The sequence below is a fragment of the Cetorhinus maximus genome, chromosome 22 (assembly GCF_964194155.1).
Source record: "Cetorhinus maximus chromosome 22, sCetMax3.hap1.1, whole genome shotgun sequence".
Taxonomy (NCBI): domain Eukaryota; kingdom Metazoa; phylum Chordata; class Chondrichthyes; order Lamniformes; family Cetorhinidae; genus Cetorhinus; species Cetorhinus maximus.
Window position 1 is genome coordinate 48,908,731 of NC_135900.1, and position 288,358 is coordinate 49,197,088.

A 288,358-nucleotide genomic window follows, 5' to 3' on the forward strand; every position below is an offset into this window, starting at 1 on the left:
GCAGAGGAGGACAGCCACCCAGTGCCGCAAAAGGATAAATGATCTCCTCTGTTCCGCGAGGGTAAGTCACTCTTTTCATCACTCCCAACTCATACTCACAAACCCATCACACATCCACAGGGCCCTCACTCACTGCCGGTGCAAGGGCCATCACTATTCACTCTTTCACACACACCGTCATTGTCCTCAGCCCATCCATTGGACTACTCACCACCCACACAGGCCAGGCAGGCATCCTGATACACCCTCCCCAACTCTATCCATGCAGGGCAAACTGGCTCACAACAGGAGGGAAAAGCCACAGACAGAAGGAGGGATGCGGGAGATCAAAGTTCTGACAGAATTCAAAAACCAGCTGGCCAGCGATGATCGGGACCGGTTCTTTGCTGATGGTGAGCTCGGCGCTGCTCTACCAAGTGAGGATCCGGCAGTGCAACATCCATCAGACAACCATGCCTCTTTCTCAGGCCACTGCCACACACTAATTATCTCCCCTTGCTTTCGCAGGCACAACTGCCAAACAGACGACAGACCCAGGGCCTGCAACCACGCCCCGAAAAAACCTCTGAAGAGGAATCTGGAGGCACCCTCCCTGAAGTCCCATCACAGCGCTCACCCACACCCTCCACCAGCGCAGACCCACACACCTTGGTGGGACCTAGTTTTAGAGTAGCCCCGGGATAACAACCTGGCGAGCACATCGCACTTTCTGATCCACAGCAGGCAGAGGCAGGGACTTCCCAGGTCCCTGGCACTCGGAGGACTGCTGGAGGCCAGAACATTGCTGAGTCCGAGTAAGATTTGGAGCCTCTGGGCTTGGTCATGTCACAGTTTCTGGAAGTGCAAAGGCAAGCTCAGGAACATCAGGAAGGGATGTCCGCTGCACTCCTCAGATTGCAAGGCATGATGGAGTAGTCCGTCCGTCTTCAGGCTGAGATAATAGTGCCGGCAAAGCAATGCACCGAGGTCAACACTGGCAGGACGGTGGCCGCCATAGAGACCTTGGTCCGGGACGTCGCTCCTGCACTGCTGCACAGGCTTAACTCCATCCCTGGTGCCATAGTTGGCCTCCAACATTGTGTACGCGAGAGGGGTGCTGGGCAACTCGATCTCACTCCAGCTACCCCTTCTACTCACAGAGTCAGTCAGGGGCCTTCAGGCACCCATAGGGAGGAGGATCAGCAAGTACACACTCTGGGGCCATCCACCCAGGTGACTCTGGGAGTGACCGGCCCATCCGACTCCCCTCTTCCTGTGACCTCTGCAGATCCAGATTCACAGGCCGAGGAAGGTGCCACTGCCACACAGCAGGACCCCGAAAGTAGGCCGGGGCCCACCAAGTCTCGGCCCACCAGAGTATGCCCGCCAAAGTCATCACAGACAGGGCGTCACAGTCAACAGGCTGCCTCCACCTCTGCTGTAGATGTCCAGGGAGCACCAAGATGTAGCGGCAGGGTTAGAAAAGACAAGTGAAAGTAGCTGCACAGCCTGGGCACTGGTGTTGATCACTTGTACATACTGTTCACTATTGCCGATAAACTCCGAAGAATATCTCCCTGCCTATGGCTCCTTGTTCTGATGAGCAGTGTTCTTATCACTCAGAAGTGAAACCTTTCTGCACAAGATAAAAGACAGGTGCCCCAGTCCAAGGCCTCTTCCCTGTGCTCTGTGCAGCCTTCAGACCACAGTGATGGCCCAGCCTCACACTCCCTGGAAACATTATTGATACCTGCACCTCAGTGGTGCTGGTCATTGTCACTACATTGAATGTAGTGGGCTGGCACCACAGAGTTATCTCATTCTCTCTGTATGCTCTCAGCACCTTTAAGGTGGGTAAAAACAAAATACTGCAGATGCTGGAAATCTGAAACAAAAACAGAAAATGCTGGAAAAGCTCAGAAGGTCTACCAGCATCTTTGGAGAGAGAAACTGAGTTGACGTTCCGAGTCCATATGACCCTTCTTCAGAGCTGAAGAGAAGTGGAAATGTGATGACATTTGTACTGTTTTAAGGGGGGGTGGGGAAGGTGGAGCTGGATAGAAGGCCAGCGATAGGTGGGGACAAAGGATGGATTGACAAAGAGTCAAAGAGTTAAGGTGGAACTGGCCCCCATCACACCAGCATCTGCGATCAGTGATGCTGTGCACCAGCTCCTGAAAGACTGAGGTGCTAAAGGCAGACACAGCATTGGATGCATCTAAAGTTTCATGGCTGCGTCTCTGAGATGGTCCTGATCATGGAACGCAAGAGAGCTGCCCTTGGCCAGACAGGAGTCAGACATTCTCAGAGGTTGTGTGAAGATCTATGGAGTGTCCTTACTGCATGTTGTCATCATCCTCCTGCGGTCGAGCGACTATTAGGGCCTCCACTGCATCTCCATGACAGGAGCATTCTCACAGGGGCTTTTGATGATGCCATAAGCCAGACTGGAGTCAAATATTCACAACTGCAATGTAAGGATCTACGAGGACACCTCACTGCATGTCGTCATCATCCTCCACAAATCTGGCAGATATGAGGGCCTCCCGCACCTCTGTCTCGTCTAGCCAGTGTGAGAGCCTCATACCTGTCATCGTCACCACCCTCAGCTCCACCGGCGTCCTCCTCATCCGAGGAGACCTCCAGCTCCTCCATCTCCTCCTCAGCCAGCTCATCTCCATGTTGGAGTGCCAGGTTGTAAAGAGCGCAGGAGACAACGACAATGCGTGACACCCTCTGCAGACTGTAGTGCAGAGTTCCACCAGACAGGCACCAGAACCGCATCTTCAGCATCTCGATGGTCTGCTCCACCAGGCTGTGAGCTGCTGCATGAGCCTCATTATAGCGTCACTCTGCTGCAGTCTGAGGCCGCCGCATGGGTGTCATCAGTCACGGCCTCTGCGGGTAGCCCTCGTCTCCAAGGAGTGAACCCTGCAGCCTCTGTGGACCCTGAAAGACTGCAGGGATCTGCAAACGACTCAGGATGTAGGTGTTGTGCACACTCCCTGGAAACCGTGTGCACACCTGCACTGGTGGTCGCATACCACTGCACGTCCAGTGAGTGGAAGGAAGCCCTTGCGGTTGATGAAGTCCACCGAGTGTAGCAATGGAGGCTTGAGCGCCACATGAGTGCAGTCAATCACACCCTGCATCTGTGGGAATCCCAAGACCAGGGCGAATACAATGGCCCTTGCATCCTGGCTGTCCCAGTCCTGTGCGAAATGCACAAAGTTGTGTGCCATGGAGAAGACGGCATCCATGACCACATGGATACATTTGTGGGTGGCAGATTGTGAAATCCCACAGATGTCACCTATGGAGCCCTGAAAGGAGCCACTGGCATGGAAACTAGCACAGCGGTCACTTTCACAGCCACTGGCAGTCCCCTTGGCGCCAAGTCCTGCAGTAAGTGGCAGATATGAGCCACCAGGTCCCTAGACATGCGCAGTCATCGATGGCACTGATTCTCAGTCATCTGCAGGAATGGCAGGCGATGTCTATAGACTCTGGGTGTCGTTAGGTGCTGACCAGCCACGGCTCGCTATTCCTCCTGGGCAGCGTGTGCGGGAGCCCCTGTTGCCTCTTCTTCATGAGGTTGCTGCTCCTGCCTTTGCGCGGCCAGGAGCCTCAGTCGCTCTCTCCTCAGTCTTCTATGATCTCTGTTGGCCATCAGGCATACAGCTAGGTCACCAGGATCCATGATCCTGACATGGTCCTCCTGCAACATGAAAGAGTGAGAGAGCTGTGGTTACCATGGCTGTACTTAGCACCTTTCTTGGCCCTGTGTGACTGCCCCTTAATGCTTCCTGGAGAGTGCTTGTCACCTCTCGGATGGTCAGAGATGAGTGCGCTGCATGACTGCCCTGTCAACCTGCAACATGAGGAACACCGGTCCAAACCGGGATACTGAGATTGCAAGGGCTGTGAGCACCTCCAGCAGTGACTGCTACATGGCCAGCTTTGTCGAGGAGATTGTACAACATGTGCAGTCCAACTGCTCCACGGTCCAATAAGGTGGTGGCAGACTCGAAGTCTGTGCTGGAGGTGTGGAGGGTGGGGGGTGGGGGGGGTGGTTGGTGGTGTGGGGTGGGGTAGGGGGGGTAAGCTATAGAGCGCTTGGTAGCCCTTTGGTGCTTCAGCGATGCTTGCATGGGTGGGCAGCCTAGGAACCCAACTCCAGTCATAACGCTGTGGCTGTGCCTGACCTGTCTCAGTTGCAGAGGCATGGTCAGTTTATACAGGTCCCTAATGTGTGGCCACTTCCCTCGTTTACTGTGACACTCGCCTCGATTGCCTGTGCGCGGGATGCAGCGCCAGTTCAGCACTTGGCCCCCCACACCAACAACGGTTGCCTCCAAGGCTGGCCAGCACTTGCCCCCGGACACAACCCACCTCAGCAGTCACTTCCGAGGCTGGCCAGCATTTATCCCCGGACACCACCCCCACCTCAGCATTCGCCTCTGGGGCTAGGCATCAGTTGCCCCCGCCCCCACCCCCCCTACTCCATCGCCCCGGAGGCCTGTAAACAACAGGCGAGCTGTGGAGAACGCTGCTGCTCGCTCACCTCAGTTCCCCCAAAGTGAAGGCTACCGAGTGCGTGTCGCCTGCGTGCTGTTGTGAAACACATCAGCGTGCTTTCCTGCTGACGTGGATGGATGACACAGCATGGTTCCAAGAGCCTGGCAGGATGGCCTTTTAATTATATGTTGATGTATTACAATTAGCTCCCCACCCACCAATGGTGGGAAATGCGGCTCGCCATTGGCAGGCTGAGCAGAAGATTGCAACCTGCCTTCCCGCCATCGTGAAGCAGGTCATGCTATATTTTCCGCACATGCCACCTATCACGCCCACCACCAGCAGGCTTGGAAAATTCTGCCCTAAAAGTGGAAATTAGTACTTTCTGGCAATAATGGATATGTCTACCAGGTTTCCTGAAGCGATACTTTTAAGAAATATTACAACTAAGAAGATTGTGGAAGAGTTAACTAAATTTTTTTTTACAAGATATGGTTTACCTGAGGAAATATAATCAGATCAGTGTTCAAATTTCATGCCACAGCTGTTTAAGAAAGTAATGAACAGTTTAAGTCAACAGCTTATCATCCGGAGTCACAAGGAGCTTTGGAAAGATGGCATCAAACTTTAAAAATTATGATGAGACCATACTGTCAGTCTTATCCACAGTATTGGGATAGGGAGTTCTATTCTTGTTATTTCCAATTAGGGATGCTCCTAATGTACCGACTGGCTTTAGTCCTTTTGAATTAGTTTATGGCCATGAGGTAAGGGGACCACTGAAATTGATTTATGAAAAATTGGTGGATCAAAATCCAGAAATTACTCTCCTGAACTACATATCAAACTGCAGAGCGAGATTAGACAGAGCATGTGACTTGGCAAGGGAACATTTAAAGATATCACAGCAAGTGATGAAAGTGAAAGCAGACAGGAAGGCTACAGCTCAGAATTTTATTGCTGGAGAGAAAGTTAAAGGCGAGGTTTAGTGGGCCTTATAGGATTGAAAAGAAACTGAGTGAAGTAAACTATTTAATAAATACTCCAGATAAAAGAAAGAAGCAGAGGGTGTGTCATGAATATGTTTAAAAAGTACTTTGACAGGGAAAAGGAACAAAAAGAAATATTAGTGGTGATAGATAATGAGAAAGAGGTAGAAATGCAGGACTCTGAAATTGATTTTTCTCTAATGAAATTGGATAATGAGGGGGTACTTGAAAACTTAAATGTAATATTGAATTACCTTCCAGATAAATGGCTTTTGTGATGCCAAATGGGCTATATCAGTTTGCAGTCATGCCATTTGGTATGAAGAATGCAACTGCGACATTTCAAAGACTGACAAGGTAATTGCAGGTCTAAGCAATTGTGCTGTTTATATTGATGACTTAATCGTTTTCTGTCAGATGTGGGATGAGCATTTATAACATCTGGAAGAATTATTTACTCGATTACAAGAAGCTAATTTGGTGATGAACTTGGATAAAAGTGAATTTGCAAAAGCACAATTTACGTATCTAGGCCATACCATTGGACATGGTAAGGTGGCTCCAAGAGTTGTGAAAGTCAAAGCTATCTTGGATTTCCCAGTGCCTACAACAAAATGAGAAGTTTTGAGATTTTTGGGCATGAGTAGATTTTACTGGAAATTTTTACCAAATCTTAGCAGTGTGGTTGCTCCACTGACTGAACTATTGAAAAAGAACAAGAGGTTTCAATGGACACTGGAGTGTCAGAAGATATTTGATAATTCAAAAACTATTAACTGCGACACTAGTTTTGGCAGTACCCAATTACCCCAAGCAATTTAAGTTGGCTGTTGAGCAAGCAATATACCATTGAGGCCGTACTGTTACAAGAAGATGACACTGGAATTGAAAAACCAATAGGGTATTTTTCATGGAAGTTGAATGCACAACTGAGAAGATATTCAACGATTGAAAAGGAGATGTTGGGTTTGGTGCTAGCATTGCAGCATTTTGAAATCTAAGTGGCAAACAATTTGTCAATTTTTTGTTTTAAGTCTCAGACATCTGTTCCAAAAGCATTTCTCTTTCTTAGAATCTAACTCCAGTCAAGACCAGGGCCTTATCTATGTTCAATACTTTAGCACAATCCAACAATTTGAAGGCAAGCACTGAATTAGGAATCTCCAAATAGAATTTCTGCAATCTGTGATATAACCTGTTGAATTCCATGATATATTCTTCTATCAAATAATCATCCATATTTCTAAGTTTATCAAGATCTGACCATGCCACATATGGATTTAACAGATCATCTTTCTTATAAATTTTGAGATTATCTAAACCGCCCTCAGTGTCCAAATGATGAGCCCCCAGCTCTGAAAATACATTGCACCTAATACTGTTATGGTGGGAAGCAAAAGCGCCAAAGCCATACCTTGCTTTATCTTTGATAAGGATGTAACCCGTGTCCATACGTCCACTTCATTCTTCCATTGGTCATAAGGTTCAGCTTCAGAGAACAATGGTGGAAAAATCATACCCTGATATTTTACACTTGGTTTCAGCCATTTTTCTTAAAAGTAACTCCAATAACAATCTTTTGTCTGAAAAGGTATCTTAGTCTCCAATCTTCACCTTTAGGCCAACCAACCTCTGCTATCAATGTTAACTGGATCCACGCTGGTTGGTGAAGTTAAAACTAAGACGCAGCAACTTTCTTTGCTAGATAGAGTTTATTGACTTAGTTCACAGCCAACATTACTCCAACCCCACAGTGTCTCAGCTATCCCCATTTACAGGTGTACAAATACCCATCACTTGTTTAATAACGTAATTACCATTAAACCTTAACAATATAATTGCCATTAAATCTTAACAACATAATTAATAAGACATTGACTTTAGACATCCCAGTAAAGGTTCACACCTGTTATCTGAGGTTGACCCTATATTTCAGGGCAACAGAAGATAGCTACCATTAAACCCTCACCTCTAAGGGGAAGGGGTGGGGCAATAGGTAGTTTGATTGGTAGTGCAGCGGACCAATACACAGAGAGCTAAAAGAGGGTTAGAGGTCCAGCTCTTGATTTCCTGATCATTTTGGAACAAACGAAACACAAGATCTGCAGTGTGCAAGATTTAGTAGAGAAGCGAGACCTAAAGAGAAAAAGTACTCTCTGTAAGCATTGGACAGTCTAGATTCAATTAGAATGCGAGCCAGAAGAGTAATATTTTGGTAGTATGGCATGCTTTTGTTATCTTTTCTATGTTACCAAGTATTTAATCAGTCTGCATTTTGAAAGATAGGAGAAACATGTGATGGAAGATGTGAGATTATAATATCCAGTTGAGATAAAATTTGTTGTTATGGCACGGAGTCATGTTATCGTATGACTAGGTGGTTATGTATTAAAGGTCTTTAAGGCAGAGGTAGATAGATTCTTGATAAGCAAGGGGGTGAAAGGTTATCGGGGATAGACGGGAATGTGGAGTTGAGGTTACAACCAGATCAGCCATGATCTTATTGAATGGTGAAGCAGGCTCGAGGGACCAAGTGGCCGACTGCTCCTAATTTGTATGTTTGTATATTTGTACATTCTGGCAAAAGGATGAGGGATCTGCTTACAGACAAGTAAAGCTAAACATAGGAGAATATCTAGTGCAGGCTCAATATTTCTAACACATACCAAAGGAAGGTGAATAATTTGCAGAACTTTAATTACTATGTAGGGCTATTTTGTTCTTTTTGTCACTACAGAACCTCAACAGAAAAACTTCTAAGCAAAGCAGCAGATATTAACTCTATCACCACTCACATTTCACAAGAAAAAATTGTTTGTGCACATCAAACAAAATCGCTTATCAATACTACTTACACACCAATATTAAGCAAACCACAGTACATTACTGACAAATTTTCACACTGCTTCTCATGCAGTGAAACTAAAAGTTAATTCTCAATTGCTCCACTGAGGAAAATTATCAGTACACATCAACAGCAAATGACAAACAAATAAAATGCTATAAATAATCATATTCCAGGGTTTTCCAGCCCTGCCGTGGTGGGACCTGCTGCAGAAAATCCCACCCATTGTTACTAAGTCTGACAAAAATGTCTCTTAACACTTAAAAGGGATCAGAATATCAATCCCTTCCATCTGCTAATTTGAACAATCAGAAGTCAAGACATTAAGATTTGTAAACAACATGATCTATATACTATACTTTAGTATGATCATCAAAACTCTGCTATCTCTGTCCTAACTTGCATCAGGTCACATTCACCCATCATTATTGTGCTCCCTGATCTACATAGGCTTTTGGTTAAGCAATTTTAAAATTCTCACCCTTGTTTTCAAATTCCTCCATGCCTTGTCCCTTCCTAGCTCTGCAATTTCCTCCAGCTACAGCCCTCCAAGATATCTGGCCTCTTCAGTATCCCCAATTTTAACCATCTCACAATCGGTGGCCATGCATTCAGCTGTCAAGGCCATCAGCTCTGGAATTATCTCTATTGAACCTCTCTGCCTCTTGATCTCTCTCTCCTCCTTCAAAACTCCTTAAAACCTGCCTCTTTGATCAAGCTTTTAGTCATTTGTTTTAATATTGCCTTATGTGAGCTGGTGACAAGTTTTGTTTGCTAATACTCCCGTGAAGCTCCCTGTTAGATTTTACTACATTAAAGGCGCTATATAATTATAAGTTATTTAAGAAGTTTCCCAGGTGAAATATGAATTTTTCTATTTGTAAGTTGCTTATGTTGCACATTTTTTGAAAAATGAAGTAATATGGGGCACAAAAATTATTTTGAGCAGACTAAATAAAATGCAATACAAGTAATATATAGGGTCTGCAAAGACTGAAAGTCCTTTTCTAAACTGTGTTTTTACAAAGCACCATTAACCAGTAATTGTGACAACAGCAAACCATTGATTTATTTATGGGCAGCATGAAAGTATGGGGAAAATGAGGCAATATGAGATACAGAAATATTAGTTCTGAGCTCAATAAAGTTGATAAATGATTTACAGACTATTTAAAATAAAGATAAATTGAACTTTTTTATAATGCTAAGGGCAATAACAGAGGTGGGAGAGTGAGAGAATGGTAGCACTGCCACCTAGTGAAGGAGGCATTCATTACTCTTTCAAACTGATATATGAAGTGCTAGATTTAGTCATTGCTCAATGCCACAGCATTTACTAAAATTGTGGCACAGAAAGTAAAAAAAGTGTGACACAAATGTGTATGAATCGAAGAAATTTAATTTGTTCATTTAAGTAGGTCCAAAGTATAAATGTATTCAATGATCAATGATGTCCTATTCATTCAAAACTGATGAAGCATGGGAAAGTACATTGCTTGATGGCTGTTCTGTTTGAAATCCATCCCTGGGAACTATGCCAATCAACATTCCAAATGGCTTGAGTATCTTTGGGAGTTAAAACTTGTGAGCTGAATCTGACCCTCACTGCAATATAAAATGAATGAAAATAAAACCAGGCTAAATAGGTTTAAGTCATAAAATTCTATGGGTGGAATCATCCCAGATTTGCACTAAGTGTGGTTTCCGGTGGGTAAAACAATGTTTAACCTGCCGGCCGCGATGGCGGGTTTTCACACCGTATCATCCCATACCCGCCACATTATTTATGCATTCCCAGTAAACATGCCATTTCCATGGTAGGCGGGCTTTCATTCACCCGCCCATCATCACCTCGCCACTTCATCACGCCAGGCACACACGCCTCAATGCTTCCAGACCACGACTGCTGCAGGGAAGACATGGCCCTGAAAGGCAGAAAGACTGCAGCCTCTAGGTTCAGCGACGTGTCACTGGAATGCCTTTTGGATGCCATGGAGTCCCACAAGGATGTCCTCTACCCCCACTCTGGCTGCAGGATGGGCAGCAGCGTGACTAACCAGGCTTGGGAGGTGGTGGCAGTGGTGGTTAGCGCCAATGCCCTTCAAAAGAAGACAACCACCCAGTGCCGCAAGAGGATGAATGATCTCTTCCATTCCACCAGGGTAAGTCACTCTTCTCATCACTTTCAACTCACATACTCACAAACCCATCACACATCCACAGGGCCCTCACTCACTGCCGGTTCAAGGGACATCACCATTCACTCTTTTACAATCACCGTCATTGTCCTCATCTGCCCATGGGACCACTCACCACCCACACATGCCAGGCATACTTATCATCTGGCCTGGCAGACGTCCTGCTTAGACTCTCTCCATCTCTAATCATGCAGGACAAGCTGGCACACAACAACAGGGAGAGGTCACAGACTGGTGGAGGAATGCTTGAAATCAAGGTCCTCATGGACTTTGAAAACAGAGCCATCCAGCTGGCCAGTGAGGGATCTGGACCGGTCTTGTGTTGACAGTGAGGTTGGCAGTGCTCTACCAAGTGAGGGTGCAGCAGGGCAACATCCATCAGACAACAATGCTTTGAATGATGTGTCCTGTTTCACAGACCACTGCCATACACTAATTATCTCTCTCTGCTTTCGCAGGCACATCTGGGAAACAGCCAACAAAGTCCATGGCACAGGGCCTCTAATCAAGTCCTGAAAAATTCTCTGAAGAGGAATCTGGAGGCACCTTCTTTGAAGTCCCATCACAGCGCTCACCCACACCCTCCACCAATGCAGAGACACACACCTCAGTGGGACCTAGCTTTAGAGAAGCCTTGGGATCACAATTTGGTGAACACATTGCATTGTCTGATCCACAGCAGGTGGCGGCAGGGACTTCCCAAGTGTCCATCACTCGGAGGACTGCTAGAGGCCAGAAATTTGCTGAGTGTCATGGAAGTCTAACAATTTTATTAATATTTTTCTGGTTTATTGTGAAGTAGGTTTATGGGGTTAAGTATAGTTGGGTCTGTCTTTGTGTGATTTAATTACATTTGGAATCAAGTAGATGGCAAGCTTTAACTCACCAGAAAAAGCTAGGTGCTTGACATGCTAATGAGTAAACATGGATGTTGGCTTAGCATGTAAGGTGTGATGAGAATTTGCAGTTTTAGATAGATTAAGGGAGATTTGGATTTCAAAGGGATCTTAGCCTGTTTACAACTAGCCAGATAAGCAGGGCTAAGGAATGTGTTTATTTTTCCCAAACATTACTGGCTGTATTGGCACCATGAAAGTTTTTATGTTATGGTGAAGATACAGTTTCAAAGACATATGGAGCAATAGGGTTTACATATTAAAAAGAGAGAAACATATATAAAGGAGAATGAAAGGTTATGTGGAGTAGAAGGCCATGTGAATCTAACAGAAATGTGTGAAATAGCCTTAATGAAGCCTCCAGTATTTTTGCATAAGTTTGCTGTCTGCCAAAACTGAAGATGGATCTGTTTAAAATCTAGAATCTATTTTTGGACCATTGCCTTAAGGGAAGTGTAATGTGAGTGCTGTTGATTGACCCTACACCTGTGGGAAACCCGAGATCTGGGAGAATCAAATTGCTCTTGCATCCTGGCTGTCCTGGTCCTGGGCAAAATGCACAAAATTGTATGCCCTCACAAAGATGGCATCCATGACCTCATGGATACATTTGTGAGATCCCACTGAGATCACCTGTGGAGCCCTGAAAGGAGACACTGGCGTAGAAATTGATCGCCATGGTCACTTTGACGGCTACTAGTAGTGGTTTTCCTCCATGTCCCTGTTGCGCCAAATCCTGCAGTAGCTGGCAGGTGTGACTGACAAGTTCCCTAGACATGCACAGTCTTTGGCAACACTGGTTCTCGGTCATCTGCAGGAATGAAAGGCAACATCTATAGATCCTGGGTGTCGCTAGGCACCGACCAGCGACGGCTCACTGTGGCTCTTTGGCGGCTTGTGTGGCCACCCCTTCTTCCTGAGGTTACTGCTCCTGCCTCTGCACAGCCAGGAGCCTTGATCACTCTCTCCTCCGTCATCTTCGCGCTATTCGCTCCATTAGGTATTTTGCTAGTTCACCAGGCTTCATAGTCCTGATGTACTGTTCCTGCAGGATGAAAGAGAGAGACACATGGTTAGCAGGGGTGTACCAAGAACCTGTCCTGGTTAAGTGTGAAGGCTTCCCAGAGAGTGCTGGCCACCACTTGGAGATTAGTGCACTGCATGGCTGCCCAAAGCCCCATCAATTCCATTCCACTCCACCCAACCAATTGGCAGCAGTTTTGCCCATTGGATTGCATGCTGTGCTCTCAGCTCAGGCGCAGGCATTCTCCTAACCCACACTGTACTGTTAACTTGAACCGTGGGGGAGACTGGTCCAAACTGGGATGATGACATTGCAAGGGGCTGTGAGCACCTCCAACAGTGACTGCTCCATGACCAGCTTTAGTGAGGAGATTGTACAACATGTGCAGTTGTCATAACTGTTCTGCAGTTCACTAAAATGCTCATGACTTTGCTGTCTATGCCGGGGGTGGGGGGCTGAAATGCTTTGGAGCACTTGGCAGCACTTTGATGCCTCTGCATTGCTTGAGTGGGCAGATAAATTAGAAGACGGACTGTAATCATATCAATGTGGCCGTCCTTGAACTGTCTCAGTTGCAGAGGAATAGTCACTTTATATCAGGTTTCCCTAATGCGTGGCCACTCCCCTCATCGACCCTACCCCCCATCCCAAATGCTTGTGCGCCATATTCAACGGCAGGGCAGCCCTTGCCCACCCTCTTCCCCCGCAAGTTACCTCAATGGTAGGACTGCCCTTAACTGCGCACACCTCCCCAACAACGCCCCTCAAGCTTGAAGCCCAACAGGCAACCCTGGTGAGCGCTGCACAATGTTACTGTGTACTCAGCTCTGAGTTCCCCTCAAAGTGCAGCCCGCCAAGTGCAAGTCTTTTATGTGCTGTTGTGAAACATGTCAGCGTGCTTTCCCGCCAACGCAGATGGACAATCCTGCCAGTGTGGGGGGGGTGGGGGAACGATTCCGGCAGGCTGGTCTAATAATGATATGCAAATGTATTACAATGAGGTTCCCGATGTCTGATGGACAATTGCAAACTGGTTTCACGCTGTCGTGAAATTGATCGCACCATATTGTGTGCACACACCACCAAACATGCCGGACACCCATGGGCATGGAAAATCCCGGCCTACAGTTCATGTGAATTGGTTTATAAGCAAAGTACCTTCGAGTAGGGTTTCTGCGGCAATATCAGCAAAATTTGGGCAGAATCAGCTGAACCAACACAAAAGATTAGGATTTTAACTTGTATTACGGTTAAAATCAGTTACCTTTGTGATTTCTACAATCTTTTACACTGGTTGAAGATTCAATTTGCCTGAATCAGGCCCTGCCCACAAAACTGGCCATGCCCCCAATCTACAAGATTCTGCCAATTACATAGATTCAGGAAGGTATTTCAAATTGTGCTAATTTTCTTTGGTGCGCAGGCATTAGTATGCATACTTTAGAAGATTTTTCCATATCAAAGTTATTGAATTTATGAAGAAACTGATTAATATACACCAATGAAATTAATTAGCTCAGTATAGTTTTTGAAGTTATTTCCTGTGATTTTAAACCAGGTAATTCACGTATGAGGACTAGGCATCTTTCTAAAAGCACATTTTTTTGGTGAAAAATTCAATTTCAGCTGTATTAATAAAACCGCACCATGTTAACATTCTTAAATATGCCAAGGATTACATTTTATGGATAGAAGAAAGAAGAAACAATTATGTTCTATTACGTTGACTGATGGTGCTGGTTCATTGAAGATTTTACAGATGCAGGTGACTTTTATTGGAAACTTGAGCCGTAACCTGACAAACAAACATAATTTTGAGCTATTTTGATCACAATTTTCCAGTTGCACCCAAAGCAGAAACTCTACAGATTTCCTGCACCTACATGAGTTGTCTCTTATTGAAATCTTCTTCCTCGTTTTGCAGCATATTCAGCATTTCCAAAGGAATTACTGTCCTTGCAATAAATGGACATAGAAACAAGAATAAAGAAGGAAAGTATTGTCAGGAAAAGAAATGGAAGGTCACCCAATAATACGAACAATATACACAGAAAAATGTAATTAAAAATATTTTTAAAACTTTTTACAAGTAACTGATACTATAATCTCATTCAAGATGCTTATTTGGCCAAGCAAAGCCCTAAAACATTCCATTTTGTATGGACAAGGCCCACACTATGGGCAGACCTTTATTGGAAATCACAAAATTTGGCACACAGCCTGATTTTTATACATCATTTAAACAAGGCTCATATATGCCTGCTGTATGGCCTCATTTCCTTCTCCCAAAAGATTAAATAGGTGAAGTCCTCATCAACTGTATGACAAATGCTGGTAGCCTGACTATTTAATTGGAGAGAACGTTAAAATTGGGCTTCACTAATGTGATTTAAAGGCAGCCTATATCTCTTAAAATAGAAGTACACTTTGGCTTCAGCCAAGTGGAAGGCACTTCTAACATGACCGTCCCTCCCTTTCTCAGATTCAGCATTGGTGATCTTGATCAAGGAGATCAACAGGAGGAAGGACTTCCTCTTTTTTTCAGTCAGCAGGAGGACATCCTGCCAATCTACTCAGCAATAATAGACACAGAGATAGTGCATCAGCACCAGGAAAATTTCTCCTAGAACAATGAATGTAATGTAGAAAAAATTCATCAAGTAAAACTCCTCCTATGTCACATTACTCTCTGCATAACCCTACACTACCTAAAGCCACAGCACTCACAACCCTTCCCTCCTCAGATTACCTGCACTCTCCTACATTCGCTACATCGCACCTTTTTCTCCTGATGCTACACACTGCACCCCCTACTCGCCTTACTATTATTTCCTTTACCTATTTACATCTTTGCCACTTGTAAGATTCTGTCAATCATCAGAGCCGCTGAACATAATGTATTTACAAATTTGTTCAAAGATACATCTGCAGATACCACAAAGTTTCAAGTAGATACAATGTTGATGATACATGCAACTCGAAATGCACTTAAAGACATGATCAGAGTGAGTTACATAAAATTCAGGCTTTAAAAGGTGTGCCTGTCTATTACAGAACAATAAAAAGTAACTTCAGATGACAAAAAAGAGATAAATAAGAGAGGGCTTAGGAGGTCAAAGCAATCTTCAGAATACAAATAAATGTAGATAAATTATGTATTACAGCAAAAATATAAAGTAGAATATACCCAGTGGATACCTTATTGCTATGCATGAGTGTTATAAAGGCCTCAATCTTACGTTCCGCCAAACGCATGTAAAATTGCACGAAAAGACGGTGGGCGTGTGTCCCGATGTCATTGTACATGCGTGCAATATTGAGGTCGGCGGGCGCAGGCGGAAGTCGGAGCAGTGACTGCCAACAATTAAAGGGCCAATTAAGATCATTAAAAAGACTATTGACCGTGATTTTACAATGCCCATGCAATATTTAGCTCGTTGCCCAGGCAAAACGGGTGGGCGGAATTCATGTTTTAATTATTTCCTCATCCGTGGGCTGGATGAAAGGCCCCCAGAGCAGCAGCACTTTCTCTGTCATTGCCAGTTCTTTGCTGTGTGAGTACAGAGATGTCCCAGAGTTTCTTGGCACCTCATTTGATTGTCAAGCCTGCCTTTCAGCATCTCAGGTCCTCATCTTCCCTGGAAGGTTCCCCTGAATATTGCAGCACAGTGCTCCTTAATTTTCAAGGCACTGGTCCTCTGCATCCCATCTAATGAGGATAATGTATTCCGCCGGTAGAACCTCCTTCTGAAGAGGAAGAGAGGGGCAGGAGGGAGAGGAGGCCAGGTGGGCGCGGGCAGAGTCCCAGGGACAGCTCTTTAAGAGGAGAGGCATGGGCTCAGTTGGTGCAGAGCCAGCAGGGAGGCCAAGGCAGGAGGGCAAGCCGAAGACGCCAACACCCAGTGGCTAGAGTGTGCAGGCAGCGCACCAGCTACCTCCAGATGCCTGAGGTCCAGCGCCACAGGAGGCTCCGTCTCTCCATGGACACAGTGACAGGTCCAGAAATCACCTCCAACTGCATGGGCGGACACCCGCACGCCGGTGGCATTGAAGGTCATAGTGGCCTTCAACTTCTATGCCTCCGGTACTTTTCAGGGCTCAGCGGGGGATCTGTGCAGCATTTCTCAATCAGCTACACACAGTTGTGTCAATTTGGTGACTGATGCTATCTTTAGGCACATCCGCACGTTCATTCATTTCTGGACAGAAGAGGCGAGACAGGTGCGGAGGGCACGAGGCTTCACTGCGATGGATGGGTTCCCCACATCCAGGGTGTAATAGATTTAACTCACCTAGCCATCAAGGCACCAGCAGGTGAACCTGGAGCTTTTGTAAATGGAAAAGGGTTCCACTCAATGAATTTTCAGATCGTCTGTGACCACAAGACACAGATTCTCCAAGTTTGTGCCCATTACCCTGGGAGCTCACACGATGCTTACGTCTTGCGGCACTCACAGGTACCAAGGCTGTTCGTGGCTCCTGCACGAGTGGATGGATGGCTCCTGTGTGATGAGGGCTATACCTTGAAGAGGTGGCTGATGACCCCACTCCGTTACCCAAGAACTGGGGCCGAGGAGAGATACAACAGGAGTCATGCTTCACAAAGGCGGTGGTGGAGAGGACCATTGGGCTGCTGAAAGTGTACTTCAGATGTCTGGATCGGTCAGGGGGAGCATTGCAGTATCCCCCAGAGCATATCTGCCTCATAGCCGTCGCATGCTGCATCCTCACAACCTAGCTCTGAGAAGGGGGAACCTACTGGAGGCTAAGGAAAGCGAGACACAAGCTACGGAGGATGACTTAAATGATGGCTCAGAAGAAGAGCCTGAGGAGGTGCAGAATGTGGACCTCGAGGCAGAGGACAGGAACCTTCATAGAGGCAGGGACACCAGGATGCTTTAATCCAGCAAACCTTCTGCTAGGCAACCAAGGCATGCGATGCCTCATCAAGCCAATGGCACTGCCTCCTTTTCTAATAATCAATAAATGAGAACCCAACCCAGTACACCAGCAGCACACAATGCCATACTCGCAGAGGGGTGGAGGAGCTGGTGCCCTCACCCAGAGTGCCCTGAGAGAAACCCATAGAGACAACAGGCATCTCATCTGCCAGAGTGAGGTACGTTTGCACCCCCCTGCTCACCATTGATGGATGGGGACCTAGTAGGGAGACTAGGTGCCTCATCCATCTCTCACAATGGCATTGACCTCCAGGGGTCATTGCCTGTGTGAGGGCTTGCAGGTCCAAGTACAACCCTGGGAACCCCTAAGTCTGCACCTGAAGTTGCCTCTCCATGAGTGTCGCCACTCTCTCAATGGGGGAGGCTGTGCACTCGGTGTTACGGGTCAGTGCAGAACTCATGCTCCGCATGGATTCCTCCATGACAGAGACCATGGCATGCAGACCCTCATGGATCTCCGCCAGTTCTCCCCGTGTATCCTGCTGGACATCCAGCATCTGCCACATGATGGACGACTCCAGAGGCTCATCATCAGCCTCGGATGCAGCATGGTCCAAGTCTCCAGCTGTGCTCCCACTGTCGGCTCTCTGGGATCTCTCTGCCTCTGCCAGCTCCTCATGCGAGTGTAATGTGCCCTCACCACTGTGCATTACCCATGGAGCCGAATAACTAATGCCCACCGATGTGTGAGTGGCTGGTGCCTGGTTCAGAAGGACGGTGTGACACTGGCACAGGTGAGATGTCTTCCTCTGAGCTCAATGCAGGAGCCCTCGAGGTCACCGGATGGGACATCTGCAGGAGGAAGGCAAAAGATCTGTACATTCAATCATCGAAGTCACTATGCATGCTAGGTGGGCTGAGGAGACAGTGGAGACCTGCTGCATGGTGCTGTTTGCATTGGAGCTTCAGTGGGCTCTCTGGCTATGACAGTTCCATTCCTGATGCAAGGACCCCATTATGTTTCCAGTACCCACCACACACGCATCTGTCGCCCGCACTCTTACCTTCATCCGAGACCCCCGCCTCACTGTGACCGGAGGAACGAGCTGGCCGGTAGCATTCCAGCTCCAGTGCATCGCTTTCATGCTTCATGAGGATGCACAGATTTGGCACTCCTCCACCCATTCTGTGGCGGTCCATGGCGTTATGACTGCTCTTCTCGTGACAGGGAAAAATAGCCTAATTATTGCTCCATCTCCCTGAAGGTCCTTTTCTGGTTCCCATCTGCCCTCCCACCTGGGCATTAAGTGGGCTGTGTCACTGTGACACATCTCACCCTGCAATGTACTGAGACCAGTCGTGCTCACATCCCAGCCTTGGCAGGGCAGGCTTAAGTGCCAGATGGCATACATACTCTGAACATTCCGAGCAACAGGCACCCGAATAAAGTTCCCCGCAAAGGTCCATGCCATTTCTGCACTTACCCTTGCTGACCGCAGCAGATCATTAAACCCTCTGTGGCACTGAAGCCGTGTGCAGCGCACTATGTTGCGCCCACTGACCTGGGTGGCAAATGTGTCCAGGCCTTCTTGGTCAGGCGGGGCAGCCTTCTCTTGCCGTCCTTGGACACTAGGATATGCTGCCTGGCACTGAGCTCCTCGACCAGCACTCCTAGGCACTCATCTGAGAAACATGGGACAGAGTGCCCACCTGACTTGCCCCCCTCCGACCTTCTATGACCACCAGGTGCTGAGGCCATGACTGCACAGCGGGACATTTGTTGGATTGCTTCCAAACAGCTTCCTCAGCCTCCCCCACAACTCCTTGTAGCCTTCAGAGAGCTGCCTCTTTTGCTTTTTTTTTTGAACACCCCACTGGGTCACCATTGGACCTGGCGCCTGACGTGTTTCACCACCCTCCCCACCCCCCACCCCGCACATAGAAAACACACCCAGCAGTTGCATTTCACGCTGGGGGGGCCTAATTGGCCATGCAGCGTAAGATCATGTTCACAGTGTGAACTCAGCCAGGAGCGGGTTTTACACCCGCTTCTGGCCTTGTCGACTTCAGGCGCACCGAGAGCATAGAATTCAAGCCAAAGAATTTCAATCCTCAATAACTTACTTAAAATCTATGGTACATGCAAATGTTAAAATTCCCATTCTATTTATATGCATTTAGTTCAATACACAACTCTTAATGACACAAATACTGTTAGTTTTAGATCCCCCTCTTTGTGATCTGATTAGATATACATTGGCCCAAATCTTGCTGGAGGAGCACATTTCACAGCATGCATCATAAGTTAGATTTTTTGCTGCACCCTCCAACTCAATTTTTTTTGCCCTGTAAGTTGCTGGAAGAATGAGCTGATAATGGGGCAGCAAGGACAAAACATCCGGGTGTACACTCTGGGACTTAAAGAATATCTCCAAAACATTGAGTTTACATGAGAATAAGAAAGAAAGGGTGGAACAACAGAGGAGGAGGATTAGTAGGTTATTAGATTCAAATCAGGTACAGAAAGAGAAATAAAGCAAGGGAAAAAGAATGGATCAAAAATTGGAGAAAAAATGATACAGAATGGCAAGGTAAGAAAACATGTCATTATTTTTTAATCTCCAAGGAAAATGTACTCCATGCAGGAATGAGACTCGACTCGGAATGAGTTTAAATAGATCCCTTTCTGGACCAGAGAGGTTGAATGGTATTGCACTAACAATAACCACATCGTTAAATTGATACTTGCATTGTAAATTACCTTCTTTAACTTTTTCCAGTGAGCTTAATTAGAGTTTAATGTGCAAATCCATTAACTTCTTTAAAATAACAGGAAGGTTGAGGGTAAGCTGCCCTTTGTGCAAGGCAAATGGCAGAGCAGCATAAATAAATTGACCAGCATGTTTTGGCAGTTTGCAACTCACAGCATAAATCTTCTTTGCCTGAACTTGATGGTTGATTTGTGCATTAATAACTGTCTGCGTGGTGAGATTGCCATTATTTTTCTGGAAAGATTTGGGCCATTTTATTAGCCAGACAAACAATTCACTGGATCAAATTAAGCTTAAAGCAATATAGATTTAGTAAGATGACTACTGGTAGGACAAATTGGAGCATAGTTAATGTCTTCAACAGCAACAACAATTTATATTTATATAGCACCTTTAATCTAATAAAATGTCCCAAGGAGTTCCACAGCAGCCTTACTGTATAAAACAAAATATGACAATGAGCCACATGAGGAAATATTAGGTCAGATGATCACAAGCTTGGTCATAGAGGTAGATTTTAAGAATCTCTTAAAGGAGAAAAGCAATGTTACGATGTTGAAAATAAGCAATCTTAGTGATGGCACAAAATATGAGGTGGGAAGATCATCTCGGTATCAAATGTGATATCAAGGTTGCAAACATGCTGGCTTAATCTCAGGCTGTTGCCAGGGAGAAGGATGGAGTCATTAGCTAGGGAATGAAATTTGGACTGGGAGGAGAAAACAATTCTCTTCCCAATATTTAACTGGAGGAAATTTCTGCCCATCTAGTATATAATGCCACATAAACAGTCTGATAATTTATTAAAGTGAAGGAGTCCAGAGAAATGGTGATGAAGTAGAGCTGGGTGTCATCAACGTACATGTGAAGACTAACGCTATACCTTCTGATGATATCACTGAGGAGCAGCATGTAGATGAGAAATATAAGGGGGTCAAGGATAGACCCTTTGTGGACACCAAATTTAACCATGCAGGAGCAGCAAGTGACTATGATTAGATAAATAAGAGAATCAGGTCAGAGCAGTCCCATCTAATTGGACAATAGTGGAGAGGCATTGGAGGAGGAGGGTGTGGACAACTGTGTCAAAGGATGCAGATAGGTTGAGAAGAGAAGGTTTACCTTTGTCACTGTCAGATAAAATATCATTTGAGACTTTTTAAAGATCTGTTTCTGTACTATGACAGGCAGAAACCTGAATGGAGGGATTCAAACATGGAGATGTGGGAAAGATGAGAATGGATTTGGGAGGTGACAACATGCTTAAGGATTTTGGAGAGGTTAGAGGTAGGGTGGTAGTTTGCATGGACAGTGGGGTCATGGGTTGGCTTTTTGAAGGGCAGGGTGATGATGGCAGGTTTAAAAGATATAGGGACAACATTCAAAGAGGGCGAACTATTTACAGTGTTGGCTAACATGGGGACCAGAAAGAGAAGTTGGGTGATGAGCAATTTAGTGGGAATAGGACTGAGTGGACAGGAGGAGGGTCTCATGGACGTGATGTGCTCAGAGAGAAGATGAGGGGAGACAGGAAAGAGACTAGAGAAAGATGCAAGTTCAGGGCTAGGACATGGGGGAGCATTAAAGGAAGTTTGGTCTGATGGGCTAGTGGAAGGGAGGGACACAACCAGGCAGCTGATTGTATTTTCTCAATCTTATTGACAAAGAACTCCATTGCCAGGATTTTCCATTCGTCGGGCAGGCGTGGCAGACAGGCCCAGGAGCGGCCGGGAAACAGCCTGCCGCCCATGATCGGCCCTCAACTGTGCTTTCATGCTGCCTGGCCAATTAATGGCCAGTCAGTGTGAAAGGTGCGAACTCAGCACTGCCGGGGTGGGGGCAGGAGGAGCGCGAGTGCTAAAGTCTGCGCAAGCATGGGGGAGCACACACTGAAAGCTCCCTGAAGTCACAGAGCTGCCTCAGGGAGCTGAAGAATTGTGGATTCATTAATAAAGATTTTTAAAATGAGAGAAACATGTCCCCACATGTGACTCAATCACATGATCAGGGACATATTAAAAATGATGTTTAAAATTTTGTTTCTTAAATTACTGTTGGAAACCTCATCCCGCCTATGGATGAGGTTTCCTAAAAATTCCAAAGGCCGCTTAGCCGATTTGCCCGCTCGCAAACTGTAAGGTTAGACCGGCAGCAAAAATACCGTTTACTTAATTGATTAATGGGCTTAATAGCCCTCTTAATTGTTGGTGGGCATGCTGCCGACTCTCACGCACGCCCACTGACCAAAATAACACACAAGTGCAGGACCCGATAGTGCTTTAAATGGTCCAGCCAGATCTGGCAGTGGTAAACCAATTAACTGCCATATCCCTTCAAGTTTGCATCTTTTAGACTTAAGAGAGCAGAGATGAGGGTCATGGGGGAATGGCTAAGGGATGAGAGATAGTATTAGTTTTATTGGGGATTAGGACATCAAAGGTGGAGGTGAGGGTGCAGTTGAGTAAATCAGTCACTGCAGAAATATTGTTGCAATTGGAGGGCCAAAGACTAGATAGCTGGAATTTGAAAGTCTAGCTCAAATAATGGTTGGCCCTTAAAGACATATTTCCATACTTTATTATAAACACGAATGATTACAATGATTACTATTGTCAATGGTCTTTTTATTTGTCCACAACCATCTTTTTAATCATCTTGTTTTAGCACATATACTTCTAAAGTATAATTTTAAGCTCTCAAAGAGCTTTTGAAACATTATGGTGGACATTCATTCTGCTATCAAGTTAGATATTTCGAAGCCATTACTTTGTTTACATTAGAAATTTCTGACATAAATTCGAAAAAGAGACCAACATAATAAATATGTTTGAACTGTGGTATAGAATAGCTTAAAACTAGTCTCAAAAAAGTTATATTGTTGGAATCTTCATTTAAATTTGCATTATGTCACAGTATATTTTGTTTTTATAATTTTTGCAAAGACATACATTGATATACAACAGGATAGAGAGAAGTGTTAAGGAAATAAGATTGGAGAAGATAGCTCTAGTGCAAGCACACATCCAAAGACCTGAATAACTTCTTTCTGTGTTGCAATTTCTGCTTCACTGAATTTATTGCCTCTAGTGGAATGACACTGAAACAATAAGACAATTTAATAGCGTGGTTCTAAAAAACCAGCTTCATGGGAATAATGCACACTTAATGATGCTTTGCAAGATTACCTTGGGCGGGCTATTGGATTGAATTGTTGCCCATAGCAAGGTTTGGAATTAGGCAATGCTGACGTTTCTCCTTCTTACCAGTTCCCCTCTGGCGGTTATAAAGAGGACTATGAGCTTTGAGGACCATAAGAAAGGAAGGTAGATTGTATAGCTTTCTCACACTCCATTGTACATTTCAGATATTAGATAATCCCTGCTTTCCACACAAATTTACTGGGGGTTGGGAGTGGGTGCGCCGATGGAGAGTACCATAACATTTTAATGCACCATAACAGAGGCATGTACTTTCCAATCACTTGTTCCTAGGTTCTTTCCAGGCTATTTACCAGCAGGCAGTTGATGGGTTTGAAGCATTTAGTTGTCCTTTCACAGAGACACTCTTCTAACAGCCCAAGTTCATATCAATGCACTTCTCCCTTCCACCAACTCAGTTCAGTTGGTGCTCTTATTTCACTCTCCCTGTTCAATGTGGTAGTTTCTCCTTCTTCCCCTCAGTTCATGAAGGCACTCTTTCTTCCTCCCCACTTCTTTTCAGTTCATACTGGCACTCTCTTACCAGCACCACCCCATCCAAAAACACTACTTTCAGCTTCTTGTCTCTTCCCCCAAAGTGCTGTCCTTAGCTTCTTCTGTCTTGCTGCAGAGCATAACTCCCAAGTTCTGCTCCATTGCTTTTTCACTTATTACCACCAATTTTCTCTTCCAATTATTTTCCTCTTCACTGCCATCAATTTCTGTACTCTCTCCCTGTTCATTTCCCTTTCCTTCAGATCATACCATTCACTAACTTATTGATCCATCCTGTTCCTGCTCCTTGCGATTGCCATGCATTCTGTCCTCTAATGTCATTCTCATTCCATGCCCTCCTCTTTTCTCTCCCACCATGCACTCTTTTCTACATTTTGTACTCTATTCTTTCAGTACACCTGCCCAAAACCTTGATCTTATAAGAGTTTGTACCTTCAGTATACAAAGCCAATAATCAGGGTCGTAGCACTGGAAGCAACATGAAGAGGAGTAGAGCAGAGGGAGGATTAATTGCACTGATTTATTTCAGTGCATGCCTACAAACAGGTCAGGCTCCCAAAACACTGGTATCATAATTTAAACCTGTTGCCATGAATCAGGCATTTTTAACAGCAAAGCACCTTGAACACAATGCTAGGAAATTACTGTAGAGCACTTTAGGATAGATAGACAGAATTTATTTGTAGAGATTAAAAAAGTATATGCCACTGATCTGATTGTGGCCTTAATTCCATTTTTCTGCCTTCCCCGCACCCCTGCCACCTCGGCCACACCATCCCCAACCCCCTTGTCAATCAAAAACTTGTCTAACTCAGTCTTGAATATATTCAATGACCCAGTTTCTACTGTTCACTGGGAATTCCAAGCACTAAACACCCTCTGAGAGAAGAAATTCCTCCATGTCTCCATCTTAAATGGGAGACCCCTTATTTTTAAACCGTAGTTCTAGATTTTCCAAGAGAGGAAACATCCCCTCAGCATCTACCCTGTTAAGCCCCCTCATAATATTAAATGTTTCGATAAGATCTCTTTCTTTGAAATTCCAATCAGAATAGGCCCAACCTGCCCAACCTATCCTCATAAGACAAATCCATCATCCCAGGAATCAACCTAGTGACCCTTCTCTAAACCGCTTCCAATGAAAGTATATCCCTCCTTAAGTTGACCAAAACTATACTCAGTACTCTAGCTGTGGTCTCATCAATGTCCTGTACAGTTGTAACTGGACCTCCCTATATTTATACTCCATCCTTCTTGCACTAGAGGGTAACATTCCATTGTCTTCCTAATTACTTGCTGTACCTGCATGCTGTCATTTTGTGATTTATGTACTAGGACACCCAGATCCCTCTGTAATGCAATATTATGCAGTTTCTCTCCAATTAAATAATATTCTGCTTTTCTATTCTTCCTGCTAAAGAGGACAACCTGACATTTTCGCACATTATACTACATGTGCCATATTTTTGCCTACTCACTTAACCTATGTATATCCCTTTGCAGACTCTTTATATCCTCCTCACAGCTTGCTTTCCTACCTACCTTTGTATCATCAGCAAATTTGGCTACAGTACAGTCTGTCCCCTCATCCAAGTCATTAATAAAGATCATAAATAGTTGAGGCTCCAGCACTGATCAATGTGGCATTCCAATACTTAAAGTTTGCCATCCTGAAGATGACCCATTTATCCCAACTCACTGTTTTATGTTAGTTAGCCAGTCCTGTATTCATGCTAATATATCACCCCAACACCATAAGCTCTTATGCAGTAACCTTTTATGTGGCACCTTATTGAATACCATTTGGAAACCCAAATACACTACATCTACTGGTTCCCCCTTGTCCACCCTGCTTGTTACATCCTCAAAGAACTCTTTTAAAAAATTGTAAAACATGACTTCCCTTTCACAAATCTATGTTGACTCTGCCTGATAGTATAATGATTTTCTAAACGTTCTGCTACAGCCACTTTAATAATGGATTCTAGCACTTTCCCAATGACAGATGTTAGGCTAACTGGGCTTTGGTTTTCTGTTTTCTGTCTTCCTCCTTTCTTGAACAGGGGTGTGACATTTGCAATTTTCTAATCTGCTGGGACCTTTCCAGAATCTAGGGAATTTTGGAATATTACAAACAATGCATCCACTACTTTTAAGACCCGAGGATGCAGGCCATCTGGTCCAGGGCTCTTGGCAGCTTTAAGTTCCATTAGTTTTCCCATTACTTTTCCTCTAGTGATAGTGATTGTTTTAATTCCTCCGTCCCTTTTCCCTGTGGATTTTATACTATTCTTGGGGTGCTTTTTGTGTCTTCGACTGTGAAGATGGATACAAAATATTTGTTCAAAGTCTCTTGTCATTTCCTCGTTTCTCATGATTAATTCCCCAGTTTCACCTGCTAAGAGACCAATGCTTAGTTTAGCTACTATTTTCCTTTTTATGTACTTCTAGAACCTTTTTTGTCTGCTTTTATATTTCTTGCTAGTTTTCTCTCACATTCCAGTTTCTCCCTCTTTATCTTTTTGGTCATCCTTTGCTGGTTTCTAAAACTTACCCAATCCTCTGGCCTACCACTAATCTTCATAGCATTTTATGCCTTTTCTTTCAATTTGATACCGCCCTTATAAGTTCCTTAGTTAGCCACTGATGGTGCATCCTCCTGGTAGAGTCTTTTTTTCTCAATGGAATATAATATGTTGAGAGTTATGAAATATCTCCTTAAATGTCTATCACTGCTTCTCTACCATTTCCCCTTTTAAGCTATCTTCCCATTCCACTTTAGCCAACTCTGTCTTCATAGCCTTGTAATTACCTTTATTTAAGTTGAAGACACTAGTTATGGACTCACATTTTTCACTCCCAAATTCAATGTGAAATGTTATCATGTCATGATCACTCTTGCCTAGAGGATCCTTGACTATGAGGTCTTTAATTAATCCTAGGTCATTTGCATTTCTTACTTTGAATATTTCTGGCACAAAGGAAAGAAGTAGACTGCACAATCTAATGATACAAAAGCCAACCAGATTAATCATCCATATGATATCTATTTCAGGTACTTTAACTATTCCTCCCACTGTTGCTGCAGATCAGTCTCTGCCCCACTGACCATCAGGTCCTATAGGCTGTTCCCTCATTGGCTCCCAGTGTTGCTACTTTCTCTTGTCAAGTTCAATTATGTTGTGTATACAATATGCACAATGATATTGCTAATCCAAATATAAATCAACAATCCAAACAGCATGCAACCCCAAATAAAAACAAACAATATGATGGAAATATTCAGCAGCCCAGGCAGCATCTGTGGAGAGAGAAACAGAGTTAACAGGCTTTCCAGGGCCCCAATCCAGCCGGGATGAATTTGGGATTAGTAACCCAAAGATGTCAGTGGCAGGACTCTGGAAACTATTTTGCAGGAGGCAGCCAATTAAGTGTCTGCTTCTGGGAGTCCTTTCCATTGATGGCCAACGGGCAGGCTCCTGAGGCTGGACGGCCACTACAAGACCCTCCAGCATTGAAGGATCGGTAACCCCGCCATCAGAAGCGGGAACTACTGATGTAGTTAGGAGAGAGAGTGCCTTAAGATGGAGGTGCCCTCTGAAGAGATTTTACAAATTTATAAATAAAGTGCCAACACCTCCCCTGAACATTCAGAAAGTTGGGAGCAGTGTTGCCATGCAGGGTGGAACACTGGTCCCAGCCTGCAGCCAAGAGGCACCTCCATCCCTCAGCCATATTTCAGCCTCAGTGGGGGGGGCCCCACATGCAGACTGGAAAATTCTAGCTAGTGCTGGCAGAGTGGCCTTAATAGGCCGTTTAGGTGGCCTAACTGGCCACCTGCTGCTTGTGGGCTTGTAACCGTCACCTGCCCAATCCTGCCGATTCCAAAATGGTTCAAAAGTGGAAACATTCTGGCAAACTAGCAGACTGACCAGGAGCAGGATATTGCTGGTGTGCTCACATCCAGTCTCGTCTCAGCAGCTGAAAGAAAATACGGCACATATTTCAGGTTGATGACTTTTTGTCAGAACATCAGGTTGTTGAATTGAAACGTTAATTCTGATTTTCTCTCTACAGATGCTGCCTGACCTGCTGAGTATTGTTTTTATTTTAGATTTCCAGCATTTGCAGTATTTGGCTTTTGTTAGTGTGCAACTCCAACTGATTTGGTCCTCCAGCAACAGACTGAATAATTTTCTCTCTCGCGCTCTCTCTCTCTGGTAGTCCTTCAAAGCAAGGAGGACGCTTGCCACAGAGTATATCCTGTGGCAAGAACCTGCGATCACAGTCTTTTAACATGGGGAGGCTGTTGTGTTGCAGCTATCACATGGTTCTGACTGACAGGAGAGTCTCCCATTCTTACTGCATGCCAGGGGCATATTGGAAGGAGTTGTAGGTTGATAATCAACCTGTTTGGTCATGTTATGAATGCACCTTCTGGGGCCATCGAGTTCTGGAGTCAGACTAAAAGAAGGAGCTTCTGACTCAAAGGTAGGGACGCTACCCACCACACCACAAAGACCTCACAACAAATAATTTTCTACCATGTCCCTGAAACCAAACTTGAAAATTTATAAATGATGGGGAGGTTGGCAGTCCTAGGGACTGTAACATTTTTTGTCATTGCATAAACTGATCCCATCAAGCACATCATTACTTCATTAGACCGTAGATCGGAAGTAAACTGCACCGACAATCTATCTTAACCCTTAACTCTGTTCTGAATTATCATGATATTCTCATTCCCCAAATGGTTAATTTTTATGGTTTCTCTAAGTAAGACAATTCAATTAGTTATAAATTGTTGATAGATTTTTGTTGCTATAAACTGATGTTAAAACTGCCTTAAGATTCCCAAACTCCTTTCACATGGGAACCATAATAGCCACCAGAGAGATTTTATTTTCATATATTTTAGCTGGATCCAAGTCTCAAAACTGAAAGAAGTAAGTTCGAGCCTGCTGGGTCATCCAGCCTGCTTGAGCTGTGACAAACAATCTTTATTATTATTTAATTATTCTGCCAAAATGAGAATATAATGCATTGCTTTAGATTTTAAACAATCAAGGGTGGAAGCATTTTATTAAAATAAAAGCAGTTCATTTAAAGGATGGAATAATGAACAGAAGGATGAAGCAACAATATAACTTGACATATACATGTATTCTAACAATTTAGAATAGCCAAGTATGTTTTTTGCTATCAGTCTTAAATGCAAAATAAGAACATAAAGAATTCTCCATAAACTTTATTATAGTTGCGTGAGGTAAGGAGGCCATTTTTCAAAAACTTTGCAGTGAAGGAGGAGGGGTTGTCACCACTTAAACATTATGTTAAATAATTTAAAGCTACCAAAATTGCTTTAATTAAAAAGTATAACTACAATCTTTACTGTAGATCCAGATTAACAGTGATGAATGAATGACCTATGTGTATTGCATTGAAATGAAATATAGGCACGTGTGGTTACAAATATTGTTAAATAACATTACCTAATCATTCTAATACAATGTAAACAATTATAAACTGCAAATTATAAACTGCAAAACTCCCACAAGTATTGAGCATTTCTTTCATTCATTCTTCTTTCGAACAATTCCAAATCTTTTGCAGATAGTGCATTAAGATACAGGTGCGAGGACTCTTGATGTAACAAATATCCCACCCAATGGCTGAATTTGGTATATACAAGTTCTTATTTACAAAGTTAGAATTTCCCCTCCATCATCAGTTGCGTAAAAGAGACTGGTCATAAATTTAATAAATCTTATTATAACTTAAACGGTTTACAAAGAATTGATTCTATTATCTATACTACGATCGCCATCTTTTTTGAGTGTATTTTTTGAGTATTTTTGATTTGATTTTATTTCTGCAAATGTGGTATTTGCATGTCCAATTCTCAAAATCTTTCAAACAAAAAAACTGTGTGCTTCTCCTTTCAAATTTTCAGGAATTAGCAGATAGAAATGTTATTTATGACATTCTCAAAGTCCTGTTGCAGACTATCCTCGACAGTTCTTTGCTATTGAAAGATTATTTAATCCTCACAAATCAAATTAGGTTGGAGCTTAAATGTAGCAACATGCCTGTTTTCATTCTGGCACATATTCTAAGTACAAGCATATATACACATTTGTGCAGAATGTAAGTTGAAAGTATACAAGCACTTTGTAAAAATAGATATTGAATTTTGCAAAAACTGTGCAGGTTATTAGGTTGCAAAATACATAATACAATTGTAGCCGTTTGAAAGAAAACAAAATCGGTTAAGTTACTTAAAATGAATGAATGTCAATTGATACCAATGCCTTACAGAGACCTTTTTCTTTCCCTTCTTTCAATTTACTGACAGGTTTATGGGCAGTTCCAGTTATTCACGTAAGGCTGTTTTCCTATTTACAAAGTATAAGGTACTTTGCTGAAATAGGTGGTGGAAATGCTGATGGGAGGAGAAGGTAAAAGATGGCTTTCAAACCTGAATTAAATTAGGTCAGAATGCTAAATATTTGTGACCTCATCTTTAATAAATAGTCAGCAGGCAAGACTCGGTCATTAATGCTAATCTTGTCACTCATACACTATACATTGTACAAGGAGAGCCAGAGAGGCTAAAGGCAGAGTGCAGTACTAGGTCCAGTTAATTATATATATTAAAAAAGTGATTATAAAGCAGTTCATTTTAACTGGTAAGTGAAGTATGAATTCTGTTTTTCTTTTGCTGAAGTCTGAGCACACACATTCTACATTCACCATGTTAGCAGTTTCATTTGGATAAGCAGGAACTCTCCAGGCACCCTTTACATCAAAGTTTTTTCAGTTTTACGTTATTTACAAACAAACTGATCAACTATTTGCGTGCATTTTTTGCATTTGACGTAACAGCACCAATGGAATTTACAATGGCATCTTTCAACTTGCACAGTCTTGAACTGATCATAACCCCGCCCACAGCACATTAGTTCACAGCCGTCCATTCCCTCAGAGGTCTTGTTACAGAGGCGGCCCATTGTGCCCAGGGAGCCTGTGGTCTTATTCTTCACACAGTAATCAGGGCTCTGGTCAAGATAAACCAGGTCATCTGCAGTGGGAGGGTTGAAGCGGCTGTTTACTAGCTCCAGCTTCCCTTTGCGGTTGATTTTCATGGCAGCGGCACTGTCATACTTTTCTTTCAGCAGATCGCCCACCTTCCGGAAATCAGCCAGTTGAAGCCAACATGTCTTCAAGCTGCAGGAGCCAGAAACACCATGGCACTTGCATGCCACATCTGCCAGATTGTACACAGCCTGGAAAATAAAAAAGCATGAAGGACAAAAGCATTACAAATTTAGAAATGAAGTTTCATGTGCTATATTACTTATGCTACTCTTTGCAATTAATGCTTAACAGCTCTGCTAATTTCAAGTAAACAAATTGTGAGCCGCAGTTTACCTGAATGTCTCTAGAGTATGGAGGACAGAAGAGTCAGGTTACCTATAAGTGAATCTACTAGAATGTACATGTGTGCATAATTGGTGAGGAAAAGATCAGAATCAGTACTTCAGAATTATGTCCTAGCATAAGCAAACTCATGAAGAAAGGTGAAAATTGTAAGGAAGAATATAAATGCTGTAATTTCCAAGCAGATTGGAACATGGAATAAAAATGATATTAATACTATGAGCTCTAATAAGAAAAGCACATTTCTTTGACAGGGTGAAAGCAAAAAAAAGACATTGATGGTGTTGATTTTGGAGTAATTTCTGCCCTCTTATGAGGGTGGTGACAATGTCAGATACTGATTTCTGGGTATTGGCAACCATTAGGTATCTCAGCATAGGACATAATAGCCAAGCATGATGCTGTCTTCCTGCTGACTGGAATATGCAAAAAACAGCAACTTGCATTTATATAGCCCATTAAAGGCATAACACCCTGAAACACTTAACAGAGGTATAATCAGAAAAGAGATGAATCTTCAAAGAATGCCAAGAGAGGCACAGAGGGTAGCTGTTGGATTATCCAAGGCAAATTTGAACCTGGAAAGCTGGTCGGAGAGTAGAATGATGGGAAGTAGTGATTGGTAGGTTAGGGATTGGTGGGGTAGGGGTGAAGAGGTGGGGAGGGCAAAGTACAAAATTGGAAGAAATAATCAGCTGCATGACTGAGTGAAAGGAAAGGGAGAAGGCAGGAGAGACAGGCCTCAGAAGGGTCAAGGCAAAGAGAGCGGAGATATAATTAATGGCCTCAGATCCAGAGTTGCCACAATGTCACATGGGTGGACAAAGAGGGAATTAGGTTACATAGACACAGCAAAAATTAAAAGACATTTGTTGCTTATGAACAGAGGACAGGGAGGAGACAATATGATAAAGTCCAAGTTGAAGCTTTTTAGTGAAATAGAGAGGATCTGTAGACAGGGTAAAGTCAGCTTGAAGCATCACAAACCAGTTTCCAGGCCTCCAGGTTCAGAAAAAGTTGTGGTAATGAAGTCGGTCCATAACCAATTTGAATGACAGAGTATCAATTGCTGGATGTTATCAGTGGAAACTGAGGGATGAGGAGAGGTATAAAATCGGCCATGAGCCAGAAGAAGCCAATTCAGACATCCAATGTATTGTGGTCTCGGGTTGCTAAGCAATGTGCAGCAGCAGACCTGGTTCACCAGCTGAGGGGCAAGTAGCAGTGGCAGTGAAACCAAACCAAGGAAAGTGAAGTCCAGCAAGCCAGCGAAAAGTAAAATGTAAACCTATTAGAGGGAACTGGTCAGGGGTCAGTTGTAGGAAGCTGAAGAGCACACAAATGGGGCAGCAGCAGGAGTTTGGGAAGCCAGTCCAATCAAGTCCTTTGAAGGATGATGGAAGAGTTGTGGAAAACAATTGGAACAAACAGATAGCATGAAGGCAGGGATCATTCAGAAGCAGAACCCAGAGCAAGGTTGGAACTCACAAAAATAGATCAAAGCTATGACTCAGCAGAGGAATGGAAAATTGTTCCTGCAAAAGCAGGTCAAGTACTGGCATTGAGGCAGTTGAATAGAGAGTGCAGTCTTAATAAAAGGTGGTGGGATCACAGTTAAGCGCATGCAGAAGCAGTTGGAGAAATTGAAGTCAGCCTTGGAGATAGATGATTTTGTCCAGGTCCCAAAGAGTGGTAGACTCCTTGCTGTTCAAATATCTACAAGCTGTAAGTGATTTCAAAGGTTACAATTTACAGCTAAACCTACATTAAGGAATTGAATTATAATGAGGAATGCCACAAGGTGCTGCCCCAACTCTCTCGGCTGCTTTTTCATGATCCAAAAGGCAAATAGGATCCAAGAAGTCTAGATAGCTTGGCAGGTGCATCACTATGGAGCAAGGCAAGGAGGTAGGTCCCAAGAACTAACAGCCAGTATGGGGATTGAGCCCATTGGCATTATTCTGCACCACACTCCTAGCATAGCATGGTCCCACAAAGCAGCAGAGTAAAGTGAGAAGTTAACAGTGCACAACAGTGGCTCTGCCTCAACTTAGGAACTTATATTGTACATTGTCCATTTTACAATCTTCATAAATTCCTTATAAATGCATTTGCATCGTGAAACACTTTACAATTACAATCGCATCAGTAACTGAAAAGATATTTGAAGGAACAATTACAGGCGCAATATGATTGCTTAGATAGAGAAGGACATAAATACACCCAACATGGCTTCATGTCTTACAAATCTGATTGTATTTTCTGAAGGAGTCACCAAGATAGTGGATGAGGTAAGCTCGGTGAACATTGTCTACTTAAATTTCCAAAAGCTTTTGACAAGGTACTGCATAAAAGGAGAGAGATTGAGAACTGGTCGGTAGGTAGAATGTTATTATAGATGATGGATTTGGATCTATTTGGAGATCAGTCACCACTTGTGTTCTGCAGGGATCAATTTTGTGATGATTGCTCTTTATAATTTTTATTAAAGCTCTAGAAATAGATGTTAGAGAAACAATCTGCAAATTTGCAGATATTATTAAGATTTATGAGAGTGTCAGGACTGTACAAGATGTTGCTTCAGCCAGATCTTAATACACAGGGGATTGGGCTTTTGACTGGCAGGCAAGGTTTAATTTTTAAGTGCAATGTTAAGTATGAGGCCAGAATGAATGCTGAATCTACATACACAATTCAGAGAAAAACATTGAGAGAAATGGAACCGAGGTGGGGAACGGGTGGTGGAATTCCAGTACATAGATCACTAAAGGTTCATGAGCTATGCCATGAAGTGATGGCTAGGGTAAATAGGGTACTGGGGCCCATTTATTGGACAACTGAGTATAAAAGAAAGAATATTATTTTCTCTTTGTACAAGACCATGGTCAGGTCTCAGGTAGAATACTAAGTCCAATTTTGGTCATTTTACACAGTGCGTGATATTATTTTAGATTTCTAGCACCTGTTGTATTTTGCTTTTGTGTTAAAAGAGACCACCTGAGTTCACAAGTGAAGGAATATCACATTATCAGCACTTTAATAAAGTTAAACTATATAAATTATTTAAGGAGGCAAATAAGAGAGCAAGAAAAAGGGGACCTATGGAAAGTTAAAACAAAAGGGGACAAACTAAATAATTAAGTGTTAAAGAAGACGCAAGTAATAAATAAGATGGATGGCATACGTATGTTTGTTGTTAAATGTTTATAAAGTCGAAATCCATGTTTAAAAGAAGGTAAAGTGCAATAATTGACAAATGCTCAATAAACTAAAAGAAAAGCTTTAGAAAGGAGGGCAAAATAACTTACAAGAGCAGAAAAAGTAAAGGAACTTTAAGGACAAATGGATAGTATTAGAGGTAGTAATTGAATCGTGTGTGAATGAAAGGGGCGGGCTAATGCTAGAACTTATGAGCACATCACCAGATATTGGAGATGGTAACTAGTACAATCAGGAACAGAGTTGCCATGAAATAAACATGAGAACCAAAAAATAATAAGAAATGCTGCGAAGCTTCAAAAGATCATATTAACAAGTAGATATCAGGCCCTGTCCGAAAAAACGAGGAATTAAAGATTCAGACAGCTAGAAAAAAACAGATGACAGCTTGAAGTAAAACACTGGCCTAAAATGTATGGGGGAGGCAGGGTGACTTTCAGCAGCCAGGAAACTTGGAGATACAGAAAAGGCAGATGACCAATCAAGAGGCTGACAGGCAACCAAGGACCGGAGCGAGGGGAGGGAGAGATCACAGGAAGACATTGCTGGGCTGGGGAAAAAGATCATAGGAGAGAGTGTGCAGGGAGAAACTGCAGAGAGATCTGAAGAACATGGGGAGGGAGTTGGTTGATCGTGGTGGGGGTGACGAATCGCACAGAGGGAGGCAGATCATCGCGGGTTAGCTTATGGGGACTGGCAGGGAGCAATTCTGTTCCTCCTGGTCCATATGCATAGCTGCCTTTAGCTAACAGGTTTTCCAAAACCTGGGAAACTAGGCCCTGAGCCATGAAATCCAAATGGCTGCTAAAATCGGAGATACACAACTTCATTAACATACGAGAATTAGTGACCTGCCTCCCAAGAGCAGATTACTGAACAACCACTAACTGGAGTTCGGTGTGCTTGGGTGGGTTGGGGTTGGGTTTCCTATTTTTTATCATTTAACACCGCCCTCCATCCATCTCCTATCATCCTGGGGTGTTAAAAGCCCCCCTTAGTTTGCAAGTCACAGAGGTTCAAAATTTTAGAGATTCTTTGCTCAGGAAAAATGAATAGTCATGTGTACCATAAGGATATTACCTTTAGGTGTCAGCCCTTACGTAGTGGTAGCACTCTCACCTCTGAGTCAGGAAGTCATGGGGGAGAATTCTCCCCCCGTCGGGGGGGTTTGTGTGGGGGTGGGCGTCAGCATGGACATGGGCAGGCATAGACCCAATCGGCGCCCCCAATCAAGTCCACACTGCCATTTTATGTGGGTGGGCCAATTAAGGCCCACCCAGCGTGACATGCGCCCAGAAGCGCTGAGCGCTCCCTGTGCGGGCAGGGGAGGGGTTCCCTAACTCGGGGCCTGAGGTGCCTCAGGGAGATTAGTTTAAGTTTTTAAAATTTAAATAAAGCAAAGAAAAAATTTTAAGACATGTCCCCTCATGTGATAGTGTCACATGAGCTGGGACATGTCAATGAATTTTCATAAAAATATTTATTCAATTTATAAACACTTCATGAAACCTCATCCCGCCCATGGATGAGATTCCATGAAAAATGCGAAGGCCGCCTGGGCTCTTTGCTTGCCCGCCAACCTTAAGGCTGGACGGGCAGCTCAGTTTAATAATTTAATTGATATTTAAATGGCCTTAATAGGTTTGACAGTTCGGCGGGCGAGCGTCATTTTCCGCGAACCCGAAAATTCTGGCCATGGATTTAAGCCCCAGTCAAGGGACTTGAGCACATAACGCAAGTTGACACTTAGGGAGTGCTGCAGTATTCGAGACATTTTTCTTCAAATGAGACTTAAAACCAAGGATACCATCTGCTCTCCCTGGTGGATGCAAAATATATTCATGAAAGAGAGAAAAATTCTCAAGAATCCTTGTTAACCTTTATTCCTTAATTTATAGCACTAAAACAGATTATCTGGTCATTTATTTTATGCCATTTGTGGGACATTGTTGACCACAATTCAGCTGCTGGATTTCCAATCATTACAACAGTGACTACACTTCAAAAGTAATTTGTTGACAATAAAGCACTATGGGACAGATGTCATCAAAGGAGGTACAAAAATATACGTCCATCCTTATAGGATACTCTGTCATCAAACTGGAGCCAAAATAGTATTTTATGTTCTCCCCGTGGCAAGATTGGAGGCTGGGAAGGTATTTAACCAAGAAGAATGATGGCTGTGTGGTCCCTGGCATCTTCCCGCCTCCACCCTTATTAAGTCCATGGTGGGGAGGTCCGCGGAAAGCCTTCTTGCCTCACAGTCAATTGAGGGCCTTAAAATGCAATTAATGCCCAATTAAGGGCATCTTCCTGTTGTCGCTTGTATTAACCCAGCGGCAGGCAGGCCTGTTGCCATGCGGGGAGCAAGACATGCAAAACTGTGCTTGTGGTCTCCCGGGGAACGTAACTCATTCATAGCCACTCAGTGCCTGATCAAGGGACCCAGCATCAGGAAGGGGGTGCCCACTGAGAGCCGGTGCCGTGCCCTTGTTGCCAACCCCTTCTTCCTCCCTTTCCAATGACCCTCCACCCTGCGAAACCCCTCCTGCCATCAATTACCTCCAGCCTGGGTCCTTCCACAATCCTGAGCCTTCAGTGGATGACATTCTAGCAGCAGATGCCACCTCCCCAGTGGCACCACTGAGCAAAAGAGCTGCCAACCAATCTGGGACTTATAGCCCCCACAGTCCTGATCCGCTGGTGGCCTGTTAATTTCTTGATTGGTTTATAATTCAGTGGGCTTTCCCCAAAGGAGGCAATGCCAGTCTCTTGCCGACTCTCCAGCTGGGGGCCAAGGCCCCCCATTGCCCCCATAAAATTTCCCCCAAGATTGCCTCTGGACTCAAAGATAGGAAATGCAATGCAATGTTCTCAAGAATATTTCTGGTGTTTCAGAAAGGAGAGTAGTTCACCAATAAACCTGAGGATGTAAAGGAATAGCTGGTAACATGGTGTAAAAAAAAAGCTTTCATAAATAATTGGGGGAACCACTTAAAGAGCTAAAGGACCCTGGTATGCTTTGGAGCAGCTCACATGGATTTTTCAGACTGCAGCAACTAAAAGAATGTAAGGCGACCAGAGAAGGCTGCCCCTTGTGTTTCATTTTTTATATGAGTGTCCAGCTTAGGGAGTGAGGGGATGCAGTGACATGAGCTCTCCTCAGGGCAGGAGGAGGACAGCTTTTCCAACTAAGTAGGCATGGATGGAAATGGCCAAGGAAGCAGCAGCAGTGTGGCTCCTCTAACTTGGAGATCATGGACCTGGAGGGTCCAGGACCTCAACTAGGGGCAAAAACAGGTGAGTGGGTAACACCATCAGATGCCAAGCCCCACATTTGCCCAGTATTTTCCTGCCCAAAACACCTCAGGCCTACACACCTTGCAGTTCCACTCACTCCTCGTTTTGCAGGCACCCCACATTCCATTGGAGCAGCCAACACTCACATTTATCCTCAGCCTATTGTCCTTTTGCACCCATGCTTCACAGGCAGCATACATAAATGTTGTCCTTCATTTTTCTGAACACAAACAATTCCTAACAGTCCCACCTCCCTGCTTTCTTTACTTACAAGAGTCAAGGGTTGTGGGAGATAAGGAGTGGGTGAGCCCCCAATGACAGATACCTTGGCTGCCTGATGCACTGTGAAAGCAGTCTGGCACCATGAGGATGTAGATATGAGTAGCGAACTGCTGTCAAAAGTTGAGCCTCCTGAGGTTCAACTGCTCGCATATGTTGGGATTGCTGGTCCATTGCCAAGGAAGGGAGCAGCTATAGAAATGGACAGGCTGAGGGGTTGCCTTGCACAGCACCGATTCTGCCAGAGTGTTATCACTGCTTGGCAGGTGAGTGCCAACTGCTTGAAAGGGACTCCATCTGACCAGCACTTCACACACCCTCAGCTGCGCTTCTCTGCTGCCTTCAAAGTGGCATTGGTGCAGGTTATGCAGCTACACCATCCCCCTCTGTTAAGAGTCAAGGAGGACTGGCTTCTTTCTGCCAGTATCTTGGTGCCCATTCTCTTTGTTCTATGGAAAGACATGTAGTTGCATTTCTGAAAAAAATTCTGAATTGATGAATCAAGATCTGTTAAATGGGCTTCCTCATCTGCAGTAGTTTTCTGGTCAATTGATGCACAACCTACACAAAATATCTAAAAGAATAAGATATAATTTCCCCCTATTTGTTGCGATAAACATGGCACTGATGTTTTTCTCCTATCTGATGGAATTCTAATTGAAATTACTATGGGCTCCCTTTAAAAATAATTTGTGTTCCTTTTACATGATAGAAGCAGAGACCCATCATGTATACCATAAGAATAAATTGTGTGGAGACATTTCACTGTTGCTTTACGTTTGTTATGCTGTTACTATTCATTTTTAAACTTTCTTGCGGGGGGGGGGGGGGGGGGGGGGGGGGTTTATGCTGAGATTAAAGAAAACATTTTACTTCCAGATACATAAAAAACTTTCTTAGCATTGACAGTGGAAAACAATTTTGCTTTTGAGCTTTATCTAGACCTTGTTTTTACTATTATGGTACATTTTTAAACTAAATCTTATAGTTTCTAATGTATTCTGAATCAGTTTCCTCACAGCTGGATATTTACAAATGTACTTCAGATGCTTAGGCAGAAAGTTCATATTGAAGCCTCTGCTTTGTGGCTTTCATGTACAATTGGGTATAATCTCAGAATACAATCCACATAAAACTGGTAAACTACTGGACATAATTATAAACAGACAGTATAGTAGACTGTAACCCAAGTCATCAAATAAAAATCCTATGATCCCATTCAGTCACCATCAATAATGGTCCCAAATATAATCCTTTTTACAAAGCCTAGGCAAACTATTTCCCACCTATGTGTTATTTCCAAGTTCCGTGACTCCATCATTTGTGTTATTCTTCCCTCCTCCAAAAACTAAAACAATACCATCCATGTCTTCACAGGGTGGCGAGACAGTCAGGAAGAAAACAACAATACAGTCTCTGTTTCTGGCTTGCAATGAAGCCAGTTCTGTGTATGCATAGCCTTCCATGACCCGGAAGGAAAGCACAAATAGTTGCTCATTGCTCAGAGGGACTTGTTAAACTCACTGGCTGCAACCACAGAGCAGGAATTTTAAAAACATAAAGCTAATTTTTCACAGCCCTAGGTGAAATTATGATTTATATTTTTTAATATTATCAAGTGAACCACTAAAACAAGAACCATGCTTATGTTCAGGATCTGCCTATCTGGAAAAATAGGCTCCATTTTAAATGACCACAGAAGTTTTTTACGACCAGGTGAGAAGGGGTGAACTACTTCTCCTCTATTTAACCTCCTCGGTTGGTCACAACAAAAGTTTTTATTTCTTTTTACAAGGATGTGCCTTTTCCAAATCAGAATGTGTTTAACTATTTAAACTGTGAGCAATAAGGAGCCAATCAAACAAGGTTTTCTTGAGTCAAAGAAAGAGAAAATTATTAAACATTAAACCCAAGAAAAATAATAAAAATTTAATATCAAGCATTTGGCCCTCATGCAATCATTAGGGCTTGCGCACACGCACACACACACATGCACATATCAGAAATAAAGGGAATTAGGCACACACACACAGGTATCAGAAATAAAGGGAGTTAGAGTCCAATAAAAAAGGCAAAATAATATATGGTTAAGTGTCCTTTGATTGTCTTGAGGCATAGATTTTAAACATTGTAGCTGGTTTCTTGGATGCGATCAGATGCAGGAGATGTTGCAATTATTACGAGATCTCAGTTCGCTGGTAGGTTTTTGGTAGGTTGGTTTCTCGAACCGGACAACACACTTATTTGAAAAGAGAGAGAGACGGGGGAGAGTGAGAGAGCAGCCTTCACCCTGTTTCCTCTGCTGAAGGCTTTCTGGACACCGCCTGTGACACTTGCAATCTCTCTCTAGTGGCCTTGCTTTGAAATACTTCACCCATTGTGTATTTCCAAAAGGTTTAGAGTGGGTCTGTCTGTGGCAGCCATTGTTTCAATATCCAGTACTTTGCATTTTTAATGGCTCTTCCTGAGACAGTTATGAGTTTCAATGAGTGTCTGGATTATAGGATATTTCTCTCTCTTCACATACCCCTGAGTGTGATTTATTGATTTCTCACCTCCAACTTGGAATGTGGGCTTGCATTTTTAAGCAGTTTGCTCTGCCTCAGTTCAAATTGCAAAATTTCTATCCAGTTGAAAGTTGAAAAATCATATTTTCAAAAATAAAGATTCACTTTCATTTCATTACACAAGGTATAAAAACACAAAACTGAAAAAACACATTCACTCTCTTTGCCTTGGTCTGGATTATCCCATCACTTCTAAATGGGTCTCTTTAAGTTCTGGACAAGGCACCTGCAATCACATTCGATTTCCCTGCAATGTGGTGACTTTTAGTTGATATGCCTGGAGAAACAAACGCCAATGGAATATCCTTGCATTCCGAGTTTTGAATTTCTCCACAAAGGTCAAAGGGTTATGATCAGTATAGACTGTGGTCGCTCTGTATCCATTTTGAACATATATCTCAAAGTGTTTGAGAGCTAGCAATAAACATAGGGTTTCTTTTTCTACTTTCTGATGTTTGTTTTTTTTTGGAGAAGTGCCCAATTGGTCTCTCAATTCCTGCTTCATCCTCCTGGAGGAGGTTGGCCCTTACCCAGAGGTCACTAGCATCAATGGTTACTTTAAGTGCTTGGTTAAGGTCTGGAGCTGCTAGCACTGGCTCGCTTATTAAAAGGCTTTCAGCTTTTCGAAAGCTGTCTGACATTTCTCGGTCCATACAACTTTCGCTTTTTTTCTATAGTGGGCCTCCCTGCAGGGTGGTTGCTGTGCTGAAGTTTGGGATGAACTTGCAGTAAAACCCACACATCCCTAAAAATCTTATGATTTCCCATTTTGTTGTAGGAATGGGGAACTGTACAACTGCTTGTGCCTTTACAGCTCTGGGCACTACTTGTCCTTGATCCACCATGTGTCCTAGGTAGGTCTTTTGAGCCTTAGCGGACTCGCCCTTGTGAGATTAACCACTAGGTCAGCTGACTAATTTCTGGAAGAGGGCTTCCAGTTGTTCTAAGTGAGTTTCCCAGGAGTCACTGTACAGTAAGAGGTCGTTTAGGTAAACCACACAATTGGATAAGCCTGCCACTACCTGGTTCATCAGCCTTTGAAAGGTGACTGGGGCATTTCTGAGTCTAAATGGCATGACTCAACACTGGTGTAACCCATCCAGAATCATGAAGGCGGAGATTTCCTTTGCGCAGGCAGTCAACGGAACCTGCCAGTATCCCTTGAGTAAATCTATCTTTGTAATATAGGCTGCGTTACCTACCCTATCTATACAGTCTTCCAGGTGGGGAATCAAGTAGGAGTTAGCTCTGGTCACTGCATTAATCTTTCGGTAGTCAACGCGGAGCTTTGTGGAGCCATCTGGCTTGGGCAAAAGCTACAGGGGAGTTCCAGTTACTGCTGCTAGGTTCTATTATTTGGTGCTCCAGCATGTAGTTAAACGTTAAACTCCTCCCGAACTTGGGCCAGCTTTTCTGGGCCTAGGTGATCGGGATGTTGCCTTATGGGAAGGGCCTCCCCCACATCCACATCATATAGAGCTAAAGTGATGAAGCCTGGTTTGTCTCTGCAGATGGTTCTAAATGCAGTGAGCAGCCTTGTCAGGTTCCCTCACTGTTCTGCATTTAGGTGGGTAAATATGGTGTCCAATTTAGGAGGTTCAATGTGGGCCTCATCCCTGTCTCCTTCCAATTCATCCTCACTGTTCCTCCCAGCCTCCAGGTCTGTAGTTATTGGACAGACCATTACCTGCTTGTTCCCTTCTTGGCTGTGATATTGTTTTGTCATGTTGACATGACACAGCCTTTGCTTTTTCCTGCAGTCTGGGATTTCAATGAGATAATTTACCTCTCAAGCTTCTTTGCTACTCTGTACGGGCCACTGAGCCGGGCTTTAGGGGTTTATCCAGTGTTGGTAGCACTATCATGTAGTCTCCTGGCTGAAAGGTTCAAGCCCTGGCATGTTTGTCTGCCTGTTTATTCATAGCTGTTGGGGAGATTTTTAAGTGTTCCCAAGCCACATCACAGGCTCCCATGAGTCACTCAAGGAACGCAGTTATGTAGTTTAACAAGGAGACTTCCTCCTTCTGTTCTAAAAATTTCTCCTTGAGTAGTTTCAGAGTACCTCCCACTTAGAAACATAGGCTGGAATTTTCATCTCGGTGGGCGGGCACGATTGGCGGGCCCAGGAGCAGCTGGGAAACAGACTACCAACCCCAATTGGCTCCCAACAGCGATTTCACACTGGCTGGCCAATCAGCGTGAAGCGCACACTGAAAAGCTCGGCGCTGCCGGGGTGGGGACGGGAGGAGGCCGGGCAATGACTTCAACGCATGCGCAGGCAAGTGCTGACAGAAAGCTCGCTGAAGGCAGAGAGCTGCCTCAAGGAGCTGAAGAGCCGAAACCCAGGAAATAAAGTTTTTAAAATCAGGAAAAAAATGTCCAAGCATCACAATCAGGCATCTGAACATATAGATTATGAAAATGCTGTCCGCAGTTTTCTATTTTTATTTTATTTAATAACGGAAACCTCATCCTGCCCTTGGATGAGGTTTGCTGAAAAATGTAAAGCCGCCTCACCGATTCTCCCATCCGCCAACATAAGGTTGGACGGGCTATGTAAAATGACAGACAATTGTGCCATTAATGGGCTTAATTGCCCTCTTGATTGTCAGCGGGCGTGCTTCCGACTTTTGCCCATGCCCGCCGACCAAAATATCATGCATGATTTCACGCCTGATTGGGTCAGGCACGTGCCCTCCCGATCAGTGTAAAATTCAACCCATAGAAACATAGAAAATAGGAGCAAGAGTAGGTCATTAGGCCCTTTTAGCCTGCTCCACCATTCAATATGATCATGGCTGATCCTCTATCTCAACGCCGTACTCCCACGCTCTCCCCATACCCCTTGATGGCTTTAGGCTCCAGAAATCTACCTATTTTCTTCTTAAATATATTTAGTGACTTGGCCTCCACAGCCTTCTGTGGTAGAGAATTCCACAGGTTTACCACCCTCTGAGTGAAGAAGTTTATCCCCCTCTCAGTTCTAAATGGTATACCGCGTATCCTGAGACTGTGACCCCTTGTCCTAAACCTACCCCAGCCAGAGGAAATATCATCCCTGCATCTAGTCTGTCCATCCCTGTCAGAGTTTTATATGTTTCAGTAAGATCTCCTCTCATTCTTCTAAACTTCAGTGAATACAGGTCTAGTTGGCCCAATCTCTCCTCATATGACAATCGTGCCATCCCAGGAAACTGCCTGGTGAACCTTTGCTGCACTCTCTTTATGGCAAGTATATCCTTTCTTAGGGAAGGAGATCAAAACTGCACACAATACTCCAGGTGTGGTCTCACCAAGGCCCTATATAGCTGCAGTAAGACATATTTGCTCCTCTGCTCAAGCCCTCTCGCAATGAAGGCCAACATACCATTTGCCTTCTTAACTGCTTGCTGCACCTGCATGCTTGCTTTCAGTGATTGGTGTACAAGGACACCCAGGTCCCCTTGTACCTCAACATTTTCCAATCTATCACCATTTAAATAATACTCTGCCATTCTGTTTTTCCTACCGAAGCGGATAACTTCACACTTATCCACGTTATACTGCATCTTCCATGTATTTGCCCACTCACTCAACCTGTCTAAATCACCTTGAAGCTTCTTAATACCCTCCTCATTGCTCACATTCCCACCAAGTTTTGTGTCGTCAGCAAACTTGGAAATGTTACATTTGGTTCCCTCATCCAAATCACCAATATATATTGTGAATAGCTGGGGCCAATGACTAATCCCTGCGGATCCCCCTAGTCACTGCCTGCTACTCCAAAAAAAGACCCATTTATTCCTACTCTCTTTTTCCTGCCTGCTAACCAATTCTCAGCCTAATCCAATATATTAACCCCAACCCCATGTGCTTTAATTTAACACAGTAACCTCTTATGTGGGGCTTTATCAAAAGCTTTCTGAAAATCTAAATATCCACTGGTTCTCCCTTATCTATTCTGCTAGTTACATCCTCAAAAAACTCCAGTCGGTTTGTCAAACATGATTTCCCTTTCATAAATCCATGTTGACTTTGTCTAATCCTGTTGACATTTTCTAAGTGCCCTGTTATCACATCCTTTATAACAGCTTCTAGCATTTCCCTACTACTCATGTTAGGCTAACCAGTCTGTAATTCGCTGTTTTCTCCCTCCCTCCTTTTTAAATAGTGGGGTTACATTTGCCACCCTCCAGTCTGCTGGGACTATTCCAAAATCTACAGAATTTTGGAAGATGACAACCAACGCATCCACTATTTCCACGGCCACCTCCTTTAGTACCCTGGGATGTAGATTATCAGGCCTTGGGGATTTATCGGCTTTCAGTCCCATTCAGTCCAATCTCTCCAGCATTATTGTTTTAGTAATATTAATTTCCTTCAATTCCTCCTTCTCACTAGATCCTTGGTTCCCTAGTATTTCTGGGAAGTTATGTGTCTTCCTCCGTGAAGACAGAACTAAAGTAGTTGTTTAATTGCTCTGCCATTTCCTTGTTCTCTATTATAAATTCTCCCATTTCAGACTGTAAGGGACCTATTTTTGTCTTCACTAATCTTTTTATTTTTACATACTTGTAGAAGCTTTTACAGTCCACTTTTATGTCCCTTGCAAGTTTACTCTCATACTCTATTTTTCCCCTCTTAATCAATATCTTGGTCCTCCAATGCTGAATTCTAAACTGCTCCCAAACCTCAGGCTTACTGCTTTTTCTAGCAATTTTATATGACTCCTCTTTGGATCTAATACTATCCTTAATTTCTTTTGTTAGCCATGGTTAGGCCACTTTTCCTGTTGTGTTTTTGCACCAGAAAGGAATGTATAACTGTTGTAATGCATACATTCGTTCCTTAAATATTAGCCATTGTCTATTCACTGCCATGCCTTTAAATGAAGTTCCCCAATCTATCTTAACCAACTCATGCCTCATACCTTTGTAGTTTCCTTTGTTAAGATTTAGGTCCCTAGTTTTAGATCAGACTATTCCACTTTCCATCCTAATGAAGAATTCTATCATGTTATGGTCACTTGGTGTCTGTAAGCCAATTCAGACGGAGTAAAACCAGTGGACTCATTGGGTGAGGCTCTGGTAGCAGGCAGAAGAAAACCTAGTCCTTTATCCCAGTTATGGGGATACTCATGGTACTATGCCCTGGTCATTGTTTTCAGGGTCTGGTGGTACGATTCTAGTGCCCCCTGCAACTGCGGGTGATACACTGAGGACTTAAGCTGGGTCAGACCCAGGTTACCCATGACTTCCTAGAATATTTGGGACATGAAAATCAAGCCCTGATCCAAATGAATCTCAGTGGGCAGTCCATACTTGGTAAAGAATTGTGTTAATTCCCCCACCGCTATTTTAGCAGATATGGTTCTCAGGGGAACGGCCTCTGGGAAGCGGTTAGCCACATCCATGATGGTAAGAATATACTGGTGGCCCCTTTTGTTTTGGACAGGGACCCCACACAATCCACTAGCACCTTGCTGAATGGTTCCCTAAAAACCAGCATGGGGATCATAGCTGCAGGTTTTACTGCTGGTTGGAGTTATCCCACAATCTGGCACGTGTGGCAGGTTCTGCAAAACCTTACTATATGTGAAGGTGGGGCCAGTAAAAATGCTGGATGATGCGGCTTAGATTTTGAGTATACCAACATGCCCAGCCATCAGGATTTCAAGTGATAACCTTAATATTTCCCCATGGTACAGTCGGGTCATCTGTCTGCAATGCCACTTTAGCCTCTTCTGACTGAGTTTGTCTGGCCATAGAACAGGTTACCACACAGTCAGGAAAAATGGCAGGCACTTTCTCCTGAAGCTGTTCTGTCTCTCTGACCTCGGTCGGCTTCTCTGAGACCACTGGGGATGCCATCATTTTTGATCCTGCCACTTTTGATTGCCAAGATCAGGTCGGCCACTTCCACAGGCAAACTGGGGATGACTCCCACTAGTCACTGGTCCTGACACAAGGTTGCACTTGGGTGCAACCAGTATAAGGAGGTGGGCATGTACCCTTCTTCAATACCCTTTGCCAACATCTTGGCACTTACTGCATTCTCTGGTGGAAAGTTCATGCCTTTTCCCAGCAGCAGAGTTTGGCAGGCCCCTGTATTCCTCAGTATCACTTTAAGCTTACTCACCTCGCTCGGTGGGGAATGTGGCCACTCTTCCATCTGATAGAAAATCCTTGTAACTTTCAGGGATTTTTAAAAATTCACCCGCACTCACAGCAGGCATCAACAAGGATTTGCTGCCACAGTCGGAGTCATATAGCCTGGTCTGCTATGCTCTCTGTCTGAATCTCATTTTCTGCGCCGGGTTTGTGTGCCCCAACAAATCCCATGGGTATTTCCTGTAACCTCCAACAATCAGCGTGGAGGAGTCCTGCCTTGCAGCATTCTTCTCGGCCTCAATTCTCTTCTCAGCACCAGCCTCTTTAGCCTGAGGAGAGCCCTCATGTTTCCAGATGTCCCTTTTCACCCACAGATGCTCAGTTTCCTATCACTCTCCCACCTTCTATCCTTCTCAGTTGGTTGGGGTGACTAGGGAACGGTGTTCTTTGGGAGGAGGGTTTGTGGACAAGCTCGTAATCATTAGCCAGGGTTGCTGCCTGCCTGGCCACTGTTACTCTCTGTTACTCTATGTGAGTTCTTATCGGGAAGGATATGGAGTTTTTGAACTCCTCAAGGAGAATTATTTCACAAAGGTTTTTGTAGGTCGCCTCAATTTTAAGCACCCTTACCTACTGGTCAAATGCAAACTGCTTAAGTCGTTAAATTCCAGGCATGCCTGGTCAGGCCGGTTCCTGAGGCTACGGATTTTCTAATGGTTCACCTCCAGCACTTATTGGTACGCACTTAAAGCTGCCCTTTTTGCTACCTCATAGTTTGTTGCACTTTCCTCAGGCAAAAGGGAGTAAACCTCATGAGCTTCTCCTGTCAGTTTACTCTGCAACAGCAGGAACCAGTGTTGGGCTGGCCACTTTAACTGCTGTGCTACCCTTTCTAAAGAGATAAGGAAGGCGTCCACCTCTTCTTCATCAAACTTAGGGATTAAATGGCAAATTTGAATACCTCAGCCCTTAAGTCTGAGCTAGGGGTGTCTTCAAGGGCCACAAATCCCCCCCATCTCAGCTCAACCTGTTTTAATTTAAGCTCCCGTTCCTTTTCTCTTTCCCCTTCCTGGAATTCTCTCCACTTTCCTGGCATTCTCTCGCCCTTTTCTGGAATTCCCTCTCCTCCTTCCATTGCTGCCTCTCTCTCTCTCTTTTTCCCATTCCTGCCTCTCTTGCTTCTTTTCATCAAATTTCAGTTCTAATTTCCGCTGCCCCAATCTTAATTTCTCTGCTGCTAATTTATCTGTTTCAGTGTCCTCAATTTCCATCTCGCAATCACTTTAAAATTTCCATTTTTCTGGCTTTCAGGCGGAACTCCACCTCTAAGTGCCCAGCTATACCTTTTAATTCTTCCAAGGACAGTGCCCTCAACTTTTTGCCAGCTATCTCATCCTGGTTAATGAAAGCTTTGACATCAAATGTGGACATTTTAGCACTTTAGTATTACAGTTCCAAGAAAACCTTTTGCAGTTTTTAAAATTGTTTTCGAAGAAACAATTTACTTTCCCCAGTCCAATTCTTTTGTTAGTCAGTAGGAATAAATTCCCGGATGTGCCCCCAGTTTTATTATGATGAAGTGAGAAGGGGTGAACTAGCTCCTCTCTATTCAACCTCCTTGGCCGGTCACAACAAAGGTTTAAGTTTCTTGTTATGAGGATATGCCTTTTCCAAGTCAGAATGTATTTAACTATTCGAGCTGTGACCAATTAAGGAGCCAATCAAATAAGATTTTCTTGAGTAAAAGAAAGAGCAAATTTATTAACCATTAAACCCGAGAAAAATAATAAAAACGCTATGTCAAGCATTCGACCTTCATGTGGTTATTTGGACGCACACACACACACACACAAACACACGTATCAGAAATAAGGGGAGTTAGAGTCCAATTTTAAAAAGTGAAAGAATACATAGTTAAGTGTCCTTTGATTGTCCTTGAAGCATAGATTTTAAATGTTGCAGCCGATTTAGGTTAGCTAGTTTCTTCTATATGGTCAAATGTGGATGATGTTGCAATTACTATGAGGTCATGAGTCGTTGGTAGGTTTCTGGTAGATTTGGCTTCTCGAACCGGGCAACACGCTTATTCCAAAAGAGAGAGAGAGAGAGAGAGAGAGAAGAGGAGCCCTCAGCTTGTTACCTCTGCTGAAGACTTTCTGGACGCCGCCTGCAATTTCTGAGGCTGGCAGCCTTACTTTGAAAGACTTCACCCATTTTTTATTTCCAAGAGGTTTTGGGTGGGTCTATCTGTGGCAGCTATCCAGTACTTTGTATTTTTAATGTCTTTTCCTGAGACAGTTATGAGTTTTGATGGGTGTCTGAATTATAGGAAACACTCCCCTGATAGTGATTTAATTGGTTTCTGACCTTCACCTTAGAATGTGGCCTTGCATTTTTAAGCAGCTTGCTCTGTCTCAGTTCAAAGTGCAAAATTTCCCATCAGTTGGAAGTTGAAAAATCATATTTTCAAAAATATTGGGGCATAACCTCATAGCAAGTTTTATATAAAAAGTAAGGCTCGTCTGATCAGTTTCTTACTATTCCACCTTGCTCATTGTAGTTAGAGGAGTTCTTAAGTTTCTTGAGAATTTCATCATTCCACTTAAGCCCTCTGTTAGCTAAATTGGCTAGACAGCTAGTGTGTGGATCAGATTAATGCTAAGGACACAGAGTTTAATCCCTGTCCCAGCTGAGGTAGACTCAGGGCCTGCCTTCTCGCCTGAATGAAAAAAAAATCATGAGATTTTTCCATGGTTTGGTGAATAATCACCAAGGACCTGATTTCAGGAAGAGAACTGAAGAAGACAATTTAAGCCCTATCATTTGATGAGGGGCTAGAATGCACTGCCTGAGAGAATAGTAGAGGCAGATTCAATTATGGCTTTCAAAAAGTAATTGGATAAGCACCTAAGAGGAAAAGGAAAAGGACAGAAAGTGAGACTAACTGAGTTGCTCTTGCAGAGAGATAGTATGAACACAACAGGCCAAATGACATCCTTCTGTCCTTTAACCATTCTCTGATTCAATAACTACTTTGCAAGGATAAGACGGTCCTCCCAGCACCAAAAAGACATGGCACTCATATCAAGTGATGTTTGGCTGAAAAGCTATGAAGTTTTAAGAACTCCTTTCCCTGTAGAAGTACATGTGCAGTAATACCACAGTACATCCTACACAGAGAGGAACAGGCTGATCTGAAAGGAAAGATGGGAGCACACCATCACCTGGTTCAAGCATCATAATAATAGTGACTAAGTCCAGCCCGGAGAGATTGCACCTTTACCTGCACACTCCCACCCTACTGTTACATCAACAAAACAACTGATTCAATCATCACCTAATAAATGTCCCAATGTATGTAATCCCAGTCTGAAGCAAATTCTGATTTTTTTTAAATTCAGTGTATCAGGATTTGGAATACAAAATGCAAACCCTATGCCATGTCTAATATAATTAGTTCCAGATAGACTGGACGCCAATACATAATAAATAATATATGGTAAACATGTTTGAGTATAAAAAGCTCTTTCAGAGAGACAAGTGATAAGTTGTTAAACATATATGTACAAATAGGAAAATCAAACATTGCATTCGGTAATAGGTAGGTAGCAGTTTGCACCTGGTGAAACTTTAAACTGCCTTAAAAACTTTCTAAATAGATAAAAACCTTATTGAAAAATTAAATTCCACGGTAAATGTGCATTTTCAGATAAAGTATTGTAACTTTAAAAAGTACAGTGTCAAAGTGGAAACAAATAAAACTAGGCACAATCCAACATCATAATAGGCAAAAATACATACCAAAAAATGAAAAGATGTGAATAGTGTAGTGATAGATAGATGGGTAGATAAATAGATAGACAGACAGACAGACAGACAGACAGACAGAGTATATAGATAGGTAGATTGGTAGATAGATGGGTAGATAGTTAAAGGTCAATAATAGGTGGATAAGCAGCAGATAGACCATACGAGCCAAATAACTAAGGAATTATCAAAAGGGAGAAAAGAGAAGGCAGATAGAGATACAGATAAAAGTTTTGGGAATCTGCTGGAAATGGAAAATGTTTTCTTGCCCAGAAATGATGAGTAAACAATAAAAAAAAGCTAATTTCTGTCCATTTCTTACCCTTCTGCCAGCTTCATTGTTCTGCAGATTCATTAGGGTCCTGGCATGATCTTCTGAGCCTTTGGGGTAATTTTTCTCCCTCTCCCTGGCATCCACAAATTCTTTGGCAAACCGGTAGCCATATTCTGCATTGTCCCCACAACCTCCCCACAGCCAGTCCCGGGGAAGGTCTTTTGGTCTGGCAGCACGACTACACCCGCAGGTTGAGAGTTCCCCTTCACGACATGCACGACTTATTGCATTTACTACACCAGCTGCTGAAATAGAATATGTGAAGGCAGTCTCCCGGCTCCCTGAAATCAGACAAAACAAGGTATGGTCAATATAGGCATAGCAGCAACATTTATACATGTATACTAACTGTATTTCCACATCTGATTCCATGGTTTCAAACAGAGGGTAAAAAGTTGTGATGGATAAGAGAAGACAAATATTAATGTATAGCTCTGTACATGTATATATTTCTTCTCGGTCTTATTGTCAATATTTTTCCCCACTTTTTTCTTAAAAGCAATTAGGTATGTTGGTACACAGTTGCATGGACGTCAGCAGTTGTTCAATAACTTACAGAAGTGCATTTTTATCTGCTCTGTGTAAGCAGACGGGTTTTGAATGAGTTAAAATAGGACACTGAATATCAACAGGCTATTGAAACTGGAGGGTATTGATAACCTGACCTGATTTCTACAAAAGCAGACTTTCCAGCAGGAGTGATTGAATAGTGATCAGGTCTGGGATTCAAATATTTTCTCTCCTAGGCATATAGAAGTCAATTTCAGTGTCCCATTACTGTCCTTACTCAGACCAGCTAACTCAGCAGAGACAAAGGATCAAACATAGTTCAATATTATTGAAGGAGCTATTTGGATTCTTTTTCCCTTTTCATTAAATACACAGAAATCAGAATTTACACTTGTATACTAGTAGTTGTTCATGGATGGTCCAGAGAGCCAGTTCTGATGTTTGTCACGGTTCCACCAAAGCCTAAATGTGACCACAATTTGTCTGTAATACAGCAAATTCACTGAGTCAATAAAGACAAGTCTGACACAAGGCAAAAGTACTGATACTGAAAGTGGCCAATCCCCATAGATCTAATATTTGTATACTATTTTATATATCTTGCATAAAATGCAAGAAAGTCATTTACATCTTGAGTACGTTTCCATTATTTGTATTAGAAAACATATATTTTGGCATGGTAGACTTGCTTAAGAGTACTTTGATATTTTTCCTCAATAAAACCTTTATTTTCTTAGTTGTTTTCATGATTATAAAAGATAGCCCTCTCCCTCAAGCTAGACTTATAGCTCTTGCTACCTGTATTGCTATACATGGCTGCACTACTGTTTCTCACTATTGAGTCTCCAATGGTCATTAATTTGAACCTGTTCAGGTGGACATAAAAGATACCATATTTGAAGAAGAGCTGACATTCCTCTGGTGGCCTAACCAATTATTATTCCTCAATCATTGTCTCTAAGACAAATGTAATTTATCTCATTGTTGTCTGTGAGGCCTTGTTGCCATGCTTGCATCCAATACAAAAATGGTTACATTTCAAAAATGTGCTAGCTGCGAAACACCTTAGAACTCCTGCTATTTAAATGCAAATTTTTGTTCTATTGTTAAGTATAATTTATTATGGTTGAGACTTCTGACAAATGATCCATTCTCTAAAACAGACTTAATTATAGTACTAAAACGTACAATATATACACAACAATAAAGAACAACTTATATTTCTACAGCGCCTTTAACATAATAAAGGCTCTTCACAGGAGCATTATAAAACAAAATATGACACCAAACTGCAAAAGCAGCAGAGTTCTGGATGATCTCAAGTTTATAGAGGGTAGAATGTGGGAGACCAGTCAGGAGTGTGTTGGAATAGTCAAATCTAGAGGTAGTGACGGCTTGAATGAGGGCTTCAGCAGCACATGAACTGAGGCAGGGCAAAGTTGGGTGATGTTATGCAGGTGTAAGAAGGGATTAAGTAAGGATATGATAATAGAGATTGGGGATTGTGAGTATTAAGGCAATGTTAATGTGTTTGAGGGTCAGTTCTAAAAATATCAAAACTATTTGATTAACAATATAATTTAATAGGGACAGTCACTAAATGGTTAATGACATTCATAAAAGGAGACAGAGTCCATTATATAAATCAACAAATAGCCCTTTAATGATTACTGAATGAAATGCAATATTTGGCTGCTGTTAGTATTTGAATATGATACTAAACAAGGAAATCTTTCTCTGCTTAGGGAAGTTAAAATTCCTGAAGAATCGATATTACACAGCTTTATGAATATGGTAACAGCTATAATCCTGACAAAATGGATCAGGGAATTTTGTTCTCATGTTTAAGGGCAGGGTGAGGAAGATTAATAATCATTTACATATACATATCAGGAAAGAATTGACAGGCTGGGTTTCTTTCTTGAAAAAAGGCCAGGGGGTGACTTAATAGAGGTCTTTAAAATTATGAAAAGTTTTGATAGAGTGGATACAAGAGAATGTTTCCACTTGTGGGGAAGAGCAAAACTGGAGGCCATTAATACAAGATAGTTACCAAGAAATCCAATAGAGAATTCAGAAGAAACTTCTGCACCCAAAGCGAATAGTACAGATGCATTTAAGGAGAAGTTAAACAAGCATTTGAGGGAAAAGAGAATAAATGGTTACAATGGTAGATTTACATGAGAAAAGATGGGAGGAGACCTGAGTGGAGCATAAACACAAGCATGGACTAGTTGGGCTGGATGGCCTGTTCCTTTTATCCTATGCTTTCCTATGTAGTCATTTGGTCTGATACACAAATTTTGATATATTTGAAAACACTTAAATTTAACCACAATCTTCAAGTCCAAAAACTTGGTGATTGAAATGCATTGTGGAACTATCAGTCAGTTTTTCCTGATCACTTAATTCACAAGGACGCTGGAAACAGGAGAGAAGACAGACAGTTGTTAAATTCAGAATGATCTCTCATTAGTGAGCTATAAATATTTCAGTACATCTAAATGGCATGGTATGTGTGCTCTACCAAAGGCAGGTCCTTGGTTCATTGTCTGCTGAGGCTTCATCCTGAGCCCTTTGCTTGGTAGGTTTTGTCAGTGGTGGTTTGCCATTGCCATCAGGGGCAGATGAGGAGGTAGATCCCAAGTCTACCTCAGCTGAAACAGGAATCAAACCAATGTTGCTGTTATTCTGAACCACTAGCCATCTAGGCAACTGAGCTAACTGGTCCCCCATTCAAATACAATCGAAATAATACAACAGTTCAATGGGCTGCTCATGCCATGCTTGACATTAAGGAGGTGGGCTGCTAATCTGATCACAGAGTGAATTAGCTCTGGTTTCCTGGCCATTTCCCTGTAAGAAGTCTCTTTGTTTCCAACAATAAATTGATATGAGCCGGGATCTACCAGAGTAACCTCAAGAGGTCAGAAATAAAACAACAGCGAACACCACTGTTCCCTGACAAAACCTGTAAGCTGATACTTATGTAAAAGAGCTGGAGCTACCTTCTGTTGCTTAAAGAAACATTTTACTCACCTACTTCAGTGCGACTATTGAAACTCAAGCCGCGAATAAAATTATGGTCTTTCAGTGTCATTTCAACATCATATTAAGCCGTAACCTCATATTTTAAAAAAAACCCGAATTGTAGAAGTGAACCTTTTGTGTAAACACACTTGCACCACAAGCGAAATTTGTCCTACAAACTTCAATTCTATCTGACGAAACTATGGAAGTTCCATTATCATTCATCTGCATAATAGAAACTAAATCCAGGTACTATTTTTGAAGTGTGCGATCGATGATACCTTCAGTTTCTTTAAATACAGACCACGGAGGAAGCTGAACAAACCTCTGAAAGTGATGGACGTTATTTACCAGCCTCAACCCGCAGCTACAGTGAACAAAGTACAGGTGCACAGATCTGACTCTCCAGCTGTGGCCAAAAATTCAGGAGAACGAACTTCTCGAATGCCAAACGGACATGCTTAATACACTGTAACCCGTCACTTTATTTAATGGATGGGATTTCTGAGCAGGGCAAGCATCTGAAAAATCACACTACATAAATAAAAGCAACCGACCTTTGCATTATTCCTCTTCCCCCAGCCCGCCCTGCGACAAAAAGAGAACAAACCAATCTAAAGAATGAAAAACTCCTGGAACTCCAGCCAAGTTCCCAAACCCATCTGCTCTGCATCTGGAGTTCAGTGAGCTCCATTCTCCCTGCTCTCTGACACTATTGTATATTGTACTGTTTATCGGAAACATCAATCTGGATCCGGATTTCTCGAGTCCCTGCCATTGGATAATTCAATTTCAAAAAGGCAGGGACGATGTATCGAGGCGACACCTCACTATAAACCCTAGGCAACTAGGACTAATGACCGCAGGGTCGCGTTTTCCAGAGAAAAAGGTTCGGCTGCACTTTTGTTGAAAGGGGACGGGACACACCGGATCTCACACTGGCGTGCTAAACTTTTGTTTCATTGAAGCATTCTTTTGTTATGTAGCGAAGTGGAAAGTCTCACCTATCTGCATTACCCTTCCAAAGACAGAGGTGTTATCCACGGTGCTGCAGTTCCACCTCCTCTGTCTGAACTGGTACTGGCATTCCTTAATGCCGGTCTTTGCTCCCTCTCCAATATAAACCATATGATCCTGGTACAACTGGCACAATTTCCTTTGGCCCTGCGACAGGCCGTTCAGTTGACTGCAGAGAGGTTGGGCGCCTATAATATACATCTCAGGCCGTTGAATGGGGTTCATAGCCAGCGACCTATAGCGGGTTGACAAACAAATAATTAGGGAATTTGGAGAAACATCATATATTTCAGATTTATGTGATGGTGTCGATTTGATTGGATTTTTCTTGAACGTTGCCGTGTTTACCAAAACGACGAAGTCATTTTTAGCCCCAGTGATTTTCTTAACACAGTTATAAACGGAATACAAAAGCAATATACTGCGGGAATCTGAAGTAAAAACAGAAAGTGCTGGAAATACTCAGCAGGTCTGGCAACATCTGTGGAGAGAGAACCAGAGTTGATGAAAGGTCATTGACCTGGAAAGTTAACTCTGTTTCTCTCTCCGCAGATGCTTCCTAACATGCCATTTCCAGCATTTTCTGTTTTATATCAGCGAATGCAGTTAACTCTGCAACATTAAGGATTTGTCCTTGGCTCCTTTAATTGCCTGAAAATGGTGAAAATTGGAGCATTCCGTTCGTCACGAGCATACAAATATTATTTTATTTTCAAGAAGCCTTCTTAGAGAACCCTTTCGAAGGACTGAAACAAAATACTCAGCATTTTCTAGATACATTGAATTACCAAGTGAAAACCTTACCTCATCAACTTTATACTGAAGAAATACATTTATGTAAACAGATCGAATTATATTGTGAGAGACTGTATACATTTGCTTGTCGGCCTATGTCTGAGGGAGAATACACGGTTTCTTTTAAGAGTTAAGGAGTTAAATGTCTCAGACATCAGTGTATCTAGCAGCGTGCAGTAAATTGTTCTTTCAACTCAAACAGGCTATTATATAGCCCAAGTATAAACAACAGAAATGAAAAAGTACTTATTATACACTCTCCTGGAGCTTTATTGTCATCTTAAAATTCCCAATTATTGTTCAATCGTGAATTCGCTAACAGAACTCCATTATTACAACTCAGTCACATAATATTCAATAACATTTAGCAATGGCGGGTACTGTTATCCCTGTGCTTTTTTATATATATTGACTTAAGCACCCACCCTCGAATTTAACTAAGGTTCATCGCCAAATCCGGACAGCGAAGTTCCATACCATTCCGAATCGAGAGTGGGATCCCTCTACCTTGACAGTAAGTTAAATTGCAAAACGTTTAGCCACTTACCACCAAGAGTTTGCTTGAACCAAGCACTGGGAACAGCTGGAGAGTAAAGCGGCAGCCAACAGAACGCGAAGCCCAGTCATCGTGAGCCTGGCCGGGGTGAAACCTGCATGGAGCGCTCCCTGCGCCAGCAATCGCACTGCCACAGTCCTCTGTAAATAAAAAGCAAAGGCAATCAGCCCATGTATCAAGCAGACCTCGACGCGCCAGCTGATTTGGGTTCCTATTATTATTTCTGTTGAACTATCGAGTTAAAGTCCATACTTTACGATCACAAACTGAGGTCCGATTGAATCCTAGCGAATCTCTTTTTAAACACAAGAGTTTTTATGAGGGTCCATCTCCTCGTTCCGATTGGTCAGAGACTGTCACACTAAATGGGGAAAACTTTTTTTAAGCTTGGCATTTGAAAGTGAGTTTACTCACTGAAGCAAAAGAACAGCTTGTTGAAAGGGGCATCTCCTCCATCCCATTCGTTTCTCGTTCAGATACCTGGAGAGGTCTCTATCTGACAACACCACAAAAGTAGAATATAACTATGTTCAGATCTGAGGAGGAGGGGGAGGGCGAGGATCCAAGAGCAGCAGCCAACAACACCACAGCACTCCTTCCGAGCAGCTCTCGACCACCAGTGTTAACCAAACACCAAATGGATACAGATTGTGGGCTGTACAAACACAATATCCTGGGGTTGGAGGATGATACACCAGCATACCACAGCTAGGCCAAGAAAAGCGCCTTTCCATCTGTTGAACCGTTCAGCATGTAGAATAGAAATTTGGCGGCAATAAATTTGCGGCCATCTAACGAGTTGTTTAATACCTGAATGGTGCGAGGCGTAAATATAAAAGGTTCGGGAGATGAGTCATATTTTTTCAACTTCTTCAAACAATATTTATAGTACATTGTGCACAGGGTTATTAGTATTATAACCAAACGATTATCAGGTCTTGCGCACAAGCTTTATATTTAAGGCTGCAGTCACAACATCTGTATTTCATTAAACAATAAATTAATATAAAACATGTAAAAGGCATTTCATCAAAGTCTTTTTGGAAGGTTTTGGACGGGGGTGGGGTTCGGGGGGCAGATAGTTGCTTTCCAAGAAACTGAACAGCACCAATGATGAAAAGCCGGCTTGGCGAACTTGAATTTACTGTTACGAGTTGCGGAAAGGATGTGTGCTTGTGTTTGGGATCGGGGTGCTGAAATGATCAAAGTGCAGGCTTCAGTTCTCTTCAATAGCCATTGCATTATGATGCAGCGAGACTCCGGAAATAACCTGGCGTCTTCTACCACCAAACAGTAACAGCAGACATGCAACCCCCTCCCCCCACTTCAAAAAGATTCTTGCATATCCTCATTTTCTCTCTCCCCTCCTGTAAATTGGAGCGTGCAAAAATCTAACATAATTCTAGCCTGATAAAGGGGCTTCGAGCATGTTCCGATTTTTCGTGACAGCCGAAGAAAAAGAATATTAAAGCGCTGACAAAACTTCATTGCAGAGTATAAATAGAGAAGTCTGCCCTTCTCGGTGGTGTTCGCTTTTTTTTTCCAAATTGTAAACGTTACACAACTGTCATTTCGGCTAAACTTACGCACGATAACTGAACACCAATGATACCGTGTGAATATCTAGTCATGTACAGGATGCCTAAACTGGAACCTGATGTAGGAAGCGGTGACAATATTCAGCAGCCCTCACTGACCCGAGTTTGCTCGGTCTCTCACCTGCAGACTACACGTACAGACATCCAGAGAGCCACGCCGTCCAGACCTCCACCTGGATAGCAGATGTTGACCTCACCGCCAAAAATAGTCGGAACGCCAGCCTCTCAATGGCCCAGAAATAAAAAAAACCATCGAAATTCCTCAAACATTCTTTCAGTGTTCACATTTAACATTCACTGAAACAGACGTCATGCGGATTGCTTAGAGTATTATTATATCAGACTGGTTTAATGAAATAAAACTTAGCATTTAAATACTGCCTCTTACAAAGAAGGCATTTTTTTTTCTTTTCGGAGCGCCGAGACAAACGATCACCAGCAGTTCCAAGAAACAAAAATTGTGCTTCCGAAATCTCTTGATATCGATTCCGCACGGATAAAGCGCAAGCGCCTCGTCCATGTGCAATTCACAGCAGAAAAGTGACAGCAGCATTACTTGGGAACCAAATAAAGGAACAAAAAATACAAACTATAACATGGCCTATTGACGTCATCACCATTTACACTGCTCAAGTTCAAATTCTAATCATCTAATTAATTATAAAATCCCCCTCACTCAACTGTAATCGTCAAATTCAAACGTTTTTAAATGAAAACCGGGCAATATCAAGCCCCACTGCTCCCCGAGCCATGACAAATGTGAAAAGTTCGATCAAACCGCCTAATTGTTTAATTTAGGTTAACAGAATAGGAGTACCAGATTTGTAAACTTAATAAGTAAATAACTGTTTATTGTACAAATTGCCTTTCACCAGTGGCAAAAGAAAGAAATATGAACTGCTCATTTCTAACTCTATAACCTAAACCCTACCCCTTCTTAAATCCCTACACACACACATGCAAGACAAATAAGACACACAAAAATATGGATTTTAAGGGTGGGATAAAACAGTTCAATAGCACCAATTCCAGAGTACAGGATTTGATGGGGTAATTTTGATCGATGCCTTCTAAAGTCCATTAAGATCTTTGCTGATGACACAAGGTGGTCTTCCCAGCACTTTCAGTCTTTGGTTCACTGGTTGAGCACTTGCTTTTCAATGTCTCTAACAGTGATTTTCTGCTTTTCCTCTTGACAGGGGTTTTTCAGAGAGAGAGCAGGTTATAGAGATATGAGGGGAAAAAGCAGCTAGCAATTATTGTAGAATTACTGGGATCTAACACACAGGAGATAGAAGTTTTAGATCTTTTCTCTTTTCAGGCTAGGAGCTTTTCTGCTGCACTGCTCTCACACAAGCCTGGTCACCTGGTCACCTGGTCAGGAGTCATTATAAATGTTGTTGCCAGGCAGTTCCCCGTTAGACCGGACTCCTCCTCAGCACCATCCTGTCTTTCATGGCACGCTCTGTTCCAGACAGCAACATTGTATATATCCCTCACACTGTTCCAGTAGACATGTCTTTCAAACTGCAGCCATTGTAATTTTAATCCACAGTCCAAAAAAAAATATGCTTTTTACATGCCTCCACCCTTAAAAGAGATGAAACAACATTTCAAAAATGCATTTCATCACAAAATATGTGACACATGGACAACAAAACATGGGGCTTACTTCCATTCATCCTTGCTCCCCTTTATACAATCTTAAGTAACCTTATTACATCTTTCCCTTGGCCCTTCCTCTAAATATGAGACCACAGTGTCTAACTGTCCCAGTATTTTTGTATTGGAAAGTCAAATTGTAGGAGGTTCATTTTGTGCACTGTCTACTTCTCCTTCTACCTTACTCTTACTGTCTCTGTCATTCTCCATTACTCCTACCATCTGGTACACTTGCTCTTTCTTATCATCTTCCCTGCGATGATATTGCTTCAACATGTTTATTTGACATAACCATTTCTTCATTCTACGCTCAGGAGTATCTATCAGATAAGTCACTTTACTAACCCTCCTAACTACATTGTAGGTGCCACCAAATTCCGCTTTCAGGGGTTCACCCTGCAAAGGCAATATAATTCATCTCCTGCTTGGAATGTTCTAGTCGTGGCATGTTTGTCTGCCGATTCTTTCATTTTTGTTTGTGAAATTTTTTAATGCTTTCATGCTACTTCACGTGCTCCTGTGAGTCTTTTCAGAAACATGGGCACATAATCCAACATGGAGGATTCATCTTTCTGCTTTAGGAACTTTTCCTTAATCACTTTTAATGGACCTCTTGTTTCATGACCATAGATCAATTCAAATGGACTAAATCCAGTAGATTTGGAGAATCGCTGGTAGCAAATTGTAAGAAATCTAATCCTTTGTCCCAATCCTTTGGGTATTCATGACAATAGGTCTTAATCATGGTTTTGAGAGTCTGATGGTATCTCTCTAAAGCTCCCTGTGTCTGTTAATGATAGGTGGTAGACTTTAGTTGTTTGATACCTAAACTGCTGATTAAGTCCTGGAAAATTTTAGACATGAAGTTAGAACCTTGGTCAGATTGTATTTCAATTGGTAGGCCATAATGAGTGAAAAACTGAGTTAACATTTCCACTACCACCTTAGCTGTAATTGTACTGAAAGGAATAGCTTCTGGAAATCGGGATGTCATATCCATGATTGTAAGGATATACTGATGTCCTGCTTTTGTTTTGAGTAATAGTCCTACACAATCTACTAATACCTAACTGAATGGTTCTTCAAAAACTGGTATGGGTATTAAAGGTGCTGGTTTGATTACATGTTGAGGTTTACCTACTACCTGATATGTATGACACATTTTACAAAATTGCACTACGTCCTTATGAGGCCTTGGCCAGGTAAAATGCCTGTTTATTGATGCTTGGGCTTTCCGTATTCCTACATGTCCTGCCATAGGAATTTCATGTGCTACTCGCAACATCTCCTTACGATATTTGGGCGGTACCACTATCTGATTAACAACCATCCATTCCACATCCGCAGGTCTGTGAGGGTGTCTCCACTTCCTCATCAGAACTTTTTAATGTAATAGCACTCCGGAAATCCTTCAGCCTCAGCTTCAGTGTGAGCTGACTGTGCTAATTTGTTTAACTCTGGATCTGCTTTCTGAGCCTCAATTAATGAAGACATGCCAAACACGTCCTTTGAATTATCCTCATCCTTAAAGAAAGTTTCGGCAACTCTACCATCTGCTCGTGGTATTACTTTGATCTCTGGTGATGGACTTTGTTTAGTCATTGCTCTGGTCACCACACACAATGGAAAAATACCAGGAACTTGTTCTTATAACTGCTCCTTAGCCTCTACTGGACTTTCTGTAATTATGGGCAAAGCTATAACCTTCACTCCTGCCAAATCATTCCCCAGGAGTAAATCAACTCCATCCATGGGTAACTTCTTAACCACTCCTGCAACCACCGATTGAGACAATAAATCACACTCTAATTGCACTTCGTACAATGGAAGAAGGATATACTCTGCTTATCCCGTTTACCAATACTTTAGCTTTCATTAAACTCTAGAGGGAAAACTAGGTCCTTCTCCAGCAAAAGAGTTTGAGTAGCTCTTGTGTCCCTTAATATAATTTTGGGTTTAGCTGCATCATTTGATAAAAAGGGGTTATCTTTCCTTTAGACAAAAACCCTTTATATCTCTCATCTACCTTATTCACTTCACCTGCATTCACAGCAGTGTTTACCTCCAATCCCTTATTTGTAGTTAAAGCTACAATTTGATCAGTGGTATTTTCTTTTTGAGTTCCATTTTCGGACTCACAATAAGTCCCATGGGCTTCCCTCGCAACTTCCAGCATACTGAACGAATGTATCCCACTTTATTACAATGGAAACACTTAGGCCTTCAAGTTTCACCTCCACCATCAGTATCTTCCTTCTTGATCTGGGGAGGAGATCTCAAGGTATTCCCAGCTATCCATTCTTTACCCTGGTTACTTGCCTTCCTCTCACCCTCCCACTTTCTATCCTTTTCAAATTTATGGGGGTGATGGAAAAAAGGTTTAATTTTATAGATCAGCTTATAATCATCAGCCAATACTGCTGCCTGTCTAGCAGTTGCAAGCCTTTGGCCTTCAACATGGGCCCTTATTACAGAAGTTAAGCTTTTTTTAAATTCTTCCAAGAGAGTCTTTCTGAGAACTTCAGAGGCAGTTTCAACTCCTAATGCTCACATTCACCTGTCAAAACTATTTTGTTCAACCCTTTCAAATTCAATGTAAATTTGCCCAGGCTGTTTCCTTAAATTTCAAAACTTTTGTCTGTATGCTTCATGGGCCAACTCATATGCACACAAAGTGGCCTTTTTCACCACATCATAATCCCTAGAAACCTCCTCTGACAGTGAAACATAAATTTCCTGTGCTCTACCTGTCAATTTGCTCTGCATGGGCAATGGCCAGTTTTCCTTTGGCCAGCTCATCTGTTTAGCTATCTTCTCCAAATGAAATAAAGAATGCTTCAACATCCCTTTCCTCAAATTTTTGAAGTGCTTGTACAAATTTAACCATTTCCCCATTGGGTTCTGATCTGGAAATAAGTCCTGCTTCACCTACTGGTGCCTCTTTTTTAACATGCCAGCATTTTAAGCTGGATTTCTCTGTCTCTCTCTTTTTCTCTTTCCTCCTTTTCTAACTTCACCATTTCTAATTCCCTTTCTTGTTTTCTTTCTCTCTCCTGCCTTTGTGCCTGTTCCCTTTGGAATGCCCTTTCTCTTTCCTTTTCTGCTGCCTCTAATTCCATTTTTTTATTTGCAACTGAATTTGAGCCCATTCCAATGAATCACCACTTGGAGAACTCAATTTCTCAGGTATTCCTTCCACAAGGCCATAAGACGTAGGAGCAGAAGTAGGCCATTCAGCACATTGAGTCTGCTCCGCCATTCATTGAGATCATGGCTGATCTGATAATCCTCAACTCCACTTTCTTGCTTTTCCCCATAACCCTTGAATCCCTTACTGATTAAAAATCTGTTTCTCAGCCATGAATATACTTAACAACCCAGTCTCGACAGCCCTCTGTGTAAAGAATTCCACAGATTAACAACCCTCTGAGAGAAGAAATTCCTCCTCATCTCTGTCCTAAATGGGCAACCCCCTCATCCTGACATTAAGCCTCTGGTCCTAGACTCTCCCACAAGGGGAAACAACCTCTCAGCATCTACCCTGTCAAGCCCCCTAATAATCTTATATGTTTTAATAAGGTCGCCTCACATTCTTCTAAACTCCAATGAGTACAGGCCCAACTTCTCCTCATAAGAAAATCCCTCTATACCCAGGATCAACCTGGTGAACCTTCTCTGGACTGCCTCCAATGCCAGTACATCTTTCTTTAGATAAGGGGACCAAAACTGTTCACAGTATTCTAGGTGTGGTCTAACTAGTGCCTTGCACAGTTTTAGCAAGACTTCCCTATTTTTGTACTCAATTCCCTTTGAAATGAAAGCCAATATTCCTTTTGCCTTTCCTATTACCTGCTGAACTTGCAGGCTAACTTTTTGGGATTCATGCACGAGGACCCTCAAATCCCTCTTTGCTGCAGATTTCTTCAGTCTTTCTCTATTTAAGTAATATTCAGCTCCTCTATTCTTCCTGCCAATGTGCATGACCTCACATTTTCCCACATCTACTAAGTTTTTGCCCACTCACTTAACCTGTCTATATCCCTCTGTAGACTCTTTGTGTCATCCTCACCACTTGCCTTCACATCTATTTTTGTGTCATCCGCAAACTTGGCAATAGTACATTCATTTCCCTCATCCAAGTCATTAATATATAGTAAATAATTGTGGCCCCAACGCTGATCCCTGTGGCACTCTACTAGTTACAGGCTGCCATCCTGAAAATGCCCCCGTATCCCAACTCTCTGTCTTCTATTCGTTCCAGGTGACTTATCAGCCTTTAGCACCATTAGTTTCCCCAGTACTTTTTCTCTCGTGATGGTTACTGTATTTATTTCCTCCCTCCCTTTTGCCTCTTGATTATTTAGTATTTTTGGTATGCTATTAGTGTCTTCTACCGTGAAGACTGTTGCAAAGTATTTATTCAACTCCTCTGCCATTGCCTGGTTCCCCATTATTATTTCCCCAGCCTCATTCTCTAAGTGGCCTATATTGACTTTGGACTATCCCTTTTTACATATTTAAAGAAGCTCTTGTCCATTTTTATATTACTTGCTAGTTTACCCTCAAAGTTTACTTTCTCCCTCTTTATTTTTTTTTGGTAATCTTTGTTGGTTTTGAAAACTTTCCCAATGCTCTGGCTTACCACTAATCTTTGCCACATTGTATGTTTTTTCTTTCACTTTTATACTATCCTTAACTTCCCTGGTTAACCGTGGTTTGTTTATCCCCTTCCTACAATCCTTCTTCTTCACTGGGATATATCTTTGTTGTGAGTCATGAACTATTTTCTTAAACTCTGCCATTGTTCATCAACCGTCTTTTCGGCTAACCTCCTTTCCTAGTCCACCCCAGCCAACTCTGCCCTCATTCCTTTGTAATTACCCTTATTTAAGTTTAGCACAGTTGTTTCTGACCTACGTTTCTCTCTCTCAAACTGAATGCATAATTCCACCATATTATGGTCACTGTTTCCTAGGGGATCTTTTACTCTGAGATCATTTATTAAACCTGCCTCATTACACATTACCAGATCCAAAATAGCCTGATCCCTGGTTGGGTCCCCAACATATTGTTCTAGGAAACTGTCCCTATACACTCTATGAATTCTTGCTTGTGGCTACCTCTGCCAATTTGATTTTCCCAATCTACATGAAAATTAAAGTCACTCATGATTAATGTACTGCCTTTTTTACATGCCTTCATTATCTCCTGAATTATTTTCTGTTCTACAGCATAGCTGCTGTTAGGGTGCCTATAGACCACGCCCACCAGTGTCTTTTTCCCCTTGTTATTTCTTAACCTCCACCCATATGGATTCCACATCTTCTGATCCAAGATCATTTCTTGCTATCATACTTATTCCATCTCATACTAACAAAGCTACCCTGCCACCCTTAACCTTCCTGTCTGTCCTTTCGGAAAGTCACATATCACTGAATATTTAGTTTCCAGCTTTGATCTCCTTGTAACGATATCTCCGTAATGGCTATAAGATCATACTCATTAACCTCTATTTGTGCCGTTAATTCATTTATTTTGTTCCTAATACTACCTGCATTTAAGTAAAGAGCCATTAATTTTGTCTTTTTGCTATTTTTCCCCATTTGACCCTATTTGCTGCTTTTTTATGTTTGTACACTCTGTCCCTTCCTGTCACACTCTGGGTATCATTACCTAAATAGCTGCCCTGCAATGCCGCCATAACCTTTTGCTTTGTAAGCCTACATATCCCCTCTCCAGAACTCTCCCCCCCCTTTATTTAAAGTCCTCTCTATACCCTAGTTGTTTGATTCACCAGGACACAGGTCCCAGCATGGTTCAAGTGAAGCCAGTACCATTGGAACAGCTCCCTGCCACCCCAGTACTGGTGCCAGTGCCCCATGAACTGAAACCGATTCCTCCCACACCAATCTTTGAGCCACACATTTAACTCCTTGACTTTATTTACCCTATGCCAGTTTGCCCATGGCTCAGGTAGTAATCCCGAGTTTTAAATGCTGTGCTATCTCTTTGATTATCTCTGGCTTCTTCACTTTGGCAGGCAATCCTACTCTTAATTTAGTTGTCAATTCAATCAACCCGGCTTTTGGGATCCCTTGTAAAATCATCATGGCCATCTCTTCTACTTGCAGTAAATCTTTAGTAGTTTCCAGTGTCATCTTATTTTTGATAGTACAAACCTAATGTTTCCTTTTAGCTTTTGTCACTTACTAAATCTACACCCAAACTGTCATTGTCTTTTGTTCCAAAATATCCCAGGACGAGCCCCCAAACTTTGTCATGATTCATTGGGGATAGTCAATATCAAGCCCCACTGCTTCCTGAGCCATGACAAATGTGAAAAGTTTGAACAAACCACCTAACTGTTTAATTTAGTTTAGCAGAATACGAGCACCAGGTTTGTGAACTTAATAAGTAAATAACTGTTTATTGAACAAATTGTCTTTAACCAGTGGCAAAAGAAAGAAATATGAATAATTTCTATTCTAATTTCTAACTCTATAACCTAAACTCTACCCCTTCTTAAATCCCTATATACGTATATACAAGACACATAAGACACATAAAAACACGGGTTTTAAGGGTGGGATAAAACAATTCAATAGCACCAATTCTGGAGTACAGGATTCAATGGGTTGATTTTGATCAATGTCTTCTAAATTCATTTCAGCTCTTTGTTGATGACACAAGGTGGTCTTCCCAGCACTTTCAGTCTTTAGTTCACTGGCTGAGCACTTGCTTTTTAATTTCTCTTAACGGTGATTTTCCCCTTTTCCTCTTGACAGAGGTTTTTCAGAGAGAGAGCAGGTTATTGAGATATGAGGGGGGAAAAGCCAGCTAGCTATTATTGTAGAATTACTGAAATCTTACACACTCAGAAGATAGAGGTTTTAGGTCTTTTCTCTTTTCAGGCTAGGTGTTTTTCTGCTGCACTGCTTTCATACAAACCTGATCACCTGGTCAGGAGCCAATTAAAAATGCTGTTGCCAGGCAGTTCTCTGGACTCCTCCTTGGCACCATCCTGTCTTTCATGGCACTCTTTGTTCCAGGACAGCAACATTGTATATATCCCTCACACTGTTCCAGTGGACATATCTTTCAAACTGCAGCCATTGTATTTTAATCCACAGCCCAACAGAAATAAAAAGATATATTCTTTACACTTAGTCTTCGCAATACTTAATGTGCAGGCATGTAAACAGAAAATAGTCTGGTTCACATTGTGCAGATTTGTACAGTGTCCTCTTCAGAATTCTACTGTAATGTGGCCCAATAAAGAATAATGAAGAGAAATAAAATAACCATGAGTGCATATTTTTCTCCTTAATTTTCCCCATTCCTGCTGTTAACTGAAGTTACAGTGAAATCTGTCTATTACGTCAATAGCTCTTAAATACACATTCCACGTATTAATTAAGAATCATGTTAGAAAATCTGTACAAGTTTTTGTTACAGATGGTTCTTGAAACAGTTCACCATAAAGACATAAATGCAACTCAAAAATCTTTGTGTAATTTAGGCAATTAAACTGAAGATGGAATAAATATTACAACTGCAAAGAAACATCTTTATGCACACAATCTACAGGCATGTTAATAGATATGGGCTGATGGAAGCTCGAGGTAATCAGAATACTTACAAACTACATATTGGTTATGATAGCAATTCTTGTGCAACAATATTGTCAAATTCGCTACCAATACCACGAGGTGGCGCCTTGTTAATCAAATTCAACCCTTGTTAATCAAATTCAACTTGTGTAGCCAAACAGAAGAGTGGGAACCCTGGTTTGGAATAATCGGAATGAGCAACTCATTGAATCCGACAGTGGTTGACAACAAATACAGCATTGTAGATTAATGGCAAGGGTGTTGTCACTTCCCAAATCAATGGCCATGAGATGAGGAAACATTTCTTCTCTCAGAGGGTCTTTAGCTTTTGGAATTCTCTTCCACAAAGAGCAGTGGAGGCTGGATCATTAGAGTTAAACACAGTTTTGATCAACAAGGGAATCTAGGGTTATGGGAGGAGGGCAGGAAAATGGAGTTAAGGCTACAATCAGATCGGCCATGATCTTATTGAGTGCAGGAGCAGGCTGAATGGCCTGAATGGCCAATCCCTGCTCTTATTTCTTATATTCTTATGTTCTATGCCCACTTTTCCCACAATTCCATGTTTGCATCCCATTCAGTTAGGTTTCCAACCTGGCCACAGTATTGAAATCACCTTTGTAAAAGTCAAAAATGACATTCTTTGAGACTGAGGAAGTAACAAACAAGGTGGATAAAGGGACACCTGTGGATATACTATACTTAGATTTCCAAAAGACATTCAATAAGGTGTCACATCAAAAGTTACTACACCAAATAAGTGCTAGGGAATAACATTAGCATGGATAGAAGATTAGTTAGCTAACAGGAAACAGAGAGTAAGGATAAATGGATCATTTTCAGATTGGCAAGCTGTAACTAGTGGAGTGCCACAGGGATAAGTGCTGGAGCCTCAACTATTCATGATATATATTAATGACTTGGATGTAGGGACTGAATTTATGGTAGCTAAATTTGCTGATGACACAAAGATAGGTAGGAAAGTAAGTTGTCAAGAGGACATAAGTCTACAAAGGGATTTGGAAAAGTTGGACAAAAAATTGGCGGATGGAATATAGGCCGGGATTTTCCGGCCCTGTCGCGGGCAGAGCCCACCGCGGGTGAGGCGGTGCCCCAGCCAGAAGTCCATTGACTTGTGGCAGGACTGGAAGATTGTGGCAGCGGGCGGATGCGGAAAATCCCACCTATAATGTGGGAAAATGTGAACTTGTCAACTTTGGCAGGAAGAATAGAAAAGCAGTATACTATTTAAATGGTGAGAGACTGCAGAACTCTACAGTTCAGAGATATCTAGGTGTCCTAATACATGAATCATGAAAAGTTAGTATGCAGGTATAGCAAGTGATTAGAAAGGCAATTGAAGGGCCTTAGTGAGACTGCATCTGGAGTACTGTGTACAGTTTTGGTCTCCTTACTTAAGGAAGGATATAATTGCATGAGGAACAGTTCAGAGAAGGTTCACTCAACTGATTCCTGGGATTATGAGGAAAGGTTGAACAGGTTGGGCCTGTACCCATTAGAGTTTTGAAGAATGAGAGACGATCTTATTGAAACATTAGATCCTGAGGGGATCTTATTACAGGATGGGTGCTGAGAGGATATTTCCCCTTGTGGGAAGTCTAGAGCTAGGGGATGCCATTTAAAAATTAGGGGTCTCTCATTTAAGACGGAGATGAGAATTATTTTCTCTCAGAGGGTCATTAGCCTGTGGAATTCTCTTACCCAGAAAGCTGTGGAGGCTGGGATAATGAATATATTCAAGGCTGAGTTAGATAGATTTTTTGATCGACAAGGGAGTCAAGGGTTTCGTGGGCAGACAGGAAAGTGGAGTTGAGGCCACAATCAGATCCATGATCTTATTGAATGGCGGAGCAGGCTCGAGGAGCCGAATAGTCTACTCCTGCTCCTAATTCTTATGTTCATGTGACCCTGATAAACTATCCCTTCTTTTCCTTCTGAATCTGTCTGCAGTTTTCAACAGAGTTGACCATTCTCCGCCAATGTCCAGCTAGGTGCCTTAACTAGGTTCCATTCTTAACTAATCATAGACAGAGACTCACCTGCAATGGTTTCTCTTCCCACTCTGGAGTTCCCAAGGATCTATCTTGGCACCCTTTCATTATTCAGCTACAAGCTGCCCCTAGACAGCATCATCTAAAAATACATCAGGTTCCGCATGTATGACAATGATACTCAGCTCTATCTTATCAGCCCCTTCCTTAACTACTTCTGATTTGTCACACTGCTTGTCTGACATCCAATACTGGATATGCATAAATTTCCTCCAACTATATATTGGGAAAGCTGAAGCCATTGAGAGTCTTCAGACCAAAAATAAAAATACCTGGAAAAACTCAGCAGGTCTGACAGCATCTACGGAGAGGAACACAGAACTGTTGAAGAGTCATACAGACTCGAAACATTAACTGTATTCCTCTCTGCAGATGCTGTCAGACCTGCTGAGTTTATCCAGGTATTTTTATTTTTGTTTTCGATTTCCAGCATCCGCAGTTTTTTGCTTTTACCTTAGCGCAAATCTTCAGACACCTGCTGAGCCTGCGGCTGGCCACTGCTGGTCTTTCAGCTTCAGCCTGTTCTTACAGAGAATATCACCCCACTAGGCTGAAGACCAAACTTTGCTGTTTTTTGATTTTACGATGTCCTCCAACTTCTCCATCTTCTTCCTGCAACTCACTCGGTACACCTCCTGGATTTTCAATCCTACAAAACTACCTCCAACAGTGTGTTCTCTAATCCTCTACCCTCAAACAGCTTCTGGACTTCACCTCTCTCCAAACATCAACAATTTATATTTATATAGCACTTTTAATATAATAAACTGTCTCAAAATGCTTCACAGGAGCATTATGAAATAAACTATAACACCATGAGCCACATAAGGAGATATTAGGTCAGATGACCTGCTTGGTCTAAGTGGTAGGCTTTAAGCAGTGTCTTAAAGGAGGAAAGTGAGATAGGGAGGCGGAGACGTATAGGAAGGGTATTCCAGAGCTTGGGGCCTAATGTTATGAAGGCAAGGCCACCAATGGTGGAGAAATTATAGTTGGGAATGCACAAGAGGCCAGAATGAGAGGAATGCAGGTATCACGAGGGTTATGGGGTTGGGAAGATTACAGAGTTAGGGAGGGGCAAGGCCATGGAGGGATTTGGAAACAAGGTTGAGAATTTTAAAGTCAAGATATTGCTTGACCAGGAGTCAATATAGGTCAGTGAGCACAGGAGTGGTAGGAGATGGGGAATGGCTGCAAATTAAGGCTAGGCAGCTGAATTTATGGAAGGTAAAATGTGGCAGACCAGCCAGGAGTTCACTGGAAAGGTCGAGTATAGAGGTAATTAAGACTCAAACAACAGTTCTTTGATGCTTCATGCTGTTTCCACCCTACCTAAGTCATCATGATGCCACCGCAGGGCCTCTATCTTAAACTCAGGACTCCTTCCTATTTTCACCATCTATTTTCTAATTCTCATTTACTATCATGTTTTTAAGTACCCTATTTTTATGTAACTAGACCTATGCAACTTGAGCTCTCCGTGCATCCATTCCCACGTGCATTTTAACTGTCACTCCGGAGACCATCAATCTATTTGTACTGTTGCTCTTTCTTTTTAAACTCCTTTTCTCTTTACCCCTTCTAGACTCTCTTCTATTGTCAGGTCTCCTTTCACTTCTCCACTTTCAGGTACCCTACCCTCCCAAGCCCCCACCCCAATCCTTCCGTACTCTTTGACCTTCCTGCCACCGTCCCAGGCTTGACTCCTGTTAGACAAGCCTACAGCTTCCCTCTGTGGCTTTCTTGGCATTCTTTGACAGGCTCATCGAGGCACTTGGCACTGGCTCATTACGAGCAGCAACCCCAACTGCCATCTCCTACTCTTTTGCCAATCTTCCTGCCCAGTGCGCCCACTAACGTTGCCAATCATCTCCTTGTTCAACTCATCCCTCCCACTGCTGACGCCTTGGACTCTGCCAGCTGATCAGCTCTCACCATCCCTCTATGAATCCCCCCCCAGGATATCCATTCATTTGTGAACAAGGCCCTTGCCACTCATGAACTTATTGTGGATGATTACATCAACATCTTACCTTTTCAAAAGCATGGCTGAAATTTCCCCTTAATAAAGCCTCCCAGCCTGGTTACATATTCCATCACTTGCCCCATCAAGACAGTTGTGGTGGTGGTGTGATGCTTATCACCAGATCACACCTTGGTCTGACCCATACCCCTCTAGCACTTTCTTCCTCCTTTGAGCATCTCACCTGATTTCACCCCTCTCACCTCTCTTTCAAAATCATCATTCTGTCCTGCCCTCCCAGGTATGATAAAAATTTTAACACCAAAGTTTCTTCATTGCTTTCCTCCCTCAGCCTTTGCACCAAATGATTTCTCATCCTCAGTGATTTCAATCTCCATCTCAACTTATCACTTATTCTCTCCTCTGAGTTAACGGCCCTCTTACCTTCCCTAATCCTCTCCCTGCATGTAAACTCCCCAACCCATATTCACAGCCACACACTTGACCTTGCCATCTCACATGGTCTTACTATTGTATGATTTGCAAATAAGGCCATCTCTGATCACTTCCCTATAACACTCACCAGTCATAACTCCTTCCACGCCCCCGACCCAACCTCCTTCTGTATCCATCCCTGGAAATAAATTATCCCCAAATTCATTTACAACTGCACTTCAAAAATGTTTTAAAAATCCAGACTTTGGCCCTCCGTTCACTACAACATTTCTGCAACTACTGATTCACTCAACTGCAGCTTCACCTCCACTTTTGATGTCCTAGTTCCCAATAAAACCATTACTCTCTCATCCTAGCCATTCCCCCTACAATGGCCCCGATCCCCACTCCTTTAAGTTCAAAGGACACAGTCTTGAAAGGATATGGCAGACAATTAGTTTAGCCACCCCCGCCACATCTACCTAGGCCATTTAAAACACTATCGGATCCTGCTCTCATCTGCTTAAACTGCTCACTATTCCAGGACCATCCTGGAATATAAAGATAACCCCTGGCTTCTTCTCTTGACTGCAAATCTTCTTCTTAAACCCCTTTCCCTGTCCCCTCCAACAATGTGCAGAAAGCTCACAGACTTCTTTTTCACTAAGTTCGAGACAATCTAATCAGCTACTTCTGCAGCATCCCTCCCTTCCACTAGCCCACCTGGCAAAATTCCTTTAATGCAATCCTGTACCCTAACCCTGAACTTGCATCTTTCTCTGGTCTCTCTCCCATCTCCAATTATGCCCTTTCTAACTCACCAAGGCTCCTTCAACAACATTTCCCAAACCCACGACCACTACCATCTAGAAGAACAAGGGCAGCAGATTCATCCAAACACCACCACATGGAAGATAAAAGCAAAATACTGCGGATGCTGGAAACCTGAAACAAAAACAAAAATAGCTGGAAAAACTCAACAGTTCTGATGAAGGGTCATACGGACTCGAAACGTTAACTGTATTCCTCTCCGCAGATGCTGTCAGACCCGCTGAGTTTTTCCAGCTATTTTTGTTTTTGTTTCAGACCACCACATGCAAGTTCCCCTCCAAGCCAATCACCATCCTGACTTGGAAATATATCATCGTTCCTTCACTGTCGCTGGGTCAAAATCCTGGAACTCCCTTCCTACCAGCACTGTGGGTGTACCTACACCCTATGGGTTCTAGCAATTCAAGAAGGCAGCTCACCACCACCTTCTCAAGGGCAATTAGGGATGGGCAATGAATGCTGACCTCATCAGCAACACCCACATCTCATGAACAAATAAAAAACATTTATCTTGTCCGTGAGCCCCACCTCCTGTTCCCTTGATCCTATTCATCCAACTTCTCCTCCTGGTCCCCATGTCAGCTGATATTGTAAATGGTTCTCTCTCTTTAGACGTTGGCTCTCTCGCCTCTAAAACAGCTCCTCTCCACAAAAAGCCAACACTTGACCCGACCATCCTTGCAAACTACCATCCCATCTCCAACCTCCCATTCCTCTCCAAAGTCCTTGAGCACACTGCTACCTCTGAAATCCATTCCCATCTTTCCTGAAATTCCATGTTTGAATCCCTCAATAAGGTTTTTGGCCCTGTCACTGTGAAAACAGCTCATATCAAACTCACAAATGAAATTCTTTTAAACTTAACCCATTCGTCCTTTTTGACTCGTCTGCAGCTTTTGACATGGCTGAACACACCATCCTCCTCCATTATTGTCATCCAGCTGGGTGGGACTGCTTTCACATGGTTCCATTCTTGTCTATCTAATCATAGCCAGCGAATCACTTGCAATGACCTTTCTTCCTGCTTCTGATTCATTACCTTTGGTATTCCCCAAAGACCTGACCTTGGTCCGTTCCTATTTCTCATCCACATGCTTCCCTTGGTGACATCATTCAAACATCACACATTAGTTTTCACATTTACACTGAAGACACACAATTTTACCTCACCACCTCTCTTGACTCGTCCATTGTTGCCAAATCATTAGGCTGTCTGTCTGACATCCAGTATTGGATGAGCAGAAATTTCCTCCAATTAAATATTGAGAAGACTGAAGCCATTATTTTTGGTTCGCACTCCAAAATTTGCTCCCTAGCTACTGACTCCATCCCTCCATCCCTCTCCCTGACAACTTCACAACCTCGGTGTCATATTTCATTCCTAGAGGAGCTTCCAATCTCATACGTACCATGACAAAGACCATCTATTTCCACCTGCGCAACATCCCTCAACTTTGGTCCTGTCTCAGATCATCTGCTGCTGAAGCCCTCTTTCATGCCTTTGTTACCTCTAGAATCAACTAGTCTAATGCACTTCCAGCTGGTCTCCCAAATTCTACCCTCTCTAACTTGAGGTCAACCAAAGCTTGCTGTCCATGTCTTAACTTGCAGCAAGTCCCATTCTTCTATCGCTCCTGTGCTTGCTGACTTCCATTGGCTCCTGGTCAAGCAATGTCTTGACTTTAAAATTCTCACCTTTGTTTTCAAATCCCTACATGGCTTTCCCCCTCTCTATCTCTGTAATCTCCTGCAGCCCCACAATACTCTGAGATATCTGTGCCCCTCTAATTCTGGTTTCTTGTGCATCTCCAATTATAACTGCTCCACTGCTGGTGGCCATGCCTTCAGTTGTCTAGGCCCCAAGCTCTGGAATTCCTTCTCTACAATGCTCCACCTCTCTAACTCACTTTCCCCTTTAAGACACTCCTTTAAACCTACTTCTTTGACCGAGCCTTTGGTCATCTGACTTAATATCTCCTTATGTGGCTCAGCATGATGATTTTTTTTAAATAATGCTCCTGTGCAGCACTTTGGGACATTTCATTACATTAAAGGTGCTATATAAATATAAGTTGCTGTTGTTGTTGGTCCCCACCACAATCTCAGTTCCCTGTCGACCATGCCCATCTCTGGTCTAACTTTCTCAAGCTGAGCAATGTTTGCAACTTTGGCATTTGTTTGACTTTAAATTAAGTTTCTGATCACATATCTGCACCATCACCAAATCTGCCTACTTTCACTTCCATGACATCAATTGACTGCAACCCTTCCTCAGTCCATCTCCTGCTGAAACCCTCTTACATGCCTTTGTTACTTCGAGACTTGAATATTTCAATGCTGTCCTGCCTGGCCTCCTATCTTTTCCCCTATACAAACTTGTGCTCATCCAAAACTCTGCTGCCCATATCTTAACACGCTCCAAATCTCATTCACCTACCACCCCTGTGCTTGCCAACCTTAATTGGCTCCCCAGCCCGATAATAGCACAATTTTAAAATCACATCCTTGTTTTCAAATCCCTCCATAGCCTTGTCCATCCCTATCTCTGTAGCCTCCTTTAGCCCTTCAAAAAGTTTAGAGAAATCTGTGCTCCTGTAATTCTGCCATTACACTATTTTGATATTCATCTCTATTGGTGGCCATGCTTTCAACTGCCTTGGCCCTAAGTTCTGGTGTTCCCTCTTTAAACATCTCTGCCTCTCTCTCCTCTTTTAAGATGCTCCTTAAAATATTTTGATCAAGGTTTTGATCATATTTCCTGATTTCTCTTTCTATGGCTCGGTGTCAAAACATACCAAAAATGTTTTCATTCTTATTAACCACCTTAGAACATTAAATGCTCTATATAAATGAAGGTTATATCTTTTCCGTTTCTCAAGTTTTCAGGTGATCTTTATTTTATTCTGTTTCCATTATTTATACTGTTCTCTGTGATCTTAAAACTCTACTCAAAAGTTGACACTACAAATAACTATTTTATGACTCTTTCTAACTCTCCCTCCTCTATTGTCTGCTCTTCAGTGACATCATTCACAGACATAAGGTCAGTTTTCAGATGTATGTTGTAAACCTCCCATCTACCTCTCCATCACCTCACAACCCCAGCACCACCTCTGAACTGTGAAACTTCCTGTCTAACACCAAGTCACCAATGAAACATAACTTTCCACAACTAAACATTGGATGTTTGAATCTATAGAAGGGTGATTCTTCCATATGAGGGTGGCAGATTTCAAAGCATGAGATTTAAATCCCCTGAAACTGATGTTGGGTTATGATACTGAAGTCATACCACCTTCTTCTGACTTTCTCCAGATTCTGAGGCCATGGAGAAACGTTCTTGGCAGGAAACCAATTAAGGCAATTGAAAAGGCAATTGTCCTTCTTTAACCCTACATTCTGACTTTCTCTGCAAATGCATGGTTTCCACACTGTTTCTAAATCTCGCCAGCTTGGAGGAGGCCAGTGCACAGCGGGAAGTCGTTGTTGCGTGACACTGACCTGCCAGTATAAAGACAGAAAATTCTGGTCAGTGGTTAACCACAGTGAAAGGCGATCGCTGACAGTAGTAGTTCCTTCAGCCTGAGTTCTCTACTACCTTTGGGAATGGCAACAAGGTCCAGCGAGCTCAATATCAACTTCTTACCTGTGGAACTTACCTGCATCGTGAGAGTTACCTATCCTGCAGTTGCTTGAACCTCTGAGGAGACGCTGCAGTTTGTTCTGGCCCAGCAGACACAGCAACAGGGGCAGCAGTTCAAACAGCAGTTGCCTTCTCTGCAGCCACATTCTGCTCCACAGGACAGAGAGGATGGACACAGAACTGCACCTCAAAGGAGGGGTACCCATAGCACAGGATTGATAAGCCAAGGTCAGCTTCCTTGACTTCTCTGAACAACAGTGCCTCAAAGGGCTCAGACTCTCGCAGCAGATAGTCCCAGATATATGCAGCCTTTTGGAAGCAGACCTCTGCCCAAGGGAAGCAAGTGGTCATTCATTACCCGTGGCTGTCAATGTGACCACAGTCCTCGATTTCTTTGAGACTGGTTCCTTCCAGGGTTCTGCTGGTGACATCTGCGAGGTTTTATAATCTACAGCCCACAACTGCATCACCCAGGTCACTGATGCCTTGTTTGCCAAAGCCTCTGATTATATTCGTTTTGACATGGGTGGGAGGATTCAAACTCAGAGGGCTGTCAGCTTTGCTTTACTCACAGGATTTCCACAGATGCAGGGGTTGCGGTTGATTGCACTCATGTGGCAATCAAGAAGCCATCAGAGCAGCTTCATTAAACAGAAGGGTTTCCACTCCTTTAATGTGCAGCTGGTCTGTGACCACCACAAGAAAATCATGCATGTCTCTGCTAGGGAGCTGCCATAACACTTTTATCCTTTAACAGTCTCAAGTTCTACAGGTGGTCTTCTCCAACAAACAGCCTCAGTGGTTGGCTCCTGGGAGACAAGGGATACCCTTTCAAGATCTGGTGGCTGACTCTGGTGAGGAACCCAGCCACAGAGGCACAGGAGAGATACAACTGCAGCCATGTCACAACGAGGCCAACCATAGAGCAAGCGATTGATTTGCTGCAAGTGCGGTTCCATTGCCTCGACAAATCTGGAGGTGCCTTTCAATATGCCCAGCAAGGGTCTCCAGGACTGTTTGGTCTGCTGTGCCCTCACAACTTGGCACTGAGAGAGGAGAGGAGTTGGAGCAAGGGGAATGTGAACAGGAGTACCTTGCATCCACGGAGGAGGAGGAACCTGATGTGCCATTGGTGTCTGCAGTTGGAGACCTAGCTGTCAGAAAAGCCCACAACAAACTCATCAAGGCATGTTTCACTTGAAAAATGTGCTTTCAGCATTGTAAGCTTTCTATCAAGACCCCTGTGCAATCCCTACTAGCCCTCAACACACCTCCTTCTTATAGTCAGCTAGTCAACTGTCATAGTCACACCCTTTCCTCCATGTTGAGGAGGAATAAAACTGACCAGGGTAAAAGGGGTTGCAATAAAGTCATAGCCACGACAATGAGGGGTCCACATAGACTTATTCTTCAATTCAATTAAAAAGCATTAATGAAATAGCAACACTGTTTTAAGCACCCAAGTGAATCCAAAGATGTCTTCCTCTTACACTTTTTATTGCTCCTACATGGTGCTATCCCTGTGGCTTCACAGAGCTAGAGGCAGGTCGCTCATTTCCCTGCTCTGACATGAGATACCCATGGTGAACATCCTCTGGGTTTTAGAGCCCACGAGGATCCCACCAAATATTTCCCCATCTGCACTTGCACTGTCATCAGGAAGTTGTACAGCTCTGTCTGAGGGGCGGGGCAAGAGCTAAGAAATGGGGGTGCCAGAAGAGCCCCCACTGCCATGTGCCCCTTTTCTCAATCTTCCCTATCATGACCCATCTGCACTTGCCTGCTAACCAAGAGCAAGAGAGTACTTTGCTGCATGTCAATCAGGTGTTGAGCCACTAAGGTAAGGCTTTGTTCAGTCCTCTGTAAGCTAGCAGCCAGAATGTGCAGGCCATTTGCTTGGTACATCATGCCACATATGATCCTCCAGGAGGTTGATCACTCTTTCAATGGTGCTGGTCTTCATTTCAAATGCCTGAGACATCACAATATTCATGCTGGATATGGACTCCTCCAAACTCTCTCGACATGTGCGCACTGTCTCTGGAAATTCTGACAGCTGCATACACTTTTTCTGATGCTGTTCTGCTAGTTCCCTTTTCATGGACGACCCCCAAGGCTCAGCAGCTATGTCCAGCTGATCAGATCTTAGAGTTCCCTGCACCTTCTGACACTGACTCTCCACTGCTGTCCATGTCCAGCACCTGCTCCGGCCTACGTGATTTTTTTAAAATTAATTTACGGGATATGGGCGTCGCTGGCTAGGCCAGCATTTATTACCCATCCCTCATAGCCCTTGTAGCCACATCTGCTTGTTTTTCTTTTATTTGTTCATTAGCTGTGAGTCTCATTGGCAAGACTAGTATTTGTTGCCCATCTCTAGTTGCCCTTGAGAAGGTGCTGGTGAGCTTCCTTCTTGAACCACTGCAGTCCATCTGATGTAGTGACATGCAGAGTGCAGTCAGGAAGGGAGTTCCAGGATTTTGACCCAGCGACAGTGAAGGAACAGTGCTATAGTTCAAAGTCAGGATGATGTATGGCTTGGAGGCGGGCTTGCAGGTGGTAGTATTCCCATTCATTTGCTGCCTTTGTCCTTCTACGTGGTAGAGGTCACAAGTTTGGAAGGTGCTGTCGAAGGAGCCCTGGTGACAGTGAGTAGCTGCAGTGCATCTTGTAGCTAGTACACACTGCTACCACTGTGCATCGGTAGAGGAGGGAGTGAATGTTTGTGGATGGGGTGTTGATCAAGGGGGCTGCTTTGTCCTGGATGGTGTCAAGCTCCTTGAGTGCTGTTCGAGCTGCAGTTGACCAGGCAAGTGGAGAGTATTCCATCACATTCCTAACTTGTGCCTCGTAGATTGTGCAGAGGCTTTGGGGAGTCAAGAGATGAGTTACTTGCTGCAGAATTCTCAGCCTTTGACCTGCTCTTGCAGCCACAGTATTTATGTAGCCGGTCCAGTTTAGTTTCTGGTCAATGGTAACCCCTAGGATGTTGATGATGGGGGATTCGGTGATGTAATGATGTTGAGCATCAAGGGAGGATGGTAAGATTCTCTCTTGTTGGAGACAAGGCAGGTCAGGCTAGCTGGCCTTCTCATCCGATCCTCAGGAAAGAGGATGCCTTTTCTTGCCCTCATTGCACCCAGCATGGCCTCCAGGGATGAGTCTGAGAACACAGGAAAGGGGGCAGCCTTCCCACATTTTGCCTCCACACTGCAGAAATTTCCTCCTTCCTACTGATATTTGAGTGCGTCACTCAGTGCTGCCATTGTAAGCTCTGCAGAGGTCCCTTTAAATAGAGATCCTTTATTTCTTGTTTAGGCATGCCATGCTGCTTGCTGATTGGTCGAGAAACCTGGAGGCAGAATGGTAATACCTATGCTTTGGGAGAGAGCTTTGGCAAAGGCCACCAATTAACAACTAAATGCAGAAAATTCCACGCAGTTTTTAGCCCCCATCATGAACTCTGCTCCCTTGCCACAGACTCCAAATCCCTTCCCTGACCATTTCCTTAGGCTGAACAAAACCAACAAAACTTTGGTCTTCTGTTCAACTTAGAGCGCAGTCTCAAGTTTCACATCTTGTCCATCAACAAAACTACTCGCTTTCACTCCTTGCTGCTTTTATCCATTATTTTCTACCTTTAGCTTGTTTTGATTTTTTTTTTTTTGTAAAAATATACTTTATTCATAAAAAATCTTCAATCACATTCAAAACCATTTCAAAAACAACATTACAAGGGTACAATCCAGGTTAAACTTTTACAAAATGTATCACCAGGTGCATCAGTACAAACAATATTACAATCATTTACAGCCTTTCATTTTGATCTGTACAGCCCGAGGGGCTCTAAACAGTTCCCAGTCTCTCGGTGCGCTGTGGTAGAAAGGTCTTAGACAGCGACCCTTCCCCATTGCGCCTTTGCGGCAGCTGCCCCAAGCTTTAGTGCGTCCCTCAGCACGTAGTCCTGGACTTTGGATTGTGCCAGTCCGCAACAATCGGTCGGGGACAACTCTTTGTGCTGGAAGACCAACAAGTTTCGGGCAGACCAAAGCGCGTCTTTCACCGAGTTGATGATCCTCCAGCTGCAGTCGATGTTTGTCTCGGTGTGTGTCCCTGGGAACAGCCCGTAGAGCACAGAGTCCTGTGTCACAGAACTGCTCGGGATGAACCTCGACAGCAACCACTGCATCTCTCTCCAGACTTTCTTTGCAAAGGCACAATCCACAAGGAGGTGAACAACGGTCTCTTCCCCACCACAGCCACCTCGAGGGCATCGTGCAGAGGGGGTGAGACTCCTGGCGTGTAGGAAGGATCTGACGGGGAGGGCCTTTCTCACCACCAGCCAAGCTACGTCTTGGTGCTTGTTGGAAAGTTCTGGCGATGAGGCATTCTGCCAAATGACTTTGACAGTCTGCTCGGGGAACCATCCCACAGGGTCCACCCTCTCCTTATCCCTCAGGGCCTCTAGGACGTTACGTGCTGACCACTGCCTGATGGACTTGTGGTCAAAGGTGTTTTTCTGCATAAATTTTTCCACCAGGGACAGGTGGTACGGCACGGTCCAACTACTTGGAGCGTTCCGCGGCAGCGTGGCCAGACCCATCCTTCGCAACACCGGGGACAGGTAGAACCTCAGCACGTAGTGACACTTGGTGTTTGCGTACTGAGGGTCTACGCACCGCTTGATGCAGCCACACACAAAGGTGGCCATCAGTATGAGGGCGATGTTGGGCACGTTTTTTCCCCCTTTATCTAGAGGCTTGTACATCGCGTCCCTGCAGACACGATCCATTTTCGACCTCCAGATAAAGCGGAAGATGGCTCGAGTGATCGCCATCGCGCAGGAGTGTGGAATGGGCCAGACCTGCGCCACGTACAGCAACAGCGAGAGTACCTCACACCTGATGACCAGGTTCTTACCCGCAATGGAGAGGGAGCGTCGCTCCCACATGCCCAGTTTCCTTTTCACCATAGCCACTCGCTCCTTCCAGTTTCCAACGCATGCCCCGGTCCCACCGAACCATATCCCCAGCACCTTCAGGCCGTCAGCCCTGACAGTGAAGGGGACAAAGGATCGGTCAGCCCAGTTCCCAAAGAACATGGCCTCGCTCTTCCCACGATTTACCTTGGCTCCCGAGGCCAGTTCGAACTGGTCGCAGACGTGCATCAGTCTGCGCACCGACAGCGGATCCGAGCAGAAGACGGCGACGTCGTCCATGTACAGGGAGGCTTTTACCTGAGTGCCTCCACTGCCTGGGATCGTCACTCCTCTTATGCCCGGATCCTTCCTGATGGACTCGGCAAAGGGTTCTATGCAGCACACAAAAAGGACAGGCGAGAGAGGGCAGCCCTGCCTGACTCCAGATTTAATCGGAAAGCTATCTGTTTCCCACCCATTGATTGAGACTGCGCTACTGATGTTAGTGTAGAGCAGTTGGATCCAATTTCGAATTCCCTCCCCAAAGCCCATTTTGGAGAGCACATCCCCCATGTAGGTGTGCGATATTCTGTCAAAGGCCTTCTCCTGATCCAAGCTGATGAGGCAGGTATCCACACCCCTGTCCTGTACATAGGCAATCGTATCCCTGAGCAGCGCCAGGCTGTCAGAGATCTTCCTGCCTGGCACAGAGCAGGTCTGGTCAGGGTGAATCACCAATTCCAGAGCGGATTTGACCCGGTTGGCGATGACCTTGGACAGAATCTTATAGTCCACATTCAACAGTGAAATGGGTCGCCAATTTCTAATTTCCTCCCTTTCCCCCTTGTGCTTGTAGATGAGGGTGATGATGCCTTTCCTCATGGATTCTGACATGCTGCCGGCCAGGAGCATACTCTCGTACACTTCTAGCAGGTCTGGGCCGATCAAGTCCCACAGAGCCGAATACAACTCCGCCGGCAGGCCGTCGCTTCCGGGGGTTTTACTCTTCTCGAAGGACTCGAGGGCCTTAGTCAGTTCGTCAGGAGTTAGCGGTTTGTCTAGGCTCTCCCGCGTACTGTGGTCTAGGACCTCCGTGATAGAGGACAGGAAGGACTGGGAGGCCGTGCTGTCCGTGGGCTTCACGTCATACAGTCCGGCATAAAAGGATTTGCTGATCCTCAGAATGTCGGACCGTGATGACTTTACTGAGCCGTCTTCTTCCTTCAGGCTGCTGATCACAGAGCGCTCTCTGTGTACCTTTTGGAAGAAGAAACGTGAGCACGTCTCATCCTGCTCCACGGAGCGGACTCTGGAACGGAAGATGATCTTGGAGGCCTCCGAGGCAAAGTGCGAGGCTTGCTGGCCCTTCACCTCTTGGAGCTCCTCCTTGACATCGACCCCCATCGACTGCAGCCGGAGCAGATTCTGCATCTTTTCCTGGAGTCGGGACATTTCCCTCTGTTCCTTTCTAGCTTTCTGGGTGCCTTTGAGGATGAAAAACCTCTTGATGCTTCCCTTGATCACTTCCCACCAGTGTGTCAGGGACTCAAAGAGGGGTTTCACGGTTCTCCAACCTTTGTAATCCCTCTTGAGCTCCTCAATGTTCTCTGGGGTCAGCAGTTGCACATTTAGCTTCCATGCCCCCCTGCCCACCCTCAGGTCTTCCTCCAAGTGGCAGTCCGCCAGTAGGAGGCAGTGGTCAGAGAAGAACACCGGCTTGACGTCGGTGGATCTGACTGTGAATGCACGGGACACAAACAGGAAGTCTATCCTGGAACGAATGGACCCGTCTGGCCGCGACCAGGTGTATCTACGCTGCGCTCCGTCTGCAGGGTTGCTGAAGACGTCGTGCAGCTTGGCATCCTTAACTGTTTCCATCAGGGATCTGGACGTAGCGTCCAATCTGCTTCCGGCCCTGCCGGATCGTCCAGCCGCATCGATGATGCAGTTGAAGTCCCCGCCCAGAATGACCGGCCTGGAGGTCGCCAGCAGCAGTGGGAGCTGCTGAAAAACCTCCAGCCGCTCAGCCCCTTGTGCCGGGCCGTACACGTTAATTAACCGGAGTGGAGCGTTCTTGTACATTACGTCTGCTACCAGGAGGCGCCCGCCCACCACCTCCTTGACCTCGGAGACGGTGAAGTTGCCTCCCCGCAGCAGAATACCCAGGCCGGAGGAACGAGAGTCGTTTCCGCCCGACCAGATCGATGGCCCGTGGGACCACCATCGTGACCATTGCCTGTAGGAGCTGAGGTGCGGTATCGCACACTCCTGCAGAAACAACAGGTCAGCTTTGACCTTGGCTAGGTAGTCCAAGGTCGCAACACATCGCGTAGTAGATTTAATGCTACGCACATTTATGGATACAATCTTTAAACCCATATTAAAGCATTTATTCTCCTACCAAACCCACTGTCTCTGAGAGTCCCAGACCTTTAGTCTGCTCCTTCATACCCGTAGTGAGCTCAAATTCCTTCACTTTGGATGGGCTGAGGTAGATCTCCTTGGCCGTGTTCTGCTCCAGTGGCATCTGGAGGTTCACGTAGTGAGCGGATTTTGAGATGACCTTTGCTGGAGAAGCTTCTCCAAAACTCACCCCCTCTGGGGGGTTGCTGTTCCCGGCTTCCTGGAGCTGGGGTGCGATGATTGCCTCACTGCTCCCAGATTCCAGGGGCTGTGGTGCACTGGCCTCCTCAGGTTGCAGGCCAAGTTGGGGTGCGCTGGTCTCCTTGTTGTCTCCAATTTTCTGGAGCTCGGGTGTCTCGTCCTCCAACGCCCTGGAGCTTTGCCGCCTCTTCTGTCGGTGCCGCTCTGGCACTTCCTCATCCGAAGAGCTGCTGCCCTTGTCATCCGTGTCGGATGGGAGACGCCTCTTGCCGCTTCTCTGGGAAACGCCTTTGCTTCTTCTTCGCTCCCTCTTACTTTTCTTGTTCTTCACCGTCCGCCACTCCCCCTGCTGCTTTTCCACTGCTGCCTCCTCCTCCATTGATTCGCTGTCCTGAGGACTGGAAGGTTCAGGGGGTAGTGCTGTTGATTGGCTCTCTGTTGCCTCAATCTCTTTCTCCACCTTGTCTCTCTCTGTGTCCTCCTTTGTCCCGTTGAGCTCCCTGGGGGCCTTGGTGGTTGGAGTGACACGGAACATTTCTTCTGCTTCCCCGTGGTCGGCTTTGGCTGCCTGTGCGTAAGTACGGCAGCGTTTGGGGCAGGTCCTGTAGAGGTGACTTGCCTCGCCACACAGGTTGCAGCACTTGGCCTGTTTGCAGTCTTTTGTCTGGTGCCCTTCCTGTTTGCAGATCTTGCAGAGGGAGGCGCTGCAGTTGGCCGCCACATGACCAGCCTTGCCGCATGAGCGGCAATGCTTGGGTTGCCCAGCGTAGACCAGGTAGCCACGGTTTCCCCCGATTGCGAAACTGGAAGGAGGGTGGAAAATGGCTCCCTTACCATCGGTCTTTAGCGTGACCTTAAACAGGCGTTTGCCTGTCCAGATCCCCAAGTCGTCTCGAATCTCAGTGCCGCTCCCCACCTTATCGAAGTACCTGGTGAGGAAGGTGACCACGTCGGCGACAGGGACGAAGGGGTTGTACACATGCACCATCACCTCACGTTCCCGTTGCAACGGCAGAGAAAAGTGCGGCTCCGCCGTCAGGATCTTCATCTCCGGCAGGTCTCTCTTCTCCTCGAACACCCTCAGGAGCCGGACGCAGTCTGCCACTTGCTTGAACGTGACGTCAAAATAACCACCTTTGCGGGAGTCGTGCAGGGTGAAGATCTCCGTAGCTTGGAAGCCACACGCCTTCAACAGGATCCTCCTGGTGAAGAAGCCCCGATCCATAGGTGATCCTCCTTCGTCGCTGTGGTTCACCGTGACTCGGACGGTGATAGGTAACCCACGGTATGAATTCGGATTGCGATTGGTTTTCGCCCTTCCATCCCGACCTTGCCATGGCAGGACCATGGTGTCGCTCCTGCAACACTTGATCTTAGCCAAAAGGCCGAGAAGCGATCTGCTTCCTGGGATTCTCAAAAGTTCAATCAGAAAATCACAGGGCAAAAGATGGGTGGAGATCTAGCATTACTGATGTCCTCTCAATGTCATAACAGTTATCAATTGGACCATATACATTAACATGTTAGCATGGTAATGCATGAAACTACTTCAATTAATACACTTTTATGAAGGTTTCTTATCCTAACATCAGAATTAAGATTGCTATAGGACAGTCATACCACATATTTGCATTCCTGCCAAGTGAGTCTGACATCGTCAGTAAAAGCAGTTTGGGATTTGGCTTTGATTGTGAGACCAACTGAAGCAGATACTCTCACACTTACTTTCACAATACCTGTACTATAATTGTAACCAGTGTTAAGCCAACTTTCACAGCTTTATCATTTGTTTTTAAAATTCCTTTCTTTAAGCTCTTAACTACAATCGAAGAGAGCCAATCCTTTTCTAAAGTTATGAAATTCAGGTGCCAAGTTATAGTGCTTTGTGTTTAATCATGCACTTCCAGAGCTTAGTTTTTTCCTAACAACAGAATGATATGGTGAAAGCAGTATAACTCTGTTACTGCCTCTCAGCACTGCTGTAAAAGCACTGCTCACCACAGCATGGATGTTGATCTTTTTTTAAACAACACTCTTTGCTATAGTTTCATGACAAATGAAACATTTCAGTAGCCCATGCAATTACCCTTTTTTGCCAGTGTACATACAGTTGGCAACAGAAATTCTTATACCCAGCCTAAGTCATGCTGTTGAAGGTACAATATTCAGACTCTCCAAAAACTATAAATGCAAGAAGAGCACAATAAACTATTCTAAACAAGTCTTAAAATTGCTTTTCTATCTAGTTTTATGCTGTGTTTTTGCCAAATTTATATCATAATTGCATATAAAAACTTCAACTGCTCAATTTGAGAGATGAACTAACACTTCTTACCCATACTATCCAAAAACAGTATCCTTACTATAACTAAAACACAGTTGTTATCCATTCATGGAGCTCTTGGCAAATTCAGTATTTGTGTGTGTTTCTTATTAGTTGAAGCTGATGAATAAAATTATCACCTGGTATCAATATACACAAGAGATTCGTTTGCCTCACAATGCAGGAGCAAAGACAGTTCAACCCCCAATAACACCTCTTCAGTGACATGATATTCTACTTGTTGGAGGAGTTTAAAGCATTCAGTTACTGTTTGTTCTGGAACAACCAACTATTAAGTGATAATAGGTACTAGACTTTACCTACATATTATAGTCAATGACTTATATTACAAATAGTAAAATGCAACAGCTATTCTATATAGTATAACCACTAAAATAATTATTTTCTCTCCAATTTTATCCCTACCTGTTACCCATGGGATCTAGCTGTAGACCCTTACTTGTGGCACATAACGTAACTCATTCATGGGTTCCACACTGTTCCTCAGACAAGTGGAGGGATGTGTGGCTCTGCCTGTATGTTCTGGTATGATTTAGGCTGGATTATAATTCTATATATTATTTTCATATTGAACCACGCTAATGAGCTGGCAAATAACTTGTTCGATGTTGGGGGAAGGGTTGGATATCTCATGTAGCTCTATTCTGTCCTTACCTGACATCCAAACATGCATGTTTCAAGCATGAGTCGGCATACTGTAATCAGGGGGAGATTCTTGCTTAATTTGGCCAAGACAAAAACACAAAGGCCTGAATTTTCAGATGGGCGTGCGGGCACGATTGGTGGGCCCGGAAGTGATTGGGAAACAGGCTGCCGACCGCAATTGGCCCCCGACCATGATTTCACGCTGGATGGCCAATTAACAGTCAGCCAGTGTGAAGCGCGCACTGTAAAGCTCAGTGCTGCCGGGGTGGGGGTGGGCGATGACATTTCCAAGGGCGCGGGTGAGCGCTAAGAAAAAGCTTGCTGAAGGCAGGGAGCTGCCTCAGGGAGCTGCAGATCCAAAAACCATGAAATAAAGTTTTGAAAATCAGGACAAAAATGTAAAATGTCCAAGCATCGCAATCAGGCACCTGAACATAGGGCAGAAATTTTCGCTCAGCGGGCGGCAGCACGCCCGACCCGCTCAAGCGTGAAATGACGCACGTTGACGTCAGCCGAGCGTGCCAACGTCAACGCACAGTCACGCAATAGTTCGACCGGGCCGGCAGCACGCCTGCCGACAATTTAAAGGCCTGTTAAGGCCACTAAGTTATCAATTAACGTAAATTTTTCGCTGCCCGTCCAACCTAATGGTTGGCGGGCAGGTGAAAAGGCCAAGTAACCACGAACGGGAAGAAAACAACTGGATTTTAAAAATCACTTGAATTTCCAGGTTCAAGTCTTCACATTCTTAAGAACTAGTTTTGTGGAAGAATCCATTCCAAAACCATTAATCTGAATTCATTAGTTAACCAAACCTGCTGCACTGCCGAATTGTGCCCCAAAAGTTGGTTGCCACTCTTTTTTTCATCTTTTTGTTTATGGAATGTGGGCACCGCTGGCTAGACCAGCATTTATTGCCCATCCCTGATTGCCCATGAGAAGGTGGATGTGAGCCGCCTTCTTGAACCTCTGAATACATGTGGTGTCGGTACATGTGGTGTAGGTACACTCACAGTGCTGTTAGGAAGGGAGTTCCAGGGTTTTGAACAGCAATACAGTTCCAAGTTAGGATGGTGAGTGGCTTGGAGGGGAACTTGCAGTTGATGGTGTTCCCATGCATCTGCTGCCCTTGTCCTTCTAGATGGTAGACATCGCGGGTTTGGAAGATGCTGTCAAAGGAGGCTTGGTGAGTTGCTGCAGTACATCTCGTAGATGGTACACACTGCTGCCACTCTGTATCCGTGCTGGAGGGGGTGAATGTTTAAGGTGCTGAAAGGGGTGCCAATCTAGTGGGCTGTTTTGGCCTGGATGGATGTACTAGATGTCATTAAGGTTTCATCCTATTCCATTCAGTACCTCTCAAAGGTATAGGAGTGCAACAGCGACACATTGTGGCGATTAGGTTGGCTAAATGGTTGCCAGGTCTATGCAGATATTTCTTCAATACATCCAAACTTTTTAACACAGTCTTCTGTTTTGAGACTGCAGCATGTTCGGTACTGAGAAATCTGGAGTGGACTGGCAGGAGGGGCGGAAGGGAAATGTGGGGATGGGAAGGTTTTGGGATGGGGAGCCTCAGAAGGCACAGGGGACCCATAAAGGAGGTACCACCCACCCCTGTCTAACCACTAGCCCATCCAGTTAAATCCACCAGGGTGGACCCGCCCCTGGTAAAATCCCAGCAGCTGTGGGTGGAGGCCTGTAAATGGCCTTTAATTGGCCACTTAAAGGCCTCAATTGGTCCATGGATGGGCAGGTTTGTAAAATTGTGGTACAGTGGGCAGGTAGACACAGGAAACAATGCCCATGGCATGGCACCCAATTTTATGCCCCCTCCCTACTGCCTGCCAAACTGCCCCAGGGGGCAGTAACATCCAGCCCCAAATCTCTCGACAACATATTTGTCACATTTTCTCCAGTTTATGTGTTATTTTCGCATCCATGATATCCATGAGATGTGGAAAGCCCTTCTGCCCACCACCATATGCTTCCTATTGGAGATGCCCGCTTCACCCATGAAGAGTATACAGGTGCATGCGTGTTCTTTGGTTCAACTCAGGGTTCAGTGCTCCTCTTAAATCCACCTTATCATTGCATATAATAATTCCATTCTAGTTCATTATTTTCTGTGCTGAATAAATACTAATGCAGTGCAATATTGGAATAAATACACAATCACGTACTCAAATAGTATTTCTAACCCATCAAAAGTGTTTCCTGAATTCTTCATTTAAGCAGCATCTGATTGTTTTGGGAATAAAGCACAGTAATTCTAATGTTGGCAATTATCGAATGTCAATATAACGGGGACAATTTTTGTGTGGAGTATTTAGGAAAACAGTGGGTGCGGCATATATGGCGGTTGATGGAGGAACTAGTTGATTTTGGTCCTAAGCCCTCATTAAAATGCAGTCGCCAAGCTACCAGCAAAAAACAATGTCCCCTAAGGCAATTTGCTAATCTGGAGGTAGGAAATCAGGCAGGGCAGCCACTCGTGAGGGGTCTGATCCTTAGTAGAGAGGGGCATTAACCCTGAAAATAAAAAGCAGCACTATAGAGCAGCAGGTAATATGTGTGCAGAACCTACAGCAGCAAATGTATGAGCCAAATGTTGCTGTAGCAGGGCATCAACAGAAAACACAAATGAGACCTGAGTGAGCTGGCTGAGCATTATCTCCTGAAACAGTCAGGTTGAAGGATTGTGAAATTAACAGTACAAGAATTTAGGAGGAAGTCTAAATTAGAGTGGATGAATTCAATGTCAGATCAGGTACCGAAAGGGAAATAAAGAGAGGAAAAGAAAGGCTGAATTAACAGAAAGAAAAAAGAAAACATAAAACTTTAAAAGTGGCATTTTTAAATTCTGCAATCACAATTAAAACCTAAAGGAATTAGACTCCATGCTTGTAATAGTTAATTTTCAGTGCCAGAGAGATGGTTCAGCATAATTAACATTTAACACATTGGGCAGAATTTTGCCCTTAGTGGGCGTGCAGGCCCCACCGGCTCGGCGGCGGGTGGACAGCCGACCCCCACCACCGAAACGGGGCCCGCCGCCATTTTGAGAGGGCGGGCCAATTAAGGCTCGCCCAGCGGCCTGCCCGACAGGAAACGCTATGCGCTTCCTGTGCAGGGGTTGGGGAGGGAATCCCCAGCTGTCAAAGTGCGCTCTTTCGCACATGCGCATGAAAGAGCGCACTGCTCCCTGAGACAAAGTACTGTCTCAGGGAAATTACTGACAGTCCAGAAAGCTTTAAAAATAGAAAAATTAAAAAATTATTAACATGTCCCCCTCATGTGACAATGTCACACGAAATGGGACATGTTAATAAATATCACATAAAATGTATTAAAGTTTTTAAAAACGGACATGAAACCTCATCCCGCCAGTGGATGAGGTTTCATGTATTATCAGAAGCCCGCTGGGGCTCCTGACCTGCCCGCCAGCCTTAAGGTTGGACGGGCAGGTCTTTAATTATCTTATAATGGCCTCAATTGGCCATTGACAGGTCGGCGGGCGGACAGCGGATTTCGCTGTTCGCCCGCCTTCCTAAAAATTTAAAGGGACTGGGATGACATCGGGGGTTCCTCCTGATGTTATCCCGTGTCCTTTTCCCGTCGGCGAGGGGGTCCTGCCCCCAAATCGCCGACAGGAAAAATCAGCCCATTGTTAAAAGAATACTTAGACGGGAATGAACAAGATTCAACTTTCTGTGCTGAAGTTAGTTCAGATCTACCACACAAATACAGCAACTTCATACTATTCAATGCATTTAAATTCAATGCAAGCCAGGCAGCGAGACATCATTTTTGCGAAGCTAATGGTTGATTGATGCAACTGGGACAGTAAGTTTTGGATATTTGAGTTTAGGTGCACATCTGCCCCAGCCTGATGTTACTGTATCATTTGTGCACAAATAATGGTGAATGCCATTAGCTCCAACAGTCTTTGAAAAGTTTTGTAGAAAGGAAATACATCACAGAATCATAGAATGTTACTGAAAAGAAACAGGCTATTTTTCCCATCAAGTCTGTAGTGCTGTTCTCCTTTACCAATCACCTCATCTAATCCCAATCAGATTTACTCTCATATAACCCTTAATATTCATCTTTTTCAAGCAACTATCTAATTCTTCTTTAAAACATGTTATGGACTGCTTTAACAATGGATTATGGCACAGAATTCCAAATTGTAAATATCTGGTATATAAAGACATTTCTTCTAGCCCCTCTTTTCAATTTTTTCTATTGTGTTAAGGTTGTGCCATCTTGTTATTGTCGCATCAGCCAGTTGAAGTAATTTATCTATATTCAAACCATTATAGCCCTTCACAACTTTTAAGACCATTATCATTAACTTGCTCGGCTCTTGTGAAAAAGTGCTTATTATTCATGCCTCTCCATAACTGGTAATAACCCAGTAGGTCTTAAGTACGTTGACTTTTATGCCCCAGGAGAGAGCCAGCCAATGTCACCCCAGGTGAACAGTCATATTCCTCTCCTATTTCTCCCAAAGTGGTGCAGTTCCAAGTAACATCAATGAAACCCGAACCTTACAACAACATCTGTCACTCCAACGAAAGGCATTAGCTGCCAACATGTGTTGAAATCATTACTATGCTCAGGAGTACACAAACCAACTCGAGAAATACACATAATGAGTCTATTTGCTGATTACAGACATTGTCTCCTACAGGGACAAATCCCGCTTAACCAAGTGTGGAAATGATAGGCAGAAAAGTCACAGTTTATATGTCTTCTCACTACTCATCCAGCTAGTGCCACACTCTCCATCCGGGTACCGCCTAGTGGGGTTGCCTGGAGCCAAGTGGAAACAATCTCGGCTCCTGGTGACAGACTTACCCCTCCAGATCCTGCTAGTGACCTGGGCTGGTTGGTCAATCATTAACAGTGCCCTGAAGTTTCAAATATCAGATTAGCTAGTCTGCCATGAAGGATTAATTTGGTTCTAATCTTCTATATCAGGCCACCTTAAACCCAAAGAGACTTCACTTACTTTCCCCGAGGAAAACAGGGGTTATTGTAGTATTACAATAGTATTTAGTACAAGTAATCAGAAGGTTACAATTGCATGCTGGTTCATGCATTGCAAAATAGATTTTTGTAAGGATTCAATATAAATTCCAGTAATGAACGTGTGTGTGTGTGTGTGAGAGAGAGGGAGAGAGAGAAATGATGGTGGGCGGGGGAGAGTCAAGATCACTTCACCTCAACCCCTAAACTTATCACTGGATACAGGCAGGCCCCGTACAATTGCATGGATTGAAAGGTCCTAATGCCAGCCCTGGCAAGAGAATCACCTATAATCTATCACAGAATTGTCTCAAAAGTCAACCTTGTTGCCCAAGCAGCTCAGCAATTTTTTTTTGTTGTCCAAAAGCTTGTCTTAAGCAGATTTTTCAGCTTCTATTGAAGGCAATTTATTTCTGGAGCGTTGGTGGGGGGAGAAACTCAGAGGCTGAATCACCAACGTGCCAGCTGCTTGTTGTAAGATTGCACTGGGGATGGATAGAAGATGCTCACCAGTCAATCTTGGGGAAGTAGCCAACACTTTGGGGTAACATTGCAGCAACAGAGAAATTTACACAGTGAGTTAGAAATTAACTTATTTTTTGTAGGTTAAGCTACTGTTTAAAATGCATATAGTCAAGCACAAAACCATTTCCAAAATGTTTATCAATTATGAATTTTTGAGATTGCAAATACTTACATAACAAGAACACTACTTGATTATACTTAATTTTCAAAAGAGAATATAGCTAACAGCACTCAATTTATGCCAAATCTGTACAGCAACAAGTCAGACACCAGGCAGTAGCCAGACTTCATGCACATGTTGTTATGCTCCATATCATAACAAACTAAAGGGAAACTAACATAGTCATGCCTAGAACATGGTTGTGGTTGTTGGGGGTCAATCATCTCAATCCCAGGACATCACTGCAAGAGTTCCTCAGGGTAGTGTCCTCGGCCCAACCATCTTCAGCTGCCTCATCAATGACCTTCCTTCCATCATAAGGTCAGAAGTGGGTATGTCCGCTGATGATTGCACAATGTTCAGCACCATTCGTGATTCCTCAGATACTGAAGCAGTCCATGTCCAAATACAGCAAGACCTAGACAATATCCAGGCTTGGGTTGACCATCTCCAACAAGAGAGAATCTAACCATTTCCCCTTGACATTCAATGGCATTACCATTGTTGAATCCCCCATTATCAACATCCTGCGGGGTTACCATTGCCCAGAAACTGAATTGGACTAGCCGTATCAATACTGTGGCTACAAGAGCAGGTCAGAGGCTAGGAATCCTGCAGCAAGTAACTTGCCTCCTGACTCCCCAAAGCCTGTCCACCATCTACAAGGCACAGGTCAGGAGTGTGATGGAATACGCTCCACTTGCCTGAATCAGTATAGCTCTAACAACTCTCAAAAAGCTTGACACCATACAGGACAAAGCAGCCCGCTTGATTGGCACCCCATCCACCACAATAAACACTCACTCCCTCCACCACCGATGCACAGTGGCAGTAGTTTGTACCATCTACAAGATGCACTGCAGCAACTCACCAAGGCCTCTTTGATAGCACCTTCCAGAACCGTGATTGCTACCATCTAGAAGGACAAGGGCAGAAGATGCATGGGAACACCACCACCTGGAAGTTCCCCTCCAAGCCATTCACCATCCTGACTTGGAAATATATCGCTGTTCCTTCATTGTTGCTGGTTCAAAATTCTGGGACTCCTTCCCTAACAGCATTGTAGGTGTACCTACACCACATGGACTGAAGCTGCTCAAGAAGGCGGCTCACCACCACCTTCTCAAGGGCAATTAGTGATGGGCAATAAATGCTGGCCTAGCCAGTGACGTCCACATCCCATGAATGAATAGAAAAATATTATTACCCCACAGTTAGTGTGGCCCTGACTCTGGATTTACACCATACTTTAACATCAACCCAAAGTAACACTGCTCAATCGTAGTGTGAATGGACCCTTAATAACGTGTTGATTCACATGGCCAATGTTAACCTGATCAGTTATGAGTGACATCATTATTTTCACCCGAAAATAATTTTTATTACTTACATATTTCCACTTTGTAGTACTTTTAAAACTACCTGTGATTAATTTAAATCTTTAGAGGCAGCATCCGATGCTGCTTGTTTTCAATAAAAGTGTATACTTTAAAGACTGGGGTTGTGGCAGGGGTAGGGCTTGCACATTGAAACCAATGTGCAAAACTTCATCCCAAAAGGCAAATGCAATTCAAACTGGGCAGTGTAAATGGGGTAAAAATAGAAATTGCTGGAAATGTTTAGCAGGTCAGGCAGCATCTGTGGAAAGCGAAACAGAATTAACGTTTCAGGTCGATGACCTTTCATCAGAATTAGAAAAAAACGAAGAGATGTAATAGTTTTTCGGCAAGTACAGAGGCAGGGTAAGTGTAAATACCTGGCGGCAAACAATTCTGCCAATACATGGGCCTGGATTTTCCTATGATGGACGGGCTGGGTGGGAGCGGGCACGGAACCCATCGCCACCCAGAATTGGCTGCGCGCCGCCATTTAATGTGGGTAGGCCAATTAAGGCCCGCCCAGCGTAACGCATGGCTAGTAGCGCTCAGCGCTACCTGTGCAGGTGGGGGGAGTAGGGAGAGTCGGGGCCTTCGTTCTTTAGTGCATGTGCGCAAAGAGCGCAGCAATCTCCCTGAGGCAAGGAGCTGCCTCAGGGAGATTGAATAGATAATGAAAGAGTTTAATAAATGATGCAAAAATGTATTTAAACATATCCCCTATGAGTTGGGAAATGTTTATCAAGGTGGGAAAATTAATTAATTTATTTTATAAAAACTTCAGGAAACCTCATCCCGCCCGTGGATGAGGTTTTCTGAAAAACGCGAAAGCCACTTGGGCTTTTCGGCTGCCCGCCAACCTTAAGGTTGGATGTGCAGCATTCTTAACTAGTTTAATTAATTTCTTAATGGCCTTAATAGGCCATTGACATTTCGGCGGGCACACAGCCGACTCCAGCGCGTGCCCGCCGAATGAAATATCGCGATGGTGGGTGATGACATCGGGACACACGACCGACGTCATCGCATGTCATTTTACACGTCGGCATGTCGGGCCCACCCCCACACACCAACCAGAAGATTCAGCCCATGATCTTTTTTGACATGATAATTAACATTGAAACCTGATAATGTACACAGTTAGATAATATATTGACATTGACTTTCAGCTACATAATAATGTCTCAATTGTTCTCTACAATTGGTTTAGTGACAGGAAACAAAGGGTAATTGTTGACGGGTGTTTTTGCGACTGGAAAGTTGCTTCCAGTGGGGTTCCACAGGGCTCAGTACTAGGCCCCTCTGCTTTTTGTAGTACATATTAATGATTTGGACATAAATGTAAGGGGAGTGATCAAGAAGTTTGCAGACGACACAAAAATTGGCCGCACAGTTGATAGCAAGGTTGATAGCTGTAGACTGTAGGAAGATATCAATGGACTGGTCAGGTGGACAGTAAAGTGGCAAATGGAATTCAACCCAGGGTAGTGTGAGGTGCTGCATATGGGGAGGACAAACAGAGCAAAGGATTACACAATAAATGGGAGAATATGAAGAGATGTAGGGGAAGTGAGGGACCTTGGAGTGAATGTCCACAGATCTCACAAGGTAGCAGGACAGGTTGACAAGGTGGCTAAGAATCCTTTAATTTATTAGCTGAAGCATAGAGTATTATGGCTGGGAGGTTATGCTTGAACTGTATAAATCATTAGTTAGGCCACAATTTGAGTACCATGTGCAGTTCTGGTCACCTCAATACAGAAAGGATGTAACTGCATTAGAGAGGGTACAGAGGAGATTTATGAGCATGTTGCCAGAACTGGAACATTACAACTATGAGGAAAGATTGGATAGGTTGGCGTTTTTCTCCTTGGAACAGGGGAGGCGAGGGGAGGTTTGATTGAGATGTACAAAATTATGAGGAGCCTGATAGAGTGGGTGGGAAGCACCTGTTTACTTTGACTAGAGGGCATAGATTTAAAGTGATGAGAGGGGGAGGTGAGGAAAATGTTTTCAACCAGAGAATTGTGGGAGCCTGGAACTCATTGCCTGAAAGAGCAGTAGAGGCAGAACCCTCAACTCCTTTAAAATGTGTCTGGATATGCACCTGAAGGGCTGTAACCTGCAGGGCTATGGACCAAATGCTGGAAAGTGGGGTTAGGCTAGCTGATTCGTTTTTCAGCCAGCACAGACACAATGGGCCAAGTGGCCTCTCTCTGTGCCGTAATCTTTCTATGATTCTAATTACCCTATGTCCTTTAGGGAAAGATTTCTGCCATCCTTACCTGGTCTGGCCTACATGCGATTCCAGACCCTCAGCAATGTGGTTGATTCTTAACTGCTCTCTGAAATGGCCCAGCAAGTGACAGACTTGCATCAAAAAGGTTAAAAAAAAAGAATAAGACTAAATGAACCACCTCACATTGAGTTCAGCACCAGAGAAGACAAAGGCACACCCAGACCTTGCAAAGTCCGTCCTCACTGGCAGGCGGCAAACAAGGCAAATGGTATCAGTATGCTGGCCTTTATAGTGAGAGGATTCGAGTACAGGAGCAGGGATGTCTTGCTGCAATTATACAGGGCCTTGGTGAGACCACGCCTGGAATGCTGTGTGCAGTTTTGGTCTCCTTATCTGAGGAAGAATGTTCTTGCTATAGAGGGAGTGCAGCGAAGGTTTACCAGACTGATTCTTGGGATGGCGGGACTGACATATGAGGAGAGATTGAGTTGGTTAGGATTATATTCGCTGGAGTTCAGAAGAATGAGGGGGGAATTTCATAGAAACCTATAAAATTCTAACAGGACTAGACAGGGTAGCTGTAGGATGTTCCCCTTGGTGGGGGAGTCCAGGACCAGGGGTCACAGTCTGAGGATACGGGATAGGCCATTTAGGACTGAGATGAGGACAAATTTCTTCACCCAGAGAGTGGTAAGCCTGTGGAATTCGCTACCACAGAAAGTTGTTGAGGCCAAAGCATTGTATGTTTTTAAGAAGGAGTTAGATATAGCTCTTGGGACGAAAGGGATCAAAGTATATGGGGAGAAAGCAGGAGCAGGCTATTGAGTTGTATGATCAGCCATGATCATGATGAATGGCAGAGCAGGCTCGAAGGGCCGAATGGCCTACTCCTGCTCCTATTTTCTATGTTTCTATGTTTCACTAACATCTGGAGACATGCCAAAATTGGGAGAGCCATCCAACAGGTTAGTCAAGCAACAGCCTAACATCGTCATACAGAATCATATCTTTCAGCCAACATCCTAGACTCTTCCATCACCATCCCTGGGTATGACCATCAGCCCAGTTGGGAGTCTTCAACATTTACTCAGGACTCCATGAAGGCTCATGGCATCTGTTCAAACATGGACAAGGAAACCTCCTGCTAATCTGCTGATTACCATCTACCACCAACCCTCAGCTGATGAATCAATACATCTCCATATTGAACACAACTTGGAAGAAGGCACTGGATACAGAAAAGGCTATGGGCCCTGACATCTCTGCTGTAGCACCGAAGTCTTGTGCTTCAGAACTAGCTGCACCCCTAGCCATGCTATTCCAGTACAGCTACAACCTGAAAAAATGGAAAATTGACCAGGTATGCCCTGTCCATAAAAATCAGGAGAAATCTAATCCAGCCAATTACTTCCCCATTAGTCTACTCTCAATCATCAGCAAAGCAATTGAAGATGTTATTGCTATCAAGTGGCATTTAGCAATAATCTGCTCACCAATGCTCAGCTTGGGTTCCACCAGAGCCACTCCACTCCTGAGTTCATTACAACTTTGGTCCAAACATGGACAAAAAGAGCTGAATTCCAGAGGTAAGGTGTGGTACCCTCACATCCAGGTAGCATTTGACAGAGTGTGGCATCAAGGAGCCCATGCAAAACTGAAGTCAATGGGAATCAGGGGCAGAACGCTCCGCTTGTTGGAATCACACCAAGCACAAAGGAAGATGGTTGTGGTTGTTGGAGGCCAATCATCTCAGCCCTAAGACATTGCTGTAGTTGTATCTTGGGATAGTGTCCTAGGCCCAGCCATCTTCAGCTGCTTAATCAATGACCTTCCCTTCAACATAAGGTCAGAAGTGGGATGTTCACTGATGATTGCACAATATTCAGCACCATTTGCACCACAACAGAATGTGATGCTTTTCTTGCCTTTGTATTTGCCTTTTACATGATGGGGGAGGAGAAGGCAGCCTCTGGACAGAATCCAGATCAGATTCTCTTAAATCAGGGGTGGGGAACCTTTTTCTTATCAAGGGCCACTCGCACATAGACAAAATCAGTCATGGGCCACACAAACATTAAAAATAAATAAATTAAGTTGATTTTTCAGATAATACAGAAACATTCAACTCACCCACTGCTTTAATGCGATGGTCAAGTTTGCTTTTCCTTAATGAGCCTTGTTATGTCTGCTGGCACTGATGATGTTGCTATTCGCAACTGGCTTTTGTCTGTCTCTGTCTCTCTCTCCTTTCCCACTTTGTCTGTGTGTCTCTCTCTCTCTCTCCTTTCTCACTCCGTGGTCGGAATCGTCCCAGATATGCACTGAGTGTGGTAGCAGGCGGGAAAAACAATGTTTTTCCCATCGGCCTCAATGGCAGATTTTCACGCTGTGTTGTCCCAAACCCGCCGCATTAATTATGCATTCCCAGGATACACCCTGTTTCGTTGGCGGGTGGGCTCCGATTTGCCTGCCATGATGTCACCTCGCCACTTCATCAAGCCAGCATCACATTTAAACTACAGCCACGCTCAGTGCTTACAAACCAGGGCTGCAACAAAGAAGACACGGCTCCAAAAGGCAAGAAGACTGCAGCCCCGCGCCCTTTGGACACAGTAGAGGCCCACTGTGCTGTCCTCTACCCCCGCCCTGGGTGCAGGAGGGACAGCTACATTACCACTCCGGCTTGGTAGGCTGCGGCAGTGGTGATCAGTGCCAAAGCTACACAGAAGAGGCTGGCCATCCAATGCAGATAGAGGATGAATGATCTCATCCGTGCAGCCAGGGTATAGCAACCATCTCATCGCTCTAAACTCACACACTCAAGCCCATCACACATTCACTGGCTTCTCACTCACTGCCAGCTCAAGGGACATCACCACCCATTCTCACACACATATCTTCACACGTCCATCTGTCATCACCACCTCTGGAGACTGCCTCCTCAGCCCTTACCATCTTGAGGCCACGTTCACAGACCAACATGTGCCCCCACACACGCACACCCTGGGATACCCCCCTCCCCCAGTACAGCCCTCATCCTGCAGCCACTTCCCTTGCCTGAGGCCATTTCTCCCCCTTCCCCAAGCAAGCCCTAGCCCAGCAGCCATTGAAAAGCCACCCACGTATCTGGTAGGTAGAGACCTGCCCCTGAGCCCCCCCTAAAAGTGATGTGGTGCTGTCTGTGAAGCTTGGCGCTGATGACTGCAAAAGCTGACCAAAGCAAGGTAGGCAAACAAACCTTGAAGTCTCGAGCGAAGTGCAGCCTGCCAAATGCATGCCTTATATATGCTGTTGTGAAACACGTTGGCATGGGCGGACAATCCACCGCAGGGGGATGAGTCCTGCGGGTTGGCCTTATAACAATATGCTGATGTATTACAATGAGGTTCCCGATGTCCGATGGCGGGGAACACAGCCTGCCATCGACGGGCTGAGCAGCCGATCACAAACTGGTTTCACAACGTCATGACACCAATTTTTGGCTTTCTCACCATATTGTCCACTCACGCCACTGATCATGCCCGACACCAGTGGGCACAGAAAATCCCGGCCTGTCTCTCTCTCCTTTCCCAATCTCTCTTTCCCTCTCCCTCTCCTTTCCCACTCTGTCCTCTCTCTTTCCTTTCCCACACACACTCTCTCTTCTCTCTCTCTCTCCCCCTCACCTTTCCCACTCTGTCTCACTCCAAACCAGCCCAGGGCAGTGACTCAACAACCCAAGGCTCTGTCAACTCCCAGTCCGAGGCTGCTCCTGGGCCTGCAGCCTGGGCCTCTTTCCCAGTCTGCAGGGGCTGAGCCCCTGTCCTGGGACACTAATGAGCTGGGAGGGGGTGGGGGGGCGGGTGGGGTGGTGAGCTGCCAATGGAGCTGGGTGTTCTGCTTCTTTCTCCCCCACCTCGGGTTACTCACACTTCACCACCCAATTGGCAGCCTGCAGTTTCCCATCCCTGCTCTGCGCTCCTGCTCCCGGATCTCGGACCTCATTCTCTCCCGTCAGCCTGGGCCTCTGGTGACTGCAGCCGAGGCTCAGGTGTCAGAACATGGTTGTGGCTGGCCCAGAGTGCAGCACACGGTGGGTGGAGGTGGGGGGTTAGTGGGAGGGGAGGTCGGGGCTGGGTTTTGAAGTCTCACCGCGGGCCAGATGATAACATGAAACAGGCCAGATCTAGCACCTGAGCTGGGGGCTTCCCCACCCCTGTCTTAAACCATGACTCCCAGTCCTGCTCCAGCCACAATGCATCTCCTTTATTAAAGGTTCTAGCTTTAAACAGTACAGAGCAGCTTTAAGTTGTGCTAGCCATTTACGAAACTGGCCCCTGGCTGATTTATCTGGGCAACGAATAGACAGTATGGTTAGCACTGTCTGGATGAAGGGATCATGGAAACAAGCAGACAGCATAAAGTTGGAGCACAAAGTTCCATGTGTTACAATCAACAGGCATGGATTAATCACACATCACAATTCCTACACTTGTTTTCAGGTACTATCTAATTTAGCATTCATGGCTTTGACTGAAACTTAGCTCATGGATGGCAATACCTTTCATTACTGAAGCCTCTGACCTATGCTATAATTTCCACTATTTACCTTGTCCAAAGTGGTGCAGTGGTGGCTTGGCTGAAACCATCAAATCATACCTTGAGCTGTCTTCCTACCCTTCAGCATCATCTCCTCCTTTGAGCAACTAACTCTATTCCATCCATCTCACTTCCAGCCCCAGTATCTACCTCAAGTTTCTTCCCAACATGTCCTCCCTTCTTTCCAACCTGACTCTGCACCATGCAACTCCTCACACTGAACAATTTTTATTTTCATCTAATGGATGTCCTCTCTCCATTGATTTCACTGCCCTCCTTAAACCTCCATCTTCTATATAAACTTTTGTACCCATACTCATGGCCAACCTGTCAACTTTACTATCTCCAGATTCCTTCATGGACTTGCCCTTCCATTCTCTGCAACTCTTCTGGTACAACAACCTCCCACCCCTCCCTATTAATTTCTACTCTTATGACACCAGTGTGCCTACCCCTCCCCCTTTGCCCCTCCTTGGCCATGCCATCAGCCTCAAGCCCCAGTGTCTGGAATTTCATCCACAAACCCATGTTTCACCACCTTACTCTCCTCCTTTAAGACTGTCTTTAAAATCCACCTCTTTATCCAACGTTTGATCGCCTTTCATAATATCTCCATCTTTAGGCATCTAGCTGCTTTCCACCACATCATTTGAAGGGAAATTTTCCCACATTAAAGGCTCTAAATAAATACAAGTGGTTGTTGCTGCTGTTTTAAATTTCTGATAGTTTGGGACAGACTGTGTAGAGGGAAGAAGAGATAAAAAGATAATTGTAAAGCTACAAGATCACAACATTTTTTAAAGTACTTTCTCCAAGGACTCAATAGGTTTATGCCTGTATGTTCTGTTGAAGGGTCATGTTGGACTCGAAACGTCAACTCTTTTCTTCTCCACCGATGCTGCCAGACCTGCTGAGTTTTTCCAGGTAATTCTGTTTTTGTTTTGGATTTCCAGCATCCACAGTAGCTTTTTGTTTTTATATATTAGGTATATGCCTTGTATGGTGTGGTGATAATACAGACTAGGAAGGTTTCATGTTCAATCCTTTATTTTTAATGAATTCGTTGATCTCACTAATGCAGTGTTGGGGTACTATAACAGGCCTGAGGCTAAGTCATGGAAAAATTAGCCAATGTTCACACTCCTGATTACTGTCCAGAGGCTGACATCCTTCCCTCACCACCTGAAAGGCAAATACAAAGGCAAGGGAAAGGGGAAAAGATCACGTTCAGTTGTGGTGCCTCCCACCCATTGTCAATAGCCTGCTAAAAATCCTGTCTGTTTAATCATGGAGCTGTATCTCAGCAGGATCCATAGCTGTGAGTAAAGAGGGGGGGAGTTGAAAAAAACAAATCCATGCCACTAACAGGTGACTTAAAGTAATCAAACTGAAAATATATACATTTATGCTTCATAGTAAAAGGCTTTCAATTCCTGCTTGTCTGTTTATTATGGTGTCATTTAATTGAAGGTACAGTGAATTGGAAATAACACCCATTTTATTTTGTATTTCCCCATTAATTTTAATCCCCTTTTTTCCTTAAAGCACTGATTTCTTACTGGTGTATGGCTTCATGGAAGTCAGTCACCTTCTGAAATTTTGTCCATGTCATTGTTCATTTGTGAGCCTTGACAATTAATGTCAGCAGGCTATCCACCATGGACCAAATTAGAGCCAATTTCAATCATGTCTTCACCTAATGCTCAGCAGCACATATGTTTTGCTTGATAGTGATTAAAAGTAGTCGATTTTTTTACCTCACTACTCACTAAAGGTCACTGAGATCAAATGTAATTACAGTATCAGTTGATATCCACTATAACCACAACTTGTAATTTATATTGTGCCTTTATGTAGTGAAACATCACAAGGTTCCTCACATGAACATTATATTTTTAAAAATGACACAGCCATGTAAGGAGTATTAGGACAGATGACCAAAAGCTTGGTCAAAAAGGTAGGTTTTAAGGAGAGTCTTAGAGGAAGGGAGGATGAGAGGCAGGGAGATTTAAGGTAGGAATTCCAGAGTTTAGGATTTTGGCAGCTGAGGGCATTGCCACCAATGGTGGAGCAATTAAAATCCAGAATTGGAGGAACACAGATATCTCAGAGTGTTGCAGAGCTGAAGGAGATTCCAGAAAGAGATGTGGAGGGGTAAGGCCTTGGAGGGATTCAAAATCATGGGTGGGAATTTTAAAATCAAGGGTGTTGCTTAAACTGGAGCCAATGCAGGTCAGCAAGCACAAGGATGATGGATAAAGGGGACTTGGTTAGGACATGGGCAGCAGAGTTTAGATAACTTCAAGTTTACAGAGGGTAGAATGTGGGATGCCAGCCAGGATGTGTTGGAATAGTCAAGTCTAGAGGTAACAAAGGCATAGTTGTGTGTTTCATCAGCAGGTGAGCTGAGGCAGTAGCTTTACACAGATGGAAATAGGCGCTCTTAGTGACGTCCTCGATGTGTGTTCAGAAGCTCATCTTGGGAGCAAATATGATACCAAGATTGCAAACAGTCTGGTTCTACTTCAAACAGTTTCTAGGAAGATGGATAGAGTCAGTGGCTAGAGAATGGAATTTGTAACAGGGACTGAAGACAATGGCTTTGGTTTTCCCAGTATTTTGTTATAGGAAGTTTGTGCTCATCCAGTTCTGGGTGTCAGATGAGCAGTGTGGCAGTTTAAAGACAGAGGAGAAATTATGGTGAGGTAGAGCTGGATGTCACCAGCATACATATGGAAACTGATACTATGCTTTCAGATGGCATTACTGCTGGCAGCTTGTAGCTAAAAAACAAAAAAGGGTCAAGGATAGATCCTTGGAAAACACCAGAGGTAATAATGCGGGAGCGTAAAGAGAAGCATTGCAGGTGAATTAGCCAATATGGTTTTCAGAAAGGAACATTGTGCTCAACAAACCTGATAAGAGTTCCTTAAGGTGGATGGGACAAATTGTGTGAATGTGGTATACATGGAATTCCAGGAACCCTAACACAGGAGACTATCAGAAAAGATTAAGGGATATGGAGGAGGAGGAATAACAACAATAACAATTGATAAATAAATCTAGAACTTTTAGTCTGTAAGGAATTATTTTTAAAGATACTTTGCACATTTTTCTTTTCATTTGAGAATAGTTAAAGAAGACACCGTAGAAGAATTCATTTTTGAAGAAAGTAAGCAAGTCGCAACTTTAATTTTAAAAGGAGCTGTGGGCTTTAATTTGGCCTTGCCTGCAATGGAGTTGTTGAAAGTGTGATCTTGTAGTAATATTAACACCCACAATCTCCAGCACCCAGAAGGTGAGGAAGAAGGACTGGGTGTGTATGCCAAGGGGTGCAGTGACAAATGGGCAGCCACCCCAGTGTATCATGACAGTGTATCAGGTTGATAAGTCTACTTGAATTGAATACATTATGGTGAGCAACTCCATTATTGTAAATATCTTGGCTGTGTGAGATATTGATGGATATAGATAGGCTAGATAGATTTTAAAAAGTCTTCCATTTATAAAGCACCTCTCATGACATCCCAAAGCGCTTACAGCTAATGAAGTGTATAGTCACTGTTATGATGCTGATAGCAAGATATTTACTACATCGTCAAAAAAACACATGTTTCTAAATTTAACTGAAAATTATTTTAGGTTTGCATTATCTCCCACCAACTATTCTTCCAATTTCTACCCTTAACCTCTCCTCAATACAGCATCTCAGTTTGCTGTACATTTTCTCAAGCAACAACTGTCCAAAACTAAATCAAAAACAAAAACAAAAATACCTGGAAAAACTCAGCAGGTCTGGCAGCATCTGTGGAAGGGAGCACAGTTAACGTTTAGAGTCCGCATGACTCTTCAACAGAACTAAGGAAAAATAGAAAAGGGGTGAAATATAAGCTAGCTTAAGGGGGGGGTGGTTTGGACAAGACAGCTGGATAGAGGGCCAGTGATAGGTGGAGACAACCAAAAGATGTCACAGACAAAAGTACAAAGAGGTGTTGAAGGTGGTGATATTATCTAAAGGAATGTGCTAATTAAGGGTAGAAAGCAGGACAAGCAAGGTACAGATAGCCCTAGTGGGGGTGGGGAGGGGTGAAGGAATCGAAAAAGGCTAAAAGGTAGAGATAAAACAATGGATGGAAATACATTTTAAAATAATGGAAATAGGTGGGAAAAGAAAAATCTATATAAATTATTGGAAAAAACAAAAAGGAGGGGCAAAAATCAGAAAGGGGGTGGGGATGGAGGAGAGAGTTCATGATCTAAAACTGTTGAACTCAATATTCAGTCCGAAAGGCTGTCAAGTGCCGAGTCGGAAGATGAGGTGCTGTTCCTCCAGTTTGTGTTGAGCTTCACTGGAACAATGCAGCAAGCCAAGGACAGACATGTGGGCATGAGAGCAGGGTGGAGTGTTGAAATGGCAAGCGACAGGGAGGTCTGGGTAATGCTTGCGGACAGAACGAAGGTGTTCTGCAAAGCGGTCACCCAGTCTGCGTTTGGTCTGTCCAATGTAGAGGAAACCGCATGGGGAGTAACGAATGCAGTAGACTAAGTTGAGGGAAGTACAGGTGAAATGCTGCTTCACTTGAAATGAGTGTTTGGGCCCTTGGACAGTGAGGAGAGGGGAAGTAAAGGGGCAGGTGTTGCATCTTCTGCGGTTGCATGGGAAGGTGCCGTGGGAGAGGGTTGAGGTGTAGGGAGTGATGGAGGAGTGGACCAGGGTGTCACGGAGGGAACAATCCCTACAGAATGCCGCCAGGGGGGTGACGGGAAGATGTGTTTGGTGGTGTCATCATGCTGGAGTTGGCGGAAATGGCGGAGGATGATCCTTTGAATGCGGAGGCTGGTGAGGTGATAAGTGAGGACAAGGGGGACCCTATCATGTTTCTGGGAGGGAGAAGAAGGTGTGAGGGCGGATGCGTGGGAGATGGGCCGGACACGGTTGAGGGCCCTGTCAACCACTGTGGGTGAAAAACCTCAGTTAAGGAAGAAGGAGGACATGTCAGAGGAACTGTTTTTGAAAGTGGCATCATCAGAACAGATGCGACGGAGGCGAAGGAACTGAGAGAATGGGATGGAGACCTTACAGGAAGTGGGGTGTGAGGAGCTGTAGTCGAGGTAGCTGTGGGAGTCAGTAGGCTTGTAATGGATATTGGTGGACAGTCTATCACCAGAAATTGAGAAAGATAGGTCAAGGAAGGGAAGGGAAGTGTCAGAGATAGACCATGTGAAAATGATGGAGGGGTGGAAATTGAAAGCAAAACTAATAAAATTTTCCAGGTCCAGATGAGAGCATGAAGCAGCACCGAAGTAATCATGGATGTACCGGAGAAAGAGTTGTGGGAGGGGGCCGGAGTAGGACTGGAACAAGGAATGTTCCACATACCCCATAAAGAGACAGGCATAGCTGGGGCCCATGCGGGTACCCATAGCCACACCTTTTATTTGGAGGAAGTGAGAGGAGTTAAAGGAGAAATTGTTCAGTGTGAGAACAAGTTCAGCCAGACGGAGGAGAGTAGTGGTGGATGGGGATTGTTCGGGTACTAAATCAATGTGGCCAATCATCTCATGAGGCTAACCAGTGAATGTTAGTTACCAGGCTGTTCTTGTGGTGCTCACACAAGCACACTTGCCTGCAGGGGTCACTAGACATCAATTAGGAACAGAAAGACTGGTGAATTTCTCCCCTCCCCATCCATGGGTACAATGAAATGAATTGAGTACCAAGCAGTGCCTTTACCAACTCAGCCATGGGAGACAGGAGTGCAGTTTTATGACCTGATGTGGATTTGTTGCATTTTGTTGAAACCTGTAAAAGTGGTTTGACTAGATTTATTGTGGAGCCACATTACCTTAAGCATCACTGTGTATTAGGGTGCCCAAACAACTATTACTCTCTCACCCAAGGACTATGCCTTTCCACTAGAAAGGTTGAATGTTTCCCAGGTTCCAAAGCTTTTTACAGTTAACAATCATAGGATCACTGTCAGCCATGGCTCAGTTGGTAGCATTTTTATCTCTGAGTCACAAGGTTCCAGGTTCAAGTCCCACTCTAGGGCTTGAGTACAAAACTCGAGGTTGATACTCCAGCACAGTCCTGAGAGAGCGCTGCACTGTTCGAGATGCTGTTAAACCAAGGCCCCACCTGCCTACTCGGGGATACAAAAGATCCCATGGTACAATTTTAAATAAGAACAGGGAAATTATCCCTGATGTCCTGATCAATATTAATCCCTTAATCAACATCACAAAAAAACAGATTATCTGGTCATTATCACATTGCTGTTTGTGCGTGCTGTGCGCAGTTTGGCCACCATGTTTCCTACATCACAACGGTGACCATACTTCAGAGTACTTCACTAGCTGGAAAGCACTTCGAGACATCCAGTGCAAGACTTCCTTTATTACAAATAAGTAGCTAGGGAATCTCTAGTCACATGCTTTTACTCAAGCATAAGCACTTTCTAATGCACGGTGTGAGTGCACCCGAGCAAAATATATCCGTAATAAAAAGTCTACAATTTTCTTCTTACAATCAGTCAAAAAGCAAATGCAGCCAATAGCCATGAACACAACATTTGAAGGAAAACATTTTTTTGTTGGAAGGAATAGAAATTCTGTTTTCTATTACATAATTAGCTCCTTTCCATGTCTTAAACCTGCATAAGAAATCAACCTCTTATTTCTTTAGCAATATAGTGAATGCTTTGAATAAGTAAAGGCTTCCTTTGCTTGAACATTGTATTTAAGGAATGATAGACTCGGATTGAAGATGGTACAGCCAAGGTATACTAGATTGGCCCCTAGGATGAGAGAGTTGTCTTATGATAAGAGGCTGAGTAAATGATGTACTATCTTGAGTTTAGAAGAATCAGAGGTAGTCTCATTGAAACATACAAGAATCTGAAGGAGCTTGACAAGATAGGCACTGAAAGGTTGTTTCTTCTGGCTGGGGAATCTGGAACACAGGAGCACATTCTTAGGTTAAGGGGTCGATCATTTAGGCTTGAGCTGAGGAGAAATTTCTTCCAATTTCTATGGAATTCTCTACCCAGAGGGTTATGGTTGCTTTATCATTGAGTATATTTAAGGCTGAGATAGATTTTTGCTCTCTCAGGGTAATAAAGGGATATGAGGAGTGGGCAGAAAAGTGAAGTCGAGACAAAAGGTCACAAATGATTACACTGAACAGCAGAATAGACTCCAGGGGCTGTATGGTCTACTTCAGCTCCTATTTCTTAACATTGTTCAGAAATTTCTCCACACCTCAATTGTATTATGAGTTCACATTTCACCCAGCTCTATGAGACAACGTTGGTAATTTCCTTTTTGCAAAGATTTCCAAAGTAAAGCAAATGTTAACTTGGTTTAAGTGCATCAAATTAAAACAATAGTGCAAACAAAAGTGTAACACATATCCTAATTTAATAAGGAGCGAATAGGAAGATTAGTATATTATTGTTTCCAAATAACTTCGTTTGTTAAGATTTTAGTATAAAATTGGCAAGTGTAAAATTACCAGTAATATTAAACATGAGTTAGCCAACCCTTAGGGTGGAATCTTCTGCTTTCTCTGGTGGTGAGTTTGGAGGTGGGAAGGGCATTTAATTAGTCAGGATGGTGGCATACCTGAACCCGCACCTTCCCGTTTCTGCAGAATTAAGTTCTGAGTGGGAAGGGCCATGGGTCAACCTTCCTGCCCCGCCATCAACTGAGGCCCTTTAAGTGGCCAATTAATGACCACTTAAGGGCTTCATCCCACCACTGCTGCCGTGCACGGCAGCTAAATCAGTACAGCCGACTTGTCACCTCCTGGAGATTGGGGATCCCTCAATCAGGCACTGACTGGACATCAGTGGGGGAGGGGCCCGCTGAATGTCACCCCCTGCCCTTGCTGCCAACCCCCCTGCTTTGCCCTCCCCGCAACTACATCCCGCCCCCCACCCCCCCCACCCACCCCTCCACCGGCCACACACACATTAATTCCCTGCAGCCTGGATCGCTCCACAATCCTGAAGCTCCAATGCCATCAGCAGCCATGGCCTCCCCAGTGCCACTGCTGAGCACAAGAGCTGCCGGCCCCTGATTGGCTTGCCGCTCTTGGTGGGCAAGACTTTCAGCCACAGGGTCTTGATTCCAGAGGAAGACCTGCTGCTGGCCTCACCACTGCCTGTTTGGCTCATGATTCAATGGGCCTTCCCAAAAAGAGGTTCTCTCATTGGTTCTCCAGCCAATAAATGAGATCCCAATGCCTCAGCAAGATTTCGCCTTTGAAATTGGAGATGTTGCTTATCTAGGACAACCCAAAGGGGGCAGTGTATTATTTATTCCCATTAAAGTTTATAAACAGTAACAACTTCAAAAAAGACAAAATTGATGAATTAGTGTGGTTTCTTCTTATAGTCACTAATATGACATATGGACAGACATTTGTCACCTTCTCCCATAGGCAGGGGGAGAGGGAGACAGTCTGTATTCATTACATTAAAGTAAAAATAAAACATAAGGCTTGAATAAACCACCTGAACCATTACTGAGATTAACTGGAAAGTATGTTCCTATACATTCAGCATTTACTTATGTAAACCCCTACTCGCCTTGCTCTCTTCTGTAAAATCGGCTATTATTTGACTAAATGTATATATCGAACTTATGGGAAATGCAGTGAGAAACTTATGTTTGTATTTTACGGCCCCCTAAAAAATCTGTAATCCCAAAAGCACGTGAACACTTGCGCACTAGCTGCATCTACTGCAACTGCCCACCCCCCAACATGTTGTCACATACGTATATATGTGGAACACACTGATAGGAATGTACCGCAATCATTAGGGTACAGGCATTGTTCATTTTGTGTCATTTGTATTTTTATTTATGCACTGGCCCTGCACAAATGGTCACTTCCCCTTGTCATTCCGTCCTCGGGCCAATTTGAAGGTGTCGCACACGAGCTCTGATAGACAATCTCACACTGGCTGCAGTCTCCTCCCCCGCCCGTCCCTTTAAAGGCCGCTCATCGTCTCCAGTCTTTTTTTAAGTTAACTCTTTGATGTTAGCGAGTGTTCATAATGACAACATGGCTATAGTTTCACACCTTAATCACAACGTGTTTCTTATATTTGTGTGATTTTATTGTGTGATCTCTGGTAATATGTCCAGGAACAATACAAGCGCGTGACATAGCTCAAGATATCATGAAAACTAATTATTTGATATGAAATACAAATTTGTTTTAGTTAAATCACAATTGATAAAGTTAAAGGAAAACGACACATATGGAGTTTAACTAGAGGGGGAATCAACGCCCATTGCATCAAATAAGGAAAATGTAATCTTGTTTAATTTTCCGGGGTTGTAAATCTGTACCAATGTGTGTCCTATTTCGGGTAAAAATACTGTAGTTAGGTACTAAAAGTAATAAAAGCAGAAAATTCTGGAAATACTCAGCATGCCCGGCAGCATCTGTGGACATAGAAAGAGAGTTAACTTTGCAGGTCTGGTGGCCTTTCTTCAGAACATGTCATTAGCTACACATTCCAGCTCATCTGACGAGTAGATTCGCGTCCAAAATTATACTTGAAAAGTCTGAAATGCGAAGAGCAGAAAAACCATATAAGCAGGTTTCCACGCAAAGTTCGGGATCACAATTTTAGCTGCATGGATTCGTGTCACTGGTTGTGTGGTCGCTGTGCAAAATGTCTTTTATGTAACAAAAAATAAACTAGAAAAGCTGAGAGCTGCTGACTGATTCATGAATCTAGATTTGTAGCATTTGATCCATTTATCGTCTTTTAACTCGGGAGTGTTCATTTTCATTTAAACAGAAATAATTTGACAATGGGAAGTGAGCAATTCGTTGTCCCATTGGTAATTTGGGGGGTTTCCATGTGAGAGAAGCTTTTCCTATACACCAGCAACTACAGGGTTAATGTAAAGTGAAGTGAATTGTAAGAAGTTGGTTACCTAGGGAACGATTCTTACCGTTCCATCTGGGCGAGACCAACTGCAGGCTGGAACGGCGGGGGGAGTCAGAGCACAGCAGACATACTGTTTCAACTCTCCAATCAATAATGTTTCTCCGTCAAACAAAAGCGATTGGGTCAAAATAGCAAGTCGGCCTGTTCCTAAACAGAGCAGGAGGTAGGAGTTCTGGCAGTGCGATTCTTTTTCTGCTTTTAATTTCCGGGGACACCCCCGCGATGGAAAATGCTGCGCGCCTGCCAAGTGGGTTTGAAAAGATCAGACAAAGGCCGCAGGAAGCCCTCGGGCTGCAGGCGTGAGAGTGAGAGCGAGGAGCTCCGATGGAGGAGGAGGAGGAGCGGGCGTGGGTGTAATAATTTTTAAAAAAAAACTCCGCGGCCTGGCTTTTTTTTTTGCAATTTAAAGTAATGCAAGCCTGGATGACAATGCATCGTCAGCCGTGCCTTTGGGCCGAGAGGCCAGAGTTTTGAAGCTGCTTTTCTGATGCGCCGACGGGTTTTGCAGTTTGAATCCGACTGCGCAAGCAGCAGCAGCAGGCGGGTCACGTGACGCAGTCCCGGGGATCGCGAATTGATCGATTGGCCAAAAAAAAAGGGAGAGAGACAGAGGGAGAAAGAGAGAGGGGCCAGTGGGAAATCGGTCACAAATATGGAGACGCACATCTCGTGTCTCTTCCCGGAGATTTTAGCCATGATCTTCAGTTATTTGGACGTGCGGGACAAAGGGCGAGCGGCACAAGTGTGCGCGGCCTGGAGGGACGCTGCTTACCACAAATCCGTCTGGAGGGGGGTCGAAGCCAAGTTGCATTTGAGGAGAGCCAATCCTTCCCTTTTCCCCAGCCTGCAGGCCAGGGGCATCAGGCGGGTACAGATCCTCAGCCTGCGGCGCAGCCTCAGCTATGTGATCCAGGGCATGCCCAACATCGAGAGCCTCAACCTCAGCGGCTGCTACAACTTGACAGACATCGGCCTGGGACACGCGTTCGTGCAGGAGATTCCGTCCCTCAATGTGCTGAACCTGAGCCTCTGCAAACAGATCACCGACAGCAGCCTGGGCAGGATCGCCCAGTATCTCAAGAACCTGGAGGTGCTGGAGCTGGGCGGCTGCAGCAACATCACCAACACCGGCCTTCTGCTCATTGCCTGGGGCTTGCACAGACTCAAGAGCCTAAATTTGAGGAGCTGCCGGCATGTCTCAGACGTAGGGATCGGCCATTTGGCAGGCATGACCAGGAGCGCTGCGGAAGGCTGCTTAAACTTGGAGTATCTGACTTTACAAGACTGCCAGAAACTCTCGGATCTCTCCTTAAAACACATCTCCAAAGGCCTGACCAAACTCAAGGTGCTCAACCTGAGTTTCTGCGGTGGGATTTCAGACGCGGGTATGTTGCACCTATCACACATGACCAGTTTGTGGAGTCTCAACCTGAGGTCCTGTGATAACATCAGCGACACTGGCATCATGCATTTGGCCATGGGCAGCTTGAGACTGACTGGCTTGGACGTTTCCTTCTGCGATAAGATAGGTGACCAGAGCCTGGCTTACATCGCGCAAGGCTTGTTTCAGCTCAAGTCGCTTTCCCTCTGCTCCTGCCACATAAGTGATGACGGCATCAACAAAATGGCCCGGCAGATGCACGAATTAAGGACCCTAAATATCGGCCAGTGTGTGCGGATTACAGACAAAGGACTGGAGCTCATAGCTGACCACTTGACCCAGCTGACGGGCATTGATCTGTACGGCTGCACAAAAATCACCAAACGGGGATTGGAAAGAATAACGCAACTGCCCTGCCTTAAAGTTCTTAACTTGGGACTCTGGCAGATGACTGAAAGTGAAAAAGTAAGGTGAAAATTTTTGTTTAAAACAAACACTTAAAGAATCGCCGCCATTGCTGTCAAAACAGGAGTATTCTGTTGTTTTATTCCTCCAAAAAAGTATGACTTTAAAACAGTGGTGTTCGTTTTGTTGTAACTTACACGGCAAATTATTTCCACACCGTGCTATCAAATAAGTTGCAGTATTCCCATCCTTCAACCTAGTTTTCACAGCAAAACAAAAAGTAATTTTGACGATGTCACTGTTTCTGGAATCTGGTTCATACTTTGTTTTGATGATATGCATATTGCTGATAGACACATTCAAGGCTACCTCGTTTTCTTTTGTGCCCTGAAATTGAGGAGTTACACAGTAAGATCTGTCCCTAGAGCAACGTTTTCCCTCCCCGCCTCTGGTTGGTCTACAGCGTTACTACCCTTTTGTGGACAAAAAGAAATGAAAATAAAGTTGGCTGGAAACATTTTTACAAAGGATCTATGAAGCACACATGACGCTGGTTTTCGTAGACTTGGCTGCACCCAAGTCAAAAACCACCGAACTATAGTTTTATGCAAAAGGAAACAAAAAGAACTGAAGTTGGAATCTAGACGCCTTGATCTGGCAGCTGTACAGGTTTTTTTCTTTTCGGTCGACACTTATAACAGTTATGGGGGACTTATTTTTCCCTGTCTTTTCAGAAACGATTAAAGCCTGTTCTACCTTAAATAGGGCGACCACGTCAAGTGAAGAATCATCGATTCCCGAGGATTGAATGCTTGTCAGGGCCATGATGCATAGACAAGGCAGTTAGTTACTGAAGGGAAAAAAATATCCTGCTGATCAACCTATATTTGAATTGTACTGTATGTGAATTTGTAAATGATACTTAAACGTTTTATATTCTTACAGTAAACGTTAAAAAGCTGATATTTATATAATAAAGACGGGAAAATATGAAGTATGTTTTGGAAAAAAAAAGTCAGTGCCCCCATTGTGTGTGCTCATTTTGAAAAGTACGGTGGTGGAAGTGGGCCAATGGCGCCTTGTTGTCAGTGACGAGATGTAATCGAGGGCAGCTTTGTGGAGCCTTGTTCTGTCTGATCAGGTTTCCCTTTTTCACCCGGATGGTCTTGCTCCCTACACGAGACACCATATCCTGCAACCTTTCCTGATGGTTTCTGGCGCATTTCGTTATTATTATTATTTTTTTTTTAAAAAAGCGAGGTTGATGGGCTGGGCGAGCCCCGTGCTGGCGCTGCATTGTTGGGCAAAGTTAAAAAGCTACAGCGCTCTCTTTTTCTGCTTGTCCGCTCATGCATACCTAATGGCTTAGTGTGCAGCTCCCTCAGGATTCTCGGCCTACCCGAGGTGTTTTTTTTTAAGCATTCCTGTCCATTTCTGAGTGCGCGTAATTGGCTTTTCAAGCAGAAGTGTGTGGAAGGCTACTCCCAAACTTAACTCACATGGGTAGGGAAAATAAATTAATATCTACTGCAACTTGCAGAACTGTGAAAGTGATTTTTTTTTTTAATAACCGTTTTTAAAAATTGTTTTAATGGTCTCACATCCGCTTTCATAGTTTTTAATTCAGAAGATCATTTTTAACAGGCCAGTATTACGTTTTCAACAGGCAAGTTGTAGCAAAACATTTTTCCTAACGACTTCTTGGTCCAATAGGGCTCTTAAAAAATATTTTTTGCTGAGATTTCCCCTGGACTGGAATTTTCCACCCTCCATTTTAATAAGCACTCCTAAATTTACCTTGGTAGGTTTTCTTCCTGAGGTGGAAATGGTTTCAAGCTGCCAGAAGTATCTTTTGACACAACCCTGAATACTATCATATTGTACATGAGATTTTGATGGGTGATGTGCCATCTGCCTCTCATAGCTGTCCTTCCCACAATCCATCATAGATTGGTGTTTTTAATGCATTTTTAAAAAACTATATATTTTTCCAATGTGAGCTCAAGCAGAACTGAAATTCTTCAAAAAAAAAGGTTATTTTCATCTTGGGTTTTCTATTTTGGCTAAGTTCACTGAAAGCCACAGCACAAAAACCATACCAAAATGCTGGATTTTTTTTACAATGCAAATCTTTTCGGAACATAGCCAACATGCAGTCCATGTCAGAAATGAAATTTTAAGAAGTGGGAGTAAATGACATGGGGACACAGATAAATGTCGCTACTCCTCACAGTATTCCCATTACATGTTCTGTAAATTAAAAATCACTAAGCCTTGGTCACCTTCCTGTCCCTCCAGTATGAGGAATGTCAAAACTGGCTTAACATGGTAACAGAATTGAGATGATATGATGGCAAAAACAGAGAAAGAGTAATGCATTGTTTTTAATCTGAGGATACATTTCAATATAAGCCAATCTCTTAAATAGGATATTTATGCACTTGGATCTCAAACGCAAACTTAATATCCAAATAGTTGATATTCCTTTTCTAACAAACACAACTTTAACTGATCTATTTGCAATCTTTAGTATCTTCATTAGAAATACACCTATTTCAAATTCACCACATCTAATTAGCACATGTAAAATCAGATTTTAATTAACTCTGTATTTTCCATGGTGGGGTTAATTGCAGTAAATAACAGAAATCCAATTTCATACATATACCTGATCCCTCAGCCAGCAGCTGGGAAGAAAGGGCATTTGTGCCCTGGACAGGCTCCAGTCCTTAAAGATGCCAGATATTCCAACATTCACCTTTTTGATTATAAGATGTTTTTCCCTCACCCCCGAATAACAATGTAGGTTAATAATTATGCAAGCCTGTTCATGACTTGTGAATTGTTGCTTTTTCCAATCAGCCAGTTTATAATGACATTTCTACTGTGTTTTTAAACACTTGGGTCAGTTAACACCACAAATGTGTAGAGACAACTAACAGCCACTCTAGATTAATATTATCTTGTGTTTGAAAGGGCAATGTGACCACATAACCAACAGTGGGCAGGTTGTTTTTCAATGATACTCAAAAGGTGCCTTACAGAGGGATTTCAGTTAAGTCAATTTTCATTAGCCAAAGATAGATTCAGAGACAGTGAAATATATTAGGTCTACAACTGTTCCTTGATTACCGAAGATTTCTGTGTACATTAGGATGATATATACTTAATGGCCACTGATAAAAATCGTAGCACTACTTAAGACAGGATCTGTTGTATGTCTAAAACTATTTTATACAAAGGAGAATCTGATTGTGAAAATACAAGTTCACTCTAGTTCAGATTAATTTAAGTTCTTTTTAAAAAATACATCAAGATTAAAACTAAGTTTCTTTCCATACTGTAATATCAGGGATGAGAAATTTCTGCTGTTTGGTGAATTTTGACTTTTCAGAGTATGGAATTCTGCTCTTGGAAAGGATTTTCCAGCCTTCACCTCACTGTGGTTGTTGGTACGCTGGACCTCAATCTCATGTGCTTTCAGACGATGCCTGAAGTCTGGGAGCATTTGGTGAACTCCAAAGTGGGCAGCCCCATTGGAGTTCATGCCTGAACCCCTACTGCTGCCACTCAATCTACAGGGAGGCTGTGCTCTTCTGCTGGCCGCTTGATGAAACCATGGGGTTCAGCAAGCAGGAGGGTGGGAGGAGGAGGGAGCAGTGGAGCCCAAGTCTCTTCAGGGTTTGGCTGACTGTAATGGGGGAGGAGGAAATAGTGTAGCCCAAGTCCCCACTGGGTTGAGCTGGCAGGAGGAGGAGGGAGCAGCAGAGCCCCAGTCTCCACGGGATTGGGCTGGCAGTAGTAGGGGGATGAAGTAGTGGAGCCCAAGTCCCCACAGGGTTCAGTTGGTGGGAGGAGGGAGCAGTGGAGCCCCAGTCTCCACAGGGTTGGGCTGGCTGGCAGTAGGGGTTGGGGGGGGAGGAAGCCACTTAGTTTCTATGAGATTTGACGGGGTGAGGGAGGACCTAGGCTGTTTGCATTGCATCAGTGCTGGTTTTCAGTCACAGTGGCTTGGCCATGAAGGGGCCCCAGGGCAGTGTGGTATAGCTGTAAAGCTGTTGGAAAGGCCAGGCTGCTGAGTGAGTGAGGGGGTGGGGACAGGAGGATTGGAAAGAGGGAGTGCCAAGTGAGTGGGGAGAGGAGGTTGGGGAGCTTTGGAGTAAGTGGGGGGGGGAGAGGTTTGGGAAGAGAGATGTGTGGTGTGGAATAGAGGCAGAATATAATGTGTGTGCAGGGGGGAAAAGGGGCTTCATTGTGTCTTCTGTCACCAGGGAATATGGAGAAATTGGCTGAAATCTACATGAGTATATAAAATAATATATTTTTACAAAGTACTTTAAAAACACTTCCATATTTATATGATTTAATATATGTTGATTTATAATACGCAAACTTAAATAATTATGTACTAAATGTTACCAAGCTGCTTTATTTTTGCTGGGGTTTGGGGTCACGGTAACTTTGAAGAGTTTTTTTTGTGTATGTTTTCGTTCATGGATGTGGGCATTGCTGGCAAGGCCAAGTTTTGTTGCCCATCCCTAATTGTCCTTGAAAAGGTGGAGAGTTAAAACGGGGTCACATTGGAAAGTAGTTTGTGAATCACTGCTGTAGCCCTTTACTTCGCTCTGCATGTACATTATCCAGTAAGGTCATGTTCTGTTGTTGGTATGGACTTCATCCTGCATTATGTGCTCTAACTACATTGAATACTGAATTGCTGAAGTCATTTTGGTGAAGTTCGACAAACGCATTGGTTCACAGTCTTGACGGTAATAGAGTTAACCAAAGGGAAAACTAATGTTTCTACCCACTTGAAGTTTAATAGTTCCACCCATTTGAAATGGCCTAGAAGCATTTGCATTTCACTGCAGATCTTAAAAAGTGCTATAATTACAAGATTCCTTGTCACAAAAAAATTTCAGACCATTTTGTCTTTGGCCACTAATTTTTAAACCATTTTTTCTTTGGCCACTCATCCTTATCATGTGTAGAATGATGTATGCACACAAACCAACAAGGTGACTTAGTCTTTTTGTTTAGATAATGTCAAAACAACAGAAATATAGTTTCCAATTTTATGGAAATCTGGACTCAGGTAAATGATGCCCAATTATTCATATAAACCATTAATTCATGGTATTCCATAATACTGGAAATTAACCTGGATAGCATGACTGCACTGTTTTTGACAGTTGCACTGTATTAGTGCAGACCATTGATTATGGTGTTACTGCAGAATAATATTCTCATATTTTACAGGAGTGATTGAGGATGGAATTACTTGCAGTGCTAAAATAAAATTATAAGTATTTTTATATATATGCAAAATTCTAATAGAATTGTCCTGGTTACAGAGCAAATATCAAATTGGTAGAGATTAATAGAATACACCTTACTTGGTGTTATTTTTCCTGTATTTTAGCGTGAAAAACATTTTAGCAGTTTAGTCTGAGTTTTTTCTTAGACCATTGGAGAAATTCTCATCAACAGCCACTAGATGTCTTTTAGTATAATTTTTAAAACTGCATTGCTGGTATAAAATGACAAAAAAAGACTTTGTTTTGTTGTCAGGATGAAAATTAACAAGTCAAATCCTACTGAAGAAGAATGAACCTTTTATATTTTGATAAAAAAAATAAGAGGACACCAGTCTCTCAGGTGTTAGAGAAATAGACAATTCCATTGCTAATCAGGCTACAGCTTGTCTGTTCTAATTATAGATACTGGCAACTAGGCATCTGGCACTTCTTTAAAATGTCATTGGCCTTAATAAAATTAATTCAGGAGAAATATTAAGCTGATGATGAAAATAAACTTTTATGAATATATTTTTCTCTCAGACATTTGGATATAGGTCATATTATTTAAAGGGGTATTGTCAGAAGAGAACTGTATAGTTAACATGAAGCAAAAGGCACTCTTATCTTCGATGCTGGTAAGAATTTTGAACAATAGATTTGAAGATTAAAGACTGATCTTCACAAAGAACATTCTGCTTGAAGATTACAATGATCACTGTCAAAGTCTATGATGTAGACAAGATAGAATGTTGGTGTGCAAATATTTTGCACTACTGAATAACATGATGTAAGCTTCCTCAGGACAAGGGAGCAAAGACTAATTATTTCCTTTTAGGGAAGTTCAACTCAGAGGCCGCAGCACTTAGGGTGGCTTGTGTTCCCATTACACAGTGCAGAGACAGACTGGACAACTGGGATTAAAAAAGTTTCAAAAATGGTGGTGAGGGAAGAGAAGTAAGGAAAAAAAAATCTCAGCAGGCTCACATTCAGCCTATTGACTTTATGTTTGTGGGTTTTGGTCTTTGTATTGGAAGCAAAAGCAACAGTGCACCTGCAAGTCTAGTGGCTCGAATGAACACAAATTAATCAGAACAAAGTGACAGCCAACTAAATAAACATCTGATAAACTATTAAATCCAGCCTCCTTATCACGTTATTGGACTATGTCTAATTATCTTGATTAGAGAATGTTACAACATTCTGTGGACTTGGATTCATGTATTACCAATTATTTTATAGGGAAATAGGGCGTGCCTCCTTTAAAATATGAATCAAGGGAAGTTTCAGTAATTGTGATGTTACCAAAGTAAGTCAGTAACTTAATTACCACAAGGTTACCAGGATGATGGGAAAATAACTGCAAGGTTAACCAAATAAGTGAGAGACTCAACAAAGAGATTGTCAGATGACAACAGAGGTTAGTTAGTTGGGTGAGTCACAGATACAATAATTAGGTGCAAATTTTCTTCCATTTTAGCAAAAAATAGTAAAGTTATGATATTTAGTATTTCCCGCTTTATACATATTTCTACGTTTACATAAAGAGTGACGTTAGTAAACAGGAAATGGAGTCAGTGGTAGAAGAATGATATAGTACTCTCAGTAATTTGTAAATATCTCACTAAATCTGAAGTCATTCATTTAGAGATACAGTAACAGTATCTGGTGTGAGTAGTTTGCAAATGAATGTGGAGTAAATTGGCGATAGAGCAATATCTGGAGATGGGTGGCATAGACTCACTATGACTGAAATGGAGACAATGTAACTGCAATCTCCAGTGTAAGAGTTGGAGACAAGGTAATCTTGCGGTATCCAGAGGGAATGAATTAGAGATAGAGTAAGTGATTTTCTAGTAGATTAATAATTCTGGACCACCTGCTGTGGGTTTTCTCGCTGTCTTCATTTCAAAACGTTCATTACAAATATATGTATATATAAAATATTAAGTGTACTTTGAAGATCCAGAAATTCACTAATGCATTTGCAGGACTAAAATAGTTTACTATATTGTATACAAATATATATTTCCTTCTGTGTAAAGCCTAGACATAGACAGCACCATCACATAATCGTTACAGAACACAATTAACGACAAGTCAATTTCCTCCTCTTTTTGTCAAGGGCACGGACCCTTAGTAGGGGATGATTCCAGAGACTGGAAACTATCTCGTGCCTTGACAAGTGCCAATGGATTATTTGGCGAGACATGACCTAACAACTAAATCTCATGCATGGACCCAATGGCCACATGTTCACTTTCCAACAGGAATCACTGGAGAGAAATGTTGAGCAGGATCCTTGAATAATTATCTTTTTCCTCCAAAGCAGTGGAGCGCTGAAAACATTTGAACGATCCATCTGAAATCAAGTTACTTTAACCAAATGGGAATCGAACTTAGTACTTTCTATTTAGGAGAGTACCAGACCAGATTGTGCCTTTATCCACTATAATATCAAGAGAGCTGTTTATCACTGACTTGCTGAGTTAACATAGTTTATGTTGCATTTGAAGTCTGAATGATTGTCATTTTAAGAAAATCCATGCCTTTGTTACCTCTCTACTCAACTACTCCAAAACTGTCCCGGCCAGCCTCCCACATTCCATTCACTGCAAATTTGAGGTCATCCTAAACTCTGCTGCCCATGTCCTACTCATATCAAGGCCTGTTCATCCATAACCCTTGTGCTTGCTGACCCACATTGCTCCCGGCTAAACAACGCCTCAATTTCAAAGTTCTCATGGCCTCATCCCTCCCTATATCATAATCTCCAGCCAAACACCCCTCTGAGATATCGGTGCTCCTCTAATTCTGGCTTCTTCAGCATCCCCAATTTTAACTGCTCCATGAATGGTGGTTGTGCCTTTAGCTGCTTAGACCCTAAACTCTGGAATTCCCTCCCTAAACTTTTCCACCTCTTTACCTCTCAGCTTCCTTTAAGGTGCTCTTTAATACCTACTTCTTTGACCAAGCTTTTGGCCTTCTGTTCTAATATCACCTCATGCTCGGTGTCAAATTTCATCTTCTAAGGCTCCTGTGAAGTGCCTTGGGACAGTTTATTACATTAAAGGCGCTATATAAATGAAAGTTGTTGAAATTACTTCAGTTAAGGTAGTATTTGATGTCCCTTTGGCACAATCATAATCAGTTCATGATCATATCTAGATTCACCGATGTTTAAGATTCTATTTACTTCTGTCAAATTTATAGTTAATCGGGATGCAAGTTTTATTTGAAGTTCAACCCAGTGCTATAATTTAGACTGTTCTACTCATTCCTGCACAGCTAGATTAAATATGCCATCCTGGTCAGTGCTATAGAATACAAGATTCTTTTTGCACAGGCTCAAGCAAGTGTATTGTTCTGCATGGTTTATACAGCAATTGGAAAGGAAGGCAGTTAATGTGTAGATAGTTACAAGGATCTGAATGTGGAGAAACTTAATGCAGCTCCACCTGCAGTTTATACTGGCACTTGCTCAAAACTGACACTAGCAATGAAACCTAACCCTCGAGAGGAGGGGAAAGAGGTGAGTGGTAGTTAAAAATAGTACTGATTTGGCATGCATGCTTGATAATGATTTATGTTGCTAAATGTAGGTTGAATTTTGGCATTAATCTATATAAGTTGGCTCCTGGAAACCTGTTCATTTCAAGTGGTTCTTAATAATCAAAAAACACGGTGTAACATGGTTAAAACAATCTATTTCTATGTGTAGCGTTTCAAATAGAGAACTTTTATTTGCACTTGGAGGCTGAAATAGCCCCATCTTGTCCTGTCATTGATTAAGTTTCTCACAGAGGAAAGGAAGAAATGCTGAATCCCAGACCTAATGTTTGACAGCTGGGAGTGTCAGGGAACCAGACATGCTGAACAAGCCATGCCCGACAGGGAACAAAGAGAGGCATGTGGGGAGGGAGGATCAAAGCCAAGTGTAAGAGGGAAAATTCAGACAGCCACAATGGTGTCATTGGAGCGAAGCGATCTGAACCTAAGGTATGAGGGAAATAATTGTCAATAAGCAAATATTAAAATTTTACATCTTGAACAACAACTTAATCTTCCCAAATTAACAATTAATTTTCTATTTTTGATTCTTAATGAGATTGTTAATGAGGGAAATGACAGGGTTCAAACATAACCTTGTATTATAACAGCATGTCTAACCACATAGGGCATAGGGTGATGTCATATGCCCAGTAGGATTTGAATATAGTATCAGTTAAAAAAAAGTCTTTGCAGATATGAGATTGAAACCCAAATAGCTATTCTTTTCAACACAGCATTGGAAGTGTACCTCTGAATTACACTGTAACAGTACGAATGATCATACAAAATTGACAGGCAAGAAAGGACCAGCTAGTCCATTAAGTCTGCCCCAAGCCATGATAGCCAGACCATTACAGTTATACACTTCTTCCCTCCCCTAACCTCTCTGCTACCACTGTATCACCCCCCACCACACTTCACACCCACAGCCATGTGATCTGACAACGTGAAAGAAAAGTAAAAACCCAGGGTCAGTAAGGGAAAAATATTCTGACACCCTTAGGCAATCAAAACCTGTCCAGAAGATTACATGGATGAAGTGTGACATTTAAAGAAGACCTTCCATATAATATAACCTCTACCACAATCAGAAACCAGTCCAGCTCCCTCTTAAAGGCATGTAGAGAGTCAATGCCCACCACACCACCTAACAATGTATTCCAGAGATTCACACTTCTCTGGGAAATTCTTCCATGTGTGCCATAACATCCAGCCTATTGCCACTCTTATTTTTAACTTTGTGTTTAACTTTGTTCTCTGGACCTCTCCAAACTGTTAAACTGGAATAGTCTATCATAAGGGTATTCTGCCCAGTCCTTTAATTACTTTATATACCTCTGTCAGATCACCACTAAGTTTATATTACTTTAAAATAAGTAGACCAAGGTCCATCAACCTATCTGAGTTGCTGAGTTTTTTAAGCTAGAAATCATTCTCGTAGCTCTCCTCCAGACCTTTTCCAAGGCCACTATATCACTCAAAATTGGGCACAGTACTGTGGATGCAGTCTGTACAGCAGCATGTATAGTGTCAAAATGGTGTCCTTTAATTTATATTGAAGTGTTCTATTAATACAACTCATTACCTTGTTAGCTTTAGCTGCAGCTTCTTTATATTAGTCATGAATCTTCAGCAATCTGTACAAAACAACATCAACCTCTATCAATACTGTTCTCTGCAGTACCCTGTGTTGGCTCTACAAAAATGCATGTTGCTACATTTACCTAAATTAAATGTTTTTAGTTCATTATATTGATAGGATGATCATTCGGGCTGAAAATTTGTTGTGAGTTTGCCTGAAGGGCACATGCCAGTTAATGACGACATCCTACGTGACTGCAACCATGAGTCATCCCTACTTGCCCTCTATGTAGCTTTCAACATGGTTGACCAGAACATCCTCCTCCTTTCAAATTTGTGCAGTGTCATACATTTATACTCTATCCACAATTTAGTTCTTTGAAGTCGTAACAGAGTGTATTGATGAAGGAAATCTAGCAAATGCTAAATAGGAATTTTCAAAGTAGTTTGGCAAGGTGCCACATATGAGACTTGCTGATGAAATTAAAGTATATAAACCAAAGAGCATGTAGCATGCAGTAGGAGTAGGAAATTGTCTCAAGGACAGGAGAGTAGTATTCAATATGTTTTTAGACTGGTGAATGAATAATAATGTGTTACCTCCTCGGATTCAGTGTGAAGACCAGTGCTTTTTGCAGTATACTTTGATGGTTAAGTATATGGGAGCAATATCAAAATTGGTAGATAACGCAAGTTAACTGTGAAAAGGGTCAAGACCAACTTAAGGAAGATAGATGTCAGATGAAATTTAATATGGAGCAATGTAAAATTATGCATTTTTGAGTGGAAGAATCAGGAGAGGATAAATGGTAAGACTTTGAAAGAAACTGGGAGTAGGGAGGCAGAGGATTAGATACAAATTTTCACAAGTGGGAGAACTATGGAATGCTAAGTTTTATAAACAGGAACACAAAAACAAAGAGGTAATGGTAAGCAGTACAAATTACTGGTAAAACTTTTCCATTTCATTGCTCTTGGAATATGACTAGAGAATATATCAAGAAATTCTGCACCCACAGCCCATTGTTTTCTATCATAGGCTGAAGGTGGGATTTGCTGCTCTTCGTTCCTAGTATGTTTTAGGAGTAACGAATGAAGTGGAAAATCCCACACATTTTCTCCTATTTTTGGAAGGATATCATGGAAAGAGTACAGAAAAGATTTATTAAGATAATCCTAGGATGATGGTCAAGACATTTAACAGCATAAAGATTGGAACGTCATGACAGGCGGTAGAGAGGTAGAGCCGAGTGTCATCAGCTTACATGTGGAAGCTGACCCCATGTTTGTGGGTGATGTTACAAAGGGGCAGCATGGGGCATATATGAGTAGGTAGAGAAGCCACTTCTGGAGAGACTCTGGCTACAAACTGTATAGGTAAGGAAGGAGCAAGTAAGAGTGTCTCCATTGAGGTGGACTACAAAGGAGAGGAATTAGAGGAGAATGGTGTGGTCAACTGTGTCAAAGGGCTGCAGAGAGCACAGGGGCATGAAAGAGGAATAGGATAGCATGGTCACAGTCACAGCGAATGTTATTTATGAGTTTGGTTAAGGGAATTTCAGTGCCATGGGATGGCTGACAACATGATTGGAGAGATTCAAACAGAAATGCAGGGGAAATTGGTAGGTATTTGGGCAGCAACAAAATGGTCAAGGATTTTGCAAGGGAAAGGGGTGTTGCAAAGTTTGCAAAGATGAAAAGGTTTTCAATGTAAGGATGCAGAGCCTGAGGATGAGATAATTTAGAATGTCAGCTAGCCTGGAGACCAGGAAAGGAAGTTGGGTGGTCAGCTGTTTTGTGGGAATCAGATCAGGGGCAAGAAGTGGGTTTCATGGACAAAATGAGTATAGAGAGACCTTGGGAAAAATTGGGAGAGACAGCAATTCATTGACAGGGCTTGGCAGGAAAGGAAAAAGGGAGGGAAGCAGCCGCACAGATGATCTCTATCTTGGTGACACATAAGTCCATGAGCTCCTCACACATGTTAGAGGTGAGGAGTTAAATGAGATGGTTGATAATAGATCATGGGTTACCTTTGCTTTCCAGCATGATCCAGGAGGTGGTTTTGACAAAGGTGAGGGAGGCCCGATAGAGTTTAATGTGGTTCCAGCTGCACTAGAGGGAGCAAGGATAGGCCCAAATTGAAATGACTGGAATGAAAGTTGATGAAAATTTTGTTGGAGACAAGGAGTTAAGGAAGTAAAATAGCAAATTAATAACAGGAGATATATTGTTAGGTCTATCAACCCTCAAAATACCTTGGAGAGGAGCATGAAACCCCCAGCTTCATTAATTCTTTGGCTGCTGTCTCGAGGAAGCCTCTAGGTTGGTGACATCATCACTCTCCCCCATCCCCCACAAGAGAACTAGACCTTACACAGGGATAACTGTAAAGAAGACAGGCCGGTAGAGAAACAGCCAGGAATGTAAGGAAGGAGGGGGCAAGCAGAAAAAAGAGCAACTGGAAGCAGAGAATGTTTGGGCCTTAGCGGGGAGAAGAGGTTGTCATTGAGAAATGGGTGAGGTTGGGAGATTGAGGTTCAAGACAGGGGAAGAGAGTAATAGCAGACTGGGTAATGGGGTCAGGAGTTTGGGACTCGGACAGGGAAGAGAATGAGATTGGAGAGTGCTGCTCGCAGGCTGTGAGCTTAGGGGAGAGAGGAAGACTAGGAAATGGAATTGGGAGATTGGGGCTCGGAGAGAGAGAGGAAGAGGTTGGAGATTGGGCATTGAGGGTGGGGAAAGAGAGGGAGAGGGGATCCAGAAAGATTGGCATAAAAACTGGAAAACGAATATCGCAACTCAATTACTGCTTTATGAATCAACTCATTCCTACAACACTTCAACAAGTACTTCATTGGCTATAAAGCACTTTGAGACATCAAAGGTCATGAAAAATGCTATAAAAATACAAGTCTTTGTTTTCTCTTTTAACCCATAAATGGATAATATTGGTGTCTCAACAAATTATTTCGAGCAATGCTGGGAAAAAGGAGCTTGCATATTAAAGCAATTACTTTAATTTGGAAAATATTATAAAGTTTTGTTTTTCATTTAGTGCTTCAAACCACTCTCATCAATAAATTAGTTAAGTGATCTGAAGTTATCTACAAAGGACATTCTGGAGTGAGCTATCAGGAGATACCCACACCATAGACTTGTTACCTCCATCCCATGTGGTGGGGAGACACCTGCTACATTTGACCTCTTCATGAGTTACAATGGGGAGATTCCTCTGCACTCCAGATGTAGCAAAATCATTTTGCTAAAGAATATCTTCACAATTTCACTACACTGAGGCAACAAAGGAAATCCAGGTGTTGGCAGAATGATGTACTGTGGCTCTACGATGCCTCATAAATAACACTCCAAATGGTTCTTAACTGCATTGGCTGACAGAACTTTACTAACTGCTAATTAGTCTGAAAAATCTAGGCTAGTGCCAGGTTTTAATAGAATGAATTGATTTTTTTCAAATGCTTCTTCAATAAGTTGACTGGCTAGAATCTGACAACCTTCATATTATATGAGTAAACCCAAAAGCTTGGAATGGAAATCAGATTGCATCATCTGTTGATGTAATTGTATTTACGAATTGGTAGGGAGGATGAATGCTCAAACTATTGAATCCTTAAAATGAGCATCCAGCTTCTGGTTTGGTAGTCAAGGGCTACTTGGAATAAAAATTAAAACAGGAAAGGAAGGAAAATCAGAGAGAGGAAATTGCCACAAGGCATAATCAATCACCACTGGGCAGTTCAGCTCTAGACAGCATTGGTAATTCAATCACTGACAACTTGCTGTAGTCTGGTCAATGGGTCTCAGATGCAGAGTAATGGTGGCTGCTGCTAAATTTTATATAATTTTGCATCACTGTCTGGCACTAGGAGTGATAATAATCCACAATCCTAGGACAAAGCCTGCATCTACATTAAACAAGCAACTGTCCAACTGTCCAGCCACATGTTGCCAAATTCTAAAGAGGGGAAAATAAAACCTGATATCCCATCACAGACTCAGGGAACATGTTTTAATAAAGTACATGGGATGTGAAATATTGAATGCAGAAAGTGATACTTTTTTATATATATATCATAGGATATGTTTCCAAATTATAGGGGCATGGATTATACAAGAGATCCTATATACATTTCTTAATAAGGTACAATAATTCAAATTCTCATACCTGCCAAAAATCATTAAATTGCATTTATTGTGACATTTTCCTTTACAGGGTTTTCTAGATGGTTAGCCTTCCTGCAATAAGTATCATTCTGTGGCCAGGAACACAGGCAGGTTTGCTCTAGGTGCTTTGCCAATGCTGTCATTAACTTCAATGTCAGGAGCTTTGTTTGTGGCCCTGCTTCACCTCCTCTCCAGTTTTCCCATGGAGAAACACTAGGGTGCCGTTTTCTGCTTTCTCTTGTATTGCTTTGTGATTAAAGCACTTAAAGCAAAAACGGCACGTGTAACTTATGTTATCCTTCCTAATCTGCATATATCTATAAAGGTATAGTTGTTGGTGAAGGATTATTGTAATATAGTTCATTTTTCTCTTGTTTAATAAATGTTTTATTCTTTTGTTAAACGTTCATCAGCTGACTCCTGTCACTCTGTTCAGTAGCCACTCTCCACGTATCTAAACAAAAAACAATAGTTAGGATCTATCAAGCCGTGTTCCACCCTGAGATCTGGCTTGTCCAGTAGTAACATCAGCTGGGATCATAACACAAGCACCAGGCAATTACCGTCTCCAACAAGAGAGAACCTAACCATCCCCCCCCTTGACATTCAATGGCATTACCATCACTGAATCCCCCACATTGACCAGAAACTGAACTGGACTAGCCATATAAATACTGTGGCTACAAAAGCAGGTCAGATGCTGGGAATTCTGTGGCGATAACTCCCCTCCCAACTCCCCAAAGCCTGTCAACCATCTACAAGGCACAAGTCAGGAGTGTGATGGAATACTCTCCACTTGCCTGGATGAGTGCAGCTCCAACAACACTCAAGAAACTTGACACCATCCAGGATAAAGCAGCCCACTTGATTGGCACCCCATCCGCCACAATAAATATTCACTCCCTCCATCACCAGCGTACAGTGGCAGCAGTTTGTACCATCTACAAGATGCGCTGCAGCAACTCACCAAGGCTCCTTCGACAGCACTTTCCAAACCCGCGATTTCTACCACCTAGAAGGACAAGGGCAGATGCATAGGGGGCATCACTACCTGTGAGTAGCGCTCCAAATCAGGTATCATCCTGACTTGGAACTATATCATAGTTCTTTCACTGTCGCTGGGTCAAAATCCTGGAACTCCCTCCCTAACAGCACTGTGGGTGTTCCTACAACACGTGGACTACAGCAGTTCAAGAAGGTGGCTCACCACCACCTTCAAGGGCAGTTAAGGATGGGCAATAATAGCTGGCCTAGCCAGCGATGCACACATCTCATAAACAACATTTTTTTAAAAATTGCTGAATTCCCCACCTTCAAGATCCTGGAGGTTAACACTGACCAGAAACTTAACTAGACTAGTCATATAAATACTATGGCTACAAGAACAGATCAAAGCCTGGGAATTCTGTGCTGAATAACTCACTTCCTTACTCTCCAAAGTGTGTCCAGCATTTACAAGGCACATGTCAGGAGTATGATGGAATATTCTCCACTTGCCTGGATGTGTACAGCTCCAACAACTCTCAAAAATCTCAAAACCATCCAGGACAAAGCAGCCAGCTTGACTGGCACCTCATCTAACACGTTAAGCATTCACTCCCTCCACCACTTGCTCACAGTTGCAACAGTGTGTACCGTACACAAGATGCAAGTCAGCAACTCTCCAAGTTCACCAGTACTTTCTCAACTTGTGATGTCTACCACCTAGAAAAACAAAGGCAGCCAACACATGGGAACACCAATTCCTGCAAGTTCCCTTCCAAGTCACACACCATCCTGAGTTGGAAATATATCACTGTCACTGCATCAAAAACCTCAAACGCCCTTCCTAACAGTACTGAGAGTGTACCTACATCACACAGTCTCCAGTGGTTCATGAAGATGACTCACCACCACCTTCTCAAAGACAATTAAGGATGGGCCTTGCCAGCAACACTCACATCCCATTAAAGAATTAAAGGACACTTGGTATTGAACAACTAAAGATCCCAGTGATGAGAGGCTTCAGTTAGAGCAGTGACAAGAGAAACTGAGAATCGTTTGCTTCTAGTGGGGAAGGTTAACAGGAATAGATTTGTTCAGAATTTGAGGGCTTCACATATAGTCAAAAGGCAATAAAAAAAAGTGTGGGTGAAAGGCAAGGGAATAGGACTAAGCAGATAGCTCTTTGACAGCCTCCTGTATTGTAAATTGTAGTTCAAAAGCGTTCAGAGCTAGTGAAATATGTTCTTCTCTGTGTAGCCATCTTGATTCTGCACTACAGCTGGTAATCATAAAACAACTTGTACATCAAAGGGAACAGTTAGCGTTCATCTTGTGATTCATATCGATACAAGGATTCAATTCCAGAGCAAAACATCTCCCTTTTTAGAAAAAACTAAACCTTTACATCAAAAACAAATGATTAAGTCTGAACAGTCCCATAGTTCCAATGGGAGCAGTTCAAACAACTACAAAGTCACTGATAAATAAAGTCACTTATATGGTTTTCTCATTACCTCATCTTTGTTGCTAGGATACAGGGCTTATTCTTCTTGGTGTTGGGAGCTATTTCTGCCTGGGATTGCTATTTGGCTGGTTTTAGTTCTGGTTCACTGTTCTGCTCATGATTGGCCTTGGTTTTTCTGCTATGCTTGATATTGTGGTTTCTTGATTGTGGATTGCCTGAATGGCATCAGTAGATTACAGGGTATGTAGCCTAGTTCTCAGTACTCTCTAAAATGATGACACTGCTGCTTTTGAAGATATGTCAGGGTGTTCACACAATATTTGAATCCCTGGTTTCTATTTCCAAGGACAAGACTTATTTGCTGTTGCATTTTCACTAGCATCCATTCCTTTTCCCGACTGGATGAATTCTGACAATTTCTCATTTTCTAAGTTTATCATATTCTTCCATACCATTATTTAGAGTCAGGCTTGTCTTCAGTTAAAGCTTCTCTTTTGTATCCTTTATCATCTCAATTTTAGTAGTTACCTAATGTTATGCCTGGTTTGTCTGCCAAACTCTCTTTTAACTGGCGAACTCGCCAATACCTCACCCAGTGTAATGTACCAGTTGAGAAGGGTGTGCAGTTTTTCAGAATCATCTTTGTCATTTTAACTGTTTGCTGTCTTGCCTTTACCTGTTAAAACTTTAGTGAGCTGGTGACATGGCTGAACTCATATTGTTATGCCAACTCTTGAAATTCCTTGAAGTTGAATGATGCCCACCATCTGATATAACTTCATTTGGAATGCCAGGCATGAAGACAAACTTTCATTTTGGCTAGGACATCTGACATTTAATAAAAATAAAATTATTTGATTAATTAACAAGAAGTTAGGTGAGTAGATGTTGGAGATAATTCCTTCCACGTGCTTCAAACAGATCATGGACCTTTTCTGGTATTTAATGACTTATAAAAAGGTGTCTTTCGCTGCTTGGCTTGAATCTGTTTGCATATGCCAAACCAAACATGTTCATTGCAATGTTCTTGCTCATCAGTTAATCATCTCTCTGGTTTTCTAAAAACCTTGGATTCCTTTGTGACTTGATTGAATGCTGCACCTTTTTTCTCTTTCAATCTTGCATGCAACAAATTGAGTTCCCTTGAATCTCTGTGTTGTTTGCTCAGTGCATCTCTAATGTTGAAATACACCACCATATGGGTGATCTGCATCACTTGAATCAGGCCATCCTTTCTTGATTGTTATTTTCAACAACTTCAGGCCTTCATCCACTCCAGAAAACTGGAGAATTATGTTAACTCCTTCCACAGATAACAGGAAATATTGTAGCTTATCAACCATTTTAACTTTTGCTTCAGATCTTGTGTCAATTAGCTGAACTTTCTTACTTTTGGCGTTTTTGGGCTGCTCAACTTCTCAGTAAGAAATAATCTCTGTCTCTCTTGTAAGAAGCTGACAATTCATGGGTTGAGTTCCAAGGATCACATCAGGATCACATTGCCTTCTAGTGCTGATGAAGGGGTCAGTTATGCGGTGGGAGGCAGGGAACGAGTGGAAACTAATAAACATCAGAAAGGCAAGCACAAGCACCACATCCAGCATGTATGCAGTGACCATCTGCCCAAGATATTAGGAAATGCTGATACGGCTCATGTGGTTTCCGAAGCTACCCAACTTTGATCCTGGTCAAAGTCCTCTTCACCCCTAAATAAAAGCACTGATCTGTCTCGCTTTCACTTGACTGGTCTGGACCCCACCTCTGGGGCTTTATGGAGGCCAGCATGCCTCAGTTGACTCAACGTATTGGCCTTCGCTGTATTCCAGTCCAGCCTAGGGAGTTGAAACTTGCACCATTGAAAATCCCTGTGGTGCCTGTCTCTGCCTTGTGGGTGGCATTTGTCAGGATTACCATAACCCCAAGGAATTTTGGGATATTGATTCTTATTTTTGCAAATATAACATCAATCTTTCAACCTGGGTGTTGGCACTAATTAACGGTTTTCCAAAATAGCTTCAACCTGTATGTAGTAACACTTTACAGTAATGTTTTTCCACTTGTTTATTGATTATATTTCTCAAATCCAAGATCAATGGCCAAAACATTTTTTTCCAATTTGAACACAATTCATCTCTTTTCAGTTACAATATTTCCTCAATAGTACATGGATGTGTCAGCTCAATTACATTTGAGTTTGAACCATTGACCTCTTGACTCAGAGGTGAGAGTGCTACCAATCGAGTCAAGTTGACAATTTCACCAGAGACCTGTAACTGTACTTTCTAACTAAGATATTGAGACTTGCTACAGTTGCTTCATCAGGTGTTGGAAATGATGCATTAATTGATTTCATTAGGTTCCTTAATATATCATCACAACTCAGTGAAAAACCATTTGGTCTTTCCCTCTCTCAAGATGGAGGCCATTCAAGTATTTTCAGTGCCTCGCTCCCAGAGCAGGTAAACTATACAGCACTTCACACATCTTTTGGCTGCTTACTAACATGTGATGCTCTCAGTTATCCCATACTGTTCCAAATCTTTTCCAATAACATGCTAGATTACTTGCTAATTCTAGGCATTGCTGGGAGGGACATAGTTTGAAGAATCAGTGGTCAGAATATGGCTGTATTCATGATGCTGAGGATTTAAAGCGGTCTAATTGGCTGATAGTGTACAGCAAGTTATTGTCAAAAAGCTCAAAGCAGTGTTAATATTGCAGTAATCACATGCAAATGAATTACAGTGTTTATCAACTTAGCTGAAAAGCACACGGGCAATAGGAAGGAGTGTTTTTCTGACATCAAATGTTCCTCATTTTCAATTGTATCTCCTTTGTAACCATCCTGGTAGTATCCTAGTCTATTATGTTCGTTTCTGACACCAGGTAATATTCGCTATTGCGTGCTAGTTGGTAATAAACAAGTGACTCCAGAGCTGATAAGGTGTGCTATTTATTGCGTAATCATCTTGATTTTTTACTGTAACTATGAATCATAAAACAACTCCTTGGTAAGAGGGAACAATTCTCATAATTCACTATGACACAGAAAGAAGGCGAAACAACGGCAGTCCAGGATACAACGGTGCACATAAGAATTTTTTTCTCTCTGTGGGTTGTGAGCTTTTTGGAACTCTCTTCCAGGGTTTTTGAATATTTTCATTCAGAGCTAGATAGATTCTTGATAAGCAAGGGAATGAAAGGTTATCGGGGGTAGGCGGGAATGTGGATTCGATGTTACAATCAGATCAGCCCTGATCATATTGAATGGTGCAGCAGGCTTGAGAGGCCAAGTGGCCGACTCCTGCTTGTATGTTGTCTTTGGCCACACAAGATCACCATTTTGTTCAGAAATTGGGTAAAGGACTATGCTTTTGGAAAAATTACTCAACTCTACCATTTGAAAAAGAAGTTTTCCTCAAAGCTATTATTATTTTATGATAATTACTCCAGTAAAAAAAAAAGTGTATATCTTGAAGTGGTTGAAGCCTCGGCCCCTGCAACTTTCCAACAGTTACAAGGTTCTTGCAAGCTGTGTGGATGAGAGCAGGGACTGCAGAGAGGATGAGCGAACTGACCACGGCACCATGGTACAGGGAGCCATTCAAGTGGGGGGAGGAAATGGGAGCATAGTAGTGGTAGGGGACAGTATAATTATGGGGATAGATACAGTGCTCTGCAGCCATGAGAATGAGTCCCAAAGGCTGTGTTGCCTGCCCAGTGCCAGGGTTAAGGACATCTCCTCGGGGCTGGAGAGGAACTTGGAGTGGGAGGGGAAGGATCCAGTTGTCGTCGTCCATGTTGGTACCAATGACATTGATAGGACTAGAAAGGTGTTCTGCTGAAAGAATTTGAACAGTTAGGAGCTAAATTAAAAAGCATAGCCTCCAAGGTAATAATCTCTGGAATGCTACCTGAGCCACGGGCAAACCGGCATAGGATAAATAAAATCAAGGAGCTAAATGCACGGCTCAGAGGTTGGTGTGGGAGGAATGGGTTTCAGTTCATGGGGCACTGGCACTGCAACTGGAGTAGTAGGGAGCTGTTCCGGTGGGACAGGCTTCACTTGAACCATGCTGGGACCAGTGTCCTGGCGAACCGAATAACTAGGGCTGTAGAGAGGGCTTTAAACTAAATGGGGGAGGCTGTAAGAGGGATACGTAGGCTTACAAAGCAAAAGGACATGGCAGCATTGCAGAGCAGCTATTGAGGTAATGATACCCAGAGTGTGTCAGGAAGGGACAAAGTGTACAAACATAGAAAAACAGAAGTAAATAGGGTCAAAGGGGGGAAAAATGGTGAAAAGGCAAAATTAATGGCTCTTCACTTAAATTCAGGTAGTATTCGGAACAAAATAAATGAATTAACGGCACAAATAGAGGTTAATAGGTATGATCTTATATCCATTAGGGAGACATGGTTACAAGGAGATCAAAGCTGGGAACTATATATTCAGAGATATGTGACTTTTTGAAGGACAGATAGGAAGGAAAGGGTGGTGGGGTAGCTTTGTTAGTACAAGATGGAATAAGCATGGTAGCAAGAAATGATCTTGGATCAGAAGATGTGGAGTCCATATGGGTGGAGGTAAGAAATAACAAGGGGAAGAAGACACTGGTGGGAGTGGTCTATAGGCATCCGAACATTAGCTATGCTGCAGGACAGAAAATAAATCAGGAGATAATGAGGGCATGTAAAAAAAGGCTGTACATTAATCATGGGTAACTTTAATCTTCATGTAGATTGGTAAAATCAAATTGGCAGAGGTAAACACGAGCAGAATTCATAAGAGTGTATGCGGGACAGTTTCTTAGAACAATATGTTGTGAATCCAACCAGGGATCAAGCTATTTTGGGCCAGGTAATGTGTAATGAGACAGGTTTAATAAATGATCTCAGTGGAAAGGATCCCCCAGGAATCAGTGACCATAATAAGGTAGAATTTAGCAGTCAGTTTGAGAGTGAGACTTGGGTCAGAAACAACTGTGCTAAACGTAAATAAGGATAATTACAAAGGAATGAGGGCAGAGTTGGCTGGAGTGGACTAGGATAGGATTTTAGCAGAAAAAACGGTTGATGAACAATAGCAGAAGTTTAAGAAAATAGTTCATGACTCACAACAAAGATATATCCCAGTGAGGAAGAAGGATTCAAGGTAGGGGAGAAACCAACCATGGTTAACCAAAGAAGTTAAGGATAGTATCAAATTAAAAGGAAAGCCATATAATATGGCAAAGATTAGTGCTAAGCCAGAGGATCGGAAACATTTTAAAAACCAACAAAAGAAGACCAAACAGAAAAGAGGGAGAAAATAAACTTTGAGGGTAAACTAGCAAGTAATATAAAAATGGACAGTAAGAGCTTTTTAAATATATAAAAAGAAGAGAGAGGCTAGAGTGAACATAAGCCCCTTAGAGAATGTGGCTGGGGAAATAATAATCAAGAAGCAGAAATGGCAGCGGAGTTGAATAAATACTTTGCTTCAGTCTTCACGGTAGAAGATGCTAATAGCATTTCAAAATGGAGCAAAAGGGAGGGAAGAAATAAATACAATAACTATCACTAGAGAAAAGGGAAGCTAATGAGGCTAAAGGCCAATAAGTGCCCTGGACCTGATGGGTTGCATCCTAGGATATGAAAGAAAGTAGCTACAAGTAATCTTTCAAGCATCTTTAGATTCTGGAAAAGTCCCAGAGGATTGGAGAATGGCCAATGTAACAACCTTATTCAAAAAGTGGGGGAGACAAAAAACAGGCAACTATAGGCCTGTTTTATAGCTTAACATCTGTCATTGGGAAAATGTTGGAGTCTATTATAAAGGATGTAATAGCAGAGCATTTAGAAATACATAACCTAATCAAACAGAGTCAGTATGGCTTCATGAAGAGGAAATCATGCCTAACAAATTTACTAGAATTCTTTGGGGAGGTAACGAGCAGGATAGATAAAGGGGAACCTGTAGACATAATATATTTGGATTTCCAAAAGGTGCTCGATAAGGTACTGCACATAAGGCTACTTAATCAGATCTGAGCCCATGGTGTTGGGGGTAGTATATTAGCATGGATAGAGGGTTGGCTAGCTAATAGAAGACAGAGAATTGGGATAATGGGGGCATTCTCAGGATGGCAACCTGTAACTAGTGGAGTGCCACAGGGATCAGTGCTGGGGCCTCAATTATTTACAATATATATGAATGACTTAGATGAGGGAAGTGAATGTACTATCACCAAGTTTGCGGATGACACAACAATAGGTGGGACGGCAAGTGGTGAGGATGACACAAGGAGTCTACAGAGGGACGTAGACAGGTCAAGTGAGTGGGCAAAAAACTTGGCAGATGGAATATAATGTGGGAAAATGTGAGGTTATGCACTTTGGCATGAAGAATAGAGGAGCTGAATATTACTTAAATGGAGAAAGACTGCAGAAAGCTGCAGCACAGAAGGATTTGGGAGTCCTCATGCATGAATCCCAAAAAGCTAACATACAAGTTCAACAGGTAATAGGGAAGGCAAATGGAATGTTGGCCTTTATTTCAAAGGGAGTTGAGTATAAAAATAGGGAATGCTAAAACTATATGTTGAATACTGTGAACAATTTTGGTCCCTTATCTAAGGAAAGATTGGAGGGGAGTCCAGAGAAGGTTCACTAGGTTGATCCTGGATATGGAAGGATTTTATTATGAGGATAGGTTGAATAGGTTGGGCCTGTACTTTTGGAATTTAGAAGAATGAGAGGCGACTTTATTGAAACATATAAGATGTGTGACACTGTCACACATGATGGGTCATGTTTAAATAAATTTTCACTCTATTTATTAAAAAGTTTTCACAACCATTCAATCTCCCTGAGGCAGCTCCATGTAAAGTAAAAATACTTTATCAAACATTTTACGAAAGTCCATATACATTGTATCTCCAACACTATTTTCATCAAACCTCTCCATTACTACATCAAGGAACTTGATCAAGTCAGTCAAATATGATTTGCCTTCAACAAATGCATGTTGATTTTAATTTATTAAGCAATATTTTTCCAATTAATTTTGTCCCAGGTTACTATCCCAAAATATTTCCACCACAAACATTAAGCTGACCGGTCTATAGTTTATCCATCTTCCCTTTTTCGAACAGGAGTGTAACATTTACAATCCTCCAGTTCTCTGGCACCATTCCTATATCTAAGGAGGTTTGGAAGATTGTGTCCTCTACAATTTCCACCACTACTTTCCTCTGCAACCTAGGATGCATCTGATCCACACCAGGTGACTTTTCTACTTTGAGCACTGCCAACCTACTAAGTAAGAAAGAAACTTAATTTTATAGAGCACTTTTATAGCCAATGGATGTTTCAGAGTGCTTCACAGCCAATAAAGTAGTTTTGAAGTGTAGTCACTGTTGTAATGTAGGAAATTCAGCAGCAAATTTGTGCACAGCAAGCACCCTCAAACAGCCACGTGATAATGACCAGATCGTCTATATTTGTGCTGTTGTTTGAGGGATGAATATTGGCCATGACAACAGGATAACTCCCCTGCTTTTCTTTGAATAGTGCCGTGAGATTTTTTACATCCACCTGAACAGGCAGGTGGAGCATCGGTTTAACATCTCATCCGAAAGATGGCACCTTCTAAAAGTGCAGCACTCCCTTAGTACTGCACAGGAGTGTCAGCCTAGATTTATGTGTTGAAGCCCTGAAATTGGAATTGAACCCGGAACCTTATGACTAAGAGATGAGAGTGCTGCTAATTGAGCTGCAGCTGACACTCAAGTACCTCCTCTTTATCAATTTTTATCTTATACAATTTCTCTACTACCATCCTCCTTTATACTTCTTTAGTGAGGTTAGATGTAAAGTATTCATTCAGTACTTCAGCTATGTCCTCTGCCTCCACAAATGGGTCTCCTTTTTGGTCCTTAATTGGCTCCACCCTTCCTCTGAATACCCTTTCACATGATTTATTTTCATGATAATAAAATACTTCTGTCCAATTTAGCCCTCAATGTTTGCAATTATATTAGTGGATGGGTTCAGGTTTTCTGTTGTAGTATTTATAACATTAAATGCAGCTACACACTTTAATATAAAGTTCAAATAATTGACCAGGGATAGAAATCTTGTTCGGCAGTCATTTCAGAATGTTCAATGGAACACAAATCTTCCTATTCTTACTCCATACTGAGATAAATAATAAGAAGTCATTTGAGTGTACACCTTAAAACATTTTTTTAAAAGATATATAAACTCAATTAAAATGATCTTTTGAAGACTTTGGTCAATGCTATTACTTTATCATAAACTGCTCAGGACATTTTCTTTATTGTGGCACCCACCCTTCTATAGCACAGCTACATAACTCAATACAGCTACAGAAGTATTCATAAATGGCCGTCCAAAATGACCATTGCTCTCGAATATTCTTCTTATCCTGTTGTGCAACACATCCGTCTAATACATTATATTTTCTTGGTTATACATGGTTGAAAGTACAGTTGCTCCTGACAAAACGCAAAAAAACGTTTCTTAGTCATAAGAATGATTAAAGCTGTGAGTTGTCGCCTTTATTATATCATAAAACTTATATATAAAATTTACAATGTGGTGACGATGAGAATATTCCCATCCGAACTCTGCCCTGACCAAGTGTTTGAGATAAACATGTGATTTGCACATTGCCAAGGCTTGTTTATTTTGCACCAGATCAACAGAAAGCATATTCCCTTATTATTAAGGTAGTGCAAATCTTGCTACACATGTACATTTTATAGCTATGAGAATAAAGTTTACGAACCTAAATTCACAATGTGCAATGTATTTAAAGCAGACTGATTATGATACAAAAATATCCAAGATGGCAGCAGCGTAAGCCCTCCACTGCACCATGGCTAGTTTTAGCATACGTACCAAATTTCTGGTCTTCTACAGTCTTGTGATAACCAGTGTTACATTCTACTATGGAGTCACTTTGCTTGTGAACCAGCCGCATGTTTATCTGTTGGTAGGTGAGTCGATTACAATATACAGCAGACGCAGAGACCAATATGAAATTAAGCATGCATTATTTATTTACACAAACAACAAAGCACTAACATGATGTGCACTTCTCCAACCAGACCCTACCCTAGACTAACATTAACATGGTAGCCCATGCTACACAGCTATTGAGTCTTAGAGTCATGTGGTCAATCTGCTCAGACTCTCTTAAAGGTACATTACACCTCAGATTACCACATCCCTCCCCCTTTACTTGAAAGTACATTTTACAAAATATTAGCTATTTACATAAATAAACTATTTACAAATTCAGCTTTTGTAGTTCTATGACTTTGGATGGTTTATCTGAGGCCTTCCTCTCAGGAGTCATCTGTCCATTAGGCTCCCCAGTAGGAACCTGTAAGTTTGCCTCTTCGACTCTCTCAGGCTCAACGGGTCCTACAGGTACGTCCAAAGCAAGAGGAGTTCCTTCTACATGTGGTGTCGACTCCAACGGGAATGTCCAGCACACATTTTCTTGTGGATCTGTTTCCCTTTTCCTGAGGTGATCTACATGTCTCCTGATTATCCGATCTTCAACCGATATATAGTGGGACAGGGGTCCTGTCACTGCACTGACTTCACCTGATAAACATTTGAGCCCATCTCCAAAGTCCTTTGCAAAAACTGCTTCTCCTACAGTGAAGTTTCTTTCACGATTGTGGTAATGTGTTCATTTTTCTGGGCCTCCTGACTTCTCTCTACCCTGCCCCCTAAATTCAGCCTTTTGAGGCTCAAACGTGTCCTGAGAAATCTTTTCATTAATAACTCTGTGGGGGGCAATACCAGTGGTCGTGTGTGGCATAGTCCTTTAGCTGAGTAGGAAACGTGGTAATTTCATTGCTATAGAGTCCCCATCTAGTTTTTTCATTCCGGCCTTGAAAGTCTGGATTGCCCTCTCGTCCAACCCATTGGATGCAGGCGGTATGGCGAGGTCTTGACATATGTTGCGCTGTTGAGATTTGTAAATCTTTGGAATTCCCCACTGGTGAATGCCGTTCCATTATCAGACACTATTATCTCTAGTAAACTGCGTATCACAAAACTCTGACGCAATCTGTCTATGGTCACGGCAGATGTGGGTGATCTCACTTCATATATATCCATCCATTTGGAATAAGCGTCGATAAGTAAGAGGAACATTATGCCCAAAAAGGGCCCAACATAGTCAATATGGAGCCAGACCCATGGCCTTCCTGGCCATTCCCAAGGATGCAGTGGAGCAGAAGGAGGCAATTTCTGCACCTGTTGGCACTGCATGCAGCTCCTGACCATGTTTTCGATCTCAGTGTCCATTCCTGGCCACCATAAGTAGCTGCGTGCCAACATTTTCATTCTAGAAATGCCAGGGTGAACGCTATGCAATTTTATCATTAAAGGATGTCTTCCTCTGGGAAGCGCAATGACTCTCGCTCCCCACAGTAAGATGCCATCCTGGCAGCTGAGCTCCTACCTCCTGTTAAAATATGGCTTAATTTCATCCGACTTTGGCTCATTAGACCACCCCTGCAAGACTAGATCCCTAATGTGAGACAAAACTGCATCATGGTCTGTCCATTCTGATCTGTTTGGCATTCACTGGTGATGAATCCAGAAAGTTAATTAACAAGACAAGTTCTTGAGGGATGGGGACATTCACAGTGCTGTCATTTAAAGGTAATCGGCTCAGCGCATCGGCATTGGCAATCTGGCTGGTGGATAAAAGTATATTCGTAAGCAGCTAGAATCAGTGCCCACATTTGGATGCATACCAAGGTGATTGGGGGTATTGCCTTATCTTCCCCAAACAAGCCTAGCAGTGGCTTGTGATCAGATACGATGGTGAAGTGGCAACCATGGATGTATTGGTGGAATTTCTTAACGCCAAATACAATGGATAAGCCTTCTTTCTCTATTTGTGAGTATCTTCAATCTGCCACACTGAGTGTTCTTGAGACGTAGCCAATGAGCCATTTGGAGCCATCTGCCATCCGGTGGGAGAGTACTGTCCCTGTTCCATAAGGGGATGCATTACAGGTTAAAATTAATTCTTTCTTTGGGTCGACATGTACCAACAGGGCCAATGAATGTAGTAACTGCTTTACTGCCATAAAAGCCTGTTGCTGTGGGGCTTGCCAAGTCCACCTGTGGCTTTTCTTGAGTAACCCATGTAATGGAGCCAGTACTGTTGACAAATTTGGGAGAAAACGACCATAGTAGTTAACCATCCCCAAGAAGAACTTGAGTTCTGTGGCATTTTCCGGGGCTGGTGCCTCACGAATAGCTCTCACCTTGTCTTCTACTGGGTGAACGCCCTGCAAGTCAACCCTATGACCCAGGTAAACCACTTCTTTTGCTTGGAAGATACATTTTTCTTTTTCAACCATATTCCGGCTTGTGAGAAATGCTTCAACACCTCTTCCAGGTTAGCCGGGTGTTCTTCATCAGTCTTGTTACTAGGGCATCATCAAGATAAACCATCACATGGGGTAGATCTGGGAGTAAATTTTCCATAGTCTGTTAGAAAATGGCACAAGCTGATGAGGCTTCGAAGGGTAACCTGGTATAACCTCCTGTGTGTGTTTATAGTCACAAAATCCCAAGAGGCCTTTTCTAGCTCCACTTGCTGGTAAGCCTGGCTCATGTCGAGTTTTGTATATGCGGTTCCCCCTGTCAGCTTGGAGTACAAGTCATCATTTTTTGGTATAGGGTGCCTGTCAAGTCTGGCCACTTAAGTTCAACTTGTATATTCGCATATTCGCACAGCCTGGTTAGGTTTTAGTACTGGAACTATGGGCGCTGCCCATTCGGAAAATTGTACAGGTTGTAAGACTCCCAACCTTTCCAACCTGTCTAATTCAACATCAACTTTCTCTCACAATGCATAGGGGACTGGCCTCATCTTCAAATGTCTGGGGGTTGCTCCAGGATCCACGTGGATTTTAGCTTGCAGCCTCTGAATCTTCCCGAGCTCTTCCCCGAACACAGAGGCACATTTCTGTAATAATTCTTGCAGATTTTTCATTGTGAGTTGAAAAATCTCAATGCACTCCAACTTTATTTCCTTAAGCCAGTTCTGACCAAGCAGAGTTGGACCCTCCCCTACCATCACTATCAGGGGTAGGTTAGCAGACTGGCTTCCATATTGTACCGGAACCTTGCATATACCTTTCATTCGTATGTCTTCACCAGTATATGTCTTTAGTCTGGTATCTGAGTTTTCCAGCTTTAGTGAGTGGCCTCCTCCATTCAGATACTTAAACATGTGTTCCCCTATGACTGTCGTGGATGCGCCTGTATTGACCTCCATTCAAATGGGTTTTCTGTTGACTTTTACTGTCACGTAGATTGGCTCTGTTTTACCCATTTTTAAGTTGTGTAGCGAGTAAATATCTGACTCTGTTTCTTCTGGTTCCTCCATTATATAAGTTTCACGACTTCTGCCTTTTTGTTTGAAATTTTGCCTCAATCTTTCTTTACAATATTGCATAATGAGCCCATTGCAATGACAGTAGAAACATTCGGTTTTTCTAAATTGTTGTTCATTTGCAGGCTGTCTGGTTCCAATTCTGCTATTATTAATGTGGTTTTTATCCATTAAACCATTGCTTTTTGCTGGCCTGTTAATGGCGGCTGTTTCCCGCCTTTCGGTGGAGCCCTGCGCTTCTGTGCCATTTCTAGCCGGTGCTTCCCTCCCGATGTGAAGAATGGCGCCATTTTGTGCTCCCTTGATTTCTTCTGAGTCCCTGACCATGCTTTCCATTGTGAGTGCCAACTCCAGTACCTTGCTGAAGTCTAAATTTGTTTCTGACAACAACCTTTTTTGAATGGCGTCTTCGTTAATATCACACACTAATCGGTCACTGCGTTGTTACCGAGGGTTTCAGCTGAAAGTGGCTTTTCACAAGATTCACCAACTCATCAAAGCTCTTGGAATCTGGGGCATTGGGTGCCATCAGACTAGGAATTAGGCCTTAGGTTTTACTGCCATATGCTGATAAGAGAATTGCCCGCCTCTTCTCCTCCCCCGATATATGTCATTAGTCAAAAAGAAAAATGCGAGGTATTTAATATAATGTGACCAGTCATCGGTCTTCTGATCAAATAGTTCGATGCAGCCAAATTGTGGCATACTGAAGGAAGATAACTTCGACGACTATGGTGAGGGCTTACAATTGTAATGTACTTACAATCGACCTGCAGGGCATGGCTGATTCACTACAGTTGAGTTTTCGCGACTTTCCTTGGTGTCATCAACTGGTTGTGTTTTGCCTCGTCGCCAGTTGCTATGTTCTACAATGGCGTCGCTTTGTTTGAGAACTGGTTGCACACTTATCTATCGGCAGGCGAATCGATTACAATATACTGCAGATGCAGAGACCAATATGAAATGAAGCACATGCTATTTATTTACACAAACAACAGAGCACTAACATGATGTGTGTTTTTCCAACCAGACCCTACTCTAGACTAACATGAACATGGTAGCCCACACCACACAGCTATTAGGTCTTACAGTCTCGTGGTCAATCTGCTCAGACTCTCTTAAAGATGTATTACACCTCAGATTACCACAACCAGGTTCAAAGAAGATGCCAGACTCTTGCAAGGAAATAAAGATGAATTGGCAGGGTCAGTCCACCATACCGCCTAACAGAAAAAACAAAAACATTGCCAACATACAACAACACTGTGCAGCTAATGTTAGGCTTGATCATCTCAGAGTCCAAAGGTTGTGTGTCCAAGCCTCACTCCACAGAGTGGAGTATACAATCTAGGCTCAACTAAGGACAGCACTGTACTAATGGAGTGCTGCACTATTAGATGTGCCATATTTCAAATAAGATGTTAAGTCATAAAATGTTAGATCTAGTCCTCTGGATATAAAAGATCCTTTGACACTATTCAAAGAAGAGGTGTCCTAGCCAACATTCAACCCTTGAGTTAACAACAGGCATATCATACATTACCATTAAGGAGAATCACAGGAGAACTATAAAGCTGTTAAGGGAAGGTGTTCTTTATGGGAACTTGCTGAATGGCTCTTGCAGCCAGCAGCTGGTTCAGCATCGCTGCCTACTTCATGCTCTTCTTGTTCCTTTTGTGGTAGTTGCCTAAATGCACCTCTAGACCTTAGTTATCCAAAGACACATAATGATATCTCAAGCTGTATAATACGCAGCATAAGGAATCCTTGAAACGTTTACAGGACTATATTGCGGGATACCTCCAGATCTTACCAAGCAGCTGAAGGATTGATTCAATCTGACAATGGTGTGCTCAGGGAGTACTCTGATGAATTCATGCACCTCATTATATCTGTGATCAGCTGATGTCCTAAAATATCACACAAGTCTCATAAGGTATGGCTGCATAGAATCACATCAATCTCCCAGGACTTCCCTGAGAATTACTTTTGTGGGTCAAATATTGGTAACTGGCTGGTTACGCTAGAATGGAAGATACTGTGACCTCTGCTTTGGTAGTAAGCATCAATTTATAGAATCCAGTGCTGATGGTCATAAATAAGCTCAATGAATGAGTGGATTCCATTCTTATTCATATAGGCACTGGTATTGTGAAATAGAACAAGTGCAACTTAAACCCTTTTGAGACTCTAGCTACTCAATAAATATTACATAGCCTTCTCATGCTGTGTCAATTGACCAAGAAATGGAAGTAAGATGGCTTTCTCAAGCAAACAGAGCATCGGTCACTTACACATCTATTCACAGCTAATTGAAAACTGACAATCTTAGAGCATAAGAATTAAGGGCAGTTGTGACATTGATAAACACACTGTGCTGAATCTTTGGAGAAGGTTAGCTGCAGGTCTGATTAGAATATATGACATAACTTTACCGCAGCATTCCTTGAAAACTCAAGGCTCTGCAAGCCTTGCTCCTCTGATAAAGATATGTGCAGCTTTGTCTGTAGATTCCAAAGTACTCGCAGAGTCATGCAGACTGCTACTTCTTCCTCTAAAAAGCATAGAAGTTCCCACAAGAAACTCATTGAAGCTGTTCTAAAATAAGGGCAATAGCACAACAAATAGCACAAAGGCTCCTGGAAACCTAAATAACAACCAAAAACTAGGAAAAAATTGCAAAGTGGCCTTACAATTTTCTAGGCTCTTTAAACTTAGCTTTAAACAATTCAGTCTAGAAATCCTGGGACCCAGTTTATATAGCCGAGTAATGGAAAAAGTGCCACATCGGTGAAAATGGGGGAAAATAATCTGCATAATGACACTGGGACCTCATTTACGTGCACTAGCCACAAACTGGCAGATGCTTCTTAGACCCATTACTATCAATCTTGCAAAATCAGATGTGACAATTAAGTTGGAGCAGGTCCAGTGTAATAGATCTCCACCCACTTTAGTAATCAGTGACATCCACTTCACATCCAAAATTTGTGCATTAACCAACAGAAAAAGATTCAGACCGATAAACAGTGATTTTTTTTTAAACTGTATGTGGTGTAATTTTTAAAAGTGCAAAAACCACGCAACAATGTGCATTTATATAGTGCAATTAACAGAAACAAATTTCAACGTGCATCAGAGCAGCATAAGGAAAAGATCACAGACCCACATAATCACAGAATCACACAGTGCAGAGGAGGCCCTTCGGCCCATCAAGTCTGCACTGACACGTAAGAAATACCTGTCTGCACCGACACGTGAGAAAAGATATAGCAATCAGTCCACAGAAGGAAAGATTAGGAGGTTTGCCAAAAGCTTGAAAGATGCTAGGTTTTAAGGAGGCATTTAGTGAAAGAGAAGGGGTAAATAGATGGTGAAGGGAGTTGAAAGTTAGAAGTTTTCTTGTCTGCAGGCTGGGAATGTTCTGGTGATCATTTGCTGCACCAGCCTCTTCGCTGGGTCTTCAAGTTTTAGAATGTTTTCAAGTTTGGTTTTTAGCCTCTTACAAAGCCAGGCAATTAGGCATTTGCAGCATGCTCCCCGGGTGGTGCGGGTGGTTTGTATTTTAACTCTCTCCTTGACCCTGATGGGCACACCTGGCACTAATGCCAGGCTTGAATCCTTGCAGATTTCTCTCTAGAGCTTCATAATTCTGCTCCTACCCAATTAAGTCCGCCCATCTTGATGAATCAAGCAGACCAGAGAAAAAATCTACTCAGCCAGTGTCTCATGACAGTAAAAATAGCTGGCGTTAGCAAGAAAACCTGACGGGAGAGGTGATAATTAAACAAGGAAAACACTAACTGGCAAAAAGTAGTCACAAAAATTTCCATTTGATATTCCTTTGAGATATTTCCACACTTGTCAATGAGCTGCACTCCAAACTGACAGTCATCCACTCTGGGGCTGTGCACAATTAAACGCTCAAATAGGACCAGAAGTTGGTGAACAGCAGTGCATTGAAAAAGGATTGGGATTTTCACATTACACCTTCTATGTCATTAGTTGTGAAACTCAATGTGGCTGCATGGTTTGAAACTCAAGTAAATTTTCTCGCCCTAGACAATTTTGAAAATGATGAGGAACATTGGGGGAGGATGTTACCTCATTCAAAACCTACCCACTTGCACATAGTTAAAATTGGGTCTATTGTGATAAAGAAACACCTGGGAAATTTCACCTTCACACAATAGTTGCCCAGGGAAATGTATATTGTCAGGCCCTGCACTGTGTAGTGAATGATTTAACCTAATAAATGGCCCAGATGGCATTTTTATCTCCCAAGTACCAGCACATGAAATCACTGGTATTTACACTGCTCTCAAAAATTAAGGGAATCTGCCAGGTTAACCAACATCACAGGAGAACCAAAAAAGCAGTTACTCTTAATGCTAATGGAGAGCTGATCGTTTGTCAGTCCACCTCCCACAAGTGTCGAAAGAAATCCATAAAAACTTCTCTGTGATACAATCGAAGTTCAATATGATCTTTTGTTTCACATCTATTGAAATATTGCCTTTTTGCAGTAAATTTAACTCCCATGTGAAACACCTTGGTCAAAATGCTGCCCGGATTGTCAGGATAGGTCTGCTGTTAACCATAACTACTACTTAACCAGTTGAAATGAGTGCCAATCACATATACAGTCAGTATTCAAAACCCAGTGCTCTATGCTATCCATATTTTAGCACAAAGAAGTGCTTTCCAAACAAACAAAAAAGTTTGACAGTAGAATTGAGGCTTTCCATTATGTTCACCTGACAGCAGATAATTGAGCTCCGAATGCTTGTTTTTGTAAAGTTGATTTAGGGAGGATTAGACTGCACCCTTCTTATTAATTTGGTTAACTTGTTGGCACAACCAGTTACTGCAGCATAGATGGTCAAAAGATGGAGGGAAGGGCATATGCCAACACCAACACCTAGAACACATACTAACACTTTCTTGGTCTTTGCCCTCTCTCGGCAGGTATATTGTCATTTTTATAGTTTTACACACAGCCTGTTCGTGTCAAAGTTATGGTCTGGCACTGTTCTCACAACAATCTGCTGGGCACCTTAAACCAGATGGGTTTATTGTAAGCAGGCGTTGTGAAAGGCAGTTAACAAATCAAAACAAGCTATCAGGTAAATATTCAATGGAAGTAACTGCACCTTGTAAAGTTTTGTTGAAGTTTGCACAATTACTTAATTTTCCCATTGAAGTGCAACATTTCCAGCAGGAATGAATTTTGGCTGGAAAAGCAGAATTACTGTTGACTCTAAAATGTGGAAGTGTGTTATCCTCCTGATGAGTTGGTAAAAGAAGAAACCAGAGCCAGCCTACACTTGGAATAGATTTATTCACAGAGTGAAACATTACGGGTCTCCGTCTCCCTCTCCCTGTGTCAGTAAGTGTCTCTTCAAATGTACTTATGTAACCAAGCAGTCAAATGCCCTCCACCTTTTTTTTAATTTATAGGATCTGGGCATCGTTGGCCAGGCCAGCATTTATTGCCCATCCCTAGTTGCCCTTGAGAAGGTGGTAGTGAGCTGCCTTCTTGAACCGCTGCAGTCCATGTGGTGTAGGTACACTCACAGTGCTGTTAGGGAGGGAGTTCCAGGATTTTGACACAGCGACAGTGAAGGAACGGCAATATATTTCCAAGTCGGATGGTGAGAGGCTTGGAGGGGAACTTCCAGATGGTGGTATTCCCATCTGTCTGCTGCCCTTGTCCTTCTCAATGATATTGGTAATGGGTTTGGAAGGTGCTGTCTGAGGAAGCTTGGTGAGTTCCTGCAGTGCATCCTGTAGATAGTACACACTGCTGCTACTGTGCGTCAGTGATGGAGGGAGTGAATGTTTGTGGATGTGGTGCCAATGAAGCGGGCTGCTTTGTCCTGGATGGTGTCAAGCTTCTTGAGTGTTGTTGGAGATGCACTTATCCAGGCAAGTGGACAGTATTCCATCACACTCCTGACTTGTGCCTTGTAGAGCATGGTGAGCAAATGGCTCGGGCCCTATTTACAAGGCTGCCGATAAGGCCAATCTAATAGTGGAGCTGTAGGTATTCCAATGCGTATTGACACGTGAAAGTAGGCTTACAATAGACCGTGGTAGAGAACCTCCTGGCAAATTTTTCAACTAGCACGTTAAGGAATGGGAGCTCCTTTAACTGCTCCATTTCAAAGGTGAATTTGAGCACAGGATGGAGCCCATTAAGGTGTGTAAGGAAATTCTTACATGCAGCTGCAGATTCAAATAAGGCGAATGTATCATCTACATATCAGAAATATGCCAGGAGTAGGAGGTTGGGTGTCATTCCATTGAAGACGCATTTCTCGTTGAACCCAACAAAGATGTTTTTGAGAGCTGGGCCTAATGGCAACACCACCTATTTGGGTATACATGGTGTCGTTAAAACTGAACTCAGCTGCACGAGTTGCTGAGTTCATAAGTTTAATGAATACTGATTCACACAATGGTGCCAGGTCTAGATTGCCATCATATAGTTTTGCAGTCCAAATGCCTATGGCTTCTGTTTTGATGTGGCAGATGATGTGTGCCAGGCAGATCAAATCCATGAGGGAAACTTGATCACACGGTCACAACAATTTTGCAATTTGTATTTTATTTTGAGATGCGTGCCCTGAATTCAGTAGTAATAAGTCCACCAAAACTCTAGATTTTTTTTTTACAAAACTAAATTAAACATTTACTAATAAAAAAAGATTTCAAGCACATACATAGGTCTACAATTATTAATAATAACCCCTAAAACCCCTAATTAATCTAGCTTCAAGTTACACCCTTGTTAAAGCAATGATAAAAAATAGATTTAAACAGATCCAGTCAAGTCAAACACAATACCCTGGACAGTAGAATTCAAAATGGCTTTTCCCAGCTTTGGTTTCTGTAGACAGCAACTTAATGAACAAATACTGGAGGCTTTTCACACTTCTGGTAGATCTTGCAATGCCTTCCTCTCTGACACATAGCCTCTTCTCCTTTATACATATTTCTCCCTTTTAATGCAAATTCCACTGTTCCCATATGTCTTTGAAACTTTATTTTTTCATAATACAAATCTATTCATAGTGCTAATATTATCAGTAACCTTTGGGAAAAATAAGCACACTGCTTGGCCTAGCTTCTCTAGCTAGGTATAACATCCCACCATCTCTTTGAAATTCAAACTACCCCGATTTATCTAAAAGTACAAATTCTCCTCACCTCACATTCCAAAACTTAAGCCATGTTTACCTATTTAGGATTTCAAACCTAGTTTCCTTTGATGAATCAAAGCCTCCAGACCAACTGTCTCTAATTCAATTAAATCCCACCCCCCAAACACACACACACAGTGAAACTATCCAAACCCCACTGTTAACCTACTTTTACAATAGATCACTATAATATTATGAGAATTATTATACTTTCATGACACCGCCTCCTTACGAGGAAATGAACTGTCATAATTTAAAAAGATAACTTCATTTTCTTAATGCATCTTACACTACCTCCCATACTTATCTATATACTCACACTATTAAATTATTAATCACACTATTACAGATGCATGTATAACATAACCAAATAATATACATATATATATATATATATATATACAGATCCTTGGTACCAACAGAAATCATACCAGTCCAGTGTCCAGGTTTTAAATGTCCATTTTACTTTGAGCTTTAAACTCTTGACAACGCTCCTGCAATTAAATTTTCTTGTCCAGCCACATGTATAATCTGTAGATTAAATGGGTGCAGTAATAAACTCCATCTAAATAGCCTTGCACTTTGGTCTTGAAATTTATCCAGAAACTTTAAAGGATTGTGGTCTGTATAAACAATTGTTTCTGATGAATTGTTTGCAACGTAAATCTTGAAATGCGGCAATGCCAGACTCAGAGTCTCCTTTTTGATTGTTGAATATCTTCTCTGTTGTACATTCAACTTCTGTGAAAAATACCCTGTTGGTTTCTTAATTCCAGTTTCATCTTCTTGCAACAGCACAGCCCCGTGCCTATATTGCTTGAGTCAATGGCCAACGTAAATTGCTTGGCATAATTGGGTACTGCCAAAACTGGTGTCATAGTCAATACAGTTATCAAACTGTCTAACGCCTTCTGACTTTCCTGTGTCCATTGAAATTTCTTCTTCTTTTTTAATAGTTCAGTCAATGGAACAACCACACTGCTAAAATTTGGTACAAATTTCTGGTAAAACACACTCATGCCCATAAATCTCAAAATTTATTGTTTTGTTGTAGGCATGAGGAAATCTATGATAGCTTTGACTTTCACATCTCTCGGAGCCACCTTACCATGTCCAATGATATGTCCCAGATATGTAACTTACGCTTTTGCAAATACACTTTCAGCCAAGTTTATCACCAAATTAGCTCCTTGTAGTTGACTAAATAATTCTTCCAGATGTTGTAAGTGCTCCTCCCACATTTGACAGTAAACTATCAAGTCATCAATATAAACTGCACAATTGCTCAGTCCTGCAATTACTTGGTTTGTCAATCTTTGCAATTTTGCACATGCATTCTTCATACCAAATGGCATGACTTTAAACTGATATAGTCCATCTGGCATCACAAAAGCTGATATCTCCTTTGTTCTCTCTGATAATGGTACTTGCCAATATCCTCTCAGCAAGTCAATCTTTGTGATGAACTTTGATTGTCCCACATTCTCAATGCAATCTTCCAACAGTGGTATAGGATATTAATCCGCTTCTGTCACTGCATTCACTTTTCGATAGTCCACACACAGTCTTTATGTTACATCCGGTTTCAGTACCATCACGACAGGCAAACTCCAGTTACTGCAACTAGACTCAATGACGTTATTTTGAAGCATGAATTCAATTTCTTTCTGTATGTGTGATAACTTTGCTGCATTTAATCTATAAGGATGTTGCCTTATTGAAATTGAAACTTCTACACTCACATCATGTGTAGCTAAATTTGTCCCCCCCAGCTTATTCCCATAAATAGCTTTATATGATTGCAATAGCTTCACCAAATCATTTTGACATTTGTCTGGAAGGCAACTCAATATTACATTTAAATTTTCAAGTACCTCCTCATTATCCAATTTGATTAGAGAAAAATCAATTTCAGAATCCTTCATTTCTACCTCTTTCTCCTTATCTACCACCACTAATGCCTCCTTTTGGTCCTCTTCCCTGTCAAAGTACTTTTTAAGCATATTTACATGACACACCCTCTGCTTCTTTCTTCTATCTGGAGTATTTATTAAATAGTTTACTTAACTCAGTTTCCTTTCAATCCTGTAAGGCCCACTAAACCTTTCCTTTAATGAGTCACTCAGTACTGGTAACAGAACCAACTTTTTCCCAGCAACAAAACGACAAGCTGTGGCTCTCCTATCTGCCTTCACTTTCTCGTTCTGATACTTTTACATGTTCCCTATCTAACTCATATGCTCTGTTCAATCTTTCTCTGAAGTTTGATACATAATCCAGGAGAGTAGTTTCTGAATTTTGTCCCACCAATTTCTCATGAATCAATTTCAGTGGTGCCCTTACCTCATGACCATAGACTAATTCGAAAGGACTGAATCTAGTCAATGCATTAGCAGCATCCCTAATAGCAAATAACAAAAATGGAATTTCCCATCCCAATCCTGTGGATAGTCTTGACTATACACACTCATCATAGTTTTTTTAAGTATGATGCCATCTTTCCAAAGCCTCTTGTGATTCAGGATAATAAGCTGTTGACTTTAACTGTTTTATCTCCAAGCTGTTCATTACTTCCTTAAACAGCCGTGACATGAAATTTGAACCCTGACATGATTGTATTTCTTTTGGTAAACCATATCTTGTAAAACATTTAGTCAACTCTTCCACAATTCTTTTTGTTGTAATATTTCTCAAAGGCATCACTTCAGGAACCTCGTAGACACATCCATTATTGTCAGTAAGTACTGGTTTCCACTTTTAGTCTTAGGGAGGGGCCCTATACAATCAATCATGACCCTAGTAAAAAGTTCTTCAAATGCTTGAATTGGAATTAAAGGTGCTGACTTAATCACTGCTTGTGCTTTCCCTATCATCTGACATGTGTTACATGCGCTACAGAACTTAACTACATCTCTATACAATCCAAGTGAATATAAATGATTTTGTATTTTTGCCTGTGTCTTTTTAATTCCTAAATGTTCCCCCTTTGGAATTTCATGAGCTATTCTCTGGATCTCATTTCTATATCCAAATGGTATAACAATCTGATGTACTTCCCTCCAGCTTTCATCTGCTGAAACTTGATACAGCCTCCACTTTCTCATTAACACATTACCCTTAGGGTAATAATATTCTGGAATACATTCAGCCCTTATTTCTGAGTAAGCTATATGATTTAACTGTTTTATTTGTGGATCCTTTTTCTGTAACTCTACCAACTGCCTTGAGCTAAACACCTCAGTTACATTATATTCCATTCTTTCTTCCTGAACAATCTTATTAAAGACAGTGTCAGCTAATTGAATTTCAACACCTTCTCCCTGCCTTTCAACTTCCTGTTCCTCCTGTTTCAACCTGTGAGCTTGTGACCTTGTTACCACACAATCTGGAAACAATCCAGGATGCTCTCTCCGCAATACTTCTGTTGAAAACACCTCTATAGGCTACTCAACTATGATAGGCGTTACCCATATCTGTGACCCAACTATATCATCACCTAAAATAAACTGAACCCCTGCAATGGGCAATTTCTCCACTACTTCAACAATCACCTCACCTGTTTTCCACTTACTCTTTAAATTTACCTTCAACAATGGAATAGGTTTAGCATCTCCATGAACCCCACTTATTATCACCTGTTCCTACAATACTCCCTCTGAACAACAACTATCACTATCCCACAACATTAAGGATTGACTAGCCTCTGTGTCTCTTAAAATGTTAATCTTTACCTACACCAACCTGTACACATGGAAAGACTTCCCCCTCACATACAAAATCTTTAAACATTTCTTCAACCTGCTCCTCAGAACTCCCTTGGGTAAATTGTGAACACATTCCCACTGATTCTTCCTGTTTTACCTGTACGCAAACCACTGTTTTTCTCCTGCGCCTGAACCTCAGAATCCACAGTACTTTTACTTCCAGGACTTTTTGCATTCCAATAGATTTTCCCTGTAATTTCCAACACACTGACTTCCTGTGCCCAACTTTATTAACAATGAAAACACCTCCATTTTCGAGTGTCACTTCTGCCCTCAGCACCTTCCTTTTTAATCTGAGAAAAAACTTGCTGGGAATTTCCACCTATTCCTTCTCTTCCCTGACTAAGCACCTTCCTTTCGCCTTCCCACTTTCTCTCCTTTTCTAATTTCAAAGGGTGACAAAAACAAAGTTTAGATCTATGCACTAACTCATAATCATCAGCTATATCTGCTGCTTGTCTTACCGTTTTAACCCTCTGTTCCTTCACATGAGTTCTCATTACTGAAGGAATTGAATCTTTAAATTCTTCCAAAAGAATTTCTTCTCTCAGAGCTGCATATGTTGTCTCTATCTTTAATGCCCGTATTTACCGGACAAAATTATTTTGTTTTACTTTCTCAAACTCAATATAAGTTTGCCCAGACTGTTTTCTCATATTCCTAAATTTCTGCCTGAATGCCTCAGGAACCAACTCATATGCGCTCAAAATAGTTTTTTTTTACCACATCATAATCCATTGATATTTCTTCTGACAGTGAAGCATAAACCTCATGTGCTCTACCCACTAACCTAGATTGTGACAACAATGTCCAGTTTTCTTGTGGCCATTTCATCTATTTAGCTATCTTCTCAAATAAAATAAAGAACGCCTCCACATCTCTTTCCTCAAACTTCGGAAGAGCTTGCACAAGTTTAAACATCTCCCCCCACTGGATTTTAGGTTAACGGTTTTTTCATCATCAGGACTTTCCTCAACATCTGATGTCTCTTTTTTAAAATACAGCTTTTAAGTCAGTACTCTCCATCTTTTTCTTTCACTCTCTCCTCCATTGTTAATTTTTTCCTCTGGAGATCAAGCTTTCACATTTCCATTTCTTTTTGAAATAACCTCTCTTTTTCCCTTTCTTTTTCTGCTGCCTCTAGTTCCAGTTTTTAAATTTCCAATTCTTTTTCTTTCCAATTCAAGTTTTTCAGTTTCTTTGCTCGTTCAAATTCAAGCCTCTTCATTTCTAACTGTAATCTCACTACTTCCAGCTGTGACTCACTAGTGTCAGGTATCACTTCCAACTTTAAATGTTGTGCTATCACATCAACTATGCCTGCTTTCTTTGCTGGTGCAGATAACCTCAATTGTAACTTATCCGCCAACTCTGTTAACTTACCCTTAGATACTTTTTGTAACGCAATCAGAGTTATATCTACTTCCAAAAATGTTTTAGCCATGGATGCAGACATTTTTGCAGTCTCATCACTTTAAAAATCCCTCACAACAACTCCTGAATTCAAAGTGCTTCTCATACTCGTAACCTTAAAATTCTCAACCTCCAAACCAATCGAGGAGTTTCAAAATGCCCGCAAAGAGCCCCCAATTTGTTATGACGCAGCAGATGATGTGTGCCAGGCAGATCAAATCGATGAAGGAAACTTGATCACACAGTCACAACGATTTCACAATTTGTATTTTATTTCAAGATGTGTGTCCTGAATTCAATAGTAATAAGTCCATCAAGACTCTAGAGATTTTTTTTACAAAACTAAATTAAACATTGTATTAACAAAAAAAGATTTCAAGCACATACATAGGTCTACAAACAATTATTATAATAACCCCTAAAACCCCTAATGAATCTAGCTTCAAGTTACGCCCCTGTTAAAGCAATGTTAAAAAATAGATTTAAACAGATCCAGTCAAGTCAAACACAATACCCTGGACAGTAGAATTCAAAGTGGCTTTTCCCAGCTTTGGTTTCTGTAGACAGCAACTTAATGAACAAATACTGGAGGCTTTTCACACTTCTGGTAGATCCTGCAATGCCTTCCTCTCTGACACATAGCCTCTTCTCCTTTATACATGTTTCTCCCTTTTATTACAAATTACATTGTTCCCATATGTCTTTGAAACTTTACTTTTTCATAATATAAATCTATTCATGGTGCTAATATTGTCAGTAACACACTGCTTGGCCTAGCTTCTCTGGCTACCATCTCTTTGAAATTCAAACTACCCCAATTTATCTAAAAATGCAAATTCTCCTCACCTCACATTCTAAAACTTCAGCCATATTTTCCCATTTAGCATTTCAAACCTTTTGATGAATCAAAGCCTCCAGTCCAGCTGCCTCCAATTCAATTAAATCCCACACACACACATACAGAAACTATCCAAACCCCACTATTAACCGACTTTTACAATAAACTACAATAATATAATACTTTTGTGACACTTCCTTGATCAATACATTGGTGACTATACATACATTTCTGTAAACCTGACAAAGGGGCAGGAATAGTCACCTGTAACAAGTATAACTATATCAACAAAATGCATGCCATTCATATCTATTAGACCTGCCGCTCAAAATGACTGGGCAGCCTTGCTCAAAAGTAAGCTAAAAAAAAATGCTTGTTGGGTAAGAACAACCAGCTGCCAGGTGATACATATGATAGGATTTGTCCTCACAGTTCACTGCATCCGTATATGTATGGGCTGCCCAAGACACATAAAAGTGATGTTCCTTCATGCCTATCTTATCTATGACCAGTTCTACACAACATGAATTGGCCAAATGGTTGGGTAAATTGCTACAACCAGTTTTGAGCAAGTTTTCCACATACATGGTGAATTATTCCTTCACATTTGTGATGACCATGCAGGATTTGCATATCAATAGCAATGCCATGCCCGTGTATTCATTTGACACTGCTAGCCTATTCACCAATGTACTGCTCAAGGAAGCCATAGATATTTGCGCTGCAGCACTCAATCATGGCGATCTAGACCTGCTGTCATTGTGTGAATCAGTATTCATTGAACTTATGAACTCAGCAACTTGCGCAGTTGAGTTCAGTTTTAACGACACCATAGACACTCTAGGCCCAGCTCTCACAAACATCTTTGTTGAGTTCCATGAGAAATGTGTCTTCGATGGAATGACACCCAACCTGCTACCCCTTGCATACTTCCGATATGTAAATGATAGGTTTGCTATATTTGAATCCGCAGTTGCATGTAAGAATTTCCTTACACACCTTAATGGGTTCAATCCTGCACTCAAATTCACATTTGAAATGGAGCAGTCAACTGAGCTCCCATTCCTTGATGTGCTATTTGAGAAACCTGCCAGAGGGTTCTCTGCTATTGTCTACCACAAGTTTGCCTTCATGGGTTAATATAAGCGCTGGGATTCCTACAGATACATGTGCTATAAGATTGGCCTTATCGGCAACCTTGTAAATAGGGCCCGAGCCATTTGCTCACCATGCAAGCTTGATGCTGAAATAGGGCAAATAAAAGCCATCCTGCGAGAAAGTGGCTAGCCTGATCAAATCATTTCTCGCTGTATATCGTGCAAACTCATGAACGGGCCTAAGGCCACCGCTTTTGGTCCTGAAAGGCGCCAGTCAATTTCAGATTACCCTGGAAGGATAAGGCATCTCAAAAAATTGAGCAACAGCTGCAGCTAGCCGCTTCATGCTGCTACTATACAATAGCAACACAAGTGATGTTGGCCACTAACAGGATGCTGCCATCAAGCCAAAAAGACATTCTGCCTGTCACACAGGTGAGTAATGTGGTACATGAATTTCAGTGATGATATGATGTTAGGTATGTAGGCCATATGTCCCAAAGACTGGTGGATCATATCAAACAGCATATCCCTTCAGCTGTTCGCAACAGGCAAAATACAGTCCATACCCAACCAGCCCGTGCTTGCAAAACTCAAAATACAGTGTCCAACATTCTATATGATTCCCCGATTGGACAACATTTGCCAAACAGCCGTGTGTGTGCTAAGAATAACGCTGACAACTAATTGAAGATGATCAGTCAGGCTTGCAGTGTGGCACACTTAACGCGTGCTGGATGCTGCATGTATTAATAAAGAGGGCCCTGTTCTTTGCAGACAGAAAGGACATGTACAAACGCTGTGTATGTTTCAACTAATCAAAATATGCGACAGCCACTCATTGGTTCATTTTCCAGGGCAGTGCCTTGACCTATTGGACCTGCCTGTTTTGAATTTGAACAAAGCTTGGCAGTTAACTGTCAGTCATCAGTTAACTGATGCATTCTCCATGGCAACACTGTAAATTGTTGTTCCCTTTATATTTGGTATTCTTACAAATTGTCCTGATGAGTGCAAGACGAAAAGCTCTGACAACATCTTTTTTCAGCAATACTCAGATAGCCATTCTTAATTTGTAAGCCAGGAGTGTAGGCAGATTGCTTAATGGTAGAGGCATCAAAGCTGAGTCCGCTGCTGTCCTCGTCCTTGTTGCGCATGTGTCCTAACCAATAGCGATCATAATCATCAACAGAAACCGAGCACATTCTCTACAATCTGCAGATGCTATAGCCAACTCTAAAGCACCTATACATCTCAGCTTGATGAACTAGTTCAACGCAAAGTGGGGATCAAACATTGGCCTTCCAGAATCCTATGGCTCAGCATCACAGCATATACTGTATTTATCAATTCAAATATGGGGAGATGCTCTTTCTTGAACAAAGTACTTTTTTGGGCTAAAAGATTTCTTTGTAAAACACCTTACATTGTTATGTGTTAAGGGAGATGAGCACCAAAGAACAAAATTTGTTTATGTTATTAATTAGGCCTGTCCATTGTCAATACAAAAATGTTTCTCCTTGGGCTCCTGGAGCATTATGCTTTATCAAAACATTTTTGCATTATATGGTCTTCTATAGGAACATAGGAACAGGAGAAGGCCATTCAGTATGTCGAGCCTGCTCCACCATTCAATACGATCATGACTGATCGAACACTTCAATGCTTTTTACCCACATTATTCCCAAAACTCTTTAAGTTATTGTTAATCAGAAATCTATCAATCCATACCTTAAACATGCTCAATGACTGAGCTTACATAGCCCTCTGGGGTAGAGAATTCCAAAGATTCACAACCCTCTGAATAAAGAAATTTTACCTCATCTCAGTCCTTAGTGGCTTCCCCCTTATTTTGAAATTGTGTCCCCTGGTTCTAAACTCCACAACCAGGGGAAACATCTTACCTGCATCTACCCCTTTAAGTATTTTGTAGATTTCAATGAGATCACCTCTCATTCTTCGAAATCCTAGAGAATATAGGCCCAGTTTCCCCAATCTCTCTTCATAAGACAGTCCCTTCATCCCTGGAACAAGTCTGGTGAACCTTCGTTGCACTCCCTCTATGGCAATAATATCCTTTCTGAGGTAAGGGGACCAAAACTGCACACACTACTCCAGGTGTGGTCTAACCAAGCTTCTATACAATTGAAGCAAGACTTTACTACTCCTGTACTCAAAACCTCTTGCGATAAAGGCTAACATTCCATTAGCCTTCCTAATTGCCTGCTGCACCTGCATTTTAGCTTTCAGTGACTTATGGACAAGGACACCCAGGTCCCTTTGTACATCTACACTTTCTAATCTCTTACCATTTAGGAAATACTCTGCACATCTGTTCCTTCTAAGAAAGTGGATAACCTCACATTTTTCCACATTATATTCCATCTACCATGTTCTTACCCACTGACTAAGTCTGTCCAAATCCTCCTGTAGCGGCTTTACATCTTCCTCACAACTCACATTCTCGCCTAGCTTTGTATCATCCGCGAACTTGGAAATATTACATTTGGTCCCCACATCCAAATAATTGATAATGTATTGTGAACAGCTGGGGCCCAAGTACTGATCCTTGCGGGACCCCGCTAGTCACAGTCTGCCAATGAGTGAACAACTCATTTATTCCTACTCTCTGTTTTCTGCCTGTTAGCCAATCCTTAATCCATGCCAGTATATTGCCTCCTATTCCATGTGCTTTTATTTTGCTAAACAACCCCCTGTGAGGTTTTATCAAAAGCCTTCTGAAAATCCAAGTATATTATGTCAATCGACTCTCCTTTATCAATTTTGTTAGTAACATCCTCAAAAAACTCCAAGTTCATCAAACATGATTTCCCATTCACAAATCCATGCTGACTATGCCCAATAAGATTATGATTGTCCAAGTATCCATTTATCACATCCTTTATAATAGATTCTAACATTTTCCCGACTACTGATGTAAGGCTAACAGGTCTGTAGTTCCCTGTTTTCTCTCTTCCTCCCTTATTAAATAGTGGGGTGACATTTGTTACCTTCTAATCTTCAGGAACCATTCCAGAATCTATAGAATTTTGGAAAATGATCACCAATGCATCCACTATCTCTATAGCAATCACTTTCAACACTCTGGGATGCAGAATATCAGGTCCTGGGGGCTTATCAACTTTCAGTCCCATTAATTTCTCCAATACAAACTTCTTACTGATACTAATTTCCTTCAACTCCTCATTTTCCCTAGTTCCTTGGATCTCTAAATCTGGGAGATTTCCTGTATCTTCCTCAGTGAAAATATACACAAAGTAATCATTTAGCTTCTCTGCCATTTCTCTATTCCCCATTGTGAATTCTCCTGACTCTGCCTGTAATGGACCCACATTTGTCTTAGCCAAATGCTTCCTTTTTACATATCTATAGAAGTTTATACAGTCCAGCTTATGTTTTTTGCTAGAGTGCATTCATATTCTATTCTCTCTTTCTTTACCAGTTTCTTGGTCTTCCTTTGCTGTATTCTAAAAACCTGCCAATCCTCAGGCTTACTACTACTTCTGGCAACTTTATAAGCCTTTTCTTTTAATCTTATACAATCCTTAACTTCCTTTGTCAGCCACAGTTGACTGATTTTTTTGGATTTTTGCACCTTGAAGGAATGTATAGGTGCTGTAAGCTATGTAATAGTTCTTTGAGAACTATCCATTGCCTATGTACAGTCATAGCTTTTAATGTATTTTCCCAATCCACCTCTGCCAATTTGTCCCTCATGCCTTCATAATTTCCTTTATTCAACTTTAACACACTTGCTTCACCTCACTTTCTAACATAATGTAAAATTCTATCATATTGTGGACACTTCCCCCTAAAGGTTCTTTTACAAAAAGATTATTAATTAGCCCTTTTTCATTACATAACACTAAATCTAAAATAGCCTGTCCTCTCGTCGGCTCCTCAACATACTGCTCTAAAAAACCATCCCTAACACACTCCAGAAACTCGTCTTCCACAGCATTAGTGCTCAATTGGTTTACCCAGTCTATATGCAGATCGAAGTCACCCATGATTATGTATTGCCCATGCTACATGCTTCTCTCATCTCCTGATTAATACCATGCCCACATTACCACCACTGTTTGGTGGTCGATAAACAACTCCAACCAATGTCTGCTGCCCTTTGCTGTTTCTTAGCTCCACCCAAACAGATTCCACACATTGTTCTTCTGGTCTGAGGTCCTCCCTTACTAATGCACTGATCCCATCCCTTATTATCAGCGTAACTCCATCTCCTTTCCCTTCTTGTCTGTCCTTTCTAAAAGTTGAATGTCCTTGAATATTCAGTTCCCAGCCTTGGTCACCATGCAGCCACGTTTCTGCTATGGCAATTATATCATACCCATTTAACTCTATTTGTGCTTTTAGATAATCTACCTTATTGCAAATGCTGCACACATTCAGGTAGAGTGCCCTTACTTTGTTTTATTGACATCATTTTGCATTTGAAGCATACTCAATGCTCTGCTTTGTTTCTCCTGCCTTCTAGTCTCACTACTACTTCCTGTTACCAACTTTACTTTCTTCCAATTTGGGCCACCCCTAAGTTCCCACCTCCCCCAACAAGCTAGTTTAAACCCACCCCAACAGCACTAGCAAATCTCCCTGTAAGTATATCAGTCCCAGTCCTGTTAAGATGTAACCCATCCAGATTGTACAGGTCCCAATGCCCCAGGAATCTGATGCCCTCCCTCCTACACCAGTCCTCCTGCCACGTATTTAATCAACCTATCCTCCTATTCCTATGCACACCAGCACGTGGCATTGGGAGTAATCCTGAGATTACTGTTCTTGAGGTCCTGCTTTTTCATTTCCTTCCCAACTCCCAAATTCTGCTTTCAGTGCCTCATCCCTCTTCCTACCTTTCAATAAGAAAGAGTGCAGTCCTTTTGTCAGGCAGAAAAAGGGCATTATCTGCTTGTCCAATATTTTAGATGACACACCAACAAGTTGTACCACAGCCAGGTCAAATGGTTTTCAGTTCCCAGCATTTCCAAAATATATAATTTAATCCCTATGAAATCCTTGAATTTTATTCTATTCCCCAGTGTGCAGTGGAGGCTGGGTCATTGAATATATTGAAGGCTGAGTTAGACAGATTTTTGATTGACAACTGAGTCAAGGATTATGGGGGATTGGCAGGAAAGTGGTGTTAAGGCCACAATCAGATCAGCCATGAGCCTATTAAACAATGGAGCAGGTTCAGTGCACTGAATGGTCTACTCCTGCTCATGTTTCTTATGATCTTATAACTTTTTCCCCTATTTTCCCAACAATACAACTATTTTCTCCTGGAAATAAAGGGGTGTTCATGTTTGCAATTATGTTTCATGAAATATTGAAATTTGTTTCCTTTTTGAGTTAATATACATGAGCAAAGATAAATCTTGAACATTTTGAAGAATATCTATGGAAAGGATTGGAGCACAAAGAGGGCTGTTGTTTGATGTAATAAGGCAAGATGTGTGAAAGGCTGTGATTCTATTAAAACTATTACTTCTTATTACCCCTATAATCCAAGTATCAATTTTGTTCTACATTTTTAGTAGTTGTTGCATACATATCATCTTAGGGAACCAGCAAAAAAAACTGACCAATAATTAAAAAACTTGACACCAAAAAAAAATGACAGCCCCAAAACAGCCATGCCTTATAGTAAATGAAAACAAAGAGTTCAATGAAAAGTGGAATTTGGGCTTGTCGTAACTGCAGGTGTACCCAACATCTCATTATTTTTGTGGCAGAGAAAAGAGCACACCACACTTTGCAGCAGTGGTGAATTGGGAGATGACTGAGGCTGAATGTGAGTGCCAGTGTAAGAGCGGAGTGAATGTGAGTCTTGAATTCATGATCCAGCAGGTAATCAGGACATGCCCCACACCAGTAAAGGTTCTTATCTTTTCTGACATTTTGAAGTCTAATCTAATTCTGCCTATCACAATAAATTACTTCTCCTAGGAAGATAACATATTTTAAATATTAAGAATATAGTTTGTAGGGACTTAAGGCTTTCACTGGAAGTTTAGGTTCTGATGTTATTTTGTGAACTGAAAGCTTCTGCAACTTGTACCTGCAGTAATCCTATTAACAGTGGATTTCACATTCAAGAGGAAAAACTGAGGCATTACCACCTAGTCACTACCCCAGATTCCAGATCCAATGGCAGTCCAGAGGCAGGTGGGGTATTACTTAATTTTATAATATGCTCATAAAGCAACTTCAGGAGGGGTTAGACTGAGTCAAATGACTGGATTTTCATCCTATAGGTGGGTAGTAGTAGTCAGGAAATTTCCCAATTTGTCAAAGCCGCCCCGGGAGAAAGTGCCCACAAAGATTTTCATTACAAGAGGGTGGGTGTGGGCTGCAGTCAGGTCAGTAGACTCAGGAAAGAGCTTGGAGGCAGCCACAGAGTCTGTCAAGTGCTGAAGCGGGCTGGTTAAAAGGCTTGCCTTGGCACTGTGGGACTTTGTCCCAGTTATAATGGAAAAAGTAAGGCCCTTCAGCCCTCAACACTCACAGTCTTCGGCACACACACTCCCATGCCTCATCCATGACACCTTATGTCCCTTTGGCCACCCCCCACCATGGTCTCTCAAACCCCTGTGCCAAGGTATGCCCCCTACCATCTGCTATGGCCCCTCAAACCCCCATGCCAATGTATGCAACCACCCAACCCCCCATGCCTAGTATGGCACTTCCATGCTCATGCCCATTAGCACTCTAATGGATCCCTGGGCTCTCAACCAAGGATACATAATGAGGCTTGGCTGAGAGCCCAGAAATCCATTAGCCTGTTGAAACACTTGAGTCCAAGGGAAAACATTGCTTGATTGACAGCTCATGCTCTCTGATCTATGCTGTCAATTGCACAGTGTTTATTAACACAAGATAAAGAGGTTTCATGTGCTTGCAGTTTCTGCTATCGATAATTTAAAAGGTCTAGATGATTGACACTTTTGGCCTGTAGTAAAAAGGAATTTTTTTTTAAAGTGGAAAGTTATGAATGACTTTAAAGCTTATTTTTTTTACACACCCTACTGTAACTATAGCATTCAATGGCTCTATACAGTGTATAGTGGGTGAATGGGAATGTAAATGCCATAGCTTGGCATGGGGGCATGAGGAGGAACTTAATTTCAAAACTTTTCCTCATGCAAAAGGTGGTTCATGGCACCTCTGAGATGCTGTGAACAGCAACTCTTTGAAAAGCTGGCCTGACACGATGAAAATTGCAGAGGACTAGGACGTGCCTATCCCCGCTATGGAACCGGCCAGGTTGAGAATGCAGGGTGTGGGCTCGTGACCCGAACCAGCCCACATCCTTAAAAGGCTCTGGTGAAAATCCGAAACTCTGGGAACAGGGTCAGGAATCCTGGAATCAGGTCCCGGAAGCCAATTTTAAAGATCTGCGGAATCTCCCTGGCTCCATGAAAATCCAAGCCAGTGTCACTGAAATAAAATCCTAGATCGAAGTTCAAAAACTAACACTTAAACATTAACCTGTCATTTCCAAACTTAGAGTCAATTCCGTTATGTGGAGAGACTAGAGAAGCTTGGTCTGTTCTTCTTAGAGCAGAGAAAAGTTAGAGGAGATTGGATAGAAATATTCAAAATCATGAAGGGTTTTGATGCAGTAAATAAAGAGAGACTGTTTCCAGAAGGATCAATAACCAGACAACACAGAGTGATGTGGATAAAAAGAAAGAGAAATAGGAAGACTTACATTAATGTAACCCCTCCCCCATCACATCACTTAGTAATTCCTCAAAGCTCTTTGATTATAATGAATCATTTTGAAGTACAGTGACTTAGGCTGGAAAATTAGACTGCCAGTTTACACCCAGCTGGATCCTAAAATCACAGTGAATAACCAGTTTTTGCATTTTTGGTGGTGTCGTTTGAGGAAAGCACATTTGTTGAGACAGCTTCCTGCTCTTCTTCAAATAGTACACTGTGATCTTTAGCATCTAGCTGAAACATTGGAACAGACAGGGAGGGCACTCTTTAATACCTCATGCAAAGAAGAAGTTATTGACAATACAGCACTCCCTTGGTACTACCTGCAGTGTCAACATAAATTATGTGCTCAAGTCCTGAAGTGGGGCTAGACCAAATAACCTATTGACTCAAGAGACAAAGATTGAGCCAGAAGGTCAAACAGGCATTCACTAGACAATATTATTCCTCAGGTTGAATCTACCAATTAATACACAAGTGACACAATTGCAAATGCATGTCAACATTGGTTCCACCCATTAGGTAAATATTCTGTGCAACACATAGTTTGTGTCAATTCTGTGACTACAAATAAAAGCCTCATTAAACTCATCAAATAATTTCAATCATGAAGCAATGGTGTTCAGATAACTTCTTTTATATAAGATCATATACAAACTGTTAGACTAGCATTTAAAAATGAGATGTAAAACACATTTTTGTGATGTTTGCCATCTTAATTAATATTGCCAACATTCCCATGGCTGAGTCATTGCCTATCCTTTGCTGAATACATTTACCTGTTTCAAATGTTTTTGAAGAGGTTTTATGCCTTTTTAAAAAAAATCCTAGAAAGTCATCTTTCCATAATTCCCTAATCTTTAATTAAAAGTTTTCATAATTGATGTAAAATGATCACATAAATTTTTGAGTGTACGTTTGTAAAAATGAACACCGCCTGAAGTTTCTATGTATGTGCTAATATTCATTTTAAGCAGTGCATGAAAAAATATTCAGACTCTCACAAGCATAATGGGATAATAAAATGAAATATTGGACTTACTTAATTTCTTCATCTAGTCATTTAATATATTTAACAAATCCTTTCTGTCACATGCATTGGACTGGCATTTACAAAACAAATACTCTTTGAAGATATACTGCAGATAACAAGCTGAGGATTGAATCAGCTAATTGCAAGTTGGCAGATTTCTCTTACCATAAAGAATGTCATTTGGCCCATCTTCCCATAGAAACTTATAGTTCCCACATCACAGCATCTGACTAGCTCTCAAATAACTCAAAATTATAGAAGGTTAACTTAGAATAATATCAGTCATTGCAGTTTCCAGGAACTTGCTTGATTGACTTTGGAGTTTTGATATAAATTTCCCAGTTTTTCTTCCTAGATTGGCTAAAGGATTTTTTTTTTTGGGTCCGTGTTTTTGCCTCTCCAAGACCATTGCTTCACTTGGAAGATGAAATGGGGTTGGTGCAATGTGTAAATTGCACCATGTCAGAATGGGACATGTTTGATGAGCAAGTTGGACTTTTCTTGTCCTTTTTCATGTGTATGTATTCTGGTGTTTTGGCCTCACTATGAAATGACCATTCCAGGTAATGATCATGTTTGTCATGAAGTAATTAACTGCATCAGTCCTAAACTTGCTATTTGGTTGTTTGCCTTCATATCTTCTTGTCCAGCATTTTCTATTCTGCATAGTATTCTATATATTTCCATCAGGTCTCCTCTTAGTCTTTCTTCCAGAGAAAAGATGTCCAGCCTACTCAATTTTTCCTGATAGTTACATCCTTTAAATTCTGGTAATATTCTTATAAATATTTTCTGCACTTTCTCCAGTCTCTCTCAACCTCTCTATTATCTCCTCATAACTTGTTCTGGTATTGTCTTAGTGAATCTCTTCTGTACTCTCTATGGTCATGACATCCTTCCTGAAGTAAGGTACACAAAATATTCTAACTGCGGCCTCACCATTGATTTGTACAAGTTCATCATCTCTTTGCTTGACCTATTAACTAAAATAATTTCTGCTTTTCTATTTCTTTTGAAATGTTACCATTTAGTCTGTTTGTCTTCTTTAATCTTTATTAAAAATCTATAACTTGCCATTTCTCCACATCAAATTTCATCTGGCATTTACTTCCCCAATCTTCGTCCTCCTGAAATCACTTAAATCTGTATTTTTGTATGATCTACAAACTTTGATATTGTGCCCTTTATTACCTAAATTTTATATCCAAATCTGGTGTTTCTCTGGTTGACATAATGCGTAAAGTGTGTCAGTGTAGTGGGTTGTGTGTAGTGGTTAGTTTGCTTGTCAACACTTGCTTTCAGCTCTTATCACTGGCTAATGGTAGCTAACAGTACAAATATTGCAAAGAGAGCCAGGTGCATATGCCTATCCCTACCAGTACATAGGGCTTGCTGATGAAGAGCCTAAGTAGCGCCTCCCCGTGGCAACATACATAAAGTGGGTACCAGGCTAAACTACAGGGGATTCGGAGGAGGCCCTGCCTCCAGACATATGGCATGCAGGCCCACCAGCGTGTGGTTGAGTGCTCATGAACCAGACCCCCTGCTATATGTAAATAGCCTCATGACTTGTAGGTGTCTTTGGAGAGAAGAATGCCTAGGGAGTAAACCTCAACAGAAAATCTGGATTGAAGTTCCACAGGCAGTTACTTGTCAATTATCAGGCAGCCTTCCAGCAACACCTGCAACAGAGCTGGTACCAAACAATACTGGTTTTATCCTTTCCTTTGAACAATACTAGTAATGCTGAGAAGAGGGCAGCGGGGAGGGGGAGGCCGTGGGGGAGGGGTGGGGAGGTGGGGGTGGGGTGGGTGAGGAAGGGGGAAGTGTCCCGATGCTGGGGCAACTCAGTGTCTCCAAATTATTTGCTCAGGGCTCTGCCCAGGAGAGGATACTCCAGCTTTGTGGTTTAATATTGGCACAACACAGAAAGAAAAACAGTTACTGGCTATAAGCTCTCACTCTATTGCTTTAGAGTATGAGGCCGAGAGTTGCTTCTGAGGGTGGGACAGATCATTACGTCTCATTGGATAGCTACCACCTGCCCCAAGCTGGGCATTCCCTAATTAGGTGCTGTCCTGCCAGGGCCTGCTTGCATCAATGCTTGGAGCTTAGATTGGCGGGTCAATAATCTACGCACCAGGAAAGGCAGACTCAGCAAAGACAACACCAGGTTTTTGCACCGTGCGTCCTGGCCTTACTGATGACTTTCTGCAGGTTGGTGACGCATGCAAAACAGCTGTGATTGACAAAGATCTTACAAAGCTCAATGTGGTCATTGCTGCACTACAAAAAACTAGGCTCACTCAAAGTGACCCTTTAAAGAGAAATACGACACATTCTTCTGGAAAGGGAAAGCCCAGTGGCAACATGAGAACATGGAGTGGGCTTCAAGTAAAAAAACACGCTCCTTGCAATGATTGAACCCCACCCCCACACAGAAGATTCAGAGAGACTCTTAGCCTGTCAATAAGTGTGGGCCCACTTAGTCTCATGTGCATCAATGCCCTGACACTCACCTCCATCCGAGATGTCAAGAATCAGTTCTGTAAGACAACTGACATTACCATTTGCAGAATTCCCAGCACCAAGGCACTAAACGAAAGGAATTCAACGCAAGGGTAGGTACTGACTAAACAGCTTGGTCAACTTGCACAGTGCATCAGGGATTCAGCAAGATGAAAGAAAATGTACAGAGGTTGCTGAAGCTATGCTGTTACCATCGACTTTGTATGACAAACAGCTACTTCCAAACCAAGCCACAATGTGTCCTGGAGACATCAGAGATCATGCCACTGGCACCAGCTAGACCTTATCATCACCACCATCAACTGTGTCTTTATCACTCACAGATATCACAGTGCTGACTGTGACACTGACCAGTCCCTGGTGTGCACAAGGTCAGGTTTCAGCCAAGGAAGCTATACCACTCCAAGAAAAATGATTGTCTTCGAGTCAACACTTGCCGTACCAGTAACCTGAAAGGACCCAGAAATTCTTCAACATCCTCGATCAGGTTCTCTCAATGCCAGAGTGAAATGTCAAAGTGGAATCATCTGCGCAGCGCCATTTATAATAGTCATAGTCATAGAGTCATAGAGGTCTACAGCACAGGAAAAGGCCCTTCGGCCCATCGAGTCTGCGCCGGTCAAACAAGTACCTAACTATTCTAATCCCATTTTCCAGCACTAGGCCCATAGCCTTGTATGCCATGGCATCGCAAGTGCACATCCAAATACTTCTTAAATGTTATGAGAGTTTCTGCCTCTACCACCCTTTCAGGCAGAGAGTTCACCCTCTGGGTGAAAAAATTCTTCCTCACATCCCCTCTAAACCTCCTGCCCCTTACCTTAAATCTATGCCCCCTGGTTATTGATCCCTCCACCAAGGGGAAAAGTTCCTTCCTGTCTACCCTATCTATGTCCCTCATAATTTTATACACCTCAATCATGTCCCCTCTCAATCTCCTCTGCTCCAAGGAAAATAACTCGGTCTATCCAATCTCTCCTCATAACTAAAACTCTCTAGCCCAAGCAAAATCCTGGTAAATCTCCTCTGCACTCTCTCTAGTGCAATAACTTTACACTCACTGCGTATGGGAAAAGAGCTCAGAGGAATGATGACCGGTTTGAGGCTTATTGGACTAAAATGGACTCAGTTATTGCAACCAAGAGGACAGCCCTCATGAACTGCAAGCAAGTCTCCAGCAAACAAAACCTAGATGCTCTCAGAGCTGCCAGAAACAATTCTCAGCAGACTGCTCGGCACTGCGCCAATCAATACTGGTTGAAACTCTGCAGCAGCATACAATCTGCTGCTGAATCTGGTGATGCTAGAGGGATGTATAAATGAATTAAGAAAGCAACTGGCCCAGCAGCAAACAAATCAGCCTCCTTGAAGACAAAGACAGAGGTGATCATCACTGAACCTAGCAAGCAGATGGAAAGGTAACTTTATGCAATGAAGAATGTTCTCACTGAAGAAGAAGTTCTCAGCCTATTCCAGACTTCCCTGTCACAGAGGAGCTGAACAGTGAGCTCACCATAGTAGAGCTCAACAAGGCCATCAACCGTCTTGCCAGTAGTAATGCCCCTGTAAATGATGGCATTCCACATGAAATCATTAAAAGTGGAAAACTCCTTCAGCATAGCCATGAAGTTTTGTGTCTCTGCTGGAAGGAAAGATGTGTGCCTCAAGACATGCATTTTGCAAACATAGTCACCTTGTACAAAAACAAGGGGAAAATCACAGTGACTGCAACAGTTACAGGGGCATCTCCTTGTCAAGTATTGTGGGGAAGGTCTTTGCTTGTGTTGCTCTGATCAGAATGCAGACCCTGGCATCACACATCTATCCTGAGCCTCAGTGCGGCTTCAGAGCTGGCAGATCCACAGTGGACATAACTTTCTCACTTCAGGAGAAGTGCTGCAAACAGCACAGACCACATTGCCTTCAGAGACCTCACCAAGACCTTTGACCTCGTTAGCAGAGACTGACTCTTCAAACTGCTGCGGAAAATAAGCTGCCCTCCTGGACGTCATTTCTTCTTTCCATGAGAACAAGCACTTTTCCGTCAGTTGCAATGCAGCAACATCAGACAGTTTCAAGATCAGCAGTGGAGTAAACCAAGGGTGCTGCATCCTGGTGCCAACTCTCTTTGGCACATTCTTCTCCGTGCTGCTATTGTACATTCGGTAACTCAAATGAGGGGATCTCTCTGCATACCAGAGCTGATGGCAAACTGTTCAACTTGGCAAGACTGCATGCCAAAGGCAAAGTATTTAAAGTCCCCATTTGTGAGCTGCTGTTTGCTCATGATGCCACACTGACATCCTAAACTGAAGTTCACTTGCAGCAGCTTGTAGATTGGTCCTGCTGGGCCTGCAAGGAGTTTGGACTAACAATCTGCATCAGGAAGACCAAAGTTATGTGCCAGGATGTAGAGACTCTACCTTCCACCAACAACAACCACCTCATTCTGGAGTTTGTCGGAAGTTTCACATACCATGGATCGACAATCACCAACAACCTGTCTCTTGATGCCAAAATTAGCACCAGGATTGCCAAGGCCGCAGTTACATTTCAAAATTGTGAAGGCATGTTGAACCAACAGTAAAGGATCTGAAAATATAAAGCTCCATGTGTACCAGACTTGTGTTCTCAGTGCCCTCCTTTGCAGTAGCAAGGCATGGACAATTTATACAAGCCAAGCAAAGCTGCACAGCTTCCGCCTCTGCTGTCTCAGATGAATATTGGGCATCTCCTGGCGAGGCAGAGTGCTGAATATGGATGTACACCAGCATACAGAAATCACTACCATGTTTGCCCTCTTAAATCAGCGGTAACTCCGTTGGCTGAGTCATATGCACCAAATCGATGACAGCTGCATTCCCAAAGACATGCTCTGTGGCAAGCTTGCTATCGGCACGAGACTAACTGGTCTCCCCCACATCTGCGATGTGAAGCCATCTGCAAGCAAGACCTCAGAGTTGATGCATAAGAAGTCCTTGCTGCTGACTAGAGTGCCTGGTGACAAACAGTCAGGAAGGGTGTGGAAAAAGCAGAGAACAAGAGAAATGTCCAGATGGCGGAAAAGAGAACCTGGTGGAAGGGAAAAAAAAATCAGTTGCCATCGGGCCAATGTTATTCATTTGTGCCAGCTGTGGAAGGGGATTGCCACTCGTGAGTTGGCCTCCACAGCCACAACAGACGACCTTCAATCCAAAAGTGACATACATGCGGATGCCAAACAAACTTTTATTCTACTCACTTGGCAATACAGCTTAGTGTTCTGGAAAAACTCAGCAGGTCTGGCAGCATCGGCAGAGAAGAAAAGAGTTGATGTCCTCATGACTCTTCAGCAGAACTGAGTAAAGTTAGGAGAGGGGTGAAATATAAGCTGGTTTAAGGTGGGAGGTGGGGTTGGGGGAGAGAAGTTTGGGGGGGGTGGTGGTAGTAGGGACAAGCAAGCAGTGATAGGAGCAGATAATCAAAAGATGTTACAGACAAAGGAACAAAGACGTGTTAAAGGTGGTGATATTATCTAAGAGAATGTGCTAATTAAGAATGGATGGCAGGACACTCAAGGTACAGCTCCAGTGGGGGTGGGGTGGAAAGACTGACAGGGCATTACAGTATAGATTTAAAAATAATGGAAATAGGTGGGAAAAGAAAAATCTATATAAATTATTGGAAAAAAACAAAAGGGAGGGGGAAGAAATGGAAAGGGGGTGGGGATGGAGGATGGAGTTCAAGATCTAAAGTTATTGAATTCAATATTCAGTCCAGAAGACTGTAAAGTGCCTAGTCGGAAGATGAAGTGCTGTTCCTCCAATTTGCGTTGGGCTTCACTGGAACAATGCAGCAAGCCAAGGACAGACATGTGGGCAAGAGAGCAAGAGAGTGGAGTGTTAAAATGGCAAGCGACAGGGAGGTTTGGGTCTTTCTTGCGGACAGAGCGCAGGTGTTCTACAAAGCGGTCGCCCAGTTTACGTTTGGTCTCTCCAATGTAGAGGAGACCGCATTGGGAGCAACGAGTGCAGTAGACTAAGTTAGGGGAAATGCAAGTGAAATGCTGCTTCACTTGAAAGGAGTGTTTGGGCCCTTGGACGGTGAGGAGAGAGTAAGTGAAGAGGCAGGTGTTGCATCTTCTGCGTGGGCATGGGGAGGTGCCATAGGTGGGGGTTGAGGAGTAGGGGGTGATGGAGGAGTGGACCAGTGTGTCACGGAGGGAACGATCCCTACGGAATGCCGCCAGGGGGGGTGAAGGGAAGATGTGTTTGGTGGTGGCATCATGCTGGAGTTGGCGGAAATGGCAGAGGATGATCCTTTGAATGCGGAGGCTGGTGGGGTGATAAGTGAGGACAAGGGGGACCCTATCATGTTTCTGGGAGGGAGGAGAAGGCGTGAGGGCTGATGCGTGGGAGATGGGCCGGACACGGTTGAGGGCCCTGTCAACGACCGTGGGTGGAAAACCTCGGTTAAGGAACTCCTTCTTCCTTCTCCTTTCTTCACGCCTTCTCCTCCTTCCCAGAAACATGATAGGGTCCCCCTTGTCCTCACTTATCACCCCACCAGCCTCCGCAATCAAAGGATCATCCTCCGCCATTTCCGCCAACTCCAGCATGATGCCACCACCAAACACATCTTTCCTTCACACCCCCTGGCGGCATTCCGTAGGGTTCGTTCCCTCCGGGACACCCTGGTCCACTCCTCCATCACCCCCTACTCCTCAACCACCACCTATGGCACCTCCCCATGCCCACGCAGAAGATGCAACACCTGCCCCTTCACTTACTCTCTCCTCACCGTCCAAGGTCCCAAACACTCCTTTCAAGTAAAGCAGCATTTCACTTGTATTTGCCCTAACTTAGTCTACTGCATTCGTTGCTCCCAATGCGGTCTCCTCTACATTGGAGAGACCAAACGTAAACTGGGCGACCGCTTTGCAGAACACCTGCGGTCTGTCCGCAAGAAAGACCCAAACCTCCCTGTCACTTGCCATTTTAACACTCCACCCTGCTCTCTTGCCCACATGTCTGTCCTTGGCTTGCTGCATTGTTCCAGTGAAGCCCAACGCAAACTGGAGGAACAGCACCTCATCTTCCGACTAGGTACTTTACAGCCTTCCGGACTGAATATTGAATTCAACAACTTTAGATCTTGAACTCCCTCCCCCATCCCCACCCCCTTTCCATTTCTTCCCCCTCCCTTTTGTTTTTTCCAATAATTTATATAGATTTTTCTTTTCCCACCTATTTCCATTATTTTTAAATCTATACTGTAATGCCCTGTCAGTCTTTCCACCCCACCCCCACTGGAGCTGTACCTTGAGTGTCCTGCCATCCATTCTTAATTAGCACATTCTCTTAGATAATATCACCACCTTTAACACGTCTTTGTTCCTTTGTCTGTAACATCTTTTGATTATCTGCTCCTATCACTGCTTGCTTGTCCCTACTACCACCCCCCCCAACTTCTCTCCCCCCAACCCACCCCCCACCTGAAACCAGCTTATATTTCACCCCTCTCCTAACTTTACTCAGTTCTGCTGAAGAGTCATGAGGACTCGAAACGTCAACTCTTTTCTTCTCCGCCGATGCTGCCAGACCTGCTGAGTTTTTCCAGGTAATTCTGTTTTTGTTTTGGATTTCCAACATCCGCAATAGTTTTTTGTTTTTAACACCTTAGTGTTCTGTTTACATTTTGATTGCCACTTTGTAATGAATGGACGTGCTTAGATTCTTCCAGATTTCTTTCAGCCTGTCCCCTACCTGGTTCAGAACCATTCATTGAGCATCTCTCCAAGTGTACAATACCATCCACTTATTGAACCTTGCCCACTTGTAAATTTTATCTAGATCTGCTACAGTTTCCTAATTCTCACAGTAGATTTGACAATTCCTATCCTATTGCTTAGGATCATTTGAAAATTTACCAAATTATATTTTCTTTGTAAAATTGGACCTTTAAATAGAATTTAGTCTCGGCGAGCCCACAGAAGCATTCAATTTGATATACCTCCCAAGTTTGAAATAGCTCCCCCAATTATTACCTACTGCTTTCTCTCTTTGTGCCAATTCTTAATTTCCTGTAAGGTATAGCTTACATACCTACTCCCTTAAGCATCTGAAACATTGACGTAGAACGTTATCTAAAGTCTAGATATAAATAATCAAAATTGTCAATTCTGCATGTTACTTCTTCAAAACAGTCAAGAAGGTTTGTCGTGCAGGATCCTTCCCTTCAAAATTTTAAATATTAAAAGCAGTTATAATAATTTAATCAAACTAATAAATATTGAAGTTTTCTAAAATCACACTTCTTATTGAAAGCACTCATTTGTAACAATATAAGACACTCATTTATCCTCAGAATGTGGGAAATGACCACAATTGTTGCCCATCCCCAGTTGTCCTGAGAAGTGATGGTGGACCATCTCCTTAACTACTGTCAGCCTCCTGATGATGGTATCCCTGCAACAGTATCAGGTCTGGGAATTCCAGGATTCTGAATCAGAGACAGTGAAGGAACAATTATATACATATGTTCATGTCAGGATAGTATACAAGGCAATGATGTTCCCACAACATTGTTGCTCTTGCCTTTTTTTTTATGGTAGAAGTCACAGCTGATACCATTCCTACAGCAGGATCTAGATAACATCTACATTTGGGCAAATAAGTGGTAGAGAAGTGGTAGACAACATTTGCATGATATAAATTCCAGTCAATTACCATTTGAATAAGAAATAATCCAACCATTTCCCAGATATTCAACTACTATCATTGAGTCTCTCAACATCAATATCTTGGGAGTCACCACTGACTAAAAGTTTTACCAGCCATATCAATACAATAGCTACACAGAGACTGGGCACTCTGTAGCAAGTGGCTCAGCTCCTGACAGCTCCAAGCCTCTTCATCATCTACAAGTCTCAGGTTAGGAGTGTGATGGAATACTTACCAGTTTCCTGGATGAGTGCAGCTGCAATAACACTCAAGAAGTTCAGCACCAGTCAGGTCAGAGCAGTAAAACATTTAAAATTAAAAACACATTTTTTGAAAGTTACTTACAGTGCAGGGACTTGAATCTGAATAGTAATGGATTTTGGTGAAACCACTTTACATTGATATGAAAGTGGCAATTTAACTGCACTGTAATTAATTTTTGTTTGGGTTTTATAAACAAAGCATGGAGTACAGTTAAAATCAAATGATGTCAACAAAATGGGGGTAATATCCATTGGCTTCACATGTGTTTAAAACTCTAGAAATGTTTGTTTTATTTGGGTTTGATTATTTGAAGTAGCCACTATTACACAGAAAATGTTCACTTTTAATATTTCACCTCTGTTTCTAGTACTGTTCAAGAGTCCTCATTGACTTTTTGTCTGCTAATAGCTTCATTTAACTAGCATTATACCGCTCATCAAACTCATTAATAAAACTGAACATCTTATGAGTTCAAGATGTTCAGATATACCTTGGACTGAACTCACTAGTATGCTCATGAATTCGAATACTTATGTTCATTAACACACATGTACACACACATACACACACAATGTTCCAATTCACTCACATGCTTATAGGTCATTGAAACTAAATGGTCTGCATCAATGCAAACAGTGTGAAACATAATTCAGATGTGAAATCACCCAAAGCAGACATAGGTAAAAGATATAATCTAACACTGCTTCAGCTTTACAACCCATTGTAGCACAAAATGAAGTTTAAATGTTGCAAGGGCTCCAAGCTTCATTTTTCAAATTCTTATCATTAAAAGAGAGCCAACAGGACAGTCTGAGTACCTTAAAACATTATCAGCATTTGAACACTAGTGAGTGAAGCTCTTCTGATAACTTAGTTTTGTACAATGACTTACAGAAAGTAAAATATCCCAAGGTGATATCCCAAGGTGAAAGAAGAATAAATGCCAAGGAAGAAGAGAAGAACTAAGAAGAGAAGGAAAAGGAGGAAAAGGGACACTTACCATGCTTACCATGTATTCCCAAAGTGCATCACAACCAATTAAGTACTTTTGAGTGATAACAAGCATGGTTATAAAGACTGGTTTTGAGCAGAACATTGTGAGGAAGCTTATAAAAGTGCATAGAAAGCTAGCACAGCAAAGAAGCTTACAGAGGTCATTCCAAGGCTGAAGGGTACAGATGAGGTTCATGGCTGGAGAATATTGCAGAGGTATGAAAGAGAGAGGTCAGGCAGGGAATTATAAGTGAGCATTTTGATTCAATGCTTTGGAAAAAATGGGGTACAATGCAAATATGCACTCTGCCATAAACTATTAATAAAAGCTAAATTCTGGTGTGCACATTTCCTCACACATTTGGTATCATACATATGAAAATCAAAAATCTGATTCTCTGGTTGCATCAAGATTGTTTCTTTTATGGTAAAACTAAATAGGGAAGCTACGTGTTCATGTGACTTCACCAGGAGTTTTTTTTTTGCCTAGTGTTTTCCCCTTTCATACTGAAGCTGACACAAGCTGATGCACATTTTACAGATACCAGCATCACATGCACACCGTCATTTTTCATGTGTAAGCCCAGACAGGAGGTGCTGGTAGGTTTCCCTGATCACTGGTGGCAACACAGCTGAGCCTATTCTTGTACTGACCCAACATTCAGACAAGTACACTATCCAACAGGAGCTTAGCTAGTTTTCTCTTCTCAAGCCTAGGAATGTGAACGGAGATCCCCACACCAATTTAGTATTGGCTGGGAGATTGAATCTTGATATTTTCTGGTCTGTATGATGAAATTTCACTCTACAGTTCCAACTGATCCAGGTCAAGATGTTTGAATGTAATAATAATACAAAAAGATGGCACAAGTTAATCAGGATTTGTGTATCGGACTTAGATGGGACCAAGGCAATTGTGTAATTGAATCGGAGTTTCTCTGTCATAAGAGCAGATGGTACATTGAAATTGAGTAATTGGAACAGGATTTGTGTGTAATGGGAGGACTGGTGATAAATTAGAATTGGGGCACTCGATCAAGATTTCTGTATAACCGGAAATGGACGATACTTTGCGATTTGACCCGCGGATTAAACAAACAGTTATCAATCATTTGGGCGATTAACTTTTTTTTGTCGATCATTGCTTTCAATCGAAATGAATTAGCATGTTATGTTGACTTGTTCTTCGAACTGATTATCGTACAGAGCTAGATAACCGTTTTAAACATTGCGAGGAAAAGTTTTTTCCGCCGAAGTTTCAATGTGGCCGGGAAGCACCTGCAGTAACAGAGTTCTGCCAGCGAGAGGCAACATTTGCTACAGGTTAGCTTCGGGGTTTCAGCACTTTTTGAAATCCGATCACGCGAACTCGGAAAGTTGTGCGGATGAATGAACTTGGTGTTGCATCTGAGGAACCTGGGTACGGCTGGCTTCCTGGAATCCCCCCCCCCCTTTTCCTTTATTCTGTGTTTTGCTGCATGAAATTTGGTCACTCACATATTTCAAGCTTCGTTAATCTGACAAAAAAAAAGACTCCACTGGAGTGCACATTACAGAACTATCATTTCAATTAATGTTCTCATTCAAAGTCATGCTGATTCACTGTTACTGCGTGGAAAATGCCCGATGCTAAACCATTTATTTACACGTATAACGACCCCTTTACCTAGCCGCAATACGGACCGTGCCTGCTTACAAAGTATGACGTGAAATAATCGATAATCTTTTCAAAATCTGCATGACCAGATGTGTGAAAATTGGTAAGAGGTCCTCATTGTAAAAGGAATGACGGGATCACTCATGATCTATGTTAATATGGGTTAACCATTCAAGCGGAATCTATGGATCCAGTGCAATTAGTTTCCCATTTTTAAAAAAAATCATAACGACGAATAGCGAGTGAGCACACGCTGAGAGTAATGAGCTGTGGAACAAAACAGCCGCCGCCAGTTTCTCTCTGTTCTAGTTCTCTAAAGGGTTTCCGAAGCCCCAGTGATGCTAAATGCCGCTCTTAAACCACGCTCAGCCCTGAGTGCAGTTTACGAGCCTGTTGGTGAGCCGAGAAGGCAGCGGTAGTGTTGCCGAGAGAGGGAAGCTCTTTCTTCGGAAAGGAAAGGGAGGGAGTCTTGTCTGGATGAAGGCCCGCAGTCTGACTTAACACAGATCTGGTTTGAATCAACAACAACCAACAACATCATCTCCTTTACTGACTTTATCTGAACTATTTAAAATACTTACACACTTCACCTATCTTTAGTTTAGCGTGGAACTACACGTCGGGAAATAATTTATTTTTAAAGGCGGCAGAAGTTAAAGTCTTAAGTACTCGACGATGGCCATTCATTTAATGTACAACAACTCAAAAAAAAAACCCTTGACTTTAACCTTATTGGAAGTTTACGTCGGGTTCCATGATGTTTAGCACCAACCAGCACGTTACACTCGCGCACTCAATAAGCACGAATGTAACGGTTGTTCTTCCAAAACCTCCCATGAAAAATGTAATGAAATCCACCTTTCCCGGAAATTTCCTGAGCTGGCCGTTTCTGTGTTACGCGACATTTTGGGAGCCGTATTGCCGAGCTCGGCGGCTGTTTGTTTAAAGTGCTTTGTGAAGTGATTTAATCAGCCAGAAGATGTGCTGGAGCCAGGGACTGATCCGGACAGATTAAAAAGCTGTTTCCCCACCGCCCCCCCCAAGGGAACATGAGCTAAATCAGTTTGGGTGAGGGGGGTGGGTGGAATGCCTCGCCTCCCCTCCCCTGTACACACACAAATGGATCAATTTCATGGATTGTTCCCCGATCACTGTGACCGGACACAGATCGCCTGTCACTCCTTATGGTTCAATTTAAACACAACTTAATGTTTTTTTAATCTGTTCCAACCAACATAACCGCCAGGCACAGCTAGCCTCTCCCTTCGCCACTCAACCAAAGCCTACCACATTCCAGCTGTAAGGCACATGTGTGTCAATGTCAGTTTCCAAGGAGAAACTGATTTCTCCCATGTAAAATTGGTCGCTCGCTTAATGTTTTTGTCTGCTGTCAGCAACCGTAGATATTTCTGGGGAGGGTGGTCGAGGATCCAAATGCCCCCCGAATGAGAGCCCATGAGTTAATCATCTATTGTCTCGAAAACCACCGACAGAAATTTTGGTACATAAAACTGCCACAGGTTATGTAGTATATAGAAAAAAAATCAAATTAAACAGAAATAGGTAGGATAAACAACATCGTGCACTTGGAAAACTAGTTCATAAACTCGGAGGATGAACTAAATATTTTTAAAATGTTCTCGTAATATTTGAACAAACGTATGGAATACAACAAGGTAAATGGTCTGTCAAAGCAAGGCATTGCATGAATTAGAAGAGTTTTAAACGGTACAGCTCAAATTCAATTGAATTCTGCTAAAACAGATATTTGCTCTATAGCGGCGGCTCCTGTTCCAAGTCCATTGAAATGATAGGTTCCATGAATTATATTCCAGTCAGATTTTTGAAGGCGTGAACTCCGATGTAAAATAACAGCGACAGATGCATTAGAAAAAAGGAAAATGACATTGGGGAAATGCGAAACTAAATGCAGTATGGGGGGAAAGGTAACATAGGTGGGCTGAGTGATAAAGGTATCTTATCACTGTTCTTTTTCAAACCTGCAAACACAAGCTCCAAACAAGGTAAAACAAACACCTACCGAGGAGAACAATACTGCACTCGCTCTGCAACATTCTGCTGTCAAGAGCAAACAATTTATAGTAACAATAAGATCATTTTCAGCACCGAACTAACATTTTATCTTCACCCATTTTCATACCTCGCTTCAACAAAAGGAACAGAAAGGCGAACACTCACCTGCATTTTCAGGGTCAGATTACGGGATAAATATCCAGGCTATTGGAGTTAATCAGAGTTCCTCTGTGGTGCTGTTTAGAATAAAACTCACTGGATGAAGAAGCCAACAGAGCGACCACGAAGCAGTTGGTTCTCAGGATTCCAGGGCAGTAAGAGGAATGGAACTGGCTTGTGTGAGCATGTTGCACCTGTTATTGAAACTCTTTCAGGTTTAGGTCCATAACTCCACACACCAACACCAGCACATGAAGAGTTCTTCCAATCCTTTAACTCCTCTAGCTCTCAATTCCCCCTCACACAGAGTCGGCTAACCTCTCCCCTCTTTTCACTGCAATTCTGATCGTTTCCGTCCTCTAATACTTTATCTCACTTTTGTCCTTTTACTGGAGTTAGCTTTAGGTTTTGAAAGTTTGTCCTTCGGTTTTATATTTTATTTACAACGGGTGCAGGCTAGTTTACCTGAGAGACAATTATTTTTTCAAATCGAGTGTCACTTCATCAATTTGGTGTGTTTGTGTATTTTTGTTTGCCAGCCTTGTCCTGTCAGAGCCCGAGTCTGTTGTAACGCGCTTCAGCCATTTCACAACCGGCTGTCACAGGAATTGCGAAGAAAATGCTGAAAACGTGAACCCACTTGAAAGAAATCAGATCTTTCACAAAAGTACTTTCTCTCTTTGGTGTTCGGTTTGTTTTTTCAGTAACCTTCTCCGACAGCAAATCGATTCACTCTCCACTCCCAGAGCTCCCAGCTGCGATCACTTGCCTCTCTTCTCGAGTTCCTAGTTTCCACTAAAGGGCTATTTTGGTCCACACATGCACCCCTCAAGTTGACAAAGTAACACATCCAGCAGTCCAAGAATTGCGTTCAACCAACGGCCACTCTCAGCCGGGAGCAAGTTAATCTCTGCAGTGCACTAATAGTTGAACATGCAAACTTCTGCAAAGTATTGCAAAAGTTTTCAAAAACTTTTTATGTTGCCTTTTTAAGAAGAAACTCCGCTTTATCTTGCTGACGCTTTCTCTCTCTCTCTCACCCCCTTTGGATCAGTGAAAGCGCGATTCGTTTCTGCCTGATCTTTGTGCAGGAGACGTTGTCCTCGCCTTCGCTGCCTCTGTACTGAGGTTCGGTGGCTGGAGGTCAAGCTGTTTAAGTTGAACAGAGTCGTTTTGCAAAGCGCTGCTCCCGAAGTCCGACTTAACACTGCTACCTGAGACAGAGACCCGCGCCTGCGCACTTACCGCCTTGCGCACAGCCCATTGGCAGGTTAACGCCTTAAAGCGAGACTGTCCCGGATCTCAAATGTAAAGTAATTCACAACAAAACTCATATAGCTTGATTTTAAAAAAAACTCGAGGGGGAAGACAGAGTTAGCATTGGTACATTTTGTCAGAGTTAAAGCTGCGAAACAATCAGGGATGATTAGTTTCTGAGCTTTGTAGTGACCTATTTTAGGTATTGGTCGTGTTTTAATGTGTACAGTCTCCTCAACAATAGCAATGAGCAGGAAATAATACGCGAATAAAGCAGTTTAAAATGATATTTTTAAAATATTTAATTATCACAAATCCTCCTGTCACCCCTTCTCCACGACCCTGTACCGCCCACATTCCCTAAATCATCCCAAATTTTTCACTTATCTTCTCTGTTCACTGCCTGTGGCCGAGTTTTGAGACTCGATTTTGCTTAAGTTTCTTTGATTCTCCAATCTGATATCGTCACTGTCATTTGAAATCCTTACCTTTCGTTTTACCAGAGATAAAACTGTATCTTCTAAGCTTTTGACTGAACAGTGAAACAGTCCCTCCTTTCTAAGAAAGTGAGCACCAGTCAATTTCATATCAGAATAAAATCGAAACTTCCTCAATTTTATACGAATTTCAGTTAATTTATTTTTTTAATAAACTGTTCCAAATTCCTGAACACCTTTACAATATGTTTAATAGTCTGTTTTGAAGATATTTTGGGGGAAGAGAATTCCGTAATTACTTTTCTTGGGTCATTGTCGTAAGTCTATGTGTGTCAGAGAACAGAGGTTTCCAGTTTCTTGATCAGCTGTATCACTGAAATGGCTATCTGACAATAATTTATTCTTAAGTGCATTGTTACCTTGTTTGGAGGACTGTAATATACTGCGTAGGTACTTTCGCACAGGTACATGCATGCAACATTCATGTGTATTCATGCACATGTATAAACATATATTTACATATAGTGTCCTCCAATCCTACACATGCGCGCGCGCACACAAGCATACAGATTTATACTTTACAATAGCACAAATGTATGTGTAAAACCAGTTTAAATACAAAACCATGACTATAAGATCAGACTACATTGCTATTAGTATACCTGGATACATGTCTATGCACAGAAGTATTTATATTGACATGCACATAGATATAAACAAATGGTCCAAGTTACATGGTGCGCCTTGTTCATTGTGCGTTTGTAACTAAAGCGTATTCCTGGTTCTACCTACATAGAAACTATAGACCATGAGGAAAGAAACAATTCTCTGAAGATCTAAACCAACACTTTTATCGGCTCTCTGATAGGAGGAGATTGGGCTTCCTGACGTGCTGAAAAGGTAAAGTTCAGGAAAAATATACACCAGCCTTCCGATGAGAAACGAATGTGGAGAAATATATTTTTGCTAATCGATTAATTTGTTAACTTTCACAAAATATACCATTATTATTCCCTTCGCCTTTAAATAATGTCTGTTGGTCCATTTTGTGGAGGCTATATATCAACTGGCATGTGAACAACTCTAAATATGACTCAATCATCTAGGCACATTTAATGTTTGAATTAAAGAAAATGGTTGCATAAGTCTTCGAAAACGGAAGATCATGGTTGCAAATGTTTTGATTACACTAACTCATTTTTTACAAGTTTATTTTGTAGCAGTGATATTGCTGCACCAATTATCTAGCCATCTTTTAAAAATGTTACAATCCATTTGTACCGAAGCAATGGCTGTTACGCAATACAAAACAAACCAACGCGTCCTACAATCAATGGGTAGGTAGAAACAAAGTTTCCGATGCTAATTCATCAGATAAACAAGTAATAAATATCAAAGAAACGTAAACTTCATGAATAAATAAATTCAACACCTAGAACCGGTATAACTCTCAATCTAGTTTGGTCTCTGCTGCCAAGTTAGCGCTCGGATTTGGTGTTTGTAACTGAAGTAGCTAACAAAACACTAAGTGGTTTGGGAATGGCGGGGATACACACACCACCATGCTTTTATCGGTGATAGGATGATATTTCTAATTTGGGATCATAGCACGATCAAATGCACGTTTTTCTGGCTTGGTAGTTTGTTACATTGAAACAGTGGACCAAAGAAGTCCTGCAACTCCCTCCCTAACACTACTGTGAGTGTACCTACACCACATGGACTGCAACCGGTTCAAGAAGCTGGTTTCCACCATCTTCTAAGAGGTAATTTGGGATGGTCAATAAATACTGGCCTCGCAAGCGACTTTCACATCCCAGGAACGAAATAAAAAGAAGTGAAACGCAGGCAACTCACCAAAACGAAACCACAGTGACAGCACACTGGATTATTACAATGACCAGGAAGATCATCAAGGTGTATGTGCAGTGGAATAGCCCTAGTGCCATGAACATGAGATGGTTGTTTGTCTATGTCAGGGGTAAGTTTTTACCCTGGTAAGGGGATACATATGGACAGTGTTAATGTATATCTTAATTATTTAATTAACTAAAGCGAATTACTCAACCTCTATCAGGAAGGCAATGACAGGAGCTAATCATTCGGGGATTCTAAAAGCCAGGATTGAATCAAAGCCTATCAGAATTGAGTTGAATCATTGTACTGTTTTTATTACAGAAATGGACATGAAGTAGTGATAAAAATGTACAATATAATCGAAAAACTATAATGATGCTGTCAATCATTTAACAATAGAACCGTAGAATTTAGCAGCCGGTCGCCATCTGTATATTAATCTGTAAACAATACATGCGCAACAGGCCAGTGTTATAACAGTGCGGCATCACATTGTAAACTCCCGATGAACTCCAACTTTTCTCGAAGTTTCACCTTCTTGAGACTTGAGCTGCTTTATTGATGCAGTGTATGTAGCTTCCAGAGGAATCGGGAAAGAGCACTGGTTCTTTTGAAGGTTGGTTTATAATCAGAATTTATTGTAACCGAGATTGCATTCAAAGTAGCCATAAGTTATTTTCGTTGTTGATGTAAATGACAACTTTGGCAAATAAACTCTTTTATGCAATACGTTTTTCTAAGTGAATATTCTTGATAGTGGAACTTAATGTGGGTAAAACATGCAGTAATTTCGAAGTGAATTATTTTGTGTATATAAATAGCTCCCACGTCCCAAAAACGCTTTTCAGCCAATTCATTGCTTGAAATGTAATGACTATTATTATGTAGGCAAACGTGGTAATAATGCTTGAGAGATAAATATTGCCCAGGACGTCTGGAGAGTTTCCTGCTCATAGTTGAGAGCCATGGACACCTGAACAGCCAAGGTTTAACATCTCATCCCAAGGATAGCACCTCCAAGAAATAGCATTCTCTCAGCATTTTGAGGTGGCTCAACAACTTACTGGAGCTTGATTCCATAACTACTAAACTCAGGCCAGAGTAATCCTACTGATCTATGTGTGAGGGGTGTAGATTGTAATAGGTCAATGCCAAGATGAACTGGAATTTAAGATATTTCAGGAAAAACTGTACCTGAACAGTGGGCTGCCTTCAAAGAAGAGATAATTCAGGCACAGTCAAGGTATATTCCCACAAAAGGGAAAAGTAAGGTAAACAAATCCAGTGCTCCCTGGATGACAAAAATAAAGAAGAAAAAGTGTACTTTTGACAAATGTCAGGTGGATAATACAATGGAGAACCAGGCTGAATTTGAAGGTTCAGAGGAGAATTGAAAAAGCAAATAAGAGAAACAAAGAGAGAATATGAAGAGAGACTGGCAGCCAATATAAAAACAATCCCAAAGTCTTCTGTAGGCATAGAAATGGTAAAAGAATGGTAAAAGGAGGAAGAGAGCTGATTAGAAACCAAAAAGGGGATTTACATATGGAGGTATGGGGCATGGCTGAGGTATTAAAAGAATAATTTGCATCTGTCTCTACCAAAGAAGGTGATGTTGTGGGAAGTGAGAGTGGAAATTGCAGAGGCACTGCAATTTATTTTCCATGCTTCCTTAGACTCTGGGGTGGTACCAGAGGATTGGAGAATTGCTAACATTACACCCTTGTTCAATAAAAGGGTGTAAAGATGAGCCCAGCAACTACAAGTCAGTCAGTTTAACCTTGGTGATGGGGAAACATGAAAAAGCAATAATCTGAACAAAATTAAGTCACTTGGGCAAATTCAGGTTAATTAAGGAAAGTCAGCACAGATTTGTTAAGAGAAAATTATGTTTAATTAACTTGGAGTTTTTTGACAATGGCAATGCTGTTGATGTGGTGTACATGGATTTCCAAAAGGCATAACATTACCACACAACAGACTTGTGAAAAAAGTTATAGCTCATGGAATAAAAAGGACAGTAGCAAAGTAGATATGAAATTGGCTGAGTGACAGGAAACAGAATAGTGGTTAATGGATGTTTTCCAGGCTGGAGGAAGGTTTGTAGTGGACTTCCCCAGGGGTCAGTATTATGACCGGGCACAATTTCAAAATTTGCAGATGATACAAAACTTGGAAGCATTGTAAACTGTAAGGATAATAGTGTAGAAGTTCAAAAGAACATGGACAAGTTGGTGGAATGGGTGGACAAGTAACAGATGAAGTTCAATGCAGAAAAATGTGAAGGTAGGAAGAATATGGAGAGACAATATAAAAAAAAGAGTACAACTCTAAAGGGGGTGCAGGAGCAGAAGGTCCTGGGTGTATATGTACATAAAAGTCATTTAAGATGGCGTGACAGGTTGAGAGAATGGTTAATACTGCACCCTAAGCTTTATTAATGGGGCATTAAATACAAGAGTGAAGTTATGTTGAATTTGTATAAGACACTAGTTCTGTCTCAGCTGGAGTATTGGGTCCAGTTCTGGGTACCATAGTTTAGGAAAGATGTGAAGAGATTGGAGAGACTGTGGAAAAGATTCAGAAGAATGATTCCAGGGATGAGGAACTTCAGATAGGTAGATAGATTGGAGAAGTTGGATGTTTTGCTTGAAGAGAAGATTGCGAGAAAATTTGAAGAGGTATTCAAAATCATGAGGGGTCTGGACAGAGTAGATAGAGAGAAATTGTTCCCACCGGTGAAAGGATGGCGAGGGAGAGGGCACGAGTTTAAAGTAATTGGCAGAAGAAGCAAAGGCAACAAGAGGCAAACGTTTACATGCAGCCAAAGGTTGAGTTCTGGAATGCACTGCCTGAGGGTGTGGTGGAGGCAGGTTCAATCGAGGCATTCAAAAGACTGTTATCTGAAAAGGAACAATGTGCAGGGTTACTGGGAGAAGACGGGAATCACACTAGGCACATTGCTCATTCGGAGAGCCGGTGCAGACACGATGGGCCGAATGGCCTCCTTCTGCACTGTAACAACGCTGTGATTCCATGATGGCGTTCCTTCCTTGATTTTATAGGGAACCAATGTCCGGGAGATTAGATCCTATTGAGTTTGTTATACCGTGCTTGTATTACTCATCTGTCAGTACAGTATACATCCCAGGTGATCATTAGATTTAGTGCCATTGTGCATCCGGCAATTTCAGTGGGATTATTCAGTATCGTCCTTCTCAGAGAAGCCCATGAGAAATCACTTCGATATGTCTCCACGTCCTAAGGTGGCGCTGTCCTATTTAAGCCAGATCATACAGGTAAGTGGATAAGTTATTCAAACATAAGACATTTGGAAATATAGTCATAATTTAAAATCCTGTCGATTCCTGGCCCTCGGTCTCTTCAGTTTCCTTGTGTAAAATTCTGTTTTACAGCCATTAGCTAATTAACTGCAAAGCCTCCGTTTAAAGTCAGGGAGGAGGCAGGCAGTTCATAGAGCAGAGTTAAAACCTTAAATGCCGTATCTTCAAGGATCTGTTTATTTTTAAATTGGGCGTATTTCCAGAAAATATCATTCTCTTTAATTGACTTGTAACGGGTCAGAATGAAGGACAGTCTCTCCTTATAACCTGCACTATTTGGAAGCATTTTATTATAGAGATAGTGTGGAGCGCAGCTTGTTTTATCATGAAGGTCACCACGTTGTTCAATTTGCTGCTTTTCAAAGAGACAAACTAATTGCTGTATTTTGGCGTTATTTTAAGATTTTGTTATTTCAAGCATTTTAATTCAGTGTATTTGGCGCCGTTGGCAAACCGCATCATTCCACAAAACACACCCAACGCAATTTGGAAAATGATTAAATGTGAGTTGCTCTTTTCTCCAACACCCATTCATCCTGTTTTACTGTAGGTCTGAGCGGATGTGGAGCTGGTTCTATTTCTAAGTATTAACCGCTTCATTTCTGAGAAAGTCGCCAAGAGACTACCTCGAGGAAAAATGCAACACATCGTTTTCATTTTAAAAAGCCTCTGGAGTAAATGAATCAAAATAACGACAAATACTCTTCTCGACCTTTTCCAGCACCATTATACCTTAAATTAATTGTGTAGCATTCGAATATATTTTACCCATTTACTTCTCCAGAACTTTCGAACGCCCGCTCCCCAGTGCCTTTTGGATTTTCATGAAGCATTTAACATTAAACCATTTTTAAAATCCTTGCTGTATTTAAACTTAGAATTCCATACACGCTGTTAGATCACTGTCTTTTCTAAACGCGTGAAGAGGGACTCTCATAGCTCCCGAACGGAGAGGAAGAGGGGATCACTTCACTTGTAAGACTTCTGATTTCACCAAAACTTTTCCCTGTCGGTAGCAGGCTTTAACCCGGGAACGGGAATACCATCCTGAACAGGTACAACATAGATCAGCCAATTTACCAATACAATGATAATGAATGGAGATTGAAAATCATGATCTACTATCTTCAGACCGCTTGCTGCCAAAGAATGGGAAGAGAGTATGAGCAACTGGAATTGAAGGAATATCCAAAGTTCCAGGTGAAAATCCTCTTCTAATTATTCCACACCCCAGATTTATGTAGAGTTGAGGCCAGAATGATTGACACTCATCAAGAGTTTGCAGGGAATAACAACATGTTTTTCAAGGGTTTTCAGGGAACTGATATGGTTTTGACATTTGGTAGTATGTTAAGCATGCTGTTGTATAGACAGAAACCAATGATTGAAAGCTCTTTTTCTTCCATTGGGTGGATGGTTAGATCAGCCAGAGAGCAAATATACAGCACTTTGCGGAACATTGAAATAAAACCAACAGTTATCAACTGGACTTTTAAACAATCAAGTTATGAGGGTAAACAATATTACATGTAAAATTGGAGCAGGTAATTAAGAACACATTTTCAGATGTCTCGGAAGAATCCTTGGGGCTGACCATTGACTTTGAAGATCCAGTTGGAAATATTCATTTTTCTCAACACTCAAGCCAGAATTGTGTTGATCATCAGAAAAATCATAGTTTTTTTAAGTTAAGCCTGCTGACATTGCTATTAATGATACAACGAGATTACATGACATTAGGAAACATGGCTACTTCAGTTTATGGTCCTCTAAAAGTCAAGAGAATGTAAATGTAAACCCATTTTTTCTTTGTAATTGGTGTCGGATGAATTCTGGTAATAATGCTGAGTTTACAATCTTGGGATTTGTGAATTGGGAGATATGAGAAGAGATTCACAGAACAGGACTTCTTACCATTGACTGTTTCACCCTCCTTGGCTAGTCACTCAACTTGAATCAGATTATACACACTTTCAGCATTATATTCTACTCATGAATCCCACATTCTACACACTACCAGAAATTCTTATTGTTAGCTCCAACATTGTTCACCTCTGCTTCTACCTTACCAACACTGCTACTAAAATTTTTATTGCTTTAATCTTGACTTCTCCTTTGGCTTTTTTGCTACCCTCCAAACAGTCATCTTCCATAAGTACTAAACCATCCAAAACCTTACTGCCTGCATCCTGTGCTGTAATAAGTCTTATTTTCCCATCCTCACCATCCTACACCAGCTTGTCATCCCAGTAGATTACATTTAAAATCGCTGTTTTTCATCTACAAATTTCTTCTTGCCCTCACCCACCCTACTTCTGCAAACTTAAACCAGCCTTACGTCTCCTCTTGCATCCTCTAGCCTCTGTACAATCTCCTCCTTACAATTCCCCTAACAGCCACTTGGTTCTACTCAGTGGATCTCTCTCCCGAACTCCTCTGCTCTTCCAAATGCATCCTTTGACTAACTGTTAGGATGCTTCTTCATAAATCTTCCATAAACATTGAGCATCTAAAACTTTTATTCAGCTGCAAAGTATTGTCAAAGTTCTCTTTCATTAAAGGCACTAGGTGTTAATTTTTGACTGTTATCAATGGTAAAAAAAGAGCATGGGGGGGTACAAAAATTCGTTTGAAGAGTCAATTGAGTAGAAAGGGGTTCAAAGAAGCAGAAATGGATCTCACAGAGGAAAGGAGCCTGGTGAGTCACAGCAAAGGAGAAAAAGACTGCTGGGTGCTGGGGGTAGAAAGCTACAAGAACATAGCTCATATACCATTTGGAGGGAGCTACCAGTAGCACAGAAATGCACACCAGTGTCAAAAAAGATACAATGACCTGAAGACAGCAGCCAAGTTAATACATCGGCCACATTGTGTTTTCTTCATTGGGCACCAGTGGCACTGATATTCCCTAAGTAAAATTAATAGCCCACAAATTATTAAATGTGATGTCAGTTGGAATCTGGGGAGTGTCTTCACATTGCTTCCCCTTTCTAACAGTATGTGTGTGTCGTGCTGTACTACCTAATATTGTGCTATTTCTTGGTGACTAACCACAGATGACATTTTTATGCCTTTCATCAGAAGCCCTCACATGTGGTTAAGATATCCGCCATACTCGGCAACATTAAATAAGTGTTGTTAGGCCTGTTCCCCGGTATTTTGAACAGCTGGTCCATGCTTGGAAAGCAAATTTCTTTTACAATTTGGACCCAGGAGTTCAGGATCTTTGTCCTAATCGGCTTTGAATAGATCATAGAATCATAGCATGATACAGCATAGAAGGAAGCCATTTGGCTCATCATGCCTAATCCAGCTTTTTGGTAAATCTATCCAATTAGTCCCATTCCTTGCTCTTTGTCTATAGCCTGCAACTGTTTCCACTTTAAGTAATTATTGTGTTTTCTTTTGAAAGCTATTATTGAATCTATTTCCATCACCCTTTCAGGCAGCGCATTACAGATCATAACGACTCACTGCGTAAAATTTGTTTTTCTCATTGTTGCCTCTGATTATTTGCCAATGAGTTTACATCTGTGAATGAAATTAAATGAAAGGTACCGTAGTCCCAGAGGACCATGGGCTGCTCTCTCATCAGAGAGAGATGACTAGTGGTGAGTTTAACCTGAGGGTCACCACACCTCAGGCAAAGGGTGAGGTTAAGAAGGCGGGGACTTTGTGGACCTCAGCTGATACTGGAATTGAACCTGTGCTGTTGGCATCACTCTTTGTGTCCTCTGGTTAACAACCCTTCTGCCACTGAACACAGTTTCTCCTTATTTACCATATCAGAACCCTTCATAATTTTGAACACTTCTAGCAAATTTCCTTGACCTTCTCTACGCTAAGAAGAACAATCCCAATTTCACTGGCCTGTTCATGTAACTGACGTCTTTCATCCAGCATACAATCAAACTAAATCTCCTGTGTTCCTTTTCTAAATCCTTGACATCCTTCCTGAAATGTGGTGTCCAGTATTGGCAACAGTACTCCCTAACCATTGTTTTATAAAGGCTTAGAACAACTTTCTTGCTTTTTGTACTATATGCCTCTATTTAGAAAGCCATGGACTCCTTATGCTTTTTTAACCATCTGCTCAACTTGTCCCGCCGTGTTCAAAGAGTTGTGTACATACACCTTCTTTAAAATTATATAGATGTGAGATAACGAGATAATTTCAGCTTCTCCTCTACCATCTCCACTTCCACACTTGCGCTCTATGGTTCACTCAATGTACTACCTTCAAACTCACTTGGAAATTCTCCCAGCGTGGATGTATCTGTGCTTCTGCTAGTCAGAGTGAAATTGAAAGGCTGAATGTGGTGTGAAGTACATAGTTGCTCCTGATCAATGATTCCTCACTCAACAATTTCTGACAACCCTTCAGACTCAGAGAATACGTATAACCAGTAAGACCCCATTACAATTTGGTGCCATGTAACAAGGGTTAGATTAACGGTCTGATCTATGGAACTCCAATCCAATAGTACTCACTATACACCGAAAAACTGCAGACAACCGCTGTATCAGTTTCTTTGAATCAAGTATGATTATTAATACAGTGTGTATGCATTGCACAGGTCAATTTCTTCAAGAATTTTACTACATGTTTGTATTCTAATGAATGGGAGGCAGGTGCTAAGTGGTGACTGAGTATGAAAGAGCCCCAAATATTCTTAAAGTCCAGGACCCCAAAATTCTTAATCCAGGCCCTTCATTGAATTCAAACTTTGATATCAGCATGTGCATTATTGCATAACACGAACAATAAAGGAATGATAAGTGCTACATAGATCTTGAGCTGAGGCCAAGTCTCCAGCATCCTCAATTTAGCTCAGACAAAAGTTCCATTGGCCTGCCGTTAATGTTGTCAGCTGTCCCTTGATTTAAGGATGACAGCTACTCAGGGTCATGAGTTTCTGCCATGGGTCTTCATGTGACTGAACAGGCCGATTCTCGATGGACAAATCTTTGGGCAGGACGTCCCACAAGGTAGTGGGACCCGGAGTGCAGGATTTGCTTCCTTTTTTTCCTTCTCTGCCATCTCTCTGCCTCATCATTAAGACGTTTAGATTCAAAGCATGATGCAGCTGGATGGACAAGTTGTTGCCATTTTGAATGATTGGTAGCAAGCTCCTTCCAGTCATTAATATCAATGCTGCTGCACTTCAAGGAGAGCTTCAGAGTGTTTTAAACATAGAAACATAGAAACTAGGAGCAGGAGTAGGTCATTCGGCCCTTTGAGCCTGCTCCACCATTCAATATGATCATGGCTGATCCTCTATCTCAATGCCGCTTTCTCTCCATACCCCTTGATTCCCCTAATATCCAAAAATTTATCAATTCCTTTCTTGAATATACTCAGTGACCTGGCCTTCACAGCCTTTTGTGGCAGAGAATTTCATAGGTTGACCATTCTGTGAGTGAAGAAATTTTTCCTCATCTCAGTCCTAAATGGCCTGCCCCGTATCCTGAGACTGTGGCCCTTGGTTCTAGACTCCCAGGGGAAACATTCTCCCTGTATCCAGTCTGTCTAGCCCTGTTAGAATTTTATATGTTTCAATCAGATCCCCCCTCATTCTTCTAAACTCTAGTGAATACAGGCCCAGTCGAACCAATCTCTCCTCATACAACAGTCCTGCCGTCCCCGGTATCAGCCCACTGGACCTTCACTGCACTCTCTCTATAGCAAGTATTGTCATGAAACTATTAATGTGTATAATATTTTGGAAAATATTTTCCATTTAAAATAGAGGTTTAGCCTGTGGGTATGTCTTAATTGGATTAAAGCCACCTAGTCTTGATGCTTTGATGGGTACTAGTTTTTGATATGTAAGGGAGGTAGTATGCATTTGCATTTTTTTGAATAGAGCATTCAAGGGGCTGGATTTTGCCATCGGCGAGCAGGGGGCGGGGCCCACTCGCCGACGGCAAAATGACACGGGATGACGTCGGGGGTTCCCCCCAATGTCATCCCGCCCCATTTAAATTTTCAGGAAGGCGGGGGCACAGCGAGATCAGCTGCAGGCCTGCCGACCTGTCAATGGCCAATTGAGGCCATTGACAGGATCATTAAGCCAATTAAAGGCCCTGCCCGTCCAACCTTAAGGTTGGCGGGCAGGCCAGGAGCCCCAGCGGGATGAGGTTTCATTTAGGGTTTAAAAAAGTTTATTAAAGTTTCAGTGAAATTTATTAACATGTCCCGTCTTGTGTGACATTGTCACATGAAGGGGACATGTTAAGGATTTTATTATTTTTCTATTTTTAAAGTTTATAAAGCTGTCAGTGATCTCCCTGAGGCAGCACTTAGCCTCAGGGAGATGTGTGCTCTTACGTGCGCATGCGCGAAAGAGCGCACTCTCGCATTTGGGGAATTCTCCCCGGCCCGCACAGGACGCACATGGCGCTTCCCGGCGGACGTCACGCTGGGCAGGCCTTAATTGGCCCGCCCACTTAAAATGGCGGCGGGGCCTGCTTCTCCGGCGGGGATCGGCTCCCCGTCCGCTGGAGATTGGTTCGGACCTGCCCACCCGACAGGCAGAAAATTCTGCCCAAGGAGCGGGGTGAAAACTTGATGCCTTTCTAACAGCTATCAAGCAATATGTTTGTATTACTAATAAAATTGGTACAATGAATGGGTTTCATTGTTAAAAGGTAAAGTTCAAAGGGACAATGGGCAGGATCATCCTGCTGGCGAGCGGGGGTTGGGGCCCACTCATCGACACATAAAATAAACTCCGACATCACCCCACGCCATTTCAATTTTCAGGTTGGCGGGGGCACAGCCAAGTCAGCTGCGCACCCGCCGACCTGTCAACGGCCTTTTGATACCATTGATAAACTAATTAAGGTAATTAATGGGCCTGCCCATCCGACCTTAATGTTGGCGGGCAGGCCAGGAGCCCTGGCGGGCTTTGGAAAAAGCATGAAACCTCATCCACGGGCAGAATGGGGTTTCATAAGGGTATTTAAATTTTTATCAAATCTTTCAATAAAAGTTATGGACATGTCTCAACTCATGTGACAGTGTCACATGAGGAGACGTCAAGGAAACTTTGTAATCATTTCTGTTAAAAATTTTAATTCCGAGCCGATCTCCCTGAGGCAGCACTTAGCCTCAGGGAGATCTGTGCACTCTTTTGCATGCATGTACAAAACAGCACACTCCTGGCTCAGGGAATCCCCCCCTAGCCCGCACAGGGAGCGCATAGCACTTCCTGGCGGATGTCACGCTGGGCAGGCCTTAATTGGCCTGCCCATGTAAAATAGCAGCGCGCCCCCAATCGGGGGCAAGACCGCCTGCGCCCGATCCTGCACTTCGCCCCCCAACAGGAGGAAAATTTTTCCCAATGAGAATTTGAATTCAATGGAGGTGGTAGGTATAACTTCAGCAGTTTTTGGGTGTGCAGAGCAGAGGCAATGTAAGATCAAAAGGCAGCTGCAAGCCTCCAACTGGTTCCACAGTGAAAATAACCTCATTTTGAATTCGTAAGGTGAAAATGCTTTGTCTGGTATTTGGTTAAGTCTATCAGTTGCTATTGCCTTAATGGAGATTAGTTTGGGAATTTGTTAAAAGTTATGATATTAGCAATTTGTAGCCATGTATATATAGTTTAAGCTGTGTAAATTAATGAAGTGTTTCCATTAGTTCAATGTAAAGCCTCAAGAACTAGCCTGATTCCTGAATTTAGAGCCGCATCTCAAACATAACACTTAAAATATAGGTTATGACAGTTGTTTAAAGTTCCTCTCTGGGATTTTTAAATAACTCTGCTTTATCAACTGCAACATTCATAACAGGTATATCCTTGAGACCAAAACTGCACGCAATATTCCAGGAGTGGTCTCACCAAGGCCCTGTATGACTGCAGTAAGACATCCCTACTTCTGAACTCAAATCCTCTTGCAATGAAGGCCAGCATACGATTTGCCTTCCTAATTACTTGCTGCACTTGCCCATTTACTTTCATTGACTGGTGTACAAGGACACCCAGATCCCGTTGTACATCTTTGTTTTCTTCGTCCTCTCCTGGAAATCTGGCCATCTGAGAGTTGAGGAAACACATCCTGGCAGGGGAGGTGCTTTTCGGCCATCCAGACACAATGTCTAGTCTATCAAAGTTGATTTTGTTGAAGTTATGCCTAAATGATTGTGGAACTGCTTTCAAGAAGGACACTAGCACTTGTTCAATGGGCCTCCCATTGAATCCGGAGGATGTAGCGAAGGCATGGCTGATGGAATTTTTCTGACGATCTTATGTGTTGCTGATACGCAGCCCAGGTATAGGAATACAGTACAGGAGTGTGGTGACAACACCTGCTTTGTACACTAGGACTTCTGTTGACATGCGGCGATCTTTGCTGTCAAACAATCGCTGCTGTAGTTTGTAGAAGGTTGAGCTGGCGCAGATGGTCCAGTGTTGGATCTCCCTGTCAATAGTGGCCTTTTGAGAAAGGTGGCTGCCAAGGTATGGGAAGTGCTTAATATATTCCAAAGTCTCTCCTTCAACATATGTGGTAGTGGAATATTTGGCTGACCAATTGTGGGTTAAAATATGAGTTTTGTTCTGGCAACATTCAAGGACAGGCCAAGTTTCTTATATGCAGAATTGAAGAATTGAGTGGCTTGCAAATCTGATGCAGAGTGTGCAATGACACTGCAGTCATCCATAAACTGTGTATGTCTATGTGGTCAATTTAGTTTTGTCATGGAGGTGATTGAAGTTAAAGAGTTTACCATCTCGGGGACATTTAATACTCACATCAGAGCACAGTTGATCTTTGATGAGTTGATAGGTACTGTCAGGCAGATTGTAAATAGAATGGGGGCTATCACACAGCCTTGCTTGACACCAGTCCAGCTTCCATCAGCACACCTGGCTTATTTATCATCTGCTTCCTCACCCATCACACAGAACTAGACATGCAGGGACTGATTCATCCACCTCGGTCTGCTTCCTGAATGTTTTCACTCCTTGCACCCTTTCCTCAGTCTCATTCTCATTGGCAGCAGTATTCCTGTCCACAGCATCAACAATTCCTATGCTAGTCAAGATTTCAGGACTTCCCTTATCAACACTGACAATGGCTTCAGAAGTTGTGTCTGCTGGCAGTTGAGTCAAGAGCTTGGCAATGTTGGTTGCTGTTGAGTTGATCATTGGTGTCTATGTGAGACCCATATCTGTGTCAAATGCAGCCGCTTACTCTGCTAGTGGGATGAATTTACTGTGTTGATAGTAAATAGCAATATTCTGCTTTCAGATACAGACAATTGTTGAGAGCCCAGTTTGTTGACTCTCAAGGTGACTTCGCTTGTTGCCTTACTTTAGTGAAAGCGATGTAGCCCACCCCCAAAAGAAATTCATCACTCAGAGTAACAGTACCATAAAAACAAGGGGCCATAGGTGAGGTGGTTTGGTGGGGATGATGGTTGTGGCGGGGTTTGGGGGGGGTGTGCGTGGTAAATTCTCATTCACCAGTAGCTTTCCCCCCTGGTTCTGCATATCCCCTCTACCAAAACCACCAGAACAATTAACTGCTTAGTCTTTTTGCCAATTTCAGCATTTTTCATTCATACAAGCTACATTGATTGGATAGAGCTTGTTCAAAAGGCCAGTTCCATCAGCATTAAATTAAAGTCTTTGACTTTGAGTGAGGTCTATTTCAAGAATTTTATCAAACACCTAATTGTTGACACCTTTGTGTTAACATCAGTTACTTCCCCAGACATGGAACAGCAGAATCTTTGAAGCACTGATTTAGATGCAGAAACAGGGTCGGAAATTAATTCTTTGCTGAATCCATTTATTTGCCTGTTGCAGAAATTTTATATTGAATAGTCCAAGAGGTTTAGCTGCTCTGGCTTCTTTGAATTAGATTGAATTCAAATTAAATGGAACATTTCATGGGTCAGAACATATTTAGGGTGTAAATTTAAATTCAATTTCAAATTAGCTATTAGTCGAATGAAAATGTTCAAATTAAGCAACACATCTTGAATATATTTTCAGTTTAAGTGCACAATTTCAATTCAAAATAATTGATAATTTGAATATGCTTCTTAATCCTCTGTCTTAGTGAAAAAGCTCCAATTTTTTGATATTATTCCCAGTATCCTAGAGATTTTTTACTGTACTGGCTCCATGGCACCAGCAACCTTCCTATGCTACACACAATAATTCAACCACAATGTAACCAATATCTTGCCTAAATTTATCATTATTTTTGTATTTAATATCCATACATAAAACCAAGAATTCTTTTGCGCTTTGATGACTTTTTCTGCCTGCTCTTTGATCTTTAAAGACTTACATATCTCTGTACCTGTACTCTGTTAAGAATATTATATTTAGGACACACTAGTTCAAATTTCTCTGCATGAAACTGCTTCCTCCACCATCCTGCTAATCTATTATGTAATCCTGGAATCATTCTCACAATTGGTCATGTCTGTAAATGTATTGGTCCAGATTTTGATGTGAGCAGTGAAGGAAAGTCGTTCACGGTTTACCTCCTGTACAGTTGCCCACAGACATTTTGCGGGCGCATCAGAGATTTCCAATTATCAAGCATCTTTGAATTTGGTGCCCTCTACAGGAGATGTGCAAGGTCTGTGTTTTCAACAACTGAATTTGCAGAAATCCCCACTGAGACACGCAGACAACAAAATAGGAAGTAAAAAAAGAAATATAAATTGCATTTTAAATCATTGTAAAGAAAGCGAAATAAAGATTTGGATATACACTTGGGATTAACAGAATGACATAAAAGAACATAACACAAACTATATGATTTTTAAAATTCTGAAACATCAATTTTCTTCTGACGGAATGAACTCCACATTTGTGAAATTAACTTTTTGGGGCCATGGAGGTTTAGCGTGTAATTATTACTGAACCCCCCAAAAAAATCAGTAACTCCTGATTGAACAAGCCCCAACACCTATTTCAGCCATTTTTAGAATGAGAATAGTGGGTAATTAGCCCAAACTCATGTCCATAATCTTTATGCAGATTTCATCCATGAAGACTGCAACAGCACAACCTGTGGAAGAGCAGGGTATCACTGACAGCAACTTCTTCATTTCCACATTTAACTGTGCATCTGCAAATGCCAGAGTTTGCTGTCAGTTTTGTAATCATGGCGAGCACTGATGACCTTGACATTATTAGTCTAGCTAAATCTGGGCCAATGTCATAAAAATTCATCAGATGCCTATGCTGAAATGAAAGGTAAAATATATGCCAGCACATTTCCCTGGGCACCCACTACCCTAGTCTCACTAAAAGAAAACATCTACTTACCCATACCTGCTGTTTTCTAGCCATCGCTGTGGTTATATTTCCTTTAATGCCACTTGGCCCAAATTGGTGTCAGAGGCAGCTTTGAAACATTCATTTTGTACAAGATCTGCCAAACAGGGCAGCAGACTGGACTTTCAGTTTATGATGTTAGTTGAAGAAGAGATTGTATTTATATTAAAAAAAAGCATTTCTGTTACGAAGGGCAGAATTTCCTGGTCGGCGTGTGGGAGTGGGGCCCGCACGCCGACGGGTAAAATAATGCCGGGTGACATCGGGCGTGCGTCCCGCATTTAGATTTTCAGTTTGGCCTGTTAATTACCTAATTGAGGTCGTTGTCAGGTCTGCTCATCCAACCTTACAGTTGGCGGGCAGGCCAGGAGCCCAGGCAGGCTTCCAAAAAAACAGGAAACCTCATCCACAGGCGGGATAAGGTTTCATGAGGGTTTTAAAAATGTTGATTAAGTTTTAACATTCAAGTAATTGACATGTCCCAGCTCACGTGACAGTGTCACATGAGGGGACATGTCAACTATTTTTTTCTTCTCCGTTCAGCACAGTTTTTAAAGTTAAAGCGATCTCCCTGAGGCAGCTCTTTGCCTCAGGGAGATCTGTGGGCTCTTTCATGCATGCATGAAAGAGCGCACAGACCTGCTCAGAGAATCCCTGCCACCCGCACAGGGAGCGCACAGCAGATACCACGTAAAATGGCGTCGCGTCTTCAACCAGGGGCACTGATCAGGAACCCGCCTGCCTGCAAATGCACCTGCACAACCCCCCTGACAGGCAGAAAATTCTGCCCTAAGTGTGGTGCTCAATATTGTGTATCACACTTTAAAGAAAAATATAAAGAAACAAAGTAACTATTCCAGGAATACAAAATAATGGAGGCAGAATGTTGCAATCTCTTATGATATCACCTGGTATTTAAATAACAGTGATTAGACCCTTCAGCTTTAAAGGGACATACAGAAACACTTACCATTACATTATGTTTTTCATTTTTCAAACCTTGCATCATTTTATTTAGTGTGTGTGTGCTGAAGCATGTTTTGCTAAACATATCGTTAAATACACAGAAGCTCACAGCCACATATTTTGGTTAAATATATTTTATTAAAGCCCAAATGAAAGACTTTAATAGCAAGAACATCTCAATACTGCCTACTCAAAAAATGTTAGCACCCACAACGATACAAAAGTCTAATTTCTGTAAAGCTAAACGTCTCAGTCAAGGTAGAGAGATGCATCTTAATACACCGTCACTGCTTAAAATAAAAATAGTTACCCATAATATAAATTTAAATGAGTATATATCTAAAATCCAATTTACAGAGGAGACATCTTAGTATAATCATACTGCTCAAAACAAATGAGGTGCCACTTTGCCTCGCTGCCTTTGAGTTTGCACCTTTACACGCATGAGCTTACAGGAGGAAAGTGAAACATTGTGCAAACAGAAATATGAAATTGTTGAATTCATAACACAAGCTAATAAGAATATCATACATAGAAAATAAAAAGAAAGTATTTTTGTTGCAGCTCGGAAATATCCTAAACATTTTTTGTTTATGTTTTGGTTTTCTTTAAGCAGTCCTTCAGTAGCAAAAATGTCAGCTGTGCATTTCTCTGTATGTACTCAGTGCCCAGGATATCCAATTCCAAAGTGTACCTTCTGTAACTAGCCTGTTATCAACACCATTTCCCTGAGCTCATTGTTCAAGCATGTATATCAAACTTAGGCATGGTACGGTATCCTTGTCCAGCAGTAGACCCTTGTAGATTACATGAGAACAGGTTGCAAGGTTTAAGCAAAGATGTTTAGTTTCAATTAAACTCATTCTACAGAATCAAGAGAAAAGAAGTACAGGAATCTAATTAAAAGCAAAGAAAACGTCCAACTGAACATGTCTACTTCAGATTAGCAATGATTGTGAACTGGATTGAAACATTCAAAAACCAATTCAATAAGAAGCAATGAGATAAAAACTTGACACCTTTAGGTGAAGGGATAAAAAAAGTCCAAGGAAGTCCTGAATATGGAAACCAATAGGTTAAGGTTTGATTGGTTTTCCCTTTCCCTACCTTCTAATGTTTTTGTAACAAAATGAAGAACAAGATTGAGTTGCTTTACTTTCAGTTGATAGTATGTTCACTAAAGCCTGCAAGATTAGCAAAAGACTATTAATCTTCACATACTGCATCACCGATCTAACTGTGCCTACGGGTGGAATTTTATGGTTCTATCGCAGCGGGGGTGGGGCCGGAAAATGCAGTGAGCCATTCAAAAGCCTGTCGACTTTGGCAGGCCTGGAAAATCCCACTGGCGGGATTCCGCCCTATATGTTTTTGTGTAGGTGCAAAGCCAGCCCAGGTCGCTCTAGTACACCTCTTAGAGGCCACCTGCTGAGAATTACTGGCAGAGCCTTAGACAGGTCACCACCTGTGCCCCCTGACAGGGCTGGCACATAGCTGAGGGAAATAGTGGAGGGCTTAAAGTTATTTTTTAATTTAAATTTTAACTTGGAAAAGGAGCAATCTACATCAATAAGCAAATAATGCAACAATTGGTGGGACTAATATTGCTAAGCAAGTTGCATAATAACAGCTGAATCCAATTGTTTTCACCAATTCATAATATACCCATAATATTTTAATATGAAACATACAAAGCAAAATGTTTAATTTTGAATGTTTCTCCAACTGCACAATAGCTCAACACAATTAAAAGTGCCTCCTCTATACTGCATTGCGACTTTCAAACTGTGTACAAAATATTACTCCTGCCTGACTTTGTCTTTAAATTTATTCTAATGTGAGCACATTGTCTCCTCTAGTGCAACTATTGTAAGTTCACCACTATGATCCTCATGTGATGTAAACACATTGTTTATCAGGTCGGGAGTAAGCCACGGTCAGATTGGAGGCTTTCATTCTTCTACCCATATGCTGGCTCCATTCACTTCATTGTGCATGGACGTGCAGCAGTAGAAACATACCGAGAGTTAAATATGTGTGGACTGTTACACCTGAGACGTTATATTCAGTTTCCCACGTCTGTTTTACATCAGCAATTGAGCAGAAATTACCTGGATAGTTAGTGTCAAACACACATTCTAACATAATTATCTACTGAATGAACCCTAAAAGTTTCTCTTTTCTTGACAGCCACACTCCATGTGTGTTTGCCCTGGAGAATTGGATCAAGTGGATTGGATGATCTTTGTTTATTGTGTGACAAATTGACTCACTATGCCAATTGTGGTTAAAATTGCAGGCTTCACATGCGAGAGACGTCCATGAATGATCTTAATGTATGATTTAAGAGGCGGCAAATTTGGATTTAACTTTTTCAAATTGTGAATATTTTCACGTTGATTGAACTTGCCCATTCATCTTTAAAATGAATCCCCAAGTTAACGGCAGAGAGTTCGAACAATTAATGTGTCACTCAGAACACTCTATTACAAGTTTGAATCTGTCATTTGTTTTAAAGCCCAAATTCTTATTCACCATTTATCAAATCAGTTACTACAATCAATCTCATGAATTTGACAGGATGATGGATAAGGATATGAATCATTTTTTGACCTCATCAGCATAATAGTTCATTTAGACTAAAGACAGCAATGTAAACTGTGACACATTTTACTGAGGGATGCACTGCTTGTCAGAATTTCACTGATAAATTAGTTACTTAGGGATTACCTTTAATCTGAGTTGGTTGGTGATTTAGATCAGATCTGCATTTGTCAGTGCACATAAAACGGGGTGGCTTTGCTTATTTCTCCTCAGTAACATACATGGCGCAGATCCCAGATCAGTTACCCATTGGTTCATATTCAAAACAAGATGATGAATTATTTATTTATAGAACACTAACATTTCAACTTTATTTAACTGCAAAAGTTTTTGTTGGATTTGATTTCAATTCTGGAAGCAACGTTAATTTATGTTAGGTAATAGGGAAAAGAGAAAGTGCAAAGCATGCTAACACAGTATTTATATCTATGTAGGCAGGAGGGATAAAAGTGAGATTTTAATCTGGCAATAATTTTCAACAGAAGAATCAAAGAGAAAACCCTTTTCATCATGAAGACAAATGAAGGCAGTATGGTTTTTAGTCAATATAAATGCTAGAGAAATCAATCTGTTAAGCATACAAGATTTTCATGTAATGCACCAAAGCCCATTAAACACACACCCATTTCTATGAAATTTCTACAGCTTCTAAAACACAGACAATGAACAGGCCAAAAAGGAAATAAAATTAAAAATGTTAACAAGCATAGAATTACAATACTCTTTCAACACACATTAAAATTCATTGTTTACACAGCTTTTGACACCAGAAACATTAAACAAGTTTTAAAAAGATAACCAGCAAAACAATTTTGTTCAGTAGGAATTATTGAGCAGTTTTTTTTTAAAAAGGTAATTTTATTAATAAAATGAAGCTGTACTAGTCTTATATGTAACATTTGTTTCCTTGCATGGTTTAGTTCTGTACCAGATTGTGACATTTGGCTAGTGCATGTGCCAAAGGAATATTGATCCATCACCAATTTAAATAACAATTCAGCTGTCTGTGGGATGCTTTAGGTTAACAGTGAGAACAAAACAGTCAGATCAATGAATACTTTTTTGGGGAGAGGCATGAATTAATAGTAACATCACCTAAACTTTTGCCTTCAGCCTTTTCAGCTCTATTTCAATAGTTGCACGCTTCCATTTTATTAAAGCTTTATTTTACATATAAAGAGATATATAAAGAGCAAAATACAGATGGTGCAGAATGTAATTTTTAATTTAAGTTTGGGGTTGACATATGACTGCATTTACAGAGAGGCATTTATGTATGTTGATATGTGACCAAGAAGCAGATAGCATTCTCACATGATCTTTTTCATGTTTTCTAACAGCCAATAATCTTTGCCACATAGAATCTGCTGCATAGAAACAAGCCATTTGGCCCAACTGGTCTATGTTGATATTTGCACTTATAGTAGACTTCTCCCACTCTAACTACATCTTCCACCCTACTCTATGTGGCAAAGTTCCACATTCTTGCCACTCTCTGTGTACTACTTTTTAGGATGTGCCTGATCAGTTACCAACCGGAGCATTCAATGAAATACTTCCTCACTTCATGACCTCATCCAAAAAATACCATTTAATCCACTTGACTATAGATTGGTTATATGTAGAAATGTAAATTAAAAGGCAAACAAGTCTCTTACTTCTAGAGAATTTGGCCTTGTTGTGTGTACAACATGGTCATTTTGTTTACTCTTTTCCAGTTTTCTCCTATCTTCTGTTGAAGGTACTGACTCTTTCTAGGATGTGGTTTCACAGGTTGGGTAGGGGGTGGGCTGGTAGGAGCTGAAGCCCTCCAGCACTTCACCCATTTTTCACCACTAACCTAGAGAATGAATGGTGACAGATTAGTTGACCATGGAGGCCATTTCACCATGTTCTCACTTGCTTTCCCAAAAGTGCATTTCTCAGCAGGATTCACTGGAGAATGATCAGTAAAAGAAGCTCTGGAGTTGGGGCATTAATGGTAATCACAGTATTTTATTGCCTTCCCAGATGAGGTCAGTTACCTTAGTACAGACCAAGGGTTGAACTTGAGAACTGTGATGTTTGGCTCACACACAATTGGCTACATTAAACATTTGCTCATTTAAACTGGTGGGAACATGCGTTACAAAGGTATATCGACTTTAGCCAAGACTCTGCAGGCAGTGTTCTATCAGGCTCCAATGTAAATGCTAACTAGAATACTTTAGAGAAAAGGTGGCCAAGAAAAATGGTCTCTGGTAGGCAGCTTCTGTAGGCAACAGAACAGTTCTGCAATTAATGGCCTGAAAGATTTTTTTATAAGGCGACGGTTATTGACTTCAAAAATGACTAAAGCAACAGCTTTAAAACAACCAAATTCATGCAGTTTTTTTAAGTTGTATACTGTCAAAAGCACCTTAAAATCAAAATGGGTTTCAACAGAAGCTGTGCTGGGACCCGGAATAATAAGGTCTTCTCCAACAGAATAGTTCTAATCTCTCCATGGTTTCATTCCTCATTATCCCTGTAACCTCTTCTAGCCCTTCAACCTTCTGAGCTCTGCATTACTCCAATTCTCCCTTTTTGTACATCCCCCATTTCCTTTGTCCAATCATTGGATGCTGGCTTCCAGCCATCTAGGCACTAAGCTCTGGCATTCTCTCCCTAAATCTCTCTGCCACTCTGTCCTCCTTTAAGGCACTCTTAAAACATACTTCTTTGACCATGCTTTTAGTTATTTGCTCTAAATCTCCTTTTTTGGCACTGTATCAAATTTTGTCTGATTATGCTCCTGTGAGACATTTTGGATCGGAAGCTCAGCTCAGCGTTACAAATAATGCAGAGGCTACGACTAGACTGGTTCAGCCCAAGACAGCGTCCAGGGAGGTGAATGGATGTGGTCTGTAAGGAATAGAGTTTACGGCAGGGCCAAAGAAAATGGCTTCAGTCTTCTCAATGTTTAATTGGAGGAAATTTCTTCTAATCCAGTACTATAAGTCAGATAAGCAGCCTGACAACACAAAAGCAGTGGATGGTTTAAGAGAGGTGGTAGTGAGTTGGAGCTAGGTATCATCAGTGTACATGTGGAACCTGTTATGCGAAGTTTATAAGACTGTTATATTTTGGATCCGTCTCTTTAATTCCAGGTAAAAGGGAAGAATGAAAGGGGGTCATGTGAACTGCTCCAAATTCTGCTCAATAACAGCCTGGGTGGCTTGGTTGCTATGGGGATGGTGTTGGGGGGGCAGGTGCAGGTTGACTTACTGGGAAGAAAGTGCAAGATGTTTGCACCTGTAAACATTGGCAAGACGAGTCGGCTGCACGTCCGTTGACCTGTCAATGGCCACTTAAGGCCATTGATAAAGTAATTGAATAAATCAATGGACCTGCCCGTCCAACCTTAAGGTTGGCAGGCAGGCCGGGAGCCCAGGGCTCCGAAAAAACATGAAACCTCGTCCACGGGTGGGATGAGGTTTCATGAGGGTATTAAAATTTGTATTAAATGCCTAAATAAAAGAAATTGATATGTCCCAGCTCATGTGACAGTGGCACATGAGGGGACATGTCAATAATTTTTTTTCTAATCTTTATTCAATGTTTCAAACCTGAGCTGATCTCCCTGAGGCAGCACTTTGCCTCAGGGAGATCTGTGCGCTCTTTCATGCCAAAGAGCACACTCCTGGCTCAGGGAATTCCCCCGCCCGCACAGGAAGTGCTTCCTAGTGGACGTCAGGCTGGGCGGGCCTAAATTGGTCTGCCCACGTTAAATGGCGGTGCGCCTCCAATTGGGGGGCACTGATCGGGAACCCACCCACGCCCACTCCTGCACACACACACACACCCACCCCCCCCACTCCCGCAACGGGGGGAAAATGTTGCCCCAAGTTTTGGACAGAAAAGAGAGACAGCAGTGGCGAGGTGTCACAGACAGAGAGAGCCCATTGCAAGCTGGGAGTAATGAGGAATTGGTTCATGTGAAAATTATTAATCTGTGGAGAGCAGACGTTAAGTATAACTGTGACACAGGGTTTCCAGTCATGTTTAAAGTTAAAGGGTGATTTATTTCCTGTAGTTTAGTATATTAGTTACTTACTAAATAGTATTTAGTCACTTGCTTTTAGTTCATTTCTTACTGTAAAAGTCTTAAAACTTGAAATCTTGTAATGTGATCCTTTCATCCGTAACTGTGAATTCAAATATCTTTTTACAGGTCTCTGCGGGGATTGTAACAAATCTGATTTGTTTTTGGACAATCCCACCGAGGGTTGAGAAATAGGATGGGTCAACAATTGATCCTTGGGTACTCCAAATTTAACCGTGTGGGAGCAAGAAGCCTTTGTAGGAGATTCTCTGGCTATGACTGGATAGAGTAGAATGTAATCAGTTGAACACAGTCCCGGTCAGCTGAACAATGGAGGAGAGATGTCAGACAAGGATGGTGTGGTTAACCATGTCAAAGACTCTGGACAGTCTGAGAAGAATGAGGAGGGATAGTCAACCACAATCCCAGTCACATTTTTTTTTAACGTAGGATTGTTTCAATGTTGTGGAGGTGGCAGGAGCCTAACTGGAAGGTTTGAATGTAGAGTTTCAGGGCAATGGAAAGTGATTTTGGAGGCGGTGACATGTTCAAAGACTTGGGAGGAAAGGCAGATTAGAGATGGGGCAATAGCTTGCAAGGCTGCTGAGCAACAAGCTGGTATACCTGGGCTGGATTTTAAGGGGAGGCATATTGCTCACCGCAGTAGAAAAGTTGGTTGTGAACCAACTAACTTTAAAAAGGGCTTCCCTGTAGCGATAATATGCCGAGGGCAGCCTTAATGAGGTAAGAGTGGAACTTCTGCCCCTCAGGGAAAGGAAGTCCCATCTTTAAGAGTTGCCGGCCAGCAGCTGAGTTGTTCCAGCAGTGCCAGGAGCAAGTAGTGGCCGTTGCTGTGACTACATGGCAGTCCCCGGGAAGAATTGTCATGGATACCAGACTAAGGTAAATCGGGGCTTTTTGGGTGGGGAGGGAATGGGGACCCTAAGGACAAGGGAGAGGGTGTGGGGAGTTGGGTTTTGGAGACCATGGGCGAAGCACCCAGGGGAGGGGGAGGCAGGTGCTCCTGATGTGCACAGGGCACCCCAAAAGGAAATACCTGCCCCTTCCTTCCAGCCTTTTCACCAGTATTGGCGTCTTTCCTCTGCCTTCCACCGCCCACCATATTATGGCAACAGAGGGGGAATTAGGCCATTAACTGGCCCTTAATTGGTCAAGGCCGATGCCTTATCTGCCGGCTCTATTATGGGGGAAACTCGGGGTGGGTGGGAAGGCAGTGGGCTAACCACCTGTCCTATTTGACATGCCCCCTGCCTCAAACATGCCTAGTGGGGGGAGGGGGACATTAAATCCACCCCCTCTCCACCGGTGTCATTGAGATGCTGGCCCATCATTGTTCTGATATGGACAAGGGACAACAAAGCTCAAGGCTGGGAGTTACCTCCTCCAGCCACGCTGCTTCTATTGTTGGAGACCGTTTTTGGGGAAGGGGGTGGTTCTGCTGAAACAAGGCTTCATGAATTGGTGGGGAAGACTGGGATCCACCCACACTTTCACTGGACTTATGGTGGAATTGCATTCATTGGGCTGTGGAGTTTTAGCTCCATAATTTATATTGACACTTTACTGCAGAATTGAATGAGTGCTGCGTTGACCAAATTGCTGTCTTTCAGGTGTGTTGTTAAACCAAGGCTCCATCTGCTTGCTTGTGTGACATTATTAAGGAAAAGTAGAAGTGTTCTATCAAACATTTGTCCATCAACCAGCATCTTCAAAACAAGTTAACTGGCCAGTCATCCCATTTTCTATTTCTGATACCACGCCGTGCACAAATGGGCTGCTGCATTTGCCTACAAAGGAACAGTGTCTGTACTTCACAGTAATTCATTATCTGTGTAGCATTGTAGACATGCTGAGGACTTGAGCAGCATGTTTTAAATGCAAGTTCTTTTTCTTAACAGACAGTTGTCATACCAAAGGAAATGGATTTGGTGCAAATAAGATTTCAAAATGGAGACAAAAGTGAGGATTAGAGGACAAAAAGTCATGAAACATGCCTGGTTTGTGTTATCTTGATCTCTTGCAGTAAATATATTCTGTTTAAAATTGCCTCATTTAAGATGGATAATGTGCTCTATATATTTTAATTTAGAATAGTGAGTCTGAGCCTGTGGTGGTCAAGTGGATTTCATAAAACTGAAGTGAAGTGAAAAGAACTTAGTTTAATGATTCTCTGTTTTAAAAGTGAAAGAGTTTGGATCATTTAAAAAGTAGCTTCTGTTAGGTTAAGAAAAAACCTTATTCTCCCTCTCTGTTATGTACTAAGAAATGTGATGGTCTAGAGTTTCCGTTAGTTTGCGTTGGTTCAATTTGACAGAAATCAGCCAATCAGCGTAAAAGGTTGAGGAATTTTAAGTGCAAGTTATGTTGAGTATAAATCCAGTTTTCATGAATTTTAACGTTAATTTAGAAAACAGTGTTGGAAGCTGGCCTTGTCCAAATATATTACCATGCCCCAGACTGAAATAATGATCATAGTGAGTTTCCACCGATTGCGCCTGTTTCTGACCATTTGAGCAGGCTTTTCAATTTAAACTGCTATTTTTAGGCACAAAGGCACATTTCAAAAGTTTTTAAATATTAAAAAAAAACTAAGCAACTAGTGTACACCAATGAAACAGTAAACCGTTCAGTATAGTTATTTGGAAGTAATTTTCAGTGATTTAAAAGTAGGTTACTTGCAGGTGGCGGAGTAAAATGCTTATTTTTTTGCGAAAAATCTGTTTTTAGCTGTATTAATGAAACCACATCAGGCTTCCACCCTTGCGAGGAAAAAAATAAACAGTTATGATCTATTATGCTGCTCAATTGCATTGGTTTATGGACAATTTTATATTTGTAATGCTGCAAATGAGTTTGAGCAGAAACTTGAATCGTAACTTCGCTTTGGAAACCCGGTGTATTTTCAACTGCAATTGCACCCAAAGCGGGAACTCTACCATGCTATTAACACTGAATCTAATCTTGCACTAAATACTTCGACTAGCTGAATGGTTCACATAATGCTGCATTATAGTTTGGTGTTTAACAGCTGGATAATTACATTGGTAGCAGAAAGAATGAGTTTTAAAAAGTTTTAATTGGACTTCTATACAATGGACCTAGTATTGATCATCCATGGCCAGGATTTTACGGCCCCGCCGCAGCGTGTCTCCCTCCGGTGGATGCGGCGAGCCATTTAAATCTCCATTCAGTTCGGCGGGACCGTAATATCCTGCCGGGTGGGAGAGGCTGTAAAATCCTGGCCCATGTATAATGAGAAAGAATATCAAATACAGCAAAAGATAATGATTTTCCTGATGGATATATGTTATTAATGTTGTATATACACATTTGCAAATATACCAAGAGCAGCACATTTTCAAAAGGGCTTTTATGGAGAGTTTAATCATTCTTGTGGCTATCAATAAAGAAATTCTACAGTTAAACTGAAGAATTATCATATTATATGTCTCAGCATGATTTATGTTTGTCCATGTATGTCATTGGGAGTGTCTGTGGGATAGAGATTACTGTGCCCTGACCAGTTGGATCATCATTTTATTACACATCAATGTGTCTCTGTCTTTGCCCTTATATGTCGATGACAAGAGCCAACACAGCTTGTGATTGTGAGGTAGAGTTCACTGTGTCCTGACTGGTTCAGTAAATTCTTTTTTCTCTTAAGTAGTCTCAGATTCCTGCAGTGAATAATTATGGGTGATGTGCTTAGAGAAAAATGCCTATGATGGTTCTTAAAAGTACAGTAGTAAAAAATCAGGCAATTTCCAGACGAAAATCATGTTGCACAATATATGAGCACAATGTCTGGTCTGGAAAAACACATGTTAGGCAATTATCTATGTCACAGATGCACTCTTGTCTGAATAGGAATCTGACAATCCTTAAGCGCACAATAATAAATCAAGATAATTATTCTATAAAATATGAGACTGAAGAAAGGCTCACATATTGGGAACAATCTGTCAGATGTGTATATAAATGGAAAAATGTATACCTGAAAGTTTGGCTCACTTAAAGGTACATAAGCTTACTTAACCATCTCAAACTAATACCCAGAGTGAATAGGCTGATGCTAAGGGTGTCAATCCAAATTCTGCAATAATGCTAAGCCCCTGGAGCATGCCTCGGGGATTCTCTGACCTCTGTTGGCTGGTAATATTCAGGGTTCAACAATAAATTCAGATCATACCCTGGTTCATGCCATAGAGGGCTAGTGCCATATTGCTAGAAATGCAGGGCAAGATAGAATCATAAAAATTACAACACATGCTGGCTGGAGCAATCCAAATGATTCTCAGTGCCTTGCTCTATCCAGAGTCCTGCAATCTCACTTGCATCAAATGTTACCCAACTCTTCCCTTAAAAGATGCAATGGTGCCTCACTTCCCTAAGTGGTAAAGCATCCCATGCTCTAACAACTCACTACAAAAAGACATTTTCCCTAATTTGCCTCTTCCAGTTTTTAATTGATGATTCCCCATGCACCCATTACTGACTCCCCAACTAGAGCAAATATTCTTTCCCAATTTTTCCTAAAAAAGAACTTCACCGTCATTGTAAAATCCTCAATTAAATATTCTCTTTTTGCTTCAGCTAAAATTGTCCCAATTTCTTGTCTTTCCTCATTACAGTAGTTTCTCACCCCCTATCATCACAATGTGTCACATTGAGATCAATGTTGTGGCAGATTGTCAACTTTTGGGTGGAATTTATATAGTATGAACTTTACAGTATAAATTATAGGAGAAATGGCTCCTAGTTTGACATGTGTAGATAAACTGAAGTTTTTTCTGAGTGAAGGTATGAAATATAAAAATGGTCAAATTCCAATGAAGTACAATGGTAGGAATTACATTGAGGGACAAGTTTCAGGAAATTCATTACATTTCAGCTCTCCAGTTAAAGGCTGAGGAACATGAAAAACACGTCATTTTGAAATGGCAGGTGGGTTGGATTAAAAAGAGATTAGATAATTACAAATATAGTCCATGAGTGGTGAAGAAAAGAATATTGTTTGAAAGGTGCAAGTAAGGATATCCAGAACTGTGAGAAATTTCCCAGTTTGACACCACAGCAATTGGCTTGTGCGCCCCTAAAATTTGAAATGTCCTTGAGATGATGTTATTCCTTGTCATGCTAGTTGCCAAGATTCTAATCCTGTGTATTGAACCAACTCATATTTCAATAAAGACATGTAGTTATTTTGCCAGATAAATACATGATGGTTTACACAACATAAGGGATGCATAGGGCCAGAACCTCTGAGGAGTGGCAATCACAGTTGAATTGCTATTGTGCACCTTTTTACTTACACAGGTTGGGAGCTGCACATTTCTTGCCCCACCTTCCGACCCAGGCCTGGTGAGAAATGTCCTGAGTACCTGGTCCCAAGGCCTTCCAGTGCAGGGCAGCAGCACTGGGGGAAGTGAAGCCACATTCCCTTTTTATGGCACTTGCTGCAGTAAACTGAGTAAGTTTAAAGGTCCCTGTGTTTAAATGCACTTTGAGAAGCCAGGGAGAAGGTAAGTGTATAATGTAAGTGGGTAGGATGGGGGACGGTTGAGGGGGTAGATAGGATGCGTCATGGTGGGGTAGGATGGGTCAGGGGGTAGGATGTGTTGAAGGGGTAGGATGGGTCAAGGGGGTAGGATCGATGGAGGGGTAGGATGGGTTGGGGGGTTGGGTAGTCAGTCAGGGAGTGGGGAGGCAGTTGGGGGTGGTTGTTTGGGGGTTAGGGAGTAGTTGGGGGGTTGGAAGGGTAGTCAGTGGTTGGGAGGGTAGTCAGGTGGGTGGGGTAGTCAGGTGGGTGGGGTAGTCAGGTGGTCAGGACTGTAGTCTGGGGGTAGGGGGATAGTCGGCGGTGGGTCGGGATGGAAGTCGGGGGTATAGGGAGTGGTTGGGGGTGATAGTTGGAGAGTCCATTGTGGGGGGTGTAGTCGAGGGATGGTTCCAGTGGGAGGTCAGCAGGTCGATACCATAGTTACCCAGGGGTTAGTAGTGGTTTTAATCCTTCTAACTTTTCCTGGCTAACTATTCTGATAAAAGAGTCAGATCCATCTGAAGTCTCTGATTTAAATTGGTGTATGTGATGGTTCCATTGGCAGGCAATTTGCCCATCGGAAGTTTAAACCTCCAGGGCAATTCTTATGCACTCTTTGCATGGGGACTTCTGGGGAGTACTGCGGCACACCTTTTGGGGTGCCTCTGGGGTACAACCCCCTAGGAGATCAGAAGTTCTGGGCCCTTGCAGGTAAAAAAAAACAACTGGAGTGATGCAACCCTGAATTTTGTATCAATATTCCTTTCAATGGGTGGTTTCTTTTTTGATCTACACAGCTTCTCCATTGTTTGTTGGCAGGGGTCAGCCCTTACAAAACTCCATTCCTGGCCTGTCCTAAGCCTAGAAAAGTGGTGGCCTTCAGTATCATGCTGAAGTCAGGGAAGTCACCCATGACAGTTCTGCAGTTTCAAGGGGAATCATTGAAATTGAGTCACTGCTTCTCAACTAGAGTAAATGTACGTTTACTGGGTACTTTGCTTCAATTGAAAGGTGCAGCTGAAGTGTTATATAGCAGCATTAAAGGATTTCAAAGTAGATTTACGGTTATCTTAATTAATGCCTGGTAGAAGCTTGTGATGAGTACAAATTGGTAATTAAAGCTGATAATTAATAGGCAGAAATAATATTGTGAACACTAAGGGAATTCAGGGTAAGGCACCACAATTTAAAAAGTGAAGGTAGAAAACATGCTTTTGATCAACTGGCTTCCTGGAGCATTCCCTGAGGGAGGTTAACTGTAGAAACTCAGCTGTGTAGATAGGAGGTCTCAATAATGATGGAGCTTTTGTGAAAAATGAAGTCTCAACTGAGGGGCACTCAAATGTTAAAGGGGGCAGGCAATTCAGCTGGTGAAGATTTTGACTGACAGGTAAAGAGTGTACCTCTGTCAAAAGTGCCTAACCTTTCCTTCCCCATCCAAATTTTTGTGACATTAGTTGTTGAATTGGGTTTGTTTAAATGTGGTATTGCAAACTACCAAAATGGGTCCACAATGGCAGTTGTATGTAAAACCTTAAAAGGGAAATTTATTCTGCTGACTTTTGTCAAAAAAAAAACTAAATAATGTAAAAGGAGATCAATACCTTTTAGCATCCTGAATTAATTCTCTGGTATGCCTTATTATCAATTTAGAATCATGAACCATGATATTAGAAGTAGGGAAGAGATTTGGGGCTGGATTTTAGTACTGGAGTTGGGACCCCATGTTGGGTGCATTTCCAGGTCCCAAACCTGCATTGCGTTGGCACCTGGTTCCCAATGTGGTTTAATACAAGCTGGCCTATTAGTGGCCAGAGAACACATTTGACATCCAGTTACGGACGTTGGGCAGGCTTCCAAGGCTGAAGGGCCAATGAGAGACCTCCAGCACTGACAAATCATCAGGTCCACTAAGATGGAAGGACCTGCTGAAGACTACTTGAAAAGGTTTAAATAAAACTGGCCACAGATGCCAGACCACACTGTAGAGGTGGAACCCCAAAGAAACAGTTGCCATTTCATGATCGCAGCCATGGGGTGGTGGTGGGGAGTTTAAAAATGGCTGTTGGAGCGTTGACCCCCTGGTCAGTTGAAAGGCGGCTGCTTCCATCCCTAGGCCATATTTCAGCCTCAGCAGGATGCCCTCAGGCGAACTTGAAGTTACAGTTGGTATTTGCTCAATGAGCTTAATAGGCTACCCACCAGCCGGTGTTGCAAGTAAGGGAGTGAGAGGGTGCCTCCATACTGAGGCAGCCACTCAGCACCTTTAACAAATTTTAGTTAAAAAATTGCCATAGCTGCTGGGCCACCACTGTTAAGGGCCAATCATGGTGGCTGATGATCCTGAACATCCTGAGGTCAGGGGCTTGAGAGGGACAAGTTTTGAAGGTCTCATGGTGTGTAGGGCGGATGTGGGGGGGGTGGCGGGAGGAACTAAGTCTGGTCGTAGTGGGGGGATCAGAGCCTCCGGGGAAATTGGGAGGATGTGAGCCTGGTTGGTGGGATGGAAATCGGGGCCTGGTTAGTGGAGGGATCGGGGCATGGTTGGGTGAGGGGAAGTCAGGGCCACAGGGGGAAGATCATTGTGGGAGGGCCCTGATCGCAGAGGTTCCTCAGGCAGACCCCTGAATCCAGGTGGTAAGTGTAAAGGCACTTACCTCCTGAATCTACCAAGTTCTGCCCTTGAGGAAGCTGCCAGATTCTCCGATGCTCAGGAAACCTGACTGACTGCTGTTAAATTTCAAAAGATGCATGACAATGGGCTCATAGTCTATAATATTTAAAGTTGATTTCCATCCTTCCAGCTTCAGTTAAAGCTTTTGTAAAAATGTATCACACATACAAAGCCATTTATGAAGGGGAAGAATAAGTTGGAAAGGTAAAGGCACAAATCGTCAGTTTGCTGTCATGTAACAAGAATACTGAATTAGAAAACTGAGGTGCTTTTCTTCAGGATGGTCAGGATCAGGGAGAGATGCCTTAGATTCCTGAAATATAGGCTTCATCAGTTTATAGAACTGATGAACTGAAGCAACTGGAAGAGATTATTTGACAGCAGAATGGCATGTTCTAAGGATTCTGGTGCTTGGGTAAGTCTCTTTCTTTGGGTTAGTCCAGGCTACAGAATACAAAGTGGTAAAACTGAAGCTCCCAGCTCCAGAGAGAAGGGAAGGGCCCTTGGTGGTGGGCTGGGGGAATTCCTTAGAGACATTTATAAGATACAGAGGCTGACATCATCATCAGGTTTAGTGATTTTAATGTTCATTTTTATATGTTTTTCTGTTGTGTCGTTTATATGGCTTTATAGTCAGGTCTAATTCAAGATGAAATTAGTTTGAAAAAATCTTGAGTGACTTCAGCTTGTTTAGTGGTGCTTGCTAGTTACTGATAGAAACAGTTAATAAATGGAACATTTGCTGCTTGCACATTGGAAATTAATTACCTACTGTCCCTTGTTCATTATTGATTGTCCTAATTATATTTGAGGGAATCAGCAATGTTCAGTTGACAGTGATTTAGTGTCACTATGGGTAGAATCTTACCTATGGTGGGCGGGCAGGGGTGGGCACAGAGCAGATCGCCGCCCGCAATCGGCTGCGCGCCGCCATTTTACGCTCAGCGCTACCTGTGCGGGCGGGGGGAGGAGGGAGAGTCGGGGCCTGTGCTCTTTTTACCTCAGGGAGATTAAGTAGATAACAAAAGTTTTTTAAAAATAAAGTAAAAAATTATTTAAACATGTCCCCTCATGTGACAGTGTCACATGAGCTGGGAGATGTTTGTGAAGTTTACAAAATTTATTTATTAATTTTATGAAACCTTCAGGAAACCTCATCCCGCCCGTGGATGAGGTTTCCTGGAAAACGTGAAGGCTGCTTGTGTTCTTTGCCTGCCCGCCAACCTTAAGGTTGGACGGGCACGTTGTTAACAAGGTAAATTACTTCCTTAATAGCCTTAATAGGGTGTTGACAGTTCGGTGGGTGTGCAGCCACCTCCAGCGTGCGCCTGCCAAACGAAATATCATAATGATGCGCAATGACATTGGGACGCACACCCATCTCGCGTCATTTTACATGCCAGCGTGTCAGGCCTGCCCTTGCACGCAGAGGGCAATATTCTGCCCTATGTTGCATTTTTTAATACGAATATGGCACTTGAGGCGATTGGGTGCAAGTATGACAGGCACGTTACATCTGTGTCACTTTCATGTTCAAGATGCATTTTCTCACACACTAAAGAAAACACTGGGTGTAAGATCAGGAAATGACCTGGTCTCAACTACTCGGAAATGGACAAGGGCTAAAACTGTTGTACCACTTGGAATATAAGCAGTGGAAAATAATGACAAAAGAGATACACCTGCATTTCTTTTAATTAAAGTAAAGGAAGTTACCAAAAATCTTGCTGAAAGAAAAAAATGGATAGTTTTGAGCAAGACCCAATTATCCATAAATACTAAATGGATAGAACATAAAGACAAAGGGCTATAAATTTGACTTAGACAGTATGGTCAATCGCAAATCATCAGTTCATTTTGCACTTTGTCCGATTTTCTTCTTCAATACAGTCAGCGCAACAGAACAAGGAGCCGGAAGGGAAGTAATGATACAGCAGAGGCATTAGATAATCCTGTGACATGTTTATTTAATGTCTTGTCAATGTTCTAGTAGATGCATGTGGAATGGATGGTTCTGGTTGAGTGTATGTGTACGTGTGGATTGTGCGTGTCTGTGTGTGTGTATACAGCTAGGATAGATTATTTCGTCAGTTACTGAAAAGCAGAGAAACTGAAACCTCTCAGTTTGAACAGTTTTCAATCATTATATTTTTTGTCATTGGGAACATTATTACAATATTTAAATGTTTTCCATGGGCCGCAGATTGAAATATGACTTCAATGAAAAAATTGTTACATGAAGGTGTCAAATAAAGTTGGTATCTCCTGGTTCTGGATCTGGCTAGTTCTATTGTAACCATTTTTTCAGCTCGTTCCCAGGTTTCTAATGTTATCACCTTGATATCTACCACTAGAGAGGTTTCTCCCTGGTCCCAAGAGGGAAGTGACTGACCTCTGCTCAGCATCTCCAGTACAGCATACAACATCACAAACAACTGTCCCGGATTTTCACCACAACGAAGAGGCTCTCCGTCATTGCGAAAATCCTGGAAATGGCCGAAAATTCTAAGTCCCGCCCCCCCCCCCAAACCCAGTATATCCCAGCTTGGCTGGGCCAGGACTGGAGTCAGGTCGGGGTTCACGCATGCACAATTCATGGAGGCAGATGGCCATTTAAATCACCGGCTGCCTCCACTGAAGTGGGGTTTTGGAAGATCAGGCGTGTGGAATCTGGAGTGTCAAGATTACAATAGGTAAGAGGAGGTCTGAACTTGGTAGATTCTTATGGATAGCCGGGGTACCTCTTTGGATAGGGTCCAGGGACACCTTTTAGAGAGGTAAGGCAACCTTTGGGATTTTTAAAAGTGAACATTGTTATGCAGTTTTTATGACTCTGCTGCCATGCACTAATTATCTCCACTTTGGTTCACAGGGAGCCCTGTCAAGCGACCAACACCCTCAGCCAGCCAGTCCCTCAGCTCCATCCAGGTCCTCACCTCCAGCCAAGGGGACACTTTCTCCATTGGACAGCTGGAAATGAGCAGCCTGGAAGACCCATTACAGTGCTTACCCACACCCTCCACCAACGCAGAGACACATACCTCGGTGGGACCTAGATCTAGTGCAGGCTCAGGGGACTCGGCTCTTCACAGGATGCACGCCAACCATTGCCTAGGCTGTCTCGACTCCTGCTGCGGATGTCAGGGCAGCACCTAGTGGTAGGCCTAGAAAAGTTAAGAAATTCTGATCACAAGTGGTTGTACAGGTGAACACATTTTGTCACTTTATAATCTGAGAATATATTCACTTTCACTGAATAATGTGTAATGGTGTCTTTCAGCTTCGTTGACAGACTTCGCGAGTCCTCCCACTGCATCCCCGCCCCCACACCACCCCCACCATTAGCAGTTCAGCTGCACATAGTTGGGCCATTAGTGATTCTGGAGGGAGAAGTGTGTGTGTGGCAGGACCTTTCGGAGCCTCATGTAAGCACTCTCCCATGCCTGCAAAGCCTTCATCCATCACACTTATCTTACTGTCCTGAGCATTTTCAATGCTGCCTGCTGGAGTTCTCTTCAGTTGTCCATCTGAGCTGACCTTCATCTCTGCCCATCCACTGTTTGCATTCCTGTGCAGCACCCTGGCCCATCTAACACTAGGCTCCGCTCACTTTCGATTTCAACAACCTTGGTTGTGGTCAAGTATACTGTTAGCTCTCCCGTCCTTTCCCCTCCCCCAGTCACCCATGTCCTTTCCTCGATCAATGATGATACCCTTGGCATCACCTTCCACCTCCCCACTAAACTCGTTTCTTTCCAGGATGTCCAGATGAACATGCACATTCCCAACCTTTCTGAGAATCCCACCCCCATCCACTTTGACCTCCCTGACCTCCTCCTTCCCACCTCCGTGTCTGCCTCTGAGTCTCAACCAACCACCATCAACATCCCTTGTACCGCTCCTGTCGCATCCTCAACCTCCCACCCTACCAGCTCACTCTGCCCCCTCTCATACTCATAATTCCCTCCTAACATGCCTGCCCTCATTTCACTCCCCAAGAGGCAGTCATTGACTCCACAGACCCCTCTCTTGCATGTTCACCTGGACATCCCCCCCTACTCTCTCCTCCGCCCTTACTCATTCCTCCCATCGGACACCTTTCCTTCTCTGAAATCCTTCCTCCCCTGGACAGCTTGCTCCCTCCAAGCTCCCTCCTTCCCCCGGACACCGTCCCCCCCTCCAAAATCTGTCCCTTACATCTTTTTTCTCCCCTTATACCTACCTGCCCACTTGCTGCACTCTCCCCCATTACACCGTCCTGCCCCTGTAGTCCCTCCTCTCTGTCCCCCCAACCTTAACCCCCACAACACTTTCATCCCCGCCCTCCCAACATTACCCCCAATCCCGGTAGACCTTCTAATCACTGCCAATCATCCATAGCAGTCCATGGCCAAGACTGTGATGTTCCGAAGCAAACCCAAAGCATCAACGGAGACCTTCCACCTTCCGTGAGCTGCTTCATGCTGGAGCCATGTCCATGAGGATTCACCCAGCAATGCATGTGTTCCTCCAGGGTCCAGTAGCTGTAGGGCTTCAGCATCACCTTCCCCTCGGGTGTCCAGAATCTGACCAAGGCCCTCACGGTAAGTTCCGACTTTTGCATGTCTTGCTTGTCCAGGTGTGTTCTGGGCTGGTGTGTTTTCCTGCCGGGGTAACGGTAAATCGGGCATAGGGAGACGATTCTGGTTGGGCCGTTCTTTGAATCCCCTTGCCGGGGTGCAAATCGGGTTCACGCCAGTCTCCAGCGGGACTCATGTTACGCCATGGCGGAAACCATTGGATGATCCCGCTGTGTTTTCACACCAGCGTGAAACCAATTTCTGTCCCTCACACCAGATTGTCGTCCCCCCCGCCCGCCAATGGGACCGGACGGTTCTGCCCTATATTTTATTTATTTAAACCTAGCCCGCCTCCGCACCCGGCAGCTTCTGCACTTGTTCCAGGGTCGCCCGCCCTGGCTCCTGTTTCAGCCCCCCACCCCCCACGCCCCACGTCCTCCCGACACCCACCCTTGCAGGCAGATATTTTTAAAGGTCGGGTTTGCCAAGCTGGGAAATTTCCCGACTCAACAAACCCAACCTAGGGATGCAAATCTGGGCCACAATAAGGAGAATTGAAGTCCACATCAACATAATGTAGTAAGCATCTAATCTAGCCCCACACCTATATTTTCTGGATAGCAAATTAGAAGTGCAAATCTTACTTGATTTTCTTCCAAGCCACAGGGTCCATTTGTGAACCCCAAATGCTGTTTTCAGATGTAATGAAATCCAGCCCTGAATTCAATGCAAACTTTGAGCCTGTGTGGCTGAGTACGACACTGCGTAATGTGTTGCCTGGTAGATTTGAGGAGCTTCCCAAAAAAATCTACACCACCAGCCCAATTATACCATACATCTTCAGCTCCTAAATAACCATACTAATGCTCTTTCAGTTGTGTACAGCATAACCACCATATTCAACACACAAACTTAGAACTATCAACTATGATATATAAGAAATGTTATATGGCAACGAGTTTAGGCGGTAATTCAATCTACTAGCTCTGTTAATCTTCAGGAACCACTTGATATCACACACGTATCCAACAGAGGGCAGTAGCGAGAAGTGACTGAGAAGCATTCTGGGAGAAGTCAGCGCAGTCACCGTGACTCAGAAGGGGATTGAGGAGAAGGACGCTTGCTCTCGACAGGAGGAAGAGCATCCAACAGAGGGTGGTAGCGAGAAGCGTTCTGGGAGAAGTCAGCGCAGTCACCGTGACTCAGAAAGGGATCAAGGAGGACCCACTGTCAAAGAACGGAATAGCGCCAAACATTACATTGCTGTAGTGTTTCCATCCCTCCCTCCTCCTCAAACTAAAATAAAAAGAGAGGGAGAGGCAGTACCTTCAGGAGTGCACCAGACCTGCAAGGGACACTGTATCGAAAGTGGATTTTAAAAAAAGCAGCTGATTGGTTTACTCAATCCTGGTGAGTTTTTTGTTTCAATCTATTAAAGTTATTCATTGCTTAATACTGAGGTAGGAGCTAAAAAAAAGTAATAGAGTAGTACTGTACAAGTATAATTAGTCAAGAAACAAGGTTCCTAGCTAACATAAGGCCCCGAGCTAGCGTATTTTTTAAGGGGGTAACTAGCTTAATCAAGAGGGAAGTCATGGCAGGAGAACTCAGGCCCATGATATGCTCCTCCTGCAGGATGTGGGAAATGAGGGATGCTTCCAGCGTTCCTGTTGACCATGTGTGCGGAAGGTGTGTCCAAATGCAGCTTCTAGCTAACCAGATTTCGGAGCTGGAGCTGCGGGTGGACTCATTGTGGAGCATCCGCGATGCTGAGCAAGTTGTGGATAGCATGTTTAGTGAGGTGGTTACACCGCAGGTGAAGATTACACAGGCAGAAAGGGAATGGGTGACCATCAGGAACAGTAAAAGACTCAGGAAGGTAGTGCAGGAGTCCTCTGTGGTCATCCCCCTCTCTAACAGATATACTGCTTTGGATACTGTTGGGGGGATGGCCTTTCAGGAGAAAGCAGCAACAGCCAAGTTGACGGCACCGTGGGTGGCTCTGCTGCTCAGAGGGGCAGGAGGAAAATAAGTGGCAGGGCTATAGTGATAGGGGATTCAATAGTTAGGGGCACAGACAGACGCTTCTGTGGCCGCAAACATGAATCAATGATGGTATATTCCCTCCCTGGTGCCAGGGTCCAGGATGTCACGGAGCAGCTGCAGGACATTCTGGGGAGGGAAGGTAAGTTGGTACCATTGGTACCAACGACATAGGTAAGCTAAGGGATGAGGACCTGCAAGCTCAGTACAGGGAGTTAGGAGATAAATTAAAATGCAGGACCTCAAATGTAGTAACCTCAGGATTACTCCCAGTTCCACGTGCTAGCGAGAGCAGGAATAAGAGGATAGATCAAATGAACACGTGGCTGGAGAGATGGTGTAGATGGGAGGGATTCAGATTCTTGAGGCACTGGGACCGGTTCCGGGGAAGGTGGGACCTGTACAAACTGGGTGGGCTGCACCCAGGCAGACCTGGGACCAGTGTCCTTGCAGGGGCTTTTGCTAGTTCTGTTGGGGAGTATTTAAACTAGTGTGGCAGGGGGATGGGATCAGATAGGTCAGATTCAGATCAGAAAAATGGAGGTAGAACATTAACTAGGGACGTTGTGATAGACATGGAGTTACAGGAGAAGCAAAGTTTACAAAGTGTCCAGCAAGGGAAATTGACGGGGTTAAACTATTTGTACTTCAATGCAAGGAGTATTACAAACAAGATAGGTGAGTTAAGGGCACAGGTAGACACATGGCAGCACGATGTCATTGCTATAACGGAGACCTGGCTAAAGGAGGGACAAAATTGGCAGCTTAATATCCCTGGTTATAGAGTCTTCAGACACGATAGAGTAGGAGATAAAAAAGGTGGGGGGGGGTTAGCAATAATGGTTAAAGAATCAATTCCAGTTGTGAGAAGGGATGATATACTAAATGGGTCAACAAACGAGGCCTAATGGATTGAGCTTAGAAATAAAAAAGGGGCAGTCACACTACTGGGAGCATACTACAGGCCCCCAAATAGTGAAAGGGAGATAGAAGAACAAATATGTAGGCAAATTTCTGCTTGTAAGAACAAGAGGGCAATAATAGTAGGAGACTTCAACTATCCTAATATCAACTGGGATTCAAACAACATAAGGGGCACTGAGGGAGAAAAATTCATGCAGTGTGTCCAGGAAAATTTTTTCAACCAATTAGTGACAAACCCAACGAGAGGAGATGCAATTCTAGACCTAGTCTTGGGGAACGAAGAAGGGCAAGTGGGTGAAGTGACAGTTGGCGACCATATCGGGGACAGTGATCACAATTCAGTTAAATTTAGCATTACCATAGAAAAGGACAGAGATAAGGCAGGAGTAAAAGTCTTGAACTGGGGGAAGGCAAATTTTGCAGAAATGAGAAGGGACTTGGCTGAGGTGGACTGGACAGCACTGCTGGAGGATAAAACAGTGGGAAACCAGTGGGAAGCACTAAAAAGCGAAATCCTAATTGTACAAAGTAGACAAGTCCCCAACAAAAATAAGAGTGGTACTGCCAAATCTAGACCCCCCCTGATTGTCTAGAGGAATACAGGGGAAGATCAAACAGAAAAAGAAAGCATACGATAGGCACAAAGAACTAAGCACTGCAGATAGCCTAGGCGAATATAGGAAGTGCAGGGACGAAGTACAAAAGGAAATAAGGAAATCAAAGAGAGGGCATGAAAAAATACTAGCAAGTAAAGTTAAAGATAACCCAAAGATGTTTTACCAATACATTAATGCTAAAAGGTTAGTTAAGGAAAAAGTAGGACCTATCAGAGATGAAGATGGAAACTTGTGTGTGGATGCAGAGGCTGTGGGAAGGGTTTTGAATGAATATTTTGTCTCCGTGTTTACAAAGGAAAGGGAGGATATAGATATAGTACTCAAGGAGGAACACTGCGAGATATTGGACGAGATAGTCATAAAGAGAGAGGGAGTGCTCGAAGGGTTGAAATCTTTGAAAGTTGGTAAGTCACCAGGGACAGATGGATTGTTTCTGAGGCTGCTGAAGGAAGTCAGAGGAGATAGCAGATGCTCTGAGGATGATTTTCCACTCTTCACTAGATACAAGGGAGGTACTGGAGGACTGGAGAAATGCAAACGTAGTTCCATTGTTTAAAAAGGGATCAAAGGAAATGCTAAACAATTATAGGCCAGTTAGCCTTACATCGGTGGTGAGCAAATTAGTAGAATCAATCCTGAGAGATAGGATTAACTGTCATGTGGAAAGGCATGGGATGGTCAGGGATGGTCAGCATGGATTTGTTAAAGGAAGGTCTTGCCTCACAAATTTGATTGAATTCTTTGAGGAAGTGACAAGAAGGGTTGATGAAGGTAGTGCAGTGAATGTTGTGTACATGGATTTTAGCAAGGCATTTGACAAGGTCCCACATGGCAGATTGGTCAGGAAAGTAAAAGCCCATGGGATTCAGGGTAATGTGGCAAATGTGGCTTTGTAACAGGAAACAAAGGGTAATGGTCGATGGATGCCCTTGCGAGTGGAAAGTTGTCTCGAGTGGTGTTCCACAGGGCTCAGTGTTGGGACCCTTGCTGTTTGGGTTATATATTAACGATTTGGACGTGAACGTGGGGGGCACGATTGGGAAATTTGCAGATGACACAAAGATTGGCCAAGTAGTGGATAGTGTAGAGGATAGCCATAATCTCCAAAAAGATATAGATGCGTTGGTGGAGTGGGCGGATGAATTTTAACATAGAGAAGTGTGAGGTCATACATTTAGGGAGGTCAAACAGTTACAGGGATTACACAATAAATGGGAATATACTAAGAGGGGTAGATGAAGTGCAAGATCTTGGCATACAAGTACACAGGTCCCTGAAGGCAGCAGTTCAAGTAGACAAGGTTGTAAAGAAGGCATATGGAATGCTCTCCTTCATTGGCAGAGGCATAGAATATAAAAGTAAAGATATAATGTTGGAATTGTATATAACACTGGTGAGGCCACAACTAGAGTATTGTGTGCAGTTCTGGTCACCACATTACAGGAAAGACGAAATAGCTCTGGAGAGAGTGCAGAGGAGGTTTACAAGAATGTTGCCAGGGTTAGAAAAGTGTAACTACGAGGAGAGATTGGATAGGTTGGGGTTATTTTCCTTCGAACAAACAAGGTTGAGACTTAACTTGATTGAGGTGTACAAAATTATGAGGGGAATAGATAGAGTGGACAGGATAAAATTGTTTCCCTTGGAGGAGAATTCTAGAACCAGGGGACATAGATTCAAGATAAGTGGCAGAAGGTATATGGGGGACATGAGGAAGAACTTTTTTATGCAGAGGGTAGTGGGTGTCTGGAATTCGCTGCCCAAATTGGTGGTAGAGGCAGAAACTCTAAACTCTTTTAAAAAGTACCTGGATCTGCACGTTAAGTGCTGTAAGCTGCAGGGCTATGGGCCGGGTGCAGGAAGGTGGGATTACAAAGGGCACCTGGGTGTCCTTGGGCTGGCATGGACAAGATGGGCTAAATGGCCTCCTTCTGTGCTGTAACTTTTCTATGGTTTTATTAACTCAATTGAATTACCGCTTTATAACTCAGAATTGGCCATTTACTGATATATCCTTAAGTTCCCTGCATTTCTATTTTATTTCAAATATAATACCCTCTTTACAAGTGGCCTTTGATGAAAAATACTAGGTCACCCACTTGCTAATATAAGTCACATATTCCATACCACAACATTAGCACAACGTTATACTCAAGAGAAAGCAGCTCCACTCAGCTGTTCATTGATTAATACCGGCTTTTAATTTGGGAGCTCAAGTAGTTTATTGATCAGATTAAGACTCCCCCAAACAAAACCAGCAGATAAAGTAATTATTTTAAGCATATTTTGCTAAAGCAATGAAAATGTTAGTGATTTTCATAGCATTATACCTGGCCAGCCTGTGAGGAAAACTCCAAGCTCAATCAGTTCCGCCCCCAGTACATTGAGTTTGCTGATCACAACTGATAACGTCTGTATAAGCGGCCTGGATATTCTCAGTCTAAGAAGGGGGAAAGTCAGCTAGGTTTCCTATTCTTGATCACTAACCAATGAATCTTCTGGAAGTTATACACATGAACAATGGGCAATGAAAGGATTAGAGTCAGTTTTGATTGCTTTGTGGACAAATAGCCTACTGACATTCAATTCACAAATGAAGCAGAGCCACCTGGGTAAGATACCAGAGACTGTATATCACTGTGTACCAAACACCACGTCCCAGTGTATCTACACCCAGCCACGTCCCAGTGTATCTACACCCCCGCCACGTTCCAGTGCATCTACACCTCGCCACGTACCAGTGTGCCTACACTTCAATGTCCCTATATATCTACACCCTGCCACGTCCCAGTGTATCTACACCTCGCCATGTCCCAGTGTAACTACACCCCTCCAAGTCCCAGTGTAACTACACCCCTCCAAGTCCCAGTGTAACTACACCCCTCCAAGTCCCAGTGTAACTACACCCCTCCAAGTCCCAGTGTAACTACACCCCTCCAAGTCCCAGTGTAACTACACCCCTCCAAGTCCCAGTGTAACTACACCCCTCCAAGTCCCAGTGTAACTACACCCCTCCAAGTCCCAGTGTAACTACACCCCTTCAAGTCCCAGTGTAACTACACCCCTCCAAGTCCCAGTGTAACTACACCCCTTCAAGTCCCAGTGTAACTACACCCCTCCAAGTCCCAGTGTAACTACACCCCTCCAAGTCCCAGTGTGTTTACACCCAACTACATCCCAGTGTATGTACACTATGTCCCAGTGTATCTACACTCCACCACATCCCAGTGTATCTACACACTGCCATGTCCCAATGTATCTACACTCCAACAAGTCCCAGAGTGAATGCACCCCACACATCCCAGTGTATCTATACCCTACCATGTCCCAATATGAATATATCCCATGTCCCAGTGTATCTACACTCCACCACGTCCCAGTGTATCTACACTCCACCACGTCCCTGTGTATCTACACACCGCCATGTCCCAGTGTATCTACACTCTACCAAGTCCCAGAGTGAATACACCCCGCACATCCCAGTGTATCTATACCCCACCATGTCCCAGTATGAATATACCCCATGTCCCAGTGTATCTACACCCCTCCAAGTCCCAGCGTATCGACACATGCCACGTCCCAGTGTATCGACACATGCCACGTCCCAGTGTATCTACACCCCGCCACGTCCCAGTGTACCTGCACGCCGCCACGTCCCAGTGTGTCGGCACCCCGCCACGTCCCAGTGTGTCGGCACCCCGCCACGTCCCAGTGTGTCGGCACCCCGCCACGTCCCAGTGTGTCGGCACCCCGCCACGTCCCAGTGTGTCGGCACCCCGCCACGTCCCAGTGTGTCGGCACCCCGCCACGTCCCAGTGTGTCGGCACCCCGCCACGTCCCAGTGTGTCGGCACCCCGCCACGTCCCAGTGTGTCGGCACCCCGCCACGTCCCAGTGTGTCGGCACCCCGCCACGTCCCAGTGTGTCGGCACCCCGCCACGTCCCAGTGTGTCGGCACCCCGCCACGTCCCAGTGTGTCGGCACCCCGCCATGTCATAGTGTATCTACACAGTGCCATGTCCTAATGTGCCTGTACCCCAACATGTCCAAGTGTACCTATGCTAGTGCCTAGACCTTTGGCTGATGACCAACCTCCTGTAACTCTCCTTTTACCATTAGTACCCTATTTGTTTCAATCGCTCATTTCAACCAATCTATTGAGATCAGGGTTGAACACATTTGGACATTGCTCCATCACCCCAGCTTGTCAATATTGCACAATGCAACCCTCATTGGCAGCCATGCAACTCTCTGTTGCTCAGGCATCTTGTGAAAATTGCCAACCACCAGCTCAACAAAACCAGTTAGCATCTCCAGAGTTACTAAACTCCTGAGTTACTAGATTCCCCAAGAAAATTTCAAGAGCAATCGGATCCTGTCCTTCCAGAGGTCTGCCCTGCTTTCACAGCGCGGCCCCACGGGTTTAAATACATGATAACTAGATGCACCCAGAGAGCACGGAGAAAGAGAAGGTAATACAGTAGACTATTTTTCTTGTTTCATTGAACAAGTGACCCTTCAGCTCCAGGTTACTAGAAACGCAACAACTGAACTATATTCTGATAAACATAGTCATGGTCTAACTGATATGTGACTCCTGTCAAACAGCAACCTGGTTGATTCCTCTTTACTCAATTAGGGACGGATGACAAATACTGTAGTGATCTAACGAGTGACACCCGTTCTCATACCCATTTGCTGCTGGAGGTTTGAAGAGGACTTTTGAAACACATCAGGAGACTTTCAGGGATATTTTGTCAAGACTTCACCAACATTCTATCAAAATGTACTCTGGAAATTCTCTGAGGACTTCACCTAAAAAGAGGTCTGTTCTACTCTACCTTATTGGACCCTTTGTCAGAGTAATGGTGTTAAACGGAGTGCTTGGTCATTGACATCTTTATAGAGGTCCCCCTTAGTCTGCAGGAGCAACAGGAGGATATGAGGCCAGATAGAGCAGCACTAGTTGCTACATAAGAGAGGGACAGGTGGGCAAGGTGGACCCTGTCCCCACTGCAGGTGTAGGCCATCAGTCCTCCTCTGGATCTCCTCCACTAGGATCTCCAGTGCAGTGTCTGAGAACCTGTGTGCTGTCTCCCTTGGTCCCTGAGCCATCTTGAAATGCGCTGTTATGTCAGCTAGCATACTCCACACCTTCAATGAGGTGGAGTCCATAAATACTGCTTCACAAAAACTGCCTGATCTGTTTTAACATCTCCTGGCAAATTCAAATTATGGTAATCAGCAATTAGGACCAGAAATATATGTTAAAACCAGATTTTCAAACATGCGTGTCTTATTAGCACAGCACCCACTTAGCATCTGTTTTTGTCCTTTCACCAAAATAACTCTTTGGATGTTTTTATTTTCAAAATGCAGTGTTAGATGTGATGGCAAATCAAAGCCTTACACATAAACATATGTCTCCAGGAAAACCATAGGACAATATTCACTGTCTAAAATTTTAAGTTGTTTGGCTGTGGAGAGTATTAGGTGTGGTCGAAATACATATGCTTCCTTTTCCAGAAAACAATCTTCAGGAGTAATGCTGCAACACAGGTCTGAGTAAAACTCATCTTTCCAATAATGTATTATTATCCTTCACGAGTTTAGAAAGTACAGGGATGACTTTGTTGCTTGACATGCAAACACAAAATGTGCATAAAATAAAATCTTTGATGTTTACTTTTAAAGGAGCACATAATTTGCTCTTGAATGCTGCAGCGGCTGATAGTGAACTGCTAACATCAGCAATTGTATTGCCACCGTGTAAAAAAACTCCCTCTGTGAAGCAGGTAGAATAACAGGTCAACCAAGGATCTAAGCACAACTTCTGGTTGGGGGAGGGTTATACTGCTTGTTTAAAACAAAAACTTAAAAGTCAAAACAAAACCTATTAATTTTTTTTAGTCTATTTCTCACTCTCTAAATTACCGTTAAAGAAAAAAAACACATTATCACTATTCCCTATAATAAAAATTTTGGATAGAGCAACATTTTCCTTTAATTCCATCCCATCAGATTTAGCTTTGGAACCATATTTTTCTGACACCTGAGACAGAACATGAACTAGCTGGAAACAGTAAGAGACTAAATCCTACATTCTTGCTTTAAATCTGATTTACTAAAATTACCTTAAAAAAATGGATTTAAAAATTCTTAAATTCCTCTCTGTAAAAAAGCAGTATTGCAAAAAACAAGCCAATGAATTTCCAATATTTTATGGACTAATTCATATAGTCTGTATAATCTGCAGAGAAACTATCCACCAGAGGAAATCTTACCCCACTGGTATGTGGAATTGTACATGTATTTGGAACTAGAACTTGAAAGTAGGCTCCTGTGACCAGGAGCACATTCTCTGCACTACTACAATACCATCATTATCTGGATCTAAGTTAGTTCATTGCTTCTACAAAATCAGTACCAAAGATACTAAGCTACCAATTTCTTTAACATGTTGTTTAAGAACTGGAAAATAATTCCATCTAATGTTACAACTTTACAAAACAGCAGTGTTCAGCAAAGGTTCTCACTCTCGTAGCCTGGTGTAGCATCAGCGAGTCATGAACTTTCTACAGGTAATGAATGAAGCCATGTTCCTTTGATCTAGTCAGAGTAGCATTGTTAAGAGATCTGGAAGCTGGTTGCCTGTCCATGTTAATATCCACATTTGGCCTGTGGCCTGAGAAGCAATGGGTCAAAACACTGAGATTTCACTTCAAAATAACAAAACTGTGGATTGTAAATATAAGGCTGTAATCTAATCTCAGGGTTTAGATAATGAAGATGAAATGTCACCATACCATCAGGGTTTAAATTATAATTTCCCTACAATCAATATTTCTGTATGCAAGATGCTTGTGGGAGGAATTTTGAATAAGAAATTCTTTTCTCCATTTACAGACCCTCTATATTACTGAGTCACAAGAGTTTAAAATTTATCTACTTTTAACAGTCAACCATTAATGCAAGTCTTGCAGAGGGAAATTTGAGAATTTTTGGGTGGTGTATTTGCATTTTATAGAGTATTAAGTTACAATTTATATCTATCAGTTAACATGAAGCAAGAGAGGGAAATACAAGCAACTGTTTACATACAGATTTCTTTTTGAGGTACTAAAGAAAATATGAAGACATATTTTAAGATTATTATTGAAAAACATTGTTCATACAGAAATAATGAAGTGTGCTTCTACCATAGTCTTGCGGTGTGAGTTCTCAAATACTCTACTTTCAATCTTCTCAGCTTCAAATTTAATTCCCTTTGTGCAAAATAATTCAGTTCCTATTTTAATAGTCTTCTACTGCACAAAACCAGTCCTATTTATTTCTGAAGAGTAACTTTGAAATCATTGTTCAGAGTGCTTTTAGTTTACTAGTCCAAATGTAGCATTAATTGCTCTTTCATACAGATTCTCTGGGGAGTTGCTACATTTTGATATCAATTAGCGGCAGCGCATTTACAGAGAAATCAGACTTCAAGGCTATTCTTTGGTAATTAATATTAACTGAAAAGGTACACCAGTCTGCAGTGCACTGCTAGAATATGTTTTAAACTTGAAAAGAAGCTGAAGCTGAGAAAAACTTGAGGCACTGAATTAAAGCAGCCTATAAGAATTTCCACAAACATCGCAAAACAAATGTCAAAACACGCTGTAGTTCTGTAGGACTTAGACCACTGTGCAAGCAGCAACCTTTGGGTTAACATGTACATAAAACTGATCAGTCATTTTACAGTCATCATAGCTTTTAGAAACAGACCTTTTGTTTTCAATAATTTTTAATAGTTTTATCACAGCTGATACATGTTTCAGTTATTTCTGAAATTCCTTCAATTGCCAAATTATTTCAGATATTATTCCATGGTAGTTTCCCTCTGCTACTCGTCTCTTTTAAAGGAATCCTATGAAATAATGTTAAATTAATTGTTCTTTTGGTCACCATTGCACTATTTGCCTAATTTCAAAGGACCGAATATTCAAATCTCTTGTCTGGTTTAATGCACTTACTTTCATGCAAAATATGACCTATTGTAGATTCACTCTGTTGCACAACTAAAACCATGTAATGAAACAGCATCAATTGTACTGGTAATTCACATCTGTAATGTTGCATTGGAGACAAATATTTTGAAGTGTAGTGTTGGGGAGAGGGATGCTGTTCACAAATTCAATGTTCCATATATGGACTGACAAGTAAAGAGTAGGCAGTGCTGTGCTTTAAATATTTTTGTTGTGTGACCTACGCAGAATTTGTGTTACAAGTATCTTTATCCTATGCAGTGCAGCCCCCATTATCCACACTCCAATTAACTCCCTTCCCTATTATAATTTTCACAGGTCAATTGCTTGCACAAGAAAGTCACATACCACTAAAACTGGTTCCTAATGAATGGCATAAATAACCACAATAGACCATATAACATGAAATTGAATTCATGCTATTTTTACTGCACTTACTTTTATTCCAAACCTATGTTTAAAGTAAAATTGGAGATTCCTTGTTATCTATCAATTTCCATTATCTACTATTACGGCAGACAATGGAGGTTCCACTCTATTAAGAAAGCAAACTTTTGTAGTGTTTGGAAATTTACAGCTATGAATTTCTAAAGTTACGTACTATGGTTATTAGCAATAGTAGCACCATCAGGGTTCTAACAGATCTGTGGTAAAATCCTCACCTATGAGAGTACGTTTGTGCATAGCATATGTTTGTGCATAGCATTAACCCTATAGAAACCAGAAAATGCTTACAAATGCTATTTTAAATGTCTAGGTCCTTTGAGGAATCTGGTAAAAAGTAATAATGGCCAATGGTTTCTACTGGGGAGCTTAAGGCAGGCACAATAACTTAAGGATGAAAAGGTTAGTTCCAATCCCAGTTCCAGGGAACTGAGGATGTTTAGATTGATTTGAAAAATGAAACCACAAGTGCACTCTTCACCTGAGCTGCAGTCCTCAATTTCCCTGGCCTACAACAAGATCAGTCTATTATTCTTGTTTTAATCACTTTTGTTTTGCTCCTTTGCAGCTTTAGAAAAATGGCTGCCTTGAGGCTCAAATATGTGTGAAGTATTGTATCACTGTCTCATCAATCCACAATGAGATCTGAAATAGAACCTGACCATCTTCAAGAAAGGTTTAATGTGCACTGTTTAATCAATTTGAGTACAATTTTTTATTTATTCATTCATGGGATGTGGGCATCACTGGCTAGGCCAGCATTTATTGCCCATCTCTAATTGCCCTTGTTCAAAGAGCATTTAAGAGTCAACCACATTGCTGTGGATCTGGGGTCACATGTAGGCCAGACCAGGTAAGGACAGCAGATTTCCTTCCCTAAAGGACATTAGTGAACCAGATGGGTTTTTACAACAATCGACAATGGTTTCATGGTCATTAGACTTTTAATTCCAGATTTTTAATGAAGTCAAATTCCACCATCTGCCATGGCGGATTCAAACCCAGAGCTTTACCCTGAGTCTCTGGATTACTAGTCCAGTGACAATACCACTATGCCATTGCCTCCCCTACTACTGGGGACATTCTGGTGGTGTGTGCCAGGTAGAAAAATTTTCAGTATCAATCATATGAAGCTCAAGAGTTTCCAAGAGAGTTAAGAAATCCCATATGCTCACAACCCCTTTTGAATTTACAATTTGGGGGATTATGGTCATTTTAAGATCTATAGGGTTCAACAGAAACAGTTGAAACTTGGTGCATTACTCTTTTTTACCAAAATTTGCATAGAACAATTCACTGCAATGAGTGTGGCCAATGTCACATAACCATAATAAACTGTAAAGAAAGAAGAAATACAAATTTTAAAAAATGGCAGCAACATTGCTCATTTCTTAGCTCAGCACTGATGTCCAGGGACAGGGTCTCACGAGGATTCTTCTAAGGCATTGACTACCAGTTCAAGGATGTCAGGGCAGTGGTCTGCAATCTGCTGTAAGATGGTGTTGGCATAGTCCTGAAGTTCTGAACTTTCTTTTTCACACTGTTCCAGCTCAGCATTCAGCTTTAAAACAAAAACAGACAAAATACATCTTTGTAAGTACCTCACCTCACCAAAGTCAGACAGAGAAGAAACAGCATGTTTGTTCAACATTGAAAAAACTTTGCATTAATTGCTTCAATTATATTCTTCCCTGATAAAAGGGTGCAACTAGATTTCTACTTACTGCAGCTTTGGCCAATGCTGCTTTTTAAGAGCCCCTTCTCCAAATTCTTGGCATTTACTTTAAACAAAAATTCAGGGGACTTATGAACAAGATTATTTGTTTAACTCAATGCATGCTTGGTATTTTACCTAGTCTTCCAGCCACCAAAATTCCACTTATTCCTTTTGAAGATGCTATGCTCTCTTTCAGGGATGTGAAGGACACTCATAATTGTGACAAGAGCATAAATGATTTGAGCTGTTTATCCCTTAGAAGCACAACTCCCAAGTCATGGGAAGTAGGGAGATGGAGAACTGGCTGTCTGATCTTGGTACATTCGTTTCAATTTGCTATTGCTGAACAGGTTAAGAACCATAGTCTTCATTATTTTTTTGTATGAAGGCCTCACAGTTAAAATCAACCCACAAACAGCACAAATGAAAACATTCCAACACCTGATATCAAATCCACCATCTTGAAGTCATAGATTGGGTGCGTTATTTACAAATCTAAAATTATGGATGCAGACGCTCAATAAATCGGCTCATTAATATAGAATTTTTTGTAAACCTTTAATATGTATTATGCAGAGATATTGACATGTTCTGACAATATGAAACATTTGTACACTTTGGCAGGTTGGGTGCTTTTGCTCGACTTCAGTGACCTCAGCAATTAAATGTCTGTTGAGTCCTTAGGCACTGACCTCCTCGTATTATGCTATCAGATACAACTAAGCCTCTGATTGGGCCTTCACCAAAAGAAACTTCATCTAAAACAACCTCAGTTTACAATGACTGTGAGTGATGTTATCATCTGAACACTTAACACAGCTATATCAAATTTCTCTCTCTGCTATTTTAATACAAGTGTTAAGCTGTTTAAAATACATGGGTTAATGCCTCCATTGAGAGGAACTTGACGTCAATGCATTAAGCTTTATTTGATAACAATACACAGTCATTTCCAGCCTTATGTATATAAATGTGTTCTGCAAGGTAACACACTTTGCTCATTCCTCCTTTGTGACAGTAAAAAAATAAATTATTTTTGCCTCCAACTTTGACCCCAAGTCTCCAAAGACTAACATATGACTTCCAGTTTCCATTACTTAGGGACTCAAACATTTCACCTGTGCACTGAAAAGGCATTTATGGACAATAGACATACATGACCTATCTGAGGCCTGGAAATACTGCTCTGAGACCAACTCAAACTGTATACAATATTATATTTAATTGCAGCACAGATAAAAACCCCTAGACAACCATTTTAAAATGAAATGAAGCATACTGTTCTTATTGTTCACAGGTGTCCCAAGCCTATCCAGTTGATACACATTTGGCGTAGCTCCAACTGGTAACAGTAATTTTTTTTCTTTCTCCTCTGACCTTGTGCTGTCAAACAGCACATTATATTGAAAGATGACTGTCCCACTATTATAGTACATGTGGTGGTGGTGTATTACAGATCAATCAAGGAGGCTGGGTTGCTATGGCAACATACATATTTACATGTATGTTGTAGTCTGAAACTATGGATAGTGATGGGAGAGGAGGTTCCAACTTTCTCTCCATCAAATGGCTGACCAGGAATCTCTCCCACTCTTACCACCTGCCATCAACGTGCATTGGAAGGATTTGCAAGTTGGTAATGAGCCTGCTTGGCCACGTTATGAACACATTTTCCTTGGCCTTCAAGTTCTCAGGTTGGACTTGAACCCAGAGCTTCTGACTCAGAGGCAGGCACACTACCCACTGCACAAGAAGGCTTTCATTATTGTACAGAAGGGGAAAAAGTAAACAAATATATCCAGTCAGATAAGTGGGCATATTTATGGGGAGGCAATGGCGTAGTGGTATTGTCACTGGACTAGGGACCCAAGTTCAAATCCTGCCACAGCAGATGGTGGAATTTGAATTCAATAAAAATCAGGAATTAAAAGTCTAATGATGACCATCAGAGCATTGTCAATTTTTAAAAAATTTGTTTATGGGATGTGGGTGTCGCTGGCTCGGCCAGCATTTATTGCCCAATTACCCTTGTTCAGAGTCACATTGCTGTGGATCTGGAGTCACATGTAGGCCAGACCAAGTAAGGACAGCAGATTTCCTTCCCTAATAGACATTAGTGAACCAGATGGGTTTTTATGACAATCGGCAATGGTTTCACAGGGAAGAATACTCTCCCCATCAGGGGGTTGTGCGGGGGCGGGCCGGAGCGAGCGCTAATCCGATCGGCGCCCCCAATCGGGTGCGCACCGCCATTTTACGTGAGCGGGCCAATTAAGGCCCGCCCAGCATTGCTGTGCGCTCCCTGTGTGGACGGGGGGGGGGGGTGGCGCATAATCGCGAATGAGCACAGAAATCTCCCTGAGGCACGAAGGCGCCCCAGGGAGATTAATTTAAGTTATGGAAAGTTTAATAAAGATGGAAAAAAATTTTAAGGACATCTCCCGTCAAGTGAAACTGTCACATGAGCTGGGACATGTTCATTCATTTTTTCAAAAATTTTAAATAAATTAATAAACACTTCATGAAACCACATCCTGCCCATGGATGAGGTTTCATGAAAAATGCGAAGGCCGCCTGGGCTCTTCGCCTGCCCGCCAACCTTAAGGTTGAACGGGCAGCCTTCTTAACAACTTTAATTAGTTTAATAATGGCCTTACTAGGCCTTTGACAGTTCAGCGGGTGCGCAGCCAAAGCATCTGCGCACCCACCGAACTGACACTCTCGATGACGCGCAGTGACGTAGGGATGCACGCCCGACGTCACTGCGAATCGGCGAGCGGGCCCCGCTCCCGCTGGGAAAATTCAGCCCACAGTCATCATTAGACTTTAATTCCAGAATTTTATTGGATTCAAATTCCACCATCTGTCATGGTGAGATTCAAACCCAGGTCCCCAGAGTGTTCCCTCAGGTTTCTGGATTACCGGTCTACTGACAATACCACTATACCATCATCCCCCAGCTAATCACAGCAGCCTCACAGCCATTTAATACTTCAAGGAGTGTTAATTAGCTAGAGGTGGCACATCCACCCCTCACTCAGGCACAGGACCCGCCTCAGAGAGTTGCCAGCCAATCTGATAAGCAGTCCCCAGATTCTAAGCCTCGGAGTCCAGGATCAAGTAAATGTTGGGGCGGGAGGTGTGGTGCTCCCATGGGGGAGAGGGGAGGTGAAGCCCAGGGAGGTGGACTGGGGGAAGGAAGACTGCAAAGGGGGTCGGGGGTTGTGGGGGCCTTGATGGAGAAGGCATGGGAGTACCCGCTGGGGAAAACCTCGGTGGGGGCACCCTATGTGGAAAGGGAGCTGTCCCAAATCGTCCCGCCCGAGGCCCATGCAGGGTGACCTGCTAGGCTTCCTCCCTGCCCCTGAACTCTTCCTGTCAGCCTCAAAATTGAGGCTGAGTGGGAAGCGGCCTTTAAGTAGCCAATAATTGACCACTTAAGGGCCTCAACTGGGGTGAGGATGGGTGGGCTGCCCTAGGCCTCACCTGTTCCACCCAAAATTGTAGACAGGTTGGGGGCAATCTGGTAGGTGGGTAGGCCATTTGGGCAATTTTATGGGTCCTAGATTTGTGGGTTTGCCGGCAGGGGACTCTAACATTCTGTCCTTGAATTTTTTTTCTTAAGTTTAAATTTTATTATTGTGTGTAAGTGTTTTCTTCCTCTCTCTCCACCCCAACTCCAAACCCACCTCCCGCACAATCTAATCTCATCAGCACTCATCAGCATGACAGCAGACACGTGAACAACTTTTGGTCCTATGCCAATGCAGCTCTGAATCTGGCTGTCAAAGACATACGAAGTGCTGGAGTAATTTTCATCTTCACATTCTAAAATCCAATTAAGGCCAGGTTTCAAATATTTGGCTAAATCACACAATTTAAAATTTAAAAAGCATGAAAATATTTGATAGATCTTTTTTTGTTAAACATACACAGCTGAAGTCATTTAAGGGTTAAAATTTCATTATATGCTGCTTTAAAATAAAATAGGTTAAGAGCTTTGCAAATATAGTGCTCAAAGAAATGTATGCAAATCTGTCTACTATTACAGCACACAAAATAATTTCTGTCTCTTTAATGACATCATTCAATGTCCATTAACAGCAGTCAATGAAATATTGGCTCCTTATATTGTTAAAAGATCCAATTTCCAGTCCTTATGCAAATCCCACATTTAGGGCTGAGTTTAATACAGGTGATGGAAGTGTTGCCCACCAGCTGGAGAGCTGGCAAGAGCCTCACATCACCTCCATTGGGGAAGGCCTGTTGTATTAATTGGCCAACAGTGGGTCTTTCCCAGGACTTAGGACCCTGGGGGTGGATATCCCACCTTCTGACATTTGGCAGCCAATCAGAGGCCAGCAGCTCTCCATTGCTCGTCAGCGTCACCGGGAGTGGTGGCAGCTACCGGCAATGCATCCACCAGGTGATCACCGAGGGACCCAGGTGTGAGGGTGGGATGGTGGTTGGAAGAAAAGGCAGGGAGATGCCTCTCAGCAGGACTCCTCTTCCCGATGTCGGGTCCCTCAATCAGGTACACATGCCCCAACCTCACTCCTGATCAAATGCCCCCCGCCACCTCCAAACACGCCACCAGGAGGGATTAAATTCCACCCTCAGTGTGGTTATCTCTCCAGGAAATTTTGGGTAGCCTGATCAGTTATTAGTAATTTACACTAAATATACTTTTCTAAATATGAAAGTTAACTTCAAATTAATGCCTCATGCCTTGCAGTAATACAGGATTTCTAAAATTTGCATTTCTAATTTGCATGCAGAATGTAAAAGTAAAATTATAATTACAATGTATGGACAGCAACACTACAAAAGTAGCACACCAGACTTTGGGTTGAAAACGATCACTATTCTTGATGGAATCACATGGACAGTGTGACCAACAGTCGAGTTATATCAGCTTCTAATGCACTACAACAATTTGCTGCTAAGAATAACTATGTATTGCAATTATACTTGTCTTGGTGTAGAGAATATTAATAACAAAAAGAGAATTACCTGGAAAAACTCAGCAGGTCTGGCAGCATCGGTGGAGAAGAAAAGAGTCGACGTTTCGAGTCCACATGACCCTTCTACAGAACTGAGTATAGTTAGGAGAGGGATGAAATATAAGCTGGTTTAAGGTGGGGGGCGGGGGGGAGAGAAGTTGAGGGTGGGGTGGTTGTAGGGACAAGCAAGCAGTGATAGGAGCAGATAATCAAAAGATGTCACAGACAAAAGGATCAAAGAGGTGTTGAAGGTGGTGATATTATCTAAGAAAAGTGCTAATTAAGAATGGATGGCAGGATACTCAAGGTACAGCTCTAGTGGGGGTGGGGTGGAAAGACTAACAAGGTATTAGTTGTAGATTTAAAAATAATGGAAATAGGTGGGAAAAGAAAAATCTATATAAATTATTGAAAAAAACAAAGGGAGGGGGAAGAAACGGGGTGGGGATGGGGGGAGGGAGTTTAAGATCTAAAGTTGTTGAATTCAATATTCAGCCCGGAAAGCTGTAAAGTGCCTAGTCGGAAGATGAGGTGCTGTTCCTCCAGTTTGCGTTGGGCTTCACTGGAACAATGCAGCAAGCCAAGGACAGACATGTGGGCAAGAGAGCAGGGTGGAGTGTTAAAATGGCAAGCGACAGGGAGGTTTGGGTCTTTTTTGCGGACAGACCGCAGGTGTTCTGCAAAGCGGTTGCCCAGTTTGCGTTTGGTCTCTCCAACGTAGAGGAGACCGCATTGGGAGCAACGAATGCAGTAGACTAAGTTAGGGGAAATGCAAATAAAATGCTGCTTCACTTGAAAGGAGTGTTTGGGCCCTTGGACGGTGAGGAGAGAGGAAGTGAAGGGGCAGGTGTTGCATCTTCTGTGTGGGCATGGGGAGGTGCCATAGGTGGGGGTTGAGGAGTAGGGGGTGATGGAGGAGTGGACCAGGGTGTCACGGAGGGAACGATCCCTATGGAATGCCGCCAGGGGGGGTGAAGGGAAGATGTGTTTGATGGTGGCATCATGCTGGAGTTGGCGGAAATGGCGGAGGATGATCCTTTGAATGCGGAGGCTGGTGGGGTGATAAGTGAGGACAAGGGGGACCCTATCATGTTTCTGGGAGGGAGGAGAAGGCGTGAGGGCAGATGCGCGGGAGATGGACCGGACACGGTTGAGGGCCCTGTCAACGACCGTGGGTGGAAAACCTCGGTTAAGGAAGAAGGAGGACATGTCAGAGGAACTGATTTTGAAGGTAGCGTCATCAGAACAGATGCGACGGAGGCGAAGGAACTGAGAGAATGGGATGGAGTCCTTACAGGAAGCGGGGTGTGAGGAGCTGTAGTCGAGGTAGCTGTGGGAGTCGATAGGCTTGTAATGGATATTGGTGGACAGTCTATCATCAGAAATTGAGGCAGAGAGGTCAAGGAAGGGAAGGGAAGTGTCAGAGATGGACCATGTGAAAATGATGGAGAGGTGGAGATTGGAAGCAAAATTAATAAATTTTTCCAGGTCCCGACGAGAGCATGAAGCAGCACCGAAGTAATCATCGATGTATCGGAGAAAGAGTTGTGGGAGGGGGCCGGAGTAGGACTGGAACAAGGAATGTTCCACATACCCCATAAAGAGACAGGCATAGCTGGGGCCCATGTGGGTACCCATAGCCACACCTTTTATTTGGAGGAAGTGAGAGGAGTTAAAGGAGAAATTGTTCAGTGTGAGAACAAGTTCAGCCAGACGGAGGAGAGTAGTGGTGGATGGGGATTGTTCGGGCCTCTGTTCAAGGAAGAAGCTAAGGGCCCTCAGACCATCCTGGTGGGGGATGGAGGTGTAGAGGGATTGGACATCCATGGTGAAGAGGAAGCGGTTGGGGCCAGGGAACTGGAAATTGTTGATGTGACGTAAGGTGTCAGAGGAATCACGGATGTAGGTGGGAAGGGACTGGACAAGGGGAGAGAGAAGGGAGTCAAGATAATGAGAAATGAGTTCCGTGGGGCAGGAACAGGCTGACATGATTGGTCTGCCGGGACAGTTCTGTTTATGGATTTTGGGTAGGAGGTAGAAACGGGCCGTCCGAGGTTGGGCGACTATCAGGTTGGAAGCTGTGGGAGGAAGATCTCCAGAGGAGATGAGGTCAGTGACAGTCCTGGAAACAATGGCTTGATGTTCCGTGGTGGGGTCATGGTCCAGGGGGAGGTAGGAGGAAGTGTCTGCGAGTTGACGCTCAACCTCCGTGAGGTAGAGGTCAGTGCGCCAGACAACAACAGCACCACCCTTGTCAGTGGGTTTGATGACAATGTTGGGGTTGGACCTGAGAGAACGGAGTGCAGTAAGTTCAGAGAGAGACAGATTAGAATGGGTGAGAGGAGCAGAGAAATTGAGACGGCTAATGTCACGCCGACAGTTCTCAATGAAAAGATCAAGAGAAGGTAAGAATCCAGAGGGAGGGATCCAGGTGGAGGGAGAATATTGGAGGTGGGTAAAAGGATCCGTTGAACGGGGAGAGGACTCCTGCCCAAAGAAGTGAGCACGGAGACGAAGACGATGAAGAGTTCAGCATCGTGCCGAGCCCGAAATTCATTGAGATGAGGGCGTAAGGGTATGAAACTAAGTCCTTTGCTGAGCACTGAACGTTCAGCATCGGAGAGGGGAAGGTCAGGGGGTATAGTGAATACGCGGCTGGGGCTGGGATTGGAAGATGGGGTGGGGACGGAGGGACAAGCAGGGGTGGAGGGTCCCGGATGGGTGTTGATGTCGATATTAATGGTGATTTCATGATTCAATGCTCCCAATGGGGAGTGTTCTCTCAGCGTTGTAGGAATGTAGCTATGCTTTTCCAATATAAAATGATGGAAAATTCTGGACTGCATGGACGTGATTTCCCAAGATGTGCTGCATGTGAGCCCTACACCCCATTGGGGGAGCCAAGTCTTAGAATCACCCCTAACATCTCCTTCTCATTTCTATAATCTGCTCTTAAGTTAAAGAGGGTAGATTCAAGGATATTTTCAGTAAAGTATGGGTGCCTTAGTGAATTGGGAAATCAAGTTTGAAATCAAAACTGGTTTTGTGTCAACAGAAATATGTTAGGAAATAAGAAAGAGATATCTACTGCCTTCACAAGTCTGATGTATAATCTGTGTGTTTTCTTCTCTTTTACTCTTTGAAATCTCTTGTAATGCTTTTTTGTGTTCTTGTGCTACAATGATGCACAATCATGACCACAAACATTCACCGCGAGGTTCTTCCAAATATCTGCTGTGTTGTGTCTTGGATTACAGGATGCTGGTTGGTTGATAGAGGGTGAGGAGAAGGAGGTGGCTGTTAGTTGCAGCTGGCTTTCACTGACCTTCGATGTCAAGTTAATGGAAACGAACTTACTGCAGAAATTGCCCAACATATCACACCTGCTTGGCCGAGCGTCAAAATATTTGTACGGTCTAATATAGTTATGAGAAGGATTTATTGACTTAGCTACGAGAAGCTACAATGAAAGATGAAATTCACTTGGTGCTGATTACAAATTCTCTTGCTCTATGACTACCCCTATACTTTCCTTCTTACTGGGGCACTCTTATTCAAACTATGTTTTTCTTTTTGCTTGAGAATTGCTTTCCTTTGTAAATAGAAATGAGTGAACAACATTGTATCGCTGATTTAAATTGTTTGAACTGAGTCATGCTTATTTAATCTGGGCCACTGGGATAGCTATTCTCTTTCTCCTAACATTGGGCTGAATTTTGCCGTCGGCAAGCAGGGGGCGGGGCCCGCTCGCCGACGCGTAAAATGACGCGAGATGACGTCGGTTCAGTCTTGGGGGAGGGGGAAAATTATGCCTGGCCCTGTAGGTGACTGCTAAGGAGGGGGTGTCTGGGGGAAAGTGCTGGCCAGCCTCGGAGGCGACTGCTGAGGGGAAGGGGTGCTGGCGCTGCATCCCGCGCACAGGCAATCGAGGTGGGGGGCAGGGTAAGCGAGGGAAGTGGCCACGCATTAGGGACACCTGTATAAGCTGACCATGCCTCTGCAACTAAGACAGATCAGGCACAGCCACAGTGATATGATTGGGGTCAGGCTAGGTGACCTAGCTGTATGCTGGATGACATAGAAGTAGAAGGTGAAGGAGAGAGCAACTGAGGCACCTGGCCGCGCAAAGGCAGGAGCAGCAACCTCATGAAGAAGCGGCAGCAGGGGCTCCTGCATACACCGCCCAAGAGCGACAGCGAGCTGTGGCTGGCTGGCACCTAGAGACATCCAGGGTCTAAAGATGTCGCCTGCCATTCCTGCAGATGACTGAGAACCAGTGTCGCCGACGACTGCGCATGTCTAGGGACCTGGTGGCTCACATCTGCCACTTACTGCAGGACTTGGCGCCAAGGGGACATGGAGGGTATCCACTGCCAGTGGCTGTGAAAGTGACCGCGGTGCTCAATTTCAATGCCAGTGGCTCCTTTCAAGGCTCCACAAGTGACCTCTGTGGGATTTCACAATCCACAACCCACAAATACCGCCATGAGGTCACGGATGCCATCTTCTCCATGGCACACAACTTTGTGCAATTTTCCCAGGACTGGGACAGCCAGGATGCAAGAGCCGTTGGATTTGCCCTGTTCTCGGGATTCCCACAGGTGCAGGGTGCGATTGACTGCACTCATGTGGCACTCAGGTCGCCATTGCTACACTCAGTGGACTTCATCAACCGCAAGGGCTTCCACTCGCTGAACGTGCAGCTGGTATGTGATCACCAGAAACGCATGGTTTCCAGGGAGTGTGCACAACACCTACACCCTGAGTCGCTCGCAGATCCCTGCAGTCTTCCAGGGTCCACAGAGGCTGCAGGGTCAGCTCCTTGGGGACAAGGGCTACCCGCAGAGACCATGGCTGATGACACCCGAGCAGCGGCCTCAGACTGCAGCAGAGCGATGCTATAATGAGGCTCATGCAGCAGCTCACAACTTGGTGGAGCAGACCATTGGGATGCTGAAGATGCGGTTCCAGTGCCTGGACCGGTCTGGTGGAGCCCTGCAATACACCCTGCAATACAGTCCGCAGAGGGTGTCACGCATCGTCGTTGTCCGCTGCGCCCTTTATAACCTGTTGCTGCAACGGGGTGAGTTGCTGGCTGAGGAGGAGATGGAAGAGCTGCACGTTTCCTCCGATGAGGACACAGACGGGGATGAGAGTGAGGGGGTCCTCGGTGGTGACGATGACGCAGATGAGGCTCTCGCACTGGCTAGATGAGGCAGGTGCACTCAGGAGGCCCTCATAGCTGCTAGATTTGTGGAGGAAGATGACAACATGCAGTGAGGATACTCCATAGTTCTTCACATAGCCTCTGAGAATGTCTGACTCCTATCTGGCTGAGGGCAGCTCACTTGTGCTACATGATCAGGACCACCTCAGGGACGCAGCCATGAAACTTTAGACGCATCTGATGCTGTGTCCGCCTTCAGCACCTCTGCCCTTCAGGAGCTGGTGCACAGCATCACTGGTCGCAGATGCTGGTGTGATGGGGGCCAGCCCCACCTTAAAGGTGCTGAGAACACACAGAGCGTATGAGAGAACTTTGTGGCAACTGCCCACTATATTCTGGCAACAATAACCAGCACTGCCGAGGTGCAGGCATCAGTAATGTTTTCAGGGAGTGTGAGGCTGGACCATCACTGTGGTCTGATGGCTGCACAGAGCACAGGGAACAGGCCCTGGACTGAGACACCTGCCTTTTATCTTGTGCAGAAAGGTTTCACTTCTGAGTGACAAGAACACTGCTCATTAGAACAAGGAGCCACAGGCAGGGAGACATTCTTAGGGGTTTATTGACAATAGTGAACAGTACGTACAAGTGATCAACACCCATGCCCAGGCTGTGCAACTACTTTTACCTAACTTTCCTAACCCTGCCGCTACGTCTTTGCACTGCCTGGACATCTACAGCAAAGGTGGAGGCAGCCTGCTGACTATAACGCCCTGTCTGTGATGATTTTGGTGGGTGTCCTCTGGAGGGCCGAGAGTTGGTGGGCCCTGGCCTGCTTTCAGGGTCCTACTGTGCAGCAGTGGCACACTCCTCGGCTTGTGAAGCTGGATATACGAAGTCACAGGAAGATGGGAGTCAGATGGGCCGGTCATTCCCAGAGTCACCTGGGTGGATGGCCCCAGAGTGTGCACCAGCTGACCCTCCTCCCTATGGGAGCCAGGCTGACTCTGTGAGCGGAAGGAGTAGCTGGAGTGAGATCGAGCTGCCCAGCACCCCTCTCACGTACACACTGTTGGAGGCCAACTATGGCATCAGCAATGGAGTTAAGCCCGTGCAGCAGTGCAGGAGTGACCAAGGTCTCCATGGCAGCTGCCATCCTGCCAGTGTTGACCTCAGATCATTGCAATGCCGGTGCTATCACCTCAACCTGAAGACGGACAGGTTCCTCCATTGTGCCTTGCAATCTGAGGAGTGCAGCAGACATCCCTTCCTATTGTTCCCGAGCTTGCCTTTGCAGCTCCAGCAACTGTGACATGACCGAGTACAGAGGCTCCTCATCTGACTTGGACTCAGCAACATTCTGGCCTCCAGCAGTTCTCAGTGCCGGGGTCCTGGGAAGTCCCTGCCTCCGCCTGCTGTGGATCAAAAAGTGCGATGTGCTCACCAAATTGTGATCCCATGGCTACTCTAAAGCTAGGTCCCACTGAGATGTGTGTCTCTGCGCTGGTGGAGGGTGTGGGTGAGCGCTGTAATGTGACTTCTGGGAGGGTGCCTTCAGATTCCTCTTCAGAGGTTTCTTTGGAGCTTGATTGGAGGCCCTGGGTCATGGACTCTGTTGGCTGTTTGGCAGATGTGCCAACGAAAGCAAGGGGAGATAATTAGTGCATGGCAGTGGCCTGTGAAAGAGGACACATCACTCACGGCATGGTTGTCTGATGGATGTTGCACTGCTGGATCCTCACTTGGTAAAGCAGCCCCGACCTCATTGTCAGCACAGGACCGGTCCCAGTCATCACCGGCCAGCTGGATGGCTCTGTTTTCGAATTCTGTCAGAACCTTGATTTCCGGCATCCCTCCACCTGTCTGCAGCCTTTCCCTCCTGTTGTGAGCCAGTTTAACCTGCATATGATAGAGATGGGGAGGGTGTATCAGGGCGCCTGCCAGACTAGATGATAAGTGTGCCTGGCCTGTGTGGGTAGTGAGTAGTCCCATGCCTTTTAAAGATGGCGGCCGGTGCGATACAACAGTGGGGTGATGGCAAGCGGATGAATGAAAGCCCGTCTGCCTTGGAAATGGCATGTTTCCCGGGAGTGGAAGGCGGGCTTGGGAAGATACGGCGTAAAAACCCGCCATTTTCATAAGCGGGTAGGACTCCATTTTACCTGCCTGCTATTGCACAGTGCAATTCTGGGAAAATTCCGCCCAATGACTCCATTGCCATGATTTGGCATTGTCAGATGGGAGCGCTGCCCCTGTAGATGGTCTCTCAGACTCTGCTGGGCAAGAGGGAAACTGGCAGTTGACTCAGGTTCGCCAGTCTAGTAATCATCTGTATTGGTGGATGAATGCAGCTTTTCTGGCCAGTTCAATGGGGTAGATGACTGCTTTCATAGGGTAGGAGGCTGCTTCTGTACAGCAACAAGTGCATATCTGTTCTGTCTCACTGTACCATTATTTGTTTGGGTGAATTTGGGACCGTGAACGCAGTGTCTGTTCAACCAGTTCTCCATAGCAAGTTTGGTCTCAGATCCAAACTGGCTCTCCTGGTTTGAGGTGTGGCAGATTGTGTGCCTTGTGACATGTGTCATTGTTATAGCTGAAAAAATTTTGTCCTCTTTCTCTCTCACCTTGTCCAAGTTACCAACTTGTACTTGCAAGGGTGTGTGTATAGGAATAGAGAGTTGAATTCTCAGGCTTCTTCCCATTAGGAGTTCACATGGTGCTAAACCGCTTTGGAGTGGAGTTGAACGATAGCTCAGGAGTGCAAGAAGATGTCATTGTTGTCCTTCAACAATGCTTTCACTGTACATACTCCCCTTTCAGCTTCACCAGTGGCTTGAAGGTATCTTGGTGAACTGGTAGTATGGACGAATCCATATAATGCCGTGAGCTCTTTAAAGTATTAATTGGCAAACTGTGGTCCATTGTTTGAAATTACAAGGTCTGGGGTTCCATGTTCTGCAAAAATCTCCTTCAACGATGTAGTTACTGCTTCAGAAGTGTAACCCTGCAGTTGTTCGACTTCTATCCATCGGGAGTAATAGTCTACTTCAATCAAGAACATCTTACGTCTGTGTTTGAAGAGGTCCATTCCAAGATGTTCCCATGGTCGTGATGTAAAGGAATATAAAATCAATGGTTCTTGTCTCCTGACAATGAATAGTACAAGTACTACAGTTTGATATCATCTCTTCTTTGAAAGACCTGGCCACCAAAAAGAACACCTTGCTCTGGCTTGGCATTTTGTGATGCCCAAATGTCCTTGGTGCAATTGTTATAATACGTCAAATCTCAGAACTCTCGGAATGACCACTGTCTTGTCATAGATGAGTAAATCATTAACTCAGGTGACCTCTCTGTTCATAGTACTGTCTGAGAATGGGATTGTGTGCCATGTACGCTAGCCATCCTTTGACACAGTACTCTCTGACCTGAGCACATTCTTCATCAAATTTCTGTGCATCTTTGATTTGATTTAGCTGCTGAGTTGTTGCTGGTAGATTTGTGGTTGTTGCATAGGCAAAAGTTTCAAGTACTTTGATTACTTCTTCATAGGTGATTTTACCTCATCGATACCCTGCCTGGTGAGGATATCATTTGCACAGCCACCCATCACACACAACAGCGTACTGACCTGCTCACTGCTCCATTTCACAATGAGACCTGACATGGTTTGATATCTAGCAAATGTCCGATGCCAATTCAGGCATGTTTCTGCTTGGCAGAGGCCTGTGACTTTTTTGAAGCTTTCCGGTAATGGTAGAGACTTTTCCATAACTGTTCTTTCACGCCATATAATATTCTTGGTATCGTTAGACTAATAAAGAGCATTTATTGAGCCTGCTGAGGTACGGAAAACAGGAACTTTATTGAGAAGCATCTTACTGCGTTGGCTGCATCTTACCCGAGGCTCCAAGAGAGACAACAAACCATGTGGCTTTTAAAAAACTCATTTACGGGATGTGGGCTTCACTGGCTAGTCCAGCATTTACTGCCTATCACTAATTGCCCTGTGAAGTTGTACACAGTGTCTGACTAACTTATAGACAGTTAGAATTAATCCTTTATACTACAGTTCCCAACAGTGGAAGGCTTGCGAACCAAAGGACACCGATTTAAGGTGATTGGCAAAAGAACCAAGAGTGATATGAAGAAAAACTTTTTTATGCACCGAGTGGTTAGGATCTGGAAAGCACTGCTTGAGTGTGTGGTGGAGGCATATTCAATCTGGGCTTTCAAAATTGAATTGGATAAGCATCTGAAGTGAAAGAAATTGCAGGGCTACGGGGAAAGAGGATGGGGAGTGGGAGTGGAACTAAATGGGTTGCTTTTCCGGAGATCTAGCATGGACATGATGGACTGAATGGTCTCCTTGTGTGCTGCAACTGTTCTATGGGCAGGATTTTATGTCTGTTGGGTGGGCATGCGCCCGACCCATTTGGGCATAAAATCTTGCGCGATGACATCAGGCGAGTGTCCCGACATCATCGCGCACCTTCCCGATCTTTTGGTTGGCAGGCACGCCGACAATTAAAAGGCCTATTAAGGCCCTTAATCAGTTGTATTTTTTGCTGCCCGCTCAACCGTTCAGTTGGCGGGTAGTTGAATATGGCAGGCAGCCTTTGCCTTTTTTATGAAACCTCATCCACAGGCGGAATGAGGTTTCCAACGGTAAGTAGAAAACTGAAAAACAATTTTCCACTTAATTTTAAACATATCCCTCTTCATGTGACTGAGTCACATGTGGGGACATATTTATATCGTTTATTAAAGCTTTAGTTTCCTTTGTCCAAATTTCCAGCTCCCTGAGGCAGTTCTGTGACCTCAGGAAGCTATCAGCGCTCCCCTGTGCATGCGCAGACTCCCGCGCTTGCCCTCCTCCAGCCCCCACCCTGCAGCGCTGAGCCTTTCAGTGCGCCTTGCACACTAGTTGGCCGTTCATTGGCCAGCCAGCGTGAAGTCGCAATCAGGGCCCGATTGCGGGCGGTGGCCAATTTCACAGTCACACTCGAGCCCGCCCGCTGCACCCACTCGACGAAGGGAAAATCCTGCCCTATGATTCTAATCCAGTTTTGGCTTTTGCTCCGACAAATTAAAATATCACCAGACCTCTCAACTGTCCAATATTACTGTCCAGTGATGATAATGATTAACAAATGATTATTTGTACTATAAATACACAAACTATTAAACAGTTTTATATACATGAAATAAATGAAGTTTCATAATATGTCTCTGGAATTTCATTTGAACAAATATTTATGTTCATTTCTAGTCTTTGCAGCTGTTGAGGGACTTGGAGGGAAAAAAAATAAAAACAAAATGGAAACAAGACAGATGATATCAGACATATATTGTGGGAAGATGCATGTTTGGGGGAACTTTAATTAAATATTGTAGCTTAGCACACTCAAGGCCAGTAATATCCCCACTGTGTCACACTCCTCCAGAACTCAATTCACGCCAACAATAACTGGGGAATGACTCCACCCACAGTCTCCAAAAAAACTTCCAAAATCTGTCCAGTTTAGATTAGGGCACTTTTCAGCTACATCTAAACCCTGATAAATGCATATTTAGTTTGCCAAGAAATTTTACACTTGGATCAGTATTTTCTAATATGGCATATGAAAAATGAACAACTTATATTTGTACCTCCTTAGTTAATCAGCAATGCTGCATATAATTCTCAAGTTAAAGGTTTAAAAAATCTCCCAGAAGGCAAGGCAAGCGTGTGAAGTGATCGACATGCTGTGCTGACAGTGTTCAATTAGGCTGTGCAATCAAAACACACATAATTGGGGCAGCCGTTTCTACTCAGTGCAAGACCATACTTTAAGTGTAATGCCTGGATCAAGAATTCTATAGAATGGGAGTGAACAGGAAGTGATTTTATACATTGGAATGCTATCCTTGGATTAGCCATACATTTATCTAGAGTCAACTGTGGTGAAGGCAGGGTAACTGATGGCATTTCTGAATGCCAGTTTTGTCAATATTTTATGTATCGATCATGATTTGTTCTTTTGATTGCAGCAAAAGAAATAATTACAATAATAAATTGTGCGCTATTTCGTAATGAGGAAGTGACTGGTGCAAGAGAGCAGAGGAGATAATTTAACCTGATAAAAAATTTCAGTATCAAAATATAATTTGAGGCTGACTCAGTGGTAAACTCGTTATACATAAGCCACATATGCCAGGAAGGTCCCAGACTTATTCCCTAGTCCATGTCAATCACTTTTCACACAACTAACATGGCTTCTGAAAGGTTTTATTTTTATAAATTGTTATCAGTTTATACAGTGGTAGAGAAGTGACAGTTGACTAATAATGGGGGAAAAAAAACAGACGTGGTTCCCACTTGACGTTGGCCAGAGGTAAGTGCTGATGGCAGGAGTCTGGCTGACGGGCCAGAAAGTGGGGGTGGGAGCTATCCCGCTTCAGCGTTCAATGGGACCCAGGGATGCATCTTATCCATATTAAAGACGACCGCCTGCCTCCAAGAATTGCCAACCAATCAGCAGGTCGGTGGCTTAGCAGCCGGCCAATAGGCAAGCCTTCGGGGATTGGTGAAGGCAGGCAGTGCCATTTCTGCAGGACCTGTCATTGCAACTGGGAGCCCCTTTTGGGCTAAAGAGTGCTCAGAAAAGTTCCCCTGGAACCTGCTGAGAGGCTGCCATGGTTTACCTGGAGGTCATGCACCCCCCCTACCCCACACTGCCACCGCTGATTAGATGTCAGCGGAGGTGGGAAGAGGCCCTTAATTGGTCATTTAAATGGCTCAACTGTGCATTGGGTGGGAGGGCTGTCCGCCACTTTCCCTGCCGCAAAAGATGATAAACACTTGACCTAATGCCTTACCCCGCCATTTTACTGGCTCTCCGACCTCCCAGCTCATTCCCAAAGTAAAATCCAGTCTAACAAAACCTGAATTGCACAAGTGTAGACAAGAAGGACAGGATTCAGTTTGGCTGTAATGACCTCCACAGTCGGATAGCCTGCCAACCCTCACTGCCCAGACTTACATTTCACAGTGATTATTAAGGTGAATTATTAGACAGTGATAGCAATGGCTGATCATGGAATTGTACCCCAGTGAGTGAATGAATGCTTTCAGGAGAACAGAATAATAGCAAAAATTGGTGAAGAAAAATTAGAGGCATAAAAAATTTGATAGTTTAAAAAAATGTATTGCATGAACATTTGTTGCCGGTGGAAGCATCCTACCATCTATGAAAGATGATGGTCATGAATATTGTGAAATGGATATCTAATGTTTTGAGAAGTAAAATGATACAATGACAATCTGTCTCTTTGAGTCCTGATGGAGTTTGTGCACATTCTCAAGTACCAGCACAGCAATGCAACAAAAGGCCAGCCCCTTCTCCCAGAGGAGAACGGTCACCCTTTGGCTATTGCTGTGATTACTTGTGTACATGAATTTGCAAAAGTGGTTTATAAGTTCCCGCATAGGAAGCTTGTTAATAAAGTTAAGGTACACTATATCAGTGCGTGTGCCAATGTGGTTATGAAGTTGGTTAAAGGACAGAAAACAGAGGGTAGCATTGTGTTTTGGAGTGGAAGAATGTAAATCGTAGTTTTCCTTCATGGATCAGTGTTTAGAATTGTTCCTCTCAAAGAAAGTGTAAGGCAACACATTTTGGAGAAAGAATGAAAGGACATATACCTAAATGGTAAAACTTTAAAAGGAGTAATAAAACAAAGAGGCAATGAATCAGACACCCAAATCTTTAAAAGTGCGAAGGAAAATTGCTAAAGGTGTAAAAAAAGGCTCATAGGATCATTGGTTTTATAAATTAGCATAAAGAGCAAAAAAGTAATTGGCGAGGTTGTCTCTAGAACATGGAGGGCAGATTTGTGCATCCTACATTCGAAAGATGTAAAGGCCATGGTTAATGTGTAGAAAAGGTTTACTGAAATGGTATCAGGAATAAGAGGCTTTAGGTCTGAGGGTGGAATTATCCCAGATTTGTACAAAGTGTGGTAGCGGGCGGGAAAAAGGACATTTTATTCACCGTATCACGCCGTATCATCCCATTCTGGTGCGTCCCACCTTATTAATAATGTATTCCCGGGAAACACACTGGATTGCTGGCCTCACCTGGCCTGACCATCATCGCCTCAGGCCTTCAGTATTTAAAGGGTGCGCCTGCACAGAGCTAGCACTCTTTAAGGGATCGGAAGCTGCTGCAAAGTCATGCTGCCAAAGGGAGGAAATACGCTGCCCCAAAATTTAACAATGCCTCCCTTGGACACCAACTGAACACAGTAGAGGCCTGCTGTGAAGACCTTTACCCCTGCTCTGGGCGAAGACCAACAAGCAAAGTCAACAATCCAGCATGGGATGCAGTGGCAGCAGTGGTCAGCACCAACACCCTGCAGAGGAGGACAGCCACCTGGTGCTGAAAGAGGATGAATGATCTCCTCCGTTCAGCCATGGTACGTTACTCTTCTCATCACTTTCAACTCACTCACTCACAAACCCATCACACATCCACAGGGATCTCACTCACTGCCAGTTCAAGGGACATCACATACGAACATACGAACAAGGAGCAGGAGTAGGTCATTCGGTCCCTTGAGCTTGCTCCGCCATTTAATAAGATCATGGCTGATCTGATAGTGACCTGGGGCAGAATACTGCGCTTGTCGGAATGGCGCATGCCGACCCGAACGAGTGTAAAATGACGTGATGACGTTGGGCGAGCGTCCCGATGTCATAGCGCACTCGCGTGATGTTTCGGCCGGAGGGTGCGCGTGGGAGTCAGCAGCGCGCCCGCTGACAATTAGCAGGCCTATTAAGGCCATTAAAGATCTAATTAAATGAAAATTTTCACTGCCTGTCCAACCTTAGTGTTGGCGGGCCAGTGAAAAGGCCAAGCGGCCTTTGGATTATTTGCGAAACCTCATCCACGGGCGGGATGAGGCTTCGATCAGTCATTAAAAAAAATTTAAAATTTTTCAAACTAATTTCTAACATGTCCCTGATCATGTGACAGAGTCACTTGAGGGGAAATGTTATTAACATTTTTAAAGTCTTTCTTTTTAATTTTCAAAAAATCTTCATCTCCCTGAGGCAGCTCTGTGCCTTAGGGAGCTTTTCCTGCGCGCATGTGCGAACCTCCTTGCTTGCTCTCCTACCCCCCACACAGGAAGCGCTGCAGTGCACGTTTCACGCTAGGCGGACCTTAATTGGCCTGCCAGCGTGAAATCGCAGTCGGGCGGTGGTCGCTTTCGTGGCCGCTCCCAGGCCCACCTGCCCGATGAAGGAAAAATTCTGCCCCTGAAATCTGCATCCCACCTATTCCCAATAATTTATCACCCCCCTTGCTTACCAAGTATCTATCCACCTCTGCCTTCACAATATTCAAACACTCTGCTTCCACCGCCTTTTTAGGAAGAGAGTTCTAAAGACTCACGACCATCCGAGAGAAAAAATTTCACCTCATCTCCATTTAAATGAGCACCCCTTATTTTTAAACAGTGACCCTAGTTCTAGATTCTCCCACAAGAGGAAACATCCTTTCCGCATCCATCCTGTCAAGACTCCTCAGGATTTATATGTTTTGATCAAGTCGCCTTTTACTCTTCTAAACTCCAGCGGATACAAGCCTAGCCTGTCCAGCTTTCCTCATAAGACAACCCGTCCATTCCAGGTATTAATCTAGCAAAACCTTTTCTGAACTGCTTCCAAGGAATTTATATCCTTCCTTAAATAAGGGGACCAATACTGTACATAGTACTCCAGATATGGCCTCACTAGTGCCCTGTATAACTGAAGCATAACCTCCCTACTTTTGTATTCAGTTCCCCTCGCAATAAATGATAACATTCTATTAGCTTTCCTAATTACCCGCTGTACCTGCAATCTAGCCTTTTGCGATTCATGCACTAAGACACTTAGATCCCTCTGCATTTCAGAGCTCTGCAATCTCTCACCACTTGGATAATATGTTTCTTTTTTATTCTTCCTGTCAAAATGGTCAATTTCACATTTTCCCATATTATATTCCATTTGCCAGGTTTTTTCCCACTCACTTAACCTATCTATATCTTTTTGTAGCCTCCTTGTGTCCTCTTTGCAACTTACTTTCCTACCTACCTTTGTGTCATCAGCAAATTTGGCAACCATCCCTTCGTCCAAGTCATTTATATAAAGCTATTTTATTCGTCAATGGGATGTGTGCATCGCTGGCTTGGCCAGCATTTATTGCCCATCCCTAATTGCCCCTGTTCAGAGGGCATTAAAGAGTCAACCACATTGCGGTGGGTCTGGAGGCACATGTAGGCAAGACCAGGTCTGCTGAGTCCGAGTCAGACGAGGAACCTTTGGACTCAGACATACCTCAGCTGCTGAAGCTGCAAAGGCAAGCTTAGGAATATCAAGAAGCAGTGTCCATTGTACTCCTCAGATTGCAAGGCACGATGAAGGAGTCTGTCCACCTTCAGTCTGAGGTGATGGTGCCGGCATGCCAACGCACCGAGTCAACAGTGGTAGGATGGCGGCTGTCATGGAGATCTTGATCCAGGACCTTAGTCCTGCACCGCTGCACAGGCTGAACTCTGTTGCTGATGCTATAGTTGGCCTCTAACATTGTCAACATGAGAGAGCTGTGGGGCAGCTTTTCAAAAGTGAGCGTTCTTCCACAGCTGAGGCCGTTCAGCTGCAGCTCCATTGACATGCTTGAAGTCAGGCCTCTGAAGTTTTTCTGCCCCCTCAAACAATGCAAAAGCAAGAAAGTGCCACCAAATGCTCCAGAACTTTTAAGGCAATCATGAAGCATGATGTTCTGAAGTCATGCCAATGTGGGTGGTAAATTTGATACGGGGGATGATTCTGGTGAGAGCTTACAATTGGATGCAAATGTATTGAAATGACGTCCCAATGTGCGGCGATGGGAAACGCTGCCCGCCATTGATGGGTGGAGCAGATGATTGCAAACTGGTTTCACGATGGCGTAAAACTGATTTTTGGCCCTCTTGCCTTATTGTCTCCTCCTGCCTGCCATGACGCCCGACGCCAACGGGGCCGGAAAATTCCAGCCTTCAGAAAAACTACTAAAAATGGCACTTCCTTTCATTAGAACAAAGGAGAGATATAATAGAGGAGTGGAAAATTATAAGAATTTTAATGACATAAATGTGGAAGAACCATTTCCACTGGTCAGTGATCTAAAGATTAGAGCACACAAGTTTAAGATCATAGGCAAAAGGGTGAAGAGAGAGGTAGTGTTTTAGGACATGGATTGCCTACCAGAAAAAATGATGGAAATAGAAAATGTAACAGTAAATGTAGTGGATATATATTTGAAAATTAAACATCTAAAAGGGGACAGTGGTAAAAGCAGGGGAAAAGGGAATAAGTGAACAGCTCTTTCAGAAAGCTGGTGCAGGTCTAATGGGGCAAAATGTTCTCCTTCAGTGCTTGAAAATTCTATGATTCCTTCTGACTAGTTATAGAATAGAATTTACAGGACTGTTCCCTTGTTTAGAGAATCACAACTGTGTCGGGCAACCTAAAAGAGGGAAATGGGAGAAAATCACAAGAAATAAATTGCAGTTAAAAGTTTCATGGTTCTGCAATTTTTTAAAAATTCTACTTTATTGCTGCCATTTTTGGAAGGTGTTCCAAAAAATTCCACAGATGCGACAGGAAAAGAAATCTAGAAAGTGAGAACCAAACAGCATTACCCTTCCTTCCGAGGTAAGGTCACTGATGGGAAGTTTGTTGTATTAAAGGAGAATGTGTAGAAGAGTGTAGAGAAGAGTGTGCTGCAGTCAGTTCTTGCTGAAAATAACAAGAGTGACATCACAAGACAGCGCGAGAGTGCGGTGGAGAGATCAGAACCAGCGCGAGTGTGGGGAAGCTTCAAAAAGTGATGTCAGCGCAAAGGTGAGAGCTGATTGGTGAGTAGTGGGTAAGTGTTTTTCTCCCCAGTTTTTCTCCAGTTTAAAATAGATTAAGCTAAGGAAAGGTAAGAGTTCTAGTTTTTGTTTAAAGTACATAAATAATTTAACTTTTTTTTACTGTATTTAACTTAAAGTAAGGGTTTTTTTCAACTAGAGACATGGCAGTGTAGCACAGTCCCATGTTATGTACTGCTTGCAACATGTGGGAAGTCCTAGACGCTCCTTGCGCTCTGACTGACCACATGTGCAGGAAATGCCACTAGCTTCAGCTACTTGAGCTCCGAGTTTCGGAGCTTGAGCGGCAGCTGGATGCACTGGGGTGTACCTGCGAGGCTGAGAATTTCATGGATAGCATGCTTTTAGACGTGGTCACCCCACAGCTTACGGAAGTGCAGACCAAGAGGGAATGGGTGACCATCAGTCAGAAGAAAGGTGTCAAGCAGGTAGTCAGGAAATCCCCAGGGTGCATCTCGCTCGAGAACTGTTTTTCTGTGTTGGAAAATGGTGAGAGTGACGATTCCTCTGGGGAATGCAGCCACGCTCATGGCACTGTGAGTGACTCAGCTGCAAGGGGGGAGGAAAAAAAGGGGAAGATCAAAAGTGGTAGGAGACTCGATGGTAAGGGGAACTGACAGGTATTTCTGCGGCCGTAGACATGACTCCAGGATGGTATGTTGCCTCCCTGGTGCCAGGGTCAAGGATGTCACAGAATGGCTGCAGGGCATTCTAAAGGGGGAGGGCAAACAGACAGAAGTCATGGTACATATTGGTACCAACAACATAGGTAGAAAGAGGGATGAGATCCTGCAAGCAGAATTTAGGGAGCTAGGAAGCAGATGAAAAAACAGGATCTCAAAGGTAGTAATCCCTGGATTACTTCTGGTGCCACGTGCTAGTGAGCATAGAAATAGGAGGTTAGTCCAGAGGAATGCGTGGCTGGAGAGATGGTGCAGGAGGGATGGCTTTAGATTTCTGGGACATTGGGACCGTTTCTGGGGGCAGTGGGACCCGTACAAAGGGGGAAGGTTGCACCTGAACCGGAATTGGACCAACATCCTTGTGGGGAGGTTTGCTAGTGCTGTTGGGGAGGGTTTAAACTAACTTGGCAGGGGGATGGGATTCCTGAGAGGAGATTCAGTAGGGGAAGATGCACAGCCAAAATTAGAAGAGAGAGCAAGTGAATCTGGAAGGCATAGAAATTATAGGCCAGTTAAGGCACATGGGAGCTTGGCAAGGTTGGATGGTATTTATTTTAATGCAAGGAGTCTGACGAATAAGGCAGATGAGTTGAGAGCATAAATTAACACATGGAATATGATGTCATTGCTGTCACAGAGACATGGTTGAGAGAGGGGCAGGATTGGCAGCTCAATATTCCAAAATATAGGGTCTTCAGGCGAGACAGGAAAGGAGGTAAAAGAGGAGTGGGTATTGCAATATTGATCAAGGAATCAATTACAGCAATAAGGAGGGATGACATCTTAGAAGGTTCCTCAAATGAAGCCATATGGGTAGAACTGAAAAACAAAAAAAGGGCAATCACATTGCTGGAGTGTGCTATAGGTCCCCAAGCAGTCAGAGAGAAATAGAACTGCAGATATGTAGGCAAATTTCAGAGAAGTGTAAAAATAATAGGTTAGTGATAGTGGGGGATTTCAACTTCCCCAACATTAACTCGCTTAGTCATAGTGTGATAGGTTTAGAGGGAGCGGAGTTCTTAAAATGCATCCAGGACAGCTTTTTAAGCCAGTACGTAGAAGGTCCTACAAGAGAGGGGGTGGTCCTGGACTTAATTTTAGGGAATGAAGCTGGGCAATTGGTAGAGGTATCAGTGGGGGAGCATTTTGCAGATAGTGTTCATAACTCCGTCAGATTCAAGGTTGTTATGGAAAAGGACAAGGGTGGGCCAGAAATCAGAGTTCTAAATTGGGCAAAGGCCGATTTTAATAAGATCAGGTATGATTTGGCCAGCGTGGACTGGGAGCAGCTACTTTTAGGTAATTCTGCGTCAGAGCAGTGGGACTCATTCAAGAAGGAAATAGGGAGACTACAGGTCCAACATATTCCAGTAAAGACAAAAGGTGGGACTAACAAATCCAGGGAACCCTGGAGGTCAAGCGATATACAGGATTGGATAAAGAGAAAAAGGGAGGCTTATGGCAGATACCGAGGGCTCAAAACAGTAGAAGCCCTAGAGGAATATAGAATGTGTAGGGGGAAATTTAAAAAGGAAATTAGGAGAGCAAAAAGGAGGCATGAAAAAGCATTGGCAGGTAAAATAAAGGAAAATCCAAAGTTCGTTTACAAGTACATTAAGAGTAAGAGGATAACTAGGAAAGAGTAGGGCCCTTTAAGGACTGCAGTGGTAATTTATGTGTGGAGCTGGAAGATGTAGGTAGGGTTCTAACGAATACTTTGTGTCGGTGTTCACAAGTGAGAGGGACAATGTGGGTATGGAAATCAGGTAGAAGGACTGTGATATAATTTTTAAAATTAGCATAGAAAAGGAGGAGGTTCTAAGTGGTCTGGCAGGCTTAAAAGTAAATAAATCTCCAGGCCCAGATGAAACGTATCCCAGGCTGTTTAGTGAGGCAAGGGAGGAGATAGCAGGGGCACTGGCAATAATTTTCAATACCTCTCTGGCCACAGGAGAGGTGCTAGAGGACTGGAGGACAGCCAATGTGGTACCGTTATTCAAGAAGGGTGGAAGGGATAAACCAGGGAACTACAGGCCAGTCAGCCTAACCTCAGTGGAAACTATTGGAAGCAATTCTGAGGGACAGAATTAATCTACACTTGGAGAGGCAGGGATTAATCAAGGACAGTCAGCATGGTTTTGTTAAGGGGAGGTCATGTCTGACCAATTTGATTGAATTTTTTGAAGAGGTGACCAGGTGTGTAGATGAGGGCAATGCATTTGTCGTAGTCTACTTGGACTTCAGCAAGGCTTTTGATAAGGTCCCGCATGGGAGACTGATAACGAAGGTAAGAGCCTATGGAATCCAAGGCAATTTGGCAAATTGGATCCAGAATTGGCTGAGTGGCGGGAAGCAGAGGGTGATGGTCAAGGGGTGTTTTTGTGATTGGGTGCCTGTATCCAGTGGGGTTCCACAGGGATCGGTGTTGGGTCCCTTGTTGTCTGTGGTATAGGTAAGCAATTTAGATTTGAATGTAGGAGGGTTGATCAGTATGTTCGTGGATGACACGAAAATCGGTGGGGTGATAAATAGTGAGGAGGATAGCCTTAGATTACAGGAGGATATAGACGGGCTGGTCAGATGGGCTGATCAGTGGCAAATGGAATTTAATCCGGATAAGTGTGAGGTGATGCACTTGGGCAGGACAACAAGGCACGGGAATACACGATGAATGGTAGGAAGTACCAAGGATCAGAGGGACCTTGGTGTGCATGTCCACCGGTGCCTTAAAGTAGTGGGACAGGTAGATAAAGTGGTTAAGACGGCATATGGGATACTTGCCTTTATTAGCCGAGGCATTGAATATAAAAGCAGGGAAGTTATGCTGGAACAGTATAAAACGCTGGTTAGGCCACAGCTAGAGTACTGCATGCAGTTCTGGAATCCACATTATAGGAAGGATGTGATTGCACTAGAAAGAGTGCAGAGGAAATTTACCAGAATGTTGCCTGGGCTGGAGAGTTTTAGTTATGAGGAGAGATTGGATAGACTGGCGTTATTTTCTCTGGAGCAGAAGAGATTGAGAGGGGACATGATTGAGGTGTATAAAATTATGAGGGGCATAGATAGGGTAGACAGGAAGGAACTTTTCCCCTTGGTGGAGGGATCAATAACCAGGGGGCATAGATTTAAGGTAAGGGGCAGGAGGTTTAGAGGGGATGTGAGGAAGAATTCTTTCACCCAGATGGTGGTAGGAATCTGGAACTCACTGCCTGAAAGGATAGTAGAGGGGAAACGCTCATAACATTTAAGAAGTATTTGGATGTGCACTTGCGATGCCATGGCATACAAGGCTATGGGCCTAGTGCTGGAAAATGGGATTAGAATAGTTAGGTGCTTGTTTGACCGGTGCAGGCACGATGGGCCAAATGGCCTTTTTCTGTGCTGTAGACCTCTATGACTATGATTCTATGACTATCAGTTGTGCTCTGTTATTCATGCAGATTAGTGCCATACAGGAATGGGTGTACTTAGTTTGTGCTGATATTTATCAGGTCTCGATTACTCGCAAAATTAGCTAGAGGCAAATAGATCTGTTGTGTTATGCTCTAACATCATTAGTGATATCTGAGTTATCTGACCTCCTTTAATTCCGGCTCTTGTGCATTCCCAATTTTAATCACTCCACTATTGGTGGCTGTGCCTTCAGTTGTCTAGGCTCAAAGTTCTGGAATACCCTCTCTACACCCCTCTGCCTCTCTACCTCACTTTCCTCCTTTAAGATACTCTTCAAAACCTACCTCTTTGACCAAGCTTTTGGTCATCTGACCTATTACCATCTGTGGCTTGGTGTCATATTTTGTTTTATAATGCACCTGTGAAGCACTTTGGGATATCTCACTATGTTAAAGGTGCCATATAAATATAAGCTGTTGTTGTTTTTTATTTATCATGTGGGTGATGGAGAAGTAGTTAAGGCAGTGATGACAATGTTAAATAAAGGAAGACATCAATGTTCAGTTCTGTCCTTACTTTTTACGCCAGTGATAGAGGAGATCTTAAGTGATGGGCTTCATGATGCTCACCTTCTTGTACTTTTGTTGAAAAAGGTAATGGGGCTGCTTGCCAGCAATTGTGATGGAGCTGTGGCTTCAAAGCTTGCCATTTTTGAGACAGACCCTAATTGAAAATGGAAACTGAAAAGGGAAACTGAGAAAGGAAACTGACCCTTGCAGTTTCTGAAATTGGAGACCAAAACTTCTGGAGAGACTGAAACTGGTTGAGATCATATAAAAGGACACAGAGCCATCAGAGGTCAGATGATAATGACCCCCGTAGTGTAGTACAGACAGGCTGAAGAAGATGGAGGCTAGATCCAGAAGCTGAGAATAGGCAAGAATTCGGTTCCTGCAGTTGTTTCTGTTATTGAAGATGACATTGGTGGATTTACGATATCCAGACTGTCATAAGCAGAGTTGATGAGAGGTTATGTAGACGTCTGCCATTTTTGATGAAGACCGTGCCCATGGAACTCGAGTTGGTTGTGCAAAAGAGCTGAAATTCTTTGTGAGGAAGACAAAGTTTTGAAAGACTAAGATTGATGGCACACATATGCTGAGTGGAGACTGCTGAGCGATTTGGAAGATCTGTCTTAGTTGTATCTGCCATTTAAAGTGAAATTTATAGTTTATAATTGTCTGCAATTTTCCTGTTAATTCATGTTTTAACTAATGTTGATTCTGGGTTTTAGAATATAGGTGGTTACCCAAGATAGTATTGTGTTTGCTTTCTTCTTTCCAGCTGCACTGGCCTGTTTTCACGTTGTTTTGTCTGCTTTCCGCTTCATTAAATATGCATCAGCAGGAAACACAGTTTCACGGGCGGGTGGCCTCTGATTTGCCCACCCATCGTGACCTCAGCAGATCATTGCTCTGGGCGCCATATTTAAACTGCACCTGCGCACAGCTTTCTCAATGTCTGCTGCCCAGGACTGCTCCAGAATTGAGATGGCTCCCAAAGGGAAGAAACACACTGCCCCCAGGTTCAGTGACATCTCGCTGGGCCGCCTTCTGGATGCCACCTGGAGGTCCTCTATCCCTATGATGGCTGGAGGAGGTCCAACAAGCTCTCAACCACAGCTTGGAAGGCAGTGGCCACGGTGGTGAGCACCAATGCAGCACAGAAGGGATCAGCCATCCAGTGCAGAAAGAGGATTAATGATCTCATCCATTCCACCAGGGTAAGGAACCAACTCATCATTCTCACCTCACGCATTCACAAGCCCATCAGACATTCACAGGATGACACTCCACAGGGATCTCACACACTGCCAGCTCAAGGGAGATCACCACTCACACTTTCACAAACAGCTTCACATCTCCATCTGGGCTCATATCCTGCGTAACCCGTGTCTTCATCCTGTGGACAGCTCCACTCACCACCCACACAAGGCAGGTATCCTTAACTTCGGTCTTGGCATGTGTTCGGTTCACACTCTCTCCATCTGTCTTGATGCAGGACAAGCTCACCCACAATAGCAGGGAGAGGTCCCAGACGGTTGGTGGAATGGCTGAAATAAAGTCCCTCATTCCCTTTGAGGACTGAGCTATCGAGCTGGCCAGAGAGGACCAGGACCATTCATGTGGCGACGGTGAGGTCGGCGGTGCACACCCAAGTGAGGATCCTGCACCAGCTGATCCCTCAGATAATGAATCTGTGAGTCCATCGCCCTATTTTTGAGTCGCCTGCCATGCAGCAATTTTCTCTACTCTCTTTCATAGGCACCTCTGGAAAACACCTCAGGGAGACCATGAGCCAGCCCCTCATGCCAAGCCCTGAGGACACCTCGGATGAGGATGCTGAACAAAGTCGTGGGGAAGACCTGTCATAGTGCTCACCCACACACTCCATCAGTGCAGAGACACACACCTCAGTGGGACCTAGTTCTAGAGCAGCCTCAGAGTCACAAGCTGGTGAGCACAGCACACAATCTGGTCCACAGGTAGGCAGGGACATCCAAGGTCGTCAGCACTCGGAGGACTGCTGGAGGCCAGGATCCTGCTGAATTGAGTCAGATGACGAGCCTCCAGACTTGGTCCTAACTCAGTTGGTGGAGCTGCAGCAACTGTCAGAGGAATACCAGGAAGGGTCGTCAGCTGTATTCCACAGATTTCAACGTAGGATGTAGGAGTCCATCTGTGTTCAGTCTGAGATTATAGCGCCGCTATGCCAGCACACCGAGGTCAACACTGGTAGGATGGCAGCTGCTATGGAGACCTTAGCCCAGGTCATAGTGCCTGTGCTGCTGCAGGAGTTGCAGATCATCGCTGTAGGTATTGATGGCATCCAGCAGTGGCTATGCAAGAGGTGGGTGGGGCATCTTGATCTCACTCCAGTTGCCCCTTCTCCTCAAGAAGTCAGGCAGGGCCCTCGGGCACCATAGGGATGAGGATCAGCAACTGGACACCCCAGGGCAATCTGCCCAGGTTAGTCAGGGAGTGTCCAGCTGATCCCAATTCCTTCTTCCTGTGACTCCATCACCTGCAGCTCCACAGGCCGAGGAGCGTGCACCTGTCCCACAACAGGAGACCCAAAGGACAAGATCCTGGCCCTCTGGAGGTTGCCCGCCAAAAGTCATAACAGACCACAGGGCGTAGCAGTCAGTAGGCTGCCTCTACCTCCACTGTGGATGTCGGGGATGCACCAAAATGCAGTGGTAGGGTTCAGAAGAGAAAGAAATATTAGGAGCAGAATTGTGGCATGAGTGTTCACCACATGTATATACTTCTTACCACGGTAAATTGAATGGCACCCATTTCACATCTCCTCTTATATATGCCTCCTCTTTATGCTGAGCTGTGTTGTAGTTCATCAGGTAACAACACGGTCCCTCCCTCCACTTATCACAGATGTAGCTATCATGTGCCTCTGTTCAATGTTGTGTGCATCTATCTCACCACAGTGTTTGTCTGCTCTCAGCTCATTGCCGACATCAATGATGCCTCACCCTCAATGTAAAGTGTTCTTGTGGCAGGCACCTCGTTCACTTTCTTTGCTGGATCATACCATGTTCATTTTTGGCTGTGTAAGATTGAGGCTGAGGTGTTCACTTGACTCATCTGCATTCTTGAAAAGTGAACTGCATGTACTCTCTGTCATCTGGCAGGGTTTTCAATCTATGAGCCCATACCCAGGGCTTGTGTATGCTTCTTTCTGCCATGCGTGTTCCTAACCCTCCGAGAGTACATCTGCTAAACATAGCAACCCCTAAACATCCACCAAAGTAAGCAATGATAAATCTAGATGGTAATGTGTTGTGGTCAATGGAGCCTTTGAGCATGCTCTCGATATGCTTATGTTAGCTTGATGGGAAGACAATGCTGAGGGCAGCAATGGGCTAGGAATGAGGATGTAATGAAGCCGATAAGTGCTCTTTGTTATCAACAAAACAACGCCTTGAGGGCTCCAAGGTGTGTTTGCATTTTCGAGTTCACAAGGGCTAGGTTTGGCCATTAGGGGAGACTACTTCTGTTCAAGAGAAGGCATTTTGATGTTTGGCAGGCAAGTGTGTGAACATGGTCATCCTGAGTTGCTTCATCTCCATTGAAAGGACCAGCTAAATGCAGGCTTGCATCCCTAACTGAGAGTACTGGTAATGAATGTGATGGAGATGAAGACGGCACAGAGGACTGAGTGATCTCAAAATGGATTAACACCTGTGGAACGTCCTCAGTTGCCTTGGCACAAAGTGTCACCTATCAGTATCACCATTGAGGTTACACAGAATGCGTTGTTCTCTTGCTGGAGATGGATTTCCTTGAGCAGCTTTGTTAGACCAAAGGCATATTGCTACAAGCCTTCTGAGTATTGTAGAACATCTCCTGCCTCTTGTAGGCTACTGTACGGACTGGGATCCTGGAGAGACATTTGAAGAGGCAGCACTTTCTGACATCAGATGCTGGGATGCCCTCCTCCAGTTAGCATCTCATCTCATCAAGGACACATGCCCTTGAGGCTTCATCATCCTTCAAAGGATCAGGACAATGGTGAGCTAATGTGTAACTGCAAGCTCTCAGGTTGATGAGGATAGTTGAAATGAGAGGGATAGCAATGTTGGTGTTCATGTTGGCCTATGATGGAGGGCACTTGTCCAAGAGCAAACTCAGTACTACTTGTCATCCTCCTAGTGGAATCTAGTGGCTATGAGGGTCTCACATGCATGCCTGCCTTGTCTGGCCTGTTCTATGGCCTCTTCCCCTGCAGCCTTGTCTTCCTCGACCTCATGCCCCTCATCCCTTTTGATGTCCTCCTCATCGGAGGAGACGTGCAGCTCCTCCATTTCGGCATCTGGCAAGTCCTCCCCAATTTGCAGAGCCAGGTTGTGCAGGGTGCAAAAAGCCACGATGATCCATCTCTGGGGAGTGTACTGGAGTGCTCTGCCAGATCTGTCCAGGCAACGGAATTGCATCTTCAAGATGTCAATGCTTTGCTCTACCAATGCTTGGGTAGTGGCATGAGCATCTTTGTACCTTCTCTCAACTGGATTTCATGGCTGCTGCATGGGCGTCATCAGCCAGATCCTTTGTGTGTAGCTGTTGTCACCAATGAGCCAACCCTAAACCCTGTCTGGTCCCTCGAAGATGTCTGGAATCTGCGATCTACTCAAGATGTAGGAGTTGTAACAGCTTCCCGGGTATCTCGTGCAAACCTGCATGATCAGTTTCTTGTGGTCGCAGACCAGCTACACATTATACAAGTTGAACCTTTTCCTGTTTATGTATTGGAGTGCCTGTTGCCAGGGAGCTTTTATAACCACGAGTGCTGTTAAAAGCACCTTGCGCCTGTTGGAATCGGGAAATAGCAGCAAAGCCCAGTGCTCAAACATCCCGGCTTGCTTGATTTCTAGCGAAGTGCACGTAATTGTGGTTCTTGGCAAAAAGGGTGTCTGTTACCTTCTGCATGCACTTGTACATGGATGCTTGAGAAATACCACAGTAATGAAGTCATGTGTGGAGCACTGGAAAGTGCCAGTCGCGTAGAAATTAACAGTGGCGGTGACTTTCAGAGCCACTGGCAATGGATGTCCTCCCAGTCCCCTGGCATCAGCTCCTGGAGAACGTGACAGATGCGAGTCACCAGATCTCTGGGCATGCAGAGGTGCAGCGGCACTGTCTCTCGTTCATCTGCAGAAAAGACATGCATGCTTTGTAGACCCTCGTTCTTGGGAGCTGCCTATATGCAACATTTCTGTGAGCCTTATCCTCTGTGTCCAGAGAGGGCCCTACTGCCCTTGCTGGTCAGGGTGAAGCTCCTCCCTTTGGCCAGCTTGGTGCCACTGTTGCAATCTTCTTCGCCTTCTTTCCTGCCTGTATGCGATTATACAGACAATAATAAATGCAGCCTTCATATTCCTGAAGGTCTTTTCGTTGCAGGATCAATGAGAAGAAGACATGAGTGAGCTTCAACCTCTAAAGGTCCTATTTCTGTCAATCACTAGTGAGTGACTGGGTTCAAGGTCTTGGTACCAGTGTCGACACTGATTTGCACTGAAATCCTGGCCAGCACAATGTCCATTTCAAGGATCACCCTATGCTTCCCCTACCCATAGATTGCTATGGCCAGGCTCTTGGATGTGTTGCTTATAAGACTCCATTCTTTGGAATACGATGAGAGCAAAGGTTTAGTGAGTGTGTGAGATTATTTTGGAGGGGGGGTGCGGGGCTGAGGGTTTCCATATGCGAACCTGCCAGTGCCAAGATTCTGAGCTCCTGCTTTTCACAGGCATCTGCACCTTGCCCAGTCACCTACTTGTTCTTGACTTTGTTATCGCTCTGGGGAATTTCCATGCTTGGAACAAGGGATTATCACGAGGAGATCAATTAATGACAGGATTCAATGGACTCACATGAACGAGCTTAATTGCTTAACTCTCCTGATTCCCTGCATTGTCATTGAAAGGGTCATAATGTTTCTCGGCTGTGCTTCTCTCCTCATTTGGTTATACACAGTTCAGCTGAGTGTCCCTTTAAGCAGCCCCCCCAGTGCAGTGCAATGCAGCACTTCTCCTCAAGGTCTTCAGAGCCCTCCCCACTAGAGTTTTTTCTCAGTTTTATTTTCTACTGTGTCATCACTTCAGGTTTCAAGATTGTGTTGCTGAGGATTTACTACCAGACCAACTTGGACCCTCCCTGTGTGACTGCAGAAACCCCTCCCATTGTCCTGGAGGAGCATAATGTTCAGGTTTCCCTCCCTCCAATAACTCTCAGTCCTCCCCCTATAATTCCATTGTGATGGTGGCGGATAACCCTGTATGACCCCCTGAATTATTTGAGGTGGATGTGCCTATGCCCATGTGGATCTTACCCCTCCCCATCTTGAGGCCTATTGCACAGAGATATAGAGGCAGACCCCCCCCACCCCCCAGAGCTTTGAGTGCTCCTATACTATCTTTTCCCGATCCAAAGCCTGCAGGTGCCTCCCCAGAATGTGTGTGCCATCTGCAGCCCAGTATTATGCCAGAGACGCCTCCCTCCACCCCCCGGACCAACGCACATGATGTTATGAACACACCCTGCGCCCAACACGCTGGGCATGACTGACATTGGACTGACATGCCCTCCCCCTCCCTGGACTTGGGCAGAGACAGTCTTTTAAGCTCTGCAATGTAAATTGAAGTGCTTCTTCACTCTACGATCCTCCCATTCTGGTCCCAACTCACTTATGTCCTTCTGTAAGAGACTCTCTCCCCATTGTGGTCCAGAGAATGCTTCCCCTCCAAACCCCCCCAGTCATGTGTCTGACTGCAACCTTCCCCAGTGTCCCTCCAACCCCAATCCCATCCCCATCCCCAGTCGAGCCCTCACCCTGCAGCCCCTTCCCTTATCTCTGTCTGGTCTCCTTCCACCCGCCCCTCCAGTCGAGCCCTTCCCCTGCGGCACATTGCAACCCACCTCCGCCTTACTGCTGGTCTGGTATGTAGAGCTTTGCCTCTGAAAGCGAAGTGGTGCCGTCTGCAAAGCCTGGGGTGGAGTCCGAGGTGCCGTGAGCACTCCGCTTTGCAAGGTAGGCGAACAAACCTTGAAGTCATGAGCGAATTACAGCTCACCAGGTACACCTCGCTTATATGTGGTTGTGAAACATGCTGATCTAATTAGACGCCAGTGTGGCCTATTGATCCAGAGTCGTGGTGTTGGGGAGATTGGGGGGGGTGGTGTGGGTGATTCCGGTGACCATTCTTCTTAATGTGTATTCATGACATTCAAATGTCATGGTATGGCGGGAAACGTGCGCTGCCATTGAGCTCTGGAGCAGATGATCGCAACCTGACTGTACACTGACGGCAAACTGATTTTTTTGCTCCCACGATATTTTCCGCTCCCGCCTGCCAAGATGCCCACTACGTGAGGGAACGGAAAACCCTGCCCTCAGTTACTACTTTAAACTGGGAAGAGGAAAAGGTTTAAACATTTCTGTGCAGCAACAAGAGTTCTGGAACTTCCTTTTTGAAGTTACTCGGAAATGAGAAGGCTTTCACTGTGTAGGGAGATTTGGTACCAAGTAGAAGAGTTTATTTTAGTCTATTGCAAGAATGGAAGGACCTGTATACAGCCTTAATGCTGAAAGCATGCATCATTTTAAGTTAACTAAATCTGGCAAAATAAAATGTATTTCTGATAAATAACTCCATTATTTGAAATATGACTGATACAAGATTAATGGATTTGTAGTTGCCGGTCTTTTTAATCACCCTTTTTAAAATGGAGAATCACATTAGCCTATTTCTAATCTATTGGTGCTTCCTTCATGTCCAGTGACCGCCTCAATGATTGTCAATGCTTCGTAAATTTCTCTGCTAGTCTTTCTTAGTATCCTGGAATAAATGTCAACCAGCTCTGCAGATTCATTTATCTTGGGCCCTCTTAACCTATTTAGGTATTGCAATCTTATTTATAACTAATGCTACTTAGTATGGTTATAATAATTTGCTGAGACCAACTGAAGTTTAAATACAAAATGAAACACAGGGCAGGATTTTCTGGCCCCGCCCATCGCCGGGATCGTCCAATCCCACTGAAAGTCAATGAACTTTTGGCTGGGATGCCGAATCTCCTGCAGCAGGTGCTGCCATGACAGGGCCAGAAAATCCCAGCCATAGTTACTATCAAACTGTGTGGTCCATCTAAAAATAATCTTCTATTTATTCAAGAAATGTGGGAATATCTTAGAATGATAGTCATTTGGATCCTACTCTGCACTTGCCCTCAAAAAAGATAATAATTTGTGTTACTGGAACTTTATTATGGACTCTCTTTCCTTAAGGATACAATTTATATTTCCTGGGACAAGCTGACTTCTCTAAGGATATTGCTTTTAAAACAAACAAACAAACAGAGGCATGCAGGCAAGGACACACACACAGCTCTACATAGGGCCACAAGTAATCAGCCAAAATGTCATTTTTGAAGAGAGCAGACATCTTCCAAAACAAACTTTTAGCTAAGATGTTTCCCTATTTACAGAAAGTCTAGATTTCTAAGTTTTGCTTTTCTGTTATGTCCTCCACTGTTATTCTGATTCAAATGACTTAGGGGATTGATGTCCATTGACAAGAAGCGCACAGTGAAGACTGCTAATGTGAGACTCCATGCCAAACTACTGCCAATTGGAAACAATTTCAAAGAACACAAGAGATCAGAAATTGAATTAAAGCTGGCGATAACCAGGATATAAAAATAGTCTTTTGTACAATAAATGGAAATCCTGTAAAACTGATTTGCAATTCTCCATGGATTAAAAACATCTGAAATGATTCCTTACTTTTGTTGTTGTCTGTATTTTTTAAAATTTAGAATATCAGAATAAAGTAAACTCTTCTGATGCATAACCACTGGGCATACAGACATTGTCTGAATTATTTCATTATAAAAATTATTTTCTTTCTGACTAATTGATGAGTTCAACATTTTTTTAAAATGTAAAACCTTTTCTTATAAATCTAAGACATTTACAAGGGCCAAGTGCCCTGTAAAAATGTTAGTGGCTGGCCACTTCCTGTTAAACTTAACCTTTAGAGCCAAATAGCTTCTCCTTCTGTGCACTTTTATTAATGTTTCCTATGTGTTTCATGCACACAACTGACAATGTTAATTATCTATTGTGTGGGAGCTTTTACATCTTGTTTAACTCTTCGCATAGATCAGGGTAAACACACTTTTCTCAGTCAGAGCTTCACAGAAAATCCCTTTGGTTTTTGCTTATATTTTCTGCCCATTTTTCTCTTTCCTATTTTTCTCAATAGGCCATCTCACATCATTTCACACCAGAAAGTCAGGAAAATCTTTGCTGCAGACCTCCTTGTAGCTCTTATCAACAGTACTGTAACTGATAATCAGGAGCAACAATCCTGTAAAGTGCGGCACATCTAAACTTCTGTTTGCTCCTCCCCTTCCACCCCTCTATACTGTAAAACTTTGCTTTTGAGTGATATGTTGCTTCAGTGGCCCAAGTAAACTGTAAAACATTAGCTGAAATAATATGTACACAAACCCATGATCTTCTGCTAAGAGTATATTGTTGATGTTTCCAACATTGGCCAGGTTAGTTTTTTTTTATTTTTCAGGATATAGGTGATGCTGGCAAGGCAGCATTTACTGCTCATCCTTACTTGTTTTGAGTAGATAGTGCAGAACCTTTCTCTTGAACTGCTGCAGTCCTTGTGGGGATGGTGCTCCCACAATGGTCTTAGTTAGGAAATACCTGGATTTTTGACCCAGTACTGATGAAAGACACCAAAAAATAAAGTTCTGTGATTCATGTTGGGATGTGAGGCCACTGTTAAAACATCAACAGTGTTTTCATCTTCCATTTAAATCTTATCCTTTTCTCTTTTATCCAATCAAACCCTCAACTCTATGAACTCTCCAGCATCAGGTCAGGAGCAGCAGTAGAGGATTTATCTGATGAATGTTGTCAATTTTGCAAATATAACAAAGTTACCCACACATTGCTAATGCAACACATAACTTTAGGAGTGGTGGGAGACTGATTGCCAATGATGTATTTGCTATGATTTTTGATGCTAAGCTCTCAATTGCAGTTGTACTGTGGTGGAAATTTCTAATAATTCTCATTGAACAAAAGAACAAACTAAAAGGTGAATCAACTCAGGACCCACTCTCTGCACCATGCAGCAGATCATCATACAAAGCTAAAGCCTAGAAACAACTTGCCCTCCCAGCTAGGGATTGTAATAAGTAGTGCTGGGAAATTTCAGCGAGGAGGACAAAAAAAGAAAAAGAAGTACTCCAAAAATTGGTGAGATACCAATTATAACTTCTAGTAGTTTGTATTTGGCAGGTATCTTCCTTAAACCCCAGGTTCATAAGAGTATCAATCACATAATAGAATGAACGCTGGTACAAATCCATCGTATAAATGGGTCAGTGAAACACTTATAAAGATTTTAAGCACAGTAGTTAACTGCATTTCTGTAGGTTAATGTTTACTTAGCTTTGTTAGGAATCCACATCTCCAAGAACTATATGGTTAGAATTTTACGTCTCACGGGTGGGTGCATGCCCAACCCGAACGGATGTGAAATTGTGCAAGATGACATTGGGTGAGTGGCCCGATGTCATCCCGCATGTGAGCAACCTTCAGGTCAGTGGGCATATGAGGGTGTCGCAGCTGCGCCTGCCAACAATTAAAGGGCCACTTAAGGCCATTAAAAAGGCGACTGATCCCGATTTTACATGATTTTGCACTGGCAAAATGGGCAGGCGGGCAGCCCATTTTTAACAAACCTTTTTCCAAGGGCAGGATAAAAAGGGTCAGCCCCATTGCCATTGTGAGTAGTGAGGAGTTTAGGAGATAGTTTGCTGCTGGTTGCTTATTTGAACTTAACAGCTTCATCTCTGTTCTGAGCTTCAATCTTAGCATTTCTAAGCTTCGTTCAGGACTCATTGGTGTCTCCAAAGCCCCCTGAGGATTTTGACCATGTGGACACTTCCAGGTGCCATATGGCCTTCTGATACCCTGGTAATGGCGATTGTGCACTCCGCTGGTGGCACCTCCTCTGAGGAGGAAGAGAGGGGCAGAAAGGAGAGGAGGCCAGGTGTCCCAATGCAGCTTCCAGGGGAGTGACCTGTGGGAGGAGAGGCACAGGCACAAGAGGCGCAAGGCGCATGTAGTCCAAGGTGGAAGGGGTCGCAGAAGACGCCACTATCCTGCTGCCAGGGTTTACAGGCGGTGGTGCAGCTACCTCAACATGTCTGAGGTGCAATGCCAAAGGAGGCTCCGCCTCTCCAGGGAGACTGTGGCCTCCATTTGTCAGGTGATGGGCGTGAAATCACTTCCAACTGTGTGGATGGACACCCCATGCCAGTGGCTCTGAAGGACACAGTGCCCTCAACTTCTATGCCTCTGGCTCTTACCAGGGGTCAGTGGGGTATCTTTGTGGAGTGTCCCAATCAGCTGTCTACAGTTGTGTGAAGCTGATGACTGATGATCTGTTCAAGCAGGTAATGATATTTATTCATTTCCATACGGACAAGGCCAGCCAGGCTGAGCGAGCCAGAAGGTTTGCAGCGATTGCTGAGTTCCCCCGCATCCAGGGTGCAATCGACTGCACACATGTGGCTATCAAGGCGCCAGTGGGCCAGCCGGGTGCCTTCGTCAACAGGAAGGGCTTCAATTCGATGAACGTCCAGATAGTTTTTGACCACAAGACGCAGATTCTGCAAGTCTGTGCAAGGTACCCTGACAGCTCCCATGATGCTTACATCCTCAGGCACTCACAGGTGCCAAGGCTGTTCACAGCTCCAGCCTGACTGGATGGATGGTTGCTGGGTGGCAAGGGCTATCTGTTGAAAAAGTGGCTTATGACGCCTCTCCGCCACCCAAGAACAGAGGCAGAGCAACATTAAAATAGAAGTCATGCCTCCACAAGGGTAGTGATAGAGAGGACCATAGATCTTCTCAAGATGGACTTCTGATGCCTGGACTGTTCAGTGGGAGCACTACAATATCCTCTAAAGTGGCTGTCACTGATGGTGATTGCATGCTGCACTTTCCACAATCTGGCACTGACAAAAGGGGACCCACTGGAGGACGATCTTGAGACAGCTCCACAGGCCACAGATGATGAATCCAGTGGCGAGTCAGAGGAGCCCGGTGAGGAGAATGATGAGGACATGGAGGCAGACCTCTGGATCCTTCAGGGAAACAGGAACACCAGGAATATCTTGATCCAATTCTCCTTCATCTAGGCTGCCAAAGATCTGCTTCCACCTCATGCCAGGGGTGCCGCCACCATCCTGGATGTTTGAAATGACTCTTTCCTTGGAATCCAAAGTACACTCAGTGCCTGTGCAATAAAGTTTAGAGTCACTCATGTTCAACATGAGGTACTGGCGTGCCCTGCACCTACAAAACAAGTGAAGCATACTCAGGCCATTAAGACAAAAGCAACATTTATATCATGTTGGCACTCACATCAAATGAACATAGCAATATAAAGTGTTAATAGTCACAACAGTAAATATATTAACAAAACATGGCAGAGATGAAGATCGCCCGTGAACAGTCCCTCTTGTGCTCACGGTGCCTTAAACTTAACATTTGCGAGTGCTGCATCTATTGCCCCTCCTCGCTGGCAGCAGCATTGGAGGCAGCCTGCTGACTGTGCTGTCCCTGTTGGCCTTGATGACCTTGGCATTTATCCTCTGGCCAGTGCAGCCTGTGCTGGCCTTGCCTGGGAAGGAGCGGCCAGTGCCACGGCTGGCCTCTCCCTAGACATTGCAGCCTCATCAGATGCCACGGTCACTGGCAGAGGGGTGGAGGAGCTGTTGCCATCATCCAGAGCATCCTGAGAGGAGCCCGCAGAGATGACAAGCAGCTCGTGTGCCAATGTGAGGTCACTCTGGACTCCCTGCTCGCCATTGATGGATGGGCACTTAACTTGGATAAAAGCAAAATACCGCGGATGCTGGAAACCTGAAACAAAAACAAAAATAGTTGGAAAAACTCAGCAGGTCTGACAGCATCTGCGGAGAGGAATACAGTTAACGTTTCGAGTCCGTTCTGATGAAGAGGCATACAGTCTCGAAACGTTAACTGTATTCCTCTCTGCAGATGCTGTCAGACCTGCTGAGTTTTTCCAGCTATTTTTGTTTCTGTTTCTCTTAACTTGGATACTGGATGCCTCATCCAACTGCCACACTGGCACTGGCCTCCTGAGGTTATTACCTGTGTGAGGACTTGCAGGTCCGAGCGCAACCCCAGGAACCCCTGATTCTGTCCCTGGAGTTGCCTCTCCATGAGAGTCACCACTCTTAATAGCGAAGGCAGTGCGCTCAGCGATGAGGGTCAACACAGTGCTCATGCTCCGCATGGATTCCTCCACAACAGAGACCATGGCATGCATACCCTCATGGATCACTGCCAGATCTTCTTGCACATCCCGCTGGACATCCAGCATCTGCCACCTAATGGATGACTCCAGAGGCTCATCATCTACCTTCGAATCAGCATCGTCCTGGTCTCCAACAGTCCTTTGACTGCCAGTGCCCTGGGCAGTCTCTGCCTTTGCCTGCTCCTCGAGCGAGTGTGAAGTGCCCTCACCACTATGCACTGACATTCTAGTTGACGACCTAATGCTACAGAGCTGCTGGTATCTGTGCTGGTGCCTGGTTCAGAGAGGGGATGTGACGCAGGTGCATCTAAAGCTCAGTGGCCCTCTGGCACCAAGGGTGGCTCTTCAGGGCCCTGCATTCATGGCCGAGCTGCCGATTCTAGGACAGAACAATGACATGTCATTAGTTTAAGTCATCACACTGTCACTGTGCATGCCAGGCACCCTGGTGAGAGATCTGCATCATGGTGCCATCGTCTTTCAATGATCAATAGGGACTCCAGGTTTGAGGCTCCCATTAATGTTGAGACTACATCAGAATGTTTGCACAATCCAACATTCCCATCTCTGTGCACTGCACTCTTACCTTTGTCAGAGACTCCTGCTACTCCACAACCGGCTGACCGAGGTGGGTGGCGGCACTCCAGCTCCAAGGCAGCCATCGCGTACCTTGTCAGAATGAGGAGGTTGAGGAGCCTCCACCTGTCTTAGTTCTTTCGTTGGTGTTATGGCTTCTCTTCTTCTGAAATGACAGAGCATCACTGTCCACAGTTCACTCTCTACCTGCAGCACCATTGCAGCCTGGCAAACCCCTGGTAATTTTACTGGAAACCACCTAACTAAGAGGAGTTCTGGTTTTGAACTTGTACTTTGGACTCAGTTTTTGGAATAAACTGAAAGGGGAAAGTTGTGCAACTCACTTTCTCCCTACCTTGTCTGAAATTCAGTGTGGTTATCAATATCCAGCTAGAGACCCTCTTGTCAGTATAACTCATCTGTATTTGGAAGCCTGAGAAGCTTAGATGAGAGAGAGATCACAAGGACATGGATTGTGCTCTGTCCTCCTCCTCCACACAAAAGCTCCTTTGGAAAGAACTTCCAGACGAATACTGCGACCAGCGATCCATCTTAACACACAGGAACACCGGATCTTCAGCGTCAAATCCCTTCAGACTTTATCCTTTTTCATAAAGTTTTCCTTTTGACCAGAAGGTAATTTTTCCCTTAAACGCCCTATTTGTTTTGTCTTTTGTGTGTGTGTGTGTGTGTGTGTGTGTGTGTGTTGGGGTTTAAAGGGGTATATAGTTACACTTCTGGGTTACGCATTGTATGCTAACCAGTTTTTGTAACTTGCTTTTTTAAAAAAGTTCCATTTCATAATAAATCAATCATTCTGAGTTTATTGAAAGAAGCCTGGTTAAAGTCTCTTTTAAAGTCTAGCAATAGCAAAAGTAAACAACTGGTCATTTTGGTGAGTGAATTAACATTTATACTTATGGTGGGATCTGTGGAGTAATGGGGGCTACAGAAACTGCGCACTCCTCCCATCCCAGTCTTAACAATTTACAGCTGTGGTGTGCTAAACTCACCACACCAACCAATGTCATTCAACTTTTCACTTGCTGATGAGTTGGTAAGTGACATTTGCTGATGGGGTGTGTGATTCGTGCACACAATCAGTAATGGTCTCAGTTCATTGTGTCACAGGAGGCAGAGGAATATTGGCCCAGATTTAGTGGTCAGCGGTGAAATGATGGTACTTGCCACTGATCTCAAAGAAAGCTGCCCACAAAGATCTAGTGATCTCTATGGTATGGATTTCACCTTGCCCAACATTAATTTGAATCTGGCACCAGGTCAAGAGGATCTCCAGCAGCAGTGATGCCATAAAGTATTTTAAACATCCAACCACATTGAAAAATTCTCACAGAGAGCAAACCAGGAAATTACATGCACTGATTATCCTTCACTTTTTAATATCACTGCAAAAAACAAAAACAAAACTGATAGCAACTTCTGGATTTCTGCTTTTAACTACGCATGTACAGGAGTTATTGTTGGTTTCAGAGAAGTAATGACAGTAAGCACTGACAGTTCTATCATCATTACTATTGCAAAATCTGGGCCATTAAATTGCACTGTTAATTCCACTGCACTACAATCTTCTATCTAATGGGGAAAATTCTGCTGAAGATGTATCAGCACACGCTGACATTTTCATTTTTCTCTCAAATTGACATTGCTTTGGAAATACTGTACTGTTGCCCCTTCACAAGATAAATGAGTATGACATCAAGCACAGGTCCACATATCATTAAATAATTTTTATCCCTGGAAAGCCCTAGTGTAAGAGATGACATTTAAGATTTATAACCTTAACCTTGTACAAAGTAACATTTACTAAAGATGGACCTTGACAAGATGCAGGTTAATGTCATCTCATCAGTACTTTTATCAACCGGATCTACTTTCCCAAATGGAAATTTCCATTGATAGCAAACTTTTCATGAAGCTAGTTGTTGATCTCTGTGGTGGAAACTGATTTCTTACTGGACAAAGCTTGCTCTACTTTGACTGCTGTGTGTAATACATTCAGCCCTGTGATTAAATCATGTAAAGAATATGTGCATCAGCTTCATTATTGCTACATTTAAAGGCTGCCTGTCACTAACTGTGCTGTTCAGAATATCTACAAACAGCTTGGAAGAGCAAACCACATTTTCAATGCTGTTCTGATGAAAGGTGCACACCCGATATATCATAATGTATCTTTGCTCTTTACAGATAATGATTAACCTGTTGTGAATTACCAGCATTTTCAGTTTATAATTAAGATTGTGATGCCAAGTGGAGTATAAGACAATAAAAATGCTCAACTACAAAGCGACCAAGCTAGACTATTCAAGCATCTGTAATTACTTTTGTTGCCCTATCCTCAATATCTTTTATTTCCTTTTCTAAAGATCAGTTGGTTCCTCTCCAACCCCCATAGGTGTGGCACCCATGGGCTCCAATGAAGAACTTTCAAAATGGCCACCAGGAGCTGTCCGATAGCAATCCAAAGTGACTCTTCCCCTGTGAAGAAATGGTCAGCCTCTCCCTGATAGCCACCATTAACCACACAGATAAACAATGTGGGGGATCTCTGGTGTCACTGAATTGCCTTTTATTTGCTTATTGTAAATTCAGGCTATGTCGACAAACTAAAACTGCAATGTCATTATCAAATGGAAAAAGTATTATGTAACAGGAAATGGGAGAGGGAAAAACCTAAAATTTTCCAATACATTGAAAATAAAATGTACATAATAAGCTTATAACCAGAAGCTCACCCTGGACAGGACTACAGAAATGAAGGTACAACTGGCCACCTAGGACTTTAAAAATGGTAAATCTGAAATTTTGAACACACTGACATGAAATGGCAGACTATAGGTTCATGACAATGAGGTCTTGCATTATGAGGTTCCAATTTTAATCTTTCCACATCGGAGTAGCTGAGTGAACCCAAGAGGGAGAGGTTAAAGTTGCAAAAGGGCCATTGGAGCCTGTACGTGTATCTTGTAACTAGCTAAAAGTAACCTCGACAGAAGAGTAGGAACAGGATCACTAACCGTCCTTCCAGCTGTGAAAGGGGTTTTGCATGGGAGGATTTGAAAATAAGGATGGCATTTACATAGTGTCTTATTACGATTCTCAGGAATATCTAAAAGTCCAAAATTCCACAAGCAGAAGTTAGATTAATGACCATTTAATCTGTTTTGGAGGAGAGAGAAAGAGAAGATAGGGAACAAAATAAGTAGGTTATTTTGGGAGGGAGAAGGCGAGAAAGAAATAAATTACAAAAAACAACATTGCTTTTCCTTAGGTTTGCCTGCTGTGTACCTCAACAAGCCTGGACTGATACCCATATCAGTCTGGTAATATCAGTCTCAATATCACTCTTGCATCTGTGTTGTAGCTGAGCAAAATATGTGGTCCAACAAAAGTTGGCAGACAGTACCTTGAACTAAACTGATCGACAGTTAACAAGTATCTCAATACAGAAATTGATACCCTTTGGTGTTGCAACCCTACCTAATCTGTCTTCCACTTTGCAAACTGATTTCACACCAGCAAGTAGGTTGGAGCCAGCTCAAATCAGAACCTGAAAGTCTTAAGAAACAGATCAGTTCATACCCTATAGACTTGTGGTTCCTGTGCAATGGGTGGGTTTACACAGTTACACAAGAGAACTGAGCAACATTGCTTTAGGTGGGCAAGCTGACACACCATAAGGCTAAACTTTGGCATCAGTTAAAATTGTTAGCTTCAGAAGTCAAACAAAGCACTTATGAATTGGGATCAATTAGGATGTCTCTGAAAGTATGCAAAACCCAACCTTGTTCACATCTAGCAACTGCTTGCAGCTCCAGACAAAATTAGCATAAAGCACCTCTCATTTGAGACCATCATATCGCAGAAAAACATCCAATTGCTGGAGAGTCGGTTGGAGCAGAGGTACAGGTAAAACAAGAATACAGTAGGTGTTTTAGAACAGCTATAAACAGATGTAACGAGCTCCGAAACTTACCTTAAGTTTAAAATATAGTTGCAGTTTGGGAACTACAGTTCCCGGCGGGCTTTGGAATGTCTGGGCATATGCCAGCTGGGAAATGGCTGCACATGCACAGTTTGTGTTTTTTTTATGATCTTTGGGTTTTTTGCACATCCGCCAGCCAGGAAATGGCTGCACATGCGCAGTTCGACCACTTTCACGTCTTCAGGCCAGGAATTGGCCCTGCACGCAAGCGCAGGAGAAAAGGAAGTAAAGAAGTGAAATGGTGTGAAAGGGCAGGTCAGGTGACTTGAACTGGAGCACCATTGTGCTGAAGGTTTCCCAGGGAGCAGGACACAGGAGGGGGACAGGGAGAAGGTCCCAAACCAAGAAGAAGGTCCCAAACCAGGGAGGAGGGCAGAAAGCGGTCCCAGGCTTGGACAAAGACAGGGATCAGAAACAGGTCCCAGAAGACAGTCCCAAGTAAGGGACAAGGAGGTCAGAAACAGATTTGTTAAGAAAAGTTGAGAGAAAAGAGCAGAGCAATAGGCTCCGAGTTAAAGAGAGAGAGCTGTGAGATGCAAACTTGAAGCAAAGAGGGATCGAGATAAGCCCAGAAGATCCAAGGGGGCAGCCAAAGGTTGGTGGTTCTGTGCTGTGGGCCATAAAGGCAAGAGTACCCTTTTGGAGCAGTGGTGTTCTGTTTGGCACAGCTGAAGATATGAAAGTGGGCTTGGAAGGTGAAGCTCAAGAGTACTTGGAGATCCAAGGCAGAAGAGTCTCAAAAGGCACAAGATTGAAACCCTGGACGTGGATCCTTGTTGAAGCCATCTGAGTGGGAGTGACGTTTGGAGAGAATTCTGAGGCGTGTTCTTCAAATGTGGAAATTGGAAACCCTTGTGAGAAAGACAAAGTTTCTGTGGGACTGGACGATTCACAATGCGACAAATGTCCAGGTGGGTTGCTGAGAAATCCATAGAATCTGCTTTGGTCGCATCTGTCATTTACTTTGGAGTGTGGTGTGTCTGACCACAGTTCGCCAGTTGGTTTACATGTTCTGCGTACTTACCTGAAGATTAGAGTATAAGATAGATATGGTAAATTGTTTTATTTTTCCGAATTTGTATAAAGATATAGCTGGGGTGAGGGAATAGTGAATTTTGAACCATTTTCTTGTGTTTGTATTGAGATCTTTCCAACCTTTTTGTCTGGTGTAATTTTTCTTTTTATTATCTGTTCATGGGATGTGGGTGTCTCTGGCTAGGCCAGCATTTACCACCCATCTCTATTTTAAGAATCAACCCACATTGCTATGGGTCTGGAATCACACCAGGTAAGGACAGCAAACTTCCTTCCCTAAAGGATATTAGTGAGCCAGATGTGTTTTTACAACAATAGGCAATGGTTTCATGGTCATCATCAGCCTTTTAATTCTAGATTTTTACTGAATTCAAATTTCACCACCTGCCACAGTGGAATTTGAACCCAGGTCCCCATAACATGGGTCTCTGGAATACTAGTCTAGTAACGATACCACTATGCCACCACCTTGTTGAATAAATGTTTCATTCTTTGTGTTAAAAGCTCATCAGCAGACTCCTGTGATTTTGTTCAGTAACTTACCTCCACGGTTTCTAAAAAAAAGGTAGGATTTAGCGAGCCAGATTTCACTCTGGGTTCTGAGTTGTCCAGTATTGACATCAGCTTGGATCACAACACAGAGTAGACAGATATGTACTCTTGGGTTCTAGCTCCAACAACATTGCTACATTAGACTACAGAGACAAATAAAGAAAAGCATTTTCAAAAACAAAGCTGTTTTGGAAGAGCATCAATGCATTTAGAGAATGTGGAATGTGAGAGTATTAGGCACAGAGTTATTGCAAAACTAAGCACTTTGTAAAGAGTGTGCCAAAGTCAGGAATTGGTGCAAGAGAGATTTGTCTGGTAAGTATCTATCAAGATGAAATATAGTTTAGCAATTTAGAATTTGAATTAAAACTTTAAAACTATTGAAGAAATGGCAAGCTAGTTAAGATACCTAGTTAGCAGAAACTGTCTGTCAGTGGCAGTTAACTGTCAATCAGCTAAAAGTGGTTGCCTGAATAGGTGTCTCAATTACTGTAGCAGGAAGGTAACTTAGAAAGTTGTTCCTTGGATGTGAGTCAGAAGTTCTATACAAGTAAACAACATTTGCTACTGCACAGAGTGATCGCAGAACTAAATGTTTTATATAACAGGGAGTTAAAGTTGGGAATTTGGTGCAAGTGGGAATTTGATGCAGAAAGGAAAGAGGTGTTGCTTCTCATTATTTTTGTTTTATTTCCAGTAGCTGGTGAGTGTGCTTTTTTTGTCTAAACGACAAATAACTTGCTATTATTTAACTTAAATTAGTAACTAATTAACTAATCAAATAAATACGGTTAGATAGGCATAGAAGGGCAGGGTGGTGTGCAATAACTGCACCAGGTGGGACTTTGTGGACAGCATTGCAATTCTGCACAACCATATCTGCAGTGTCTGCAGCTTGAGGAACTTGTGTTCAGGTTTGTTAAGTTGGAGTCTGAGCTGCGGACATCGCAGGGAGGAGGAGAGTTACCTGGGTACTTTGTTCCAGGAGTCACATCTCTTAGGTTAACAGAAGTTTAAAGTTGGTCAATGGCCAGAGACAGGACAGTGTGACCATGAATCAGGCTGGTTTAAGGATCCAGGATGTATTGATGAAAGGGCTTAGCCCTTGACCAACAGGTATAGAGTATTGCTACCTGTGTGGATGAGAACAACGGCTGCAGGTTGGATAGACAAACTGACCACAGCACCATGGTGCAGGAAGCCATTCAAATAGGGGGAGTGAAAAGTCATAGGTGACGTATAGTGGGGGAAAATAGATATTGCTTTCTGCTATAATGACTGGGAGTTCCAAAGGTTGTGTTGCCTGCCTTCTGTCAGGGTTAAAGACATCTCCTCACAGCTGGAGATGAACTTGGAGTGGGAAGGGGAGGATTCAGTCATCATGGTCCACATAGGAACCAACGATATAGGTGGAACTAGAAATGATGTTCTACTGAGAAAGTTTGAGGAATTAAGGTCAAATTAAAATGCAGAACCTCAAAGTTAATAATCTCTGGAATGTCACCTGGGAAACGTGCAAAGGATCAATTAAGATCGGAGAATTAAACGTGTGGCTCAAAGAGTGATGAATGTTTCGATTTTTGGGGCGTTGATAACAGTACTGGGAAAAGAGGGAACTGTTCCGTTGGGATGGGCTCCACTTAAGCGAAGCTGGGATCAGCATCCTGATGAATTGTATAACCAGGGCTCTAGATAAGACTTTAAACTAAAGGGAAATGTATAAATCTAAAGAGAAATGTTGAGACAAGAGAGTAGTGTAATGCTGGATAAAGGCAAAGAGAGTGGGACAGGAAGGAACAGAAAGTTTAACAGTAATAGTGCATCACCGAATAGGGTCCTTGTAAAGAATGGTGGTAAGAGATGAAGTTAAAGGATTTTTATCTGAATGCAAAGAACATTGGTAAACAAGACAAATGAACTAGCAGGACAAAGAGAGATAAATGGGTTTGATATAATCGGCACTAAAGAGGCATTGTTACAAGGTGACTAACGTTGGGAAATATATATTCCAGGATACTTAACATTTTGAAAAGATAGGCTGAATGGAGGAGGAGGAGAAGTAGCCCTGATAATAAATGGTGTCATAAGGACAGTAGTTACTGTTACGATCCACAGCTGAGCTTACCCCTGGACAAGCCTGATCCCAGAGTGGAACCTAGCTTGATAGATCCTAACTTTATTTTTGTTTGTTTAGATAAGTGGAGAGTAGCTACTGAACGGAGTCACAGGAGTCAGTTGATGAACTTTTAAAAAAGAATAAAACATCTATTCAACAAGAAAAGATGAACTATATTACAATACTCCTTCACCCACAACTATACCTTTACAGATGTATACAGATCTGTAAGGATAACACAAGTTATAAAAGCTACCTGATACTCTAATGTTCACAGTGAGTACACAGTCCATGTAGACCTATGGCACCCTGTGGTCAGACACACCACACTCTGAAACGAAGTGACAGATGCCACCCCAAACAAATGCTATGGATCTCTCCCCAACTGCCCCAGACGCTTGTCACACCATGAGCCAACCAGTCTCACAGAACTCCATCCTTCACACGAAGGTTTCAAATCTCCACTCTCCAGGGCCTCGCCTTGGAATCTTCTCCCAAACTGACGTTTTTGCTCAGACACCTTCCACAAGGTTTTCGAACTCTTCTTCTGATGTTCCTCTTCCCTGGGTCACCACCTGCACTCAAGCTGTCTTCCATGCATTCTCTCTCACCAACTCAGCCTTAACAGTACACCACTACTTCACAAGCCCATAGCAAAGAATTACAGACCTTCAGTTGTCTCTTTGAACCTTCTTGCTTCTTGCAAGCCGTTCTCACTTTAAATCTGAAGCTTGGAGCCTTTCTCGATGCCCCTCACTCTTAACTTCACTTAACAGGATCTTTTCCCAGGTTCCTGTCCTTCCTTTAACTAGAAGGTCTTCTTTGGACTTTCTCTTCTTCCACTCCCCTGGACTTTTGGGATTTTTCTTAGCTTGGCACTTGCTATCTGTCCCCTTTTAGGCTTCTTCTGCTTCACAGCTGCCTTCAAACCAACTGAACACAAACAGCTTCCAAAATAAACTGCTGTCTTTCTTCTTGTGTGTGCGTGTGTCTGGGAGGAATCTGGCCATCTGGCCCACTGTTGCTAGGTAACAGCACTGTTCTTCTTACTCTTGTGTGTTTACCTTTACTTTATGGGGGTTGTAAATGTCTCATGAGAAATGCAAGCAGCCTTTTAAAGTGAAACTAAAACTCCATTTGACCTTTCTTAACACACATATACAGAAATACAAATCCAACCTAAACTTTAAAGCTAAAACGCATTCCTAACACCCACAAATACAAGTATAACTTACTTAAGCCACCCCTATTTCCTAACATTAGAAAAAATCTTGGCTCAGAAGATCAGGAAATAGAATCAGTATGAGTGGAAAGTAGGAACAAGAGTCAGAAAAACTGTTGGAAGTCATTTATAACCTGCCTAACAGTAGTTATACAATTGGACAGAGCATTAAGCAAGAAATAATTGGAGCTTGTAACAAAGGCAATGTAATAATCATGGGGGACTTTAATCTTCATATAGATGGGACAAGTCAAATTTGCAAATGTGGTCAACATTAGCCAACCTCCCTTCATGCTGATGTAATTGCATTTGTTTAAGTTTAAGATCCTTGTTTTGGACTTGAGTACAGCACTCAAACTTAATATGGAATTCAGTGGTACTATGGACACCCTTTCCCAGAGAATGTTTTTACAATGGATAACTACTTAATCCTGAATACTAGATCTATAATAGCTTTATTCCTAGCTGGTTCCACAATGTATTGTTCTAGAAAATGTATTGCAAAAGCATTCTACAAACACGTCTGCCAGACTACTTTTGCCAATTAAAATTAAAATTCCCCTCAAATTATTACATTCCCTTTATTACAAGCTTCAATTATTTCTTACTTAATGCTTTGTCTAACCATATAATTTACTAAGAAAGCTAAGGATAGTATTAGATTAAAAGAGGTATAAAATGTTGAGAAGAATAGTAGCAGGCAAGAGGATTGGGAGAGTTTTAGAAACCACCAAAGGGTAGCCTAAAAGTTGCTGAAAACAGAAAAAATAGAATGAGAGTAAACTAGCCTGGAATTAAAAACACAATTGTAAGGGGATTTACAAGTAGTAGCTAAAATAAATGCTGGTCTCTTAGAGGAACTACAGAGGGAATGAGGAGATGGCAGAGACGTTGAACAAATATTTTTTGTGCATCTCCACAGGAGAAGACACAAATTACATACTTGAATTAGAGGGTAATCCAGAAGCTAATAAAAGTGAGAACCTTAAGGTAATTCATATCAGCAGAGAAAAAGTATGAGAAATTTAAGGGACTAAAAGCCCCAGGCCTACATCTTTGGTTCTCAAAGAAGCAGCTGCAGAGATATTTGGATGCACCTGGTCATGATTTTCCAAAAGTCCCTAGATTCAAACACAGTCCCAGCAGATAGGAAGTTATCTGTGCAGTTTTGGTCTCCATACTAAGGAACGATATACATACCTTGAAGGCAGTTCAGTCAATGTTTACTAGATTGGTTCCTGGGATTAGGAATTTTCCTATGAAAAGAGGCTAAGTAAATTGGGCCTATACCCTCTGGGGTTTAGATGAGTTAGGGGTGATTTCATTGAAACATGAACTCTGAAGGAGCTTGACAGGGTAGGCACTGCGAGGTTGTTTCCCCTGGCTGGCAATTCCAGAATACGGGTACACAGTCACAGGAAAATGGTCAATTATTTAGGACTGAGATGAGGAGAAATTTCTTCACTCAAAGGAAATCTCTATCCCCAGAAGGCTGTGAATGTTCCACTGTTGAGTATATTCAACGGCGGATAGATAGACTTATGATCTTTCAGGGAATCAAGGGATATGGGGAACAGACAGGAAAGTGGAACTGAGACAGAAGGTCAGCCATGATCATACTGGGGATACGTATTTGGTCTGTTCAACATCATCAACTTAGAAAACACAGGATTCAGAAATGCAATATACATTTTTTAATTGTAAACATACTAGTTGACCTACCATGGAAATGCACATAGAGTGTCAAGACCAAGGACACTTTTCAGGTCAAGCAGGGTTAGAGATTACAGAAGTAACTGAACGAAAGCAGGGAGCAAGGAGGTATAGGGGAGGGGAGGAAGGAGGAAGAATTATGAGAACAAGAAGCTGGGGGGGAAGGGAAAGATGGAGCAAAGAGGAGGTGGAGGAGAGCAAGGAAAGAACAGGTATGGGAGAGGGGAATAGGGAAGGGAGAGGTTTACCTCAATGGGGCTTCCAAGTACAAATTTTGTCTCACCTGTAATGGAAGGGACTGGAAGCGATAATTGTTTCAGCAACGGGGGCTGTTCTTTTTTGCCTTAATGGGGTAGTGGGAGGGCTTATGTTTGCTTATTGCCACAATGAGGGGGATGGGGATTGTCATTGCCCATCTACATATTGCTGTCTGCTTTACTGTTTTCTTTGACATGTTACTTTCTTTAGCGTATTTTCAAACAAAGTTCAATATTGTGCATTTTCAAGTTTCAACGGCTTTCTGGAACTGTTTCAATTTAGGGAAGTTTTTCTGAGATTGTTGAGATTTTGTCCTTCTGTGCTTTGCACTACTGCTTTCAGTACTGCTTTCAGTAACACTAAGATAAAAATAAAATACTGCAGATGCTGGAAATCTGAAACAAAAACAGAAAATGCTCTGAGAAGAGTCATATGGACCCGAAACATTAACTGTCTTTCTCTCCACAGATGCTGTTAGACCAGCATTTTCTGGTTTTGTTTCTGCTTTCTTTAACTCCTGGTTGACTTTCAGTTCTAAGGCTTTTTTTCTTTTTTCTATCCAGTTAGTATTTCTTGAAGGTTTTAAGTATGCTCTGTTTGTTTAGTGATTTGGTGATAGCAATGCCATTGATTGTTAAGGAGAGATGGTTAGATTCTCCCTTGTTGGAGATGGTCATCGTTTGACAATTGTGTGGCATGAATGTCGTTTGCAACTTATCAGCCCAAGCATGAATGTTGTCAAGGTATTGTTGCAAGTGGGCATGGGCTGCTTTATTACCTGAAGAGTTGTGAATGGTACTGAGAACTGTGAAATTATCAGCCAACATCCCCACTTCAGACTTTATGATGGCGGGAAAGTCAGTAATGATGCAGCTGAAGATGAAACTTAGGATACTACCTCGAGGAACTCCTTCAGCAATGTCTTGGGGCTGAGATGATTGGCTTTCAACAACCGCAACAATCTACCTTTGTGCTAGGTATGACTTCAGCCGGTGAAGTGTTTCCCCCCTAATTCCCATTGACTTCAATTTTGCTAGGGATCAATCTTGCCCATCCTTTAGATTTCTTGGCATTTGGCCACAATGGTAAAACTTGATCTGGAAGTTAGATGTGGGCTGAAATGAGTGAACTTGCACTTCCTTCAATGTCGCTGGGTCAAAATCCTTGAACTCATTTCCGAACAGCGCTATGGATGTACCTACACCAGATGGATTACAGCGGTTCAAGAAGATGACTCACCACCACTTTCCCAATGGCAATTAGGGATGGGTGACAAATGCTGGTCTTGCCAGCGATGTTCATATCTCATAGAAGAATAAAAAAGAAACAAACATACCTCCAGTCTGTGGCTCACGCATGGACAATTCAATGCATTGTGTAACCTACATCTAGAGCTGTATCTTCTGTAGTTTGGGCTAAGCCACATTGTTGCAGCAGAGCAGAGGGAGTTGTACTCTGCTTCCAGGTGCACAATACTGGACTTGAGAGTACCTGATGCTGATACTTGGTGCCAGAAAATGGAAATTTCATTCCCAGCATGAACAGCTCTCACTTCAATGAACACAAAATACTCTTTAAAAAAGACTCTTACTAAACTCTCAAGTAGAAGTTACTGTATATCCATGTCAGTTTTAATCACAGTGATCGATATTGAACTCACACTGGCTTCAACACTAAATTAAATTCTAGTCTAATAATAATTATAAATTACACACTCCCTTAATTTGAACATTTTCTGATTTGCTAAATGATATGGGTCAGAATCTTCGGGTCGGTGAGCAGGGGTGGGCCCCGCTCACCGATGCATAAAATGACATGCGGTGATGTCGGGCATGCGTCATGATGTCACCGCGCGTTATTCAGGTCTTCAGTTCAGTGGGCACGCAGCGGAGTCAGCTGCGCGCCCGCCAAACTGTCAAAGGCCTATTAAGGCCATTTAAAAACTAATTAATTAACTGAGCTGCCTGTCCAACCTTAAAGTTGGCAGGCAGGCGAAGAGCCCAGGCGGCCTTCGCATTTATCATGAAACCTCATCCACGGGCAGGATGAGATTTCATGAGGGTTTTTAAAGTTTAATAAAATTTTTAAATAAAATTCATTGACATGTCCCAGCTCATGTGGGATGACATGAGGGGACATGTCTTCAGAATTTTTTTTTCTTTATTAAAATTTTTAAAAATCACACTAATCTCCCTGAGGCAACTCTGTGGCTCAGGGAGATTTCTGCGCTTTTTCGCACGCATGCGTGAAAGAGCACAGGCCCCAACTCAGTCTACTCCTCCCGCCCACACAGGGAGCACTCAGCGTTTCTGGGTGCGTGTCACGCTGAGAGGGCCTTAATTGGCCTGCCCACGTAAAATGGTGGCGCGCAGTCGATCGCGGGCGGCAATCGGCTGCGCGCCCGCCCAACCCCCACGACGGGGAGAAAATTCTCCCCATGGAAATCTAGTGCCATCAGCTCCTTAAAATCTACCTCTTTGATGGAGCTTTTGATGAATGGACCTAATATCGCCTTATGTGGCTTTGTGTCATACTTTGTTTTATAATGCATCTGTGAAATGCCTTGGGACATTTCATTACTTTAAAGGCGCTAGGTAAGTATAAGTTGTTGCTGTTAACAGAATATAAAATAAGAATTAAGTGTTACTAAAATACAGGTTTTGTGCTCAACTTACTCACAAATTATTGATGAATATGAAACCATACTGTTTCTGTACTGATTCCAACAATATCTACCATCTGACTTTTCTCATAAAGTGCCTCCTGACATGTGGGATCCCTTCAATCTCACCAGAGAAACGGAAAGTGATGACTTCTTGCAAAATGGAAGTTACAGATTGAAATAATAACAGCTAATTAAAAGATACATTGTTGGGTGTCTCAGAAATGTTAAGAAAGCTTAACCTTTGCTTACAAATAAAATGGATCCTCTATCACTGCAATAAAGCTTGCTGTTTTGTAGAAATATAGCAGAAAGATTTCTCTTTGGCAGTGCTTTAAATATTTTCAAAAAGCAATACCTGTTCCCTCAGTGAATTTGCTGAACTGAATTTAAAGAGCAGCACCAATATGAACAAAAACAAACACAAAAACAGTTCTGAAGAAGAGCCATAAGGACTCAAAACATTAACTCTGTCTTTCTCTCCACAGATGCTTTCAGAGTTTTTCCAGCAATTTTTGTTTTTGTTTCAGATTTCCAGCATCCACAGTATTTTGCTTTTATCTAGCACCAATGTGAATACTCTCCTAGAGTATTCCCTCCTCCCCTTATTCTTACACACCAACAATGACCAATCGGCAAAGTCAATGAAATCCTGTTTTTAAAAACGTGAAACTCTGTAACTGAGGATTACTTTCCATAGTTTCTTCCCGTGACTCCATCCACTTTTCTGACACAAGTGTAAACTAGCTTCAAGAAAGACACCAGCAAATGTGTTGAAATCAACAAGATCATTCTAGTTTTCTTTTAGGATCTTTGGTGCAACACATCTACTGTATTATCAACCATAACAGAATACACCTCAGCAATTCAGTTTCACTTACATCTTCTGTTCTCCCTCTGTCCTTCCCATCCTTCGAAGTGAAAGATTTCAGTCCTTCTCCTCCCAAAACCTTGGGAATTTGGAAACTTAATGGGTAGCATATTATGGTAACTATTGTGACACTAGACCAGCTGAGCGTGTTGACATGTATATTAGGAATGAGGAAAGCACCCTGGGGCTTTTTATAGTTTATTGGATCCCCGCTGTAGCATAAAATCACAATATGAGTAACACAGTCCTGGCTTTGGAAACATTGTAAAAATGACTACTTCAAACCATCACATTTCCAATAAACCTTTTATGCAGCAGAAATAAATAATCATTATATTGTGAATTTACGGGATTATTAATTCAAAAGGTTTTTGAATCATTATACTATTTTGACAGCTGTGGCAACATAGCTGACAACTGATCAGGGAATGGATGTGCAGAAAAACTAAAGCATACTTGAGCAGTTAATATTTATGCTTTTCTCTTACCTGCTCTGAGCTCATCTTCTGCAAATCTTCCTCCCACGTTGCCCTGTTGTTGTCAATTCCATATGCTGGGGGTGGTGTCAATCCTTGAAGAATCTGTGAGTCGCGGTCCTGACACAGAGCCGTGAGGTGTCCTATGTACAGCTTCAGTTTACTGCGATTTTGGTTCAGTTCTAATAGTGACTGGATGATCTGCTGGGGAGAAAAAAAAGGTAGGAATAAGCCAGCAAAAATAGGGGTATGTCGCCACAGAAAATAAGGCCATCACCATTAGAACAAGGAAAGCATGGAAGCCGTCACCACAAAGCTAATATTTAAAAGAAGCACAGGAGGGAGAGGGGAGAAAATCTGCAACACAGCCACATACAGAAATCTATAAATGAACATAAAATAATGAGTTACTGACACCCAACATCACATAAAGAATTATGGAAGGATCTAAATCTCACGACAGCAGTCACAGTGCCTCCTACCAAACAAAAGCAACAAAATCAAGGCAGCATGATAAAATCACAATCATTTTAGAACAATGAAGGTGCGATGATTTGAAATAGGCTTCCCCACCTTCTGCACTCTTTGGTTTGTTACCT

General features: G+C 43.0%; 3 protein-coding genes and 1 pseudogene across 9 annotated transcripts in view; 1 reads left to right on the plus strand and 3 right to left on the minus strand.

The window, feature by feature from the left end:
• Positions 1-28,897: 28,897 nt before the first annotated feature.
• wnt5b (wingless-type MMTV integration site family, member 5b) lies at positions 28,898-180,956 on the minus strand. 2 transcript variants are annotated; one of them, XM_078568274.1, is made up of 5 exons: positions 179,729-180,956; positions 56,769-56,917; positions 55,414-55,661; positions 50,858-51,150; positions 28,898-31,120 (listed from the first exon to the last, which is right to left on the minus strand). In XM_078568274.1, the coding sequence occupies exons 1-5, from the start codon at positions 179,732-179,734 to the stop codon at positions 30,662-30,664; spliced, it is 1,155 nt and encodes a 384-aa protein (XP_078424400.1). In that variant the 5' UTR covers positions 179,735-180,956; the 3' UTR covers positions 28,898-30,661. The 2 variants fall into 2 exon arrangements, with proteins under 2 accessions (XP_078424400.1, XP_078424401.1); XM_078568275.1 differs by lacking the exon at positions 179,729-180,956 and adding an exon at positions 58,497-58,623.
• Positions 58,788-58,933, minus strand: LOC144696845 (U11 spliceosomal RNA; annotated as a pseudogene).
• On the plus strand, positions 111,277-113,768 carry LOC144696684 (F-box/LRR-repeat protein 14). The gene is made up of 2 exons (XM_078568263.1): positions 111,277-113,471; positions 113,506-113,768. The coding sequence occupies exon 1, from the start codon at positions 111,638-111,640 to the stop codon at positions 112,838-112,840; it is 1,203 nt and encodes a 400-aa protein (XP_078424389.1). The 5' UTR covers positions 111,277-111,637; the 3' UTR covers positions 112,841-113,471; positions 113,506-113,768.
• Positions 180,957-228,919: 47,963 nt separating the features above from the next.
• The window catches only part of erc1b (ELKS/RAB6-interacting/CAST family member 1b), a 1,197,549-nt gene continuing 1,138,110 nt past the window's right edge, over positions 228,920-288,358 (minus strand). For 3 of the 6 annotated variants that reach the window (XM_078568271.1, XM_078568269.1, XM_078568267.1), the window contains 2 exons: positions 287,772-287,960; positions 228,920-231,964 (listed from right to left, as the gene is read on the minus strand). In XM_078568271.1, coding sequence (XP_078424397.1) covers positions 231,827-231,964; positions 287,772-287,960 — 327 coding nt within the window. In that variant the 3' untranslated portion in view covers positions 228,920-231,826. Of the gene's footprint in view, positions 231,965-287,771; positions 287,964-288,358 lie in introns of all 6 variants that reach the window. The other 3 variants (XM_078568270.1, XM_078568268.1, XM_078568266.1) reach the window with 1 other exon arrangement.

Coding starts and splice junctions, on each gene's coding strand:
- LOC144696684 (XM_078568263.1), top strand. CDS start 111,638: ATGGAGACGCACATCTCGTGTCTCTTCCCGGAGATTTTAGCCATGATC.
- wnt5b (XM_078568274.1), bottom strand. Junction 55,662..56,768: donor GTTCAAGCAAACTCTTGGTG/GTAAGTGGCTAA, acceptor AACCCGCTATAG/GTCGCTGGCTATGAACCCCA. Junction 31,121..50,857: donor ACAATGAAGCTGGCAGAAGG/GTAAGAAATGGA, acceptor TTTATTTTCCAG/GCTGTGTACAATCTGGCAGA.